Source organism: Colletotrichum tamarilloi, assembly GCF_030869305.1.
Source record: "Colletotrichum tamarilloi strain Tom-12 chromosome Unknown Scaffold_8.1, whole genome shotgun sequence".
Taxonomy (NCBI): Eukaryota; Fungi; Ascomycota; class Sordariomycetes; order Glomerellales; family Glomerellaceae; genus Colletotrichum; species Colletotrichum tamarilloi.
Window position 1 is genome coordinate 924,535 of NW_026849391.1, and position 270,448 is coordinate 1,194,982.

Below are 270,448 nucleotides of genomic sequence, written 5' to 3' on the forward strand. Positions count from 1 at the left end.
AATAAAACTAGGCTACCGAATTTATTATTTTTTATAAGAGGGTATAGTATTTATATAGCCTAAATAGGGTTACAAAAGTCGTTAAATCGCGGTTTTTTTTATTTAAAAAGATCTAATTATAACTAAAAAAGAAATTTAAGAGGGAAATAAGCTAATTTATAGTAAATTCCTCTAAAAACTCGTTAGTATTAAGTAGTTATTAAGCATCCAGAAGGGTAATAACGTTAACTTTTATTACTAAGTTAATTAGTTAAAAACCGCTATCCTTTTTTATTATTAAGAACTAGGGGTTTTAATATATAGTATAGCTTTTTTTAATAATACTTTAAGTAATACGTTCTCGGATTATTTTAAAAGTTTTTAGTAATAGAGCTTTTAGGATAGGGATACTCTTTATTTGCAGGCCTTATAGAATATAGTTTTAATTAATTATAATAGTATAATTATAAGGTCGAAATAGCCGTATTTAGGGAAGTCCTATACTAATACTTTTTCTTAATTAAGGAGTATTTATTTAAAGAAATCTTATTTATAAAGTAGGAAATAGTTATAATCTTTAAAAATAGCTTAGAATTAATCGTTTATTAATTTAAAGCTTAGTTCTATATTAAAGAATTTTAGTATAATAATATTTTTATAGAGGCCCGATCGGTCTCGTAGCTTATTTTTAATCTCTTTAAGTTTTTTAAGTTTTTAATAAGGATTATTATTAAGTATTAATTTATTAGAGGGCGCGTTCTTAATTAGCTAGACTTTTTAATCCTTTTTTTTATATATTATATTAGTTTTAGTAGCGTAGGGAATTTTATAAAAAGCTTTTTTAGCTACTTTATATAATTTTAATACTTTTTATCTTATTTTCTTAATTTATTATTTAATATATAATTCTTTTTATTAAAAAGTAAGTATTCTTATTAAGAGACGTAAATTATCTTAATTAGCTAATCTATTTAGTATATTTTTAATTTTACCCCGAGAGGTTACTATTACTCTCTTAATTTATATAATTTAAAGCTAGATTATATAGAGCGCAATTATAATTATAATTTAATTAATTTAATCTTAGTTTAAAATTACTATAATACGCTCGTTTTTTTTTAGTTTAGATTCTAAATAGGGGTTATTAAAACTAATAATATTCTTAGTTATATTATTAATATTTAGTTTTTTAATTTAAAAACTTTTTTTATATATTATTTAAGTTAGGGTAAAATATCTTTTATATTTTAAAAACCGTTTATTTTAATTATTTTTATTAGGATCCTTAGCCTCGTATTTTTAATATAAATTAGAGTAATAATTATTAACTTATTATATTTAAAAAATAGCTTAGTATTTTATATAAATAAGAGACTTAATAATAACGGATTAGAAGTCTCTTGCTCGTCCTTAATAAAAAAATAAGTAGTTATTTTAAACTTATTAATTTATACGTTTATAAAATAAAAACTATTAAAAATTATTTAGCTAGTTAAATTATATTTAAATATTTATATTTAAAGCTTCGTTATTATATAAAAAATACTAGCTTTTTTACCGTATTATTTTAAGAGGATATTAATTTGCGCCCCGGTATTTAGGATCGTAATAATTATTAAACTTTTATTATCTTAATTTACGTTAAATATCTAAATTTCTAATTATAAATAGGCGTTTAAAATTATAAAAGTTAGAATTTTAAAAATTAGGTTAATATTTCTAATTTTACTAATCTTAGTTATATAGCTCGGTTTTAAAAAGAGGTTTTTATTATATTTATTAAGGAAATTTTTAATATTTTTTTATTATTATCCGTTCTTTATTAAATTAGTTAAGGATTTTGGAGTTTTTAATAGGATTTTATTAATATTAAAATACTTTTAATTACGTATTAAAATTATTATTATTATAATATATTTTAATATAACTTTTTATAAGAAGTTTATAAAAAGCGAGATCGGAGTTTTAAATTTCTTTTTTATTAATTTTTTAGCCTTAGCCTTAAAATTAAAATTATAAAGCTAATTTATAATTATCGTTTTTTAAGTTTTATAAAAAAGGGGCTCTTAAGTTCCCTAAGTATTAATATTAAGAGTACTAATTAGAATTTTAATAAGCTAGGGTTTAAAAATAGATCTAAGAGTTACGTTCTTTACTATTTTAAAAACTTTATTATTATTATTAATTTTTATAATTTCTTTTTTTTAATTAAAAAAAGAAACCGTTTTTTTTTTAAATTATAAAAGCTAGTTTAAGCTATTAATTTTATACGTTTTTTTAAAATAAAGTTTAGTTATTAAAATACGTTTTTTAAAAAGTCTTTTTTTATAAATAGTATAAATATTTACTTAGTTATAATAGCTTAGATTAGGTCGTACTATATAAATATATCTAATTATACTTATAAAATTAGCTAAAGGGAATATAAGTATAGTTTATTAAAGTAGTCCGATTTAGTAATTTAAAATTTACTTAGTTAAGAGCTTAGTATTTTCTTTAGTTAATATATTTACTACGTAAAAAAAGAGAGTAATATAATTAGTAATCGTATATTTTTTTTTATTTTTAATTATAATAAAGGGAATATTATTTATAAGCTTATAACTATTACGTTTTTCGTAGTACTAAGCTCCTTAAACTAAAATAATAAAATAAGTATCCTTATTAAAAGTATATTAATTATAATCCCTAATAATTCGGTAATATTAACTTTAATAATACTAATAATAATCCCTAAGTCCTATAATTAGGGACTAATTAAGACGCACAGTACTTATATTAAATATATAAATAAGGTTTTAAAAATAAATACTATTTTAATAAATTTCTAGCTTACTTATTTCGTTAATTAAGTTAGAATTAGTAATATTATTAGTAGCTACTTAGGTAACTTAGACCTCTATTATTAGTTAGTAATATTATTAATAGTTTAGATATTAATACTAAGTATTTTTATATACTTAAAGAGTAGGGGGTTATAATAAGGACTCGGGTTAATTTTAATTATTTATAAAAAGTGGGCTATATTCTTTTTTATATACGATTATATTAAGAAGTCCTACTTTAAACTTTACGTACTTTATTAATTTAACGAAGCTATTTAGAATAACCCCGACTTTTTTTATTACTTTTTTTATAATATTAACGTAGAACTACTTATATACGGCCTTAATTAAGCTTTTATTAATTATAATATAAAGGTTTTATTATTTAGTAAGGGTAATTATATTATTAATCTTAATAAATAGTACCTAAATAGAGTTTAAATTAAAATAAAAATAAATAGCCCCTTAATAATTTTTTTAATTTACTTTTCCTTATTTAAGAAATAATTAATATTCTATTTTTTATACTTTTTTAAAAAGAAATCCTTAGTTTAGGCTTAGGGTAGTCTTTTAATTACGTCCTTAATTAAAATTTAATAATCTTTTTTTATAATATATATAATAAGTTTATTTTTAAATCGGTCCGGGACTTTACTAATTTTATATTAATCCTCGAACTTTTTTAAGAAATTTACGATATTATTATTTTTAAAAACTATAGTCCTTTTTTAATTAGGGAATAGTATTTTATAGAAACTTATATTTTTTATTAAATTAAGCTAAGGAATTATAAGGCCTTTAATTTAAAGTATAGCTATTTAAATCTAAGTAGCGATAATACTTAAGAGAGTATTAATTAAAGTATTTATTCTAACTTAAGCTATAACTAGTTTTTTTTAATTAAATTAGTAAGTAAATTTATTAAAAGGAGTAGCTTTTTTATTATTAGATAATTTTATAACTTGCGGGTCTTAATAAATTATAAAAGCTAGTTTAGTAAATAGTTTATTTAAAATAAAAAGGTTAGGTTCGTACGATTAAACGTTTTAAGGGGCGCTAATAATAATAAAAGTAACGTATTAGTTATTTATATTTACGATCTGGGGTTATTAAAAGTATAGTTTATTAATTTTGTTTATAATTTTAATAATTTTATATTAGTTTATTTATTTTAAATAGAGTTTAAAAAAGGAAGAGAGGAGCTATTTTAATAACTAGAGTATAGCCGTTATCTTAATTAACGTAATTTAAACCGTTTTTTTTAGTTCTTACTAAGTATATAACTAAAGTTTTAATTAAATATCGTATTAGGCTTATAATAATATTAATTAAAATTATTAATAAGTTTAGTTAAAAGCTAGTTTTATAAGTACTCTTAGTCTAATATATCTATATTTCTAAATAGGTTTATTATTAAGTCTCTAGGCTATATTAATTAATAAGGAATAGTCTAGTTAAATAATTAGTTATACTTATTATAGCGTTTTATTAATTTTAATTTTAACTTATTACTCGTTTTTTTATATTATTATAGCGTTTTATATTTAGGCCTAATTTAGTCCTAAGTATTTACGTTTTTTTTTATTTTTTATCTCGTTCGCTTCTTAGGGTCTATTATATCCTCCGTTTTATTAAATAAAAAGTCCTTTTTTATATATTTTTACTATTATATTTTAATTATTTAGTCGTTTTTTTTAAATTAAAGTCTTACTACCCGTATTTATTTTAATCGTTATACTATTTTCCTTAATTAATTATTTAAAGTATTTCTAATTAAATTAGGTTTTCTCTTACTTATTTTCTTATTTAATAAAAAAGGGATTTTTAAAAAGGGAGATTATTAAAAACGTATAGGGTATAGAGGACTCTCGTAATATAGTACTTTAAAAAAACTATTAATACTTATAAAAATAATATAAGATATTTCTTTTAATCGGGTTAATACGGCCTTAATTAACAAAGTTATAACTAAAGAAAAAGGATAGTATTAACCGGATTAAAAAAGTAGATTTCTTAATTATTTTATATTATTATATTTAAAAATAAATTATTAAAAAGGCTTTAGTTCGATTTTAAAAAGGTATATATATAATTAAAATAAAAATCCGCGCTATTGAGCTCCTTATTTTTAATTAGGGCTTTTTTTTTTATATTTTATTCTAATTAGCCCTCTTATAAATACTTATACTTAATTAGTTTTAAAAAAGAACTACTAAGACTAATCGCTCTACCCTATTTTATTATTATAGTTAGTTATAATAGTTAAAAATAGCCCTTAATTATAGAGGTTCTAAACTTTAATAATAATATAAAGGTTTTTAAAAAAAGGGCTAAATAAGTTAATATTTATTATTTATATTAAAGCTCGTAAAGATTTTTTTTATTTTTATCGCTTCTAATATTACCTAAAACTACTCTCTATTTAAACTAAATAAATTTATTAAATAAACTTATTAATATATAAATTACTACTTAGATAGCTAGTTAGATAACTAATTAAAAAGTTAGCTAGTTAAAATACTACTTTAATAAAAACTTACTCTAAAAATACTTATTAATAAGTTTACCCCTCTTAAATTAAGTACCCTCTTTAGCTAGTTTAATACTATAGCTATTATAGCTAATATAGGTATACTTAAGAAGTAGTAAAGTACTTTTTAGCGGTACGGAATTTAGCTAAGTAATATTATAAGCGCTATAAATAGCTAGGCTAATATAAATACTAAGATCCGGTATATTAATACTAGCTTAGCTATAATAGCTATAATAAACGGGCTAGAAGTATATAAAATTAAAATAATAAGTTAGTATTTTAAATAGCTCTTATAGGACCCCCTAGGTAATAATAATACCTATATAAAAGAATAGATTATACTAAACTTAGCTACTTATATAGGCTAGTATTAAGAGGTCCTATATACGTTAGAGTAAGTAAAGCTCGCCCTATAGGTAGCTAGAAGTAATAGAAGGTTAGGAGTTTTAATTAGTAATTAGGTATAGAGCGTAATATATTTAGTTTTCCTTAATACGTAATATATAGTACGGCCCTGGCAAATTGCTCCGTCGGGAGGAAAATAAACCTTATAAGTAGTACGGTTTTATAAAATTTATACTCCAAAAAAATAATTAATTAGTTTATTCTTTTTAAAGTTAATATATTTTTTTATACTATTAACGATTCTCTAAGCCGCTTTTTAGTTATTTTAATAATATAAAATAATAAAGTTATTAATATAAAATATTAATATTACTTTCTTATTTATAATTTAGTAAATATAGATCTCTTCGTAGCTATATATTATATTTATATTACGAAATATAAAAATAAAAGTTTAGAACTAGAGAATTAGTAAATCTTAGAGGCTATATAGAGCGTATTAAAGTTTATTTATTTTATTAATAACCTTATATCTCTCTAAGAGTTTAATAATTATTAGTTTTTCGTTTTTAAAAAGCGCGTTAAAAAATACGTTAATAATATTATATTAGTTAGCTTTAAAATTAAATTAAGTAGCTATTATTATTATAAGCTTAAAAGCTTTTATAATAAGCGTTAAGGCGTACGTATTTTATAAAAAGTTAAGTAGTTATATATCCCCCCTTATATATATACGTATTTTTACTTTATAAACCTCGTTATTAGCGTCGTATTTATAAATATATATCCCCTTAATAAAGTAATCTACTAGGGCCGTACTATATATTACGTATTAAAAAAAACTAAGTATATTACGCTCTATACCTAATTATTAATTAAAATAGCTCCTAACCTTCCCCTATTTCTAGCTATTTAGAAAGTAAGCTATACTTACTCTAACGTATATAAAACCTCTTAATACTAACTTATATAAGTAATTAGATCCTATATTATATACTACTTCTTATTAAAAATTAAGGGGCCCCTTATATATTCTCTTATATCTATAATATAACTTATATTAAAGGGATTTTTAGTTTTATAAAATATAATTTTTAAACTAGCGTCGATATACTAAGTTTTAATATTTATACTAGCCTAGCTATTTATAATATTCGTACTATTACTTAATTAAATTCTATATTACTAAAAAGTACTTTATTATTTTTTAAATATATTTATATTAATTATAATAACTATAACGTCGAGCTAGCTAAGTATACCTAGCCCGAGAGGGGTAAACTTATTAATAAATATCTTTAGCCCACTAATTATTAACTATATACTAAAAATAAAATAGGTTCTTATTAAAGTAGTAGTTTATATATTAATAAGTTTATTTAGTAAATTTATTTAGTAAATTTATTTAGTTTAAATAGAGAGTAGCTTTAAGTAATATTAAAAATAATAAGGATAAAAAAAATCTTTACGAGCTCTAGTACGTAAATATTAGCTTATTTAGCCCTTTTTTTAAAAACCTCTACGTTATTATTAAAGTTTAGAACCTCTATAATTAAGAGCTACCTCTAATTATTATAGCTATCTATTATAGCTAACTATTACGGCTAACCTCTATTATTAACCTTTTTAACTAGCACCGCTATAAAATAGCTTACTTATTCCGAATTATATAATAGTTTTTATATTAAAATTATTATATTACGTTAAGTACGTATTTAAAGTATATTGCGCGTATTATATAATTAAAAAATATATTATATTATATAATTTTTTTTAAAAACGTAATCCTGTTAAGGTTAATCTTTTATACTTATAACGCTAAAAAAAAACCTATTATATAAGTATATACTTATTTTAATAAAAATAGGATCCCTTATTTAAAACTATAGTCGACTTCTTCCTATATACTAATATCCCTTAGCTTTTTTATTTTTATATTTATAATATCCCTAAATAGTTTTTATAGTTATTATAAAAAATATTCAATATTACTAAACTTTTTTAATAAGTTTTAAAAGTTAATTTTAATAAGTCGTAGTTTTTAAACTCCTTTAGAGCGCTCTAAGTAGGTCCTATAAACTACTCTTTTTACTACTTAATAAAGTATTATATATTCTATATTACTTTCTTTTATAGCTTTTTATTAATTAAATATAAGAATAGAGAAAAGGTAGTCTTAATAATAGTTATAATAATTACCGTTTTTTATATTTAAATATAAGAGCGTTACGAAAATACTACTATTAAAACGTTATAAAGGTTTACGGGCCCGGTTTAAATATTTAAAACCTAATAAAGCTTTATTTAATACTTAATAAGGTAGTTTTTATAAGCTCTATTCTTATATAATAATAAAAGTTTATTATAAAGGTTCTTTATTAACGTTAATTTTAATATTAAGAATTATTTTTTTATAATTAATACCTTGTTTATTATATATTTTAGCGTTTTATTAAGAACTATTAAAAATTAAAAACTTAAGAACTTTTATAATATATATAAGCGCTTATAAAGAGGATTATAGATTATATAAAGTTATTTATAACCTAATTATTATATCCCCTTTTTTATTTTTATCCCTAAGCTCGTATAAAAAGGTTATTTTAGGGGTTAATAATAATAATAAAACTATATTAGCCTTTTTAGCCTTATTAACCGCACCCTAGAGTACGTCTATAGTTACTTAGTATCCTAAATAATTAAAAATTTAATAATAATACTATTCTTAACTATAAAGTTATTTTAAGTATTAATATTTCCGAAGTCTAAATCTACTTCCCTAAGTACTTAAACTAACTTATTATTAATATTAAAAAGTTTTTATATTTTTTAAATTACTAAATTTACTTACTTATTTATAATAACTTATTCCTCGTATATAGGATTATAAAAAACTTTTTTATTAAACTTAATATTTTTTATAATAAATACTTACTTAAGCGCGGATATTTAAACTTTATATAAATTATACGTTTTTAATATATATCTAACTAAGTATCTTATATATTTATAAAAAAGTACTTTAAACTCTTTTTAATATATACCCCTCTTATAATTTTTATAAAAAAAGTATACTTAGTAACTATATATATAAAAACTACCGAGGTACGGGGTTACTAATTTAAAATCCTATACTTAGTAACCCGTTTATTATTAACGTTAATACTACTTTTATTAATTAATTTTTATTATAATAAGTAAATCTCTTTTATAAGCCTCTCGTAAGGTAATATTATAAATAAAAATTATTATTAATATTATTTTATCCTATAGATTCGTAAGAAAGTTTATATAGTGGTTTTTTTTTTCTAGCTTTATAAGTACAAAAGATCGACCTTAATAGGATTACGCTTTTAAAGGAAATCACATAATACAATACACTTTTTAATTATACAATACGCGTAATATATCCTAAGTACGCGCTCAACGTAGTATAATAATTTTGATACGAAAACCGCTATTTAATTCGGAATGGGCAAGCTGCCTCACGCAGCAGCGCCGGCCAGAAAGGTCAACGGCAGAAGTCGGCCGTAATAGTTAGCCGCAATAGTCAGCCGTAATAGTTGGCCGCAATAGTTAGAGACAGCCCTCAACCGCAGAGGTTCTAAACTTTAATAGCGACGTAAAGGTTTCTAGAGAAAGGGCCAAATGGGCCAATATCTACTACTCTTCGTACGTAGGAAAGTTTATAAAAAGGCGTATTTTATAAGCTTTAGTAATTATAAGTTAACTTACTTTTTTTATATTACTTATGGGTTCCTTTATATATAGAAATAAAAGTTCTATTTTAATTCCTAGCTTACTATATTACGTTTTATATATACGTTTAATATTTATAATTAAGAGGGCAGTTTTATTATTATTTTTAAAAAAGTAAATTAGAGTTCTTTTTTAATAACGAATCGCTACTTCGAGGCTTTATAATATAAAAAGTATTTCTTTTTTTATTTTAGTTTTTAAAAAGAACCCCCTAAGCTACTTATTATATTTATTAAAAACTATAAGTATATATTATTATTTACTAAGAGATAGTTCGAAATAAAAAAGATCTTAGTATATATAGTATTATAATTATAAAGCTCTTTTTAAAGGAGGTTTTTTTAAAACTACTATTTTAATATTAAATAATATATATATTTTATACTTAACTTATAATAGAGGTTTAATATATATATTTTAAGTTTTATATAGTAATTAATAAAGAGTATTAAGTCTAAAATAACCTATTTTAAAGTATTAAAAAAACGCACTATTAAACCTCTTATAAATACGTTAATATAAGTAACGCAATTTTTTATAACTAATTAGTAATATAATACTAACTAAGTTTTATAAAATATACTTAAAGTTTATAAAAAAAGGATAGGATTAGAAGAGCTTATATTTAAAAAAGACTAAGTTATTTTTTTAAATAAACTATTTTTTAATAGTACTTTTATAAAGCGTTCCTTATTATAAAATATAATCTAGACCGTAGTATTAAAGTACGCTTCTATTTAGTAAAGTTTTTAAAACTATATTAATATAAAATCCTTCGATATAAATAACGTTTTAAAGCTTTAAATTATAAGTTTCCTTCTCTTTAAGTCTATTTAAAATACCCTTTATAATATAAGTATTATATATAATAATAAGTAATATAATGGTTCTTAATTTAATATAATTATTATTATTTAATAATATATAACTCTTAGGTTTAAATAAACTCTTATTATTAGCTAAATATATTATTTTATAGCTATTTATTACTATATTTTAAAAAAAGGGATAAGTACTACTTATAAAAATACTAAAAATTACGTTTATTTTTAAATCCTAACTTTTTATAAGTATAGTAACTATATAACCCTTATCCTAGTTTATTAATAAGCTTATTATAAGTTAGTTAGAGGATCTTTTTAAAAACCTAGGTTTCTTAAGGGTTCTATTATTTTTTAACTAACTAGCTTTTTTAAGCTTATTATAAAGTAATTTTTACTTATTTAATTATTACGACTTAATATATATAACTAACCTAGAGGCTAGCTTACTAACCGCGGTAACTAAGTATATTATATATATAAATAAAATAGGGATACGGCTACTCTTTATAAAATAAAAAAACTATAAATAAATTACGTATTAATAAAATAAGGATTATTCTTAATTAAAATAATTTAATACGACTTAGGGGCCGAACGATTATTCTAAATTAAAATAATTAAAAACGATTTAAAAAATAAGAGATATATTTAAAAATAAGATTTATATATAATATAGACTTAAATTAGGCTCTAAAATAGACTTTTTATAGCTTTTTTAATAATTAACTTAATATTAAATCTTATAATTACTTTTAGCTATTTTTATTAAAAACCTTTTTAATAAAACTATAATTAATTACTAAAGCCTTACTTATTTTATAACTTATAAATATAGCTTTAGGGAAGCTATTTATAACTACGATACTATTTACTTAGTACTCGTAACCTTAACTTTTACTAATATACTTATTACGACTAGCTAGCTATAATATTAATTTAATAATAGCGAGGACTTTTTTTATATAGCTCTTTAATATTTATATTAATAACTTATTAACGTTTCGGTTTATAAATACTTATTTTAATTTTTAGTATGCTAAAAGCCGCTATAAGTATATATAATTATAAAAGTCCGTAACGTTATTTTTATTATTTATATTATTAACTAAGTTAGAGCGTTTAGTAAAAGTAAAATAAGCCCCTTTTTAATTTAAAAGCTATTTAGTATATATATCCTAAGTTATTAAGCTAAATATATACGCAATCTTTTTAAGGGTCCTAGTATACGTTCTAAAGGTTATTAATTTACTAAAGGTCTTATATATACGTTAGCTCTATATAAAGTTAAGTCTAAACTTAACTATAATTAGGAAATTAAATATAGTAATCTCTTTATTAATTTCTAAAATATCGTATATTTTAGTTTAAAAATAAATAGATTATTACTTTTTATATTAATATTAAAGGTTAATTCTAGTCCTTATTTTATTAAGGGCTTATTAATATTCTTTTTAAACCGTATTCTTAACTACTATTTTAGAGGGCGTAAATTCCTATTTTAAATATCTAATGATTTATTATATACTAAACTTAGCGCCGTTTTTAATAGCTTTTTAAAATACGTATTTATAAAAAGTAGCGTTAATTAATTTTACTAATTACTAAGTAAAGAGTTTAATATATATATTAATAATATTATATTCCTAAGCTTTAAATTATTTATATTTAATATTAATTTTTTATTATTTTTAAATACTCTTAAGTATATAAATCCTCTTTATCCCCCCGACGGAGTAATCCGCCGGGGCCGTATTATATATTACGTATTAAGGAAAACTGGGTATATTACGCTTTATACTTAATTATTAATTAAAATAGCTCCCGACCTTCCCCTATATAAAGTCCTTTAAGTTCTAGCTATTTAGAGGGCGAGCTATACCTACTCTAACGTATATAAAACCTCTTAGTACTAGCTTATATAAGTAGCTAAATCCTATATTATATACTCTTTTTTATTAAAAGTTAGGGGGCCCTTTATATATTTTTTTATATTTATAATATAGCCCGTATTAGAGGGATTTCTAGCTCCGTAAAATATAATTTCTAAGTTAGTATTAATATACTAGATTTTAATATTTATATTAGCCCGGCTATTTATAGTATTCGTATTATTACCTAGTTAGATTCCGTATTATTAAAAAATATTTTACTATTTTTTAAGTATATTTATATTAGTTATAATAGTTATAACGTCGAGCCAGTTAAAGAGGGTGCCTAGCCCGAGAGAGGTAAACTTATTAACGGGCATTTTTAAGTTCTTATTAAGGTAATATTTTAATTAGCTAACTTTTTAATTAATTATTTAATTAGCTATTAAAAACGTATAGAGTATAGAGGACTCTCGCAGTACGGTACTTTAAAAAAACTATTAATACTTATAAAAGTAATATAAAATACCTCTTTTAATTAGGTTAATACGGCCTTAATTAACGGAGTTATAACTAAGGGAAGAGGATAGTATTAGCTAAATTAAAAAAGTAGATTTTTTAATTATTTTATATTATTACGTTCGAAAATAAATTATTAAAAAAGCTCTAGTTCGATTTTAAAAAAGTATATATATAATTAAAATAAAAATCCGTACTATTTAACTTTTTATTTCTAATCGGGGCTTTTTTTTTTATATTTTATTCTAATTAGCCCTCTTATAAACGCTTATACTTAATTAGTTTTAAAAAGAATTACTAAGACTAATTATTTTACTTTATTTTAATCGTCCCCTAATTTCTTTTTCTCTAATTTTTTATAAAAAGAAATTATTTTAAATTAGTCTTAATTATTATATATAGTTAATTATATTAAGCTTTTTATTTACTTTTCTTTTTTATAATTACTTTTTTTATTTTCTTTATTTTTTTTATTAACTTTACTTAGTTCTTATCCTATTCTTCTTTAGTAATTTCCTAATCTTAATTTTTATTACCTTAGTTCTTTTTAACTTTTTTTATTAATAATAATATTTAAAAAGTATAAGCTAGAGTTATATATATAGTTTTTACGATCGGGTCGTTATATTAATTAACTTATTATTTTTTTATATTCTTATTAATATTAACTTTATTTTTATATATATTATAATACTATAAGAGGTCCTAATAAAACTTAGTTAGCTCTTAATGCTAATATTCGCTATTTTTTTATATAGCCCGATTATATTTAGAGAGCGTACGTTTAATAGCTTTTTATTTTAACTAAACCCTTAGTATTTTAATTAGAGTTCTTATAATAAGACTATTCTTATTTTTAATTAGAGTATTTAAAAAACTACTTTTTTAATTACTTAAATTAGTTTTATTAAGAGCCGGACTAAGATATAGTAATAATTTAAATAGTAATATATTTAATAAGGATTACGTAACTTAATAAGTCTTAGGGGTATTAATTAAGTATATAAATTAATTATTAATAATAGTATTTAAATACTAATTAGTAGCTTTTATTAGTTTAATTACTTATAAAGTTTAAATAGGGTTATTATTTATTAAGGATCCCTAAGTATTTTTTAGCGTTTTTAAAAATTAAAATAATAAGGGCGACTTTTTAAAGGTAATAAGCCCTTACTTAAGGTTTTTAATTATTTTTTTTATTTTTTTAAAATATATAAGATTAATTAGAGTATAATAGCCGTAATTACGGGGGTTATAAATTTTTAAATCTTAGTTAGTAAACCCTAAGTTAAGTAAGTAAAAACCGGACTTTTAAGGAGTTAGTATTTTAGGGGTATTAGTTATAATATAATTAAAGTTATTTAAGTTAGTATAAAGCCTACTTTAAGAGTCCTAATTATATATTATTTTTTAAAAGACTTATTTAAAAAAGGTCTTATTATATTAAAAAAGTAATTATTATTATATTTAAACTTATAATTAATTTATTAAATTTAAATCGCGCGGAGCTTATTATTAAATAGTTTAAAGTATTTATAAGTTATTTAATACGGGTTATAAATTAAGTTAAATTAGTTATATTAAATTATATTACGAAACTATTTAAGTATATATAAATTATATTTTTATTTACTTAGTTATTATACTATAAAGATTATATAAGTACTTATATTAATTAGTTATTAAATATAAAAAAGTATATTAATTTAATTATAAAAGGCTTTTAGGGCTTAGATATTATTAATAAATATCCTTTTTAAATACTTAAGAGCCTATTTCGGATCGTATTAATAAACTATACTATCTTATTAATTAATAATTATTTTTATAAAATAGTTTAGATTATTAATATAAAAAGAGAAGATTACTAAGTATATTAAAATCCTAATTTTTTATATAGTTTTTTAGGTTTAAAAGTTTAGAATAAGGTTTTTTTTTAATTTAAAAATACTCTTTTATTCCTTTTTAATTATAATTATATTATATATTAAAGCGAGGTTTTATATTATAACTTCTATTATAAATCTAATTTTATATTTTTAAATTTAGTTTTTATATAATAAACGTTTTTAAAAGTTATAATAATTAATTAGGACCTCTATTATTTTATAATAATCCTAACTTATTTAAGTTTTTTAGTTTTTTAGATTTTTAAAAACCTCGGGGCGCTAATTAAAAAAAGAAAACGCGTTTTTTATATTAAGTTATTTAAAATAGTTAAATTTAAGAGAGGTTAGGTTTATTTAAAAGAAGCTAGTTCGATTAAGTATTAAGCTTAGGTAATAGTTAATATGCGCTTTATATTAGTAGTTCGTATTAAAATTAACGAACTAAGAGTTCTTAATATCCGTAATAGTTCTAGGGTTAGTTTTATTAAAAGTAATATATCTATTTAAATTTTATTTTTTTAATTAGTATTTAATATTATTTTTAAAACCTTTTATTATAATTAGACCTTAAATTCGCGTTATATCTTTTTTATTATTTAATTTAAAAAAAGAAATAGGAGGTAAAGAGGCTATTATAAATAGCTAAGTTAGTATTTATATAATAAATTAAAAAATAAAAATTAGGAGAGGTTTAATTAGTAATAGTTATAGAGAAGTAGTATTTTAAGTTTAAAAATATAAAAAAAAGCTAAAGAATATTTAAGTTAAAAATAGCTACTTAATAATAGTAGTAATAGTTAAGGAAAGAAAAAAGAAAAGTTAAGTAGTTAAGTAGAAGACTACTCTTTTATATTAATTACGAGGTAGCTTTTATTAATTAAAAAAAAAGGTACTAAATGATAAATAATAAAAAGGCCCTAATCCGTAATTTATTCTTTTTTTTTTTATATAATAGTTATAATTTAGCGTCGATTAGCTAAGAGGTTTATAATATTTTTTTTTTAATACCCTAAATTTAAGGGGGGGGTATATAGAGGCCCTCCCCTAATTTTTTTATTCTTTTTTATTTTCTTTTTTAAATAATAGCTTTTTAATTATAATTATCCTTTTTTATTTAGTTTTTTTTTTTTTTAGTAATATAATCTATTTACTTATTATATTTAATACTTCGGTTATTAATAACACGTATTAAATTACTAAAACTACTTATTATAACGTCCGGCTTTAGTAATATTTTTCTTTTATTCTTAAAAAGGCTTATTTTTAAAAAACTTAGGGTTATAAGTTCCGAGAGGTTAGTAAAAAGTAAACTATAATAAGTACTATTTTAATTAATTTTTTTAATCCTAGTCCTAATTTAATATTTTTTTTTTTTAAATCTTTAAAATTACTAATTAATTAACTTTTTTTAAATTAGTTAGAGAGCTTTATACCGAATTTTATATTATAAATTTTTAGTTTAATAAATATACTAAAGGATAAATAGTTTAGAAGTTTTAGTAGTTAATTACGAATTAGAACATTATTAAGAGGTATATTAGTAAACTAGGTATTATAAGTAGATTGTTTTTATAAAGCTATTAGGTTTTTATTAATTATAATTATGCTAATTATTTTAACCCTCTATTTTAATAATTGGGCGAATAAACCCCTATTATTAATTTTTTATTTATTTAAGCTTATAGCGTTTAGAATATTATATTTTATAATTATTATGCGCAGTTTTTTTAAAAGTATATTAGTTTTAATATTAAGGAGCTAATTAGAAGAATAGTTTCCTATTTTAAGTACGTTTCTTTACTAAATTATTTTAATAATTAATATAGTAATTATATATATTTTAAAAATAAAAAATACTATTTTAAAAAAAGCTAGGGTTAGTAAGATATTAGAAAGTCCGGGGCCGATCCTAAATAAGGCTATTATTATTATTATATAATAAATAGTAATAGGGTAGTATTTCTAATCCTAGTTAATATTAAAAAAGTTAAGACTTTAATTTATATAGTTTTTAATTAAATTAAAGCTATTAAGGCCGAGAAGAATAAGTATAATTCCGTTTTTAAGGACGTTTTTTTAATATACTTTATTAAGGACTATGCGTTTATAATTTATAAAGGTTATTAATATTTAAAAATAAAATAAGTAAAGTAAGAGGCTATATAAGCTAAGTTAAATTTTAAGTAGGCTTGATTAAATAAAAAACTAGGTTTAGATATTTAAAAAGAGGGGTAGGGTTTTTTAATATAATTATATAATTAATAAGTAGGGTCGTTAGGTTTTTAATTATAATAACTAAAAAATAATTTGTTTTTTATTATTATTTTATATTTTTATTTTAGATCTAGGTAAAGAGATAATTAGAGAATTAGTAAGATTTAGTAATATCTTTATAAAATAAATATTTAATAAATAAAAATTCATAGCTTATACTAAGGATCGGTAGTAATAAGGGGTAATTTACTTTTTTTAAAAGGCTTTTATTTATAATTAGGTTTATTTAATAAGTAATTAAGTATTTTTATTTTTAAAGTTTATTATATTATTATTATAGTTAAGAAGTAGGATCGTAACGTTAATTATATTATTTTATAAAAATAAAAAGTTAGCTAAGTTAGAAGTAAAGTTATTATAAAAATTAGCCTCGTTAAGTAATAAGTAGAGGCTTTTTAGAAACTTTAGGAACTTTTTAAGTTAATTATTAATATAAATAGCTTTTATAATTAAGTTATTAATAAGTATTTTTAGTTAATATAACGATCCGTTCGGAGTAGCTAAATAAATATAAAAAGGTCTTTATTAATAATAATTAAGTTTTTTAAAAATTAATATATTAATTTTTTATTAAATATTAAAAACGAGAACTAAATTATTAAGTTATAATTTTATTAATTAAAGGGAGTATAAGGAGTTAAATTAGTTACGGGCTTAGGCTCGGTATTAAGCAACTTTATTAGCTATAGCTTTTTAATTATTTATTAAAGAAATAAAAACTCGTAATTAAGTTTAGACTTTTTAATCCGTTATATATATATTTTTTTAATTAAGTACTTTTTAAATTACTATTTTTTTTTTAATTAGGGTTATTATATAATAATTATAAATAAGATAGAACGGTATATAATTTAACGACGTTTTAATAATTATTTTATTTATAAAAAGGGCCGTAATAAGTATAGGCTTAATATTTCTTTTTTTTTAATTTAAGTAAATACGAAGTATATATATAATAAGTTAATAACTTTTTTTAAAGAGCTTATTAATACGAGGGTTATAAGCTAATATAACCTTTTATTAAGTACCGTATTATTAATTAAGCTAAGTAATAGTACCTATATTTTTTCGTCCCCTATTAATAATTAGAATATTATAAATTTTATAACAATAAATAATATTTTTTTAAATAAACTTCGTAATATTTTTTAATATAGTATTTATTATAATCTATATTTCTAAGTACCCCGTAAACTTATAATATACTTTAATAACTTTTTATTTATTTATATATTAAATATTTAAATAGATCCGAGAGAAAGGCTTATAAATTAAGACCGTAAATATATAGGGGTTATTAAAGCGTTATAATTTAGCTTTTTAATAAGCCTCGTAAATTATAATTAGCTCCTAGGCCTAAGTATATATCCTTAGTTAGTAATATTATTTTATAAAGTAAAAATAGGTAGCCTCTCGTTTTTTATACTTAGACTTATTATATATTTTATTAATTAGGTCTATTTAGTAGTACTTATTATTAATTATTTAAGTAGGTTAGGGACGGGTTTTTATTTTTTATTAAAATAGAAGTTTATTTTATATAATAAATCGTATTACTATTTATTTAAAACGTTTAAACTAATTAAAGGGTATACTAACTAGTCTTTTTAAAATAAGGAGGAAATAAGTAATTTACTTTAAGAGATTTAATTATTATTCGTTTAGCACTAATAAATTAATTAGAATATTTATTTTTTATATTTAATTAATAGTAGTATTATTATAGTTATGCACTATAATAAAAAAGTTCTTTATAACTTATGTTTATAGGACTCGTACGTTAATAAAGTCCTTAATATTTTTATTAAGCTCTATTTTAACTAGGTTAAATTAGCTAGGGTTTTTTTTAAAAAAGCTATTTATTATAGTATTTTTTTTATTAATATACTTAATTTTAAAATTAAAAAGTCTAATTTAAGAGAGCTAGTACGTTATTATTATTAATAATAGGTTATTTATAATATTATTAATCTAAGTAACTAGGACCTAAGCATTAGTTTTTAATAAGAAGTTAATTCTAAATAAATAATTATAAAAATATTTTAAGCTTATTAAAACGCTTCGTATTTTAAGCTTATTAAAATTATAATTAAGCTTTAGTCCGTACTATATCCCGCTCTTATATTAAATAATAATACGCTTATTATTAATAATCTAACTAAGCGTACTACCCTATTTTTTAATATTAGCGTTTATTATAAAAATCATTTATTTAGTTTTAGTACTATAGTTTAGCAAAATTAAAATAGGGGTTATAATAATTACTTTTTTAAGCGTTTTTATAGCCTCGATTTATAGTACTCTTTATTTAAAAAATTAGTTTTTATTAAATAAGGAGTATAATAGAGCTACTATAAAAGAAAATTACTCGATTTAATAGTAATAAAAGGTAATAATACTAAGAAACGATCTAATTTTTAAAATATTTAAATATTTTATTTATTTAAAGATTTTAAGGACTTTAATTTAATTAAGCCGTCTCTTTTTTATTTTATAAAAGTAGTTTATAATAATTATAAATAGTTAGTATTATTATAACTTTACTCTAAAAACTATATAGCTAACTAGCTTAATATTAACTAAGATTTAATTAATATTTTAAAAATACTTATAAACGAATTACTAAATCTTAGGATAGTTAGTTAAGTACTTATTATTATAATAGAATTATAGGCTTTTAACTATAATATTATTAATAAAAGCGTTATAATATTTTAGAATTAAGTTATAGAGGATATAGGTTATAATTTAATAAAACTAAGTTATTAAATTTATTACTTTTTATAAGAGAGTATAGTATTTATATAGCCCAAGTAAAGTTAAAAAAGTTATTAAATTATAGCTCTTTTTATTTAAAAAGATTTAATCGTAATTAAAAAAGAAATTTAAAAAGGAAATAAGCTAATTTATAATAAATTTTTTTAAGAATTCGTTAGCGTTAAGTAGTTATTAAGTATTTTAAAAAGTAATAGCGTTAACTTTTATTACTAAGTTAATTAGCTAAAAACTACTATCTTTTTTTATTATTAAGAACTAAGGGTTCTAATATATAATATAGTTTTTTTTAATAATACTTTAGGTAATATGTTTTTAAATTATTTTAAAGGCTTTTAGTAATAGAGCTTTTAGAATAGGAATACCCTTTATTTACTAAGCCTTATAAGGTATTATTTTAATTAATTATAATAGTGCGATTATAGGGTCAAAACGGCTATATTTAGGGAAGTCCTATATTAGTACTTTTTTTTAATTAAGGAGTATTTAATTAAAGAGATTTTGTTTATAAAATAAAAAATAGTTATAATTTTTAAAGATAGCTTAAAGTTAATTATTTATTAATTTAGAGCCTAGTTCTATATTAAAAAACTTAGGTATAATAATATCCTTATAGGGGCCCGATTAGTCTCGTAGTTTATTTTTAATTTTTTTAAACTTTTTAAGTTTTTAATAAGGATTATTATTAAGTATTAACTTATTAAAGGGCGCGTTATTAATTAATTAGACTTTTTAATCTTTTTTTTTATATATTATATTAGCTTTAGCGGCGCAGGGAATTTTATAAAAAGCTTTTTTAACTATTTTATATAATTTTAATACTTTTTATTCTAGCTTTTTAATTCGTTATTTAATATATAATTCTTTTTATTAAAAAGTAAATATCCTTATTAAGAAATATAAATCGTTTTAATTAGCTAATTTATTTAGCCCGTTTTTAGCCTTACCCCGAGTAGTTATTATTACTTTTTTAATTTATATAATCTAAGGCTAGATTATATAGAGCGTAATTATAATTATAATTTAGTTAGCTTAGTCTTAGTTTAAAACCGCTATAATATACTCGTTTTTTTTTAATTTAGATTTTAAATAGGGGTTATTAAAACTAGTAATATTCTTAGTTATACTATTAGTATTTAGGTTTTTAATTTAAAAACTTCCTTTACGTATTACTTAAGCTAAGGTAAGATATTTTTTATATTATAAAACCCGTTCGTCCTAATTATTTTTATTAAGATCCTTAGCCTTACGTTTTTAATATAGATTAGAGTAGTAATTATTAACCTATTATATTTAAAAAATAGCTTAGTATTTTATATAAATAAGAGACTTAGTAATAATAAATTAGAGGTCTTTTACTCGTTTTTAATAAATAAAATAAGTAGTTATTTTAAATTTATTAATTTATATATCCGTAAAATAAAAACTATTAAAAGTTATTTAGCTAGTTAGATTATATTTAAATATTTATATTTAAAATTTTATTATTATATAAAAAATACTAGCTTTTTTAACGTATTATTTTAAGAGGATATTAATTTATACTCCGGTATTTAGGATTATAATAATTATTAAACCTTTATTATCTTAATTTATACTAAATATTTAGACTTTTAATTATAAATAAGTATTTAAAATTATAAAAGTTAGAATTTTAAAAGTTAAGTTAGTACTTCTAACTTTACTAATTTTAGCTATATAGCTCAGCTTTAAAAAGAGGTTCTTATTATATTTATTAAAAAGATTTTTAATATCTTTTTATTATTATCCGTTTTTTATTAAGTTAGCTAAGGATTTTAGAGCTTTTAATAAGATTTCGTTAGTATTAAAATATTTTTAATTACGTATTAAAATTATTATTACTACGGTATATTTTAATATAATTTTTTATAAAAAGTTTATAAAAAGCGAGATCGGAGCTTTAAGCTTTTTTTTTATTAGTTTTTTAGCTTTTATTTTAAGGTTAAAGTTATAGGGCTAATTTATAATTATTATTTTTTAGGTTTTATAAAAAAGAGGTTTTTAAGTTCCCTAAGTACTAATATTAAAAATACTAATTAAAATTTTAATAAGCTAGGGCCTAGAAATAGATCTAAAAATTACGTTTTTTATTATTTTAAAAACCTCGTTATTATTATTAATTTTTATAATTTTTCTTTTTTAATTAAAAAAGGAAACTGTTTTTTTTTAAGTTATAAAAACTAGTTTAGGCTATTAATCCTATATATTTTTTTAAAATAAGGTTTAGTTACTAAAGTACGGTTTTTAAAAGGTTTTTTTTTATAAATAGTATAAACGTCCGCTTAGTTATAGTAATTTAGATTAGGTCGTATTATATAAACGTATTTAATTATACTTATAAAATTAGCTAAAAGGAGTATAAGTATAGTTTATTAAAGTAGTCCGATTTAATAATTTAGAATTTACTTAGCTAAGAGCTTAGTATCTTTTTTAGTTAATATATTTATTACGTAAAAAAGGAGAGTAATACGATTAATAATCGTACGCTTTTTTTTATTTTTAATTATAATAAAGGGGATATTATTTATAAACTTATAACTATTATACTTTTCGTAGTACTAAGCTCCCTAAGCTAAAATAATAAAATAGGCGTTTTTATTAAAAGTATATTAATCGTAATCCCTAATAATCTAGTAATATTAATAACGATCTTTAAGTTTTATAATTAGGGGCTAATTAAAATATATAGTATTTATATTAAATATATAAATAGGGCCTCGAGAATAAATACTATTTTAATAAATTTTTAGTTTACTTATTTTATTAGTTAAGTTAGAATTAGTAATATTATTAATAGCTATTTAGGTAACCTAAACTTTTATTATTAATTAGTAATATTATTAGTAATTTAGATATTAATATTAAGTATTTTTATATACTTAAAGAGTAGGGGGCCGTAGTATGGACTCGGGTTAATTTTAGTTATTTATAAAAAATAAGTTATACTCTTTTTTATACATAATTATATTAAAAAGTCCTATTTTAAACTTTGCGTACTTTATTAATTTAATAAAGCTATTTAAAATAACCCCGACTTTTTTTATTACTTTTTTTATAATATTAATATAAAACTACTTATATATAGCCTTAATTAAGCTCTTATTAATTATAATATAGAGGTCTTATTATTTAATAAGGGTAATTATATTATTAATTTTAATAAATAGTACTTAAACGGAGTTTAGATTAGAAAATAAAATAAGTAGCCCCTTAATAACTTTTTTAATTTATTCTTTTTTATTTAAAAAGTAGTTAGTATCCTATTTCCCGTATTTTTTTAAAATAAAATCCTTAGTTTAAGCCTAGGGTAATCCTCTAATCGCGTCCTTAACTAGAGTTTAATAATCTCTTTTTATAATATACGTAATAAGTTTATTTTTAAATCGGTCCGGGACCTTACTAATCTCGTATTAATTTTTAAACTTTTTTAAAAAATTTACGATATTATTATTTTTAAAAACTATAGTCCTTTTTTAACTAAGGAATAGTATTTTATAAAAACTTATATTTTTTATTAAATTAAGCTAAGGAATTATAGAGCCCTTAGTTTAAAGTATGGTTATTTAGATTTAAGTAATAATAGTATTTAAAAAAATATTAATCGAAGTATTTATTTTAATTTAAGCTATAACTAGCTTTTTTTAATTAAATTAATAAGTAGATTTATTAAAAAAAGTAGCCTTTTTATTATTTAACGATTTTGCGGCTTATAAGTTTTAATAAACTATAAAAGCTAGTTTAGTAAATAGTTTATTTAAAATAAAAGGGTTAGGTTCGTATAATTAAACGTTCTAAAGGGTACTAATAATAGTAAAAATAATATATTAATTATTTATATTTATAATCCGAGGTTATTAAAAATATAGTTCGTTAATTTTATTTATAATTTTAATAGTTTTATATTAGTCTATTTATTCTAAGTAGAGTTTAAAAAGGGAGGAGAGGAGCCGTTTTAATAATTAGAACGTAGCCGTTATTTTAATTAATATAATTTAGACCGTTTTTTTTAATCCTTATTAAGTATATAATTAAAATTTTAATTAAACGTTATATTAAGCTTATAATAATATTAATCGAAATTATTAATAGGTTTAATTAAAAGCTAGTTTTATAAGTACCCTTAGTTTAATATATTTATATTTTTAAATATGTTTATTATTAAGTTTTTAAACTATATTAATTAATAAAGAATAGTTTAGTTAAATAATTAGTTATACTTGTTAAAGCGTTTTATCTATTTTAATTTTAACTCGTTATTCGTTTTATTATATTATTATAGCGTTTTATATTTAGGCCCGATCTAGTCCTAAGTATCTACGTTCTTTTTTATTTTTTATTTTATTTATTTTTTAGGGTTTATTATATTCCCCGTTTTATTAAATAGGAAGTCTTTTTTTATATATTTTTACCGTTACGTTTTAATTATTTAGTTACTTTTTTTAAATTAGAGTTTTATTACCTATATTTATTTTAATTATTATACCGTTTTTTTTAATTAATTATTTAAAGTATTTTTAATTAAATTAGGTTTTTTTTTACTTATTTTTTTATTTAATAAGGAAGGGATTTTTAAAAAGGGAGATTATTAAAAATATATAGGGTATAGAGGACTCTTATAGTATAGTATTTTAAAAAAACTATTAATATTTATAAAAGTAATATAAAATACCTTTTTTAATTAGGTTAATATAGCTTTAATTAACGGAGTTATAACTAAGGGAAGAGGATAGTATTAGCTAGATTAGAAAGGTAGATTTTTTAATTATTTTGTATTATTATATTTAAAAATAAATTATTAAAAAGGCTCTAATTCGATTTTAAAAAGGTATATATATAATTAAAATGAAAATCCGCACTATTTAACTCCTTATTTTTAATTAGGGCCTTTTTTTTTATATTTTGCTCCGATTAGCCCTTTTATAAATACCTATACTTAATTAGCTTTAAAAAAAACTACTAGGACTAATCGCCCCACCCCATTTTACTATTTAGATAGTAGTTTATATATTAATAAGTTTATTTAGTAGATTTATTTAGTAAATTTATTTAGTTTAAATAGAGCTTTAAGTAATATTAAAAGCGATAAAGATAAAAAGAATTTTTATAAGCTTTAAAAAGTAATAAATATTAGCCTATTTAGCCCTTTTTTTAGAAACCTCTACGTTGCTATTAAAATTTAGAACCTCTATAGTTAAGGGCCGCTTTTAATTATTATAGCCGACTATTATAGCTAATTATTACGGCCGACCTCTATTATTAACCTTTTTAATTAGCGCTATTACTAAAAAAAATAGCTTACTTATTCCGAATTATATAGTAGTTTTTATATTAAAATTATTATATTACATTAAGCGCGTACTTAGGATATATTATACGTATTATATAATTAAAAAGTATATTATATTATATAATTTTTTTTAAAAGCGTAATCCTATTAAGGTCGATCTTTTATACTTATAAAACTAGAAAAAAACTACTATATATAAATCCTCTTTATAAGTACGGTATAAAAATAAATTTATTTATATAAAGTAAATAATATAACTAGTTTTATAAAAAGAAACCTAGCTTAGTCCTATAAGTTACTTATATTTAAAAAAGTTAAAGGGGTTATATTAAGAATTATATTTAAAAGTTATTAATAGAGGATTTCTTAGTTTTTTTAGTTATTTTTAAACGTTTTATAATATATTTAATAAGCTCGTAGTTCTTTTTTATTATAAGTTATAATTAATTATCCGAATTTAAAGAGTAAAATAAGTATTATAAAAGGGTTAAAGAGTACGTTAGAATTTAAAGTATTTAGGTCGACGTATTTCTAAACCCCGATGCCCTTATTTATAATATAAAATACGTTAAACTATTTGATTTAACTATTTTAATTAGTTAATTTAGCTTAGGCTAAAATAAATATAAATATATTTATTATTTTAAAAAAATTATAAAAATCGTATTAATAAGTACGTTATTATAATATAAGGTTTTAATTACGAGCTAAGCTTATAATTATTATAAGTTATAATACGTAGTAATAAGTATATAGAGTATAATAAAAGTAGTTTAATATATTAAAATAAAAATAGATAAAAAGAAAAGGTTTATATATATAATATCTAAGATAGATATATAATTTAGTACGTAATGGGTACTTCGTGAGATGCGGTTATTATCCCTGTTACGTGATAGAAAGGCACTCGGTTAGTGGGAATTGAAAATAATTGAACTAATCAATGAGCCTCTTCGTCGGGATGCTGCTCCCTGCATGTCAGCATGCCGTTCTAGCAGCAGTTGTACGAGAAAATATGAGCCAATCGCTTTCATTTCTAGGTAGGCGCGAAAGGAACGCTTAAACAACACGACTGGGCATTTCTCGAGGCAGACTTTTGGTCGGCAATTCTTTTCTGGCCAATAGGAGGTTTAAAGAAGTCAAGGGTGATATTCGAGCATAGCAATCAGGGGGTTAGCAGTAACTCCCACATTCTCACGTTCTTCTTGCACCCCACTCCCCTCATTTCTGTCACTCCCACATCTTTGAGTGCTCTCTGGATTTGCATCAGCGGCTCGCAATGGCAGATCCATTCGGGATCATTGGAGTCATCGGCGTTGCAGGTCAAATCATCAAAGCGGGGGTTAAGCTAGGAATTGATTGGAAAGAAGCGCCGAGCGATGTACGAAGCTTTTTGGGAGAGCTGGAGACGCTGAAAACAGTCCTTTCTGAGACCCACACCAACATCATCTTGAATCAGGAGTTCAAAGACGCTTTCGAAGGGCGGCAGTCCACAGTACTTTCGTACCTTGCGGACGGAAACTCATCCTCTGACCCCAGCACCCCGGGACTCATCTCTGTTTGCCGGATTGAGCTCGAAGATCTCTTTACTAAGCTGCAGAAGCAGAGCGAAGGGCACCGTCTTGGCTGGGATAGACTGAAGGGGGCTTTCAGGAGCGAACGAACCCACGCCGCTGTTGACGACCTTCAACGAAGATGTCGGTTACTCAATAGCATGACAGCCATTGATAACGCTACGTTGACAGCAACAACTTTGGCGCAAGTCAAAAACGCAAGGAATGAGATGCGGCAGCAGCTCCAAGACGAAAACAAAGCCATGATTCTAGATTGGCTGACGCCAATGAATTTCGCAGCACAACAAAGCGACAACATTGAAATAAGATATGCTGGCACCGGACAGTGGCTCCTTGACTGCCCCGAATTCCAGACGTGGATCCAAACTGAGAACAGCACTCTGTTTTGCCCCGGCTTGCCAGGCGCTGGCAAAACGATCATTGCGTCGGTCGTTGTTGAGTACTTGCACAAGCGGTTTTCCACTGATCCAACAATAGGAGTGGCGTATGTCTTCTGCAATTTTCGACGGCAACACGAACAGACTATCCGAGACATTTTAGCCAGTCTGCTCAAACAGTTATGTCATGCTCTTCCAACCATACCGGGTGAAGTACAGCATATTTACAAAATCCAAACAAGAATCAACACACGACCGTCAAAGATGGAGTTAGTCAATTTGATACAAACAGTAGCATCACTATTCTCCAAAACGTTCATCCTCATTGATGCTCTCGATGAGCACCAAGCCCCCGAGGGCCTCCTAGAGACAATCTCGGGAATACAAAAACTCTCGAATATGAGTCTTTATGCCACTTCTAGGTTCATTCCAAGTATCACTCAGCGATTTCGAGACGACCAAAGGCTCGAAACTAGAGCTTCGGATGGAGATGTAGCTGATTACTTGAACGGAAATATGGGACAGTTACCCACTTTTGTGAAGAGGAACACAGATCTTCAAACACAGATCAGATCGAAGATCGTGACGAGTGTGGACGGCATGTAAGTTAAAACTCAGCATAAATTAACCTAATTCAACTGACGTAGAAAAGGTTTCTTCTTGCAAAGCTACATCTCCAGTCATTGACTGGCAAAAGATCACCAAAAGCCGTCAAAACCGCTTTGGAAACACTCGCCACTGGCTCCAGCTCTTATGATACTGCTTACGATGAAGCCTTCGAACGAATTGAAGGTCAACTAGAAGACCAATCAGCACTTGCCAAGGATGCATTATCGTGGATTGTTTGCTCGAAAAGGCCGCTTCAGATCGTTGAGTTACAAGAAGCTCTTGCAGTGGAGCAAGGTATGACCGAGCTCGACGCGGAGAACCGGCCTGAAATCGAAGATGTCATCTCGGCCTGCGCTGGGTTGCTCACAATCGACGAATATAGTCGTGTAGTGCGGCTTGTGCATTACACTACCCAGGAGTACTTCCAGCGGAACAAAACAAACCGACTTCCTGGAGCAGAAGCTCTGGTAGCAGCTGCTTGTGTATCATATCTCAGCTTCGATGTTTTCAATGCGGGTCAGTGCAAATATCGGAATGAACTAAGAGATCGCATCCAGGATCATCCACTTTACCACTACGCTTCAGTGAATTGGGGATACCACGTTCGGGAATCACACCACGTCCAGGAAGAGGTCATGTGTTTTTTGGAGGACCAGGAAAGACTGGGCGCCTCAGCACAGGTGCTTTTTGGCCCAAATCCCCGGTATTTTTATGAAGCCAGTCGTGTGACTAATAATGTCGCGCGGTGTCCAATCATCGAAACGTCTGGCTTACACGTTGCTGCTCACTTTGGACTTAGGGAGGTCTTCAGTCTTGTCTCGAACGGAAATCGCTCGGAACAAACACATTCTCTACAGGGATCATCAACCCGCACTTGCCACTGGAGGAAGCTCGAGATCAATGCACAGAACCCTGAGGGCGAGACCCCTCTTTTTGTGGCAGTATCAAAGAACTTTGTAGATCTGACAAGAGATCTTCTGGAATCTCATGGCGCAGAGGTATCCAAGTACACTCATGGGCAAACCCTTTTGTCCGTTGCTGTCCAAATGGGACACTACGACATAGTTCGATATTTTGTCTGTTGCCAATTAGGTCAATTTGATATCAACGAGCCGGACATGCATGGATCCACTCCATTGCTTTACGCAATCGCCAAAAATAACCAGGATATCATAAATCTTTTACTCGACGTTGATGGAGTTGCATACAACCAAAGAGGCCCGGGTGGGAAAACACCCTTATTATTGGCCGTAGGCTTGGGACAAGACTTTACTGTCAGGAATCTTCTCGAAAGAGACGAAGTGGAGGTAGACTCGAAGGACAACGAAGGCCGAACCCCGCTATCACATGCGGCCAGCAACGGAGATTTGAGTATACTTGGTCGTCTTCTCGAGACAGGCAAAGGGGAAGCCGACTCGAGAGATGATGCTGGCAGAAGTCCGTTATCATACGCAGCCGGAAAGGGCGATTTGGAAATAGTCAGATGTCTTCTTCGAACAGGAAAGGTCGATGCAGATTCCCGAGACAGAGACGGCCGGACACCACTATTTTATGCAGCCATGGCTTCCAACAAAGAGGCCGTTCGCTACTTTCTTGAAACCAAGAGAGTCGACGTAAACACATTGGACGTCTTTCACCAATCGATCTTGCTTGGAATGTGGTCTTCCTACAGGCTCTGGGAAGGTCCGCAGTTTCGGACTGCGGAAACACATGCAGCGTTGATGGACACGACTGAACTGCTGATCGAACTTGGAGGGGCTGATCCAAATGTGCGCGACAATCGAGGGCGAACATTGTTGTGGAAGGCTCTTTTCCACGGCCATGTGGAACTGGCAGAATACCTCGTAAAGACCGGTAGAATTGATGGACCGTCGAATTTCAAGGACATTGCCGGCCGCACTCCGATGGATGTTTTCGCTAACGAACTAGACAATGAAGGGCTTGCAATGAAGTCCGCTCTCGTGGAAATTTGTGATGGACTGGAAAGATTGAGAGTGAAGAGCAACGACTGAGCTCAAGCTTCAGAAGAACAGGTAGCTGAGTTGTCGTTGTGAATGCTTCATACTTGATGAAGGCGGCACGTACCTATGCTGCGCAAAGAAGGATTGTGCTGGTAAGGAAGTTGGGGGTTTGAGGCCAAAAGGAGATGATCCAAGTCCCTGAACTCGACTGGCTAGTCATTTAATAGAGGCTATGGCAAGACCTGGCCGTTAGCCGTGAGTCAATATAGCCAGACAGCACAGCCAAGTTGAAGGTTAGCTGATTCCCTCCAGAGACCACCTTACTACAGGGTCTATACGCTGCCTCAGTACAGTACCTTAGTCGTACCCCAGTAAGTAGTGGCTCATTACCCGTCCCTTCTTTTCCCACTATCCGGGAGGAACACAACTTGTTGGCAAACTACTAGCCGAGCGAAGGGGAGGGATAGGGTCAGTGATTTCTAAGGAAAAACGATAACAATGATTCAACACTAGATACTAAGGTAGCTAAGGAAAGTTATAAATGTAGATGACATCAAAACTCCACAATGCCTGACCCAATGATTTCCAATCTCCACTGTATCTCCTCCTCTCAACCTCAGCTGTAATCCCTCCAAGACCTTTCTCTCCAGGTTTCGCTGAATTGTTTCTCCCGGTGTTGTCCCTGCCAGTTCCCATAGCGTTCCTACACGAAGTACAGATAAAACTTGTTACAACTCACTCATAACAACTAGTAATAGTAAGGAGATTGCAGAATTGTGGTTCTGATCGCCCTTGTGTCCCGTGTGACCACCATGTTCCTGTGTAAGTCCTTCCATCAAGTCTTATCCCATGCTCTTGACTCATACACGCACAATCCATACCCTCATAAAAGCGCCCCATTATATCTTTGACGATATCTCCGAAAAACACTAACAATCTAATAAAACACCACTCACTCGTCTTCATGTCTTCGTAGTATGATGATGCCCATAACTCTTTCTCCCGTCTCTCTTGTATCTCTCCAAATGTTGTTGCTCAGTCTCTAGTTACTCCAGTCGAATCCGACGCAAAGCTTGCTCTTCTTGCACACAGCCTTGGTGAGAGTCTGGATGCTACCACTGCTCAGCAACTCGAGGACCTGCATGTTGGCCTCGAACTCGCGAGTGATAAAGTTACGGATCTCGATGGCGACAAGCGAGTCAAGCGGGTAATGCGACAAGCTGCGGGTGACGTCGAGGTCTTCAATCTCCATCATCAGGACGGCGGCAATCTTCTCGACCAAACCGCGGCAGACAACCTCCATGGCCTCTGTCTCGCTGCGCGACGCCTTGAGGGCGGCGTTGAGTGAGACGGCACCGTTGGCACCGGCCTCGGCAGCAGCAAGCTCCTCGGCGGCCAGGCGGAGAGCCTTGAACTTGGCATCGGGAGTCCAGAAGGGCTGGATGCTGGGCGTGATACGCATACCAGTGATGACGTGGTGGTTGCAGACGGAAGTCTTGTTCGAAATGGATGCGCCGATGAGAGCAAGCACCTCGGCCTCGCAAATGCTGTCGGATCCCAAGTTCTTGGCGACCTCAGCAGCACGCTCGGCACTACCATCGGCCAGGTAACCGGCATCAGAGACAGCGGTCAAGTCGAGAGAGGTAGCGGGCAGACCAAGGGCAAGACGGTGCTGGACGAAGGCGTTGAGGAAGCAGTTGGCGGCGGCATAAGCGGCTTGACCACGGTTACCGACGGCTCCGGCAGCGGAAGAGATGGCAATGAAGAAGTCAAGCTCAGTCTGGCGCTCCTGGAGGGCATTGTGGAAGTTCCATGCACCCTGGACCTTGGACTCGGTGACCGAGGTGTAGTCGTTGTAGGTCATTTGCTCGAACAGAACATCCTAGACTAATGTTAGTACAAAGAAGGTGAGGTGAATAAGATGGGTAACATACACGAAGGACCATAGCACCGTGGATGACACCACGGACGGGAGGAAGACCCTTGAGGCCAGTGTTGAACAACTGCTCAACGCTAGACTTGTCGGCGACATTGCAAGGGCGAACGGTGATGTGAGCACCATCGTTAGCAGCCTCGTCGATGAGCTCCTTAACCTTGCCAGTGGCAGAACCACTGCGGGACAGGAGAACAAGGTTCCTGGCGCCGTGGGCGACCATCCACCTGGACATACTGCGGCCGAGACCACCAGTACCACCGATGAGGAGGTAGGTAGCATCATGCTTCAGAAGGGCCTTGGCAGCCTTGGAAGGAGTAGCCATGACGACATCCTCAGCATGAGGAACAACAACCAACTTGCCCGGGCCTTGGGTGGTTTGCAGCGTCTTGAAGGCTGTCTCCATGCAGGACACGGGGAAGACGGTGGCAGGGTCGATGGGTCGGAGCTGGTCGTCGGCAAGAAGCTTGGAGACATCAGCGACGAGTCTCTCCATAATCTTGGGCCTCTCGGCGGCAAGGCCGAAGATGTCGACACTGAGGAAGGAGGCGTTGCTGTCAGACTGGCCCATGTCGAGGCGGGTGGCGCGAGAGCCATCCTTTCTGCGAACATCAACGAGGCAACCGAAGCGGCTGAGGCAAGCCCAGCTCTCTCTCAGGGCATCGGCGCCGGGAAGGGTGTTGAGAACAACGTCAACACCCTCATCGTTGGTCGCGCGTCTAACGGCGGCTCTCCAGGTGGTGTTGCGGCTGTAGAAGATGTGGTCCTCAGGAACATTGTAGTGCTGCATGAGAAGCTTCTTCTTGGCGGCGGTGCTGACAGTGACGAAAATCTCAGCACCGATCATCTTTGCGAGGCAGACTGAAGCCTGGCCAATACCACCACCGGCAGAGTGAACCAGGATGCGCTGGCCCTCACGGAGGCGGGCTTGCTCGACCAAGCTGTAATAGGCAGTGCAGTAAGCCAAGGGAAGAGTTGAGGCATCCTCGAAGGACATGTTGGATGGCATGGCCATGACATTAGCAGCGGTGGTGCGAGTGCGGGTAGCATAGGCACCGTGGCTGATGGTGAGGGCGGCAATGCGGTCGCCGGCCTTGTGGGCCCTGACAGCAGAGCCGACTCTGGTGACGATACCGGAAGCCTCGACACCAAGAGCGTGCTTGTCAGCCTCAGGGATCTGGCCCTTGGCGATCATGACATCGCGAAGGTTCATGCCGACGGCCTTAACGTCGAACTCAATCTCGTTCTCTCCAAGAGGCTGCGTGGCAGCAATGTCGTCAACGAAGTGCACCGTCTCAATGGCACCGGGAGTGGAGAACTCCATCTTGAGGCATCGTTTGTCCTTGCCGAAAGGCTGCATCTCAACAACGCTAGGGTTGGTCTCGCGGTGGACGAACTCGTTCATGTCCTCATCGTGAACAATGCGGGGAGTGGAGAGCTTGCCGCATCGCTCCATGAACTCAAGCTCGCTGGTGGACGAGGCACTAGCACCGAAAGCGAGCTTGAAGATCTCAAAGATGACTGCAGCGGAATCGTCCTCGTCGAGCTGGTTGTTGTCGTCCAGGTCAAGGGTGGCGAAGGGCAGGACAGTCTCAGAGCGAACGGTTCTGCTAAGACCGATGATCATGTTGGACTCAGGCGAGGTAGCCTTGTCGTATGCACCACGGACAACCCACAAACAGCCCTGGACACCGGCAAGCATGCCACGAACTTCGGCAAACTGCTCCTTAGTAGGGTTGGCAAGGAAAGGTTGCTCAATCTCAGTGAGGACGACGGTAAGCTTGCCCTCAGTATTGACTTCGTGCATGGTACCCATCTCAGGCAGTCTGGAGGTTGCACTGGCCAGAGCAATCGCGAGGCCGTTGGCCAACATCTGCTGAGAGTTGGAGTCGCCGTGAATGATGGCGACGTCAACATCGGGCAAAGGAGCATCAACCTTGACACCGGAGGCACCGTTGATCTTGGTCTTGGACTTGCCAGACAGCGACTTCAGAGTTCCAATCTCCTCCCACTCAAGCTTGTAGCAAAGCTCGCGAGCAGGGTTGCTAGCCAGCTCAGTCTCTCCGTCAATGATGGGAGAAACGGTGAGTTCATCAATCTCAATGACCAAGTCGTTGGCTTCTGAGGTGGCGAAGACAGAGACCTTGGTAGAGCGGGCCTCGGCGGGGAAATCAGCCTTGCAGTATGCCTTGAGGGTGCTGCCAACCTCCTTAGTAAGGGCGGTGATGTCGCGAGAGATGGACATGCGACCGATGGAAGAGGGGAGGTAGACCGTGTTGATGTCAGTGCGGCCGGCGCCAAGGATGGGCCAGTACATCTCAATGACAGACTCCAAGAAGGTAGGGTGGAGGACAGAGCTGGTCTGGTAGTGGTTGGGCATGTCGGCCGCAACATCGAAGGATGAAATGGTACCAGTGGAGTACTTGTTCGACGCCTTGCAGTCCTTGATGCACTGGAAGGAAGGTCCGTAGCCGACACCAAGCTCAGTCAGGCGCTCGTACATGTCGTTCTCCGCAACGGCAACAGCCTCAGGGCCCTCACTGGCCTTCATGGTAGCCTCAGCCCCGCGAAGAGCAGCGAGCTTTTGCTCCTTGCCATCGACCTCATTAGTCTCAGTGCCATGGAGAGCGATGAGACCAACACAGTGCTCTGTCCAGCCACTGCCGTGAGACCAAGAGCAAATGCGGAACTCCTTCCAAGTCTCGGATGCAGTCAGATTGGTCTCCTGGTGGGGGCGCAGGTTGATAGTCATCTCAACATCAGCATCCTGCAGAGCTAATGGCTTGACGACGGAGACGTCTCTCAGCTCGTACTTCTCGAATGAAATCTCCTTGCGCTGAGCCCACTGAGCGGAAGCCTCCAAAGCCATGCCGATGAAGGCAGAGATGGGGAAGATTGTCACCGACTGGATCGCGTGGTGGCGAAGCCATGGAAGGTCATCTAAGTGGACAATGTTTCTCCATGTCGGCTCGAGATCGCTGGAGTAGATGGCCTCGAGACCGATCAAGTCATTTCTGGGCGACTTGCGATACTTGTGCATCTGAGTCATGCGAGACTCTTGCCAGTACTTGTTCTGGTAGTTCCAGGCATAGCGGGGAAGATCAGTCAACAGTGACGGCTTCTTCTTCAGGTTGGGGAAGTTAACGTTGTCCATGTTGAGAATGGCACCCTTGGTGATCAGGTTGCAGGCCAAGTCCATCGCAGACTCAACGGCATCCTTCTTACGGACAAGGGGAGAGGCATAAGGCACCTTCATGGCAGCCTCTCCGACGTGCTTCAGGATCTGCTTAATGGGTCCCTGGAGAGCAGAGTGAGGACCCAATTCGATGATCATGTTAACACCAGTCTTGTGATCGCCGACGGGCTCCAGCATGGTCTCAAGAGCCTCAGAGAAGCGCACAGGGCAGGTAAGGTTGTTGACCCAGTAGTGAGCCTGGCACTCGAAGCCGTCGATCTGGTGTCCGTAGAGGGAAGAGTGGAAGCGGACATCGGTAGTCTGAGGATGGGGAAGCTCAGAGATGGACTCGCGGTATTCCTTGGCAACAAGGTTCATGTGATGCGAGTGGTAAGCAGTCTCGACCTGCAGGCGTCTGTTGAACATCTGCTTGTCCTCAAGGTTCTTCTCGAGCTCGCCGAGAGCTGCGGAGTCACCGGAAATGGTCAAACTGGAGGGACTGTTGTAACAGGCAATTCTGACCTGTTGTTGCTTGAGAGCGTCGATCATGGGCTGAACTTCCTCCTTGGTTCCGCCAACGGCCATCATGGAGCCCTGAAGATCAGGGTTTCTCTGCTTCAGGATGGGGATGAGACGGCCTCTGTGGTAGGCAATGGCCATGGCGGCCTCGAAGCCAATGATACCGGCAGCGTACGCGGCGCCAATTTCACCAGAGGAGTGACCAGCAACAGCCGCGGGGCGAATGCCCCAGGTGCGGAGAAGGTCAGTCAATGCAAGCTGAACAGCACTGCAAGCCGGCTGAGAAATGTGAGCCTCGGAAACCTTCGAAGATTCTTGGTCTTTGCTGAGCTCCTCGACGAGGGACCACTCAGCACCCAACTTCCTCAGACACTCATCGGCTCTGTCAATGGCGGCAGTGTAAATGGGGTACTGGCCGTATAATTCGCGGCCCATGCCCCACCACTGAGCACCCTGACCAGTGAAGACGAAACCAATTCTCAAGGGCTCAGTCTCCTTACCAGGAATGACCTTGCCGCTGTTGAGGGTCTCGATAAGCTCGAAAGAGTCAGTGGCGGGGATAGCAACCCTCCATGGGAGCATTGAGCGACGCGAACCAAGCGTGTATGCGATGTTGTCCATGAGATCGTTCTGGAAAATCTCTGGTCTCTGCTCGAGGTAGACAACGAGGTTCTTCATGACTGCACCGACAGAGTTCTTGTCGTTGGCAGACAAGACGTAGATCTTCTTTGTGCTCTTTGCCTTCTTGTTATCGGGAGGAGGAAGGTTCTTGTTGTCCTTCTTGGGGGCGCCGGTGTGAGGTGCCTTCTCAAGAACAACGTGTGCGTTGGTGCCACCGAAACCGAAGTTGTTGACACTGATGTACTTCTTGTTCTTGGGGAAGGGCCTTTGAGTGGCAGGAACCTTCATGTTCCACTCCTTCCACGGAATCTTCTCGTTGGGCTTCTTGAAGTCGTGGTTGGGAAGGAGGAAACCTCTCTCCAGCATCATGGTTGCCTTGATGACACCAGCGATACCAGACGCCGCTTCCAAGTGACCAATGTTCGACTTGACTGAGCCGATGAACAAGGGATCCTTCGTTGATCTGTTCTGACCAATGACATTGTGGATCGCGGTGGCCTCAATCGGGTCACCGACCTTGGTACCAGTGCCGTGGGCCTCAACATAACCGCAGTCATTGGGGTCAAGACCTGCGTTTCTGTAGATCTGCCTCATGAGCTTCTCTGTGAAGATTGTTAGTAAATGGTTTCATGAAAAACTGGATGCAATGTTGCATACCCTGTGCTGCGCCACTAGGCATAGTAATACCAGGCGTTTTGCCATCCTGGTTGATGCCAGTGCCTCTGATGACCGCACGAATTGAGTCGTTGTCTCTGATGGCCTGGTCGAGGGGCTTAAGGATAATCATGCCACAACCTTCGCCACGGCCGAAACCGGTACCGCGCTGGTCAAAGGCAATAGATCGGCCAGAGTCCGCGAGCAATCTGCAGTCATTGTGTCAGTAACGGAGAGACAGTGTGACGAAAAGCATTCAAGCGTGCAGCGCATGCCTACCTGCAAGACGAGAAGGAAATCCAAAACTCGGGCAGCATGTTCAGATGACAACCACCAACAATCGCTGAGGTTGACTCGCCAGCACGCAAACTCTGGCACGCCAAGTGGAGGGCGACCAAACTTGCTGAGCAAGCTGTGTCTGCTGTGAAACTCGGTCCCCTGAGATCGAAGAAATGTGAGAGTCTGTTGGACTGCATCGCATGGGCACATCCTAAACCGTATATTAGCGCAATTAAACGTCTGGGGTACAGGGGTTACCCTCATACCTGTGGCTTGATGCATGGGGATCGTGTCACTGTCCCTGAACAAGTGACTCTCGTACTCGGCGAAGCTGCCGCCGACAAAGACACCGACGTCTTTTCCAACAATCGTGTGCTTGGGGATACCAGCGTTCTCGAGGGCCTCGAATGTGCACTCGAGCAGAAGACGCTGCTGGGGGTCCATGGAGATAGCCTCCTTCTCCGTCAAACCGAAGAAAGGAGCATCGAACGACGCCAGGTCGACGTCCAAGAAGTTACCACCCTCTGCGTGGTAAGCTCCAGTCTTGCCCGGGTTCGGGTGGTAAAATGCCTCGTGGTTGAAGCGCTCCTTGGGCACGGGAGTAAAGCCGGTTCTGGCGCGGGAGCACAGCTCCCAGAACTCGGCGGGGCTGGAGACGCTGCCGGGCATACGGCAGGCCATACCGACGATGGCGATGGGCATCTGCTTCAGGCCGGCGTCGCTGCCGCCGACGGGGTTGGTGTAGCCCTGGCTCGTCGCATGAGCACTGGCACTGCCGTTGGAGTGGCCATTGGAGTGACCATTTGTTGATTGTCCGTGGATGTTGAGGCCGACACCGTCTAGGGGCCCCACGGACAGGCTAGTGAAGCCATCGGATGTGGTATCGGAGTGATCGATCGGGGTCATCATGACAGGACTTGCCGATGGCGATGTCCCCGATGAGGAGTAGGACAGCACGCCGGGCGCCATGATGAAGGGTGGAAGAGGGGGATTGGCGGAAGCCGCTTGTATGTGTCGAATCTATCCGGCAAGCATTCGTCGAAAGCAACGAAGAAAGTGACAGCGAAGGTTCCGGCGCTCTAGGCGTTCCTTACAATGATCAAAAGAAGAAGGGAAGAATGCGGATGAGGAGGAGGAAGAAACGAAAGGCGGACTGCGTATGCTCTAGATAGAAAACTTGGGGCTTGGAAGAGGGCAGGCCGGATTGATATGGGAGTACGTACCAAGCCTCGTTGAGATGAGTGAGTGTGACGAAACTTCTTTCCTGGTCCTGATTGGGATTCTTCGTAGGGTTTTTAGCTGATCAACGGCCATGGGGAAATATCACACTTGATGGTGCTCGCTCCGTCGCGAGTGAGTTGACATGGAAGGCACTGGTTGGTGCTCAGATCGCCAAGTCGGCCGGAGTTCCTCGCACAGACTAGCCTGTGTGATTTAAATTTGCCTGACGGTTAGGTAGATCATAGGGAGATCCCGAACGTGCATACTGGGCGCATGCCAGGAACGAACAAGGACCATCACGGAGAGGTGCCAGGGCACATCCGATGCCGGGTTGCCCATGTTGACCCGGAGCAGCGGAGCAGCGGCAGTCCCTGCTCACCACGACGTCGCCTCCCCCAGATTCACCAGGGAGGACTGTCCAGCATCAGCACGAGGGAAGTGGCCCAGTGGCGGCCGAGGCGAGAAGTTTGTACCATGTCTATGGTTAATCTGGTCAAAAGCAAGTCCTCATGAACTGATTATGCGTAATGTGTGGGCAAATTGGTATATCCGTTCGTCATATTCGCGCATCACTGGAGAAGGGGTAGGAGGGATATGCGGTCCATGAAGCGGCGAGAAGCAGGACCGGCGGTTCATCGTCCAAGGGGGTGTTTCCATGTCCAATCGGTCACCGTGATTCGGAGACATGATCAACTGCAAGGCGGTTTGCCCTTGATTTGCTGGATGCTGGATGGCGTGAAGACGTGCCTTAGTTTGTTTGCAATTGAGCGGCACTGCCAGGCTGGTATGCAGTCTGGTATGCAGTTTCTTTGCAGAGTGCAGAAGCCGGACGTTTGATTCGGACCAATACATGGGAACGCAATGAACACTCGAACCTCCCGGACGGGAGCCCGGTGGCGTGGTTCGGAGGTGAGGTGGTGAAGTCGTCGCCGAGGGGAGTTGCCATGGTGTCTGCACCGGTACGCCGCACTACGCAGTAAACGGCTGGGGGTTCTCTTTGGGGTGGGTAACTCCACTGAAGCATTGGACCGTGAAGCAGCAGCAACGGCGAGCTGGGCCATCAGGAGGTGGAGCAGCAGCATTGGAAGCACCAGAGCCAAGCACAGCGCGGCATGGCAACGCAGCACGCAGTGTGCTCCGTGGACGTGAGAGACGAGGTCATTGCGGCATGGTCCCGACTCGGCCTAGCAGGCCGGAGTGGAGAACTTTGTTGCGGATTATGTAAGTCTCGTTCACCGTCATGATTGGCCTCCCGGAGGTTCTTTGAGCCTCATAAACTTGAGGAGGCTCTGTTAGGATTCACTTGGGACTCTTGAGAGCCATTTTGCGGCCGATGTCTGGAAGTTGCCGCTGCAGTGGCGACCCAGTAATCCAGTGCCAAGGGAGAGCAAGAAGCATGGGATCCTGCAGCTTCTGGCCACAGACTGATCATCTTGCCATCCTACCGAATGAGACACATACAAAGAGAGATACTGAGAAAGAGGCAGAGCAGCTCTGAAAGCTGCCCGTAGAAGAGATGATGGGGCGGAGTGCATATTTCTCCCCATCTCCAGGCATCCGTCTGGACCTACTTGCTGGGAATATCTGCGGGTTCTGTGGATTATGCAGAACATTTGCTGGAGAAACCCAACGTGGCGGAGCTTGTCCCTTCATCTGCTCTCATGTTCAGTTGGTCTGGTCATCGGCGCTCGTTTGTTGTTCGGTTTAGAAAAGAGTGCGTCTTGTGTCAAAAGCACCGACGGTCACGATAGCAGCGGCGGAGGTGTCGAGGCGTTGCGTCTGTTCTCTGCCCACTTTCGTCCCGATGACATGGTCAGGACCAGGACAGAGGCCTATCGCATCAAGCAAACCGAAACCCTCTGCCAAGGTATGCGGTGCCGGTTCCTATACAGATGAATAAGAAAGGACCCAGGACCGTTCCAACGTCTGTCTTACTGTAAGACAGCCCAGCGAACGGGATTGAGTGGGCACTCGGCAGCAGCCTTGGGGCAACAGCAGTATTCGCAGTATACCTGCGTCTGGAACAATATCCGGCGGGCGAGACATCTGGGGAGAGAAGGGGGAATAAAGCAGGGGTTGAAAGGTACAGAAAAACGCGGCGGCAGATCCAAGCTGCAGAGAGTTCGCAGTGATTGCAGGTGGGAGATGCAGCCTTCGAACGGCACCATATGCAGGTGTTGGTGCAGGATCCCGAAAAAGGAATAGTCGGATCTATCGCCCGAATTGGCTTGCCTTGGCCCTTTTCGCCTGACCTGGCGACTGGGGATTGGGAGAAACGGGAGATGAGGATGAAGAGAGGATGAAGTCAACGTAAGGTCGCCTTGGGTTGCACCGCATATGACCATGTCCACTTTATCGTCTTATCGACCTATCGCATCTACCCTCCTTATCGTACTACACTGTCTAAGACATTGTCCTGCTTAATGCTCCATACCCGTGTCTCTGGTCCACCTCGATGGAAACTCTCTGCAATACTTCCACTCACATCTCAGCCCAACTCCCTTGAACATTTCCACATCTCTCGGACACAACTAATTACAGATCATCCTTCTCGACAACAACAATCGTGGCCGCAACTCCATCGAGTCAAGAGAGTTCGGTCTCGCATTCAGGTTTCGACTCCCTATCCCGGTTCTATTCGTTGTCACTGGCAGAGAAACCAAGGCATGAAGGGTGTTTCTAAAACTGCTTCTGTCAGAAAGCTTTGGCAGCTTCCAAATCACAAGCGCGCCCTCCGTCGCACCTCCTTCCCGTGCCGTTGCACCATCAAAGCTCTTATTTGACACGCGCCAGCCACACTAGAGGCCTTGTCCCTGCACCGCACTCGATTTGCGCAGGCGTTAGTATGGTTCTACGGTCGTCCTAGCTCGAGTACAGCTAGAACCTCAAGGAGGTACCTCGGACTTTGCCGCGCTCCAGTACGCTTCATTTGTCAATGTGTACCTGAATCCTACCCCTACCCACTAACTCACCCTGCGCTATGCTCACTCACTCAAGGATCACATACGAGAACTCTCATCCCCCAAATGTGTCCTGTTCCATCCTAGCTCATCTAACCACATCCCGTCAAGTCGTTCTGCAAGTCAGCGAACGGCCGTGTTCCAAGGAAACGCATCTTTGCAAAACAATGTTTCCTTCTCTGCAAACACACGCGCCTACCGTGGGCGCCGCTCACTCACTCACTCACTCATCCCCCAGGCCACTCAATCGCCCAATCTCTCTCACCCGCCTTTCATCCTCGCTTACTCTCCGATATGTACGCACAAGCGCACTCTCACAACCTTCTCATCCCACATCCTCATTCAAGCCCATCATGCTCTTCAGCACACTTTCTGACTATCCCACCCATCCCGCTCTACTCATCTCCTCGCCCGTTCTAGTCAGATAGACGAGACCGTCACACCCACACTGCGCCCCCGCGCGGGCACTTCCTTATCCCGTTTCAAGCTTACAAGGTGACAAGAGCCGGACCGAAGTCCAGCCCAAAGTAGTCCATTCACAACCAACATGTCATCGGTTGCACCAGTGCATCACCAACGCGTCGACCGAGGGTTCGGATCTCGGGATGCCCAGAGACTGACTGGCAGCCTGCCACGTCTATCAGACTATCTGCCAAGTGTCTTGCCTCTCTCTGCAGAGAAGCCCACTGGCAGGCATTCCTCGACTCCTTCCATGTGGCGTGGCGTCTCGCCGCGCTTGTTTCGCCTCCATGTCTTGAGTCGCCCACTCACTAACATCGTCTATCCTCGTCCAGTTTTTACTCGCCCGAGGACCGGGACACCCTGCCAAGCCGGCCTCAGGACCGATACTCACAGGCCCGGTCTCACATCACCTCATCATTCCAACCCATTCAGTGAAGCACTCATCCACCCATCAGCCACTGGTCCAGTATTCCGCTCCAGCTCTCGCGCTCCCATAGACAGCCCAAACCGACCCGTTGTTCGGGTTGGTCCTATCATTCAACGGCAAGGTACCGACAAGACAACTCATCGCCCCAATCTTGCTGAGGTGCAGAGTTTCACAAGTTCCTTATTCGTTCCGGGTCACGGTTGATTTGAGTTGTCATTCTAAGCCTGGGACTGGGTCAACTCAGCCGCCTCCTGTGTCTTGTCGTCGTCCCGCCTCAACTGCTGCGCCGTCTCATTACCTGTCTGAGCTGATGATTTCGTCGTGGGTCGATTACCGCGCATCATATCACAAGTGTTTCTTTAGATAGCTTCGAATTGATTAAAACGCTCCTGTTGGCCAGGCCATCCTCATCGAACTATCTCATCTCCACACCTCGCTGATTCATCATCCACAATCATCAACATCATCAAACCACTCCATCACAAATACTCTCGCGTCGACTTTCCAGCTTCCCGCTTTTTGACAGTTCACTTGTCATTGGACGATCGGTCTCGCTCGGTTCCGCTCTCACATCTCACGCTAACACATACCTACATTCACCATGTTGCGCTTCTTGTGCCTTCCCGGTGCCTACGGCAGCTCGGACGTGAGTACTCAGACCTGATGATGCTATCTAGGGCATTTTACTAACATACACTAGAAATTCCAAGTTCAACTTGGTGAGTTCTCCCTCATGCAATAGACACCACAGACTTATCGTGAGCGGCTTCACTATTGAGATTCACTTACTGATAGTTCTCTCAGCCCCCATCTTGAAGGAGCTTACTGAGGATGGCACGGCTCAGTTCCACTTCATCCATGGACCTTGCAAGGCCGTCCCGCCTCCGGGATTTGAGGACTATTTCGGAGCTCCCCCCTACTACCGCTTCATCGAGCCCGATAGAGATGTCGAGAAGTCCCACAGCGACGATGTCCTCATGCGCATTCGTGACTTCCCCGACTGCGAGACCCCCGAAGACACGATGAGAGAGCTCATGAGAGAAGGCATCGCAACCACCCACCGCAGTACCGACAGAGCCATCAAGTTCCTGGCCGACATTGTCGCGAAGCGCGGCCCCTTTGACGGCATCATCGGCTACTCCGAGGGCGCCACCGTGGCATCCACCTTTATGCTTTACGAGCAGCGTCGCCTCAAGCGCTCCGGCATCAAGCCGGCGTTCAAGTACGGCATCTTCTTTGCTGGCTGGCCTCCGGTCGACCCCAAGACTCACGCCCTGGTCCTCTCTGACGAGAGCGAGGAGCGCATCGAGGCCCGCACCTTGCACATCAGTAAGTCAAGATGATATTCGCACTGCTTCAATGCTGCTTATCCGGAGGAATGCTGACGATCCTCTTCCTTTCAGTCGGATCCTTGGATCCTTATGTCGATGGTTCTATGGCCCTTTACAACATGTGCGATCCCGACACCGCATATCTTTTCGACCACGCCAAGGGCCATACCCTACCCCGTGACAAGGATACCATCAAGGAGCTTGGCGACATCATCCGCGAGACCCAGGCTGACATGCAAGAAGAGGGTCTCTTGTCGTAAGGATGAAGTGTGGGTGAGGGGTGATCCCAGCTGAGGGAATATCCCCGGATAATTAGCATCGATTGTCGTTTTTGGATTTTTTTTGGATTCATGGACGGGGTAAGGAGGTACATCAAAGGGACTGGTTTCCTCCTCGTGTCAGCATTAGAGATAGACGGGTGTTTGGCATGCCGCATATCCTGGAGCCTGCTGGAGTCGGGTATTATGGTTATTTGGGTTTTCTTGCGTCGGTTTATGGTTTTCCTGGCTTTACTGGTTTTCAAATCATGTTTATCGCCACCGACTTCTTCAAGGGGGTTTTGGATGGGTTATTAGTTGCTAGGCAGGACGAGTGCAGCTAGGAATTCTAGATGGCAATGCCAGAGCATTTGACAGGAGTTCCCATCACGGGTCCGTCAACATGTCAAATGTGATTGATTGACTGACTAGAGGCTGAAGCGCATAAATGCATGATCCGGCGGAAACGAACTCCGTAGAGTCTAGAGACGTTTGTCTTTTGTCATGATGGGGTAGGTATGGATCTGTCAACTAGCCTTTGGAGTCAAGATGTCAAATACTCCATGTGCCAGAAATACACATCATGGATAACACATGTTCCTAAACACAAACACGGGCAGAGAAAACGCGCTGGGCAAGAAATTAAAAACGATCCCTTCACGTGTGTCCTCGGAATCGCATCCCCTGGCTCGCGTTTCTTCCGGTCAGCCAATCCATGCCGCTCATCTGCGAACCATGGACACCACTTCCCATGACTTGTAAAACAAAAGATGAAATCTCTCCATTGAATTGCCCTTCTAGGCATTGATCGTCAGAGATTGGCGACACATGGAGAAAATGAAAGGGTGGTGAAGGGGAAGGGATGGTGTGGACGGGTAAGGATGAGGGAGGGGGAATTGGGTGCAGTACCTGTCTTGGATCGCAAAGCATGCGTTTCCTGGCTTTGCCCCAGACCACTCTCTGGGACGAGCCGGAAGGTGATCCATCCTCCCGCACGGGCGATCCCAGATGGCCCCTCAACCTGCATATGCGAGTATGAGAAAATGGTATCCCGTCGTTATTCCGTGCTCTAAGCATGCGCTTTGGCGTCCAGAGCTTTGACACGGAAATAGTGCAAAGTGAGTGAGAAGACAGACATACGAAAGTACCCGCGAAAAGAAGCGGCAAAACTGGAGCACTGCACCGAAGACTAAGAAAAGAGAGCCCCCAGCAAAAGGGAACATGAACACATGCTTCTCGTTTCATCTTTACATCACACGGGTAGAGAGAAGAAACCACGTCCGTTCCCTTACTCGTTTCCGCGTGCCCCCTCCAAGACCGATCTGAGCTTACCCTCACACACTCTCAGCCATCTTTGCCCCCATTCCTTCCATGGCCCTTCCTCTCCTCCACGCTCCTCCCACGCTCCGCCCTCTGGGTCTGGGTTTCCCTATTGAGTTCCACTTGAGCGTTTCTTACCTCTGAATCATCGACTTAGACTTGTCTTTGCTGCCCAGGCGTCCCCCCTCTCAGTCCCAAGGCATCAACCATCTGCTCTCCCCAAGAAAGGCACCCTCTACTCTCTCTCTGTCTCCCGTCTCCAAATCCATCCCATCTCTCCCACCAAGCAATCTCACAATCCTCATCCCCAAACAACTCTCTCGGCGCTGGGTCGATTTCGCTGTTTCGAACAGCGATGCGGAACCAACATAGCCCTTTGATCACTCAGGTGGCCCGTTGACAACCTTAGTGGTTACATCTGCCGTTCCCTCCATTTACAGCGATACCCCCCATCCCCCGATTTCCCCTTTTCAAACCCTTGCCCTGTTCTCCCCTTCCCCTTCCCCTCCCCTCCTGATCGAGTTTTGGCTGTGGTTTCTTCCAGAGTCCCATCTGCGATTTGCCAACTTGTCCATCCCCCGGATCCTAGCAAGTCGCCTGCTTGCTCTTTGTCAATTGTTGGAGACTACCGCGGGACGACAAAAAACGCCACCCTCAACATACTTGAAAGCAACATCTTTGGCATTTGACAAATCTTGCCACGACTTTGGGTATCGAACATCGCATAAGGACACGAGCATTTAGTCAAAGTATACCGGATCTACCACTTAAGCAAGCCCACCCTCCTCACACGCCGATCCCTGGTCAGCTCCCACATGGCCCGGGCCTCCACATAGCTTGCAACCCAAACACGATCTGCCGCCGGACCCGGTATCCGATCATCCACCCCGGTCTACGAGACCCACTCCAACACCCGAACCCACCATGGCCACGCCGGCCGGCGCCGCTGATGCGGCAGCTCCGGCTGCGGCCAACGGGGCCGCGGGCGCCCCCACCGATCCCGGTGCCACACCGGCGGAGCCTAAGAAGGCCTGGTACAAGCTCAACGCGAAGACGTTATTGACGATACGCAACTTCTTTGTATGTTCAATTCACTCTAGCACCTGGTCGCCATCGTGGCTTCGTCGTACACGTTCTTTGCTGACCGGCGACGCAGAAAATCTTCCACTATGGAACATTACTCGACAAGTTTATCATAGTGGGGTCTATCATTGGCGCTATCGGTGCCGGCCTTACCATGCCGGTGATGAACATTGTCTTTGGTGAGTGCATCTCCACGCTCAAGACTATACCAGCTCACTAACGTGCTTAGGACAACTGGTCGGCACCTTCACCGGGTTTTTTATGCAAGGTACATCGGAGACACAAGAAGACTTTGAGAAAGCAGTCAACCAGGGAGTGTAAGTCTGAACCCGTATTCTTGTTTGGCCGCATCGACTGACGTTTGACCAGATTATACATCGTCTATCTGTTCATTGCTAGGCTCATCTTGACATACCTCTCCAATGTGAGTACTCTCAAAGCATAAGCTTTGCGTCGACTGACACATGGTTAGCTGGGCTTCCGCATGACGAGTCTTCGCATCTCAGCAAAGATTCGCCTGCACTACCTACGATGCTTATTCAACCTCCCAATCTCAATGCTAGACATGTTGGCCCCTGGTCAGACAGCCGCCATTATTACCATCACCGCAAGTATCTTGCAGCTGGGTATCTCCGAGAAAATGGGACAGTTCTTCTCTAGTCTTGCAGTCGTCATTGCAGGGTTTACCATCGCTTTCGCCTACAACTGGCTTCTCACACTAACGACGAGCTCCGGGCTGGTCTTCATCGCCATCGTGTATGCCATCACCACGCCGCCAATCATCAAGAGGTTGAAGGATGTCCAGGACATGGATATCCAGGCCGCCTCCGTCGCGACCGAGGCTTTCAGCTCAATCCGAATGCTTGCTGCGTGCGGTGCCGAATTCAAGTTGCTTGCAAAGTATGGAATATTGGCAGATCAATCACGGAAGAGGGGTGCTGGTATGGCTTGGCTCATTGCGGTTCAACAAGGATTGAGTAAGTTGGCACGATTTCACTGATAGAGTTATTCCTTGCTGACATTACAAAGTTTTCTTCGCCATCTACGCGTAAGGATCCGATCCAACGGACATTCAAGCTTGTCAGCTAACACGTTTAGAACCTTCGCTCTGTCATTCTGGTACGCTTTCCAGATGTACACTATGATGGCCCTGACGACTCCCACATCCTTGATCGTGTAAGTCATTATACTCCCTCAGGATCAGCTCGAGTAACTCATCCGAAATACAGTGTTCTTCTCTGCATCATGATGATGGCCTCCTCTTTGGGTCAAATCACTGCGCCACTACAGTCCGCATCGCAGGCCGCCGACGCCAACGCCATCTTCCACACCATCATAGACGCCCCCAAAGCTACGTATGGAACGCTCAGGGCGCCCGAGGTCTCGGCCGCTGAAGATATCGTTTTCCAGGCCGTCAACTTTGTGTACCCCAAGCGTCCCGACGTGAAGATCTTGGACAACCTGTTCCTCACGTTCCCTGCCGGCAAAGTCACTGCCATTGTGGGTCCTTCGGGTTCCGGAAAGAGCACAATCGTTGGCATTTTGGAGAGATGGTACGAGTTCAATGGTGACATGCAGACTAATCAACTGGTAAGCTATGTCCTCTTTGATTGCATTCGTGAGACAGTAACTGACGCCATACCAGGTTCTCTGGCTCCGCAACGGTATCATCAGTGTCGGCGGCCGGTTACTCAGCGAGATCGACCCCAAGTGGTGGCGTAGTCAAATCGGCTTGGTCCAACAAGACAACGCTCTTTTCAACACTACTATCTTCAAGAACGTCGAGTACGGTCTCATCGGGACTGAATGGGAGCACAAGTCCCAGGCGGTTAAGGCAAGGCTGATTGAAGAGGCATGCAAGGATGCCTTTGCCGATGAATTCATCTCACGTTTGCCAGAGGTATAATCTCCAAAGCTTCCGCGTCAGACTCGCATACTAACCCGCGTTAGGGATACCAAACTGAAGTTGGTGATGCTGGCATCAAGCTCAGCGGTGGTCAGCGCCAGCGTCTCGCCATCGCTCGTGCCATCGTCAAGCAGCCCAAGATCCTCATCCTCGACGAGGCCACTTCCGCCATCGATGTCCGCAGCGAACAGATCGTGCAGGCCGCTCTCGACCGCGCATGCAAGGGACGCACAACCATCATCATTGCCCATCGCCTCGGAACCATCAAGAAGGCCGACAACATCATTCTCCTGCGCAAGGGCCAGGTCGTCCAGCAGGGTACGCACGAAGAGCTCATGTCCCAGGTCGACGGTCCTTACCACCTTCTGGCTACTGCACAGAAGCTCGACATGGGCGTCGAAGAGGAAGAGGATGTCCTCTTTGGTGACCTCAGCTGGAGACGACCCGAGCCTGAGCGTCTTTCTGTTCACAAGTCTCTTCAAGGAGGCAGCAGTACCGGGGATCTCACCGAGAAGAGACCTAGTAGCGAGGGCACTTCCACGGGCATGCTTCAATATCTCCACGAGATTAACGGCTCTGACGAGGAGCTCGAGCGCATCGAAGCCGGTAGCTTGAGAGTTGTCAGGGAGCCAAGAGGATGTCTCGGTCGATGGAGAGCATTCCACATGTTCGGTAGCTTTGGTCAGCTGCTCGGCGAGCAGAGGAAGAGATGGAAGACGTACATCATCATTGCATTTGCAGCACTCGGTGCTGGAGGTAAGCGCTCACTGCCATTCGTTTTTCCAGTCTGGAGCCGAGAGACTAATACGATCCACAGCGAGCACTCCCGTTCAAGCTTACCTCTTCGCGGTTCTGGTTTCTCTCTTCTCTTACTGGGGCAACTTCCTGAGAGTCATCGCCAATCATTGGTGTGAGATGTTCATGTATCTCGCTACAGGTGTGGGAGTCAGTCACTTCCTGCTCGGCTGGGCTACCACCACCATCGGCTTCGTAAGTCACTCTTCCATCTCTGCTAGGTGCTTTTCTAACAATTTCTCAGGGTATCGTCCGCGTCTATCGCAAGGAGTACTTCCGAAACATCATCTACAAGCCTTCTTCATTCTTCGACGCCGAGGGCAACTCCGCTGGTTCCCTGACCGCCCGCCTCGCCACCGATCCTACCATGCTCCAGCAGCTCCTAGGCACAAACATGGCTTTCGTTCTCATCTCGCTGTTCAACGTCATCGGCTGCGTTGTCGTTGGTCTCGTCTTCGGCTGGAAGCTCACCCTTGTCGCGCTCGGCACATCCATGCCCATCATCGTGGCAGCCATGTTCTACCGTGTGAGGCACGAGACCAGCTTCGAGACTGCCAACAATGCCGTCTTTGCCGAAAGTGCCAAGTTTGCGTCGGAGAGCATCAGTGCGATCCGCACCGTCTCTAGTCTTACGATGGAAGACGGAATTTGCGACCGCTACGACAACTTGCTCAGGGACCACATCAAGGATGCTTTCCGCAAGTCTCGCTTTTCCGTCATGGTCTTTTCTTTCAGCGATAGTATTTCGCTGCTCTGCATGGCTTTCGTACTTTGGTGAGTGCTTCTAAGTGTGGATTGCAGACTTTATTGCTGACTATCTGCAGGTACGGTGGCAAGCTGCTTGCCGGGCATGAGTACACGCCCTTCCAGTATAGTAAGTATATACAACTCATCGAGGCCGTCTGTTTACTGACATTTTGCAGTGGTTGTCTACATTGCGGTTGTTCAAGGCGGCATGAGCGCCGGTCAATGGCTCAGTTTTGGTCCCAGTATGTGCCCCTCTACTCCCATACGCGAATGCAGCTGACAGTCGATAGACATTGCCAAGGCAAAGACAGCAGCCGATCGCATCCTGGCTCTCCGTGAGAACGAAGACGACGACAACCAACCCCAGAAGGGCGTCAGCGACATCGTCCCCTACGAAGTTCACTACGAGAAGGGTGTTGAGATCGACTTCAAGGACGTCTGGTTCAGCTACCCCACAAGACCCCTCCCTGTCCTCAAGGGCCTGGACCTCAGAATCGAGCGAGGCCAATTCGCCGCCATCGTTGGACCTTCCGGCTCCGGCAAGACGACGATCATCTCCCTCCTCGAGCGCTTCTACACCCTCCAGGCCGGCGGCGAGATCTTGTACAACGGACACGACATCAAGACGCTCGACCTCGTCAACTACCGCAAGAACATCTCTCTCGTCTCCCAAGAGCCCAATCTCTTCACCGGCTCCATCCGCGAGAACATCCTACTCGGTATCGAAGACGAGGACGCCGTCTCAGACGAAGCGATCCACGCCGCGGCGCGGGATGCAGGTATCCACGACTTCATCATCTCTTTACCCGAGGGCTACAACACCCAAGTCGGCAACGCCGGCGTCACACTCTCCGGAGGCCAGAAGCAGCGCGTCTCCATCGCGAGAGCGCTCATCCGCCGGCCGTCGCTGCTGCTGCTCGACGAAGCGACGAGCGCGCTGGACAGCGAGACAGAACGCGGCGTCCAGGCCGTGTTTGACGCCACCAAGGGCAGCCGGACAATGATCATGGTCGCTCACAGGCTCGCGACGGTGCAGAATGCCGACGTCATCTTTGTCATGGCGGACGGTAAGGTCGTTGAGCGGGGTGATCACGCGAGTTTGATTGCCGAGAAGGGCATTTACTTCCAGATGGTGAGTCTTCTTTCTCTTCCGTACCCCATTGGATCCTCTTGACCCTTGACTAACTTTCAACAGTGTCAATCACAAGCGTTGGATAAATAAAATCCATATGTTCCACTCTCTATCCGGGGTTTAGACAATAAGAAGGCGGAAAGTGGTAAAGGCGTCAGAGAAAGATTGTGTAAAACTAACATCAATACCACGGGGTTATTTGCGAATTTTCTTCATTCAACAAGGTGCATTTTCCACTTATTTGTTACAACCTCAAAGTTATCAACTTTGCATGTCATCTAGTCTCCATTTAGAAATAACTTTACTCAAATTTTGAGAGAATTCTCTAATTCATTTCATCGACATCAGTGGCTCTATTGAGTCGAGTCATCAAGGCGACATGCTACCACCCACTCCACCACCATCACAATCAGGTCAATCACGCGATGCATGGAGTCACTGAGCGTCCTCGCACGTCATGAGAAGAATCAACATAGCAAACATAACGTTCAACGCTTTTTTCAAATTTGAATTCTATTTTACACACTCTTCAATACTGTAAGTTTTCCCCACTGAAGCCCCTTTTCTTCTTTTTTCGTGTCCGGGGGCCTTTGGGATCTGGGTTCCCAGGCATCAACAAATCGGAAACGCAAATCGCAAAACATGGACATTGAAAGAGTAACACAACACAATACCTCTGGGATCCCGTACATCCGAACAAACAACATCGGATATGTGGCTCGTGATGGACACGGGGCGCGCCAAGTTCGCCAAGCACCACCAGGCCGCTGAGCCGTCGCTCTCATCTTCGTGGTTGACGAGCGGACCAGACCCACAGGAACGCCCGTTCATCCCATTGTCGGTCACCGACGGGAAAACAGGAACCGGAACCGGGGATTCGTTACATATACCTCGTCACAAAAACATCCGAACCCAAAACACACAATGAACCACGTCAAAACGTAGGCGCGACCCTTTCTTCGCTCTGCTCCATTACGCTCCTGAGCTTCAGTGCCCGGAGGGAGCTCGTGGATCTCTGCGGCACATGGCCCGCCGCTGCCCTACCGCCGCTCATGGCTCCCGCGCTGCCCATGCTCATGGTAGACCTTGAGCGTACTAGCCCGCCGCCCATGGCCTGGTGGTGATGATGACTGGTCGAGGACATGGCAGCGGAGCCGCTGCGAGGTCTGGTGTTGAGGCGGCTCATCATAGTGCTCAGAGCACTTTGCGCGTCGACGGGGTGGTTGAGTGGCGGAGAGTGAGAGCCGATAACAGGGTATGGAGCGGGAGAATTGGGACCCGAAGGTGGTCCTCCTCGGGTGAGCGATGCCCCACGGGGCCGATTGAGCTTGGAAAGTAGCATTTCTGCTGTCGGCTTCCCGTGTGGTTGTTGACTCATGCCATATGGGTGATTGAACCGCTTTGGCGAGCGACTTGAGCCGCGGCTTGAAGGTGGCGTCGGAAGCACCCTGTTCCCGTTGCCGTTGTTGCCATGCTTCAGCCTCATGGCGTGTTCCGATCCGAGACCAAGACCCAGCATGGCGTCGCCAGCCATTTCCGGTGGTGAAAGCGGGCCGCCGTTCTGAGACATCTCGAGCAGTGCGGCCCTTTGGATGTCTTCAAAGTTCATAGCAACAGCTGGCATCTTACTCAGCCTGCGGATGGCACGGCTATTCTTCTCGACGAAACTATTCATAGCCCGCAGCGCGCCCGCGTTCTCGCGGCTCGCGACAGCGCTGGTATCGCCTGTGCTGCGACCACGGGCCTGGTGCACAGCGTTGAGGGTCAGAGGCTGCTGCCCGTGGTGAGCAGGGGACGAGGCGTCGTGACCGCCCCCCGCATGTAAGCTGGCCTGCACTTGCGCCATGACCCGATCAAAGTCAATGTTCTGATTCGGGTTTGCTCTTGACATGTAATACGGCGCCGAGGTCGGCTGCTCCAGCATGCTCGGGTTGAGCTCCGCTTTGGTGGCGAGCACAAAGAGGCTTCCGTCACGGATGCGGCGGCGGACGAGAGCCCAGCGGGTCCGGGCCGGGTTTTGCTCGAGCTTGGGCTGGTAGACGGAGCAGCGGGCGAGCTGGGCGTAAAAGACCTCGAGGTGGCGAGCCATACGCTCGAGAACCTGCAGGAGGAACGTGGAAAGTGCGGTGAGGCGGGTGTTTTCGACATCTGGATCGGACGAGTCTTTCATTGACGCTGCGATGCTGTCAAAGGCGTCCATTCCAGCGCATGCTTCCTGACGGAGGTCTTCGAGAAGGGCAATGTCAAGCTCGACGCTACGGGCTGCGTAAGCAAAGACACCGCGTTCTTGGAAGCGAAGCGAGGCGTCGGCGTCGCAGACGAACTGACCGACGAGGGCGACCTCTTTGGTGCAGTGCGCCGCATCTCCGCTCGTCTTTGCGCGGGCCACGGTGCCGAGGACGTCGGGCAGCTTGGTGTCGGCGGCCGGGCCATTGGCACTGGCGACACCGAATGACAGTTTGAGGACAAGCTCTTGAAGCTTGTGGCCAAAAAGAGCCGAGAAGCCTCCCTGGAGCAGTCGACTCTGGTAGCCATAGAATGTGCGGACAGCGATGATATTAGGCAGACTCTCGCGCAGCCAGATATTGTTGCTGCCTGCAGGGTCGTGGGACGAGTTGGTCTCAAGGGACGCGCCCATGATTTCGTACATCTCAAATTGATGGGCCACCAGGGTTTCGACAGTGGATCGGAGGTACGCCGACCAGAGATCGTGCAAAGCAGAGATCTCATCGCTGCCGTAGTCGGGCTTCGGGGTCAAGTGTCCAACAAAGTATTTGGTCAACAGACTAGAGACTTCGGGGTTGTTGGTGTGAGCGAGGTTGTCAAATGACTTGGAACAGTCAACACCCGCGTTGGACTTGATGATGAGCGTTCCGCCGGGGTGCATGGGACAGAAGTCGGTGACATCGTAGACACTGCCGTGGACTCCGATCCACATGCGAGAACCGGGACGGTGACCTGTATGCTTTGCGAGCTCCGACAAGGGAATCGTCGGCAGGTTGCAAGGCAGAGGCTTGGGCGTCATGAAAACATCGAGCATAAAGCGTCTCTCCGCAAAGGCCTTGTCGATAATCAGGTCAACTCCCTTTTCCGTGGCGGTCCTGTAGGTGTAGATTGCCTTCCTGATTCCGTTCATAACGGAATCGAATACGGAGACGGAACCACAGACGTAGAGGTAGCCGCCGAGACCTCCCTGCTTCTTGGACATGACGAGGTCACAGACCTGCAGACCTTGTTCGACGATCAATGTGTCGATGTAGCGAGGGGGGATGTGCTTCTCGACGAGATCCTGGCCCTCGTAAGCGAGACCACGATAGTCCCTCGAGAAGGCGACGTGGACTTCCATGAAGTCTGCGTTGACATACTGTCGCAGCTCCTCCTCGAAGCAGAATTTCTCACGGTTCTGGACTCCGAGGTACAGAAGGTTCTTGCCACCAGACAAGCCACTTTGTGTGAGGCGAGCCTGCCAAAAGCTGCGGAAGGGTGCGATGCCGCTTCCGCCGGCGAAGAAGGCGCAGGGTGCCATAGGGTCAAGCGGGAGGTGGAAGGCTGCTGGGCGAGAGACGCCAATAAGAATCTCGTCGTCTGAGTCAATCTCGCCCATCTCCACGGGCGGGTTCAGGAATCCACTGGAGACTCCGGCACGGGTGATTTCCTTGCCCCTGGAAAAGGTAGAACACAGCTTGTATTCCGAACGGGACACAGCGAGGTCAACTGTCTCTGGGAGGAGTTCTTCCGTGTAGCTTGCGATGGAGTAGGTGCGTGGGACCTCAAGGGGAACAAGATCCGCAAGCCATGCGAGATTGTCGAGGTTGAATACCCTATCCCAGATTTGGGGTGGCGTATCCGTAACGGCGTCCTGCAAGAGGTCGCCTAACGATCCTCTGACAGGCCACTCATCCGTGCTGAGGACCTGCAAGACGGTGTTGGAGGATGCATGCAGCAAACCATGAACCTTGAGGGCCATCTCCTTGGTGATGGGGGCAAGGTGGCCACGTCGAAGAATGTCACCGACAGTGAGCTTGGGTGTCGCGGTTCTCCTGACAGACCCGAGATGCATCTCGAAGCGAGCCCAGATTCCGCTGACCTCGACCGGGGCGTCGATATGCTCCTCCAAGCCCAAGGCGGCGATGACTTTGGCGCACTCCTCCCACCCGTTTAGGGGCATCACGGCCAGGCGATCACCTGGTGCGAACGTGATGCCGGTCTCTCGGATATCGAGCGTGACCATTGCAATTGAGCGTGATGGATCAGAATCAACAAAAGATCTGTTCAACACGCGAGTGACATAGCGGCATTCTTCGAAAGTGCCGCGCATCTGGTGCGGCTCGATTGCCAGTTTGCCTCGATAGGGTTCGAGGCGTTCCTTCATTGCCTCTGAGAACTGGCGATGGGTCTCTTCCCATGGGCGCTCGCCGTCTGCCGCACCCGATGCGCCGTTGGTCTCCGTTCGGCCAGTTTTGGCGGCGACCTCGAGGATGCCGAAGACCTTGTAGCGGTGCACTCCCATGAAGCCACGTTCACCGGTATAGGCTTCGACGATACCATCAAGAACTCCCATAAGACGCGGGTCGCCGGACTTCTGGACGTATTCAGGGATGCGGTAGTGGTACTCGATGGCCGCAATAAAGGCGCGCAGGTTGGCAGGGAACCAAGCACGGAGGTGGACACCCTCGGCCCCCAGGAATGAGGTGTAGCTGGAAATAGGATCAGTGACCGGTTGAAAAAGCAGCAAAGATGATGCTCGACATACTTGCTTCTGCCCAAGAAAGCATCCATTACCAAGTAAGGTGGGAACTGTAGGCCTGAAGAGGCAGGGCATCGCTTTGAGAGAGGAGCGGAGAACTTGGCCCAGCGGACCCATTGCTGAACAGGCACGTAGTTTTCACCGGCATTAGGGTTAGTTGAAATGGAGTGGAAGGCGTTGGGCATGCGCTCGAGAATCTCCTTTAGACGAATCATCTCGTGAAGGAGGCCTTCGTTGTTGCGGTTCATGACATGTTCTTGGCATGCTGCAATAGCGTCAGGCCCGTGTTGGAAGGAAGCTTTCTCATCAAGTCAGTAACCATGTCGCGAAACAGTAAAGAACAATGCCAAAAGACATGGATGGCACTACTAACCTGAAGTCTCTGCAACTCCCTTGAGGAAAGCGACTTCGGCACGCTCACCGAACATGGGCCATCTGAGCTCCATGTTGTCGAAACGAGCGACGTAGGGGTATGTCGAGGTGACGTCCTTGATCTTTAGATTGTATGAAGATTGGTCGACAAACGTCAGGTGGGGGAGTGTGCGGCCCATTCGTCGGGATACTTGGAAATAGGGTAAAGCAATGCTGAGAGGGATGCCGACGAGCTCCTCTCCCAAGTAGTCGCCCATTCTGCAGTTCAACTTCAACTTCGTGGGGTTTGTCGATGCGTTCACCCCATCGTGACCGTCGTACTTCTGCTCGAAGCGGTAGATAGAGCAGAGCATGCCGAGCGACACAAGAGCCGCCCAGAGAGCCTGATCGGGGATGACGTCTGCCGTGCCCTCGATGACAGGTGCGGCGGCGACTGACTCTCGGACTCGGCCGCGGGCCACGCACCCGGGCATGCGTTCTGCGAGGTCGATCCAAACGCGGCCTGGAGATCTGGCCAGGGCACCAGCCGCCTCGTCGTAGTCTGGCGGGCAGAAGCCATGCTCTACGCTGAGAAAGCCGTCTTTCCAACCTGTCTGCGGACCAATCTCTTCCGCTCTTAGCATCACTTGTCTAGCCGGCGCTCCGAGGGCAACGGCCAGCAGGTCTGCCTCGTTGACGTTGAAGGCATCCAACTCTGCTTGTGATTTGACCGAATCGATCTCTTGCTGTGATGGGTATTGGGAATAGAGAACATGGTTGATGGATTTCCGCTCTCTATAATAGTCAAGTCAGTTGGCTGTCGAAGATGAGTAGCAGGAACCTAGGCGTACCTCATTCGGAGCCACTCTTCTGCGTCAACTCCTCGAGGGATCTGAGATGTTGTTAGTATGTTCGAGCCTATGGGAAGGTTGGTCAAGGCTTACATCGAATGCTGTGTGGATGTCACCAGGCTGGGAGAAGCCCGAGAAGGAACATCCTCGTGGGCCCATACGACTGCTTGATCTGCTCTGTCTTCCTGATTTGTTGGCGCCGACTGGACAAACACCTCCTCCTACTGAGCCCGATACGGGGCATGATCTCTCTGAAAAAGCCATCTCGATGTAAGTGTTGGACCTGTGAGGTAGTATAGACAAGGCAGATCCGACAGCAGGCGATGTGAATAGGAATTAGAAGTGTAGTTGAATATGGCCGCCAGGGCAGGGGAAAATTACAACCGCCAGGGCAAAGAATGAAAATGGCCTCAAGCCTACAGATCCAAAAACAAGGGAACAAAGTTGGTTGGAGAAACAGAGCAGACGGACGAAGGCTGCTTCCTTGGGCATCATGGCTTCCCTAAAAGGGACGCCTCGAGAGACTAACACCATCGTTGCCATCGATGTCGTTGTGGGGCGCCATGTAGGAGAGTAGTAGAGAGCGGTTGGGCCCCTGCATACCGTCCCATGGGCAAACAAAATAATACCCGCAGACCGGGGTCACTAGACGGGAGGTCTCCGCGGTCGTTTGAACTCTGATTCACAGCCGTCAGGAGCTCGTGGACCAATGGGCAGAGAGTCGACTCGACCCGCCAGGAGACGTGACTGTGTGATGGGCAGCGGCTCAACTCCACGATGCCCAAACACGCTAGCAGCCCACGTCTTAGGATGACTTGACGCCATCCCAAGTTTGGGCTCGACCTCTTCCTCCAGTCTGGATGCTTGGGTGTCATGGACTCATGGGTCTATGAAAATGCCAAGATGACTGACATGCTGCACGACGCTGAATTCGCCGGGATCATCATGCGTCCTTGGGGCCATCGCTGATCTTATGCGGCAGTCGAGCAGAATGAGGGAAGATGTGTCGTCGCGGACGTGCGGCCATGGCGTCTCGTAGTGTGATTCTCAGCCCACTCGGGCACTTGGCCTACGAATACACGTGTAATTCCTGGGGTTTGATGACTCCTAGGAAGCTTTCAATCCGGTTCGGTACGAATGCCACGAGGTAAATAGATTGATGTCTGTCCTTAGAGGCAATAAAGTTGAGGACCTCGACGAGACGAGGTGCGAAAAGGAAAACGACCAGGGGTTGAGAAGGAAATAGCCTCAGCTGGCAGGAGCTGGTAACGTCCATGTGGGGCACCGGGACAAGGGCTCTTGGCCAATCACGTGTCGTTAATCCATCACATATGGTTCAAATTCCCAGAACTCTGTATCCAATGCGCCCAAGTGCCTTACCTTCCCGATCTGCCAGGATCCACAATAGTTCTTTTTCTGAATCTACGGGATGGTGGGGGGGTTTGGGAGCTTGGCAACTGGTACCTTGCATCAGTTGCAACCTTCGAGACGCCATCGCGCACCAAGACTCTCCAAAGGGACAAGATACCGCGGCATATAGCCAATTATACACAGGCAACAGAAAGAAGCTCAGACGCTACAGCTGCTGTCCTATTCTCTCCAAACCTTGATCAGAGCTGTTATTCGATGGGTGCGACTGTCAAACACCTCTTTTTGAACCTTCCGCAGAGGCAAACTTGGACTCTGATGGGCAGAAAACTTCCGCCCCCCACACGGCTCCTTTCCCCATTCATCTCCTCCGCTCTCACGGAGTTCTAGTCCCAGACGAGTGACAGCATGGGATCAAGCCCGACGACTCCCTTGTCGCACTTGACGCCGCCCTTGCCCTTCCTCGGGAGATTGCCAAGGAGGTACCAGTTTTTCCACCATCCTCCTTGAGAGCCCTCCCTTCAGGCTCTCTCTCTCTCGTGTCGGGTCGGCTGAAGCCCTGGGAGTGATGATGGACGGCCAGGAGCCCGGGACCTATCACGATGACGCGCGTTCCAGAACTTCAGGACGTCGACCGTCACTTCTTGGCAGTCCGAGCATGGCATAACATGGCCCGCTTTCCAACCCAGCCACACGTTTCTGCCACACGGTGACCTTCTATTGGAGAGATGACCTCCCACGTGAATTTGTGCTGTCATGGAAACTCCTCGTAGGATCAATAGGTTGTATTTTTACCTTGCAACGGTCGTCTGGAAAGACGAGAAAGGGGGAACATTAGCCGGACCCCAGCTCGCTCCCACTTTCCTTTTCTTGCTCCTGACAGATAGGGGTGCATTAGCCGTGGCAGACCGCAGATGTGTGCATCACTGAAAGGGCGGCAAAATCTGGAAGGCGCATGGTACGGCTCAGTCTTCCGCTTCTCAACATTCATGGAGTGGAATTTCTGTAGAGCGTAAAGTACGTGGATGATCCGATATAACAGACGATCGAAAGTAAATCCATTACTGGCATTCTTGGCAGCTTCAATCCCCTAACTTGTCTTCTTGGAATGTCTGCATTAGGAACCAAGCCATCGGTTCTTGGTCACACCTTAATTGAGTGCGCTATCACGGGTCTGCATATTTTGCCATGGGGTATCTGATATGATACTTCGCGTCACCCCCGCTAGCCCTTGGCATCCAAGCACTACTCCTATAGCCTATACTCTTAGGAGAACGTAGACATAACGGCATATCCACCTTGGCAGACAAGCTTATTCGACCTCTTTAGCTTGGCCGGCAATGCCGTTTTTCTTCCTTTTTTCCTTCCATGTCAGAAATCTCATCCGTGTTCTTACAAGGTGCAGCGATCACATCACATCATGACATTACTGAAGGCAATGAATAGGAGTCAATCCATCGCCGCGCATCTCCTTGTGCTGTACAGTTTGTACTCAAGCACGTCAAAACAGTTTTCTTCTTTCCCTTCTCAAGGGCCCACATTTTGGTCTTGACGTCTGTTTCATCTCTCACTTTTCGTCGGATCAGCCCGCTATTTTTACTCGAGGACAGTGCGCCGGCCCCCATCATGTTGGTCTATCCATACTGGTATTACTTGTATGTCTACATACAACAGTATTGGTTGGCCCTAGCGGCCAGTCACGGGAATTTCGACGGATATGAGGGGGATACAAACCCGGACAAGGGGCGGAAAAACTGATCAGATCTTTTGCCTCATGAACACCTTCCTCTCCAGTTTTCCCCTTTCTCCCCGAAGGATGTGTGACATCCCGAGTGCCACAGCCGTGTCTCACATGAAGAACAAGAGTACAAACTGATGAAAAAAAAAAAGCGAATTTCGGACAATGAGCCATAGTAAAGCTTCATCAGTGGTTTTCGCCGCGATACTCTACTTAATTGTCTGGCCACTGAAATAGTTGGAAGGTGACGAGTATCGATCACGATTTACTGGACTGATATGAAATACGGTAGACCAATTAAGTATGTGATATCCAAGTGGTTTCTCCTGTCAATCTGTAGCTCCTACAGGAAGAGGGTGGAAGTTGTACCTAGCTCATGGTCAGACCGAGGCATCCAGACAAAACTTCATCAAGCCGCCCTGTATATCGGATCTACTCATAGGGTGACTTTGATGTCATGAACTTTGGCTGGGTCCCATTATTTATGACACGTCAAGTACCGGAGCACTTAACGGACGATGACTTCCCGCAATGCCCACCTTTGGGATGTTGCTTCTGATGGAACCGTTACTGGAACCTGCACTACCCTCGTGGCAACGAGGTATTACAGGAGGATTTGCCCCATCTAGACTTCATGTTTACGATGTGTTTCGTTTCTTTCGGAGTCGCCCCTCATGCGGGCCATTTGTTGCACCTTATTTTACCAAAGTGAGAATTGACGTAACAACCAAGATATGGCCAAGAACATGAACGCAAATGTTTTGGCTTCTTTCCACACAAATTCACTCCCTTCAGAGCTGTGAAAAATACATATCAGCTGAAGAGATCGAATTGAGGTAATGCAAGGCTGGAAGCATTAAGAGCCGCATCTTTGGAATTGGTTCGATTTTCGTAAAAGATTAAAACCGAGCATGGTCTAGAGGCTAGGTGCCTGCTGCGAGACAGAAGATTCGTCTGATTCCAGGCTGGTACTGAACGGGCTGCTGTCACTACGTTCCATGCTGTGGAAGCTTGAGATCTTCTTCTCGTGGCATCGGTAGTGAATTCTCTTACTTGCTAGACTGTCCTACTTCAGGGCTCTGAGATCTGCTTTTCAGTCGATGATTATCAAAGACACCCTCTCTTACACCTCCTTGTTGTACAAAAGTCCAGCGGTAGCCAGGCAGCGTAAACACGTACACATAAGTTATAAGTATGCCAATATATCGTATATGAACCTTTACTGGATACGGTTTGGTGTTATCTGAAGCCCTCAACTCAAATTCGAAGCCTTTGGAGACTCCAAAATCAGGTTCGCAGTCTGCTCCTACGCTCATCATCAGTCTGCAAGATCCTGTCACTGGGTGGAGGAACTATAATGATGTTATAATCAGTTGAATATGACGCTGCAAACCACAGCAAGAATCAGGTGAAGAAGCATTCAATGTCCTCTTCTCCCTATTTAATGCCCGAGGCTCGACACGAGTGCCGTCCAGATACTCCATCCACTCCCGAAGAGAGCTTCCGTTGCTACAACAATTTTGCTTCAGTGAACATGCTTCCCTCGAGAGACGCATCATGGAAGAATAGGAATGGCCTTGTATCAAATTATAGGAGCTCTATACCAAATCGATCTCCCTGTGGCACTATATGGTGATGTGCAGTCAGCCAAGGCAACGCCTTTCTCCGTGCCACTGGAGCTGTTAGAAAGAGGGTTCTAAAGATCAGTGTCAAGAGCACCATAAATATCCGGACTCTATCTCGTCCACTTCGCTTTCACATCTCGAGCCCAGGAGTAATCTTGAACCTGGTACCTGTGACTTCTAATCACTGGCGTGCGATCTTCTATAATTCTTCCCTCCCCCCTAAACACGCGTGAGTCGCGACCATGTTGTAAGTCTCTCGGTAATAGCCACAACACAGCTTAGATCCTCCCCTCCGCACCATAAAAAAGTCATGTGCCTGACATCGTCACAAAGGACGAGGAAAGCTGAAGAAAACTTCTACCGTGAAGAAGCAGAAATTGCGGGTTTTGGTGCCGGCGGCGATGCAGACACAAAGCAATCGCGAGATTAGAACCTTACTTGACTTAAGGAACTAGATTATCCCGCCCTCGGCTGCCGACCCATATAAGATCCTGTACTACGCCTCAATGATGGTACGATATCGGCAGTGGCGCTTCTGTCTTTCATGACGCCACTGGTGGATGCTCAGTTCGCGGAGGGTTCGTTGTACTGCCTGTGAACCTGTGTCCGATCCTCAAATGTGGATGACGTGGAACTTGTCCACCAACTACATAATTAGCTCTAGTACCTTTCCATCCTCTCAAGTATATTCCTCAGTGTAGTAGTAAGTGGTAGAGAGAGGCTTTGAGGAGTGTCAGGTGAACTTTGAATCAGGTGTGCCTATCTCTTGGCTGTTAGTAGGAAGCCTGCCTTAGTAGTCAGCAGCGACCTGAGTCACAGCTTGCATGAGCACAACCAATGGTACCAAAGCCACCGGAGATTGATGGAGTCCTGATATTTTTCAAGTACCTGAGATGCCTCACTGGCAATCTTCGAATATATTGGTCTCTGGCGCCTGCTGCTTCGTCAAGAATCTTTGTTGACAGTTTCCGGCATGCTTGAATAAAGCACCTACTTTCTGTGTGTTCTCCGTCATCTCGAAGGTCTACTTTTCCTGCGCACAGGTATTCCATTGTTTATCCCATTGTTTATCAACCACCCTCCGTCACCGGGCATCTTACAATCATGTACATGATAGGTTTACTTTCACTTTTGTCACACTATTCTTCAGTCACATCCTAGAGGCACCTCGCTTCATTTGAAAAGAAACATCTCACTAATCAAGTTGGGGCAGCACGGCAGAGTAACATCGTCAAATCCGTGATATCATTCAAACGCTTATATCTAACCAAAACCTCCTCCAGTCCAAAGACAAGTTTTTCTTTTCACCACACACGTAGGGAGCCCAGTGCGGCTCACCACCAATCTCTCCCTGGGTCCTCTCCTTTTTCGGTACATATTTACAACCCTTTACAACTTGGAGAAGACAGTCGGCACGCTACCGCCCATCTCAACAAGCGTGCTCTTGTTCCTCACCCACGCCTCGAGACCCTTCCGTCCATTTTCCACACCAACACCGCTCGACTTCCACCCGCCGACCGCCATCTCCGCAGGCGACTCGCCCCACGTGTTGATCCAGGTAATACCAGCCTCGAGCTTCTGAATAACACTGTGGCACTGGTCGACGTCCCGACCAAACACGCCCGCCGCGAGACCGACGTCGGTCGTGTTGGCCCGCTGCACAGCCTCGTCGACGGTGTCATACGTGAGAATGCTCATCACGGGACCGAAAATCTCCTCCTTGACAATCGTCATGTCGTCAGTGCAATCCGTAAACACGGTCGGCTGGATCCAGAACCCAGACTTGTAGGCCGACGGCAGACCCTTGGGTTGCGTCGCGCCGCCGCACAGGAGCGTCGCCTTATCCTCCATGACGCCCTTGCGGACGTACGCCTGCACCTTTTCGAGGTGCGTCTTGCTGTTGAGCGGGCCAAAGTTGGTGGCCGGGTCGAACAGGTCGCCCGCGCGGACGTACTGGATCTTCTCGAGCACGAGCTTCTCAAACTCGGCCTTGATGGCCTTGGGGATGAAGACGCGCGTGCCGTTGGTGCAGACCTGGCCCGAGCTGTAGAAGTTCGCGAGCATGGCGCCGTCGACGGCCTGCTCAATGTCGCAGTCCGGCAGGACGATGACGGGGCTCTTGCCGCCGAGCTCCATGGTAACGTACTTCATACCGCCCGCCGCCGCGCCGGCGACCTTCTTGCCCGTGCTGACCTGGCCCGTGAAGCTGACCTTTGCGATATCCGGGTGCGTCGTGAGCTGGGCGCCGACGTCGCCCGCGCCGTAGACGACGTTGAAGACGCCGTCCGGCACGCCGGCGTCGCGGTAGACGGAGGCGAGGTACTCTGCGTGCAAGGGGGTGAACTCGCTCGGCTTGTAAATCATGCAGTTACCGGCAGCCAGGCACGGGGCCGACTTCCACAGGGCGATCTGGATGGGGTAGTTCCAGGCGCCGATGCCGGCGCAGACGCCGAGGGGTTCCTTGGTGGTGTAGGACCACGCAGAGGGCCTGAGGCGGAAGGATTCGCCGTTGAGGCCGCCCGAGGCGACGAGGTTGGCGTAGTACTCGAGGACGTCGGCGCCGGTGACGACGTCGACGTACTGGGTCTCGGAGAAGGCCTTGCCCGTGTCGAGGGTCTCGATCTTGGCCAGCTCGTCGTTGCGCTCGCGGAGGAGGGCGACGGCGCGGAGGAGGATGCGGGAGCGCTCAATGGGCGGGGTGGCGGACCAGGAGGGGAAGGCCTTCTTCGCGGCGTCGACGGCGGCGTTGATGGACGCGGCGGAGGAGGTGTGGATGGTGCAGACGGGCTTCGCCGTCGCGGGATCGATGGATTGGAAGGTGCCTGGGGATTCCGTGTCCGGCTGGGGCTTCCCCGCATAGAAGGTGTGACGATCCGCCTCCTGCTTCTGCTCTTGTGGCGCCATGTTTGATAATGAGACTTTGGTTTTTACTTTTGGCTCTAATTGACTTGTTTGGTTGGCTGGCTCCTATATTCCTGGGGGAGGGGTATGGGTGAACAAAAAAGAGCTATGCTGGCAAAAACGAATGATACACTAGAAACGGGAAGGAATTTCTGCAAGGTAAGGGGATGGGGAATTGGGGTATAACGGGATGCGATACAAAATTCCAACAAGACGATGCCGGGGATGGGATGTCGATCGGGGTAGACGGACGGCGACACGGAGGACGGAGCGTACAGTTGCAGTTGCAGGCTTAGAGGATTTTTTTTTCTTTTCGACGGTCGTTGAGATCGGAGGGAGATCGGGATCGTACCACGGAGGAGAGGCCGGGGACCTTATCTCGAGTTCAGCTGACCAGAGTGGGTAATGGGCTGGCAAGCCGGGGTGTTGCAGATTTGCCGGGCGACACCCATGTTGCCCCACTTCGTCGGCGGTGTGATGTCATTAACCGTACGTCATTGGCCCTTCGCTCCACCCGGATGCAACAGTTTTGTCTCCACCCATTCAGTCTCCCAAGACGATGCAAGGCGGTACGTACCTGATGGGACCGCGGTGCGTGCGTTGGTGCGGTGCACATGCAGCGACCAAGAGGAAAAAAAAAAAAAAAAAAGAGTCGCCTCCACTAAAGAAGTTTCAGCCTTCAGGGTCCCTTCACATTTGGAGATTGGAAATTTTTTATCTTGCATCTCTGACCACCCTGTCTTTGTTTGCTGATGCGATATGCAGACGCTGCTAAGCTTTGACAGATCATATCCAACAATGTGGCTGCATTCTGTAGGGCCGTCAGATCCGTTCTTATCCCGGGCCCGGCCGCCAAAGTCGAACGACCACCTGCGCAGCCGCGGTACGACAGGGGACTTCAGCGACGAATTGGCTGCATCTCATTGGCTACCCAGCCGGGTGGGCGAGCCACAATCGGGAAAAAGATACGGCAGGCATGGCGGAAAAGATAGACTACCTACATAGATACGGGCGATGCGAGACAGATAGATATCTCAGATATACAGAGATCGCCGAAAGAGTCTAGACTGGACCATAAGCCGCTTGGTCTATCTCGGTATGTGTGCGTCTCACACCTTGCCTCCTCAGCCTTTAAAGGCTAGGTTCGATTCTCTGAATCGTCGGCGATAACGACGAGTTCGTCAGATCATCTTGGATGCAACGGGTAGGAGAGTTTGCATTTGACATCAGACAAAGCCCTTTTGATAGTGGAATACGGGGTACCAAAGGGTAATTCCTGGAGAGTACCTGGAAGCTGGCCGACAGAGAGTCAGGACCAAGGTCAAGGTTGCCTTGGCACACCCAACCTGGGCTAGACAAGTCGGCGGGAACCCCGGATGACGCCGACGGTTGTGACTTTGTTGGTGGTGTGTAGTCAAGTAATGGTCAACCACTCATCTTCTGCCACCTCAGCCGCGCGGACGAGGCGATAGGTCAGACAGGCAAAGGCGGCCGGGCGAGACTCGAGACGAGGTTGTAGTCCAACGGACTCCAACGCCGTGTCACCGAGACAGGGCTGTCTGTTATCGACGGATAGAATCCGAATTTTAGCGCTGGATAAAGGCGGCATGGCAGTTTGGGGAATGTCGGGTGCAATTCTTGCATATGCAGCATATTGGTTTGTCTCAATTGCCTGGGATACCAGATTGTAGGTGTGACTGGTCGTTCATGTGCGCAGTCAGGCCCCCTAGCCAAACACACCACCAGCGCGTGGGATTTCCGTGGCAAGCCGCAAACGGGCGGAATTAGTCTGTTGCGTTGTTGGTCGATGGCGCCCACTCTGGTACCGAGCAGAAAAGGACGGTTCAACATGCCTCGAGGTCACGACGTTGGATAAAGAGGAGTCGAATGAATGCAGGTGAAATTAGATGCTTGAACCTATGCTGGTGGGACATTCCGCAATAGACGGATCGAGGAGTATTGGCCGGGTGAAGCAGGCAGAGTCGAATCGTCATGATTGGCCCGTGCCATAGAAGAGCATTGCGGCACTTGACTGCCTCTGGCCATTATTCGTAATTCTTTTTCAACGACGTCGGGCAGTTTCCACCAGAGTGGACATTCGAGAAGGGCAAGAAGGACTTGGCGTGCGTGGGAAAGCGCGGTCTCCCCCTTCTCTTCCGGGGCGGCGACGAAGGAAAGAACCTTGAGCTTGCCCGAGGCTGGTGCTGCCAGCTTTTTGGCGGTACCTCGTACCTTACCAGAAGCACGTCTTGAGCAACATCCCTGATTGGGGGCCTGCCGCCTGCGTCTTGCATGTTGCTGACCATGTTGGCTGCTGGGGACCAGGAGACGTTAGCTCGGGGTCGTTTAGTCTGTTTTGGGACTGTCGAGCCAGTGAGGAACCTTGGAATTTAGAAAATCCGGGCCTGCTTGCTGACGAAAGCAAGGATGAGGACGTTTTAGGCGGGGGGGGGGGGGGCAATTGAGTAAAAAATAGATAGAGGGCTGGTGAGAAAAGTACATGACACAATGTACAAAGAAAAAAGAGGATAAGACCGGCAGAAAAAAGGTCAATTGTCCAATGAGACGTCGGATCCCGCGCGGTCTCGCGCTCCCACGCCCGGATCTGTGGTGCCGCGGCCACGGTGAGCCCCACCTGCCAGTTGGTGAAAACGGCAGCGACAGGTGGCAGGCAGAAACACCCATAGAATGGAAGGATCACAGAAACTTGAGGAGAGACTCGTGCAGAAACCCGGCGAGTCATTCTCAATGCCCTCGAAACCCGCTTTTCTTCATGGGCCCCACCACCCACTTTCGCGGGGTCCGTCTCCACCGCCCTGCGCCTTGCCCGCCTGCCGTCGTTGCTGGCGCCGGCGCTGGCCTGGTGCGATTGAAAGTCGGTCGGTACCTTCCACGCGAGAACAATTTTTTTCCTCAAGCGGCGGCCGAGTGAGGGAAACGAGGCAAGCTTTCTTTCTCGAGTCTTCCCGTCTGTCTGGGCTGCTTCTGTGTCTCCGAGGAAGGGCCAAGGATGTGGATGGGTCCTCCTCGTGTCTCCACGGTATCCTACTCCGACATGCCGACTTGCCATTGATCATTGATCATTGATAATGCGGCCGAATTTCCACTCATATCGATAGCTTCTGAACCTCCTTTGCCTTTTCTTCTTTCCTCTCCATCCTCATTCCTCTCCGTGTGTCATTCTTCTCCTCTTACCATCCCAAGATCTACCCCAACCTCACACCAAGATCGCCCGCGCGTTTCTTGGCTGTATTACCCCTCTGTAATACATTCCCCCGTGTGTACAAGTAGAAAAAGCTACCCCTCATCCTCTTGATTGGCCGGGTGCCCCGAGAATCTTACTGTTTGAATACCCTCATCCTCCATATCCGCCAAAATGTCCACCACTCAGCTCCCCGTCTCCGACGTCGACCGCTACGACTATGTCATCGTTGGTGGTGGTACCGCCGGCTGCGTTATCGCCTCTCGCCTGGCCGAGTCCCTCCCCCAGAAGCGCATCCTCTTGATTGAGGCTGGCCCCAGCGACTTCATGGACGACCGCGTGCTCGACCTGCGCAAGTGGCTCAACCTTCTCGGCGGTGAGCTCGACTACGACTACGGCACCACTGAGCAGCCCATGGGTAAGCCTCTTCTGTTTCCAATAGCTCATCCTACCTCCTGGGACAGCTCACTGACATGATTGCCCCTCACAGGCAACTCTCACATCCGCCACTCTCGCGCCAAGGTGCTCGGTGGTTGCTCATCACACAACACCCTCATCTCCTTCAGACCCTTTGAGTACGACCTGAAGATCTGGCAGTCTATGGGTGCCAAGGGATGGACTTTCCACGACTTCATGCGTCTCATGGACAAGCTGCGCAACACCGTCCAGCCCGTCCACGCCCGCCACCAGAACGAGCTTTGCCTTGACTGGGTCAACTCCTGCTCCTCCGCCCTTAACATCCCCGTCCTCCACAACTTCAACAAGCACATTGCTCAGGACGGCGCCCTGCAGCAGGGTGTTGGTTTCTTCTCCATCTCCTACAACCCCGATGATGGCCGCCGGTCTAGCGCCTCGGTCGCCTACATTCACCCTTTCCTCCGCGGCGACGAGAAGCGCCCCAACCTCACAGTTCTTACCAACGCCTGGGTTTCCAAGCTCAACATTAAGGGCGACACCGTCACCGGTGTCAACCTGACCCTCCAGGATGGCTCCAAGCGCACCATAACCTCCAAGAAGGAGACCATCCTCGCCGCCGGCGCCGTCGATACCCCTCGTCTGATGATGCTGTCCGGTGTTGGTCCTAAGCAGCAGCTCAGCGACCTCGGCATTCCCGTCATCCACGACCTGCCTGGTGTCGGTGAGAACCTTCAGGACCACCCCGAGTCCATCATCATGTGGGAGCTTAAGAAGCCCGTTCCCCCAAACAAGACCACCATGGACTCCGATGCTGGTATCTTCCTCCGTCGCGAGGCCCCCAACGCCGGCGCCAAGAAGACCTTCTTCAACCCCGACGGCATCCCCGACGGCAACATTGCCGACGTCATGATGCACTGCTACCAGATCCCCTTCACCCTCAACACGGGACGCCTTGGCTACGATGAGCCCAAGGAGGGCTACGCCTTCTGCATGACCCCCAATATTCCCCGTCCCCGCTCCCGCGGTCGCCTCTACCTGACCTCGGCCGACCCCAACGTCAAGCCTGCTCTTGACTTCCGCTACTTCACCGACGAGGAGGGCTACGACGCCGCTACCCTCGTCTACGGCATGCGCGCTGCCCGCAAGGTCGCTGAGCAGGCTCCCTTCAAGGACTGGATCGCCCGTGAGGTCGCTCCCGGCCCCAAGGTCCAGACCGATGAGGAGCTCAGCTTGTACGCCCGCCGTGCTGCCCACACGGTCTACCACCCTGTCGGAACCACAAAGATGGGTGACGTCCGCAAGGACCCGCTCGCCGTTGTCGACGAGCGCCTCAACATCAAGGGCCTCAAGCGGGTCCGTATCTGCGACGCTGGCATCTTCCCCACCATCCCCACCATCAACCCCATGTTGACTGTCCTTGGTTGCGCCGAGAAGTGTGCCGAGATGATCATCGAGGAGGCCCAGGAGACAGCTCGTCTGTAAAAAAAACCAAAAATCTTGTCAGAACTACAAAAGAAAGCGTTTTATGTGGAGGAAATGATCTAGAAAAGCATTTCTTTGTTTATTTTTGAGAGTTAGCTATCAGGCATTATACCAAATGATATCATGACTATGAACATTATCACCTCTATCTCTCGTTCCCCTCGATATTTGGTCGTTCGCTATGACATTGGAAACACGCATCGTGACTCCTTCGGTTGTTCGTACCGAAATGATCCGATACCACATCCACAAATCCACCATCGTGCATGAAGAGTTTTTTTGTTGAACTTGCGCGAAGACAAGGAGAACCAGGTGACCGAGCAACGCTTTGATCCAATTATCAGATTTCGATGCTGAACGTATGATCGGAATTTTCATGCATCGAGGTTGCCCACAAACTAAGGTAACTTAGCTATGCGAATACTCGGACGTTACCCGGTAATAGGGTGTCGTCGGAGTGGAATCCGCAGGATCCCCCACATAAAACCGACCGCCTCGAGAGCATCCGTCAACCGCAGATGCCGCGCCGTATATGGGTTTCCAGAATCCCACAATCGGAATCCATGACTAGTCCCAAGCCATCAGCCTGAGTGCGCGAATGGACAATGTAAAGTCGACCGACATCTTGTCGTCAAACATATCTGCTTCATACGGGTAAAGATCTCTGTAGAATGAATGAGGGGAGTTCCCGGGGGTGTGGTCTAGTGTCCCGTCCCAATCTGCAAGGGCGCGACGATCAGCACGCACAATCCCGTTGCCACCGAACCCTTTTTTTCCTGCGGTGAACTACCACCTACTTATAACGGACAGGTCGACCTCGATGATTGGTTCCCAGACGAAAAAAGTGCTCTTGGTCACCCTTCTCCTTTCGTATGGCTTGACTGAACTGGTTACCCTTTTCAGAACCCGGAATGAAGCGAGAAGCTTGTTTTTACGCGATGGGGAATTCGAATAGAGGGTTCATTCGGGTTTTGATATACGCTTGATTGGAGATCTCGCAGCGTTTTTGGACTTTTGCGCCGTCCATTTTGCCGTATCGTCACTTAAGGGCGTCACGTTTGGCGTTGTGGGCCTTTTCGATGGGAGCACTGGAAAAGGAATGATTCATGTTCCACTAACGTCGACCATCCTTGCCTACATGAGGCCTTCCGGTATTCCACTATCGAGTTTGACGCTTTTGGCATACAATTGAGTCGGGAAAGGAGGGTGAGAAGTAGGAAGGAGCTGCAGTGGTTGGCATGAATGTGCGAGGTCTCGTCTATTGGGCTATTTCCTGAGCAGGTCGACGTTCTTGGATGTCAGATCTCTTGCTGAAGATGGGAAGAGGGGAATATCATTGCATAAGTGTTGCATGTCTTTGAGGGTAGTTGGAGAAGATGATGGTTCTCAAGTTCACCCACTCGCCCTTTCAGCCAAGGCACAGCGGAGAATGACGTGCCAGGATGACATGGCCGTATGCCAACCACCACCACTCAATCCGTTGGATGACACAAACATGGATATGAGCCACGCAAATGTACTTCACATGCACTCGTCACCAAAGATGAGGTGTCTGATCGTGAACGCTCGTAGTCAATATGAACAAATCTACAGAGTATATGCTTGGTCAACGGCAACATGCCATCAAAATAAATACGTAGAATTTCCAATCCCCTTTCTCTCCTTCGTCCTCTTCTTCTTCTGTTTACTACTCTCCTTCTCTGATTACGCACTCGAGCAATCAGGTGACCAGGAGCTAAAACATCACGCCCAAGATCTAACCCGCCTCCTAAGCTCACGCAGCGCAAATGCTAGCCTGGCGCCCAGCCCCCTTTGCAACAACGCTCGGCACATCAGCCGCGGCGTCGAGGGTATACTCGTAAAACGTCTTGGGATCGAATACGGTGCCGGCGTTCTTGGCCGTCGTGCCCGTGGTGCCCTCGAAGACGTTGCCCGTGGCGCTGAGCTTGGCGCTGGCGTCGAGCTGGATCGGGTTCTTGACTTTCTCGAAGTAGCAGTTCTCCATGCGCATCTCGGTCTTGCCGCGGGCGTAGTGGCCGTACGAGGTCTGGCCGACGAGGTAGTTGTTGTAGAGGTGGGCGTGTTTGACGTTGTCGACCGAGGGGTTGCGTTGCTTGGTTTGGTCAAAGTAGTTGTGGTGGATTGTGATTTCGGTGTTGACGTTGTCGGTCCAGCCTGGAAGACGGGAGTTTGTTAGAGAAGAGGGGACAGGCGGAGGGATTATGGGTTTACTTACCAATGCCAAAGGCCTTGTTGTGGTTGCGGAGGATGGTCCAGGAGACGGTGAGGAAGGTGGTGTCCTTGCGGCTGTCGATGAGGCCGTCGCCGCCCTTTTCGAGGTGGACGTGGTCGATCCAGATGTTGGTGCAGTTGTCCATCTGGATGCCGTCAAAGTCCTGGGTCTTGCCCTCGTCGTCACCCTCGACATAGGTGTTGCCTAGAAACTCCATGTTAGTCATTCGATCTCGTGCCGGGCTGACCAAATCGATGGGTGTCAGGATAATTACCAATCTTGATGTTGCGGAAGATGATGTTCTTCTGGTTCTGGACGTTGAAGCCGCCCTGGTCAATCTCGGCAGTCGCACCGATGCCGACAATGGTCTTGTCGGACGAGACCTTGACTTCCTTGCCCTTGGGCGTGATGGTGATCTTGCCAGAGACCTTGATGACGTACTTGCCCGACATACCGGCGTACTTTTCGAGATCGGCCTGAGTCTTGACGGTGACGACCTCGCCGCCCTTGCCGCCGGTGGTGCCGCCATTCAGGGAAGCGAAACCGTCGGGGGTGCCGCTGCAGTCATCGTCCGCAGCGGCCTGGGGAACGGGCGTGGAGGAGGCCTTGACGACGGTCTGAAGGGTGGTCGGCGTAGGGGTAGAAGCGGGCGCGGCATCGGCAGCCACGGCAGGGGCGGAGACGGCGGCAGATAACTCCAGTGAGACGGAGCTGGCGGCGCTTCCGCCGGTGTACTTTGAGTCGATCCAAGATGTGGAGCCGAGGACATCGCCAATCTTCACGGCGGCGCTGATCTTCTTGGAGAAGCTGACGCGGGTGCCGCTGGCGCCCTTGCCGGTGTTGGCGTACTCCTGGTAGACGACGTTGTCGGTCGGGTTAGACCCCCACTTGGACCAGCCCGCGGCGTTGACGACGGCGCCGAGGTTGGAGTTTTGGACGACGACGCGGGCGAACGTGCGCCAGGGCCGGCCGAGGAAGGTCTGGCCGTCGCCGACGCCGGAGAGGGCCTTGACGGTGGCCTTGTTGATGACGTACCAGGACGGGTTGCTCGAAGAGTCGCGGCCCGAGGCAGTGATGTAGCCCTTCCCGCTGATGGCGATGGTGCAGGCCTCGAACCAAGCAATGGCCTTTTGACCGAAAATGAAGTCGGTGGCGCCCTCGACGTACGACTTGTGGAAGTAGTGCTTGCCCTGGTTGGAGAGGATGGTGTCCTGGTAGCCCTTGGCCTGGATGCCGTAGTACCCCTGCTGGTTACCGTAGGCGCTCAGGGCGATGGCCTGGATGCCCTTGCCGCGCGAGTTGACAATGTTGATGTTGTAGACCTTGAGGTTGTCGTTCTTGGCCCGGAACGTGCCGGAGGCGTCGTTGCTGCCGGCGACGTCGGCGCCGAGGCTGTTGGTGACGGTGACCTGGTTCTTGGAGTAGTCCTGGTCGTCGGCGGTGTAGCCGTAGATGGTGAGGGCGCCCTTGTTGGCCGGGATCAGGACCTGCTCGTTGTAGGTGCCTGGCTGGATGAAGATGACGGCGCCGCTGCTGGCGGCGTCGACAGCCTTTTGGATGGAGGTGTACTTGCCCCCGGACTTTGCGACGACCAGAGCGCCGGAAGGGGGGGATGTCCGGGCCGCGCCGAATGCGCCGGCCACCAGGGACGACAACAAAAGAAGGGAAGAGGCAAGCATTGTTGCGCCGAGGGAAGAGAAAATCGGTATAGGAGAAAAGAATGAAAAGAGTCCAGAGGACCGAAAATGAGTGCAAATGGGAAGCAAAGAACGGAAGGCTTCGAAACGAAGATCAAGAAGTGCAATAACAACTCAGAAGAAACAAGCAGCCTATACATTCACCTGGGTATACCTGACATTTTCTACTCTACGCTTTACGGAGCCATCCGAATTGTCAATAGAGAACACCTCCTGAATTGAGGTGATCCTTGGCAGAGACCATACTGCAACTCGCCCTTTGTGAATTTGTACCAATACGACTTTTGACCATGTTTCTTGGCATGCAGCGTCCATGATGTTTCAATAAGCTCAATCCAGCTCTAGCCAAATCCACCCGCGCGACTCCGGGGGTCTGTACGAGATGGCGCCAAGAGTCTAGAAATCGATAATATGTATACTTGCAACAAAATAGCAGAGGTCACCGTTGACGTGCGGGATGTAAAAGTCCTTGGGATCCGCCGCACGGAAATTACACTTCTGTTTGTGGGCGCGTCAATGGCTGAGTTTCAGGGGGAGCATGCCGCAAAGAGCTCAGAGCTGTGCCCGTGTTTGCTCATTTTTCCGACACCTGCTAGTCTGTCAGTAAGCAAGCCCCCCGACTCGCCCGTAGGCGCCGGTCCGCGGGGTGGTCTGGAGTCAGGCGTTTGACTCTGAGTGGGCAGATCATTGTCTGACAGGGCCCCAAGCATGGCAGGCAGGGGGTGCCATCCAAGCATATACTTAGTACAGTGGAGCCCTGTTTCCCGTTGAGAGGGCGATTCCAAGGTCTTGGTCTAGGGTTATGGCTGCGAGTGTTTCCAATTAGGAGAGCAGATCGCGGACAACTTTATCGGTTCCTGCACTTGATGGGCGGCTGGAATTGGTGAGCGTACGGATGTAGACATATCGTACTCCATACTTCGAGCATATAGTTCATTGAGAGCGATTGGCCAGAGAATCCATAGAAGGAGGTAGTTCCGTCGTAGTGAAAGCGAATGCGAGATCAATGGCCAGACGCCAGCCTCTGCCGCTAACGGGGTGCTGATTTCTTCCGATTTCATTGCAGCCAACATTGCCGAATTGGGTTCTCAAGTCGGCTGTCGATTGGCTCTTGACAACTCCCACGGGCTTTTCCAGGAAGTATCGTTCACAACTTTTTACTAATGCTAACACGAGTTGTCCTTCAGAGTGCCCTTACTTCTCACACTTTAAACAACAGCGAACTGAACAGACAATTCTTTTTGTCAATTCATCAAGTTAGTGCCTATTGTTTCTCTCCTGAATTTGAACAAAACTGGGAAGGGTGCAGTGACCAGAGTCAATATCCGAGGGCGTCGTTTACGTGAAACGAAATTGCTTGGCGCTCTTGTGGTTCAATAGGGGGCTTCAGGTCAGACATCTTACTGGTGCAACATCTCGCCAGTGGCCATTAACCCATTCGGTATGTAGCAACGATCATCGCATCAGCTTCTACTGACTCCGGAACTCAACAAATCTAAAAGACTACACGTGCGACAAGCGAAGAGAATGCTGGTTCAACATAAAGGCAGAAGAAGATGTATGAAGGTCATGCAAGTAGCGCACGCGGTACATCAGACACTTGGCAGCAATCTCAACAGCCGAGAGTTACGGCTTTACATTCGTTCTGCTGATAGATGATGCTCTAGTTGTAGACGATTTTGCAAGTATGATGTAGCGCCTGGCAGCCATTGGTGTTGCCCTCCCCGATCTCGGCAGAATGACGATATCTTCGTCTCTTAAATTAAATATCTCACAAACACAGCCCAAGCACTCGCAATAATTGCAACCAACAGCCCGAACGTCAAAGTAGTGAACCACTTCTTCGACGTCCGTCTCGTCAGCGGGTCCGCCTGCCGGTCCACAATCAAGGCCTCCTTCGCCTGTCTCTGTTTCCTAGTCAAGGTCATCCCCTTACCCAAGAATCGATAATCAACGATAATGTACGACAAGCCCAGCACAAATGCCCATGCCTTAATAGCAATCGCCACGGTCAGGACTTTGGAGTAGCCGTTCCCCTCCGTATCGTCTTGAAGCGCGCCAAAGACAACGTCCATCTAGATAGTGAACGTCAGTACCTGTTCCAAGTATTTTCAAGAGCAGAAGAGCAATGGAAGATTTCAGGAGATATAAAGGAGTTCCGCTTACAATCGTTGACCCAGAGTTGTTGAAAGCTCTCCACACCCCGAACGCCGTCCCAATCTTTGCCTGGTCCGCCACCAGCAGCGGGATACAAATTTGCAATGGCATCGAGTTGATCACGCCCGCCAAGCTAGAAAAGACAAGCGCCGCAAGTGGATGGACATCGGTGAACCCCAACATTGCGCAAGCAATAATCCACAACACCGGGGCTGTCGCCACGTAGTGAAACCGGTGTCCGTACTTATCTATAGCAAGACCGACAAACGGGCTCAGCACAATGGGCAGAATCTTCTGCGCAGTCGACAAGTACCCCGCCACCGCCTCCGTATACCCCTTCATGAAGATGATGTCGGCCGAGCTGGTGCTGAAGCCACCCGCGGCACCGCTCTGGAGCAGCTGCGTCGCGGGGAGCATCAGGTAGGCCCATGGCAAGGCGAACAAGACGTTCCAGGAGAAGCGGCGGCGATCCGAGAGGTTCTGCTGCTCGGCGATGGCGCGGGCTCGGCCCGAGGTTAGTCGAAAGCGAGGCGGGACGGCGAGGCGCTCGAAGGTCACGTAGGCGACGTTTACGATTAGGGAGAAGCCGCAGAAGAAGACGGGGATCCAGAATGTCCAACCGTACCAGCCTGTTCCGTCGCGGATGGGGATGGCGACCATGCCCGAGACGAGACTGACCGTGTTGGCGATGGCGGACTCGAGGCCGAAGGCGAAGGCGAGGCCTGATGCGCCGAACCAGTGGTAGAAGAACTTGAAATCCCGTCAGTCGAGATATTACCAAAGAGTGCTAACCATTCATCCCTAAATGAAGAGGACCAACTCACCTTTTGCGTAGCAGAGTCAAGCACCGCAATCCCGAACCCCATGAGCACATGCCCGCTCACAAGAACCCTCCAAAGCCCAACCTGCACCCCGGCCGCCGCAACCACGGACCCGACGAGGATCACGGCGGTACAGCACAGCGTAACGAGGTTCGGTCCCCACCAGTCGAGCACCAGCCCTCCAACAATGGGGAACACGGTGTTGACAAAGGCGTCGGCGCTGCTGATGACGCCAAACTGCGCGTTGTTTACGCCGAGCTCGTTGCGCAGCGTATTCTTGAGCGGGCCGAGAGCGGAACCCGTCCAGGTGTGTCCGATGGGGAGGGAGACGATGCAGAGGAGGGCGATCCATTTGTAGGACCAGGGGATTCGTTGGAGGGTCTCGTCTTCGGTATCGATGGGGGGCAGGTCGGCGGGCGAGATACCGAGGGCTTGGATGTCGATGTCTGGTTGTGTCTTTTCTTCATCCCGTACGGGGGCTGGCGCTTCTGGGGTGTCTGGCATCTTGATAACGGACAGTGTAGGCCACCAAGCAAACTCGCTGAAACTGTAGAAAAGTTTTATGGCTTGTGGAAACACTCACAAATAAGTCTCAAGAAAAGATATTATATATCCAATTCTCCGTCACACTTACACCAACGTCTCGGGCAGAAGGCCGAGCATCCTGCAAACGGGGCCTCCATTGATTGCTAGCCCTGCATCTTATCTGATCCATCTGACAAGCTCTACAGAGGCATTGATCTGATAAAATGTCGCAAACCCCATTTTAGCGCTCAGCGTGCCTATCACGTCCCTCTTGGTCTTCGTATGGTGGTCTTGGCGCTCACCGCCGCACCCCATATCAACACTTGGCATCGGTCCTTCCCAGCGTTGAGGAATCTTGGCAACAAATGTCAACCGCGCCCAAAGAATCCATGGGAGAGGTGGAGACTCCGTCTGGCGGCTCTAGAGAAATCTGTTGGGAAACTGGACTTTTTTCAATAGTCCATGATCCGTTTCTTGGGTTCTCCATTGAAAGTGTTTTCGGTTCATACCTCGGAGTAACACTCGTTAAAACTCAGGAATTCTTCATGCTGATAGTAAATAGTGCAAACGACAAGAATTCAGCCGAAATTTGGAGTTAGAATCGAGCCCCCAGGGTTGAGTTTATTGCTTTGAAATACTCAGACATCACCCGCATTTTGACGTAGATCTATCAAGATATGCATGGCACGAACTTAGTTCAAAGGCTCACCAGTTCAATGTCGTTCTTGTTTTCTTTCGGTATCCCGAAATTTCATACCCCTTCACTCTGTATCAGAAAGAAATTCCGGGATTCGAATTTCTCCCGACAGAATTCCATAGACAACCGTTTTCTTGGGCAAAAGTATGGGTGATAACTTCCCAATCTTTAGGTGCACCAATCAGCTAATCTTTTGACAATATCAAATGTCTTGGCTCTTCTAAGCTCTTTTGAAAAACACTTAAGCATGTAGCGCTTTCTCCTACTGTATATCAACAGTCTTAAGTTGAGACAAAGATATCCAGCATGATAAAGAACGACTGTCTCGATGGCTGAACGTCCCGTAGTCGATATGAATGATGTCTGTCTATCATGACCATGCACATACAGATATTCACAGCAATACTACTCGATGTTATGTACTAACAGTCTAAATGATGAAACGTTGACTCATGCCTTCCCGTTTAGGCCATATATGCTTCGAAGCATGGTGACACTAGGTAACAGCCATCCAAGCCCTTCGTAGCGCAGCTTTGAAGCTGGCCTCCGCCCGTATTTTGATGCCGCACAAGACAAACTGTATTTGAATGATCTCTATCAACAATCAAAGCAGAAATCGAAGCCTTTGAGCTCTGTCCACTTCTAGGCCTTTTTGTCAGACACTATGCCTTCCTTCTTTCACGTCAATGATCTTTTGTCTAGTCCAGCAACGCCCATGCTTTGTTGATAAAAGCCTCTTGAAGGTATGCAAGTCTTGTTTAGTGATCGCAGCTAAGAAAAAGCACAGTTTACGGCTCAATTCAACTTGACAAAATCTAGGGATGTAAGGATGATGGGCTCATAGGACCTTGCGCCGTGATCTAAGAAACATCCTGGGTTTGTTTCTTTGTACTTATAAATATTTTAATTAGAACCATTCTGTACAAACGCTTCATTGTTTCGGCAAGTGTATATTCAAAAAGGAACAAACTTCGAGTACATGAGCAGGAAAACAGTGAAGGTCTTGAAAATGAGAACCTCAGATCCAGCGTCGAATTTGGCCACCGCGGTTGAATACCCGGAGAGAATGGAAGCCGCGGGAGGCATTGGTGCCTGGGACACGGGCCCCTACTTAGCAGGCACGTGATAGGTCGTTTGCCTGGGTACCTATGAGAGAGGTGAACTTGTCCGCGCTGCATAGACCTAATCTAGATACCTCTACGGGTAGCCTCAACTTCGCTTACCTTCTACCTTTTCCCAAGCCGAGACTAGGGTTTGTTTTTATAAAAACCCACCTTCAATTTTCTCTCACACTCGCCATTGCGCATCTCCCTCGCCATTGCGCATTTCACTCGCGGTAAGTATTTTCATCTACATTAAATCATTGAGCACTTGAAATTCATTTACTGAGCTGACAGGATGCAGACAGTGCTACTCTTCAACTTGGACTACTCTTGATACCTACCTCACGCGAACATGGCATCTCAGTCCGGCCTGAATTTGCCGACTGTGCTAAGCAGCGTTGTCGCTCATCCCCTAAGCCAGCAACAGCTGGACGACAGCCAGTCTGAGCACTCGTCAGCTCTGACAGATCCGGAGGGTTACGCTCATCTCTGGGAATCCTCCGACAAGATACTTGAATTCTACGGCGCCTTACAATCCGACCCAACCGTCAGCATCTTGATCACTTTTCGAGAAATACTCTCACATCACGGGGCAACCGCGCTGATGAGTGACATCATGACGATTGGCAGAGATAAATCCCAGCTGAAGTCATTCTCGCGTTACCTTATCAACACCATTCTCAAACCCAGTAAGTCATTCTTAGTTCCATCTTCTAGCAAAGCAACTTCATTCATCAACTCGGCAATTTGAAACGAAATCGCTTCAGTTGGTTAACTACCACAACCAACTTGACCAACGATTGCCTTCAATCAAGTCAACTTGAAGCGCCGAGTTGAATTGATTGCGATGAGTGCAGAGCTGCTACTATCAGCTCTCAAAGTCTTCATTACATGTCCATACTAATAAATTTTACCTTCAATAGTGAAGCTTGCTGGTGTCGTAAGATCTAGCGCGTCCTCAACTGCGTCACCTAGTCCCGGTGCTGCCGCTTCCATTGCGCAACTCGCGGCCAGCGTGCAGCCGTCTGATAGAAACCAACAGCCAACTCTCAAATCGATCTGCCTGAAGCGCGATGGGTACCGCTGCGCATACACCCATGTGTACGATATCACGAATGCACGAGGAGGCCGTGTTGTGCCGCCAGTTGGCGCCTTTACCTCTAACACTCAACTCTGCCACATCTTGCCGTTGGCACTTAGAAGGTTTGACAACGCCAGTCCAGTTGCCAGAGATGCGGTGGCCAGAGTCTGGTATGCATTGTACCGCTACTTCCCTGAGTTGGAGGGCAAAATCGGTCCTGATACTCTGAACCAACTCGAGAATCTCATCACCTTCGACATGTCGGTTCACTACGACTACGGCCACCACTGGACAGCATTTGACCCTATTCCTGGCCGGGTAAGTCATCTTTACGAACACCACACTTCGTATATGTTTCGTTCTTTTTCTAATGGATTTGGCTAGCCCAACACGTACAAAATCCATCAGATGTCAGGATGGCCCGTCAGGTACCAACCCCCGGAAGGCCATCGCGAAGTTATGACCTTGGTCTCCTCAGACAACAGCATCCCGCTCCCCAAGCCAGAGTTCTTCAACGTTCATTACAGAATCGCGAAAATTCTTTATGTAAGTGGGATTGGGGCAAGGATTGAGGCAGAGATTGAGGATTCTCAGAGTGACCCTGAGAATCTGAGCCCAGATGGTTCAACCGACCTGGAGTCGATTCTATGCCGGAAGATGCTGATCAATGTTTAGACTGTCAAAATCTAGCGCGTGGATATCTGAGTCTAAAGGAAGGATGGGTCAGCGTGAACGGGCGGCTTCTGTCGTTAAGAAGCTATGTATGGGCTCAGGATGGGGAACACAAGCTGCACACTGGAAGTAGATGTAGATGCTCAGTCTGACTGTCCTACGGGACAGCAGAGGGTCAAGAAGACTTTGTACGATAACAAGACCAAGACGACGTAATGCATAGTATGAAGGAGATTCAATCAACACACAAAACGCATGATAAGATGGACAGTCTTTGTTGAGTCAGGCATAGCTTGAAGCCTCGAAAAATGGTCGCAGGCTCTCTACCCAAAACCCCCTGACCCCGACTTCTATGCAAGTCAACCTATGGCATGGGATCCTGCAAAAACGAAAAAAGAACCCCGTCTTTCTCGTACAAATTTCGTATGGATTGGGCGCGGGGCTCCGGAAACAAGACGCGCATAGAATGTCAAGACATGCGGTTCGGCGGGGCATTATCGGAAGGCATCAATATCCGACATCCAGACATCCGTAAACCCGCTTCGGAAGGAGGAATGCAGCCTGAAAACTTTCTTCCCGGCAAAAATTCCCGTGCAGTCTGCAAATGGGTCTATTCCACCTGCTGTACTACCAACAACGATGGCCAGGCACGCGAGCACATGCCATATGAAGAGGCCGTTGCCCCTCTGGTCTTGCATTATCGGAGGAGGATGCCTGTCGTCCTGGAGGATAGCTTTTTTTGCAGATGGCCTTCGGTGACGGATGCGGCATAGACTCGCGTGACTGCCTTCGAATTGCCTCCGGGAGTGGGACTCGGTGGCCGACGACCCCTCCAACCGCATTTACATACCCGCTGGAACTCGGCGTATCTGTAGTGAAAGCTGCGATGCTACCCGTTACATGGCTAATACTTTGGCGCATATGCAACTTATTACATGGCCGGGACCGTTCTCAACTGCACGAAGAAATCCTCTATGCATGGTCTAAAGCCCACATAGTCGAGATTTGGGGGCCGTTGGTAGTTGGATCGAACCCTCACCCTCTTGATATCGATGCTGTCGGACGTGCGGGTCCCCCGACGTTTCTCACAACGTTGCATGGTCGAGGTTCCGTAGCGAGCACGGTCTAGTCAGTCTCTCGCAGCCGATGATGAGGCAGTTCATCAGATCCCTGAAAAGTGCCCATCCGTAGGCGATCAAGAGGGGCAAATGGCGAGACATGCCGTTCTGTTGCCGCTCCAATCCGCACTCAAAGCCTTCGCCTGGTCCCAGTAAAGAGTTGGGTGGATTCACCGTACGCAGTAAAATGCAGCATGTGTGTAAAGACACTCAAGGAGTGTTCTGAAGTATGTTTCTGCCCCTATCTGCGGCTTCCTAAGCCTTTGCTTGCATGAGGTCAACGGCTATCGTCTCGAGCGCTGGAAGGGAATGCATCGAGTTGCAGCTTGGCAGCTTGCTTGTCTACAACAGGAAGAAAAGTAGCCTATCGGCAACAGGCCGTGACGATTTTGCCAAAACGTCAAAATCCAATCCACCATGCCAAGTGATGCATACTGACGGGATCTTTGCGTTGGGGAATGCGAGGGGTCAATGACCGAGGAGGCCAATAGATCTCATCAGTCAAGCACGTGGGATATACGAGAGCAGGCATTTGTCGATCCACTCCAACATTTTAGGTGGAGAGTTCAGAGGCGGCTCGCGGCGGGCCATGAGCCGCGGAACGGGACCCTGGACGGAAGAGAAAGGTGGTCAAGGCGGCATTGCGTTTGGCTGCTTTCTACTCCATCGCAGTGCATTTCCGGTGGAGAGAGAGAGAGAGGGACTGTTGCTGACAGATATTTGAAATTAGTTGAGATGTGATTCCTGGAGTCTTCGTTGGTGGTCATTGTGGTTCAGAACTGTCTAGTCAATTTCAAGAGAAAATTGGTGGAATCTTACTCAGCATTCAGACTGAGGTAGATCAGCGACTTACAGGCTTGGGCCTTGTAGTTGCTGGCGCATATTGATTGGACCAAAGTGAGGCCCGCGTCATGAGCCTCTATAATCTATTCTCTCTTAGTTTGCCCGGCTTTTGCAGTGTGGCGGACGGCCCGAAGAAGAGGCGGCACACCAACGGAAAGAAAGGTGTGGTACGAAGTCGTCAAAGGATGCTGAAACTGGCTGCAGGCGATGAAATTTTGCGATGTGGCGCGCGTGAGACATCCAGAATAACTCGGCGCGTGATGTTGTGGCACAGACCGAGAGATTTGGGCTGCCTCTGAAGGTAGGACCTACAGGAGGCCCCACCATTTCAAGGCTCACATACGAGTCCCAGTGTCTTTCCGAACATTGTGGCTCCAGCCGGTATCATAATTTGGGAACGTGCCATTGGCGTAAACAAGAATACATCGAACGGCATGGAGAAGTCTACAGACCTAACGGCAATGGATGAGGATATGTTGAAGTCGTAGCCACACGTCGTACGTGAACTAGAACCAATCTCGATCTGCGCTCGTTGGTATGGCTTAGCACGGCGTGTTGCGTGGTCAGTGGTTATCGACATGGAGGCCTAGCCGAGACCGAGCCAGTAGAAGAGGAGCAAAAGTGCAGAGCGGTGACACGAAGTCTATCTTGTCGCGATAGTGAGACGGCCAGCTGTCAAATGAAGCAAGTGAGCATGTGCTCATCATCTAAGTTAGGTTCGTCCGCTTACGGATGAGGGGGGAATTGGGGGAACCCCGACTGGCATGTTATCTGTGCCGAGCAACGATGCTTCCCTGCGGCGTGGATGATAGCAGCGGACAAGACCAATCATTGAGCAGAGTGCTTTTTAAAGCACAAACTCAGTCATGTCGCAATGCTGGGTTGCCGTCTGCGCTGCATGCAAGCGAATGTGCAAAGTCGCAGTTGCAATGGCGAAAGCACCGAGGAGCCCGGACGCGTGCTGAGCGGGCGGAACTCAATCATTTGGTTGATGGACGAGATGAGACAGGCGGGCAGTTGCAAGTTGCAAACAACCTTCCTCTTCTCCGAAGCGGTCGGTCCCAGTCAAGACTCTGACTTTTAGTAAATGTCTTTTGTCAAACACGGCCGGGTTCCAAAGGCTCAAGAGAATAGCGGGCTCCGACAGCGTTCCGAGTACGGGCGGGACGTGGCGCCGCCGGCTCTGGTGCTGCTTTTTGCCGGGTACAATTAGGCAGGGTTGATTGGGCCGAAGAAGGCAGACAACGCAGACTATCACGATCCGAGAGTAGTCACGGTGTAGTCGAGGCAATCCCTGGTTGCGCTAGAGCAAAATCAGATGCAAAGAGGCAGAGATTTCTTTTTGGGTTTCCACCGGCTGTCCACTTTCAAGGTTTTGGTCGACATGGAAGAGTAGAGTCAGTGGTTGAGACCTTGATGAAAAAATCTGAATGAGTTGGCGCTAATGCGATATCGCGGCGTTACTTTATTGAAGTTTTGGTACGATGTACGATATAGTCGTATGGGTACTTAGAATCAGAAAGCGAAAGGGTGTTGGAGATGGAGACAACTGAAGTGATCCACGGCCGCTTCGGTTCAAAAGTGCATGGAGTTGGAGAGAAGACCGTAGAAGGCAGGAATGGCCGAGAAAAGCAGGAATTGCCTAAGATGAGTGGGAGAGGCTTCCCACCCCGTATCGCAGGCGGCAGGTGCAGCAACGGGGATTCGGAAGCAAGGGCAGGAAGTCCACCTGGGCAGGCAGGACCGCAGTGCGGCAGGGCCAGGGGTAGGTCTCCGTAGTACCGTACCGCACCTCCCCTGACAACCTGAACATCAACTTGTTGCTCTTGCGAATCGATAGGGAGGGGAAGGAGAGAATGGGCAAGGTGGGCCCAAGATGCGGCATGCCTGCCCTCTAGCTGCACCTCATACAGAAACGGCAGCGAAACAGCATTTGGTGCTGCAGGAGCATCATTGGGTGGAGGGAAGGAGGGAGACAAGACTTGGCAGACATCTGAAGTCACCTCCAGAGGCTCCAGGCGCAGACGACCGTCTCAACCACCTCAAGGCTCAAGCCCCCAACCTCGAGTCGCGGCTCGCCATGATTGATGCTATTGTCGCAATTGCAACAGCAACCTCAAGGGTAATCATACACCGCCATACTCCGTGCCAAATCGAACCTCTCACTATCTTTGCCAATACATGCGCAATCCACATCATTCTGGCCGTTGTCGGACTTGGCCATGCAGAGTCACGTTGGGTGCGGCATCGATCAATCGTCGTTGCTTAACCGTCGTCATGCCTGCGAGTCTGCGACCTGGAGGAGGGGACGGGACCCTGAAGGAAGCAACGATGGTAGCTTATCCAATTGCTCCGAGTCTCCTCCCTCCTGCAGCCGATGACTGTGCCAATGTGCTAACGATGGCCTTGCAAGCGGAGACCTGGGGAGCAAGGAGTCACGATGCCCACAACTACGTACAATTGAGGCCCGTCATTATCATCATGGTGGTGCTAGCTTGCCTTATGTAAGGAGTCTAACGTGCCATGGGTGCTTGGCAGAGGTACTGTGTATTGATACTCTCTCTGCAGATTGTTCCCTCGTGTGGCGGCCAGCGGCGTCATAGAGACGAGGGGCTGCAGCACCAATTGATTCTGCTGCTGCGAGCCAAGACGTGACATGGCAAGCGTCCAAGGCATCGCGTCTCGGAGCGAGCCCAAGTGAGTATTCTCTCTGCCGGTATGCGGCCAGCCGTAGCTCGGTGTCGGCGCAAAGATTGGGAGAGGGAAAAGAGAATGGGCAACAAGACAGTCGACAATTGAAGAACAAAACACAGTAGGTGCTGTCGAGTGCTGATGTTGCGGAAAAGGACCCGCCCATTCCGCGCCTCTCCTCCGTGATACCTTAAGGTACGTTACCGATACCGGTACCTAAGGTAGGTATATACCGGAAGCAGGGCCGCGGCCATTATCTGTGAGGCATGTTCCTTCCCAACCCAGAATCCTGGGCAACACATTCATCAACGCATCCAACCATACCGACGTAGAAAGGGACCATACTTCGTGTGTATACATACGCGGTACACCACGCCTTCCCAGCCATGCATGTGCAATCCATCCACTCGGATGTGCGAATGAGGGCGAGCGCAGTCAAGATTGGGTCTGGACTGGCGAGAAAAGCCTGCAATTGACCCGATACGCTGCACAGCACTTCCCTCCTGCCTTCAGCGAATGTGCAGTACCATGGAATCTCTGTATTCATGTACGGATACTTACTTTCATTGGCTACATACCTACCTACCTTCCTTGCGCGGGATGTATCCGTACCTGTTCCCGTCCCTGTTCCTGTTCCTGATTCTGTTCCCAAGCCAAGGAAGGTATCGTTACCAGCCTAGATACCAGACCTACCTGCCCTCGTGGGCCGCAACCTCTAGACCACTGATGTCCAGTCGACTTCCCACACGCCCAAACGCCGATGCCGTATCGCACCTATCGCAAGCCACCCCGGACCGTGAACAAGGACTTGGCCTGAAAGACCCATGCAACCAGACCCTTCACTGCCTCTCGCGCCCCCCATCTTCCCAGTGCTCCCCCATCTCTTCCTCCACCATCGTTCTGACACTCCCCTCCCCTCTCAAGCCTCTCCATCTCATCATATCCCTGTCACCCTTTTTTATCAAGGCAAGCGCCCCGGTTCTGGCCAGTGTCTTCCCAATCTCCATGTATTTAGACTTTGGTCCGTCTTTGCCCAGACAACTCATCATAGCCCAAGTACTTCCGCAATTCTTCAACCGCCTTCTTCCGTCGTCTATCCTTTTCTTGTCTTCATCTTTTCAGGAACCGACCAGAAAATCTTCTGCCCTGCACATACACCCGATCGCTTGCTGAACATATCTGTCGACGCTGGTCCATCCTCTTGCACTTGGACAAATTGACCGACCGAGTAATTGTCATTGCGTCATCCCAACCCGCCCAACTGGGCTCTTATCTCTGCCACCACACCCAACGTCCCAGTCCCAAGCTGGAAATCGACTAAATACGAGAATCCGCGCCGTCGCTTCCCTACACCAACCGAGCGCACCGCACCCTCCCGATCACCTCCTCCCACGCAATTGGCGACGATCCCTTCGCAGGAGACTTCAAGGATATGAAATACGGCGAACAGCTCGAGCAGGAATCCGTTCCAGAATGGAGTTTACGTGGGTTGCCCCGTTCCATTCAGTTCATGCAGGACCCAATTGGCACGTGAAGGCGATTCCAGCTGACCGGTAACTTTCGCCAACAGATAACGTCGACTACAACTCGCTCAAGCACGAGATCAAGGTTCATACGAGCCGCGACCAGGCGACCGCAATCGCCATTCCCGGTCACCAAGATGCTGCTCTCAAGCGTTTCGAAGATAACCTCTACCACGAGCTTTGCCAACAGCACGACCGGGTTGATCTTTTTGTTTCCAGCAAGGCGGACGAGCTTTCGCGTCGACTGCGTAAGTCCATGATCGATCGAAGAGTCTGTTGTGTACGGGACCCAATTGGCTGACGCAAGATCCAGAATACATCGCCGATCAGCTTCAAAAGTTGATTGTCAAGTGTGCCGAGGAGGGTGACCGTATTTCGATCAAGCGGCATCGACGGTTCGCCAAGTACGAAAGGGATCTGCTTCGTTGCGGAGAAGAAACACTTGCGCTCGCTCGTTTCATCAACGCCCAGATTACGGCTTTCCGGAAGATTACGAAAAAGTACAAGGTGGGTGTTGCACACTCTATCATCCGCAATTGTGCCGTTGCTGATTTGCTTCTTCAAGAAATGGACAGGATCTTCCACACTCGGCGCACGCTTTCGCGAAAACGTACTCGCCAACCCTAAGAGCTTTACCCGTCGCGACCTGAATAACCTCCAAACACGTTACGAGGAGTTGCTCAACACTCTCCGCACCTCCACGCCTCAGTTGAGCGAGCCCAGCTCGCCCTCCTCCGATGAACAGACACCCACGAGGCGAGGATCTACCGCAGAGAGTTTCTTCACGCCTTTGCCACCAGCAGAGCGAATTCCTCGGAGGCCCATCCAGCAGCAACAGCAACAGCACTACTGGAATGAGTATGACGATGGCAGCGAGAATGGTGGACAGGAGGAGGAATACGCCATTTATATCAACCCTGATGCAGACATGAGCTTTCCCGGCCTGGACTCGATGCGCGCGATTCTTGCCGCGCCCTTCCGCCACGCAAAGACGTGGTTTTCAAGGCGGCAGAACCCTGAGGGGCAGCGACTGTTGACCAGCGAGCCCTTCCTCCAAAGCTACGGCGGCATTTCACCACTTGGCACGGATACCGACGACGAGTACGCGAGCTCTGATGGTATGCCTACGAACGGATATGCCACGCATTATGCTACGCTACCCAGCATTAACGAGCAGCAAGTGCGGCGGTACCGCGAGCGCGTTTTGTTCTGGGCCACCATTGGCTGTTTCGGCGTATCTTTCCTACTACTCCTTGTGGCTGGTATCCTCATTTCAACGGGCCGCCACAAGCTACGCGCAGAGGTCGACGCTGGCGTGACAGTTGGCGTCGTGGCCAGTCTCTTCAGCGCCTGCCTCGCCTTGGGCATGTCGCTTTATCGGCACGATGATTTGGGCATCTGGCAACGTGTGGCCGTGTATAGCAGCTTTTTCGCAGCCTGCATGCTCAACGGTATGCTACTCATCCTTGTTGTGGGGAATGCAGCATAGCGTCCCCTATCTTTTCTTACTGTTTTGTTTACTTGGGCTGGGTTGTCATGACCCATGTTTGAGTCCTTTCCTTTGTCCATTGATTACATGCATCGGCGACTGGGAGAAATAGTGGAGGGGTAACTTGAATTTTGTGGGACTTGTTTTTATGTCTCTGAAGCGAGGTGAGGAATTTTGACAACCTTGAGGAAAATTCCCAGGAGCGTTTGTTTTTTTCTTGAAATCAGAATACCGGCCGCATCACTGCACTGCCCGCCTGTTTGTTTTTCCGCCCCCAGATACCATAAGAACATCAATACCTATTAGAATTGGGCAAAACTAATGGCTTTACCTCATCTCGGCGCCTCTTGACGATTTGGCCATCGTCCAAATTCCGGTGAGAAATGACTGGGGATCCGTAGTGCCGTGCCCGACCGATATTGATATTGCAGGGATGGAATTTTCTCATGATTCAGATGAATGCCATCTTTTCTTCTTCCCTCTATAGTCCATGATGATGGGTGATGTGTAGTATCCCACAAAGATCTCTGTTGTTTCATTTCCCCCCCAGTAGTGGCGGCGTCAAGGTGGCGGTCCGTTAACATGTGCCTCTTGGCCGGTTCCGGCATAAACCAGTCAGTTCCAGAAATAAACTGAACAGAGACAAGCCAAAGGGCCAAGAGCATGCCTTTGCTCGTTGGCCCCACCGCGAGCCTGAATGCGAAATGTCTGAGACAGACGGGGGGATAAGAGCTTGGGCAGAGAGAGTAACACAGCAGGTGAGTGACCCTACGCGTTGCACTCGGCTGAGGGCTGCTGGAACAAAAGTCTCCCAGACTGGAGATGCCGTTGCCGCTTGGACGGGCAACATGTCGAAAATCCCACCCAGCCAGCTTCTCCTCATCCCAACTGCGGCCCATCTTGATGGGCAAGTTGACCCGAATGTCGCAAAAGCGCAGAAAAGGCACGTGCAAGGAATTTGTGGGGCTTGCTTTTGCTTTCCAGCATAAGAGCTACGTGGGCAACTAATGACACGATGAGAACGTTGCGCGCAGCCATGGAGTCGAAAATCCGGGTTGGAACCGCTTCGTCGATTAACGGCATGGGCCGTTTTTGGCGCAAAGAGGGGTTGCCTCATTATCCTCTAGAGGCAGTCTAGGCACTGGTCGTAAGATAAAGAGCTATGCGACGATACATCTGGCGCAGAATTGATATGCAGCAACTCCAAACTTAGCCTCTCTGCTTCATCGTGGAGAGTTCGATTTACGAAAACCCGCCCAGATCCGGAGTGCAGAGTCTAGCCCCATTACGAGCAAGTGCTTGGAGAGCATGACGGCGCCAGCTTCTGCCCTTTAACATCTGCAAAGTCCCTTGTTTTTCGCCTTTCAATTCTGAGAATCTCCCAAATTTAACGGTTGACCAGCAGAATTGCTTTTGTTGAACCCCAGCAAGTTGGTGATTGGCGAAGTGCCACGACCTAATTGCAAATAGCCCGCAATCCTTGATAGTTGAGCGTACCGTCCTCAATCCTTTGGACATTCGTACAAGAATGAGGCTGTCTGTTGCAGGAAATCGCTCAACACTGTGCCTCCAACGGCTATGGAGTTCTCCTTGTATTGATTTTCCAAGCAATGCAGCCATAGCCTTGCGAAACTCGTCGGGCATTCCTCAGCGCACAGGCGGCTCCCCTTTCCCCGCTATGCAGTCAACGGTGCTGCAGCTTTTGCCGGTGTTTGACGGAGAGCAGTGACTTGAGACTCGAGTCTCGCAAAAACTTGCTGCAGACTGAAGCGAGAATAGGGTTCATCGCAAGCCTCATCCGTGAGCTCTGGACCGGTCGCATGGAGGATGACGAAGTGTTGTCATGCGATGGTGCGTGTGATCAACACAGATCGCCCGGGGGCTGGCGAAGGCTGCGGACCTTCCTCGGTTCGTACTGCAATCCTTTGCAGAGAGCTCACGGTAACACGGCTGACGCTGCCGCCAGACGTGGATGTATAATTTGACGTTTCAACATATACACATGAATAGTAAAATATGCCGGTGACATCTCGAAGCAGTGCGATGTGTCATCTCCACCGCCGGAGGCTCTGTTCGGGCGGAGTCGAATTTTGGTGTCTTCCGAGGGGCTGAGCTTCAACTCATTCTGGAGCCGAATAATGTCCGCAAGTCATATTTCCGAGGGTACATCTAGACAAGTTAGTCTTCAAAGCTCTCAGCATGCTTGAACCTATGGCGGATTGCTCACTTTTTGCACATTTTGACGCCGGTGCTCCTCGCTTCGTGGACCCTATCAAACTCTTCCAAAAGCCATCCTGTGACAAAGAGTTAGCAAATCGTTCTCTCTTCACGCCGTCAGAGATCATACGAGAACAGGCCCATCTTTTAGCTGTGCTCTCAACGTTCTGTCTAACTTCCGCCATGAGGGAGTCTGCGCCTTCTATGAGAGAGTCGTAGTGAAACAGAAGTTGCATCGTATGAAAGAGAGCGTATGGCCAAACCGCAGCGCAGTGTTCCAAGACGTCATCGCGGTTGGAATAGGCGTTGAAGATGCCATTGGAGCCATCAAGCACGAGACCAATCGTGAATTTGATACCGGCAACTGCCTTCTTCATTTCCATATCTGTCTCTGGATCACGGGCAGGCATCCCTGGTCTATTGGCAGTATACAGGAAAGAGTAGAAAAGGAGGCAGAACAAGCTGTGGCAGTCTTAGCATATTTCCAACCGCATCGGCGACTAGCAACGTACCTAGCGCAAAGAGCATAAGTGTTGAGGTTCTCACTCCAAGTCTCGGATCGGGTGATAAGAGCCTCAATCAGATCTCTCGTGGCGGACTCAAGCTGAACAAACGAGTAGACAGTCGGAGGCTCTTCGATCTCAGCATTTGCCGCCTCCCAGTTAACGGCGTAACCGAGAAGAATGGCGGCCTGGCAAGACCTCTGAAAAGCGCCGACGCGCACCGATGCTGGGATTGTGGTAGGGTACCGCTTGATCATCTTAACAGGCCCGTTTCTGTCATTGTCCCAAAGGATGTGCTCCGTTGGCAGAAGGTCGTCATCGGAGGGCATGTCCATCTGGAGCGGTGTCCAAAGTGTTGCGGATTGCTCATGGGAGATCCTAGTCAAGTAAGCAAAGACACTGGTGAAAGACACCAAAACGCTCTTACTTGTCCATAATCACAAGAACCCACCACAGAGCTCGATTTTGTTCTTCTTCGGGCTCAGCAGCCAGGTCCTCTTCTTCTTCCACATATTTACCCGGTCTCAGATTCAACACCTTGCCGATGGAGGCCGCCTCGCCGAATGTACGATAGCAACGAGTGATGTCGCCGTGCCCCAACTCGTACAATGATAACAGAACACCACACTGAACGTGCTCGATTTTAGGTTTCGAAAAGGCTTTCCTCAATGTCCATATACGCTTGGCCGACTGGTAGAGCGGATGATGAAGCATAGCGGTGGACGAGAACTCGTCGCAGTTCCAGATAGTTAAGAGATGGATGCACAATACAACCAACGCCAAATCAGAATCGTTGGGGTTGCTGTCAAGCTGAGCCGCGGCACAACGTATTTGCCAGACCTCCGGGTGGATCACGAGGAGCCAGGTGTTGACGGTGTTGAAATAGGTGTTGATGGAAGCTTTCCAGTCGATTCCGTTACCGTTCAAAAGCTGCATTATCTGACCAGCAGTGAAATCAACCTGGTTGAGCCAGTCAAAGGCAGGCCGCGCGTCGCCGTTGGAAGAAGAAGAGGCATTGCCAGCGGCGCCCTGCGAATCAACAATGGTCAGGGATGGCGGGTTGACGACAAAGTCGTAGCAGCAGTTGGTGGTGAGTCTGCAAGGATAGTCAGAATACCTCGGTGTTGACAATTTTGGCAGGGGCAACCTCTCTTTTCTTGGAGGAAGAAAAAAAAAAACTATTCACCTGGTGCATCTAGAGCAAGCGGGCAGACCTTTGTCGCACTTCTTCTTGGTTCGGGTGCATTTTTCGCAAGCGCGGTGGGCGCGGGGCGGGGCGTCTGCGGCAGACTGGTGACTTGAAGACGACGACAACCGATTTGTGTAACGCGAAGTTGAGTTGACGTTGTCAGAATCCTCGGACGGCGGCGTCACGGCAAGGCGTTGGACCTGTCTCGCCATATTATCTATCGTGCGTCTTGGTAGTCGCTACCTCACGGATGTTATATTTCCAAAGAAGCGCGGGTGCCGCCAAAGGGCAAAACGACGCGAAGAGATAAATTGACGCAAGAGATGGTGGAAGCAGAGTTTCGTTGGTGCGAGCCTGGGAGGGTCAAAGGAAAAACGAATTTTGGATGTGTCCCACCACGAATTCGATTCTGCAGAAAGTTGTCGGCAGGGACAGCACAGCAGTGAAGTGGACTATCCGCGAGGTGATTAAGCACAGCCGATCAATGCATGCAGGACCGGCAGCGGCAACAGCGAGCGACGGCAGCGGTAGCAAATGCAACGGCAGAGGCAAGCCTAAGGTAGCTTAGACAGACGAGGTCTTGGGGATGTTTGGATTTGTTGGATTGGAGCTGGGCTGAGGATTATTAAGGTGAGGTAGGCGCAACCACAAGCTACGGATACCTACCGCAAAGGAAGTGTACGGAGTACTTCCATTGCGTACCCGTACGGGAAAACACTAGTGTTGAATTGCTAGCCGTTCTCTCAACTGCGATGCTCCCTACTAGTGCCGCATGCTCCACAGGTCCAGACTCTCCGCGAGTGGCCTCTTGTAGCCAAGAAGGGACTCAAATGGAGGGGGGCAATGGGGGGGAACAAGTCAACCCAAGCGGATCCTTCCTCGATACAGTCTTAATCCCGGCCCCGCTTACCACTCGACGGCCGCTGAAGATGGGCACACATCTTCAACCATGTTCAATGCTCAATGCTCAATGCTGTCCATGTTGTTGCCGCCCATGTCACTCGTCTCTTTGTTCAAACCATGGAGGCACATGTGTAACACGAGAACGGCGAACGGGAGACAACTTGGCAGCCTCGCTCTTTGCTCAGTAAACAATGACGACTCACGACAGCCAAGCCCGCAGGAAGGTAGGTATTGGGGACGGTTGCGATCAGCAAGAGCCGGCTTGTTTACGTTTCTTTCTTCCAGCCCAGCAGTCTGTCCTTGTGTGGCGGCTACATCGGATAATGATGTCTGACGCTGTTCAGTCTTGGCCAGGCGACGCCGTGAGGGCCAGTTTCTGACTGACACTCGCAATCAAAGACACAAATGTTCTAGCCAATGGAACAAAACATTCTCTGCACATCTAGATGACTGCACTATACCAAAGGTACATACCGAAAGCCCGGGTTCGAGACTTGTGGCCAGCAGCGGCAGATTCCAGATTCCAGATTCCAGATGCTTGAGTTCTTCCCTTCCAATTGACAAGGGAATTCGACAAGATGGGAAAGATAAGCTACGGTACGTATTCTTTCTCGGCACCTGTCGTGCTTCCTTCCCGAGTCTTGTCTCCTCCTTGCTCCCGATCAGTGATCACTGCCCATTATTGCCTGCCATATCCACACGTTCCGTCCACATGTGCCCCAATTGCCCCAATCATCTCGGGTGTCACCTGCTGAGCTGCGCTTGGGCCCTCGACATCGATATCTTACATAATCCACAGTCTTCTGCATTCGTACTAGTGTCACCCTCACCCATTATCCCATCACCGCAACGGACATGACCTCCGCCAACCAACAAGGACACCATCAACATTTACCACCGATTGCAGCCAGATACTATCAACATCTTTTGTGTCCTATGTCTCGGTGTGAGACAAGCCAACAACGAAAATAGACAAGACAGTTACACGCAGCCTGGTAAGACGAACACCTCGCAATCTTCCAGAACCAATCGAAACATGCTAGAATCATCTCAACAACCCGCATGCGCGACCGCGACCGTCGTTACCCCCGAATCCGGTCCGGAAGAGTTGAGCAATGACGTGCCGCATCGCCTCGAGTCGTCAGCAAGCCCCATGTGTCTTTACCGCAGTTCCCTCACGTAGGGCTGACACGATGGATCACGGCGCCCAGGAAAAGCTGCCCATGCCTTCCTTCATTCTGACGACCCCTGGCCAAAGGGACCATTCAAGCCAGCGACGGCTCCTCATCCGACGTTACACACGTTACACAGCATTTTCTGTACCTATTCTCTCGGAACTTTCGTGCCCATTTCCAAACTTCCACCGTTACTTCCCTTTGTTGTGGCTAGATTCCTCTTGACGTCGACGATTGGTCATGCGGACGAACTTGAGCCCGCCTTACGGCTTACGGGAACGGATTATTTTGGAGATAACGAAACGGTTAAAACCAGATTTCTGGGTGTCGGCCATGACGGAGTCGGGCATCTTCTTTCCAACCGTCCCGTCTCCTCCACTCCCTCCCACCGTAGGCACCGGAGGACGGGAGCCACGGCTTGTTCCGCGTGGATTCTGCAAGGATACAGTTGGTCAGCTTCGCGGTCGCAGACTCCCAAGCTGCACCGCTTCCACATTGACGCGACATGAGCCTTTCACCAGGGATCCGAATCCTACCCCCAACCTCTCTAGCGACGTGCAGCTTTTCGGGGGCCAAAACTGCTAAACATGGCCGGCACATGAGGAGTTGGTGTGCTGTGAAGGACAAGCTCCACTTGTAGCCGATGACCTCCGCGGTCCTCGGCCCGGGGCGACACTCTGCAAGGTGGGAATTCGCCCGACAAACGTGTAGTATGCTTCGGCCGTGTCCTCGGCCGACCGGTCTCCGCATCCGGATGCTGCCAGTCGACCCGGCGCGTTACGCCGGACCAGTTCTGAAAGACCATGACTGGGATCAAACATCCAATGCTCCAAGGCTATTCCCCTGCAGATGCAGGAACTTTTGGAGCAGTTTCCCCGCGTTGCGTGCTTCCCGGTTGAGTCATTCGGCTTGTTAGTGCCAACAAGCCAAGGAACCAACTTCTTTCGCCCTTGCGATGACATACCGAAGACCTTCAAATCGCGACGCTTCCCATGATGTTGTCTGCAGGACCTTATCCCGACTCGATCTATTTTCAGACCACCTGTCATACCAACAGAATTGGACACGGCACATTTCTTACTCTTGCCCATCATCCCATCTAGCAACCGGATTGTGTCATTGTTTTCGTCCCCCATCAGCCAATTGAATGATAGTTTCGCACCGTCTGTAAGTCCTTTACCCACTTTTATCGTATCGGCTTCGGCTTCGGCCTCCCACCAGACCTTCATACCTTCCGCTAGACACTACATGACCACTTCCCAATGATCTCGTTGAACCTTGGACTAACAAACTTACAAGCCCTCAACAACACTTGGAAACCCCGGAACAATGTCTAAGCCACAATTCCGCATCCGCCCAGGAACCTCCGCCGACACGGCAGCCATCGTAGACGTCTACATGGCCGCCTTCGGCAACGACTGGGCCGTCGACAAGATGCACCCCCGACGCCGCGAGTTTCCCGAGGACTGGCGCGCCGCCGCCTACCGCTACTTCTACGCGCGCTACTGGGGTCCCGAGCAGCAGCTGTTCCACGTCCTCACCGTTCCAGACCCCGACTCAGCCTCCGGCGAGCGCGTCGCCGCGTTCAGTTGGTGGCGCCGCCCCTACCCTACCCCGGCCGAGAAGGCCGCGACCGAGGGCTACCTCACCCTCCGCGGCTGGCTGAAGCCCATCTTGCTCGGCATCAACTCCCTCACGGATTACCTCTGGCCTCCGAGGTCTCTCGACCCGGCCATGCTCACCATCTTTGACGACACGCACATCGCCTCGGACGTGCTGACGCAGGACCCGGAATACCCGGCGCGCAAGACGGCGTGGTACCTTTCGACGCTGGCGGTGGCGCCTGGCGATCAGGGGAACGGGTTCGGGTCGCTACTCGTCCGGGAGGGACTGGCGCAGGTGGACAAGGAAGGCGTGCCGGCGTGGCTTATCGGGCTTGTCGGGGTTGAGCCGTTCTATCAGAGGCTCGGGTTTGTGATCAAGGGGCGGGCGAATGTGGGGAGGCTTGCGGAGTGGGATGGCGGGTCAATTATGTTTAGGGAGTAAGAGAAAGGTCTACCTTGGACTCTGGAGGTTGAAGCTTTGCACGGCTTCTTGGGTCAATGGAATTCATGAATGAGACGACGTATAGATGAACTCACGGGGTGTATAACTTTATGATATTGAGAGCGACGGGGATTTACTCTTTGATATCTAGCGTTTATAGAAGAGTTGGAAGAGAGCAGACAAACACAATGCTGCAACGGCAGTTTGTGCGGTTTGCATGGGCTCATTAATCATACCCAAACCATCGGGAGAGAGACCTTTTGTAGGGTGAACTTTACATCTCAACACCCTTTTCCATCCTGTTACAGATAGGCTATTGTTGTGATTGTGCTTAATCCTACACGAAACTAACCCTCCTATAAAAAAAAATACAAAAAGAAAGAGGCGCATTTTATTTACTGAGCGTCAAGTGAAAGTCCTCTAGAGTTGTTGTAAGTGGTGATGGTACAACTCGAGCTTGTGGAGGTCAAGTCCTCTAGGTTTACCTTTAACCTATTCTGTCTCGAGGATAGGTTTACAGGTGGTGTAGTGGATTGCGCCATTCTGCTGTGAAGAGGGAGAGAGAGCTCTAGAGGGGTCGGGGTTCGGCACTCTTTTCCAGCAATGTACTACTTTACCTGACCTTTTCGGCGAGATATTTGTCAATAACCACCCATCGAGAATCGATCAAGGCAGATTTGCAAGACGGAACGACATCAGATAATGTGAATCGTCCAAGTTTTCCACAGGGGTAGCCTCGGAATCATGCATTCTCTCCCTTGATCTATTTCCCCCATTATTCATCTATCAAAAGAAGACACAGCCAACCACGACTTCATTGTTTGGCTATCACATCACATCATTTCACACCAAGGCGTATGGGAAGGATCTTAGCTTAACTGCGTATTTCATTAGGCTGAGCTATCTAAGCGTTCAAAGCCCTTGCAAGACGAAGCGTTATCAAACGAGGTTCAAGGAAAGTTTTTTGGTTTCGCGTCCGCTTCATTCCGCCCTTCAGCCATCTTCCATACTCTCCTCCGGTTCCCTTTCAGATCTAGTCGTCTTTCCACGTGACAACTTATCGTTGCTCTGCGACTTGGACTGATTCGTGAGATGTAACGACCCACTGTCAAGAGCGTGAAAGAAGTCAGGGGAAAGAAAAGAAAGAAAGTTGGAGGGGAAAACCGTTCCGCAAAACTGACCAATGGCAGAAAACTGCAGAAGAGCTGGAGACGGGTAGAAGCGAAGAGAGAGGAAAACGCGTTGGAGGCAAAAAAGAAGAAAAAGAAAAAAAAAGCAAGAACCGGAAAAGCCAACGCCGTTTTCAGGTCCATACTGAATCCCAAAACCCAGTCCCTTCCCATCCGTCCGTCCGCCAGAAGAACCCACCCAAAACCGCCGACAGCCTCCGTCCGTATTCGTACAAATGCCAGTTCCACTCCCTACCATCACCCGAGTCGTGCTTCCAGATCGACTTTGCTAGAGGAGCAAAGAGTCGGAAATAGTGAAAGAGTTGCCCTGGCCATCTAGGACTTTCTAAAAAAGAAACCCAAAACCGACCCCCGAGTTTTGCTTGTGTCAAGCGTGTGCCGTTGATCCGTGCGATGTCCAGTCATCCATCATTCGATCGTTGCCAGGGCTGCAGGTCCGTGGCCAAGCCCTTGCCGAGAGAGAGAGAGAGAGAGAGAGAGAGATAAAAGAAAGTCCGTGGTGTACAATGTGAATTTTGTTTTCCGCTATTCCTCATGCAAAAACTGGCCGTGCAACGAGAGGAGGAAAAGAGAGAGAGATAATTAAAGAAAGAGAGAGGTGTAGGAAAACCAAATGACCGCTTGCCGTCCCCCAATGTTGACTCCGATTTTGATGCCGTGTCGACGTGACATGAATGCGGGTATAAGGAAGGCCGTTTCAAAAGAGTGCTTGTTTCTTGTCTCGATCTCGGATTGCCCCAATCAATGACGGGTGCCGTCATTCATGGACTGCATGGGCTGCATGGGTTGCATAGGCTGCATGGGCGGGGTGGCGTAGGAGGAATGGCGCGAGTGCTCGGGAGTGCGATCATAGCCCTGCTGGTTTGGGGCCACCGCGAAGCCGTGCGCAGAAGGAGCGCGGTGCATGGCACGGGGTGCGTTCGGGGTGCTCTGGTGACGGGTGTGTCTGTTGGCGCCAACGGGACCAAGGCGAGCGGCGGGATTCGGCTGGAACGGAGAAGCGCCGTAGGCGTACTGCCGCTGAGGATCCTCATAGTAGTTGGGCTGAGCAGCCTGGGCGAATGGGTTGTCGTGAGGACGAGGGTAGGTGCCATCGTACTGGTCTTGCGGCTGCTGTTGCTGCGGCTGCTGATCAACCGGGTTGGGGGCGTATCCGTAAGGAGCGAAGCCCGAAGACGAGTTGGGTCGGTACGTGGGAGCCTGTCCCTGGTGGAAGCCTCCGCCAATCTCGCTCTGAGATCGCTGGTGGTATGCCCGGCGAGGGTCAGGATAGGTAGGCATGGTAGTCGAGGTCTCGAGGTGAGAGGCCATGGACTTGCTGCCGCGACGCTGGGGAGTGGGGGCAGGGAGGGGGCCGCCTTGAGGACCGCCGGCACCGAAGATGAAGGGGCCGGAGCCCATCTGGGGCTGGCGGTAGTAATCCTCCTCAGGATGGTTCTCGCGGATGTTGCCAAAGGCAGGGCGGTGCGGGATGTTCATGCGACGCATGCCAGACGGAACTCGAGGCATACCGGGAATCGCATTGCGATCCTCGTAGAAGCCGGCTAGAGATATATCAGTATTCTGGACCCAGTTTCCGGATGAGAAGGTGTGGTTACTGTCATGGCCCCAGTAGGCATTGGGCTGGCTGACACGTCTAGCCATAGGCATTGCCTCGGGTCTCAAGGCGACACCCATCGACTGGGAACGCTTATGAGCAGCGCCGCCGCTTGTCTTGCGCTTGAGGTAGGTCTTGGGCTTCTCATCGGGGCCGTCGCTGCTGATGGTGGGGAGGATCTCGATGTCGGGGATCTGGCTCAGGCTGCCACCGTCGATCTCGGTCTTCAGCTGAGCGACAATCTCCTGAATAGCAACAGTGGTGTATCCAGCACCGCACTTGCTGAGGAGCCATTCGGGGACGGCAGTGCCGTTGAGCATAGCACCGTCGAGCTGCTCGTCCTCGGACTCATCTTGGTAGGCACGCTTCTTCGACTCCTTCTTGTCCTCCAATCGCTTCTGCTCTCGCTTGCGGATGGCAAGAGACCAGCTGTTCACCACGCCTGCCTTGCCAGCTCTCTCATTCTCGTCGCTCCACTGCTGAACTCTGGCGATCTGCTTTTGAACAAGATCGACCTGGAGCTTTGAGTACTCATGGGCGTTGCGGTAACGGCTTCGCTGGTAGTGCTTGCGGCAGAAATGAACCCAGACGTGGGCGGGAATCATGCGGGTGCAGAGCTTGTTGCGACCAAAGATGTGCGAGATGGCCTTGCGAGGCTGAGATCCAGTGTCGCAGTTCTCGATGTACATACACTTGATCTCGTCGCTGCCCGACACGGCAGGGGGAGAATCGGGAGGCGACATACCGAAAGGTTGCTGCTGTTGCGGTGGGAAAGGCGCTGTTTCTGAAACCGAAGGGAAAGGTTGGAAGGTAGGCGCAGAAATAGCGGCAAAATCGGGCGCGGAAACAGCCCTTTTGTGAGTTCTTGAAGATTGATCTTGCGGTAATGATAGGTAGTTGAGGTTGTCTTGTTGTTGTTTTGAGTGAGGGCTATTGCTCGATGTAATCAGTAAAGAGTCCAGCTCGGAATGGAGTTTAAGTAATATTGGGCGGTCTGAATTGTTCGGAGAAAGTAGAAGGAACGAAGGATCTCGTTTGTTTGGAGGAAGAACGGAGGAGTTGTGTGATGGAGAGGAAAGGGGGAAGAGGGATCGAGTCTCCGAACGGTGATTTAAATAGGCTGGAGAAGGAGGATTATCGTGATGCTCAAGGCGGTCTCAAGGTGGTGAAAGGGAATTCGATGTGAATCACAAGGCCTCCTTGGACCGCAGATTCGATTCACAGTCAGATGAAAGGGAAGGAGCGACCCGGTCAGGTCACGTGTGAGATCGCAGTTCGATGTGAAGTTCATTCACGTGAGGTCGAGGCTATCGTGAGGTGAATGAAGAGGGTGAAGTGAAGATACGGTAGGTAAAGTGAAACGAATAGTAGTTGGTAAAATAAAATCAGGATAGGGGAGGTGTGATTGAGTTGAGCCAGGTGATGGAAAAGCGCGATCTGGAGAGTTGAACGCGAACTGCTCCTGGCCAGCGATCTCTTTCAAACTCAAGACTCATGAGATCGAGGGCGAGATTTGGGAATGAGTAAATCACAAAGCGCATATTTTCACGTACCTCAAACCATCAGTTGGACTTGATCGGTTGCTACCACCCATACCTCTGGTGATCAAGATAGCATCTGACGGACTGCCTGGTCGCCCAGTCCCCTTCATCGCGGGATCCAAAGCTACTGGATCATGTTGACCCATCGTTCGTGGGGATGGAGGCTGAACATCAATCATGCCCGGGCCACCCATACCCTGCTGGTGATCGAGTTTTGTGTCAAAAGCCGGTACGTCGTTCAACAGGGACGTGAACGGCTGAATGCCGCTCACAGTAGATAAGGAGGATATCCTCGAGTGTCCTCCGGATTGATTTGAGGAGGTATACGATGACAAACTGCTGTGGCTGTCGGAGAACTTATGTTTCGGGGATTTGGGAAATCCTCCTGTTACGTGGTGCCCATCATCTTCGCGGGGGAGGTTGGGCCTGGACGAGATTAGAATCTACAGGTAAAACGAGAGCACCTTTCTGTAGCATGGAGACTCTTGCAATTCCGACGAGATAATCCCGTGGAAACACAATCGCCTTTCAATGAGATAAGGCCAGCGCAACGGCAGGGAAGACGGCGCCAAGTACTTGCCTTGCTGTTAGTTGAGCATCCGAATCACCGGAAATGCTAGTCCTTGGAAATGTTAGCCGCTGTGTACTATTAAGAACGATAGTGGAAACTGTCAGGAGCCCAGGCAACCTCCCAAGCTGGCTCACCTTCGGCTAGTCGCAACATGAAGTTGCGACTCTGGCTCGCCTAGGTATGCCAGGCTTCGCGAGGGAGTCAGTCTACGAGGTCGTCCAAATACACAAGTGCACCAGTGTTGCGCCGAGAACGGGACCATGCAATACATACCGGCCAGGGTGGGTACTCGTCATTGGAGTGATGTTGGCGGAATGCGCCATCTCGTGTGCCAGAGAACTGAGAGAGCTGGCCCTAGAATGGCAGTTCGACGAAGGAGCGTCGCAAGAGCTCGTGGAAGCCGACTGATCCACGTCGGATTCGCTGTAGTATGTAGGCTTGGTGTGGGAAGCAGGAAACTTGTTGTCAAGAGCTAGGTGAAGAGAGTAACCGCCCGCATCCCATGGCGTGCGGTTCCGCGGTGCTCTAGCGTCGCTTGTCCGCCTAGAAGAAGCTGTCTTCTCCGGGGACGATGTGGTGATTTGTCTTTGGAAAATCGGTACAGAAGTGGTTTCGAGTGAGTTGTCCCGAATAAATGGCTTTTTTCCCGCCGCTACGTTCAGTAGTGATGTCACGTCCATCGCTCAAGCGCGGACAACGTGGGAGAAGTTTTGTCGCCGAAACGAATCCAGTTTGGCGGTCCCTTGGGGTGGTGACGTGATATGTGTCCCTGAAAGCTCCCTCTTTTACGTCCGCCGGGTATCGTGATGTTCAGTTCGTAATAGTCCAACTTGTAATCCTCAGTTTAGTTGTCGAGAACCTGTCTCTTGTTGTCGATGATAGTTATTGGTGAGAAGAAGATAATGTCCGATCTCTAGGATCCAGTCCGATACATCGGATACTCGTCGTCTGTTAAACCCAGGTTGCGAAGGTCGCACAACTAGGGGGACAGGTAGGTAAGGTGACAGTGGTGGGAGGAAGCGTAGGGAAGCGATAAGGTTGATGGGAGATCCCAAAGCTTTTGTGTGTGGCGCCCGGGAGGCGGGCAGGCGACGAGGGAAGGGGAAGGGGTAGTACAGGAGGCGATGACAAGTTAAGAAGCAAACGATAAGAATATCAGACCTATCGTTGGGATCGCCGTTTCAGAGTCGCACTGACAGTTCCAAAAGCGGATTGAAACAGCCGAAACACCTTCAAGTCGCCCAGTGGTGTACTTGAAGGGTCATCCGAAAGGGACTTTAACACCTCTTAGCTTGAACACGCCCTGGCAGTTCGCAGATGTCGGATCGACCTCGAACCGAGAGAAACAGAGCAGAGGAAACAGTGACTTCCTCGTACCGTAGCTGAGGCCCCAAAGCTGTACGATCAAGGGGGTTGACGGGTGGCAGTGTCAAAGTAGGAGACGTCGTGCAGACACGCGAGAGTGGCTTGCCGAACGCTGGTGCGGTTTTTCTAGATTCCTGATGCTCCGAATGCGAGGCTGTTTCCCAAACGTCGTGATCTTGTGCTTCGAGAAGAGTGCGAAGACAATTCCAGTCCAAAGGTTGAATCTGAATCGGTGCTCGTTTCCTCCGGGAGTACTTGTCAACAACGGCAAGAGGCTCGGCGAAGTTCGTCAAAGTTTCGTTTCGGGAGCGCAAGTACTATCATGCCATGGAAGAGGCACACGCCAACCTCGACATAAACCAAATAGTGACAGAATTTTTGGCAGGCTTCAGACAGATGCGGATGATGTCGAAATGTGAAGGGGGAGTTCAAGGCCAGTGTCCGGAAAGACACAAGAAGAAGAAACAAAAGATAGGACGAATGGTCAGCGAGAGACGGGGACGAGCCCGGGGGGTCAGGGACAGAGGTGAAGTAGGGCTGTGCTGAGAACGCATGAAGGGACGGTAGGGGTTGAAGACGGTAGCTGTTTAGGAATCCGGGCGGAGGGTGTAGAGACGATCACAACAGAAGCAGCAGCAGCTTCGAATGTCATGACTAGGTCAGATACGCTTGAGATGGGTACATGAAAGAAGAAGCAGACGACGACGACAGGGACGACGACGGATGGCTGGACCGAGCCCAACCGCAGTCTGTCAGGTCAGGGCTCCCAAGTCTAACAACCACGACCGACGACTAGGCTAGGGGCAAGGCCCGAAAGCCGCGAGCAAGCATCGGAGGAAAAGATGGGGACAGAGAGGAGGCTCGCAACGGGAGCCAGCATGATCACTGTGCAAGAGAAGAGTGGGAGAGCTAGTGAATCTGATCAGAGTTTCCACTTGCGGCAACGCAAGGATGCTGGGCATTATGCGTTGAAGGGGAAGGGATGTCGTCGTTGTTTAGACTTCCCCACAGTAGGTTTGGGCACGCCGGTGGGAAGAAAAGCCCCCGACTGGCCGCTGGTCTCGACGAGGGTCCATGTCCACTTCCAGGGACAGGGGGGGGGCATTGTCTTGAGTTGAGGTGATTTGTGTAACTGGCTCGAGAAGTGGCAGCTTTCACATTTGCTGCTCGGGGCTCTATTATGCTGTGCTGTGCTGTGGTAGTGCGGGTGCACTGCCTGTAGCTTGTCCATCGTCGGGGACCATCATCCTGCTATCATCCTGCTTCTACAGAGGGCGCAGGTGAGAACGGTGCTGAGTGGTGGTTTGCGTACTTTTTTGGAGGAGGAATGGTTGCCGTGGGAGCTTGGCGTGCTGGTTATTGCTGGTGACTAGGGCGACTCCCCGTGGCCTTGTGCTTGTTGCTTGTGCATCAGATTGGACCGTAGTAGATCATGGCGTCAGATACTCCGTCTGAACCATGATCTCCGCAGGGGAAACGTCCGGGCAGGGCTTAGATTTCCAAATAGTTAAGCCGATTGATATAATGGACGTGATATAGGCATGGCAGGGCGGACGACGGGATCTATCTCAAGTTTGTCGTTCCATTGCCACACTTCAAGGTCGGCAGAGATGCCGTAAACGAGCGCGGTTGTAGAATGGCTCCTTGCCGTTCTTTCAGGTCGCTCTTCGGTGGTTGTGCTGCGGCTGCTCGGTTGATGCAAATGGGAGGCCCTGAGGCACAGATTATCCATCGATCTGCAAGCTGAGACCCGGGATTGGGCGTGAAACTTGTCAAGGAAGTGCTTCGTTTGACGAGACTGGGATCCGTGATGGGGTGGACCGTGGATGGGGACAAGGGCTCAGGTATGCCATCTCTGACCGGATTGGTATCTGACCGTGGGCTAGAGAGGTGAGGGTGATGGGGAGGGGGGCCGAATCCCCTGGGCACGCACGCACCAGACCTCGGGCATGTGCAGGTGAATGTTCAGTCGGTCGGGAGAAGCCGAAGCGAGTGCCGGGGCGCAATTGTTTTGCCCATGTCGCTCGGTGGCCACCGCATGGAGCGTGTTTTGGCTGTCATGACCCCCCTTGGCAATGAGATGTCGATTGGGCGACCATTGAGTGATACCGTCAAGACGGGTTGGATAGATGCAAGCAACCAGATGAGGCCAGCAAAACCACATGGCTGGGCGCACCAAGACAAGCCATAGGGCGGCCGGGAGAGGCGATAGGCGGCGGTAGACGGTAGACCCCGCCAACGGCCTAGTACTTCCTTTGTCGCCATTGTGTTGTATGCTTTGTGCATGTGTTGCGGTTGCAATATCCAACGGCGCTGCAGCCACGCGGTGCCTTGGTTGCTTGGGTTGTGACAGAGAGAAGAGACCGACTCTAATCTGACGGAGATTCGGGGGCTGGGTGGTGCCAGTCCAGTCCAAGGGGAGGAGGAGGGTGCGAGCCTAGGAGCTGAGCATCCAGGTTGACTTTTGCGGCAATCTGTTTGGCAAATGGCAGCCCTTGGGCCTGTCTCAACTTGTCGACTGCCACTAGATGTGACGCCAGCCCGTGCTTCCGCCGTAGAAAACGTCTCTGCTGTCTGTGGCCTTCCATCCATCTCACTTCACAACACGAGGTGATGAGGCCCGTGTGCTGTTCTGGCTGGTTGCTCTTCTTTCTCTTGCTGCTTCTTCTGAAGCCATTTCAAGTGCGACTTTGCTCTGTGCCACTGACACTTCTGAGGCTCAGGACGTGGAGCCGGCCCTTGACAACAGACAATGCATCTTAGCGCATCGCATCGGCGGATGAGGTGTACGAACTGGCGGGAGACGGATGACTCCCATTTGCTTCACCGTCCAATCCAGCACGAACCACAGGCACGTAGCTGCTCTAGGCGGCCGCTTGTCGACTGCAGGTAATGGATGTCTGGTTCTCGTCACAGCTGCACACCGGAACGCATGTGCATATGCCTCGTTTTGCTAACGTCCAGGATCCGTATCTAAGATAACGCGGCTGTTCAGAGGCCCTCTTCCGCATCGCATGGGATTCTTAATTGTGAGCATAGCCCTGAACGGCTGTGATGTCGTCGTAGTTTTGGCAGCTCAAAAGAGCTCCATCATCCATGGGACGGCATCTCTCAGTCGCGTGCTGCCAAACTGCCATTGGCCTACGGACAGCAGGGATCATGGCCCCTGCGCCAATGTAGTGCAGCCAACTACTCCGTAGACACTACGTAGTACGCAAGACGAGACGAAGCGTTGGGTCGCCCACCCACCACCTAGCAGCGTATGGCGTGAGAGCTTGTGGGAAGCGTCAGCTCGCCCGTAGCGACGAGACTCTGACGACGACCGATCAGTGCAGTAAGGATGGCGTGCTATCTCTGCAGGCTATTCCGTCAAGTACAGTAGTCTACGGGGCAGAGCGAGGCGCGTCAGATATTAAGGACTAACGGTACCCGTACCGGTACGTGGCAGTATATGAAAGATAGGGCGACATGAAAACGAGCAGGTTGTGAGAGCCGTCGTCAGCGCGATGCGGGCTGATGTGCTGCAGGGTATCGCATAGTGTGGCAGTCGCGAGGCCAGGTGCCGCATAGAGATGTATAGTAGGACGGCGGCGACATGGGACAAGTTCGGCCGTCTCGATACGTAGCCGGCGGACGATCCGTGGTGGGCATACCGGGGCTGCGAATGTGCGATTTGCGATTGGCCCATGGGAATCTGCCTCCACGTTTCAAGACGGGGCTGCTGCAAGCCGGGATATCGAGATGCGTCGAAGGAGTAGTAACTGGCAGCATGGGATGGGATAGAGTAGCCCGGATGCTGGATGGCGTCGTATCGCAGCGGCAGTGATGGATCATGGTTGCGGTGGCATGTAGTCAGCTTGCCGTGGAGGAGGGGATGAAGGGACGAAAGGGGGGAGGGACGGAGGGCGGGCGGGCGAAGGAAGAGGCTCTGATGCACTGCCAGAGTCTAGAGCCTAGCGAAGAGCAGAGATGGCTTTGATCGATCCGGGATATGTCGACGGTCAAGGGGACGCAAAGACGCTAGTAAGTTCAGACTTGAAAGGTGCCTGTTGCTTCATAGATTGATGGGAAGGGTACGTGTCGTAAGTAGATGGTTTTGCTGCGTGTCCGCACAAAAGTACTCTCTGTAAGGTGCAAATGTTGTAAGTAGATGAGTTTACGGACGGCGGGGGGGATGGGAGATGGGGCCACCATAGAATCAGATGGGATCCGTCGTGCTGCATGAGGTGAGGTTCAGACTTCGATCCAGGTCCTGTATCCGTAGCGTACCAAGTCGATGCTGTGTGTGGCGGAATCTAGGCCAAGGAGTCCAGGTCGAAGTCGAGAATGAGGTCCATGGGCATGGCATGTCCATGTTCAAGGCCCCAGCTCAGATGCCGGTTCCAACTTATCGAAGCTTCGAAGGGGGGTTGGCGCGCTGGTCCATGTCGAAGTGGCGCCGTGGCTTGGCTGATGGGTCGAAGATTGAGTTGGGGGGTTCACAACTTTACAAGTGACAAAGGTGAGTGGGCAAAAATGGAGAGTACGGAGACTCTGCATACGGCTGTTTGTTCGGATACATAATTAACACATAACACGCCTATGTGCCTACTACACTAAGACGAAGATGAGGTCAACTCAAAGATCGGGCTTTGAGGGTCGAACCGGGTGGAAGGGGCTACTTCTCCCGCTGCCTGCCAAGTCCAACCGTTCTCTCCGTCCATACCTACCTACAGGAAGTCCTTTCCTTCCTTTGGGGGGCCGGGCAGTGGTGGGACGACAAGAGGTGGGACGTCTCCTTCCGTGGGCCGGCGCCCGCCGTCCGTCATCCGTCGTCTCCATGCCCAAGGTACCGATACGTCGCATCCACCTCATGGAGGCACGCCGTACCCAAGGGCCTTGGAGTTTGGTGCCTGAGAGAGGGACGTCTCTTCTCGCTGGACCTGCCTTCCCTCCCAAGTTCCCATGGCTGAAATCAACACAAACCCTCACGAGGATCACGAAACGGAGTTGGGCCGGGCGAGGCTCCCCTTTCTGTCTTGCTCCTGGAACATTCTTAGCCTCCACTATCAGTACGGAGTATACATGGACAATAATACGGACAAGTCTGTTACGGGCCACGGTAGAGCAAGGTGAGGGGCAAAGTGGTGCAGGGGTCGTGACTATACTTGGACGTGTCTCCTGAGTCCTGAACATGGTGGGATGGGGTAAGAAGCTCAGAATAACTCACCTAATCACACGGCAATTGCCACGGACTCTATGGCTAGAGTCTAACTAATTTACGTTCTTATTTTGTTCCAAGAAAAGCCCATGGTGAATAATCGCAGTCTCGCGGCATGAAAGGCCATATTGCAAAAAAAAAAAAAAAAAAAAAAAAAAAAACATAACCATGACGACTTGCAATAAACCACAGTGGCGATAGCTAGCATCTTCCTTCAAACAAGATGTCTTGATACAGGGCATTTCCCTCTCTATAGAACCAACCAGTATGTCATCTGTCCCATCTTTGGCCATCCCATCAGCACATCGGTCGATTGAATCCTTCATTTCGACCACGTATCTGTAGAGGCTACGCAAGTGTGCACAGGACACAAGGCACACACATACGCACTCTCTACAATTTACTTTGACCACAATAGACATGACACACATACATGCCTTGCCGTTAGTCGAGCCCAGTCATTCAGCCTACGGAGCTAGTGCCACCGTGAAGGGGAAGCAACCTGGACAAAAAGTGAAGGACGTTGACGAGACGAAGAACATGACAAAGTATCCGTCCGAGGCAGGTGCAAGATGGAAGGAAGCCTGAGGATGGAGACCTGGACCTGGGTACGTCCCCCGCCCCTTCCATTCTCCTCCTGTGCTCCGCGAGGTGGCTCTTTCCCTTCCCTTCTGTTCACGATGACAGAGAAAAGATACGTACCTGCTCCCCTGGGTGTGATGGAAGGAGGAAGGAGGAAGGTGTGGACTCTCTGGGTTTGAGGGTGGGTCTAAAGTCTCCACCCAAGAAGCTGCAGATGTTTCAGCTGATGTCCACTCCTCTTGTCGTTGGAGACAGCAATGGAACGTTGGGCGAAAGACTCAGGAACACCTTCAACGGTCACCCCAGCTCCCTCCGACCTCCTCACGCTTCTCTACCATCCCCCAGTCATCATCGTCTTTTACACTTCTCTGTGATGGAAGGCTTGTCTCGCTTTGCCCAATCTTGTCCAGATTGCAGCGGATAACCTCAGCTTCCGGCCGCCGCACACGGGACGAAAGATCCAAAATCTGTGAGGTCCGCGAGACGGAAACCAAGATTCCACACGCCACCAGCTGCACTATGTGACTATGTACCTATGGCACTTTTACTTTAGGATAAAACGGCCATCGCAAAACGTCCAAAGGGAAACAAGCTTGCGTCGGGGCCATAAGACGCCAGAACAATATCGGCGTGCGATGCGAGATTGTCAGAAGACCAGACGCTGGCTTGACACGCCGAAGCACCCGCAGATGCAGAGTCTCGAGCTCCTTTCCCCCTTCAGATCCCCCTTCAGAGGGCTCAGTCCTAGCTTGACGGAATACGGCATGCTCCAGCAGCGTTTCTACTCGTTCCGCTACCGTCTCTGATCCTGCCCGTTGCTGGCGGAAGCATCAGAATCAGCAACAGCAGCTGACAAGTGTCATCGCATCGTCCATCATCACCGATCATCATCTCGAGCGACCAATAGCCCACACTAGCCAGCTGTTTGCTGACCGACCAAGGTCTGGACCGGCTCCGATCAAGCAATGACTAGCTCTCCCGCTCTGTCGCCCTCTCTGTTCCGCGTTCTTCTTCCGCCCTCTTCCCAAGTTTGCTGCACGCTTCGCTGACCAAAGTCGGTGAGCACAGGCACCCATCGCACACGTTGCGAGATGCGCCGGATCGTGGCCAGTCCACCCACTAAAGACGATGGGCGCCACCTAGCGCCTTTTCCATGGCCTCAAGTAAGTTGTCTTGGTAGCAGCTCAGGTCCCTCAAGCTTGGCTTCCGCGAAGAAGATGAGTTGACGGAGAGGGATGCGACGCAAACTCGGCCCACGGAAGCTTGGGTCGACAAGGTCTAGCTTCAGGGCGCACCCGGAAACCATGGGCACCGGTACCGACACCAGCTTCATCTAGTTTTTTACCCTCATTTCTACGACACAGTAAGGAAAAACTAAGCGCCTGCCCGCCCTACGACGCTATCAAGCTACGGACGACACGTCTTCGTCTGAGAGGCTTGATTAGTGGATGCTGTTCCTAGCTCTTCGCCTTCGACACCTTACCCTTCGGCCTCGGGCCCGAGGCCTCTACGCAAAGATACCCGGAGACGGACGAGACAGGACTCAGCTGTCTCCAGGCCCTCTGTGGCCGCCGACAGACCAGCCCGCCAAACTCCAAAGCCAGCCCAGGTCAACAACCTCTGACAAGGACTGCTGCAGGGCGATATCCCTGCGCCGATCATCTCGAAGCGACAACCTCTCGAGCTTGCACCCTCAGACCCCGGTCTCGAGTGATTTACAATGGTTTCATCTCAACTTTTATCCTCTGCACTAACGCCATCATGATACGAAAAAAGACTCGGGACCTATTCCAGTGCCACTCATCCAAGCCACTGCCACTTGTCGCTGTCATTTGCCAGCACGAGCTTCACACCATCTCCAGTTTTCCGTCTATCTCCCTTCTTCGCGGATCTTTCTGGTGGCCCCAAGAGTTCGAACGACGAGGGGACGAGGAGTATTCTTCAGCGGCCTGTTCCTTGCGACTACGACGCTGGAAGTGTTGTGGACCGACGCCGTCCCAAATTCTGCTTACGGCCATGCGCCATTGCACACACGTTGCAGAGGCGGCGCCTTGCTAACCCCCGTCGGTGCCCGAATCACAAAATATTCCGCGAGACCAACATGGCCCGTATGCACCAGTACGTGCGAGCGGTCGGCAGAGGCGTGTCAGGTGCCTGCAGTGGAAGGCCGCTAACGTTAAGGTTAACCAACCTTGGTCTGGTTACGCCTGGCCTACTGCGTGCTCTTTACGTACTTGGCTCGACACAATGCAAATGCCTTGGTCAATGATAGCGAGGCATGCGGTGTTCCTCGAAGGCTTTGAGGCGTGTCTCAAAGCCATTGAGCATACCAAAAAGGTGTTTGAAGGCCTCAGATGCCAAATGAGGCTTATGGCTATGGCTATGGCGGCATGCACGACACGACAAGTCAACTCATGTTTTGCCCCGTCCTTTGCGGTCGGCTCGTCGACATTGACCATCCGTCACCAGCATGGTTGCAGATTAGCGAGTCAGGCAGGCAGACAGTCATCCGTGGTGATGAGCCGAATGCTTGAGCAAGCGAACTCGATCTACCGGACCGCCCTCGGTCGGTTCAGCCGCTATCTCATCCCCCACAAGATCCTCCAATTTCCGTCCGCGCCTTGAGACAAACGCCGCTGCCGAATATAGAAGACTGAGAGCTTCCATCGAAGGGCCCGTGGGCACAACAAGCAGCAAGTCACCTGTCTGGGGCCTCTGGGGCAACATTGTTTGTTTCATTCTTTTCGTATTCTGGAAGCTGAGAGTGCTCTTCGCTAAGCCCTTTGACCAAAATTGTGACTGCTTGAGACAAAAACAACATCGGGTTTCCCTTTCGAGTCAGTCGGTCGTAACGTCGTAGCGTTGCTGTGCGTCTCACGGCAACGGTTTGAGAGAGAGAGCCTGTTCATTCGACCATCAGACTTTTCTTCTCTTTCTCTCCATTGTCATTTGCCCCTTGCGTCAACCGCCCGAGGCAATTTCAGACGTGGTGGACAGATGTAACTCCATCTGTTCCCCGTCGGTCTTTCTCGACTTTCCCATCCGGCGTTATAGTCTCACATGTGTCATCGTCTGATGGCGAAACCGAAAAGTTGGGAGGCGGGCCACGAGAGACAAGACTCGAGAGAGGAAAGGGGATGGAGGGCACGTCCGATCGCACACCTACCTGTGCTCCTAAACTTCTTCTTCTTCTTCTCTTTACCTTCGCATCGGCGGCCTGAAGAGGCCAGGGATCAGGGCACCTTTCGGCGTGCAGTCTGAACTTTGAATCTGTCCAGTATGGCGAAAAAACAAAACGGACCACAGAAATATGCCTTGATTGATCTGTGACAACCACACACATCCTTCTTGAAGAGATGACGATGGTGGGTTGGTCCGTGAGTGAAGATGAAGGTGGCGAATCCGAATAAGAGACGACATGTGCAACTGTCCTTGTCTCCTCTTCCCTGGTCCATGGGACGCCGAGAGCTCCCCGAACACACTCGCACTGGTGGGCCCCCCAAACTTCCGGACGCAAAGGCCCGGATTGACTACACTACCCTCACGGGTCCGGCCACCCGTGAAATTTGCGGGTCACGGGCTGGCCATGAACACGGAATCGCGATATTGTGTAGTCCCGGGCGGTGTTGGTTGACTACAACTTTGGAGTATTAATTTGTTCGGCCTGTTGCCTAGATATTTCCAAGCCAGGGCAATCGTGTATCGAGGCTTTTCATTGGCCTGCGCCCAGTTGTAATAGAAAAAGACCTACCTAGGTTTGATTAGCGCCTCACGTAAGATTCTGGAGGAATAGGAGAAGAAGCAAGCACCGAACAATCCGTACAACGTGACTTAAGATCAATATGTTTTTCCCATGTTTCTTGCAACATTACAATTGATGGGTAGATGTAGGTGAACCTACCTTAACTGCGACGCGATCATTGTCATTCGTGGGTTGTTGCGGTCCATCATGTCCCTTGGAGAGCACAGCCAAAACAGAGATACGCACCCTAGCACCACAGCATCAACATCCAACGAAATGACGACGTCAAGCTCCAATTCATCACCAAAGGGTGATCCGTATCCGATTCCGGATCTTCCGCCGGGCACAACGATGCGCCTCAACATCGTCATCCTCTTCATGGGCTCGCGCGGCGACCTTCAGCCCTCCCTGGCCGTCGCCAAGCTCCTGCAGCGCCGTCATGGCCACCGCGTCCGCATCGCGAGCCACCCGCCGTACCGCGCCGCCGTCGAGGCCGCGGGGGTCGGGTTCTACGGGATCGGCAGAACGGACATCAAGACCATGATGGAGAGGCGGTTGCTTCCGCGGAAGGAGCTGAATGCGCTGGTGCCTGTGATCCGGGAGGAGTTTCGGGAGATGGGGGAGAGGTGGTGGGGGGCTTGCGTTGATGGGTTTGGGTTTGATCACGATGGTGAGGATGGGGTTGATGGAGGAAGAGCAGGAGATGGAGGAGGAGAGGAGAGGGGAGCCTTTGTGGCGGATTTGGTCATGTCTACGATGCATGTGTATAACCAGACGTCCGCGGCGGCGAGGCTGGGTGTGCCGTTGCACCTGTTTGGGATGAACCCGAGGATTTTCTCGAGGGAGGTACCGCATTCGCAGGCTGGGTGGGCTTTGAAGGGGCCTAGTCGGTGGAAGAATGTTGTGTCCTGGTGGGTTCAGGATTTTATGTGAGTTGTTTCTATTCTCCTGCCCCTTACTAGTTCTTTTCTTCCTGATGTATCGTTTTCGACGACTTGCTCTTGATCATTCCCCCTTTTGGTTTGGGCATAGCAACACAGTATCAGAGGAGCTATGCCAGGGCGAAGTGATACCTCAGGAGGGAGAGGGCTCTTTCTATGTTCTTAAACTAACACACGACAAGGTTCCTTGAAGCGATGAAATCCGTCATCGACGACGTCCGCGTCAACGTGATGGGCCTGGAGAACATGTCCCCCGCCTGGTGGCTGAGCCAGTACAACAGGATGAACGTCCCCTGCACGTATCTCTGGTCGCCGAGGCTGCTCCCGAAGCCAAGTGATTGGGCGGACAACATCGACGTCGCGGGTTTCGTATTCGAGGACGTGCCGTCAGAGTATATGCCGTCTCCGGAGCTGGTTGCGTTCCTGGAGGCGGACCCGGAGACGCCGCCGGTGTATATCGGGTTCGGGAGCATGTCGTTTGCGAATGCGCAGGACGTGTTTGAGGGGATCTTTGAGGCGGTGAGGAGGGTTGGTGTCAGGGCTGTTGTTGGGAAGGGGTGGTCTAACCTTGTTAAGGAAGATATTGGACGCGTGAGGAATGGAGACGATGAGAGTCAAGGGGGCAGCATCGGCGGGAATAGAGACATGACAAACATCTTCATCCTCGACGAGGCGCCGCACGCGTGGCTGTTCCCCCGGGTCAGGGCCGTGGTGTGTCACGGGGGAAGCGGGACGACGGCCATGGCGCTCCGGAGCGGGCGGCCTACGCTCGTGGTGCCCGTTGCCGGGGACCAGCCGTTTTGGGGCACGAGGATCCACGCTGTCGGGTGCGGGCCGGAGGCAAAGTACGGGTTGGCGGAGATGAACAGCCAGAGGTTCGAGGAAGGGCTGAGGGAGCTTCTGAAGCCGGGGTATGCGGCTGCCGCGGAGAGGTTTGCGGATGCTGTGAAGAGGGAGAGACCTGGGGAGGAGGTTTGTGTTGAGAAGGTGCTTGAGACGGTTGGGGTTTATGAGAGGGCGGGGAGGTGTGTTGTTTATGGTGGACGGCCTGCTGTTTGGAGGGTAGCTTCGACGGGGAAGGGAGAGGGAGGGGAGAGGAAGTTGTCTGCTGTTGCGGCGCATGTTCTTGTTGAGAGTGGGAGGGTTAGGAGGGAGGATTTGAAGGTGTTGGAGGTGGTCAAGTGGCCTGATTTGACGGGGCCTGGGGATCCGGTAACGGGATTGGTTCTCGGGATGCAAAAGGCTTTTGAGACTGTTGCTACGGATGGGAGGACGGGGAGATGGGGAAGATTGGGTCTTCATGTTTTGAGAGGTGAGTTTGGCTGCTTTCTCGTGGCTTCCATGATGCTGTTGTGTATCACTCATATGGTCGAGACTATGGCTGACTATTGGTATTCAAAGCTCCCCTCACGATCCTGGCCGCCGTGGCGTTTGGCCTCTTCAACCTACTCGACTTCATCCTCTACAAACTCGCCTCGCCTTTCGAGCCGAAGCTCTACGCGAGTAACCCGCGGCTGTACTCCTACCCGCGCATGCTCTCCTTCCTCCTATTCGCACCCTTTGTCGAGCTAGCTTCCGTCGTGACGCAGCCTGCGCGTTTCCTGGCGGGTAGAAGAGGGGGAGAAGGAGAGGGGGGCAGAAGAAGAAGCTTACCAAGAGTGATCCTCGAGGTGCCGCTCGCGCTTCTGAGGGTGCTTTTGGCGCTGGTCAATGTTCTTGTTGGCGGGTTGGGTATCACACTTCGGCAGCTGGAGCTTTTTTGTGCGAGGGCTATGGGGGAGAGACCTGTGGGGGATGTTGTTGCCGAGGCGAGGATTCGGCAGGGGAGGGTTGAAGCGGAGGAGTTGAAGGTTGAGGGGGTTGAGAGTGGGAAGGATTTGATTGGGGATATTGTTAGGAGGTGGGATGAGCGGAAGAAGGCTTGAGCAGCTGCTGTTAATACTGTACAATAATGCGGTCACTTTGCAATCGAGATTCAGAGTGAGCGGATAGTTCTTTGGGCTGGTAGGATGGATATCAGGACCTCTTCCGGTGGCTGAAGTCGAGTTACACTGTTAAGATATTTGTTAATGGAAAGAAACTTCGGGTTGATGGCAAGCCTGTGGCGGATACATCTAACCTGTTCCGTTACACAAAAGTTCATCTGATCCTCTAAAAAGGGGGCGTGTAAGCAGAGGATACCTTCTAAAGGATACGAATATTCTCCGATACATGGCACGTCGTGTCACGGGACTTGCATCTACCGTATTGCGGACAGCCGGCGCCCCGGGCCACGTCAACTTCTTGTGTTGCCAGCCATGGGGTAAGGCGAGGTAAGTTTTGGTAGGCTGGTAGGATAGCTGCGTGCGTGACGTGTACGATTTCGGGATGTTTTTTCCTTCTTTCTTTCGGCATCCTGGCCGTGCAGGCGGCTTGCTGCGTGCGGTTGAGAGACGTGATCGATGTGTATATCGGATTTGATTTGGGGAGCGTTTGATCGTATCTGTCGGTCAGCCGTTCTTCCCGCCGGGCATTTATCATGTTTGAATCTGTAATTGGATCCAGTCCAGGGTAGTACTCCTCGACGATGTGTTATTCATCTAATATTATTCCCTCCGCAAGGTATTTCGATTGATTCTCAGATTGATCTTGGAAGCTCTCGTCTCTAGATTTCTCAAGGCGTTGATGGCGGTGGGCTCAGCAGTAACTGCATGGCCTCAGGGGTGGTTCAAATCGCAGTGAAGGGTCGGAGGCACGACAAGGAGGTTTGATTGACCAGAAAGGTGTTTTATGGAACTTCAGCTAGCCAATACGATAGCTTGCCACTACCAGTCATGATAGTTCCCGTGTAAAATTGATTTGTTTGGATGAACGTCCTGCACATGAACACGTTGTTCTCAAGTCCTCCTCTTTTCATCCTCACAAAAGCACAAACAGTATGAAGCGAACTGAGAAAGAGTTGTACCTTTAATAAGTCTATTCCGAAGTTGAAATACTTCTGAGCCCTTGGAACAGTGAAATCAAAAATTCGCGGTAGAGTTGATCACTCCCAAGAGAGATCACTGCGAACTTCATAAATCCTAAAGCAGATTCCTCAATGGCTGAAGTCTGTGGAACTTTGACTTCGGGTCTTGTCACGCCAAGTCGCTCGTAGAACAACTTGGAATGACTGTAGGTTTACACAATCAAATGCAGATCTCGTGAGATTTCGCGCGCTCTATCTCATTTCTGCCTATGGCCGTGGGAAAGCTGATTCCCTGTGTTCCGGAGCCACATGACCAATTGCTCGACTTGCAGGAGGCCATGCGCCAAATTGAAGAGGACAGCCTGTTCTTGAACAGTAGTATTTCAACCACAAGTATACATTTTTGGTAGTAATTCTACACTATTTACCAGTGAACTTGACAAATTCTCAAAAACCATTCCAGTGTTGAAGCGATGGAAATGGTTGTATAAAGGGGCTATGCATGTAGCAGATATTGCGCACTCCCGATGACGCCTGCAGTGCTTAGCGCGACTCCATGCGCTCCATGTGATCGCTCACGAAGCTTCCGCCGCCGGCTTGTGCCTTCACATCAACTCAGCGTCGAATTTTCCGCCCAACCTGCTTGAAAATACACATCTCTAGAGAGAAGGCCTACGCGATGACCGCGCCTCTTCTCGCCTCTCAATTCCCAAGACGAAGACGCGGTCCATTTGGCTGACCCCAATGACGCAACCACCGCCATCAGTGAGTCTTGCGGTCACTACACCAAAACCGTCGCTCATTAACCATTTTCTTTGCAGACACCTACACCTCGTCGATTTCTGTTTTCCAAGAAACCTCCAGGATCGCAACAACAGACACCAGGCAGCGGCCTGCCCGCCTTCGCCGGCAGCCAGCGCTTCCAGCCCACGCCCCGCTTCGCCCCTCCGTCATCGACTCAGCGACCTCCCGCGACGCCCGTGTTCCCTGGTTCACTTCGACCGTCGAGACACCGAGACCCGATCCACGATCTTCTGGATAGTTCCCCGACAGATGCGCCCGTCTCGGCGACGCGATCGACGCTAGGAGCTAGGACGCAGAGGCAGAATCTTAGGATTGACATCGACTCTGACGTCGGTAGCGATTCGCCGACAGAGGACCAGGATGAGCTGCCGCCAATGGTCGTCGCGGTGAGCGATTCGATCGAGATTGACTCGGAGCCGCCTAGTGTTTTATACAGCGACACTGAGGAGAGGACACCAAAGAGGAGAAGGATTTCGGTCTCGCCAGCATTGAGCTGGCAGGAGGAGCCCAAGGAAGACGTTGCCATGGGATATGAAGAGGAAGAGCTTCTCCCTGAAGAAAGCGGATACGGTGACGAGCAGCTGCCAGATGCCGATGATGAGCTTCCCTTCCGCGAGGGTGTGCCCAGGACTGAGGACGACTTGGTTGTTCCTAAGCGCGCTGCAGGAGACCCAGTCAAGACGCAGCCGACCTTTCATCGCGCCCCTCGTTTCAAGCCGTCTGAATCCGAAGTCATTCGACAGCAAGGCCTACCGGAGGCGTTCTCGCCACAGCGGCGAGGCGCAAAGTACGTCGCCGGAGGCCTCGCGGCAGAGCTGCAGACTTGGCTGGCAGAGGTCAAGGGCTGGACGGGCGGTGACCGTCCGGCTGACCTAGTCATGAGCGTTGTTGTTGACGAAGTTCGTCATGAAAACAGAATGTACCTTGTTCGGGGACGAAGGATCATGGGCGACGGGGATGTAAGAGAAGAGATTGCGGCGCGGCTTATGCTGGCTGGGGAGGGACAGTTGACGGGCCTGGGACATAAGGCTCCTGTCGTCGTGGGTAGTGTCGTTGCGATTTCCCAGCCTGCGTGGGAAATTGAGCTACAAGATGGTAGATGGATCGTCGCCTGCGACTGGGCGGTCTCGTAGAAGATTTGGCATACAATCGAATACACACCAGCAACATTGATCGCTGCACTTTTGCAAATGGACAGACTTTGTGAAAACATTTCTTTGCAGTACAGCCTCGAAAGTATACTACAAAAAGCTATGGCCTACAACTTCAGTCAAACCGAATCTTTACTTCTCGCTCGAAAATTTTCTGCTTCTTTGCTTTCTTTCTATTTCTGTGTGCTTACCAAGGTCCATTTCCAATCATCAGCCTGACATTGACTCCTTCCGATATCCCAGGACGATTATAGGGAGTTCGCCCCGCTGGATGCATAAAGCGTTCAAATGCATGTACCCGTATCACCTCAAACCTCAGGTGGCATACCGTTCAAGGTCCACTTTTACTCAGCATCTCATGAGACCTTGAAGGCCATCAAAAAAAGATACGTCGATTGAAGCGAGAATACCGCACCCGTGAATAAGAAACCTTTACGAGTTAAAATGTCTCGCAAATAATCAGAGCATCATTCGACATCATGACGTGGCTGGCCCTCCGATCAGCCGCCTTTGCGCGGGTGCCAGCTGCAACGACGTGCCGGTCGGGCGCCCGATTCTACTCCGGCGCAGCGACCGGCGCCGGCCGCGTCTCGGACCCGCTCCGGATCCTCTTCTGCGGCTCGGACAACTTCAGCTGCGCGGCGCTGACCGCGCTGACCGCGGAAAGGAAGCGAAACCCGGAACTCATTGAGTCGCTGGAAGTCGTTGTTCGGCCGAGCAAGCCGTCGGGGAGAGGGATGAAGAATGTTCGTGAGGGTATGTGGGCGCCGTCTAGACTCTCATGAGGTTGATGACTGTGGATGATTAATGTGAGCTGACAACTGGCAATAGTTCCGTTGAAGACCCTCGCTCAGCAACTCAGTTTGCCGATTCACGTGAGAGACACGTTTACCAAGTGGCAGGTATTGCGGCTCCTCTTTCCCATCAATCAAGTGCCATCAAACTGACGCACGCAGCCACCTAGCGACTTCAATCTCATCATTGCCGTCTCTTTTGGTCTTTTCGTGCCGCCGAGATTACTCAAGATGGCAAAGTACGGAGGCTTAAACGTTCACCCATCACTGCTCCCAGAGTGAGTTCTCATCCACGTTTGCCTCCCCATCGTCACACAGCCCTCTCAACCACCAAATTCTCCAGCTTCCGCGGTCCCGCGCCCCTCCAACATACGCTTCTACAAGGGCGCACGCACACAGGCATCACACTTCAGACCCTAGATCACAAAGACTTTGATCACGGTGACATTCTGGCTCAGACGCCGCTTCCAGGCATCCCGATCCCGGAAAACTGCAGCACGCAGCAGCTGCTCGACATTGTCACGCCGCCGGCCGCCGAGATGCTCGTCGACGGTCTAAATAGAGGTCTCCACGTCCCTCCGCACGTGAACGTCGGCTGGAAACAATCCACTGGGGGTTTCATGGAGGACTCATTCGGAGCACCTCCGCACGCGCCGAAGATCACAAACCACGACCGCTGGATTGCTTGGTCGAAGTGGACCGCCGACGAAATTGCGACGCGGCAGCGCGTGCTGGGCGGCGTGTGGTCCTCTGCAATCAGCCAGACCACGGGCACAGAGAAGAGGATTAAGTTGGGACGGGTGGACTCCGTACCCGTCGAGGATATGCCTGAGCATATTAAGCAGTTTAACAGACGATTGAGGGAGTATAGGAAAGACCGAACAATTGCAGACGATGCCTCACCGGAGGATGATAAGAAGGTGAAGTTTGTCAATTGGATTCAGGGGACGCAAGACGGGTGTTGGAAAGTGCTTCAGCGTGCCTTTTTTGAGCACGAGGACGGGAAGAGCATTTTGATTCCCCTTGTTGAGGGCGACAAGGTCCTCAAGGTGTCGACCATGATTGTCGAGGGCTCGGCGGAACGTACTGCTGTGAGCGCCATTAAGAGCTTCGCCGTAGTCGGAGATGACTACAATAACGGCTTCACTGGAAGGCGTTCGGAATTCACCCTTGTCCCCTTTTAGATATCAGTGTTGTAGGTGTACGATAGGAAAATGCAGTGATGAGGTTGATCACTGTTCCTTTGGAACTATTACAAACTGATCATCTTTCCGTATGTTAGGCGAGATTCCTGACTAGGCTAGTGGACAGGGAATCGCGATAACATATTATTATGGTTCCTGGCGCCTTGCTACGTAGTAAACTCCAGGTCTGGTATATATCTCTATTGCCTGGAGTATGTCGAATTTGGAATTGGGTCGATGAGAAAACCCATACAGGGTGCTTCATGGAACCTTCTCAAGTGTCAGTTGCGACCCGTAGACTTGCGAAAAAAGACTCTCAAGGCTCCTCTCGTATAAGTGATTATCAATACAGACCTTCTATTATCGAATTTCCATTTTGCTGGCACAAACTGTTCATTCCCTTCGCTAGATCTTACCTTACCTTTCAGGCCGTTTCTTTCGAGGCTAAGTAGGGAGGTCGAGCGATTCTTGGTTGAGGAAGGCGCCCCAGACTTTCTCGCAGCTGCTCCTTCCTAAGCCATATCACTGCTTGGTACCCGCTCGAAAATCGGTTGAGCTGGCGGTCAGTCTCGAAATCTGGTTCCTTCCATGTCGTTTAACTCATCTTCTTTTCCTTCCGCCCGTCCGCTCCCTCCTCACATCGGCCATCTCCTCCATTCTGGCGTCCGGAGCCAACTAACCAAATATTACCACGTTCTCTGTTTTCTTTTCTTGCAAACACCCGGCTTCCTACGAGTAAGTCTTATTCTTTCCGAGGCATTCAGCACTCCAAGCAAAAGACAGAGAAACTAACAGTCTCTTAGAACCTTTTTTGCGCAGGCAGAAGATACACACTCCAGGACCTTTGCAGACACCCACGACATCACCATCAAAGCTATCAGCATATTCAACATGTCTCCTGCGTTCTGCTCCCCTCAAGCAACCACAGAGAGTTTTCGAGACGATGACCCTCAACCAGCTCAGACAAGCACGCCGCAGTCTCGGAGATCTTCCGTCTTCTCCTCTGCAATCTCCCCAGGCTCATATCAGAGCTCAGTGTCGGCCGGTATCGTCGAACCTCCCCCGTTCCGCCGATCACTGGCCCCGACACCCAAACCAAAGACGGCAACGGAGAATCTGCAAGGCAGCTACTCGGAATACCGTCTCGTCACACCACAGCCTCAGTTCCGTCGCTCGGCTGCCCCAAGCCTGAGCGACTATGCTGGGACTCTGAGAGCTCAATCGCATGATGTCCAGACTTCAGTCCATCACGGCGAAGGCGTCACTAGCGAGGAGTCCTCGCGCGGAACGACGGCAGGTATGGCCGATCTCGTGAATGAGATTGACGACCAGATTCCTGACGACCATAAAGCTGCGGAGAGTAGCAAGTGTTTTTCGACCGGTGTCCGAAGCCCCACGTGGAGTCTGCTGACCGCATCCCCCGTCATTCGCCTACCTACCGTCGACGAAGTCAACGACGAGAACGACAACGACATTATCCGTGATCCCGTTCCGTCTTCTCCCGTAAACTCCACCGCAACGCCCACCTTCCAGAAAGTGTTGACTTTCGGAGCGGAGCCACAGAAGGATACCCAGGACGACAATACTACAAGCACTCCGTTGCCAAGGCGAACCCGGAACGCTAGGAAGACCCGGGGTTCCGACTCTAGACCAGAGGTCAGGGGCGGCCGGACCGGCAGTCGCCGGGGACGCCGAGCTAAACCTCCTGCTCGGTGGTCCCCCATACTGCCTTGGACTTCCGCTGAAAAAGCGGCCTTCCATGGCGAGTTACAACAGAGAATTGCGGCAATCACTTCCGGTACAGGCATTGACAGTGGTCTCCTGGATGTGCCATGCGACTACTTCGACATGTAGAGCATTTCTTCTCACATTCTTTTCTTCCGATTCGGATGGATCAAAGGCTTTTCCAGCAATTTTTAAGGAGCAATGACATCACACAGGTATGTTGTTAATCGAACAGTATCATTGTGACATTTACGAACTATGATAAGCGTTCTGACCCTCGAGCCTGAAACGCCTACAGGAGCTTCTCAGGCGCTACTCGACATATCTTTTGCCGTCGATTTGAGCATTGAGTAAATTGCTTTCCAAGTTTTCTCCAATTTTTCCTTTCTTGCAAAGTCGGTAGGAAGATCAATCATTTATGTCTCAGTTACCATGCTAACGTCTATCCAGCGCATTTTGAAATCCCATCAACCCATAGCTTGCCCACCACCTGGCACACCATCCTCATGAGCATGCCAATCTCGGACTTGGTAATGCTACGGGAAACATTTGGCAAAATCTTATCCAGTACCAGAAGCCAAGCTAATAAAGAACTCGAACGAATTGATACAGCAGACATAGACCCTTGGAACTCGATTGCGGAAACTCGGGACTAGACAAATCACACATTGATCACACCTCGACAACCTGGTAACGACTGTAACTTTCCAATTTTCTCTTTGCTCTACCAACACATTACCCTTGAGCCACTCATTACATATGAATATAATCATAGCTTGGAGCCCATCTAACGTCAGACTGACCAAGTCAGGTCCACGTCGAGCCATCCGAATGAGTGAAACACTAAGATGTATCCCCAGCTAATCGACAGCGGTTTTGTACAAGACGCATGCATGCGTCAAGGTCGTGGCAGATGGCGCCGGTCCCCCCCCCCGCGTTGTTACTCGAGACCGACGACCACGTTTATGCCCCGCAAACAAGTTCCAACTCACACCGATCTGATAATTTACATCATCAGGCCGACGACAACGCTGACAACGGCAGCCAAGCTGAGGGCGCCAGCGGCTCTGACACCGGCTGCGCCGCTGTCGATACCGTTCTGGCTGTTGTTGGATCCGCCCTTGCTGCCACCACCATTGCCGGCCTTGAGCTGCTGGCAGACGCCCATGAGCGTTGAGTTGTTCATCATGGCGTTGAGCTTGGCCTCCTGCTTGGCAGCCTTGGCCTTGAACTTCTCGATCTTGGTGGTGTTGCCCTTGAACTTGTCGTTCAGGGCAGTGTCATTCTTGGAAAGAGCAACAAGCTTGCTATAGTGGCGTTGTGGTTAGCATATTGCTCGTCGAATTAGCGCTGAGAGGAGTCACTCACTTCAACTTGTTCATCTGCTTGCACTCTCCCTTGGTGGTCTGAACGGAGCAGTACGAGAGGAGAGTGGTGTTCTTCTGCAGGTCGGTGAGCTTGGCCTGGCCCTTCTGGGCGAAAGCCTTGAGCTTGTCGGCCTTGGTGGCGTTGTTCTTGGTGACAGCGTTGAGGGCAGTCTCATTGGCAACCAGCTTCTCCAACTTGTCCATGCGCTTCATGAAGCGGCACTGTCCGTTCTCCTGCTGAACAGCACGAACCTGGTCGCAGGTCGTCATCAAGGTCGAGTTCTTCTTGGCCTCGTCGAGCTTGGGCTGGACCTCGGCGGCCTTCTTTTTGATGAAGTCGATCTTTGTTGCGTTATTGTTGGTGATCTCGGCGAGGAGAGTATCGTTGCCGGCGACCTTGACCAACTTCTCACCCTTCAGGAAGCGCTTGCACTGAGCCTCTGTCGAGTTCTTGCCGCCACCGCCATTGTGGTCCTTGGCCAAGGCCGTGATGGACAGAAGGGGAACGAGGAGGAATGAAAGCTGCATATTGACGGCTGATGGAGTGGAACGTTTCGTCGTTTGGGGTGTTTAAAAAAAGGCGGTCCGGCCGCAATAAAAGAAAGGCGAGTGTAAAGAAGTGAAGGGATCGGGAGGATGAGATGACCGCAGGTGACAGGACCGTTGGGAGAAGATTTTGGGGGAAGACGTGGCCAAGTCTTATACCAAACCCTCTCCTACACCCCTCGCGGATTTCCATCCACCGACCCCTGCCGGCTCGCAACCGTCCGTGGATACTCATCCCATCTCCAGCGTCCCCTCTCTTTTACGGCACTCGCACGAAACCGACATACCAAACGCACTCTGGACACCATAGTAGTCGCTCGCCCATCCAACGAATCGTCCTTCAGATGGCATGTCTCAACCCCCTCTTCCGCTACGCAGTGCCTGGCCGGTTGTGCCCACTCACACCCGGTCTCGCTCTCTTTCGCTCTCTACTCTGTCTACAGTAAGCGCATAGTCCCGAATGGGATGGCGAAAGCAAGCAAAAAAACCCAAATGTCAAATGTCCTACTTGCTAACTTGGATGTTCCTCGGCGTGGTACTGCTAGCCAGTGGTCATGGCTCTAGCGCCGTTTCTATGGCGTATTCTTCTGTTTGACCTCACGGCAACACCTGCCGTCGACAGGCCAGATTGCCCTGGTTTGAGCCTCAATCATGTGTTACAAAATCTGTGATCATTGACATTCACAGTTGTTACACGCTATAAACCTGACGTGTCCCCCCCTTCCTCGGAAAGTGGGAGGGCGCTAATGGGCGAAAGAAGAAACATCACGGACTCTTTTCCCATGAACGACGTTTTCGAAAACCAGAAGAATTGCCCACGGCACATAGAGAATGCGGCATGTAGATGCCGCCATTGCTACGATAGCCTCCCCCGCCAGCATTTTCAGTGCCTCAGATGCGGCTCAAACGGCATGTTTTGGCAGGCCCCTCTCACTCCAACGTCCATCCCGGCGCCCACGCATTGTCCGTTTCAGACACCCCAGCCCGGACGCGACGAAACACTGCTGATCGATCGACAGCACTACCAAACCATGGAGAAAAGCAAGGTCAGCCTGTCCAGAGTCGTCTCGGCCTCATGGTGTCGCCTCAAGATTAGGACCAGTTTGCGTCTACGCGTGTACTGTGAGTGGTCGGTTCGGTTGGGTAGGGGTCGAGGGATGGGTATGGAGGCGAGAGGTAGGGAATCCGCCGCCGTACGATGCCAGCCACTCGACTGCTCAACACCAGCCCCAGAAACCAAAGAGTCCATTTTTGGACTACGGGCCCTGCGAGCCTACGAGCATATCTCCTCATTCAAAACCTTGCAGAGACCAAGCTCTGGCAGCAGAATGTCAATCAAGTGTGCCAAGAGGACGAGAGCGCGATGTAACAGAGCAAGCAGATCCAAACGCACATCCCGCCTACGCTACCAAGTCATTCTCGCACCATTCTAGATCAACTGACTAGCCCAGTGTAGATCAGCAAAGACATCTTGGCGATTGCGGCTCAATGCAATACCGTGCCTTGGAGTCTCGAGTTGATATCTTTGATAGTTCGAATTGCGAATTACAGTTTTTCGAATAGAATGCTGTGCGAAGAGGGCGCCTCGTATATACGAACCCTTTGGTCCGGTGTTTTCCTTTTCTCCTCAACTCTAGTGCTCACTGGCTTGGCCGGAGCGTCGAAAAGGGGTCTTTCGCGGCCGCAGATGAATCTTTGGGCGAGAATGGACTAGATGGTGAGCTTCTAACGAGCTTCGTCATCTCGTGGCCGGACCAAGCAACGGTTGGCTTGTTCACAAATTTTCATCTCGAGCGTCCTGGCGGGGTCTGTTGTCGTCTGGAAAACTCTGTGTGTCATCCATTCGTCGTCCTTGGCCCCTTCTCACAGGTCTCTCATGCCGTTCGCCTGCAGTGGTGGCGACGGGAAGAGGGGGGTGAGGTGAAGGGATGCAGAGTGGCAGCGGCATCTGTTACCGTTGCTCGCGACCGTGTCGGCGACAAGGGCCCCGTTCTGGCACATGGCGTCTGGCATACGGAGGAAAAGCCAAGAATGGCCAGATTTTCCTCTCCGTTGTGGAATCTGCAGGGCTTTTTCTTCGTCAAAAGCTTGAGCGTGCTTCCGTCTGCTGCATGCTGCAGTTACTGAAGCCCGTGATCGACGTCCCCGCAACGTTTCTTCTTGGCTCCTGGCCTCCTTCACGTTGTCTCCTCTGCCTGTCAGAGTTGGGCCCCCCCTCCCCCATATCCCTTGGCACACTAGGCCCTAGGGAAGAAAAAAAAGGCCCAACACTTGACAATGCAACACTACATCGAAAACCAGGCACACACTCACACACAATGGTCGAATTTAGATCATGGTTGAGTGGGGTAGAAGGACGAGGATGGAGAAGAGGGGAGGGAAGATCTGGCGCGTAAAGGCGAGACCAAGACAAGACGTGTGTCAAGTGGGAACCGGAGGACGAGCGAGTCGCGCAACATGCACCTCACCATAGAGACGACTGGGCATCAAGACCCCGGGACCCTTGTCCAAGGACTCTTCGTCGGAGAAATAAAAATGGCCAACCAGAAACACTTTGCGGTGCGGGAAAAAAGAGAGAAAGTCCAGGTTCATGGAACCATCGGCAAAAAAGGCCGACCTGGACTTATGACGAGGGATGATGGCTGGAGAGAGAGAGGGGAGAGAAAGGGGGCCCGACGCGGGGAGACAACTTTTTTTCCCTTTTCCCTGTGCACAGGTTCCTGCGAGTTTTTTCTCCTACGACAGATCCCTAGACGATGGCGCGCGTCCGTCTGTTGAGACGGGCCTGAACCCGACTCGATATCCTCGTTCACGCAGGGCGAGAGTTCCGACGGCCGCGCGCGCGCGTGCACGTTCTGGATTAGAGCAAGACGACGACGACAGAAAGGCATTGTAGTGGGACTGAAAACGCAGTTTGGCCCATACAATTAACTCGTGGCATGCCTGATTAGGATTCGTCGCCCATCCACGTCAGCCTGTCGGGGAGACAGGAACGTGATCATCTCTAGGGAATCCCGAACTCACGAGCGGTTCCCCGAGCGGGTTGCTGTTCTGTGCCTCTATGGTTCTTCTCATTATTTTGCGTTTGGTCTTACTCAGAACCAACTCAGACCAACAGCTAACACCAGCGCCCGCGAGTGCGGCCGACCGAACTATATCTCCAATTTGCTGCTCAATCCAACCATTGACAAAGACCAAAGCTATCGTCCAAAGCTACATGTACGGAGCGCGGAGCAGAAAAACCATTACCCAAAGACTTCAATCATGAAGTGATACTCAATCTTGCTGCCGTCGTGCCGCCCCCGCACCGTGAGCTGCCGGCACTTGTCTGCCAGGATCTCCCCGACCACCGGCGCTCCGCAGTAAAAGACTCCGACCTTTAGCTCCTCATCCTCCTCCTCCACGTCCCGCCGCTCGCCGCTAGCGCCTCGGGTACTACCGCGGTCGTCGGCTCTAGCGTCCCCATTTTCGCTGCGGTGGTTCCCGTCTGTTCCCACCTCCCCTGCGTTTGCCATGCTGTCGGCTGCGGCCCCGCCGCCCGCGTTCGCTTTCATCCTCTTGCTGGCACGGAACCTCCGCATGTCCTCGTAGTGCCTATCTAATATGGCATCAAAGTCGGGCCGCCCAAAGTGCGTCGGGTTCAGCAAGCCCGTCAGCGGGCTCTCTGGGTGCTCCTCGGTGCGGTGCATCTCGAGAAGCCAGCGGTACACGTGCGTGACAATGTCCCTGCGTTTCTGGGTGACGTGCGTGGCGATGCGGATGTCGAGGTGCTGAGATGGGCCCTCGTGGCGGCGGTGCCAGTCCTGGCTTCGCGAGACCGAGTTGAGGAGGTCGGCGATCCAGAGGAGGTAGTTTCGGTCGCGGACCGTCCAGTGGAAGTCTACGCGGCGGTAGTCGGGGGCGAAGGTGAAGGCTTCTGACGGGTTAGGGGGCTTCGTGGGGTCGTTTCCATCCGGGGCCTCTGTTGTCGTTGCTGCTGCCATTGTCGATTCTGAACCCTTTCGCTCGTTGGTCTCTTTCTTCTCCGCCACGACGGTCGTCTCCGAGTCGTGGCGGTGTTGGTGGGCGCGGTGCTGATGCGGGTGTGTCGGGCCCCCGTGCTCCTCGTCATCGCGCGCCTGCAGGTCCGCGAGGATGCCCGAGAAGGGCGTGACGCCGATGCCTGAACCCACGATGATGGTGTGGTTGAAATCGTAAAATCGCTGAGCCGGCGCACCAAAGGGTCCGTTGATACCCACCTCAATCTCCGTTGCTGCATCGGCTCCTTCCTCTCCTTTCCCGCCTAGATCGCGAAGCCGCTTCGTCCAGTTCCCATCCGTCTTGATATGTAACTGGAACTCCCGCCCCTTACAAATGGAGACGGTGAACGGATGCCACTGGAAAGCGCTGATGGCAGGCACCTGTAGAAACACGTACTGCCCGGCCCTGTACTTCCACATGCGCTCGCTGGGGATCGTGGCCGCGACCTCGACCGTCTCGCCGTCGAGCACCGTCAGTGTCGCCCTGATCCTGTGGAACCCGGTACCGACGCGGACGACGCGCTCGACGAGAATCAACAGCGTCGGCACGGCGAGGAAGTAGCCGAACATGGGCCACTGCAGCAGCGCCGCGGTGCCGTGGGCCATCATGAGGCCGATGATGGGGTACATGAGCAGGTGCGCCAGCTGAAAAACCTCGTAGTTCCAACGCCGCACGGCAGGCATGCTGAGCAGGGCGAGGAGGTAGAAGAGGCCTAACGCCGTGATACCCGTGAATCCCGGCAGCGAGCGGACGTACTCGACGTACGGCCTCGGCACCGCGTCCGGGCCTAGGACGGCTGCCACGGCGTCCTGGTTTTCGGGTCGGCTCCCGTGGTAGAAGGAGCCCGTGAGGTGGCCTACGGCGTGCAGCGTCGCGAGCGCGAGCGCGAGGCACGAGATCTTGATGTGGAAGCTCTGGCTGAGGTCCCAGTTGATGAAACGAGAAACGCGGTAGGAGCGGCGGAGCATGGTGGAGAAGTAGCGCGACATGCTGAGGATGAGGAAGAAGAAGGTCGGGTAGAGCATGCCGGCGCAGGTCTTTGCGAGGACGACGCCCCAGCCGAAGGCGGCGCGGTACTGGGGGGTGGTGGCGTATTTGACGCATTGCCAGACGCCGAAGGCGATGAGGGAGGATGCGACGAGGCCTAGGAAGGCGATTTCGGGGCCGTGGACGGCCCAGTAGGCTCGGAGGCGGCGGGAGAGGCGGAGGTGCTGGATGAAGTCTCGCTGGGAGGTTTCCGAGTCGGCGTCTTGTTTCAGGGAGGGGATTTTCCATTCGCGGACGCGGGCTGCGAAGGCGGCGCGGGGGATGCGGTGGGTGCGGGAGGTGTCGTCGTCGTCGTCGTCGGAGCCGGCGAGGCCCATTACGGAGCGGAGGAATTCATGGCGGAGGCGGTTCTCGTCTGACGAGGAAGACGACTGATTTGGTTTCTCTGGAGAGGCGTGACGGCTGATGACGTGGTGAGGTTTCACCTGACCGCCGGGCGCGAGCTCGTCGTGGGCGGCGTCGAGTTTGGCTTCGACTTCGGCGTAGTCGATGTAGCCGTCGCCGTTGTGGTCTAGGTCGTCGAGGAAGGAGGTGATTTCGTCTTCGGTGAGGTATGTGACGCCCTCTTTGGGGTTCGTGACGGGGTGGTTTGTGGGGGTAGCCATGAAGGCCCTCGTTGTTTTGCTGATCAAGTACCCTCACGGACTGTCGTTTCTTCTGTCTGTCTGTCTGTCTTCCTTTTATCGAGTCGCTGTCACCGAGAGAGCGATGGACACCAATGGATATCTGAAGAGAAAGACACGGTCGAGGGACAGAAAGTAAACGACGGGCGTCCATGGTGTCTATATCTTTGAATGGATGCAATGACAGCAGGGCTTTATTGGGGTTTTGGACTATGGAAACGGGACTAAGATGCGTGTTGCGCTCATTTTACACTTGGCTCTGCTTGGCGGTGATTTCCCCTTTTTCATGTGCCAATGTGGGAGTGTTGCGCGCTTACTTGGTGCGGTGGTGGTGGTGGATCGCGTTGTCGTACGTCAGCCGGGACGAGCCAAGCTTCTTGGTGTTTTTGGCACGGATACACGTAGCATAGATTTCTGGACCTGGTACATGGAAGAAGTATCAAAAGAGACCTGCAGTCTCATACGTCTTCATTGCATTGAAACTAGAATGCTTCTCTCTCAGTCCATCTCACACAAGTTGAGACCTAACGTGAATCAGTTGAAGAACATCACGGCTCCCTGCTGTGCGAAAGGATACAGCATTGCTGAGATTCAATACACTAGAAGCCTCAAGGCGAAATCGTACATCAACATACGTAGTATGAAAAGGTCTAGGCCGTCTTAGAGGCTTGGTATCCGGACCGTCGCATTGGTACAAAACTCAAAACACAAAAAAGATTCCATGGTACGATTTGGACGAGCCATTGACTTCACTGATTACCGAAATAGTCTTGCACTTGCAAACTACAATAACACCAGGTGAACTGGCTCTTTTCCACTGGCTGAGTCTTCTTGGTTTCTTGGCCTCTTCTTGGCTCCTGGTTGGCGTCTTGGTATCTAAATCAGAGAGGATATCCCGCTCGTCATCACGGTCTGCCGTCAATTACAGAGTCTCTGATTGGTCTGGGGGGCAAACCAGGTTACTGCGATAAGCACGATAGGCTCTCTCTGTGCGTCGTGGAAAGCGCACAGGCCAAATGACGTATGCTGCCTTTCTGGTGTGGCTTTCTGTGGTGGTGCGGTGACAGAAGCCCAGACCTCTTCAAACTCCCACCTAAGCGTGCTGAGGCGCCAGCATCATTCAGGTCCACCCGCCGGGGCCTCCCGTTCTGTTCCCCCGGCATGTGCCGGAGCTTTTTGTCTGTGCCCCTCCCATCCTCCCACCATCTCACGGATGCGTTGCCGTATAGTACGGAAGTCTTTAATCTACTGGATCAGGTAGAGGGGATATGTAGGATACATCTGGGTTGGTTGTTGGATTTATCGCATAATGATCTCGTCTACTGAAGAGGGCGGTTATCAAACACTGAACTAGAGGTGACTTTCTCAGAAACAGTCACTTCGTTTCGCCTGTGAGATTCCCCAGAATGCTCGCAATGTTGGTAAATAAAGATAGTGTAGAGAGGCTTGCCAAACAATGCTTAGATTTATCCTTCTAGTTTTACATTTCTTAGAAGTCCATCAATTCATTCACACCTTGACCGGTGATTAAAGGTAGGCTTAATTGAAGCGCGCCTTCCTCTGGGTTCTGACCTTCAAGTATCTCCTATCAGGAAAAGGCCCATATAGCTTGTGTTCCACATCCACCATCTCTGATACTGCGCAATGTGGCAAAAGAATTGATGGAACGTGACTCCAAAGTCGATTCTAACACCGTCCAGCTGAATGGAGATCTAGGCATATCAACGCACCTTTCAAAGGCCATTCAGTTCCGGGGCCATCTCGGTGTCCGTACAATTATATTTGTGGGCCCCACCATTCTCCCGTCATCGCATCACGGCGCCGTCCGGCACCGACTTCGGTCCCCCGAACGAAGGAAAAAAAAGAGCTATAGAGCCTTTTCTCTCCCACGCGACAAGACAAAAGATCATCCTGACTTCTCTGGATATAGGTAGCTCGAACCTCTTCTTTGATTTGTACCTCTACTATCTTCCCTCCATTTGATCGCAGGACTGTGAGCCCGGTACTTCTTCACCTAGGACTCAGGTCCTACAAAGTGCCCCACTTCAGCCAGGCAGGGAGCCAAGCAATTCCGCCTTACACGCAGGCAAGCAGGCAGGGCGAATTTACCCCGCCGTCCAGCGTGAGCCTCACCTCGCCTCTCACCTCACCTCATCCCACCTCACTCGACCCATCACCACCACCTCACACTCACTCACACTCACTCACCCAACGCAGCCCAACCCCAAGCTCCACCACAAACATCTCAAACTCCCATGCCCCTACGGAGCAAATTAAACCTCAACGCCCAAACCACAACCGCAAACACCACAACCTCAACCTCAATCCCAACCGCCAAAATGGCCACCCAGACAAAAGACCGCATAACCTGCCACGTCCTAGACACATCGGCCGGAAAACCAGCCCGCAACGTCCGCGTCCAGCTCTCCACCACCATCCCCTCCCCTCACCCCTCCTCCTCCTCCTCCGCCGTCACCTCCGGCTCCGCCTCCCCCAACACCACCACGCCCGGAGGCGTCCTCAAAGAATTCGAATCCACCACAGACGAAGACGGCCGCGTCAAATCCTGGCTGCCCTTCTCCTCCGCCACCTCGTCGGGCGAGGTCCCCGTCTACACCCTCGACGACGTCCTCGGCGAGATCGAGGCCGCCTCCGCCTCCGCGGCGACGTCCTCCCGCTGGACTCTCAAGTTCGACACGGCGTCCTACTTTGGCGGCGAGGACGAGACCTTCTTCCCCGAGGCCGTGGTGGTTTTCACGGTGAAGAGGGGCCAGCATTATCACGTTCCGTTGCTGTTGAGCCCGTATAGCTATACCACCTACCGGGGCAGCTAAGCTCGGATGTCAAGTTATGATAGGGGGATGACGTCGGATTCCGCGGGGGAATGAGGTGAGCTAGTTTTGTGGCTGCGAGCGGGATGGTTTCCATGTGGATAGAGAATCGAGCTGTGCGATGGCCGGTGTCTGGTGGTAAATCTCACATACCGTGGATCTGGACCATGGACCTCTTACTTTGGGAATACCTCAAGAACCAGAGCAGCTTGCGTCCAACACAGAACCAAAGCCACTAAGAGGGATCGTTAATCGCGTTGAAAGGGCAGAAGAAAGGACCAAGTGAATAGTGCAAGAAACTTGCAACTAAACGATAGAATTACTATGTTTTAACGATAGTCTGTTCACCGTCGTAGGTTATTGTCCCTCGTGATGCACATTTCCACCCGTCAGGATCGTCTGTGAAGGTGAAAATTCAGAGGACCAATATCCTCTATGACGATGGCCTAGTGTTGTACCATCCCTATACTCCGTGTCCAATCCCATTCCCAAAATCAAAATTCCAAGCCCGCCTTTGGTTGTGCCCAACCCCATGTTGCAGGTCAAAAGAAAACTCCGCGCTTGCGCTGTGGTGTGTCTGTTTTACAAATTCTTTTCGGCCGTTTTAATCGTGTGCGCGGTACATCGGGTCGATAGTTCGCCGCCTGGTTTCGTGATTCCTCACTTTCGTATCGCAGATGTTGTGACTCTACGGCTTCTTCCAGCCAAGCTTTCTAAACAGGCTGCCTTTGCGTCCGTTGCTCTGAGCCGACGTGACGGGCGAAAGGTCGCCACCGCTGTGGGAAAGCATACTCCCGGCATCGTCTCTGCTCATGCGTCCCGCGGCCGGCAAACTAGACTGGCTGGTGTTGGACGGGACGTCTGCTTCGAGGATGGCGGCTTCGGCTTCGGCTAGGGCTTCGCTGCTGTAGAGTGCCTCCATTTGAGGAGTGATGCGTCCATGGCTGATGGTGCGTCTATGCTTTTGCAGGAAAGAACGTCGTGTACGGGCTCGATTTCCAGCGAGATCCTCCTGCGAGATGACTGCGTTGGGCGAAAGGTTGGCGTCGGGATGCGGGAGCGTAGTGTTGCGTTCTATATTGCTTAGTAAATGGACCATAGATTTTGCGCCTCATTCCAAGAAACTTACCTCCGTTGAAAGGCTCAGGGAAGCCAGTGTCTCGAAGACTTGCCTGGCTCTTGGTCGACGGACTTCGTGGTGTGTTGGTCATTGTGTGAGGCTCTGCACGAAGATACGATCTTAGTTTATTGTGGGGGAACCGATGGTGGAAGATCGACGGTAATAAAGTGGCGGAAGGTCAGGTAGCGGTCACAGCGGGGAGTTTTTTGGGGCCAGTATTCAGTGGAATAAAAGCGTTGGAAGGGTGGTGGTAAATAAGATGGGTAGAGTCCCGGGGGGCAAATAGTAGACCGCAGGTGGGTGAGAGAGGCTGCTCCCTTTGTTGTGGGTAGGTAACAGAAAACTGTTGCAGAATAACTGGAATTCTGGATAATAGAGAGGAAGGAACAAAGAAGTTTCGGGAGATAGAAAGGTGAGAGGAAAATAGAACAGGGCGAGACGCCGTCGGGATTTCTTTGCTGAGGCAGTTCGGTGATGAGTGTTGCCGTTTGATCCTTTAGCGTCTTGGGCAATTACGAATCCCCTCCCGAATAAGACGAGACCAGTTAATGAGACCGGAACGGCAAGGTCAGGAACGAGACGAGAGCAGCAGCAGCAGTAGCAGTTATGAGCAAATGAGAATGCGAGACTCCGCACCGGTAATCCGCCTCTGGGCGTTCTCTTTTCGCTCAATAGTGTGAATGGAACACAGTAGCTGGAACTAACCGCGGGAATGGGGCTTCAGATGGGGAGGGGTGGGATAGTCACGGTATTTAGAGCAGGTTGCAGTCAGAAGAAGAGTGGCCACTGGCCTATGCTTTTTTGGCTCTTCTTGTTTTGCCGCATCTGGAAACACGTAACCGTCGTTCCGCCTCTTGGATTTCCTGTGCACGGCGGGTAACGAATGGCCCCGGTGTAGGAGACTTGGAGGGGATCCCTACGAGGTCTGACTTGCGTGCCCTGGTGTTTCTTGTTCGCTCTCGCTCCATCGCTGGGTGCTGCGCTGTTCGTTTGCTCGGGCTCGGCCTTCCGCTTGCAAAGGCACAGTCGAGCGCAGCAGCAGCGATGAGATGACTGGGCCGCAGCAAAGCACAGCAATGCCAGCCAGTGACTAGGGGTGGCAGGGTAGTACGGCACGAGAGGCGGGGAAGAGCTAACAAATGTTCGAGGACATGCAGCCTTAGACATAGAAAGAAATGCAGAAGCCGGAGCACTAAACTCGCTCAGAGACACACACCAGCGGTGAAGTTTGGACGGATGCTTTTGGCTGGTTGTTTTGCTTGGTCTGCAGAAACACTTGAGCAGCAACTTGCAGTAGCCAGCAGCTTATAGCCAGCCAGCGGCAGCCTGGGATGACCTGCATGAGGGACTCGGGCACACCATGCGCACATGGAAGTCATGACGATTGGTGTTTGGCAGTGTCATGTTCCGAACTCTGATGGTGCCACACCATTCTCAGGCTTTCATGGAAAGTTGCCGAGAAAAAAATAGTCCCAACAAAAAAAACACTAACAAGTGGTGCAAGTGAAGAGAAATGTAGAGTGGCCTGAAGGTGGAGGAGCCTCCGTTCTGCGAGAGAGAGCACGGGAATCCCGGCGGCGGAGGACAGTTTCCTCTCTTGAGCATCGTGGAATGACGAGTGGACGACAAGGGTTCCGAGCAAACGGAAGGAGGGACTGAGTGGGTTAAGAAAATGGAAGGAAAAGAAGAGGCAAGGAATGGAGATTGGTGTGCTTGGGGGACGGACAAGAAACCGAGAGACATGGCAAACATGGGAAAATGGCATGGCTTACCTTGGGCGGCGAAGGCCATTGGTGCGATGTGTGCCGGTATTCCGCTCGGTTGAGAGCCAGAGCGTCAGCGGTGGAACCCTCTTGAGGAATAATCCTGTCTTGGGTAGGCGGTAGGATAGGCGGGGAGTCTGGGCAAGACAGCGCAGCGCAGCGGGACGGAGAGTTGAATCCGTGTTAACCAAGCGCTCAGCTGTCTGTGGTATGTTCTCTGGGCGGGTTGACTGGATGTCCCAATGATATTGCTTTTGCGTCGAGTGGCAGAATCAGAATGACGAAGACGTCGAGGGGTCCAAAGAGGTCTCCACTGAACAAGCGCGCGGTAGGGGACACAAGCTGGGTTTTGTGCCGAAGATGATGGTGAAGAAGAAACTGAAGACGCTGAGTACGAATTCTTGACAAAGAGTATCTTCTTGGCCCAAGCTGTTGTCGTCGAGAGTCGAAGCTGAAACGGCTGTGCGGGGTTAGGTAGAATGGATGTGGGAAGGTATTCGCAGGTTGCAAGGTTCGAGAATAGGTGAGAAGCTTGGATGTTGCGGAATGTCGAGTCGAGGAGGTGTGTCTTGTCAGAGAAGAAGATACGACGATCTCAGAAAAGTATATTTTTCAAGTTTTGAGGCGGGGATCTCGAGTCAAAATGTTGTGGTTTGCGTTGACTGTTGACGTGCGGTTCGTTATGCTGAAAGTGGGGAGGAGTGATGACATTCAAGTACAGATAGAAGTTCAAGGAAGGTGCGGTGCAAGTGGTGGTCAAGGTTGTTCTTTCCCAAGTTACGATGCGAACCGTGGACTGTGTCAACCTCGCGGGCAGGCGGCATCCCCGTTGTTTATATCGTCTAGTGCTATTGCCCTCCCTCATTTGGACGGGAGTGACTTGGAGAGAAAGTTGGAAGGCCGCGACCGGTGAGGTCAGTTTTGTCAATCACTCTACTACCATGTTGCATGTCTGAGTGCAGAGGAAGGGATTAGTTGACAGTGATTGACACCAGTGACCGAATTGATCACCGGCGTAGCATCTCAAAGGGGCGGCCCCCCGCCAGGTGTACCCGGCCGGTCGGTCATATCCGTCCCACGGGCTTGAAGACGTACCCAGCCGCGCCTTTCCCAACCGGGAAAAGACATCCAGGGTTTAACGCCATTTAGCACCTCGTAGTCGCTGTCCCAAAACCGCGATCCCTATCACATCGCAATATGGCACCTGTCCGGCAATTGTCTGTGACTCTTTTTTTCTGTTGGTGTTGTCGTTGATGATTCTTGTCGAGCTATCGCCCGTGTGTTATTCTCATGCACCAAGCTCTGACAGTCCTCATGGGTGTCGACTCATGACATGCCCCAGCCTCTAGCATGCAGGATAGAAAAAAGCTTTCTTGCTACTGGCTCCAGTCAACTGCCACGATTGGTGTTAGGGACATACTACTCGTGCAACACCAAAAACCTGTCCAAACGCAGCTGTCATCAAGAGTCAAAGCAAGAGCACCAGGAAGGAGAGAAGGCTGTTTTTGAGGGAACCCAAACATCTCCCTTCAAGGCTCACCGTCTCCATACTTCATCAACCGCAACTGAGAGTATCCGGGTTAATCGTCACTGTCCCCAGTGTCACCTCGTTTCCCACATCAATTAGCGTTCCGACGATCCAGCGATGCCAATCAAACCCCACGGTTGGGCGCTCACCCGATGTCTCGGTGTCTCATTGCCGGCTCCCTCACTGGCCTCCAGGGAGACGACTGACTCTTTTACTCACTAACGTAATCATCTCACGACTACTGCAAAGCAACATCGTGAGGCCAGCTAACAAGACACAGCTCCCCGTGACTTGTTGCTGACCGGCACACGGCACACGGCAGACCATGAGGTTAGCTAGCAATACTAACTTCAAGACTGACAAGTCGTCGACTTCCCAAGCCTCAACCGTCCACGTTTGTACTAGCTCTTGGCGCCGAGCTTGGCAAGCGGCGCAAGCCTACCCCGGCTCAGCCCAACGCGCAGCGTCGCAGAGCCTAGAGGGGGACCGCACTCTAAATCCAACTATGCTTAGAACTCTCATTTACCGCTCCCTTGCCCACAAAGCTGTATCGGTACTAGGCGATGAAGAGTCCCCTAGTGTGTAAGTGTATGTACACTACTCCGTACTCCGTAGAGATCGGGCACGTCTTATTTGAGGCCTTATTCATTCTATCCGGAAAGTCTGTTGGCCCGCGGGTGCCATGCCCCATGGAAGAACAACAAGAACCCTTTTCTTGCCTTTTCTCCATGGGCCACCGTTGCTGGTATCCACTCCAATGGGCACCCTTTCTTGCGCCTTCTTCTCTCAGCTGGAAAGGGGACCAGCAGTGTCCCACAGCCAGGCAGTTTTCCCTCTCTCTCGCTGAAATCATTCGTAAGCATCCCTGCCCCTTCTGCGCCTACTATAGGCTATACTCCATTGGGACAGATCCCATCACTGTTGAGGACCGGAAGACAACTGCGGCGATGCGGCGGGCGGAGGTGGGGTACCTAGGTATTCTACATTCTGCATTCTCCCACCGGAAGGGACCCTGACGACCTGAACAAAATGGGTGGAGCAGGCGCCTTGCCCGTGATTGGCCAAAGCGTAAACCACCCCGCGCCACACATCGAGTGGATATTTGGAAGCTGCGCAGTGATTCGTTCTCAGCCACAGTTGGGGACCATTCCGCGTTACGCGGCCTCCGATCTTGCTGTGTCTGGAAAATGTGAAGAGTTCAAGTTTCTTATCCAAGTTTCTGCCCACCAACCAAACGCTATGAAATACATTCGTCAAGGAGAGCCACAGGCTTCTCGGCGTTCCGTCACTGGAGACCTTCCAAGCCTCTCCCAGGCGCCGAACACCCGAGCCGGAGACCGTCTTCCCATTCTCCACTACGCCGCCACTCCAGTCATGAATCTTCCAGCAGGACAAGCTCTTCAAATGTCTCCAGCCAGCAGGCCCCACCCCGTGGTCATTCAACTCCACAACGCACACGAATCCCGTCGCCGCCGCCGTCACCGTTTGCCCGTTGCGAATCCCGCTGACCCTCGGCTTGATTTCAATCTCTGATCGCTACCAATTCCGTGAACCGAATGCTACTGTCTTACCGGAAAACCTGGGGAAAAGGAAAGGTTTTCAGGATATCTGGCATTTTGGCCCGCCAAATGGCATGTTCTCACAGTATGTGCTGTGTGCAGTTCATGGCGGCGAAAACGTAAAAGACAATGTGCAGATCACGGCCCAACATCCCACGAACCCAAACCTCAGTGACGGGCTCAACTGGAACGTTGACGTCTCTCGTTCCGTTCCCAATCTTATCGTGCCCGGGAGTGTCCTATCTGCGCATGTCTCTCCTCCCAGGCATGATCTAGCATTCCCTACGCCGACAGCCATCCCATTAATCAATTGCGTTCCTGAGATATCCACTTTTTCTTAACCACGACAAGCTACTGAGACAGATATCAAATAACCTCAGGTAGCGTTCCTTGTAACAAGAGCTGAGTTGAGCTGAGGCCAACCCGTTCTAGACCATGTTTGGATATCCTAGGTTGAATGAGGAAAGCTCGTGAACGATACAGTTCGGATGGCTTGACTCCCGTCGGGCAGTCATCTCTAGTACTCTACGCACCGACACGGTACTCTTGACCACTGCAGTCTGAGAGAGAGGGCTCATTTTCGTCGTTCTCTCTACTCTCGCTGCCCAGCCATCTAGCTTTAGCTTTTGGGCGTCTGCGCGTGCGAAGAATAACCTGCAGCTGCGATTTGAGATGTTTGCTGTGCGCTCCCCTCGTACTTGGCTTAGTCTTCTTTCCCCGGCTTCGCCATATGCCGAGAAGCGCGCTAGGCGAGTCCAGACTATGCTTTGAACTGAGGACATCTGGGCTTCCTCCACAATCATGCTGAGGCTTACTAACTGTCAAGCAGCCGTTTCAATATCTCCGCGGCGACTGTGTCATGACCTTTTCTCACGGCCACCATGTAGGCTGTCTCACCGTTTCTGTCGCTCAAGTCTAAGATGTAGCCAATTTCGTCTCTTTCACAAGGCTCGCAAAGAGTTTCTACCATAGAAGCCAACCCATGATACGCAGCGATATGTAAAGCGTACTGGCCATACATGTCGGGTTGGCAAAGCAAACGACGGCGATCAACTCCTGGGTGGTTGAGAAGTATCTTCGCAATCGTCACATCATTGTAGCCGACTGCTGTATTCAAAGGTGACTTGAAGGTCCTCGCGGCACACACGTCCACTTTGGCGCCCAGATCCAGCAATGTGTTGACCATGTCCACCGAACCCGATCGAACAGCTTGACACAATGGCGTTGTGTTGATCTCGCCACCTCTGAAGTTGACGTCGCAGTTCAATTGTCGGACAAGATATTGGACGGTCTGTACCCTGTTGTGCTCAGCAGCTTGAAGCAACGCACATCCTGAACCAAGCATGCTTTCTTGCTCACCAAGAGCCGTTGTTGCACCATAACAGAGAGTACACCCTTGATGCACGACTAGAAGCTGAGTGCACCCCTCAGCGGCCAGCAGACATATGAGTCGCTCCTCGTAGGTTATTGATCCACAGGCACGGAATTTGCCCATGTTACTGCGCCGGATCATGTTTTCTCGAGATGATAGAGCGATGTGTTTGGTGGACGCGTTGCACTTTTTGAGAAAGCCTGGAAAAACGAATTGCTTCGCATCCATACGCTCGCCACTGTTGCGGGCATGTTCCATCCAAAAAGACATAACGTATTGGTGTAGCTTCAGTCCTGGTTGGGCTAATGTGTCGCGCTCCAGGTATTTGACACAAAGCTCGAACAGACGATAATGGCACATTATTTTGTTGGTCGCCCGGTCTTGGGCAGCCGGGTCGAAATATTTCAGCCCGCAATCGTCCACCAAAAGGCGATGGATCGATGTATGCGCAAACTGCACGATACTCGGCCCAGGTGTTTCCTGAGAACCGGGTCGGATGACCTCGACGAGGCCTCTCGACCACGTTCGGATACATGCGGCAAAGTCCAATGTTTTGAAGTGTTCCAGCTGTGACTGCCACGTATCTGGGTAAATGAGGATTGAGATAGCTTCCATCACTTCTTGAAGTGACAGAGCCTCCTTGGCGAAAGCTATGAGTTGGAGGAGAAAATAGCTCTCTTCCCGCATGGCGTCGTCGGATTTTCTGGCAAGCCTTTCGAGGATCTCATCGTACAATGCCTTCAGCTCCTTCGGGATTTTCTGGATTCTTTTCAGAATATTTTCGGTGGTGGCAAAGTCTACTGTAGGCCAGTTGTCTAGATCCCAGACGACCAAAACAAGCCACATGAAGTTATGATTGGCCTTCATACTGAGGTTCTCGATGAGGATCTCGCGGCGTTCAGCGTTCATATGGCGTCTCCCGGTAGTCTTTTTAATGTAACGGCCGATATCTTCGTTATTATAACTCTCCATTTCGATCACAGATCCTCTCGAGATTGGGGAGAAACGAGGGCGTGTTGACGAACAGATTTTGAGAGGTATGCCGTAGTCAACGAGGTTCTCGAAGAATTCGAACCCTGAAGAATGTTGGCGATCGTTATCATCCCATTCGTCGAGAGCATCGAGGAAAATAAAGATCTTCCGCACGGCAGCATTGCCCCCTTGTGGGGAAGTGACTTCCAGAAACAGCCTTTTCAACTTGTTTTGCAGCTCAAACTGAGTCCACGAGTGGCCTGGCATCTTCCATGCCCTAAGGAAGTCCTTGAGAAGATGTGTAGGAAGGCATTCGGACCGAGCGATTGCATGATACAAGAGTGTCCGATACATGCCTACACCTGAGCTGCAAAATGGTTGTCTGTCACGAGACTTCGCGTCGAAAAAAAAATTCAGAGTCAGCCGACTATCGGGTTGCTCTTTGCGTTGCTCACAATACTGAACAGCCTTTTTCATGAGGACCGATTTTCCTGAGCCAAGGTTTCCTTCAACTGATAGGAACGAGTGGTCCTTGCCTGGGACTTCCCAATCCATGAACTGGGAGGTCCGGAATAGCCAACAATCTGGGAGGCTATGTTGATCATTTGAGAACACTTCGTCATAACGTCTTCTTAGTTCTGGAAAGCCTGATACCAAGATATCCAAACAATCTGCGGCAAATCAGACGTCCAGTCACGATGATAAAGCATTCAATGTAACTAACCGCGCCGGAGCTGCTCCCCTTTTTCTGTCAGTCGCTCCTGCTCCATGTCCATTCGGTTCTGCACTATCTACTATCAGCAGGCCGCTTCCGCGTCTACCTTGAGCCTCAGAGTCTACGTACAGTCGCGATTTCCCTCCTTGGTCGTTGGTTCTGCCGATGGAGCGCGCAACTCTTGGAGGTCAGCGAGCGCTTTCGCTTCCTCAGCCAATCTCAACCTCGCAGCAACAGCAGCAGCACATAGCTTTGATATACCAAACATGACCTTCTTGCAATCACTAGCCTCTTCGTTGTCAAACTTGCATAGCGCCGAATGATCCTTGCCCGCAAGAGAGATAGGCGTTTCCTGACTGCTTGGAAGACCCAACACGGCCGACTTTTTGTCGACGACCTGGAAATTACGGGATTAGCCAATTTGACATTTTCTAGAAGAGGCATACATACTAGCCCAGTCATGTTCTCGGGCGGAATAGTCTCATAATAGCTCAACACATGGAACTTTTCCAGGCCATGTCTAAAGTCATCTCTTATGACGTCGGCAAAAAGAGAATTCCTTTTCAGCGCTTCCATGAAGCTTGGTTGAGGGTTGCGAAGAACTACACTGAAAACATTGGCAACAACTGAAGCGAGTGAAGCGAGTTTACTGCCATTGTGAGGTGTCCCAAAGAATGCCATGCCGTATGTTGCGTCGTAGATTGCCTTGTATCTTTCGTTCTGTCTCGCTTCCGTCATAGCCTCAAGCAATCAACCGTCAGCATTCCACTATTCATTCCGTTGGCTTGCGCTTGTGACATTGACTTACTCTCTTCACCACTATTCCCCCAAGACTGTGGCACACGAATATGAGCGGTCGATCAGGTTCGGCCTAAATATCATCAGCAAAGTCATGACTCACTGACTAATATAAGGAATGGTTGATGCAATACATCGCGTTCCATAATTAAGAACTCCAGCAAACTAACAACCCATTCTTGTATACCCTCACGCGACTTGCGGAAGGCAGGGATAGCATCGTAGCCATACATCATGATGCGGGCTTGGGGCATTTTTGAAGGGAGGAAGTCCTTCAACCACATCTTGCCACCACTGGTCCATGCCTCGGAGCTGTGATCCTCCGCACCCGAAAGATTAGTCCGTGGACAGCGACGATACTATATTGTGAAAACATTGCGTTAGCTGATGGTTCATAACGCGGAGCTGGCAAAGCATACTCGACATTGGGCTTGGTGGGGGCCTTGGGATAGGCAATGACGCTCAAGAAGTTCAGTTCCTTGTCACTTGAAGACATGTTGAGAGCCCTGATATGAGATACTATCACGAGGTTGCGAATGAATGGACTTGGCGTTAAGAAAACAATGAATGTAGACCAGGGCGGGAGGAGCCGTAGTCGAGGTATATATGATCCACGTTGATAATTCCCATGACCCTGTGAAGCCTGATCCAGTCTTCGTCTGAACCCCCAAGAACCCATCGTTTTCAAGGGTGTGTGGTACCAAGAGGCAGGCTGCGTACTTATGGTGTATTTGAAGATCAGGCTGTCAGCAAACAGGCCGCCTTCAGGCGAGACTCCTGCAGATGGTGTAGTAAGAATTGGAACTGAGCCGAGTGATTAACGGTGTTTTGATTGACTGGAGAGATGTCTCCAGGCCATCATTGGACGTGGAACGAATGGTGTGTCACACCTCAATGGGAATTTGACTCGTTCCGGACTGGCTTGCATCCAGTGTGAGTCCCGTACGATAGCAATAAATAACATACCGAGGTGGCTAAGGGGCTGATGTACAGCGAACCTCGACATCTCGATGGAATCGGAGAGCCTGTGTACTCTGTTAGAATTGTCTTTGGATTTGTCTGACTAAATCTTGAAGGAGGGATGGTGGAGGGGCTTTTGCGAAGCGCCGAGGTATTTGGATCTAAATAAGCAGAAAAGAGCCTGATGTGTAGGCTGGGGTCACACAATGTTGGAACAGCCCCGGGGCACTGCCTTCCCTCTTTAATTTCAGAATCGAACCCCATCATCCACTCTGCAGTTCGCCGTAAGGCATTAGCTTGATGTTCCATCAACTCAGATCTGGCTTCGCCTCACTAGATACTAGGGCGCCTGCAGGTGCAAAAAGCTCCTCGTAAATCCGAAAAGCCTAACCTTGGTCCCACGAGATGTGTTCGCCAAGTTCATACTTCCAGAGTTGATAAAACAAGACATCCCTCATTACAATCCATACAGCATCGGCCTCAGCTATCTTGTCATCCATCTAAAAGCGTCAACATACTATCATTGACTGTCGTTCTCTGGAACATACCAAAGTCCTTCGCTCCTTGCCAATCGTCTTTCTTTCGTCTTTTGCGATGCAGTTAACCTACGCCATCCTCCTGCTCGGCATTGGTCAACATGCTCTTGGTCATCACCTTGAAGCCAGGAAGGAGAACTCATGCTCGGGCATCAAAATACCTGAGGACTGCAAGCCATCCTCAGGAGAAGCATGGACATGGCTCACAATGAGTCAGTGCGTTCTCAAAACATTCACGATTGACAAACTCATCGACTGCATTGGAGACAATGATGCGAATATATGCGAGAGGCTCCCTGAATACCGAACCGACGACGAAGTCCTATTCGACGGACTAGATGGGAAGAATGACGGGAAGTTTTGTATCAAACCCCGTGGAATACTTTGGCTAGCAGCAAGGGCGGCAAGGCAAGCCGGAGCGCCCTGTAACCTCGATCGTATCTTCTACTGCTGCCCCGATGGGAACGTTGCTGGCTTCAGGTCTTGCCTCTGCTCCCATTCTGTCACCGACGAGAAGTTGACGTGCATGTCCGACGCCCTCGGATTGTTGAGAAGCAAAGTCTTCAATGGAAAGTGCGAAGAGGGGATTCGCGACAGAGATGTCAATGTCAAGAAGCGGATTCCACAACCAATGCCCGCGAAAGACACGAAGATTCTCCCTTGGAAGGACAATTTGATTGTCAAACTCGGTGAACAATACATTTGCTCAACCTTTGATAGAGGCAACTAGTGGGGTTGGATATCATTTTGCGGAGTAAGGATAGCCGTGTCACTTCACATCACCTACCTGAGAGGCGTTATTGCGTAGCAACTTTCAGCCATAGAGGGAAATAGTGCGGAGTTTGGATTTTTGTTCTACGCGCTGGACAGAAGTTGGGTTCCTGCTTTCAATAAATTTGTCGCTCTCTGACTTTTATTTTAATGAGGTCCAATTCGTTTGGAACATGTACAGTGGAATACCTGGTCGCTTGTCGATGTCAAGCGTAGCAATATCTGGTTTGCGTCTGGCTAAACCTAATGGATCTATCTTGAATAGCCGACTGTAAATCAAAGACACCAGGCTGACGCGTTCACTTGTAGTGGCTTGGGCAAAGGGCATGAGGAGTGTTGTGCGTCAGCCTATGGCTGGGCTAGAGCGCAAGACGCGTTTGGAGACAATAGCGACAGACCAATGTTGGACGGTTAGGACGACTGCAGCGCCTGGCAGGCAACTAAAATGAATGAACCGCGATAAATAAATGGCTGAATGTAAGTGTTAGACTGTATTAGCTGTGGGCTCGACGGGTGGAGTTTACAAAGGCCAGTCAATGATGCCCTGATGTCCAAGAGCGTCCGATAAAGGTGGAATAAGGGGATAAATGAAGACGAACGAGCACGTAGGTATTATTGGTATTATTGATGTTGATAGAGACACGGCTGCATATATACCTCGGGAATAACTTGGCTCAGAACGTGTCTGATATCTGAGCCTATGGTAACTAATTAGGCTGGTCACCTTCCGTAGCCGATTCCTGTCTTTTCGGAGCGGCAAGCCTCTGTATTATCTTTCATGGCTCGTAGCTTACTTCATCACGACCTTGGAATTCATTGTAGCTGTGACTAAATTGACGGCAAATGGGTAACTATGCGAGACAGGCATCGGCCAGTGTGATGAAAGAGACTTATCTCACAAGTACCCTGTCAATTTGCTGCCGCCTTGAAGGTGGCGTGATATGCTGCCAAGCACAATATTGATGTATTTGCAGGCGCCTACGCCCGGATTCAGAGGCAGACGATACTGCACCTATGCGCGACCATTCATTACATATGGGAACCCCCCCCCCCCCCCCCCCAAAATGCACGTCGAGGAAATGCCTCGGAAAGGATACAAACTCGGTTAGCACGGCGCGAGAACCCAGGCGGCAAATGCCTGCATTCATCTGCTGTAGTGGTAGTCGACTTATAAAGCTACAAAGACCGCTGGGGTTTGAAGGTATTGGAACGGCCTTCGAGTGGTTCGCCAGTGCCCAGAGACAAGGTATACTTTGGAATCATTGATTTGAATATTTGTTTCGATGGCCTTAGAGCGGCATACGTGAAATGACTTTCTATCCATGCATTCGAAAACGTGAAAAGGTATAAGAATCATCAACACTCTGAAAGAGAAGACACAGAATAGCAAGTAAGAGGGGGAAACACGTAACAACCACACCACAATCGTATAAGGTTACCAGCAGACTACAAGTCAATGGTACATCCCTCATACCCGGCCTTTCAGAGCGATCATCACTCTGTGCCTAGCTTCTGCTCATGTACCAAGGATCTATACTAGTCCTCTCTGTCTCTTGTATCGGGAGATCCTATTCTCGTGCGGCTTTCCAGCCGTGTAAACCTTGTTCCCTGGGCCAGCGAGGTTGACGAAGTGAACGTTTTCGAAAACAATTTGCTGTTGACCAGATTGTGGAAAGGGGCCGTTTACCCGTCCAGTACTCTGGGGAACATTTCGTTGCTCGGGCAGTTGAGCGGGTGTCCCAGTGTTGTGGGAACTGACGCGAGGTGGAGCAGGCGGACCGGCACCGTACGGAGAAGCTTGCTGGCCAGGAGGTCGAGGGACCCACGCGGGGGCACAAGGTGCGGCAAACTGAGGAGGAGGCTGAGCATGCTGAGCAGGCCTGCTGGCTCTATGAGGAGCAGCTTGCCAGCCAGAAGCCGGACCAGCCATTCTGGCAGCTGGCTGATTAAGAGGCGGACGAGCCGGAGCCGGCATAGCAGGCGTCTTAGTATCCCTTTATGGAGCTGCTGGATTGCGAGCCGGAGGAGGCGGGGCCGGTTAGCAAACGCGTCTACTTTTCCGTATACAGCCGGGGCATTGTAAGGCGGTGGCGGGACGCAGCCCGTCGGTTGAATGATGAAGCAGACTTCTCAGGCGCGGTGATGAGATCAAAGAGAATCGACGGATACATCTCATCGAGAAGATCACCTTTGCGCTTTTTCAATTCGGGGCTGTACGTCTGAAAAGTCATGATTAGTCTCTTTGCTTCGGTGGCGTGGCATTGACCGCAGCTTACGAGTCTCTCTTGTCATAGACATTACAGCGTTTAACCGACTTCAGTGCAATAGTGCAGTTCAAGCCCAATGCGGCGAGGGACTTCTCTATACGACCCGCGTGCCCGAGTGTTGCTTCCTTGAACATGAGGTTCGACCCGGCAGCCCAACCGGAGGAATCACGAACAGCAGGGGCGTCTTCGTCAAGGATGCGGCGCATTGAGGGCAACCGCACCAGAAGGCGTCCAGGTCACATGCCTCAGGAACCGGGGTCCTGAATGGTTCCCCCACATGCTACCCACCCGGCAGTGTAGTAGGATGCTCTGCGAGTCTGGAACAACAACCTTTGTACAGCGAATGGCATGGTCTGGGTACCTTGTTAATGAAGGAGATAGATTTCTCGTGAGTCAAAGCACGAATGGCATAGTCATCCAACGTGGACCAATGATTTCCGTGAATCAAACGTTCTGACTAGGAGCCGAATAGAAGAAAAGTTAAAGATCCTTTGGAATGATATTAACTCGCGCGTTATGGGTTATGCTATCGACCTGTTCAACCTACTCTAGTAGCGTACACGGCATGCTATTACAACGAGGAATGAAATTGGCACGTGACTAGATCCCACTGTGTCTAACGGCTAAAGAAAGCAACAGGAGAGATCGAACCCAGGCCTAGATACCTCAGCTTAAGGCGCCTCTACTCTAGTCGGGGCCTTCTTGGCAAGCCAATTTAGTAGGCAGGAAAAAACGCCGTGGGAGGGAAGAGAGAACATCAGGTGCAAAACCGCTCGGAAAGAGGGCGCGAGAAAAGAACGGCGATTGGTACCGATAGATGTATGGATTGGAATGGCAACGGCACGACTATCAGCTGAGGCAAGGTCCCTGCTGTCTTGCTACCCAACAAGTAATGTAAGGTACATCGTTCTAGGTAAGGTAGGCGAGGTTGAAAGGAACCCATGGTCAGAGTCCGACGGTAGTCTGTCGCCTACTAATCGGCGGGCCGAGTAGTTCCGGCCGGCGAAGTCCCGGTAAGATGCATGGCATTTTGCGGGGTTAATCCTCACCAGTGCGACATAACATTGGGTAACGACCCCGTAGGCGGACGGTAAAATCATTCAGTTGTCCTGCAGGCGTGAAGATGATTGCTATTGGGCACCTTTCCACAAGATTGAAAAGACGGGCGAGAAACAAGCACAACGGAGAAGGCAAGGTTGGTCAAGTAGTTCATTAGGTATAGTAAACAGGATACAAGAAAAAGTCATGCCTTGCCGATGCAGGCGTGGTATCATATCAGAGCGTATTCGTCCAATCCATCACCTGGTAAAACTCCCAGATTACCTCCCATTTTACGCCTGCGCTAGATTCATGGGCGCCATCTTCGTAAACGCGTCATGCTAAGAAAACATTGGGTAGTCTCAAAGACAAGAGACAACTAGATATCCACAACTAAACTCTCCGGTTTGAATGGTCTAGTAGCGGCTGCTGCGCTGCCAGAAGCGGCGACGGCGGTAGGTAGTGTGGGTGGCAGGAGGGGAGTAGTTGTCAACCTTGGAACGCTGCTGACGGCGCTTGTGAAGACGGCCGCTGCAGCAGGTGAAGAAGACGATGACGGTGCCGAGGAGCAGGCAGATGGCGGCGGCCAGGAGGGTCCAGAGAGCGACATCGTAGTGGGCGGAGCTGCCGTTGCCATCCCTGTTGACGTTGCGGCGGACGACGGCGAACATGACCCAGTCGCAGATGAGGGCGACGATAGTGATGATGAAGGCAACGCCGGAGACAAGGGCGGCGAAGAGGGAGCCAAACATGCCAGCACCGACGGAGAGGATGAAGGCGATGAAGGAGACGCCTGCGGCGACGGGGTGGAGAACCATGACCCGGGTCAAGCCCTCGGCGACGTTGGAGGACAGGTTGGAGTACTGGGTGGCATCGGCCTCGGCGATGATATCGGTGGGTGAGTAACCGATCCTGGAACGGCTGCACTGGTCGGAGCCACTGGGAGACGAGTTAGTTATTGAGTTTGGGTCTATGCTGTGTGATATTACTTACTAGTCAGAGCCGCCACGGACGCAGTATCCAAAGGTACCAAATGTGATCTCATTGCCGGCGGAAGTGTCGCCCAGCTTGACGGTCAATAGTGAGATGTTGTGCACCACTGGAGCAGAGATGCTGGTGATGACCAGAAGAATGGTTGCTACAAGAAGCAAAAAGGTACCAAAGTGGTGAATGAAGCCGGTGACAGCCATGTTGATTATGAAGATGGACTACTGCCGGATGGCTGAGGTGTGGTGTGGGTGTTTGGTGTAGGGCTTAGTTGTAGGAGACAATTGGCGATAGGAGTACTGATGTGATGAACATGTTCGCGAGAGGAAAGGGAGAGGCCGTCCGCATATAAGCACAAACGTCTCACGACCCCTGGGCCGGCCCCAAGAAACAGGAATTCGCATGATGTGTGCTGTGATCTGTGACAGTACCACACTAGGCACACCGTCCGGGGCCAAGAATGCCGTGTAAGTCAGGGTCCCGGTGCAAGCCAACGAGTGCGACGTCATCAACGTGGCCCAGCCCGGGCCCAAGTTCATATTTCTCGTGGCTCTGTGGCTCTGTAGGAGAAAATTGGGTGAAAATGGACCCTGGCTTGCGCAAGCATCCCCCGCGCCACGGTTGGTCGGCTCGTCTAGTCGCGTCCAGATTTGTTTAATTGTCGAACAAGCTGGCGGTGGAAAAGGAACGTGGGTTTGGCTCTGTTGTGACGTACTATCCAGTTTGCACCGCTGATTGGTCAGGTCCTCGCGTCGTGGCCGATCTGGGATATTGCAGGTTGCCACTATTCCTTGTTTTTGTGGCTCTGTAATGACGCCACGCCTTGAATGGACCCCGGCACCAAAAGTCCAACTCCAACGTCAGAGTCTCGACCTTGTGTTCAGCTGACTACTGCCGTATTGCCGACTCAAGTGTTCCTATGGCAAGAAAAGCATCTGCAGCTCGTCGTCAGGGAGCCCGACTGCGTTGCACTGCTAGCGACGGTCACCAAAGACACCTTCGTCATCGTTCGACTGTCGTTGCAATTTTTGCAATCTGATGTCGGGACATACCGAAATGTCAACGGTCGTCTTGTGGTGTTCTTTCGACCCTGTACTCAGGGTCTCCCATTCAATGCATCGCCCTGGCCCGCATAATTTTAGGTTAAGCAAGCGAAACTCGAACAGTTCCGTCCGATGATCTGATCCAATCAAGAGCCGTACTTTGACTGGGTGCCATCCCATCTCGCCAATGAGCCTCGTGCCAAATCGTCGCCTTCGTCGGAATTTTCGTTTCCGGAACGCTTCACTGAGCGCGAAACGCTGGAACTCCGATCAGGCTGTAGCTGTCAGATGTCCTTAGGCTTGGCTTATGGCCGTAAAATTGAATGTAAAGTCAACGCGCAACCGCTGCAAAGATGCGAGAGGCGGGTTTGATCGGTCCTTGAGGGACATCGTCTCCAGAGCTTAGACATAGCTTTTGCTGTAGTCGCGTACTGTCGCGCCCAATGGCGATCAGGGTTGGCTTTCTTTCAGATGTAGCAGGCCTTCCATAATAGCGGGTGCCTTTTCTTTTCGCTCTCTGCGCTTGATGCGATCGATGATGGCGCGCTTCTTGACATCAACCGATTTCGAGCCAAGTAGAATATCTTCCCACAGCTGGCCCCTGGTCGACGATTTCGACTGTCCGCCATTCTCCCAATCCGATAAGCCGTCGGTCATTACATCCTTTGGTAAGGATGCCCTCAATTGAGACGACATGGTTGTTTCTCGGCGCGAAGTCGGCCATGGGCCATGGAGAGGATTGGCTCTGATGGCCGCAGAGTGTATGTAGCTCGGGGCCGGGAAGATGTGCACCGTGAATTCCTTCTTATCGTCCGTTCCTGCAGCGCCGTCCTCGCTCCCTTCCTGGTGATTTGCGTTGGCAAAGGGTCCGGTGACGGCCGAGCCGGTCAGGAACGACTTGACGGAACCGTTGGATCGAGGCGTCGCGAGTTGGTACTTGAGCGGGCTTATCTTGACGAGCTCCTTGACTTTCGATTTGTCGCTGAGAACGGATATGAAGGAAGAGTCGTGGTTCTGAAGCCAATGGTGTCAGCGAAAGAGCCTTCCTTGGCATTGACTCTTGCGAGACGCAAACTTACTTCCAGCTTCTTGAACACTTCGACATTGGCGAATCTTTGCAGCGAGTGCAGGACGGCGCGTCTCTCGGAGAACCTATTTGGCCTCGGCACAACGGTGACTTGAACCGTTCGCGCAGAAGCCTTGCTGGAAAGCTCCTGCAAGACAGAGTATCCGTTCTTAGACATGGCGCTGGTTGTGTCGTGAATGCGACTCCGTTTACTACGTCGTGGCGTGAGCAGGAAACGCAATTCGACACGGGAGCTCCGCAAAGTTGTCAAGCTCTGGTGGAGCTTTAACAGTGCTGAAACTCGACAGTCTGCGATTGCGCACGGTACCTTGTGCTGGGGTGCCCCGCCAAATGGCGGGGAGGCAACGTTCTGATACTGGAAGTTCTAGAACAGCTTGGAAGACGTAGACGCACGCCTCCCGTCTAAACACCTACCTATCCTCAGCAACTCCCACGAAAACGATCTACAGCTCACCGTGAATTCCTATAAGCCGAACGCGAATCATACCTTTGGCAGCTTCTAGACAACGAGTCAAGCACACTACGTCCAACAACCGCAACTCTCAACCGCGACCATGGCCGCCATCATCGACGCCGACGACGTGATGGAGCCCACCCTCCAGTCCATCCTCGACCAAAAGTCGCTGCGCTGGATCTTTGTCGGAGGAAAGGGTGGTGTAGGAAAGACAACCACGTCGTGCTCCCTTGCCATTCAGCTCGCCAAGGCGCGCAAGTCGGTCCTCCTCATCTCCACCGACCCGGCGCACAACCTGTCCGACGCCTTCAACCAGAAGTTCGGCAAGGAAGCCCGCCTTATTGAGGGCTTCACCAACCTGAGCGCCATGGAGATCGACCCCAACGGCAGCATGCAGGACCTGCTTGCGGGCCAGAATGAGGAGGTGGATGCCATGAGTGGTGGCCTCGGTGGCATGATGCAGGATCTGGCATTTGCTGTAAGCTTCGGCTCTGGTGCGCCAGCACATCTGCAGCAGCTTGTTTTCTAACGTGGTTTATGTACACAGATCCCTGGTATCGACGAAGCCATGTCCTTCGCCGAAGTTCTCAAGCAAGTAAAGTCAATGTCCTACGAAACAATCATCTTCGACACCGCCCCGACAGGCCACACTCTCCGCTTCCTCTCCTTCCCCAGCGTCCTCGAAAAGGCCCTCGCAAAGGTCTCCCAGCTCAGCTCGCAGTACGGGCCCCTCCTCAACGGCTTCCTCGGCCAGGGCGGCCAGCTTCCCAACGGCCAGAACCTCAACGAGATGATGGAGAAGCTCGAGACGCTGCGCGAGACAATCTCCGAGGTCAACACCCAGTTCAAGGACGAGAATCTGACAACTTTCGTCTGCGTCTGCATCCCCGAGTTCCTGTCTCTCTACGAGACGGAGCGCATGATCCAGGAGCTGGCAAACTACGGCATCGACACCCACAGCATCGTCGTCAACCAGCTCCTCTTCCCCAAGAAGGGCAGCAACTGCGACCAGTGCACGGCCCGTCGCAGGATGCAGAAGAAGTACCTCGAACAAATTGAGGAGTTGTATGACGAGTTCAACGTCGTCAAGATGCCGTTGTTGGTTGAGGAAGTCCGCGGCAAGGAGAAGCTGGAAAAGTTCAGCGAGATGCTGACCACGCCTTACTCACCGCCCGAAATGGATGCCTGAATATGAGTAGAGTTTGTAGGTGGTTTTGGGGAGGCAGGGGTCTGCTGGTGGTGAGAGGATCAAAAACACGACTATGAATATTTGGTTATGACTGGATGGGTAGCATGAGGCGCAAGAGTCACGAGTGGAGACATAGAATACATTCACAAACGATTGATACCCTGGTGATGTGTGCAGGAGACTTGATTTGACTACCTTGGTGCGTGATATCAGAGTGCCCTCAACGCTGAGCACCTACGGCGTAGCTTCATTATCCCAATTATCCCCTGCCCCATTGTTCTGCACTATGGCAGCGACAGTAAAGTCCAATTGATTCCCTTCCCATCCCAGGCACATTAGAAAATTCCGTCCCTACCCCGTTCCCGAACGCCCTTCAGACCATAAAAAAGCCTTGTCCAAATTCCTCTTGGCTGTGTGAGGGTAGTGTTATGCCGTGTTTTTCCAGAATGATAATGATGAATGACCCCGTGATGCAATGCATGTCGTCTAGATTTACAATCGAAGAAGTCGTAGATGGCCAGTGTAGGAGCCGTCGATTGAGAAAGGCGCTCACAGCTCTCTGTAGTCGCTAGGGCGGACACGCTTCTGCCGGTTCTGGTGACGGTGAGGGTTCACCGGCCTTCGGAAGTACGCGTCCTCGTCGTTGCTGGGCTGTGTGAAGTTGTGGCGTTGTTGCTGATTATAGCCACCCATGCCGCCACCGTTCATCCCGCCGCCGTTCATCCCGCCACCATTCATTCCGCCGTTCATGCCATTCATATGATTCATGCCGTTCATGTTACCGCCGAAGTTGTTGCCGTACATGTTGTTGTTGCCGCCCATACCAGGGAAGCCGCCGCCGTTCATGGGGTTGAAGCCGGGCATGCCCATCATAGGGTTCATCATGCCCATCATTGGCATCCCCATGTTCATGTTACCCATGTTGCCCATGTTGCCCATGTTGCCCATGTTTGGCATATTGGGCATGTTTGGCATTCCCATGAAGCCGTTCATCATGTTCATGCCGCCGAAACCCATCATCGGGTCCATGGGCATGTTGCCCATGCTGTTCATGCCGTTCATCATCGCTTGCTGTTGCTCTTGTTGCTTCTGCATCGCCTTCGGAGCCTTCGGAATCTTAGGGTTCTCCATCAACTCATCAGCAGGGCGCTTCTTGGAGTTGGACTCCACGGACGACGCGCGCTCAGCGGTGGGGCCGGACGGAGCGGTGGCAGGAGTTGCTGATGTCGACTTTGGCGTGCCATCGGCTTTCGGGCCCGTTGGCGCTGAGGCAGGAGCTGCTGCTGTGGCCGCAGGGGACTTTTGCGATGTGGGCGATTTGGCGATTCCGTTGGCTGATTCTGTCTTTGTCTCTCCATTTTCCTTGGGCGACGAGGCTGGCGGCGGCGAGGCTGCTGTCGGGCTCTTTGCATCGTTCTTCTCCTTGAGGAACTCCTTCATCTTCTCCGCAGCTTCCTCATCAGCCTTGAGGTCGTCAATTAAGACACCTTCCGTAGAGCAATTAGGGCAGACGAAGTCCGATTCGATGAGAGCATTGGTTATGCAATCATTGCAATACGTCTTCTGGCAGCACGGGGTCTTCATTGGGTCTATGAACATCTTCTTGTCGATAGGACACTCAAGTCCCTGGTCCTGCAATTCTTTGTCTCCCATAGCGATTGCCTTGGCAGCAGACGCTGAAGACTTGGCTTTGGCCTGGAACTGTTCCCATGAAGCCTTGTCAGGCTCAGCGATCACAAATTCTCCCTCGGCATTGACCATGATGCCTGATGGTCTCTTGGTCTCGTCGTCACCACTCTGGGCGAGGGCAACCGACTTGTCCACTGTGCGCAAAAATGACCGCGGAATACCAGTCGTGCGCTTCACACGTGGACGATTGTCAAACTCTGGATCGTCGTTCGTTGGGCACAACTGGATCCAGTGACCTTTCTCTCCACAGCGATAGCAAATGTAGCCATTGGGAGGGTCATGGTCAGGCACGTTTGCTGGCTTCTTAGAACCTGGCTTGAACACAGGGGTTTGGCTGCAACTTTGTTAGAGTTGATTCGTTAGGGCGATTGGGGATGGACTTACTTTGACATTTCCTCCTGTTGGGCTGACCAAGACTCGGTTTGGGCCTGGAACATGGCTGCCATCTTCTCTTCTTCCGTCATGGCATTGTTCATCTGGCTGATGGCGTTGGATGCGGCCTTGGCTGTGGCTGATTTGGTGGTCTGTTCTTTGCGGGAGGAATTCTTCGCAGCAACGGGCATCTTGCCAGAGACATATCGGGCGCCTCGGCCTGCACCAGGCTTGGCGGCTGGAAGGCGACGAGCAACTACGGTCGTAGATCGGGGGATAATGGTCGTATCATCATCGTACTCTAAGAAGATGTTAGATTGACAGTCGTGAGAAAACTGTTCAAGATAGAACTTACCCTCACTGCCATCCTCGGAGTAAATAGCAAGGTCGAAGTCGGTACCATCTCCCAAGCCGCTCTTCAAAATGATGTCGCGCTTCAGCTCGAAGACGGAAATACCGGTGCCATCGAACTCAACTCGCGTCGGCTCCTTTTGAGACTTGAACTTGAAGAACACGGAGGACGCCATGATGTCTCGTTTGGATAGGTCACAGATGTAGACCGCTATAGACGTTGGCAGCAGTAAAGTGCGTAATCAAATATTTGATTTGAGTGGCGATGAGGACTTCGCGGGATACCACGAAGATGCAACGCTACCTCAACGTGAGTAGAGAGACTTGATGCTTGTAATTTTTCTTCTTGCTTGTGTGTGATGTCTCTTGCGCTTAGCACCTCTCAAGAGTAATGAAAATCAATTCTGATTTACTTGGAAAACAAGGAAATAAGGGTTGCGGAGTGTAGAGAAAGAGTACAATGCCAAAGAGGCCGACACCAGTTGGAGAAAAGTCAGTCCTTTGTGTGAATCCCTCCTCAAATCCAAATCACCTCGACACCTTTCGCACCATCAGTCGAGAAAACCTCAGTTAGCCACCGTTGGTTTCCAATTCAGTATTCCGGTCGAAGTGGAGCGGTCGCAACGGGCTCGTGGCGAGACGCAAACAATCGTACAGGGAAAGAGTCGGTTGCTGAGCGGGCACTTGCTTCGCTGGTCACCTGGGGCCGAAAAGTCGTTTGGGCGATTATCGCAGGGTGATGGAATCCGTTGCACAGTCGTATGGAGCACCCGTACGTAGGTTTCGGCAGAACGAAACGCGCGGTCGCAGGTCGTAAGAGGGCGTTGATGGTGATGTTCGTGGCAGGAAAAAGAGGAGTAACGCAAAGGGGGAGGAGAAGAGATATAGCCGGCAGTGACTGCAGGCAGACGGAGAAAGGTAGCTGGAACCCACTCTCTGGCCACTGCGACCGACCGGCCTGATTCTGCAGCACTGCCAATTCTAGGCAAGCCTGGGCCAGATGGCACGTGAGCGTTGGATTTCCCGGGTGGATGTTGTTCCGGGAGCCTATGTCCCTTCTCTGTGCTAGGCCTTTCTTACCTTATCAGCCTGAGTTCTGAAAGGGTCCCCATTCTTCTCCGGAAGGTGCCGTCACAGCTGAGTAATCCCAAGAAACTTCCATTGCCTCCTCCGCCCAGGTCCCGACCGGGACCCCACTATCTCGGCCGCGAAGTTGCCGACAACGTCACGTGCTGTATCACGCAAAAGTTCTTTGGTCTCGGTCTTAGCGCCTCCACCTGGAACGGATACATTAGCAATGGCCAGGTCCCTTCCTGCTGATACGCCGCTGCTTGCCGAAGCGCATTGAGAGAACCCCGCCATCCGGAGCAGTTGTGGGCAGGTGCATGTAGAGGTACTCTCGGTGCAGCAGAATTCTGGTCAGCTCTTTTGCGCCCGATGTAGAAGGTCCAGTCCGGCGTCATGCCCCGCACCTCGTTGTTTAGAGGCCTTGCCCTCCCTCAGACTGCTCGAAAGTTTGTTCCTACAACTCCCAAATCTCTACCGTGTTGGCAGACCATCTCACAATCTCGCCGTCACTACCTTACTCCAGCTATAAAAGCACACCAAGCTCGAAAGACCAAGATGGCTCCTCAACTCGACGGCTACTTCAAGCAGGTCGATGCCGACACCGACCACTTCATCGATCGCCTCCGGAAGGCTGTTGCGATCCCCTCCATCTCAGCTGATGTTGAGCGTCGTCCCGATGTCGTCAAGATGGGCGAGTGGCTCGCTGCCGAGCTGAAGGCCCTCGGTGCCTCAGTCGAGCTTCGCGAGCTAGGTGAACAGCCTGACAAGCCTGGCTTGCAGCTGCCCCCGGTCGTGCTGGGAAGATATGGAAGCGACAAGAACAAGAGAACTATCCTGGTCTACGGCCACTACGATGTTCAGCCCGCCGAGAAGACTGATGGCTGGGCGACCGAGCCTTTTGAGCTCTCCGTCGATGACAAGGGCAGAATGTTCGGCCGTGGTGCCACGGACGACAAGGGACCCGTTCTCGGCTGGTTGAACGCCATCGAGGCTCACCAGAAGGCCGGCATCGACTTCCCCGTCAACCTCCTCATGTGCTTCGAGGGTATGGAGGAGTACGGTTCCGAGGGTCTCGACGATCTCATCAATGCCGAGGCCAAGAAGTTCTTCGCTGACGCCGATGCTGTCTGCATTTCTGACAACTACTGGCTCGGAACTGAGAAGCCCTGCTTGACCTATGGTCTCCGTGGCTGCAACTACTACTCTGTCGAGATCAAGGGCCCTGGCGCTGATTTGCACAGCGGTGTCTTTGGCGGCACTGCTCAGGAACCCATGACTGACCTGGTCCGCGTTCTCGGCTCATTGGTCGACACTGACGGCAAGATTCAGATTCCTGGCATTATGGAGCAGGTCGCCCCCGTTACCAAGGATGAGGAGACTCTGTATGATGGCATTGCCTTCACTATGGAGACTCTCCACGAGTCTCTCGGCAGCAAGACTACTATCTACGAAGACAAGAAGTCCACCCTCATGGGAAGATGGCGCTACCCCTCCCTCTCTGTCCACGGTGTTGAGGGTGCCTTCTCTGCCCCTGGCGCGAAGACTGTTATCCCGGCCAAGGTCACTGGCAAGTTCTCCATCCGTACCGTGCCCAACATGGAGGAGGAGGCGACCAACGAGGCCGTTTACAAGTACGTCAACGAGCAATTCGCAAAGCTCAAGAGCAAGAACACCATGAAGGTTTGGGCTCAGCACACCGGCAAGTGGTGGGTTGCGTCGCCGAAGCACTGGAACTTCTCGGCTGCCGCCAAGGCTACCGAGCGCGTCTGGGGCGTGCAGCCTGACTTCACCCGTGAGGGTGGAAGGTATGAATCCCATTTCCAGATACCGAAGGACGTCCATTAACAATAGACGTAGTATCCCCGTCACCTTGACCTTTGAGCAGGCCACCGGCAAGAACGTTCTTCTTCTGCCCATGGGTAGCTCCACTGACGGTGCTCACTCCATCAACGAGAAGCTGGACAAGCGCAACTACATCGAGGGCATTAAGCTCCTTGGCGCTTACCTGCACTACGTCGCCGAGGAGCCCATCGCATAAATCGACCGTGGATTAAGTGAGATCACTACGCCAGAGGGCAACTGGGAACCGCGATATCTGCCATGACATGCAACGGGGCAGTCACCTTACCACGTTGCCATGGCGAGTTGAGTTCGTCTTACAGGCCGACTGCTGACAGCATATCATGCATGCCGAGAGGGCTGCAATGGGCCGTTGGCCAGATGGGGATCAACGGACAAGAAGCTCCTGATTTTCACTGCAAGGTTCAAATCACAAGTCACGTAATTAAATACCCAAACAAATTCATATTAAACCGTGCTCAATTTCGTCGTTTCTAAATGTGGGGTATTAGTGCGTAAATGGACAGTCATGATCGTTCGTTCATCATGGTATATACTTCGTGTTCCAGGTATCCAAGCAAAAGGCCGATGAGAGGACAAAGCCTGCATGGCTTGGGATATCTCGTGCGTGTAAGTGGTAGGGGAAAGGGGGGGGGGGGGGGTATCGGGGAGCTTTCGACAAAAGCTCTACTACTTCTTCCGCGCCGTCGCCACTCGACGGCTCCGTCTCTTTGCCACAACCTCTGGGTCCCAGTTTCCAGAGAACATATCCTCGAGGTCGTCCTCGTCCTCGGAATCAAACACAACTTCAACATCACTGTCCGGCGCGTCCTTGCGAGCGCTCTGGGCGGCACTGTCGTCGCCGCCGCCATCGTCGCCGTTTCGGTCCGCGACATCCTCGTCTCTACCACCTGCTCCGCCGGCCTCCCCGGCCACGGAATCGTCATCCTCTACTGCATCGTCTTCCTCGTCGTCAGAACACTCATCGTCCCGGACGTCGACAACATCCTCCCAGCTACGGAACGGCACCACGCGCTCGACCTCGAGGATGAACTTGCCCACCTTGTACTTTTGGCTGAGCTCCTTGGCGTCGACGTACTTCCACCCCAGCTTCGCGCTGCAGAGGACGCAGGTGATGTCCGCGACGACGTGCCAGCCCGTCACGAGCTGGCGGTTCTCGCATTTTCCTATGCGGACGTTGGCGAGGCTTCCCTTGTTCTTGCTGCCGTTTGCGCCGCCGCGTGCACTCTGGGTAGTGGAGGGGGAGGAGGACGTGGTATCGGTGGTGGTGTTTGGGATGGCGGTCGGCGCGATGAGGTAGGCGCGGCCGTAGCGGCCTGTGAAGCCTTTGCTTACGATTTGGGAGGCGAAGGCGATGTCGCAGGAGCAGGTTGAGCAGCGGAGGGTGTCTGGGTGGGTGCGTGCCAGGGAGGTTGTTTTGTTGTTTGTGTTGTTCTTGTTGGTGCTGATGCTTGTGGATTTGGAGAGGAGATCTGGTATGCTAGTTGTTGCGGCGGCGGTGGTGGCATCTCGGTACGTCGGCGGCGGTGGGCTATTCGGCGGGGTCGCGGTCTCGTCTGTCGTCGAGGAAGTCGGCGAGGAGCTGAGGGAGGGGACTTGGCTTGCGTCCGGGGTTGAGTCCGGGGACGTCGAAGCTGTCCCCGTTTCTGCTGCTGCTTCTGATGCGGACGAGGTCCGGCGCGGGGCGCGGCGGCGGAAGGGGACGATGTTGAAGCTTGGGAGGAGGTACGTTGGGAATGTGGGACGGGAGACGACGATGTTGGGCGCCATCGCGAGGGGTCTTGGGGGGTTTCTTGGACGGGAAGAGAAAGGTGGGTAGTGCGCCGCGTTCTCGGAAGCCCTGGTCCCGAAGATGTGGTTTCCTCGGAGGTTCTTTGTTTCGCTTGTATGCTGTGGATTACGGCTCGTTGGAGTTGTAGAATTGGGCGGCGCCGGCGGTGGAGGGTTCTACCATGGTATTCCGGCGAGGGTTCCGATGGAGAGGATGGATGGTCTTCTCTGGATGTTTAGGGTGAGGAGAGCATGGCTTTGTCTTTGGGAGGAACGACGACGATAGCAAGCGTTTCAGGAGTTTCTACCGCCTCTCTCTTGACTTGTTCACGAGTTTGGATCCTTTGCGACTGGAACGGGGTCCCGGGGAGGTCATGGAATCATGTATAAGGCAAGGCGGGCAAGCAGGAATGAAGGGTCGGAGGCGATTTGGGGTAGGTAAGGTAGGTAGTTTGGTAGATCAGAGCCCGGCGCAGGGGCGCAAGTTCGACAGGGAGGGGAACAGGTGAGTGACTGACTTATGGCACGAGACAGTGAGATGGAGGGGTAGAGGATTTTCGGGCTGGGCTTTTCTTTTTTGGCCTGGCCACCGTCCAAATGGTGTGTAACGTGCAGTTTTTGTGAGCGAGTGAATGATTCGGGTTGTTGGAGGGTAAGGTAACGCAAGGGAAGGGAAGGTATGGCACCTACCGTTCCGGCAAGCAGCATGTCACTGTCACTGTCTCTGGTGGATCCCGCCTGTTTTGCGGTGAGTGGACGACGGGAAGTGTAAGATATCAAAAGGGTCTGGGCACAAACGTCGGGCATATTTTGGTTGTGTAGGTACCTCCATTTTGGTAAGGTAGGTATGCGCAGATGTTTGGAGCTTTAGTTTTCTCTGCCCGGACTTGAGATGGAAGAATGTGGCTTGCTGACATTTGATTCAGCTAGACATGAAGGCTGAAGAGGAGTTGTGGATGTTTTGCCTTCACTTTGATATCGTAAAGTAAGACATTGCAAAGGTGCCAAGGTAGTTACCAACCCGCCTCTCCGGGAACATCTGCTCAACAAGCGGCCAAAATCGGAGCAGCGGGCGTCGGTCTTTATTCAGTACTTACCTTGGGCACAGCACCAGGTATTCAATACTTGAGGGATCGCTCGGATGCGGTGGTGTACGAAGTAGGTACGGTCAAGTCCCTCGGTCGAAGGAGGTTCGAGCTTCCCCACTTGGCTACCTATACCTTATCACAGCCCAACATTATCGATAAGTTGAGCAACTGGAAGCGTGAATCGATAAGAACGAGAGACGGCGGCCGGGTGGAGTCTTCCCAAGTGGTGAGGTTTCCATTGGCGCCGGCAGTATGTGTGTGTGTGTGTGTCACTGGACTTCGGACCCCACCAGCGGGTGGGTGTGTGACCCCTCTTCCTCCAACGGTTGTGCGGCAGACGGAAAGAGAAGGGGTCCCCACCGTCATTCATGTCGTTGGAGACTCCCAGAATGAGGGTGAGCACCTGAACGGCTGGAGAGGCTTCTAGAAAAAGCGAAAATCCAAAGTTGATGTTTCGAGTTCCAGAGGTTATTGTTCGGCAACTTTGGAGTTTGCGGGGATCGAGGCCGTCACAAGTATCTTGCAACGGCATCCAAGATCATTGATGAAGCATTCCGATCGTTATCTGTGGACCAAAACGCCGCGCAGCTTTCGCTCGGTTTCGGTGAGGAAGCAGTGGGGAGCGTCAGATGTCCGTCGGGCTGTTAGCTGCTGACTACCAGAGACCGGCGCCGATTTAGATGCGAAATCTATAGCCCTTTGACTGCACCCAGCATCAAGGTAGGTAAACCGTAGCAGTCTCGATGACAAGTAGACGCTCAATCGTCGTTAATACGAAATTAGTAGATCAACTTCGAACGAATGATCCAAGCCACCAAGAGAAGTCGATATTCGTCAAGGTATTCATAACGCACTCGTTCCTTTCGAGAAGGAGAATGCTGCGGTGGATGACTCGCAAATCATGAATGTGGGGGGCAAAACGGTCAAGTGACCCGAACGGAAACCCGGACCCCAGGAAGTCCAAGCATGCTAGTTGCGGCGCTGCCACGGCATTTTTGGCAGGCATTGACATGGCATCCTGCAATATTGCCCAAGGCAATGTGTGAACATAGACCAACCACCGTGACACCTTATGCTCCGGTGGCCTGCTCGCCCGTCACAATTGCGACGGCCGAGAAAACGCGGCCTCCGACCGTGCCGGGGCTCCGGCTGAAAGGGGATCCATCCGCTCGAGCTGGTTGCGAACCTGCGACATCTTACGCCATCGTCATATGAAATGTTTGGACTATCCACGGCGGACGTCTGGAATACAGTACTGTGTACGTAGTGAGCTCACCCATAGTTTCGAGCTTGGTGACGGTAGGCTGGCCTCTCGCAAACCCTAATTGTCCTGATGGTGGAGGACCCCGACATTTCTCAGCGGTTATCTGTCATTCGTATGTATGTGCGACGATCGACGGCCGTGTGCTTGAACTGCTTGCGTAATATTACCTCACTTTCGTAAGTTGATGATTCAAAAAGGGAACCAGTTATCGGGCCAACGCCACACTACCAACGTTGATCATCCTTGTGGAAGCCCATCAAGAGTACGGATAAAGCACTGCGATACTGTGAGCGCCAGAGAGAGAAACTCATCTGTTGACCGTTTCCGTCCAAGAGATGATTACCCCAAGTTCTGGGTCGGGCTAGGGTGGCTCGGCAGCAAGGGCTCGGTTTGGGGGGGATTGACCACGTGCATGTGAAGTGCAGCTCACGGCCTCACTCGATTGGCAGAGGCCGCAGGAGAAGCAGTCAAAGTGCCAAGCGCCGTGCCGGGCCCGGATTGGGAGCGTCCACCCGAGTTGGTTGATTGCTGACGGGAGACTAATGGTGACAGTAGAATTGGGGCATCTCTGACTGGTCTGTACGGATAGACGGTCGAGATAGGCTCGGATGCATACAGTTATTGGAGTTTGGAGACAGAAGGATGCATCTGCTTCAAGTCCGTCAATGAACCAGTACCCAATGAGTAGGTAAGATAGATCGTGGACCACAAATGGCCGAGCAGCATCAGCCAATGCAATGCAGCCCAGGAAACAACGTGCTTTGCTTCCCATACCGCCTCATATAGTGCAACATTGACGGTTGGCGCATTGCAAAGCAAAGGGCTCCAGCCGGTTTCGTAAGCCTAGACCAGTGGCCCCCCAATGGACCGTGGACCATGGACGCCCCCTTGCCAGTGAGAACAATGGACAAACTGGAACCCTCTGGAAGCTGCGTAAAGAGACAGCTGTTGTCGATGATGATCGTAGCGAACAAGCAAACAGATCATGGAGTGCCGATGTGAAGTGATGAAAGTAGAGGGTCCCTGAGAATTGCGATTGAGTAAGATCCAAGCAATTGAAAGTCTGAATTGACGCGGACGGAATCAATGGCATTGAACTGCATTGGATGGTGAGGAGGAGACATGGATGATGGATGATGGGATCCGAGGAAAGAAGGGGGAAAGGTGGAGATGCCTTGGCTGATTATGACTGTTCCTTCCCTTGTATCCATACGCATGCGCAGTACCTCAGGTACTATGTAGGTTTTCCCACTGGGCCGGTGAGCTTGGCCGCTTTTTTTGGTGGCTGCCACCCCTTGAGACTGCCATTGGAAAGTGGCACGGCACGGCTGGGTGGCGGTTGCTGCGTGCTGCACAGTGGACAGCCCAAGTGATGGTCCCCTTGGCTGGGCTGCTTTCTCCGCCACGCTAGACGTTTCCACCCTTTATTATTTTTTTTCTGTAGGAGGGAGATATGGCCTTTCCGCTGGGTTTTTATTCACCACTCCGCCCGCCGCCGCCGTCTCTTCCCAATTCCCCTCTTCTTGCCTTCCCCATCGCAACGCTTCACCGCCGATATCCTGCTCGCCTCACCCGCAACAACCGCCGTTCAAGAAGAAGAAAAACAAGGACAAAACATCAACGCAAATCCTCGCCCCCGCGCTACTAAATCAATCGATCTACACAAATCGACAACAGCCTCACCAGCTAAACCAACAAAACCCACACCACCTTTCCAAGAAAAGACTACCATCGTCGCTACTTGACTCTCGCCTCACTTTTCAAACACCAACCACCAACTCATCGACGAACCGGTTCCGATTTCCCGAGAACCGACCTCCCAAACCAATTCTACCTCAACACCAGACTTTAGCTACCAAACCCCGAAAATCAATCGCAATGGCGCCCATGAATCAGGTCAACAATTACAGTAGTAGTAATTATGGTGAGGCCATTGTCCGTCAGGCCAATGTCCTCGCCAGCTGCTACATCGTCGATTCCGCCGCGACTCTTCGCGGTCTCCACTACTGCACTACCGGCGCCGCAGGTACGTCGCATCCTTCCCATTCCACAGCAGCACAAGCACATGTCTCTCTTCCCTCCTTCCTGCCTCCCCCATGTATGCCCATCTTCAGCCTCAAACTTGTAGATACGCCGCCGATCACTCGGGGTTGTTGTCTCTTGTAAACTTCCCATCCCCTACGATCCCCGCTCACTTGCATCACCCATCTCCGGAAACTTGGTAAACTACATGGATCATGGACTGACAGATCTTGGAATCAACAGGGGCCGAGTGGTATTCCTGAGGTCCCCTCCTCAGGACTACCATCCCCTCCTTCAAGTCCCCCCCTCGCGGCCATAACGGCATCCAACGAGCTCGCTCTGCTTCCCAAGGCCAGCAGCAGCAGCTCCAAGAGGCGCGATACCGTGCCCGGCAAGAGGATTAGCCGCAGAGGGGGGGCAGCACTTTCGATCAGGGAAGAATGTGAAAGGTTCTTTTGTGAGTCCATGAGGGCTGTGTTCCGCGGTGAGACGGACACTGGCTCGCGTGGCTCCGGCCTGCATCAAGGTGCTTATTACTACAACAACGGCAGCAGCAACGCCAACAACATGCTGCCCACTCCGCCGCCAGACGAGGACTTGGCCGTTCAACCGCACGTCCCGTTCGGGGGACGCGGCGGGGACGGTGCTGAGGGCTTCACGGCTCCTACCGCACCGGCCCCGGCCACCGCGTGGTTGGAGGTTTGGGACTTTGCCGGCGGCGCGAGTTTCAGGGCCTTTGTGGCGGACGACGGGGCTGAAAAGTCCCTGTTCGCCCTGTTTGACAGGAATGTCATTGGACGTGACCTGAAGCCTGCGTATGTTACACACACCCCCTATCTGTCTTAGACCCCGTTACACGAAGAACCCTTGGCTAACATTCCTTCCAGACTTATGGCGCTGATGGAGCTGGTCGATGGACCGCTCAACTGCCAACACCTGGTCGTCTGCATCGACCGGACCATTGAGGAGGAGGATGCAAAGTCGCTGATGAAGAGCCTGCAGTGGATCGGCTTCGAGTTGACTACGCTGGATCGGTGGGCGAGAGATGTGGACGTGACGAGCAACCTGTGGCTGTTTATGAGCATGGAGATCTAGCATTACTTACCCCGGACAGCCTTTCATCGTCCGCGTTCTGTTTGGAAGGCGGTTTCCCCTTTCTCACTCATCAGTTCTTTGAGCTTGGCAGTTGGGGAGTTTTGGCTTTTTCAGGCGTCTTCGTCTCTCGTCTTTTCCAGTGTTTACACGGCATCGCGGGCTAGTTTCTCTGCTAGCAGATGTTCTCTCTTTTGCTTGGGGTACGCACTTTGGTCTTTTCCTCTTTGGTACACAAACAGCTCGAGCTTGGAACAAAAACAGTAGGGTACGGAATTTGTGTTGGGAAAAAAGGAGGAACCGTCAAAAGCATTGAACGCAAAGGGATTCAAGTCTCGTGTTTTGGGCATCTTTCTCTATCCCGAATCTATATCTGTACGCTAAAAGTTGAAGGGCTGTTTCTTTTTCATATACCCTTGAGGCTAGTGTTCAGGAACTAGCCAAAAGGTCTATTTCTTGGGGACTTGAAGCAATCACTCATCGTGTTTGGGATATGTTATTTCCACTCTTCTCCTTTGAACTTCACACGGCTATACAAGCATAGCAGCAGTATGAAATTGCAATATGAGGAAGTTTCTCTCTTTGTACGTCTACTATTCGGGCCAATGTGAGCGTCAAGATTGTCAACCACAGAACTCAACTCCAGGCTTTTCCATAAAAATGACCATCAATATCAAAAAGGTTTCCAAACGTCTAAGCTGGTTTTTTGTCTCTTTCACTCGAAGGGCCAGTGATCCGCCCGCCCTCGCCTCCCCTCTCCCCTCTTGTCCCAAAGTCACAAGGGAAAAGCAATGGCCGGCGTTTCTTCGCCCTCTTTTCCTTCATTCTAACCAAGGTACGCCAAAGCTCAAGACAACACGACACTTCAAATGGTCTCCTCAAACTGCCTCACCTTGAGCCCCTTGTCGGCCAAGAAATCCTTGACCTGCTTGACGGTATACTCCCCGCGGTGGAACATACCCGCCCCCAACGCGGCGTCCGTCGTCGTCTTGGCAAACACCTCTTCAAAGTGCGCCGGCTCGCCCGCGCCGCTGGACGCGATGACGGGGATCTTGACGGCGGCTTTCACCTGGGAAATGAGCTCGAGGTCGAAGCCGCTGTTGGTGCCGTCCTTGTCGATGCAGTTGAGCAGGATCTCGCCGGTGCCCATGGCCTCGACGGCCTGGGCGAGCTCCACGACGTCCATGTCGCGCGTCTCGCGGCCGCCCTTGATGGTGCAGGCGTACCAGCAGTACTCCTCGCCCTTGGGGCCCGGGTGGGACGTCTTGAGGATGTTGTGGCGCGTGGCGTCCGTGTTGGGGACGTAGACGCGCTTGGGGTCGACGGAGACGACGACGGCTTGGTTGCCGTAGGCTTTTGAGATTTGCTCAATGGCCGTGTTGCCGAAGAGCTTGCGTCCCGCGCCGTAGTATTCTTCCGCCGCGAGGACGGCGTCGGAGCCGATGGAGACCTTGTCGGCGCCGGATTTGAAGTACATTGTCGCGATCTCGAGGGCCGAGACCTTGGTGCCGTCCGTGTCGACGGTGTCGCGGATGCCGCCGCCGATGGTGAGCGGCACGAAGACGGTTTCCGAGGTGCGGCGGAGGATCTCGAGCATGGGCACGTCGGCCAGGGGGCAGTCGCGGAAGCTGGTGATGTTGAGGAAGGTGACTTCGTCCGCGCCCTGCTCGTAGTAGCGGCGGGCCATCTCGACGGGCTTGCCGAGGTTGCGGACGGCGCCGCCTTCGGACTTTTCGCGGACGTCGTATTGGTCGCCCTTTGTTACGACGAGGTCGCCCTGGTCGTTTGTGCGGACGTCGAGGCAGGCGATTACGCGGCGGGTGAGGCCGTCTTGGTAGGGGGCGGCGGTGGTGGTCTCCACGGCGGCTGATGGTGTAGCACCTCCGGCGGCGAGATTTGCGGCGCCGGAGCCGTCGAGGAAGGCGCGGAGGCAGCGCAGGCCCGCGGCGCCGGACTTTTCGGGGTGGAACTGTGTCGCGAAGATGTTACCCCTGGCGAGGGCGCCGACGAACGTCTCGTCGCCGTAGGTTCCCGTCGCGACGGTCCACCCTTGGGCCTCGAGCTCGCCGCGGACGTAGGGGTATTTGTAGGTGTGGACGTAATAGTATTTCGAATCCGGTCGGAGGTCGTAGAGGCTCGCGCCGCCCGTGTTTGCGCTGTTCCAGCCGATCTGTGGGACGGACTTGGTGGAGGCGTCGAAGCGGTCGAGGCGGCCCTTCACGACGCCGAGGCCGGGGACGTCGGGGTCCTCGAGGGAGCCTTCGAAGAGGGCCTGGATGCCGACGCAGATGCCCATGAAGGGCTTGCCTGAGGCGATGTGGGCGGAGATGGCGGGGAGGAAGCCGGCTTGGGAGAGTTGGGAGAGGCAGTGGCCGAAGTGGCCGACACCGGGGAGGATCAGTTTCTGGAAGGAGAGGAGAGGTTAGCTAAACTGAAGGCTTTTCCTATGGTATAACGAGACCAAATGCTTACTTCTGCGGAGGGAACATCTTCCGGCCTTCTAATCCACTCGACTTCGTAGCCGACCTTCTCGATGGCGTTCACCAAGCTGCGAACATTGCCCGCGACGTAGTCCAGGAGGTGGACCTTTGGCATTGTGGGCAAACTGGGGGAAAAAGTGTGCGTTGAAGGGTTGGGTATATTGCAAGTCTATAGAACAGAAAGTAGATCAATTATTTGGAACGAATGGAATGCGACGTTATAAAGTATCGTCAATCGACGAGGGATGTCAAGTGGTGAGTCAACAGAGCGGGATGTGATCAAGGCCAATTGTGAGTCGTAGGGCGTCGCCTCTGGGAAATTTACTTGCGATAGCGGGGCAGAGGGGTTGTGACTGTGAGCATGGAAAGTCCAGCAGCTGCCCCGCACCAGCGAGCAGCGGCCCCTGTTCAATTGACCTCTGGCCTGTGCCAATCCGCCGTCGAATTGACTGGGGGCGGGTAAGCTTCTTTCCCTTGGAATGGGAATTCTGCAGTTATCTTCGACATTGGAGCTTCAGCAATTTTTCGACGTCGCACACTCTTTCCGCGATGCGCTTACAACTCGATTTCCGCAGTCCCTGACGCATCTTGAAGTTCGCAGCTGGCGACAACACCACATAATCACACGAATCCTTGGTCCCAATGCGCCATTCCCTTCAGTCAATTGGAGCATCCCAACAAGGAATCGTCGCGAAAACATGGCGACCAACGAGCCAACGTCTTCAGTCGCGCCGGTGATTGCGGCGACGGCACCCGCTGACGAGCCACCGAAAGAAGCATCCAAACAGACTGATGGCGGCGACGACTCGGACTGGGAGTACGAGTACTCGGCTACAGAGACCGAGGTCAGTTGTCGCATTGAAGCGAGCAGGAAGATACAATTGCTAACCATCTCAGACATATTACTTGACCGTCGATCTCTCCATACCACAGCTTCTCCGGCGCAAACGGAATATGCCAGTGTCAGGACGAGGCGGATATCACTACAAACACTGGGCAGGCCCTACCACTAGGAAACCTGACGAACCGAAACACCACCGCATCATGTCAGAAGACGACCAGAATGATGACGAGCCGGCGGACGAGCCCGAGGACGATGAAGAGATTGAACAAGGACAGGCGGACCCCATTGTAGACAGCTACGACGCAGATTTCGAATCTGAACAAGCTGCCGAGATCCAGATCTTGGATCTGCATTCGGACAAGCCCATGTTTGCGTACAAGGGCAAAATCTTTGAGGGGCAGTGGACACGAAACTTGGGTACAGAAGTAATCTTCGCCGAACACGAGCACGAGGATCCGATTCCGGCTCTGCGACATCTTCCCGGCGGTGTCGACATGCTGGCGGCCAGCTGGTCGAGGATCAACACGACGGAGAAGCGCCTCGAGCCAAAACACGAGGCGGCGGCGAAAGACGACCCTCTCAAGGACATCAGGAGGCAGCACGGAATCCACATACCCATCACAGCAGACAAGACGGGCGAGCGCAAGCGTCAAACGAGGTTTTTGGAGAATTTAATGGCTTTAAAGGTCAAGAGAGGCGAAAAGGACGAGGTCACGGTGTATGCCCACGCCGCGCCGAAGCCGACGGACATAGGTTCGAACAGCCGAAGAAAAAGACGGAAGCCGTTGCCGGATGGGCCAAAGAAACGTGCAAGCCGGGGCGGCGGCGGCGGTGTCCGCGGGAGAGGTGGCTCTTCCGCATTGGGAACGGGTGGTTCTGAACGAAATGAGTTACAAGGCAGCAGCGTTGCAGAGGCTGCGGCGACCTCACGGGATGGGGCAGCGTTGTCCACGCCAACGCCGACGACATGGGCGAACCTAGATGGACAGGGCGGAAGAGCGGAGAAAGGTTCGGGCCCGAAAGATGATGACGAGGCCAGCGACAACGACTATGAAGAAGACGAGGAGGATGGCGGAGATTAAGAGTAGGCCTTGTCAGGAAAGTATCCATCAATCTGGGATACGAGTTTCATCGGACCATACAGACTTTGCGTTCGCGATGGTATATCTCGCAATCCGGATTCAGCGTATGCTGTTGCCTGTTGGTAACGATGAATGAAGATGGAGCCCAGATAGGGCGAAGCCTCGGATGGGACGGTGAAACTATGTGACAGCCGTTGCGAGGCTCTACTGCGGTAGGGCCCCTTTTCCGGTGTCGGGCTCTCCTAGGCTGGCACATGGAATTTTGGGAGAGACATGCATGGAGGCATGATGTGGTCAGGCTGACGAGAGGTCCTGGGGAGACTCGTACGGGGCCGTAGTGTGGCCGCGGCAGCAGTGCGAGTACGGCTAAACCTAGAGCTAATGAAGTGTGATCATCCAAAAGAATCCTGCGACACCAGCACTGGTTTACGAACTATGGAAAAAATGTCAGTGGAAAAAATGTCTGCCTCGTGAGAAATACGTGGGCTGAAAACGGTTGGCCGCTAGGTACAGATACTGGTGCCGGTAGGTAGTCAGCGAGAAAATCGGAGATTAATTGGGAATGCTTCTAGAAAGATTGCCTTCCTTTCAAAAAGGGGAAAATAGGCATGCCAGAAAAGCCTCAGAATGGAGTGTTTTCTACTACTTACATAATAGCTCACGGGTTTCGGCAGATGGTTAGTGAGCCCTGTGTCTGCAAAGTCATCACGGCACGTCACTCAGGAAGCCCACCCGCCCACTGCAAGCTCACATGTGGACGGGGAGCAACCTTTACTGAAGGATACACAGCAAGACGACTCGTGATGAACGGATGGCTACAGGGATCGGCTGCTTGCCGTACTATGGTCATCTAGCGACATAGGTAGAGGCGATGGCACGGTGCACTGCGTACGGATACATCAAGAGTTAAAGACAAGGCGCGAGTAAAGGCAGGGCGGTGTAGAGAGTCAGCAGCGTGCGGAACTGGAGCTTTACTACTCCTCGTGGGAATCTGCAGGGATCTGGTTGGTCCCGCAGATCGCTGAACCCTCCCGGTCTGCTGCCTGCATGAGGTACCGGGAACCTTGGCGCCATTCCCTTCCTCTTTCTTTGGAGAGATACCTGCCTCATCCGGGCGATCACAGTAGATAGTGCATGTATCTCTGCTCTAGTCAGGAGGTGTACCAACATCTATCTAGTGCCCCCGTTGCAAGGTACTCTGTACGGATACAGAAAAGGATTCAAAGAAAGAATCCAGATCCCTCGGTCGGGTGGCGGGCTGAGTAGTGGAACATCCATCCGCACCCCCCTCCAATCCCCTCCCGTCTGCCGTCCTCCCACGTCCAGGTTCATGGCCGAATCCAGCACGAAGTAACCGTACGTCCCTGATGATTGATGGCCCTTGCTTCCCTGCTTCCTGCGGGTTGCTGCCGCTGTCGCTCTCGCCGTCCGCCGCCCGCGCATACCGCTGACCGCATACCGCTAGGTTCCGTCCCAAACCCCAACCCAAAGCTTCCTTCTTACTTGCACTGCTCAACTCTTTTTCCCTTCACACACTTGCGCCTAACAAGCTTTCTCTGTCCAACAACACAAAACACTTGACCAAGGGGCCTCAGCGTCCGACCGGCCATGCATATCCGCTCGCACCTCCCACCTTCGACATCTCAATAGTAGACTACACCCTACATGTACACTTGGTGATGCTGTGCGAGACCCCGCTGGCTTTCGCAAGACGTGCCGGCATCCCGAAGCCCCTCCGAACCATCACTCAGCCTCCGTAACTGCGAATAGCTTATTACCAATCGATCCCGGCGCCCTATCTTATACCGGCACCCTTTTGAGGCTCTTTTGTTATTCTCACGAACCCAATCCCTATCCTGCGAGGCCTGGAGCCACCAACGAACTTATCCGATGTATTATCTACGCCGCTTCACCATCTTCCTCGCCTTCTTGGTGTCGGTATCGTTCCTCGCATGGTTCCTGCCCCGCTACCTCAACCCAAACCCGCCAGACCCGGCCAAGCAGCGCGAGGATAAGAAATGGGTCAGCAGCAGCCCGTACTGGCTCGATCGTCAGGCCTGCCGTTGGCTGAGTCTCTGCGGCGTTCATCATCTCTCATGGGACCCAGCTTCTCTCTTCCCCTACAAGAACGACTCCGACGCCGGTGATTTGCGCTTGGAGCTTAGGTCACTTGATGGACGCCATTCTGGGTGGGAGACGGCTCCCAAGAAGCGCTCGCCGCGGGACGACAAGGAAGAGAGGAGGAAGGTCTTGAAGGAGATTCCCGACTATGTTCTCAAGTATGCGCCGCTAGTCCACCTCTTTTCGGGCGAGAACTTCTGGCCCGCCGACATTGCGGAACACATTCGGCACATGACGCCCTACTTGGAAAAAGAGGCGTTGAACCGCTCCCTGATTCTGTCGGATTTGCACATGCTTAACAAGGAGGATGGCATGGTTTACCTCACCAGCGACGACGATGTCGAGCAGAGACCCGAATGGCTGCACAGTCACGTTGGCATTCCTGAGCCATGGAACGATGATGAGGACGACGGCGACAAGGAAGAGACGCCCAACAGCCCAGTTGGGGACTCTGAACACCCACGACATGAAACTGAGGATACGACGTGGTTCGACGTATCTCGCGATCACCCCGTTCACCGCATCTCGGATCCTCGTCGCTACCCACAATTCCCAGAAGGCTCCGCCCGCGCCGCCGGCTTCCAGCACCGCCGCCGAGACCAGGGCCAGAAGCCCATTCCCGACACGCCAACTCACAAGCCCGATCAGGAAGGCTACTCAAAGGCCCCGGCCGTCCTCGTCCTCGTCGACAAGGGCTCCGGCATCGTCGACGCCTTCTGGTTTTTCTTCTACTCGTACAACCTCGGTCAGACGGTCCTGACCATTCGCTTCGGCAACCACGTCGGCGACTGGGAGCACTGCATGATGCGCTTCGAGAACGGTGTGCCCCGTGGCATCTTCTTCTCGGAACACGAGGGCGGCCAGGCTTACACGTACAATGCCGTCGAGAAGCGGGGCGAGCGTCCCGTCATCTACTCCGCCGTCGGCTCCCATGCCATGTACGCGCAGGCCGGCGAGCACCCGTACGTGCTGCCTTTCAAGATGCTCAAGGACGTGACCGACAAGGGACCCCTTTGGGACCCGTCAAAGAACGCCTACACCTACTGGTACGACTACGTCCAGGATCTGGACGAGGACCTCGACGACGACCTCGATGACGAGGTCGACGTGGCTAGCGGCCACCGGAAGGAGAACCCCACCAGTCTGTTCCCCACGGCCGAGAACCCCGACGCGCCGACGTCATGGTTCCATTACGCCGGCCCTTGGGGCGATAAGCTCTACAGCTTGGCCGATATGCGCCAGTGGCGCTTGTTCGCGCAGTACCACTACGTCTCCGGGCCGTTGGGTCCCAAGTTCAAGCGGCTCGATCGCGAGAAGCTCTGCATTACTACCCGCTGCCGGATCTTGGATAGCTTAAAGCCCGGACAGACGTGGTATAGTTAGATGAGTTTCCTTTTTGTTACAGGTAATGGTATAGATGAAGCAAAGAACAATCAAACCTCAATGAAACATGTTATATTTAATTGATGCCTTGCATGCATCCATTGAGTGATGAGGCCGGCATACAAGATCACTTCACGTATCCAAGTAGAACGGGAGGAATGTACAAAAGTGTGACATCTGCTCTCTATTCCAGAGCGCTCAACAGCCCACAAACCGATTTCAAGTCTGGACATGGCAACTTGTAGTCGAAACAAGGTTGCCAGAAAGAGATTGCATGTTACTTGACCCCGGCAAGTACCTTCCTATATCCGACTCCCCGACCGCTCTTGGCGGGACAGTTCCGTGCTGCTCCGATCCAAATAGCACGACCAACCCGGCCTCATGCACGCCATCCAGTCTCTGTTACCTAGGTCCCTCAGACCTTGTCAAGTCTATCCTTCCCGTCACGAATATGCATCCCAGAAGGTCCTAGGTAAAGTAACATACATATCGGGCAGCAAGACTATAAGAGCCCCCGCGTGTCAGGTTGGCAGCCCGGCCTGCCGATAAATAGAACGAAGTTCTCCTCTTGTTCCGTGCCTTGAATGATTCTCGGCAGACGTATCGAAGATCCAACTGGATTCGTATTTCTTGCAAGTTCCAGACGATTCCTGTTATTCACAGCCAAAAAGTCGGTGTTCAGTGTTACCCTCAGATGCTGCGTAGTCCCGCCCTGGTAGCCGGCCACTCGCACGATGGTACGGCTACAAGCTTACATCTGTTTCTTTGGCGCTCTTCGCATGAGTCGCTCTGAATAGAAGCACTCGAATCGCTGGAGAGCAAGCTGGCCAAGGTAAGTCTGATGGGCTTAGCCAAGCCTAAATCAGGCTTCAAAGTCCAAGTGCGGTATCCGCCATCCAAAGAAGGTGCCTTGTCAGAGTCCAGGGCATCAAGACAGGGGAAACCACGATGATCAGACACCTCTTGAAATACCTGACAGATTGGCCAGAAAATACGAAAAAAAATGAGCTGCCTGTGGCATTATGTAGGACCACCAAATTCGAACTCGCAACCTTTGCAGGACCCAATTACACGTTAATATTTCCTTCACTAGGTCATAGACACATTCAGGCGGTTCTCATGCCCTCCCTCTGGCAAATTCTGTCCTACAGATGTATGGGTCGAATGGTCGTGGTGTATTCGTGGATGTTTATTCCATATCGCACGTGACCTATTCCGGTATGGACCAAGCACTGAAGGAATCTCATCAGTTCATCGTTCTTTCACTCAACTCTAGAGCCTGTAGAAAAGGTTCATTTGTGGACACCTTTCCTGGCTGAAGTCGTACTATCTTATCTTCAAGGGCCCAAGTCGACCCTGAAGATCGCTAGGTTTCCACAACACCACCTCAAGTCATAACCAGTCACCTCAACATCAGCGATGTGAAATCAATTCAAATCATGAAGTCACTATATAGTCAGCCTAGACGTACCGGTCGAAAAACTTTGAAGTCTGACGAGATTCCGCAGCCGTCTCAAGCTCAACCGAATGCGTCCAGACGCGGCTTTCCCTCCTATGAACCCCCTATTCATAATCACCTATGTGGTGGTTTTTTTCCCGGCTTTACAGGCGCAAAAGATCGACCTTAACGGAAGAAGGCTTTCAAGGGAAATCACACGATACGGTACACTTTTTAATTACACAAAACGCGCAATGTGCCCCAAGCGCGCGCTCAACGATAATTACCTGTATGCAACCTCGATTATTGAACAATTTTCCGTCAAGTAACATCATTCATGGAAGGGACTTTCAGCATTGATGGTCTTGGAATGTTGACTTGCAAGTTGCAAGTCCAAGCCATATCCTTTTGCCAAGACAGGCAATTTAGCCATGACTCGAGACGAAGTCTTCTCGGGTTCTTATATTTGGCGACACGCCGGCCTCGACTACACTCTTGTGAATTAGTATATTAGAGTTCCTCAGAGCCCAGATCCAGCTCTATCGGCATTGGTCTTGCATGTTCAGCCAAGAAGAAAGGCCCAGTGACTTTTAGATTACAGGATGTTGGTACAGGAGCAAAGACTCATTTAGACTATTCTGTAGATAAAGTAAGTACTCTTTTTCTTCCAGTTACAGGTCCGCTCATCTAAAATCTCATTTAAACATCGTAGCTTAGGCTACATAGAGTTAGCTCGTGGTTGTTGGAGTGATTCACAACCGCAGTGCCGGTATGTCTACTCACGAAGTGTGAGCTTTCTCTCACTTGCCCGATCCAAGACATATTTAAAGCCTCCTTCCCCACGATATGAGAGAGGTATACGGCGTAACACGGCGTAACCTCCAAGCCATCTCGAACACCCAGATACCTTAGATCCTCGAAATCGACATGAAGCTATCCGTCCTCGCCGGCATCGCCCTCTTCAGTAGTTCAGCTCTTGGCTTGATGAGATGGGAATGCAGACAGACACCGAACTCTGGTTGGGGCGTAAGTCACAACCTCGTCTTCTATATTCCTACGACCCTCATTCTCTCAGTCATTTGAAAGCAACTAGCATGATTCGGTCAAGACTAACTTCGGAACCTGATAGGCGTCCAACTGCTCTCCAGATGACCAACGTCAGTGCACCACTTCAGCGTGTAACAGCAACGTGAGTTCCATTACATGATGATCGCGCATGCTGTGAATGGATGCTTAATGATATGGACAGTGTCAGCGCGGCGCTCCTTGGAGCAACGCCCGCGGATATGCGTAAGTCTTAACATGTTCACTTTCGGCGGCCTCGACTCTTGCCGAGCCTTGTTTGTAGACATGCTGACGATACTTGCCTCACTGCAGGAACGTAGACCTTGGGAACGCCTGCGACTGCTACTGCTGGAATTGAGGCGAGGACATATGATTGCAAATGAATGTATTCATCATCAGAAGGTCATTAAAAAACAATACGAAAGAGTCCCGATCTCCATCTCACGCTTGCTTGACAGCCATGATATCAACATCCCGATGCCCAACTTGTACTTCCAAAGCAATATCTTCTCCCGATGAAAGTGTTCGTGACAATCTCAGTTGCCCATCAATAAACACATTCCATGTCCCAGGCCCCAAGTTCCTGAGAACAGGCTTGATTGTCCTCGTCGAGCCATCCCACGACCTGACAGTAAGCACCAGCATCCTCTCCTCCTCGCTCCAATCTCCACGCAAGAAGTCAACGCCATCAGCCAAAGTGACTGCATCAACAAACGGCCGCGTCGAGACGTCTTGCGCAGTCCAAGGCCGCTCCCAAATAATCTTCTGCCCGTCCTCGACATTCAACCTTGCGTACCCGATCGCCGCGTTGCCGGAAAACGGGTCCATGTGCGTCCACCTCATCTCCTCGTCAAACGGCTCGTCGTTGCGCGGGTAATACAGCCCGCCGCGCTCCCACTTGGACCCCAACTCTTCGTCCGCGTATTTGAGCAACGCCGTCAACTCGGCTTCCTTGCCTAGCTCAGAGAGCCACTGGACGATATACCCAAACGTGGGCTTGGTATACGGAAAGCCTCCCTTCTTACCCGCCTCGGCCTCCTTGGCGTTGCGCACCGCCTGTTCGAGCGTCTCGCGAGAGTCCGGCGCCGCGCCGTCTTCCTTGACTAGCTTTCTGAACTCGTTGCCGACGACAGGTGGGTTCAGACGAATCTCGCCTCCTCCCGTGTTGGTGACGTACCCGAGGGCCTGGTCTTCGTAGTGAGACCTCACGACGGACCCGTTCCACGAGTTCATAAAGGCCGAGCCCCACGCCGTCCATGCGGGATCTTTGGGGCGGATAGTGAAGTCCTGCTTGACCATCCACGCGTCAGGCAGGAGGCCATCGGAGCCGACGAGCCCTTTCTTGTCCCATGCTGCTTTGTACTTTTCCAAAACGTCGTCTACGACCGAAGTGCCCAGACGAGCGTCTCTCAGACGCATTCCGATCAGCTTGCACAACTCGTCAGCGCACAACTCTCAGTTGTCAGTAGGCACATGTTGGTACTTACAGGAAACTGGTTGCAAACCACAAATACCATATTCGGCTCACAGCATACCCCAATCCACCCGTTCCCCTCCATCTCCTTGAGGATAGCATCCTGCAAGCTTCCCGCATCATACGAGAACTTCTCCGGACCCATCCCAAAAAACAACGGATTCCACAAAAACTCCAACGAACCCGGCCTCTCAAACTCATCATCGTCAAACAACATCCCATACATCGCCACCATCATCAGCAAATGCCCGCTGTACATGATATTCTCCCTCACAACGGGGTCAGCCCACGGCTTCCTCAGCTCCTTCAGGTCCGGATTGGTCGCGATCCCGGCCATGCTCGTGTTGAACCAGTACGCCCACACGGCGCGCAGGAGCATCTTGCGGATCGTCTGGCGCATGAGCGTCTTGTAGACGCTGCGGAGGGCCGGTTGGCGGTGGAAGTGCGCGGCGCCGGCGGCGTAGGCCATGGTCGCGAGCTGGTAGCGGTAGGCGTCGAGGAATTCCTGGAGGGGCTCCTGCGAGCCCATGAGGTTCCAGTCGTTGTCGGGCTGGGTGACGAGGTTGTGGAAGTGGCGGAGGTGGCCTGCTTGTTCTCGTGTTAGTTTAGGGTGTTTGGATAGGTCTGGTGCTCGTGGCTGCTCCTGAGTTTCGGTCGTCATTGTGATGGTGGTGGTTGAAGACATGGCTACGATTCGATTCGGTCTGCGGTTGTGAGAACAACGGAAATGACTAATGTTGGTTTCTACAGAGGCGCGAAACCGCTACATTTGACCAATAAATCACTTCTGTAAGAATGCTGCGAACATCATAAATAAGTCCCAAAAGTTTCACGGGGTTCGGAATTGAAACGGGGCTACCCGCCGCATGATCGGCCGTAACAAGCCGGACTGCACCGGACCGTAGACCCCGATCAACTGATGTCAGACGAGGACCACCTTACGACGAACTAGAAGGAGTCGAAGGAATACAATCAAGTCTCCATCGGCACTACTCGGCAGGGGTGTTGCATTGCCCGAGCGCCCGAGAGACTCGATGTTTTCCTTCCTGTTGGAGAAGAAGTTGCCGCAGGCGCGGAGTTTAGTCGTAGTCGAGCGGGGATACGTCTCCTGTCAGCATCCTTCTTGCGACTCCCCCGCGTTGGCTGGTTTTCTGTCTTACTAGAAGGATCATTGTTGCCTAAAGAGGGCAATCGTAGTTGTAACGACCAATGGAAGACAGCTACGGATATTTGAGCTGTCAGTTATAGGAACCCCTCCACAATACCTCAGTAGGGTGGCTTTCACTCGATAGTAATCGTGGTCACGCTTCTCGGTGAGGAGGTTTATGTGTAATGTGTGCATTATCGAATTCAAGAAACCTCACTTGGACGTCTTGTCAATGTGATCGAGAAAGGACGCCTGGATTTTTGTCTGCAGGTGAACGGACTTTTAGGGCAAGAGGAAGAACATCTTCTTTATTGCTTCATGATACCATAGCAAACATATATTACCAGCCATGGGCTTTTCAGAACCTCACATGCTTATCTTCAAAGATCAAAAGAACTTGCTTGAAATGCGTTGGAACAATGCAACTCCTCAAGTGAACCTATTGGCAAACCATGAAACACACAAATCCTCACCCCGTACCCAAACTCCAAATGCAGTCCCAGACTCCGTCCAAAGCCTTTTTACCCAGTCCGTCATTGATCTTCGGTATCCATCATTGCAAACTCCCAGGCAATTCAAGCCGTAGCTCTGCAATACACCCTCACCACCAAACACGACCTCCTCACTCAAACTTGCCCGACCCAAAGAGGCCATTAACAGCGTGGTGTCTCCTCTCAGCACCCTTCCACTTTCTCGCCTCCCTCCTCTTCTCATTCTCCTGGATCGCCGCTCGGCGCTCATTCTCTCTCGCCAAAGCACTAACACCCGACTTCTTGCTCGCGTTCTTCTTGATTTTGCCATCGTCGCCGAAACCACCGCCACCGCCGCCACGAGCAGAGAAAGCCGCAGCTCCCCCATTGCTGGCTCCGCTGCCGCCAATACCACCACCGATACTGCCGCCACCGGAACCCTGTGAACTCAGCACGGACGAGTTCGTCGTCGCGCGCCGGAGCAGTGCAGGGACCCTGAAGCTGCTGCCGCCGCCGCTGGAAGCAGAGGCGGCGGCGTTGGGCATAGCAAAGGCGAGCTTAGAGGACGTGGTCGACATGTTGGAGGATGACTGCCGCTTCATGGTGAGGCGATCGACGACCACCTGGCGCGAGTTGGTGCGGCGCGGGTTCTTGCCTGGGGAGCGGTTCTCCTTGTTAGAGGGTTGCGCCTCCTCGTCATCCGCCTCGCTGTCCGAGTGCGGGTCCGTGGCAGGAATCACTTCGTTCAGGTCCTCGAGCAGACTCGAGACGGACTCGCGAATCTCGCCCAGGTTGGAGGGCCTCTTGCCGTCCTTTGTCCTCCGCGCGTTGGTGGTGGACGGTACGTTGGCAGCGTTGGAGGCGAGAGGTGCGCGTTGCGCTCCGGGCTGACTGTCTGGGACAGTGGTCTGCTGCTGCTGTTGCTCTTGAGACTGCGAGTCCTCCGTCTCCGTTGGCTCGGGCGCGAAGTCGAGGAAGTCCATCTCCTCATCACTGCCGCGGTCCTCAATGGTGCGGAGGAAGGCCTGGTTGCCGGGTTTCTCGGCAATTTTCTTGATGCGCTCATCCGCGAAGAGGGCCTGCTGCATTTTCTGGAACTGACGACGCTTCAAACGCCGACGAGCCTCGCCGCCGTCGTCTGAGTCAGAGAGGTCATAGTCGGCGCCGCGCTTGCGGCGGAGCATACCGGTTGTGATGTCATGGAAGAGCTTGTCGACCATCTTCTCATCGCTCTGACGCTCGTTGTCCCTGAGAATTTTGTTAGCTGAGAATACTAAAGCCAAGACAGAGATCACTTACGCGTGAAGGGCAGCAAGTTTGCGCTCATCATCAGCAGTCATGCCGTTCTCGTCGTCAATCATCTCCTTGACGGAGGCAGCATCACTGTCGTCATCGGTGTCCTCGCCATCCGCACCTCCAAGTCCTGCATACTCATCCTCGGACTCGTCGGCCTGCTCCTCCACCATCTCCTTGGCCTTGCTCTTCTTGCGGTTGTACTCCTCCGCCTTCTTGAGCTGCTTCTGCTTCTTGACAGCCTCCTTCATGACGTTGAAGGCCGTCGTTTTGAAACCGAATTCGTCTACCTCGGGACTGGCCCTGGAGTCCTCGACATCTTCGTCATCCGCGACAGCGGCTACGACGTCAATCTTGCGGCGCAGTTTACCCCTGCGGACGAGGGGCGAATCTTGCACTGAATCGACCTCGGCGTCCCTGTCCAGGACCATGGTATCCACGGTCGACGGGGGCGGCTCGACGAAGCGCTGCTTCAACGGCGTGTAGTCCTGCGGCCCGGCATCCTGAGTGGCATCCATAGAAGTTTGAGTGAACGGGTCGTCGTCGCGCAAGAGGCTGTCAAATCCACGCGCTTGGGATTGGGTGAAATGCAGGCGCACGCCCTCTGCGGAATCAGGCTGCGTGTCGGCTCTCTGGGTATCACCGCCCTGGCTGTCAAGAATCATGCTGTCGTGTTGTTGAGTAAGACCCATCAAGTTGGAGTCGGGAAGGCTGTCGAAATCCGGCATAGGTGACTGAGAGGGGATCGTACCAGGAGCTGCCTGGCTGTCGTCCATTGTACCAGCGAAGATCTGGGTCAGACCCAGACCAGCGGCACCCGTAACGGGCAGTCCGGGAATGAATGTCTTCTTGGCAGAGCGCAATACCGAGGTGGGAACGGCGGGTGATTTGGTGTTGGGTGCAGCAGGGGATTGTTGGGTTGCAGTCCTGGGTCTTGGCGTCGCTTCGATTCTGTCCTCGTCTTCATCATCCGAGATGACTTGGCTCTTCTTTGATCGACGGATGTTGCGCGTGGGAAGACCCATGTCGTCCTCGGACTCGGGATCATTCTCGACTTCTTGGGCCTCAACCTCGGCCTCAGGGTGTTCTGAGCCGCTGTCGTCAGCTTCATTGTCGAACAACGCAACACCTTCCATTTCCACCTCGGAACCATCATCTTCATCTTCATCGACATTCTCGTCTTCAGAGCCAGACAGCTCAAGCTCGACCTCAACGCCTCCCTCCGCCTCCTCCTCGGAACCGTCGTACGACTCATCGTCACTGTCGTCCCAGACGTCGAGCTCGCCATTCTTCCTCTTCTCCTTCTTCTCCTGCTTGGCAGCTGCTCTCTCGCGCTCCATAATCTCTTCGGCTTCCCTCCTAGCGCGAGAGACAATATCCTCAACCTCTTGCATCTCGCGTTCACGCTCCTCGGCGGTCTGCACGACGATACCCTTCGACTTGAGGTACTCGAGACGCTTTTCGCGCTCGATCTTGGCTTGTTGACGGGCGCGCTGCTGTAGCGTCATCTGCAATTGAGCCGTGGTGATTGTTGCCTTTTCGTATTTCCTCTTCCTCTCCTTTGTCGGCGATCCCACCCGAGCGAGGCGACGCAGATTAAGTAGAGACCGAGATGCATCTGCCTTGTTTCCCGGAGCCCTATTAAAGATGGCGTCAAATTTGCCGTTCTTGGCGATGGCCAACTCGTCGTCGTCGTCAAGGTCAATGACTGCATGGTTTACTGAGACTGAGGGCAGCTTGATGCGGACTTGACGTCTGGGTTTGACATCCTTGACGATAGTCTCTTCAGGAGTTGCAACGGCCTTGCCCTTGCCCTTGTCAAGTCTTCTCGATGCCTCAAACACGTCGTCGAGGGAAAGCATGTCACCATCGTCATCTCGGTCAATGGTGGGCTGCGCGACAGTCGTGGGCTCTTGAACCTTGGCAGGGGAGGCAGCCTTGGCGACAGGCGGGGAGCTGGGCGGCGTCTCGGGGTCCTTCATCTCAGCGTCGGTCTGGTGCGCTGAGACGGGTGTGGTAGGGCGGCTGGAGCTCGACAACTTGGGATCAGACTTGGGTTGAGCACCGAAGTTGAAGCGCTGGAGGAAATCCGCCTTTGTGAATTTCTTCCTCGTCTTGGCCTCGTGGGCAAGCTGCATGTTACGAGCCATGCGCTGGGTCTCGCGAGCCATCTCCTCGACGGCCTTCTTCCCGGCCTTCCTTGTAGGCCTAACGGCCTGGCTGAGCTTCCGGCCACCCTCGTCATCGGTGATGTCAGAGACGTTGCCGACGTCCTCATCGTCGTCAAACAGGTCGACGTTGCTGAGGGGCTCGCGTTCCATTCGCTCGGCGCGCTTTCTCTCCTCCTCAGCTTCGCGTGCGAGTCTCTCTTGTTTCTTGCGCTCGACGAGTGCCTGGAATCTGGCGTTCTTTGTGATTGCGGGGAGGGAGTCAGAGTCGGAGGCGTCGTCTGCTGTTGTCGTGGTAGTAGGTTTCACAGGTGACTGCCGGTCCGGAGAAACGAACAGCCCAGGACTCGACCGTGCGGCTGGGCTCTGTGGTGGTGGCGGCGTGGTCTGTCTATCCTGCTTCCTTTGCAGCCGCCGCGGTGCTACCGGGATATCGTCTTCCTCTTCCGCATCCCCCATGGTCGCGTCCTCGTCCTCTTCGTCATCGTCGTTGTTGGAGCCAAGCCGTCTTTGGATCCGGTCCATAAAGCTCTCGGGCTCGTCCTCTGCGTCTGAAGGCTCGGCGCCGCCCTTTAGCTGGGCAGCGAGCCGTCCTCTGGGGCGGAAGACGACTTCTTCTTCCGAGTCACTTGCTTGAGTGTCTCGTGGTGGTGACTTGCTCTTCTTTCGGGTCTGCTTGGGTTCGTCGTCCTCTGAACTCGTGTCAATGGCAGCCAAACGGGCTTCCATTCGTGCCTTCATCGTCTCTGGCGCTGGGCTCGCGCTGGGAGAGCGCGATGCGGCCTTCTCAGAAGCCATGGTGAATGTGGCTATGATTATAGAAAGGCAGAAAGCCGGGTATCAAAACATGAAAAGACTAATGTGAAGTTGCTTGAAGTGCTGTGTACTTGCAGGTACCAAAATTGCGTGAGGAGTGTTTTGGTAGAGGTGAGTGTAGGGTGGTGGGTGGTGGTGGTATTAGTGGAGTGAAAGTCAATTAAGAGCTCTTCGACGCGTCTGGCCGACGCGACGTGTTGGTGTGTGCTACCTGTGGGACGAGACGGGTCGGTGGCTTATCGCGAAACGCGGCACCACTAAACACGCCGATAAGAACTGCTAAAGTGACGCAGGACCCACCCGGAGTTCACACCGACCGGAGCTCTTATCGATAAGCGTCGCAGTGGATGCCGCTGGCTTCGGTGACATCTCTTTACTTATAAGGTGACCGTGGACTGAGAAGACGACCAACTATCCACTCCATATAAATGGGAGAGATTAAAGCATTAGATTCGCTTAACGTAACTAGCGTGGGCCATGGGAGTTCTATTTGGTGTCTACCTGAGAATCGTGAATACACAGGCACCAATGCTACACGGGAAGCCTATATACCCCCCCTCAACTCCATTCCTGTTACCAGAACAGCAGGCGCCCGTCTAGGTCGGCGGGTCAGGTCAAACTGACTGGGTGGCGGAATGGTTTGAGGTCAACAATCAAATCGCCAACCAGCCTACTCGACGACAGGCTTAGCGCGTATACGAGTACCCGAGTTCAAATCCCAGCACGAGCACCAAGAGATGTAGCCCCCAAATCGGCACCGGGGGGGGCGAATTCTTTTTGGATCCTCTCCCAGTAGTTAACCACAGGCTTATATTGTTATGATATTCATTACTTTACCATCGCTCTGAGGGTCTTCACTCGACCATCTCTACTTCTCCCCATCATCCAACCAACCTCCGTCCCAAATCCCTCCTCTTCAACCCAGGCACCCTCTCCCCAACCGACTTTACAAACGTATCTACGGACCACGCCCTCCCATCATCATTGTACCCAAAGTCCAACACATAATAACCAACCATGACCACCAAAATCAACGGCGCTGAGGTCACAAAGTACACCCAAAACAGCTCCCCGCCAGGCCCAAACGGCTTCTCAATCGAAAACACGGACGCAGTGTACGCCAGCGGGATGAACACCAATCCCAGCAGCGTCACCGCCTTGGTACTCTTGGCCTCGCGGATGCTCCGCTGCTGTTCTTTGTACGCCTGCCTGTTGCCAGTGATGCCCGCCAGGCCCGTCACCGCCGCGTTGAGCATTTCAGTCCGGTGGCGTAGTTCCCGGAAGCGGAGGTGCAGGAACTGGAAATCTGCTGAGCTGTCTGACCAAGCGGTGACGTTGGATCGCTCCGGCCCCGTCTTCGGTCCCGGGCCCGACCCCGGCTGCGGTGGTATACCAATGGGCGGCGCAGTGGATCCTGTCGCCGGTGGTTGTGTCGGCGACAACGGGATCCCGAGCTGCAGCATGATTCCTTCCACGTCCTCGAGATACTCCCCCGTCCGCCTTTCCCACCCCTGCATATCGCTCCAGAGCGCTTCGACCTTGGTCATGGGCAGCTTCGCGAGGTCCTGCTTGCGCGTGAGACCCCGTTGTACAGCCGAGAGCGTCGCCCGCAGGTGTTCCGTCTGCTTGAGCAGGTGCGAGGCCACAATCTTGCTCACAAACACGTTGACGACGGATTCGGACTCTGCGGTATCTACCAGCCCCGCGTGTGTCTCGAGATAGAAGGCGAGATCTTCGAGCATAGAAGTCCGCGGGGGTCCACAGTGGTGGCTGTGGTTGCTACCTCTTTCTCTTGCGATACTGATTTGCGAATCTTCTGGGACAAAGTCGAGGTAGCCGCCCTGGTAGGGCCAGGTCTTGACTGGGTGCTCTATTTTGTAATCATCCCCTGTTCGGACACTTCGTACCGGAGGATCACAAAGTACGAGGCCTACTCATGATCAGCGTCAGTACAAGTTGAAGAATCCGACCAGGCAAGAACTCACAATCCCAACCACCACCCCCAGTCCTGCTCGACCAAACACCACACTTCCTCCTCACGACACCCACATTCAAAAACCGATCAAACTCGTCGTCGGGCGAATTATCCCACCGAAACTGCCTCGACACCCCAATATGCCGCCCCGTCGCGGCGCACACCCACCGAAAACTCGTCGGCCGCGTATCAAACGTCACGACCTCGTAGTACTTCATCTCCACATGGTCCCGACTCCGAACCACCGACGGCAGCTGCGCGCCGTCGCTTTCGCCCGTCCAGTTGACGTTGTGCACGACCACGCGCTCATGCTCGACGAATACCGAAGGATGCAGCGAGAAGTGGTGGCCGAACACACCTGCGAATCCAGGGCCGAGTCCCTCGAGGATGTAAATGTTTTGCTGTCCTTGCTGTCCTTGCTGTCCTTGCTGTCCTTGCTGTGATGCTGTATTGTAGTGAAGGTGTGTTTCTAGGTCGGCTGATTCCTCAAATTGTGCTGTTCTGATAAAGGTGCCGTTGTCGCCGAGGCTGAGCTTGACGACTCGGACGCCGTCATCTGTGAAGGGGATGCGTTGGATTTGAGCCTTAGGGTCGCGCTGTCTAAGTCGAGGGTCTGAGGAACACAGGGGCCGGACAAAGTCATCGTAGGCGCCTTCGGCAAGCCGTCCTCCATCTTTATCCATGTCGACCAATTGAGTCACGAGCCAATGTATTTGGACGATTAACTGGGCATGCTCAATGTAAAGATCGAGAGTGCCGTAAGCAGACAGCAGCGACCGAGCCGTGAGTGAGGCGCTGACAAGAGTCACGCTATCTAACCTCAACTCATGAGAATCAGCTCTGAGTCGTGGAGTATTTGAGTAACTTCAAGCTGATGAAAGCAAAGCAGGCTGCCGTAGGATTCTTCGATCTGCGTACCCAGGGGCTGAGAGATGGCGGGATAGAAGTGCAGTCACGCTTCCCCATCCCGCCCTGAATTGAAGCTATAGAAAAGTGTCTTTGCCCGATTTGGACACCGAGCGTGGCTTTGCTCACTCCCGGTATTCAGGCTGTCTGATAGGTACGAGTGTCACCCCTCACCTTACGCCAATAATACATCCTACACTTGCGCGCCCTTCGAAATTATTGCAACTTCTGCGAAGGTAATTCTCTCGTAAAGGAACAGGCGGCGCAGCGACAAACATGCCAACATGGAGTACTCCTCGTCCCTCGAAAGCCTTAGACCAACAATTGCATGCTCCCAAAATCAAGTAGCTCACTCTATGACGTTAACGAAAGTTCCTAACTCCCGACTTATCAATTAAACATTTGGTGATTTCTCAAGCATTGTATTGGCTCTGTGCCTTGATCGCCTCGCCGATATTGATCCAGTCGAGCTTTTCTCGGTCAGCCTTACACAAACAAGACATTGACGCCGTGTGAACACAACCAACTCGGTGTCCGAAAAGAGGGAGACTTACCAAAACGACATTCGCTGTCCTTCCCCACATCCCTCTGCACAAGTTGACCTGCTTGTCAATGGACGACAAGGAATTTGTCTTTGGCGCTTCAATTTGATTGGGGATCTTAATGCCTGCGAAGAGCTCAATGTCGAGGAAGTGGTTGACAAGGTACATGTAGCCATTGGGATCGACACCCTGCGGCCGGTCGATGTTGCAGTTGGGAAAATTCGCATTCGTCTCCCCAAAGGGAGTCTCCCAGTAGTACTGGAATTCGTCTAGAATGTAGTCGACTTTACTCGTGTCGGCGTGATAGTCTGTCGTACTCAGTCACTGCCCATAAGTTACAAAAGATGCTTAGAGACATACCCATGAAAACGACCAGTCTCGTCCCGTCATCAATCAAAGTCTGAAGTGTAGGCCACTGGTCTATAGCCACTTTCTCCCCAGGCTTGAAGACGTACTTATCCAACCCCGTACTCTTGAAAGTGTCGCCAAATTGAGTGACCGGCATTGCGTCAATGTTAGTGAGAAGTAAGGTGACCACTTCACGCGGATGCGCCTCCATCCAAGTGTCTATCTCTTCGAGATACTTGGACAGGGGCCCCGAGTCTAACAGAGCGCAGTCCGTATGGCACATCTGGATCTGTCCGTCCTTGTTCTGGGTCTGAGCTTGTAGGAAGCGTACGCCGAGATCGAGCTGGTCCGTTACCGACACATATTGATTGTGGGCCGGAGTGATGCCAACAAAGGCACTGTTGTGGGATCCGACAAACGTCACGTCAGAATACTTCTTTGCGCAGAGAGCGTCGTTGCCGTTACAAGCCGCCGCGGCGACAACGCCTACGAAGGCCGGCAGGAAGAAAGCAACGCGCATAGTGATAAGGCAGCGACGGATACAGACGGAGGAATCAGGATCGTCATTTTCTTGAGGTTTCCACCAGCTAGTATATAATCAAGGTAATCAAGCACAGCAATTTTTCAGCCGTCAGGGGTCTGGCGATAGCTTAAAGTGACATCTCGGACGGGTTAGCGAATCAAAAGTCATATCGGACATCTGCTAACACTCTGGACGAAGACCTTGGGAGGCCAACAGACCGAATTTGGAAGCGCGTGTTGATCTAGAGCTGAATGACCCCTCATAATGGAACGGTCCGACATGTGAGCGATGGCACCCAAGAGCCATGTTTCTGCGGACTGTTGCCATTGAAGTGACGGCTCGTGTTCGAGTGATTGGGTCATGGCGTAACATGGAGATCAGGTAGGTGGGATTAAGACGGAGAGGGGTTCTCGAAGGCTTGAGATGCCTGTCCAGACGGGCAGCTTTGCCACATCCATCGACCAGTCAGTTGGACTAGCTTCTGTGAATTCATGGCCATGACCTAACGCATGTATGGGCATTGAAACTTGCCATCGACGCTCGGGAACAAAGGTGAGGGGAATAGAAGAGCGATTATCGTTTTCTTGGCAACGGGATAGAGTCAACGTGGCCGGCATTTCAACGCTTCGAAGGCCTCCTCGGTCAATGATGCTTGGTCTTTTGTGGCCCATGGCTGCCAACTTCATGCGCCACACCTCTCTTGTTGGAGGATATTGTTGTTGGAGAGGGTGGATTGGCTGCCGTGAGAAGAATTGAAGAAAAGAGGCCTGCTTTAGTCGTTAAGTGAAACATGGAGGTTGACGAATGACGGTCTCGGAACGGGAGGCTTCAAAAGGGGCGGGTGGCGGAAGTCATCAGGGCACGGCAGGCGCACGGCAGGCGTAGAAGGGGCCACTGGGGGCTGCAAAGGCGCTAACGCCGGTAGTGGCAGGGGTCGTTCAGGGGAGAAGCTCTTGGTGGGCAGCTGGCATCCACACTTGCTGACCTTATTCGCTGGGGCCATCTGCAGCTCTATGTGGCTGCAATCTCCTCCTGCCCTCTACGGCAATGTGATCTTCTTCCCCGAACAACGTCACGAGAGACATTGTTGCAGCTACAACCCTCAAACTCGACAACCTCGGTCACTGCTGTTCTTGAAAAATTCATCACGGCATCATCTTCGTTCGCGCACGTGGTTCACCTTCTTGCTGTGGTCCGCCTGCAGATATTGAGGTTACACAGACTCTGGCTATGTTCAGGTTGCGACCATGTTCACGATACTTTCTGCTTGGTGGTAATCCCAAGTGTCTACAGTCGTTCGGGCTGCATCGAGACTTTGCTCAAGAACATCCATACATCTCGGGATGATTCTAGCTTCATGACAGTCTGAACTTATGAAGAACGTCCCTCTTGGCGGGCAAGCGTTGACAACGAGACGAGGCACACGCGTTTGTCGTCTAGGCGCCTACGAAAAAGCATGCACGGCTCACATTTGACGATATTTCCTCTGCTATGATGCTCCAAAGCAAGGGGATCTGGACGATGATCCCTATGCCGCACTGAGAAAATGGGTTCCTTACCGAAAGTTGAACAGGGTCTAGTTCAACCAAGGTATTCACTAGGCTCAACACCTTTTGTCAGGAAATCGTCGCAACTGAATCAGAATTCGCGCTATTCGTCCCTTCACCACTTTGGTCTCCGTCTCATTGAAGCAATTTCGAGGCGCAGTGCTCTTCGCACTTCGGACGAAGCCAAGACACGCAACCTTACGGGCAAGAAGACCTCGGATCGTGACAATGGGATGCTAGCAACGGCCAAAGGAGGCCCCCTTCGTCTTATTTGTCCTGCTAGCCTCCACCGATGGACCCGTTCTACCCGGTAGCTCCGTTTGTGTGTTGCACGCAGCTAGACAACCTTAACGTGCTCCCGGCAGTCGTCTTCCAGAGTATGTCCATTTCATGGTAGAATGGCTCGGTCACTTCTTGTTCCCGATCCTTGTGAGATCTTTGGCCGGGCTACCCTGATCATCGTCGAGCACACCGACCCGGACTTTGGGGTTCATGGTACGCGTACAGCATGACTGACGCGTTGAAATCAACGATCTAGTTCTCCAACTTGCCACTATGAGCTTGGAAAGATTTGTGTATCTGAAAACCCGGGCCGGGTTTGAAGCAATAAGCACGATCTGGTTGACGAAACTCATCCGCATATCGTGGAAGAATTGCACTGATCGATGGGGAGCCTCAACACTGGTGATCTTCGATGAAAAAGACCGTCTAGACACCGAAAGCGAGAATGCGATGATGCCGCGAAGGAGTTCACAGATCAGCATGGCTTCCAAACCCGACGAGCGCGCAGCAATGACAATTCATGAGACAAGCGAGATGGAACCCACCATGACCAGGTCGAGGTCTGGGGATCACCAAAACTAAACAAACTCAGATTGCGACCCATCGAGGCTGCAGATTTCTCACCTGTGTCGCAAAAGGGAGCTAGGTGGCCTGCACAGCCCTCAGAACAAGCATATCCGCCGATCGACGTCATCCCCATTTGGTTATGCTTGCTTTCTTGCGCAGCGGATTTACCGGCAGATCCCCCTCCTCAGTCCCTCACACCGTCGAGTTCGACTACACCACCTTGTCCACCTTGTCCACCTTGCCGGGGCCCTCGGTCGGCTAAACTGCGTAGAGAGCAGAGGGGGAAGGGCAAAGGGGGAAACGACCGTGCGCATCGTGGACGAAACATGGAATTCCTCCGACGTCCGAGTTCGTGCCTCTCTTTGCCTAGAGTTTCGCCAAGGGCTGTCAATCGGCTCGTCGAAGGCTTGTCACAACTCGAGTCGAGACGGCATCCCATTGCCGAGCTTTCGTCCCGCCTACTAGTCCTGCCAAGCCATGTCAACGGCCGGCTGGGAATGTCACAATGTCACGTCGTTCACGTCTCTTCGATGACGGTTCGAAGTTTGTCGTGAACTATCCTCTGATCAACATCCCACCACCACGGGCGCAGGCCATCTAACTTTCATGAGTAATATCGGCCCAGCTCCCTATGGAGAAAGGGACCACAATCTAAGTCTATCCGTCTTCTTTCCGAAGACCGAAACGAAAGCGGAGTCTTATCTACCTTGTGTACGGATAGAATCTCTGCCTACGCACTCTCAACTTCTACCTCATATGTCCTTCCGCCTCTGAGTGGAACCCGGCCACGGTGAGTCGAGTTGTGTCGAGAGATCCGGGGCCCTTACCCAACAAGGCATGGTGGCATGGCCTCGACGCTCTCCCGTACTCGGAGTATGGATACCTGAGGGGCGCCCACTTGCCTCCCGGAGCTTCCTGAGCACGAATGGAGACGCTTCTCTCGCGAATTCCGTGGTGTTTGGGCCCGTCTCAACCTCCATCAGAATCAGTCAGCGGCGTATCTGGCCCAAGCTCGCTGGTCAGGACCAGCGACCTCACACGCCTCACGTTTGAGGATCTACACCATCCTAGCGTCGTTCTCAAATCTTTTGCAGGGTGACATGGGATGGCCCTTGTCCTTCCCAGGAACGCTCCCGCCGCTAAACCTTGTCCGACATCATCGTCGCCCTCATCGACGCCGAGCCCCAAACAACCGTGGAGACTCCTTAGCCTTACTCCTGAAGAGAGCCTCCTCGCTTCCCCACAACCATGATTTTCAGAGATCTACCAATCGGGTCCGAGATCACCAATAGCTTGTTCCTGCATGATCCATTCTCGCCGTCTTTGCCGGAGGGAAACTGGACTCGGTCTATGTAACTTCCTGGCGCGTGGCGTTTCTCCCTCGCCTGGCCATCGCTCAGGACCCGCAAACCCCTTCGAAACGATCGAAAACCAATCGCATCTTTGGAAAGCTCGTCTTTGCTGGTGCACACAGCCTGCGTCGTCCAGTCGTCAGATCAATGCTTCAACTGATCTTTCGTGAGAAGTCAGCGGCAAGATGCTTCACTCAGGAGAACGACGCAACGGCCGCAATCCCTGGCCTTGGGAGATGGGCCCGTAGTTTGCCAAGCCCCATCAAATGTCTCCCAAGACTGTCCAAGACCTGTCATCCAGAGTATCGACAAGTTTGTATAAGAATCACTCGCATGTCCGGTCAAACTTTCATCTTTTCCCTTCTCATCAGCATCTCATCTTCACTTCAGCCTTCTTTCATCTGCCTTTCTTTCCGACACGAGCCCGGAGCTCCTACACGGCCTTTTACACTTTAATAGTACACATTCTTAGTTTTACTCAACTTTCACCAATCTTTTCAACCGCCAAAATGAAGTACGGCTCAGCTCTCCTCCTCGCGGCTTTCGCTGCCACCAACGTCTTTGCCCACGGTGTCATCGACGGTGTTCAGGGTGCCAACGGTGTCAACCTTCCCGGTCTTTCTTGTAAGTCATCAAACCACATCGAAAAGACACAAAGAGCTCCTACTAACAGTTTCCAGTGATCGATGATACTCCTCGTGACTGCGCCTCTCCCCGCTGCGGTTCCGAGGCCGATACCTCCATCATCCGTGACCGCGAGCTCGGCACTGCCAAGGCCTCCGCTCTTGGCCGCACCCAGGGCGGTGGTCCCGTCGATGCCGCTGCCATGATGGCAACCTTCATGAACGGTGCCGCCGGCAACACAACCGCCACCAAGGCTGCTCGTGAGATCCACGAGGCCAACCTCGCCCGCCGCTACGCCAACATCGCCGCCCGCCAGGCCGGCAAGGGCACCAAGACCCCCAAGGGTACCGTCGAGACTGGTGTCAAGGCTGCCACCGGTATGGCTGCCCAGCAGGGCATGCCCACCACCGCCGACGACGGCACCATCTCCATGACCTTCCACCAGGTCAACCAGGACGGTGCTGGCCCCCTCAAGGCTGACATTGACGGCACCTCCGGCGGTACCGACCCCGCTGCCTTCAAGACCGCCGAGGTCACCCAGAACGTCCCCGGTATCGGTATCGGCGGTCTCTCCGGTGCCTCCACCATGGACTTCCCCGTCAAGGTCCAGATGCCCGCTGGCATGACCTGCGACGCCAATGTCGGTGGCGCCAGCAACGTCTGCGTCGCTCGCCTTCGCAACGCCGCCCTCGCCGGTCCCTTCGGTGGCTCCGTCGCCTTCACCCAGTCCACCGCCGCCCGCAAGCGCGCCGTCGAGTTCAACCTCAAGAAGCGCTCCGAGCGCCGCTCCGCCCGCGACTTCAAGGCCTAAAGTGGTTTCGCACTTTTTTCCGAGCATCGGACAAGTAATTTGCGCACGGCTACGCAGCAGGGAAGGAAGAAGGTCGCCATTTACATATTTCGGTGTCGACGGATTGGGTTTATCGAGTAGCCTTGCCAGGGGCATTGGTGCTGCGATCTAACAACCGTCGAACGGGGGGGTTAAACAGTCCAAACTGACTGAGTTCTGGCTTCATTGCTTGCTACTCACTCTCTCTTGTATCATTGCATTCCATCCTTTACATGATATCCTGTGGATACGTTGGGAATTTGTCTATAGTCCTGCTACATAGAAGTGTTGATGAAATAACGATGCTTTGTGGTTCTTGAAAACTGTTCTCTTAATCTACTGGCTGCTGTGATCTCGAGCTTCAAATACCATTCTCACAAACAGGAGAAATTGGCTTTCCTCATCGATCGGGCTCAAACGAGCAAGCACCTCGGATTTCGAGAAATAAGCATTCCGTTCACAAGGAAACTGCCAGCTACGGAGTGGAGCAAAACGGGCGGAAGTGGGAAGATCTGCAACACTCCCGCGGAAGCGCCTGGACGAGGCCAAGTTTTACCCACGTAGATCCCGCTGGGTGGTGGCCTGGCTCACGCAGCGCCACACTATCCAGCATGAAATCTGCCGACTACCCATCCCCCAGGGACCTACAGAAACTATGGCTCAACTGGCCTCTACTAGATCCTATTCCGATTCGGGGATTCCCACCACGAAGGAAGTTGCTTCCGGTTCGAGAATTAGTCAGTTCTTCCCAGCGTCGTGTTTGCCCGGTGGCCAATGTGAGGTTCGGATGTGTAAGATGCGTGTAAAAGAAACGCGCGAGTCGACCTCGGCGAACCCGGCGGCCCTCCCACTTTCCACGTACTTTTTCGTCTGAACTCTTTGATGCGGCGTGCCTGGGCGGTGCCTGGGCTGGCGTCATCACTGTTGTGAAGTATTCTGTTCTTCTACTTCTAGACGCACCCTTCTCACATCGAGATGGATCTCTCTTCTAATGGCTGGCCACGTTTTCGTCTTCTGGTGAGTGGTCTGAGAGATTAGCTATTTGGAGATTTGTTGAGATCTTTGAAGATTTGACGATACTGCAATGCATTATTGATAGCGTCGATTATTGGAAGAAACTTCTAGCCAAATTCTATCCCTTTTCCAAACACTGACGTCCCTGAGGAGAGAATGAATCTAGTATGCCAAAATTCCGGGAGGTGTATGAGGTTCTGGAACCGCCCGTTGTTCGGAATTTACACCCCCTCCGGGCGAGCACGGGTAAAAACTTCAGAAAGCCTCACTGAATTCTAGGACGTGAAGATACTGGTTGGGGAGGGGGGGGGGGGCGTGAAGTAAAGAAGACTTTTCTCCCACTGGAGATGGTGTGGTGTACGTCAGCGGGAATGCCGGGCATAGCAGGAGCGGCGTGCCATCTTCTCGTTCTTCTTCCCTTTTGACTTCCTGTTGAATGCCGCGCGGAGTTGGGGTGACATGTGTCCCGTTCCTGTGGGTGTGTGTAGATTGAGAGTTTCCGAAATCCAGAATAACCCAGAATGGTGGTAGATGCCTCGGAGTTCCGAGGTTCGGTTCCACCTCCTTGGTTTCCGTTTCCCTTCTTCTCTAATCCAGTTCATCTGCGCGAATTCGAAATGTCTGCCGAATTTTCCCCAGAAGAGCGGATGGCGTGCGATGTTTCATGGAAGTTTGAGAGACGCCCGAGATGGGATTTCTGCTGCCCCGTTCTCTTTCTTTTCCGGATTCGGAAATACGGGTCCGCCGTTGAGAACCCCCCACACGGCTTCCGCACATTGTTTGCGGTCCGGGGTCCCGGGCCCGGGTAGGTGGGATGGGGAAATGGGGCAGAGGAAAAAAGAGGACAAGCTTTGATGATTTGAAATGTTGTCTGCGGATAATATGGCCAGGCTTGTCGGGTTGATTCTGTACCCCGGCGGAGATCTCGGAGAGTTCTAGTTTCTTCTTGACGAACGGCTTCGATGAGGGATGATCCGCCTGTAATTTACGGCATTTATCTTCTCTCAGTTTTTTTTTCCTTTTTTTTTTAAAGCACCGAAGAAACCTCAGTGAATTTTCCTTCGAAACGGGCTTCTGGATTCAGCGAGCTCCTGGGTTTGAAAGTATGTGGTCGGGTTTGAGGACGGGAAACTCTTGAGTGACGAGATTGGATTACTTACAGTATTGGCGAGTGCCATGTTCATCCGCTTGTCTTGACTTGCCGCCGCTCAACGCTCAGCGCCATCTCGTTTCTTTTTGATGACAGAAGCGTGCTGAATCCCGGACTTTCCTTTGCTTTTATTCCGTCAACAGTCGACTGCGATTGACCTAAGAACTCTCAGAGCGACGCGGCCTTAAATCAAGACGCTGTGAAGGTGGTAAATAGCGGAATGCATCCTGCTACTCATACAGTTTACTAAATAGAGCTACCGCGAAGAGTCGTATTCTATAACAGATCTGATCTTATTATTATACTTTTAATACTGGCAGTAAGAGGATTGAGAAGCTTGGTATCATTCGCATACCGTGTTACCCACGGTTGATGAGCATCATCGGCTTCTTCATCTTAATCGTAAGCCTCGTATCCGCACCGTGTGGTCTACAACCTCTGTTCCTTCAACATTCTGCTTCTACTCGCCCATCAAACGAGGCTATTCCTTCTTGTAGCAACTGTCTTCCCGTATATAGATGCTTCAGAGATTGGGGTCTCCACTGCAGGTCTGGTTGTTGCAGAGAACGGTGGATAACCGGTACTTCTCATCAGCGCATGATTTAAGTAGGTTTGAAGATGATCAACGATAGTCTCTTGCTCTCTAACCACCGCACGCCACTGATAGCAGCTATTCCTCCTCCATTTAGAATTTATCGCCACTCTTCGTGGGCGGCAGTTCGCCTTGCGCCTGTCCCGACCCGTGCATCTAAGGAACCTTATATATTCCATCCCAAAGCCTGGTACTATGCACTCCGAGTCTATTCAGCTCTGTAACCGCATGTCGCGAAGCCAAACACAACAGTAAGCAAGGGTTATCAACGGCCCATTTGTCTCAGCTCACGTGGGGCGAAGAACTTGATGTTTTCCCACCCAGTAATGGACTGCTTTGACACAGTCAGAACATTCGAGTCAACACATTTGCTGCTGATGGTATCAAGAAACAAGAAACAAGATAATAGTTATTTATCAATACTGGCAGCACGTTAATGAGTACTGATAGGCAGGTGCTTGAGAGGAGCCTGCTCAGGCCGAGGTCCCGCAAGCCGAAAAACCGCAGTCTCGGCGGTTCCCCTTTGACGTTCCATTCCGTAAAAGGGGATCCCGGCAGGGACGGAACGGCAAGATGACCTACCCCGACAATCCGTGCCCGCTCGCCAAGAAGGGTAATCCAACGACAGTTTTGTTAGTCTATTACTAGAAAGCCGCAATTTAACTGCCTAGTTGTAGATTGCTCGGAAGACGCGGATGTTTTTGGCTGCTTTTCGCTCCCAGCTATATCTGTCTATGTTGATGTCTAGACAGGTCTTAAGACACCCACAACGCAAACCCTGAGAGAAGCACGCATGGCATTGTGTCATCTCACTAACAAACCCAATCGGGAACAATCACATTGGCAAGGATCAAATCCCAACAGTAGCGGTCAAGGAAACTCCTGCCGTCTACACTCCCTCGGCCGAGACGGGGTCACTCGTGATTCGGGAGGATGAAAGTGCGAGGGAGCGAAACTATTTGCTGGAATATCCTTACACGGGAAAAACACGCTATACGCGCAAGTGAAGCCGTTAGCGCAGGTCCATTGTGCCCTATGGTAGGTAACTGCCTTCTCGAAACCCTGGCGCTTCCTGCAGGCACGCTCATGCGGGATTCATGCGGTTGAAGATGAATAGTGGGACACACGCGAACAGCAATCAGCCCAGCGGTTGACTAGCCGAGATGGAGGGTGGTAGCGAGGGGGCCATCGGCGGGATGTCTGGTACTCTGTGATGGGCAGACTGAAGGCAGGGGAGAAGCGGATGTCGAACGGGTGGGTTCATCGATACGCGGCTGGATTACGTCTCACTGCTGTAACTATTGGATAGTTACGTCTTTGTTGAGAAGACACGGACTGGTGAACCCAAAGTATTGTGAGCTTTCAGAACAAGAACCGGCTCAAATCACCTTGGTTCCCCAGGAGTCCTCCAACCTCCCACAACGGGGCCCCGCATTCAGCCGAAGAATCCGCTCCGAGGTCGCCGGGGGAAATCACGCTTGTGGCACGGACTCGGAGCCAATTAGAAGGTCGATGCCCCTCCATCCCTCCTTCGGTAGCCGGTTCAGGCGCCCCTTGCTTGCGCGTGCCCACTGTCCACATCAGAACAATTGGGGGCGGTGGAGGGAGGGGGAGGGGCAGCTGGGAGGAGACAACTGAGTGCCCCGCCATCCCACTAGGTCGGGTTCCTGGGTGACGACGCAGCTTTTGGACACATTTATGGATAGCTTTTTGCGCGGAACGATACCGTTAAAAGATCCAGGTAGTAAAATGAATGTGGTTTGGATTTTCAGTCCGGGTGACACAAAGCTTGAGAGGCTCCCTCCCCATGGTTCACTTGGACAGTCTTACCTCGTCATAAAGTTGTGTCCCGGGTGTACCAAAGCGGCATGGCATGTGAAAACCTACCACAAAAAAGAGACCATCCGCCATGCAGTTCATCGGATGTGTACACAGGCAACACAGGAACACAAGAGGACAGATAAAGAAAGAGATAGAGGCAAGATAAGCCTAATGCATAACCTTCTGCAGAGCTTATCTGCATCACAGACACTTGGCCTCGTACAGCCTCTCACAAACATCACACCAGTTGATTTGCCTGCTCATCTGTCTACGTGATCCCGCGCCAGGCGAGCCGTTTATCTCACACCATAAGGTATCCTGCGCTTTATCCCGCATCCCAAGACGGCTCATCCATGCAGACCTACCCAACGTAATCCCTCTCCAACCCGAAAAAAACGCGCCGTTCCCGTAACCGTTTAACCAAAGGCTGAGGTGCTCCTGTCACCCACAGATAGCTCCACCAGAGCTGTCCCTAGGTGGCCTGTCATTGTTCAACCCCGTCCGTCCGCCCGTCTCACCGCCCCTCCCAACAACGGACGACGTAGCGCCAGGCGGCCCCCATTCCTCATCCTTCCGCCGGCGTCCCGGATAGCTCCTTGGCCTAATCTAAGCACCGCAGGTAGCTTTAGACGAACCATCTTGTATCTCCCGCAGCCTACCGAGCTATATACCTACCGTACCTTACCCACGTCTCCCGAACCCCTTCTCTTCTCTTCTCTTCTTCTTTCTCTCTTCATCCCATAACCACAAATCACAGAGAATAGTCTCACCAGGATCCCAAAGCTTTCAACCAAAAACCACCACCTACACCAAAACCCTCACCAATCGTCTGATCGCGCTTACGAGTCGCGATCAACCCCGTCGTCAAGACGTTTTCCAACCTCCTCAACTCGTAAGTATAGCCTCATCTCACTCAATCACTCAACATCAGGTTTCACTGTCCACGTTACAATCTCATAAACCACTTCCACGAAACATTTGCTAACTACAATGTCTAGGGTCCATCACCCGTACGCAGGAGCCCGCTGCTCAGCCGCCCCCGGGGCTTCAGCGGACTCGGCCTTTGATCTCTAAAGGCCCTTCTCTTCAACGAGAACAAAATCAAACTACCGCCTGAACACTGAACAACAATCTACCTCTCTATCACATTACCATGGCTCCCCATGCAGAGGCAGACTCGGGCTCCGCGCACGGAGATGGACCAACCAACGGCAACGGCGCCGTGACTACTAACCTTGCCCACCACCCCCAGCACGACCGCGAGCTCTTCACCGTCGACTCCCCCAACGTCGTCTACAATGACAACGAGATCCTCTCAAAGTACACCTACCGCACCACAAAGGTCACCCGAGACGCCGCCACCGGCAAGTACGTCGCCAAGCCCACCACCACGCTCTACGAGTTCAAGACGGACCGCAAGGTCCCCAAGGTCGGCATGATGCTCGTCGGCTGGGGCGGCAACAACGGCACCACCGTCACCGCCGGCATCCTCGCCAACCGCCGCGGCCTCGAGTGGGATACCCGCGAGGGGCCCCGCGCCGCAAACTACTACGGCTCCGTCATCATGGGGTCCACCGTCAAGCTGGGCACCGACGCCGAGACGGCAAAGGACGTCAATATCCCCTTTCACGACCTGCTTCCCATGGTCCATCCCAACGATCTGGCCATTGGCGGTTGGGATATTAGCAAGATGAGCTTGGCCGACGCCATGGACCGCGCCCAGGTGCTGGAGCCGACGTTGAAGATGCAGGTCAAGAAGGAGATGGCTGAGATGGTCCCGCTTCCCAGTATCTACTACCCTGACTTCATCGCTGCCAACCAGGAGGACAGGGCCGATAATCTGATCCCCGGAAGCAAGGCCTCCATGGCTCACGTTGAGCAAATTCGCAAGGACATTCGGTAAGAATTTTCTCTATGGGCTATCAAGTGACATTTTTGGTTGCTGGTGGTGGTGGTGGTGTTGGTGCTGACTGTAAGAATAGCGACTTCAAGGAGGCAAACGGTCTCGACAAGGTCATTGTGCAGTGGACCGCAAACACGGAGCGATACGCCGACATCATCCCGGGCGTCAACGACACCGCCGAAAACCTGCTCAAGGCTATTGAAGAGGGTCACGAGGAGGTCTCGCCCTCGACCGTCTTCTCCGTCGCCTGCACGCTTGAGGGCGTTCCCTTCATCAACGGCTCCCCGCAGAACACCTTCGTCCCCGGCGCCATTGAGCTAGCCGAGAAGCACGGGTCTTTCATCGGCGGCGACGACTTCAAGTCGGGTCAGACCAAGATGAAGTCGGCACTTGTCGACTTCCTCATCAACGCTGGTATCAAGCTGACTTCTATTGCGAGTTACAACCACCTGGGCAACAACGACGGCAAGAACCTCAGCTCGCACAAGCAGTTCCGGTCCAAGGAAATTAGCAAGTCCAACGTGGTGGACGATATGGTCGAGGCCAACACGGTGTTGTACAAGGAGGGCGAGCACCCTGACCACACCGTCGTCATCAAGTACATGCCGGCCGTGGGCGACAACAAGCGCGCTCTCGACGAGTACTACGCCGAGATCTTCATGGGCGGTCACCAGACCATCTCGCTCTTTAACGTGTGCGAAGACTCGCTGCTGGCATCGCCGCTCATCATCGATCTCGTGCTCGTAGCCGAAATGATGACGCGCATCCAGTGGAAGGCTTCTTCGTCGGATGGTGTCGCGACCAAGGACTTCAAGGGCTTCCACAGCGTGCTGAGCATCTTGAGCTACATGCTCAAGGCGCCTCTGACCCCGCCGGGGACCCCCGTCATCAACGCGTTGAGCAAGCAACGTGCCGCGCTGACTAACATCTTCCGCGCTTGTGTCGGCTTGGAGCCCGAGTCTGAGATGACGCTCGAACACAAGCTGTTCTGATGCGTTGCCGGACTGCGGATGAATATTCCATTCTTTGCCATGCCACCTGGCCCTCCTTTGAATTGTTGCTTTGCTTTTTTCCAACTTGGGGGTTCGATAACAACACGATTACCTCATCCGATCACTGAAAGTTGCGTTGATGATTTGAGATAGTACCTATATTATTACAAAAAATACAGTCAGTCTTTACCGCAATGCCGTAGGCGTCCCACATGTCAGAGTTTTGGCATTTCGTATCGTGAAGCTATTTGGGAAGCAGCCACGCAAGCTCTCATAACTTGAACCTTAGAAGTGCCGCTCTCGAAAGCGAAAAGCGAAAAGCTTAAGCTTGCTGGAAGCATGGACGTGTGCTGTCGCTGTCAAGAGTCGAGACGAGTTTGTACCTAGAGGTGGTGTCAAGCTGGGTGTTGATTGGTCGTTGAGGGAAAAGACGAGGCTGTTAACCGTACAGCATTGAAGCAGATGGGACGACGGCCAATCAGTGCGCTGAAAATGCTCTCAATGGCTTTGGCCCAGACACGCCGCTCGTTTATCTTGGGAGCATCGGATAATATCAGTCGACATGTCAACTGCGCGGGCCTCTTTTTAGTGACAGGCGAGAAAGGACGGACCCAGGCCAGGGCCCTGGTGGCTGGAGAAGAAAATATCTGGAGCTTCTGGAGATGCTGAAGAATGTTTCGAGCCGGGGTGGCTGGAATGACATTCCGATAATTCGTATCCAGCTGCCAACAGCCCTGTCCTCTGCTCGTTATGTTCTCCGCAGTCAAGCGAGGGAGAATGACGAACGTCGATAGACGAGAGGAAAAAGGGGGGAAACTCGGTGGGAATTCTGCGAGGCGTTCCGTGTCGGTAAACAGAGGCGCAATTGCATGCTGTCCAATGGTGAAGGTCTGAGGGACTAGGTGGGGCGCGGGGATATCCCCAAAGCTAAATTCCAGCCCCGAGTAAGACGTAACGGTGCAGGAGCAGGGGAACAAAGGGGACTCCGTACTTTCTGTAAAAGACATGATTTGATTGGGTCAGAGGCAGGAGCTGACCTTGTTAGCTGCCCCTGGAGGCCTGTGGAGGGACCAAATGGCGACCACTCGCGACGGCCCTAGTTGATGCTGAGTGCTCCGCTGTGCCTGATCTGCCAAATGGTTGCCGGGGTGTTGCTGGTGATGAAATTGCCCAGCTTTAATCAAGCATAACGTAGCAATAGAACCGTAAGTAGGCGGGTGAGACGGCTGCTTTGGGTGGGAAGAAACCACACTGAGAAGCGCAGAGAGAGAGAGAGAGAGAGAGAAGAAAGAGAGAGAGGAAGAAAAAGTACGAGGTGGGAGGCCGGCGGGCGGGAAGATGCAAGGGAACCGGGGAACGGACAGCGGGCAACCTTACTCATCCCTCCGGAAGGTACCTTACCTTCCTCTGTCTTTCTCTGAAGAAGGTGGGAAAGACCTACCTCATGGAAGGGACACACCTAATTACCTATTGAGTGAAGAAAAAAAAAAGATACATCTTCATTTGCCAAGACGGGCCATTTTGACGCAGGCGCGTGTGTCGTCTGCCAAGTACCTTATTTTGCCTTTCAGACAGCCTGCCTTCGCCCAAACCAGCATTTAATCTGCGTTTCCTGATTTCTCCCTCTATTACCCCTTGGGCGACAACGTTATTATTTCTCGTAACCTTTCCTTTTCCTTTCTCTCTTCCCTCCTTCCAGTTGAAACATCACGTCAAACCTCGTTCACGACTGTTTTCGCATCATCGACAGGCGCCACGGCCGCCACGACCACAGATAGACTTGCGACAATGTTGTTTTCTACACTTGGGCGCGCTGCCCTTGCTGCTGGTTAGTGTCCTAGCTGCTTATTTGCGCGTTTCCCCATTGGCGACCAAGTCCAGCAACGAGGATTGGCGTCATCCTTCAGTTTCAATTCAACAGAGATTCCTTCTTTTAGAGGCACAGACGTACATATTGATTAGACACTGGACAATTCATCGCCATCCTCGTCAATCTAGCAGGAACCCCACACTGACATGGACTTTTCTCGTAGCCGCATTTGCGACATGCTCGTTTGCACAAAGCTCAAAAGACGATGATCTCGGCCAATCCACCTTTGTCGCCCCGGAAAACAATGTCGCCTTTGGCTTCACCGTCCCCGAAAACAGCGGCGAGGACATATTCTTCACGATGCGGGCCCCCATCGACCGCACATGGGCCGCCATTGGCATCGGCCAGGATCGAATGGCCGGTAGCTTGATCTTCATGATCTATCGCGACGAGACGGGCAACAATGTCACCTTCTCACCTCGCATAGCTTACGGAAACTACGAGCCGACGTACTACAACAATATGCAGTGGGACGTTCTTGCCGGGACGGGTGTGTTCAACAATTCCATGTACTTCAGTGCGCGATGCACTGCCCACTGCAGGAGCTGGGTGGGAGGATGGATCGATGTCTCGAACGAGAACCAAAAGGCCATTTATGCTGTTGGGCCCAAAGGAAGCTTCTTCTCGAATAAGCAGGACACGTCTGTCAAGTTCCACGAGGAGTTTGGCCGCTTCACACTCAACATGAAGCGCACAGTTGGCCCCGGCGACGCGCCCGTGCTCAAGGACAGCTCCGTCAATGAGGGCACAACGCAAGTCTCTGCCAACGATGGCCGGAGAGACTACAAGTCCATCTTCCATGCGGTTCTGATGGTGGGCTCCTTGGTTTTCCTCATTCCTTTCGGTGCCATCCTCCTTCGCTTTGGAAACATGGTCAGGTGGCACGCCCTCAACCAAGGTGTTGCTTTGGTTATCGTTCTCATTGGTTTCGTGCTCGGTGTTCTAACCAGCTTCTGGTACTCACGTGTAAGTCTCCGTAAGCTTGGATTGAAGAGGTGTCGATGCTAATGTAGACAATAGTCTCGTGGTTTCAAGTCAGCACATCAGATCATCGGCTTCATCGTGGTTGGCTTCCTCTTGGGTCAATTCGCCATTGGCTTTCTGCATCACCAAAAGTACAAGAAGACGCAGCGCGATACACCATACAAGGTTGTTCACCAGTGGCTCGGTCGCATCACGATTGCTCTTGGCACGTTCAACGCATTCTTGTAGGTCAAAAGTCCTTCAATAATCCTTACAATATGCTAATATGTGCAGGGGCTTCTCATTCGCCTTGAACCGCCGATTCAATTACTTCCTCGCTGCATTCATCATCCTCATGCTTCTGGTCTCGCTGTTCTTCACCTTCGGAGGCAAGTGGGTCCGCGGCCGGCTGCCCGCTAAGTTCGGCAACCAAGGAACGGGCGGGTACAACCCGGAGCCTTGGAGACAAGCACCTCCGCAAGGCGGATACGCATACACCGGTGCCGCTCCTCCTGCCTACCAGCCGCCTTCTCATCAGGCCCAAAGCGTCGGTCTGACAAGCATGGTGGCGGATCCCACGCAACCGACAAAAGAGAGGAGTGGTAGCCGCGACTACCGGAACAACGACTTGGGTTCTGCGCACCAACCGCGCGAGATGGTATAAACCACTGGCTCGGTGTCACTCCGACTTTGGCATGAAAGTCGTCTGCATTTTTGGCGTTGTGTGGGACAGGGAAACGAAAGTGAATGGAAAATGAATGCTGGGTAGTCCTTGCGGACGGCCCTCTGCTTCGATGCTATGATTTAGCTGTATATTTAATGTATTTCCCACATCTAGTTTCATACCAAAAGATGCATGATTCGATGAACGACTGCCTTCTCATCCCAAAGATATTGGAATGGCTAACAAGAGTAGTCTGAGACTAACAATGCGGTTGCTAGTCGTAGTGCTGAGCGAGACCGGGCGGCGTGACGGTCTTCGGTACCGAATCGGCATATTGCGACATTCGTCGTTTGACCGGCGGTGGGTCAATCACCTGAAGATGCCAAAGTTCTTTCTCCATCGAGCCTTCCTTGTTTGCTTTGCTATTGAGTGGTGAGAGATTCAGATCCCGCTTGCTTTTGAATTGAACAAACAGAATGTTATCAATCAGGCCTGGCCGGAGGGAGAAACGCCAAGAAGCTCCGCAACGGTAACTCTAACGCACGGGATCCGGCGCGCCGTTCAACATCAACGGTTCGGTTTTGGAAAAAGAAATTGCGGGTACGCCCCGGTCTCCCGGCGCCGGGATCGGCCGTTGAGAGCTCGGCCAAGTTACGACTTTTCACCGTCGTGACGTACCCGCGTGAAGCGGTCAATTAAGTACCTCAGCCGCAACCATGAATGACACGCGACCTGCCAAGAACTTATAAAGTGTGTGTATCAATTGGCGCGGCGAACCAGAGCTTCAAGCGGTAGCGGCTGACTCTTGTTACATGCTTGCCCTTGTGAGGATAAGTGGCGGCAACTTGCTTCCGTTTCGTTTTTTTTTTTCTTCTTGCGCTCGCCTGTTGCCGCACGGCTCGATCCCGTGCCGGCCTGGGCGGAGTTTCCCCGACGTCTATTTGATCTTTTGTACTTGGGCCCAGCTTTTTCCAACTTCATCTCTGGAACAACCTATTGTCAGCATTCTTGCCTCCCCTCATCTTTGGCCGGATGGTATGTAAGGCCAGCTCTTCTTTTCGTGTGTCTCGCAAGCACCCATAAACTTGTAAAATACACGAGATTTCCGTCACTTTATCTCTGACGTAGACACGTGTGTGCTCACTCGTAACGGCCAACGAGATACACCCTCAATTATTCCCGGTCGTTCTTCAACGGTGGAGTGTAACCTCGATACCAAAACCTCGGCACCGGGGCTCCTACACAATGTCGTCGCGGCGCACAGAGGACGAGCTGGTGCTCCAGCATCATGATGAGGATGCCGACACCGAAAGAGGGGAGTACTCGGACTCGGACGACGATGCGGATGAGGACACGCCAATGATGCTGGGCCAGACCGATGGTGCGGTTGAGGCTGCCGATGCGCCACTCTCAAATGCGCCCCCCAAACCTCCGCCGCTACCTCTCGTCAAAAAGCCTGAGAAGCCACCGCCCGTGGCCTGGCGCGATCTGCCAAAGAAGCAGCAGTTGTTCGTGATTACGATGACGAGGTTAAGTGAGCCTCTTGTCCAGACTTCTCTCCAGGTATGTATCTCTCGAAGCTCCATCAAGTACCTTCGGCGCAAAGTTTCGGAACATGTCATATCCAAAGTGCTCTCACGCGCATTTCCGTATGGGAGAGGTTTGTCTTGAGAGTAACTTCCCACTCGCTAACACCGTCTTCAGTCCTACATGTTCTACCAACTCAAATGGTTCGACCCAACGCTGCCCGACTCCGTAATCTCAAGCCAGGCCGGCATCCTCCACGCCTCTTTCACAGCAGCACAGTTCATCACAGCCATGATTTGGGGCCGCCTCGCAGACTCAAAGCGCTTCGGCCGCAAGACGGTTCTCATGATCGGCCTCCTCGGCACCTGCTTCTCCTGCATCGGCTTCGGCTTATCCCAGTCCTTTGCGCAGGCCCTCTTCTTCCGCTGTCTAGGCGGCGCGACAAACGGCAACGTCGGCGTCCTGCGGACAATGATTAGCGAGATCGTCCGCGAAAAGAAGTTCCAGGCCCGCGCTTTCATCCTGCTGCCCATGACCTTCAACATTGGTGTCATCATCGGGCCCATTTTGGGAGGTATCCTCTCCGATCCGGCAGGGAGCTACCCTTCCTTATTTGGGGATATTGCTTTCTTCCGGAAGTACCCCTATGCGACGCCAAACCTGCTCAGTGCAATCTTCCTCTCCTGCGCTGCCCTGTCCGTCTGGCTCTGCCTCGAAGAGACCCACGACGCCCTCCGCGAAGAGGGCCCGGACCTCGGATCCCGCGTAGGATCAAGCATCGCCTCCCTTGTCCGTAGAATCATTGCTCGTCGACGAAGAGGGTTGAATAGCAACGCAGACGCAGCCTACACGCCCCTCCACTCCAGCTCCGCAAGCACAACCGACGTCGACGTCGAACTCTCCCCGGAATCCGCACCACCACCGAAACAAAAACCCCGCCCGCGATACCGCCACCGCCTCCCCTTCCGTCGCATCTTCACCCGCAACGTCCTCATGACCTTCTCCGCGCACTTCTTCCTCGCCTTCCACGTCGGCACCTTCAACGCCCTCTGGTTCGTCTTCCTCTCGACCCCGACCTCTGCCTCCCCCCAGCACCTCCCCTTCCGCTTCTCCGGCGGGCTCGGCATGCCACCGCAGTCCGTCGGCATGGCCATGGCCATCCTCGGCGTCATCGGCATCAGCCTCCAGCTGCTCGTGTACCCGCGCCTGTCGGCGCACCTCGGCACCGTGAAAGCCTGGCGCCTGTTTTTGTATTTCTTCCCGGTGACGTATTTTCTGGTGCCGTACCTCGCCGTCGTGCCCACCACCGACGCCGCGCCGCCGCCGGGGCCGAAGGGCGGGCCGGCGATTTGGTTCGCTATTGTCGGGGTGTTGCTCTTCCAGGTTCTGGGGCGGACGTTTGCGCTGCCGGGACAGACGATTTTGATTAACAACTGTACGCCGCACCCGTCTGTGTTGGGGACGATTCACGGGCTCGGGCAGAGTGTTAGTAGTGCGGCGAGGACGATTGGGCCCGTGTTGTGCGGGTGGCTTTATGGACGGGGGCTCGAGGGCGGAGTGGTGGGTGCTGTATGGTGGGGGTTGGCTGGTGTTGCTGTCTTGGGGGTGATGGCGAGTTGGGCTGTTTGGGAGGGAGACGGGCATGAGATTTGGATTGATGGGGATGAGGTTGCTGCTGAGGAGGAGGAGGAAGTGCACAGGCGGTAATGATGGGTTTATGGTAGAAGGAGTGGGAGTTTGGAAGTTTGAGCCTGTATGCTTTTTCTCATACCCACTTACATAGCCTCCAGAGCAGAGTATAATAATTCGTAGATTTCTCCAAGGTATCTTAAACTACCTTAGCCTTCGTCACAGTTCCAACTCAAAGAGATACGTAAATGCTAGTATGCACTACTACAGGGTAATTACGTACAGAGATATTCGCAAAGGCGTAGCTCTCCTTCGCAGCACACGTACGCCTACCTCATGCCAACCTACATCCTATCCTTATTTACTTACGTTCTTAGCATAAACAGAATCGTTTCAAACACTATGAAGTCAGATGCAAACTCCGTGCGCCCATCAGCTTGCCTCTCAGGTCAGGTAGAAAGAGTTAAAATGACAGCTCTCTCGTTCTGGAGATTCCTCACTGCTTTCGAGTTCGCTTGCCGAGCTGCTTCATTCTCGAACCAAAACCCTCTTGACATTACAGACGCAAGTGGAGGAAGGAAAGACTCCGACGTAAGGACCAATGAGTCCGTGGTGCAGGCCATGCGTGATGCAGGGGCCTTGGGCTTCATACCAGTTTCCAGGTTTTTTCTTCTTTCCGTTTATTTCGGCGGACGACATTAGAGCCTGCTGCTGCAGACCAAAAACGGAGTTTCAGGCTGTCTCATTGCCACCAACGTGCTTGCCGGCTCTGCTAACTTATATCAGGGTTGTCGATCTTTGACATGCCATTGGGTGTTGGAGACTCAAGCGGGTTCCCGCAGCTTGGCGTAACGATGCTGTTGGAAGTGGTTGTGTGATTTATATGCTTGAAGCGCGGCAAAATCCTTGGCTCGACTCTCGCCAGCCTGATCGTGCAAGCCACCTGCCGCGTTTAACCTATGTACCTTTTCTCTCCTTCAGAGAATAATTCAAGTATTTAATAGTCATGCTGCTTGTGCTTGGGTCGTTCTACTATTCGTTCTGTCTGCTCTTTCAAACTCTTCCCTTGCTCTCTTTTTCTCTACGTCTACTTACTGAGCCTATTGAGCGTCGGAATCAAAAACCCTTTCCACAATGCGGATCGCCTCTATCCTTCTTCTTCTTCTTCTGAGCCTCCTCTTTCGGGACTGTACGGGGGGGTCCACCTTCTACCGACCACCGGGCTCCGGTCCCGCCGGAGACTTCCGAGACAACCCCCAGTATACGTTGGGCGAGATAGTAAAACTCCAATGGGAGACTAGCGACCCTTCCATTGACTTATACCTCGTTCAAAAGTTACCTGAGGACGAGGTCGCTGCCCTTTTGTTTGGTTAGTCAATTTAATGTAAAAGCAGTGAGCCCAACGCAGATCCTGCTTGCTCTACGGCTTTTGAAGTCAAAACATTTTACTTACCCGATTGATTCACAGTAGACGAATCTCACACGCCCTTTGGCTGGGCGTGGAACGTCTCCCTCCATACCTTTCCGCCCTGGCATAGCCCGGATCTGAGTAACGTGTACTATCTGCACTTGCAGGCCACTCTGCCTGTTGGCGTCATTGGTGCAGGTGTTGCGTCCCACTATTTCAACATCACCCCCAGCGCCGCGTCATCAGTCTCGTCGTCGGCCTCACCATCATCTTCGACATTGTGGACATCCGTTGCATCACCGACGACAACGCCGAGCGCAACGAGCACATCAGAGCTGGACCGTGATGAGCTATCGACTGGCGCAGTGGCTGGTATTGCGGTCGGAGCGACATTCGTTGGGACGCTCTTTGTAGTAGGATTAGCGGGATTTCTGTTCTGGCGGCGGTGGGGGACTAATGAAAAGAGGGGAGGGGAAGAATTAGGCGCGATCATCACTGCGAACGATGGGAAAGAGATACATGTCTACAAGAGAGATGTATCCGAGCCATCGAGTGAACTGTTTGTTGAGAGTACTCGATGCTTCGGAGCCGAGGGTTCGAAACTAAGTGAGATGAGGTTTGAGATGTCGGGAGATTCGGTCGTACGCAAATGAAACGTGGAGTTTAATCAAGCTGATGGAATTCGTGACTACTAATAAAATTGAGATTTAAACGTGAATTATGCCCTCTCTTAAATACGGGGAGTTCGTCGTGAACGTGTAGGATAGATGTATGGACACCACCTACTCTTGGTCAACTACACGACCAGCATAGGAATCCAAAAAGGTCGTGGCAGCCTCAGTAAATTCCTTCGTACATGGAGAGGAGATTAAGAAGCGAAGGTTGAAGAGTCACATGATATGCGTAATGACCGGTAGGCGTTTTCTTGAGTTTGACAATCTGGATCATAAGGCAGACTTCTCAACACAGAAATAAAATGTCTCTGAGCTTCCCATCTCTCAATTTCCATGGTTGGCCGAACTCCAGGTTTTGCATTCGCGCTAGTAATGCGATGGCTTTGTGTGACACATTTAATTGGTGTCGTCTGCTACAGTCCCTTTTCAGCTTCACTCCAAAACCGCCCTGGACGGCGCAACTTCATGCCGAGCCTTCTGCGGCTGAACATAGCGGTCACGCATTCGAGACATTTGATCGTTCTTCTTAGTGTAACGGTTTCAGACAGCCAAGAATATCAAGATACCCAGATTGCCCTCTCATATCTGTTCTTGGATGCTGAACACGACATCGTCCCCAAGTCGTGATATTGAGCAACGAAAGACAAACATGGATTACAGCAGACAACCATATTTTCCACCTCCGCCAGGTCAAGCTGGAAATCCACCACCGCCGATTCCGCCACGCCCGGAAACAACGATGCCAGCAATTTCTCCTCCCCATGACTATTCGCGAGGGCAATTCCAACAACCTCAGACTGTGCAAAGTCCTCAATATGGCGGTCAACATCCTCAACAAACTTACCAGCCCACATACGGCGCTCCTTCTTACCATCAGAGCCCCCCCAACAGTCACAATTATCATCAACCAAGCTCCGCAAGCCGACCTGAGCCAACTCCTCAGAGCTCTTATTCGAATGGCCAGCCTCCCTACACCCAGCCGTACTCACCCTCAGCAACGTACACGCACCCTCATCAAGGACCATCATCGTCCCAGAGTCCTAGTCTATCAAGTGCTCTGCAACAGGCGACCTCATTGTTTTCGGACAGTGAAAAAGTTGTCAAGTCTTACCATGGACTCAAGAGCAAAGCCAGAGCCAAGTTCACCCAATTCGTCTCGCAGGGCGTGACACCTTCACAACCTACCTACAACCCTCAGGTCCAGTACGCTCAGAACCACCACCCGCCGTATAACCCTTCACCATCGTCTCCTTCTCCCGTTCATCCTCCCGGCGCTCAATACCATCAAACTCAGCAATCTTACTACCAGCATCCGAGCCCAATAGGAAACTTGGCAACTCCACCAGCACAGTCTCCCTACTATCACCCGCCCCCTTCTCAGGAACAGGCCTATCCTGTACCATCTCATAGTTCAGCTGTGCTGTCACAGCAACGAGATCAGTATAGTCAACAGACTCAAAGTGATTCATCTCCTCATTATCTGGCTCATATCCCACAAACCCCCGGGAACGATGGTCCATCTGGCATGCCGACACCCAGTGCCATCTTTTATGGGAATGACAATCCCAATTCCGCCGTTCAGCAACACACTGTACCTGCAGCTTCAACAGCAACTCACACACCGCCTGTGGTAACACTGCAACAACTTCCTGAGCATCAGCAGCATATTCAACTTGTCCAGGAAGGGACCTCTCGCCCAATTGAAGCTACGCAAGAGCCAGGAAGACCTACAGCAGGCGCTATTCATCCCTCGACCTCACTGATAGAAGTCAATACCGCTGACTGCCCACTTTCTCAACCCCACATTGCCGAGAAGGTCGCTCATGTTTCTCACGAGGAAGTACCGGCAGCCAGTTTAGTCGACCAAATTTCTACAATCCTCGGCAATGTCAGCATTGGCGAAGCCCCTTCATCGCAGAGCAACCCTCCGACGCCTGACGCTGTCGACTTCCACGACTACAAAAGAGCCCTTCCCCGTGTCACCGAAAATGGGGAACCTAACGCAGTTGTTTGGGAATGCCCAGCAGACCGAGAGGTCAAGTATGAAACAGACTGGTATCATATATCAGACATACCAAACTTCCTCGTCTGCACACACTGCCACGAGAGGTGCCTTGCACAGACACCCCTGGGAGGCTCTTTCATACGCACCAGGCAACCGGAAGGACGTTGTCGGTTCAATGCTCCCCGAATCACCAGACTCCTGCTACCCGAGTGTCTCAAGCGCAGAGATATCACTCCTCTGCGGGAGTTCATGACAGCTCGACTCGATGTCCTGGACTGCAAAGGAGTCTCGGGTGCCGATGGCTCAGCAGGAATCAAATGGTACCAACCGCTTGACGACAGACTCGATGGCTTCGTATCTTGTGAGGCTTGTTATCAAGATATCGTGCTGGCAACATCGTTCCGTGACAAATTTGTTCCGCACGACTCACCCCAAGCATCTGATGCCGTCTGGGCCTGCGACATCTGTCTCCCCTTCATGAGTCGATCCATAGTCAGACTTTCAAAATCAGGAGTCGACGGCTGGAACTCATGGGTAGAAGCAGCAGCGAAGCACATTGCTCTGCCTGAATGCGACAAGGGGCCCGTATCGCCCTCCTCCAGACGCTGGATGCGACTGCGCGGCGAGCGGCATCCGGATTTCAAAATGTGTGAAAAGTGCTACGAGAAACATGTGGCTCTGACGACACTGGATAAGGACTTTGAGTCTATTCCACATGTGCCGAGTCACACAGGGTTAGACTGGATGGACGCCGCACTAGGCTATACAACGACGGAGCCTACACCCATCACATGCAGCATGAATGGCTTGCCCGCTGAGGTCGCACTCACAGATGCCAAGGACTTTCAGGACATCAACGTTCTCTACCGTGCTCTGGAGGTCATCCTCTCCTGCCCACCGTGTACCGAACGGGGCATCATCAACGGCACGTGGTACACGTTGACCGGCGGCGGCTGTGACGGCTATAGGATCTGTGCCCCATGCCATGCAGCCTTCATCACTCCATTCGGACTGAACCGATTCTACGAGAAATCTCAGAGCGAGGAAGCAGGAGAAACCTACCTCTGCAGCTTCGAGCGGTCCTCGGCCCCGCGATGGGTCGACCACATGAACCGCAACGCCGAAGCCGTCGAGACCGGCGTCTGGTCCCGCTACTCCGTCTTCGTGCGCAAATTCGCCGGCGTCCCGCACTGCGCCAAGGAGAACCTCGTTGACAACCGCCGCTGGTATGGGTGGGACGACTGCACAATCTGCCCAGAGTGCTACATCACCTTCTGCCAGGAGAGCTCGCCACCTCCCCCTAGTCTGACAATGGAGTTCAACAACGACCTCGTCGTCGAGAAGAGAATGTGCTGCCTGTATTCCCCGCGCATGCGGCAAAAGTGGATTGAGGCGTGCGAGGCGGGCAACGCGGAGGCGCTGATTGAGTTTTCGAGGGTGCGGCACGGGGTTTGGGTGCAGACTGTGCTGCAGGTCCAGGCGCTTCGCCAAATGCAGGATATGCAGATGATGAATGCTATGCATGCGGGCTTCATGAGTGTTACGTACCAAGGTATTGAGGGGATACAGGTGGTGTCTGGCACGACAGATGGGTACGAGCATGGGAATAGTCAACTTGGATGGCATGCGACGGAGGCGGGCGCAACGAGTGCAGCTTTTCGGAATCAGATGCAGGCTGGGATGGCTCAGTCTAATAGTTCGAATACGTGGATGACGATATGGCAGTTATTGCTGAAATGGTCAGAGTTTGAGTAGCGTGAGCAGGCCACGGCAAGCTGGGCGTGCTGTCTTAGCTAGTTTCTCTATCCGATTTCATTCACGAGCATAGTTACTTTGGTGACAGCCTAGCTATGTTATTTGCCACATCATCTCTTACATCCGCGAGACTAACATACACCCGAGAAATACAGCCACAATAAAGCAAAGTTCTTTCAACCAAATTTTTTAACAGAGTTTCAAGGATAGTAGACGGACCCGACGAGCTGCTAAATCCTACAGGTGTATCGGGACTCGATTGAGTCCTGTCAGATTCGCGTCTATATATCTAGTGTGAGACGACAGCTCATGGAACATTTGGATTTTATTGGTATGTATATGCACACCAACAACCCATAAATACCTAGCTCAAAGTCTATGACGGAATAGTTGGCTCAAAAACGTCCTCTAAAACATCAACAACACCACTCATCCAGCTATCCCACGACGCAGGATCCTCCTCATCCTTGTAAAACTTGAGCCATCTCAGCAAAATCCGGTACGACCCCTTCTTCAATCCCAATCCTATCGTAGCCGTAGCATCAAGGATGCTATAAGACCACCCAGCCTGGTAACTCGTCTGCGGCAGCCACCCATCCTGAATCATGTTGGACCCGAGTATATCAACGCCCGCAACCGTGCCATTCTCCTTCATCGACGTCTCCGTGAGGTTATCGAACTTAACGCTAGGATCGAAGCCGTACCACGTCGGCGTGAAGTTCGTGCTCGCGCGCACAATATCGAAGCGGAACTTGCGCACGGGCTGCAGCGAGGTGAAGAGCGCGACCGGGTAGTCCGGGTACTGGAACGAAAAGGCGCGGTAGTTACCAATGTCGGCCTTATCGCCGTTGGCAAAGACCTGCGGGGCTGAGAGGGGATCGCGCGTCGGCGTCAGGGCGTTGGCGCGCTGTTCCGCGGTGATGTTGTTGAGGCCGACGACGGGCGTGCTGCTGTAGTTGTAGGCTGGGCCCATGTACGGGATCGTGAAGTTCTCGTCAGTGGAGGAGGATGAGATGCCGATGAAGCCGGAGAAGAGCGGGACGAGGCTGGCGTCTGGTGAGGATGGGGGCGTGATTGAGAACGTGACGTTGGCGGAGCCGCCGGCTGGGACGGTGACTTGGCTCCCGCTCGCGAAGTCGACCTTGGCTGAGAAGGACGAAGGGATGTAACCGACTTGCGCGGTGCGGCTTGAACCCTCTGAGAATGGCGCTGCACCAGCAGCAGGCACGTTGGAGAAGCTGTAGGTGATGTCGGTTCCCGACGGGTTGTCGATGGTAAAAGTAGCTTCCTCGACATCAACCAATTTGAACTTCCCTGGAGATACCACTGTTCTCGGGAACACGGCTTTGTGAGCCTGAACCAGACCCGCGCCTTGTTGAATTGCAGGCGCCATCATTTCATAGTCTGCCATGTTGACTTGCTTTGCAGTGGTCTGTATCAGCTCAAAGATCTCTTCGACAGACAAGTCGGGATTCTGTGACTTGATCAGAGCATATACACCAGAGATGTAAGGCGTCGCCATGGACGTGCCGCTGATGATGCCGAACCCGCCGCTATTCTCCATGAGAGGGAACGTGGCTAGGACCGCTCCCCCTGGGGCGGCTATCTGGGGCTTGAACGCGAAGTCGGCGTTGGGTCCTAGGTGACTGTCAGTCAATACATCAAGAAGAGCTGACTGCGATAATAGAAAGACATACCGAGGCTGCTGAAGTTGTTTGGAGATCCGCCACCGACTTGATCCACCAGAAGAGGCGTCTGGGACTCAACAAGCAACTTGTACTGTCCGGTGCTCTTGGCCGCATTCGAGAGCGTCTCGTCGATAACGCTGCCCATGGAGTAGACGTACCCATCTGCAGTGAGAGACGGTGTTGGCACAGCGTGGCCTTCAATGAAGACATCATCGATGGTAGGATCCGGGTACGTAATGACACGAGTGAAGTTTGCCGCAGAGGCATACGTCTGGACCTGCGTCGGCGAACAAGAAGGCCCTCTCTTGACGGCGACAATGTAGTCGGAGATTGGCCCCTGAAGACTACTGGCTGGCGGGTAATCGGAAGCCGAGCAGCCAAACTTGTACCCCGACGTATTTCTCCCGGCCCAAGCAACAGGATACTCCCCTTCCGGGAATGCATGCAATGCTCCGTAGCGAAATTCGGCACCGTTCGAGTCACGGATCGGGTACGTTGGAAACTTTGCATTCTCCACAGACGCAACGCCGAGCCCGTCATCAGCTCCGCCCGGCAAGTTGATGGAAAACATGCCTTGCGTACCAGAGTTGCCGGCAGCAGCCACAACAGCGACGCCTTTTGCTCTCAACGCGGCAACGGCAGCAGGGAGAATCGACCTGGGATAACCCGACCAGGTTCCAAACTCTCCAATCGAGATACTCACAACATGGGCACCCTCCTCAACGGCCCTCTGCATAGCCGCAACAATAGCATCGTCCGACGCGCTCCCATCGCACCCAAAGACGCGGTACATGCCCAGCGTCGCCCTGGGAGCAACACCAACGAGACCGGGAAACATGGAGGCGTTCGAGGAAACCTCCATACCGATGATGCCCGCCACATGAGTGCCGTGGAAGCTGTCAAAGCAGCCCGGTCTCGGATCCGGGCCCGGGTTCGGGGTGGAGTTGCTGAACCCGTAGTCGTCGCCGACAAAGTCGTAGCCGAACTCGACCTTGCAGCCTTTCCCGAAGCATCCTCCCAGCGCGGGGTGCAGGTAATCGATTCCCGTGTCGATGACGGCGACGCGTACGCCCTCGCCGAGCACGCCCTTTGCGTGAACGCGGTCGACACCCGTCATGGCGTGAGGGCTATTCCAGTCGACGTCCGCCCTCCGAGAGAGCAAAGATTTGGATTGCTCTCTGCTGCTTTCAAAGTTGCGGGTGGCGTGGTTTTCGTGGCCTTTGCCGCTGGAAGGGGACCTCTTCACATTACTGCTTGGGCTATGAGGGTGCGCTACGCTCTGGACGGGAACAACATTCTGAACACCCGGAAGAGCTCGCAACTTTTCACTGTCCGAGTCGTCGTCCAGAGAGACCGATACTCCGTAAAAGACACTCTTGTCGGTGTACTCATATCGCACTCGTAGTGGAATAGACGCTTCGGCGGCCTTGCTGGCGAGATCATGCGGACTGATGCTGAGCGCTTCGGCCGCGGAATCTGTGGACAGCTCGACAAAGTACGTCTTCGGCACTGCTTGGGAGGTAGCTACAGCAAGACAGCAAGCCGCTGCCGCGGCGAAGTGGGCGATGAGACGCATCGTCAACTAGACGATCGGGCGGCTTCTCTCCGGACAGACAAGTCTTGGAAAGACTCTAAAGCCGAACGTGCCCCAGACCGTATTCATTGTGCGACAATGCTGTGATTTTAAGAGTTCAAAGTCCGATTGCCATGGGTGGTCGTCAATACGACACCGAGATAACCGGTTGTGGGTCGTGACGGAAAGGGCGGGGTTTTCTCGTATTTGGCAGATCTTAATTCCCTGGCCCAATCGACTGCTATTTCTAGGCCGGGGATAGAATAGGAGAGTCCGCTTGTGGACCAAGGCGAACTTGCGGAAGCCAAAGCCCGCGAGGTTGTAGTCAAAGTTCTACCATAATATAGTCCTGGTTTAGAGAAATAGATGGAGAGAATATCATGCCGTCAATTACGCATATATTATAAGCTCGACGAGGACGAGAAACTTTTTTTCCCTGGCTCAAGTAAGTCGACTTATGGACAGGTAAGTTTATCAAGGTTGTGATGAAGGTGACGCAAGATGTGATGGTCTCAAAATCGTCACCGGTCCACGGAATCGTTGTAAAGCAGATTTATTTGTCTGGATGTATCTTCAAAGTTTTGTCTCACCAGTCCATTCCCCAACCGACCTCTCTCAAGATCTCTTTGGAGACCATAGTCAGGACATGAGTTCATCACCAAAAACTTAGCGTCATTTCTCTTCATTCTCCACCATCTACCTCCACGCTCACACGTAGTGGCGTGATCTATTTCTTCTTCTGGCCAGCAACGACAGTGATCTCCTTGGGGAGCTCGGCCACGTAGGGCAGGAACTCGGGCTGACCGGGGATGTACTTGCGCAACACTTCGGGGACCTTGAAGCCATCGGGCGTCTGGTAGTTCTCCATGATGCAGCAGAGGGTTCTCTCGGTAGCGCAGAGGGTCTTTATTGTGGTCAGTATGAGCGACACATACGCAACACCAAAAGTGGCATCAGAGGAGATAACTTACAGCGTTGAGAGCGTGGACGTACTCCTTGCGGCCACCACCGGGCGCCTTTGTGGGGCAAAATGTCAGCAAATTTCCGGTTTAGGAGAACTACCATAGCTTCTTTGATGGGACTCACCTCCTTGGCCTTCTTGACACCGTAACGGACCTCGAGCTCGCGGGTCTGGTAATCCGTGCCTGTCATCCATGTTAGCATTGCTGAACCATAGTGTGCGTAGGAATTTGATCTTACAGTTGGAGCAAGACACAAGCTCCTTGTACTCCTGCTGGAAGGGGAACCAGGCCTCCAAATCGTACTTCTTAGCGGCGGCGTTGTTCCTGAATATGTCAGTATTCCTCCATAGTTGGCAATATATAAAGGGTTGCTTACAGAGCACCAGAGACGATGGAAACAACCCTATAATTATAAGTCAGCTTTCAAGCCCCAAAACTCTGGTCTGATGTAGCCTACCGGTAGGGAAGACCCAGGCTCTTGTAGAACTCCTCAGAAGCGGCAATCATCTCGTCAAAGTGCTTCCAGCTGTCTTCGGGCTTGCAGAAGATGAACTGCTCAATCTTCTCGAACTGATGCACACGGAACAGGCCCCAGGCCTCCTTGCCGCTATACAAATACATCATGTTAGTCAAAATCTACAGAGGGGGGTAAGAGCGTCATCTGGCGGGGTTTCGAACGTACTGCTTGCCGGCCTCCTTGCGGAAACATGTGCTGTAACCGGCGTACTTGATGGGCAGCTGACCGCCCTGGATCCACTCCTCGCTGTGAAGTGCGGAGAGGGGCTGCTCACTGGTAGCAATGAGGTACTTCTCTTCACCATCACCCGTAACCTTGTACCTGGAGAATCTGTCAGAACACTAAATAGTGAATTTCGGATTGGAGGGTCCGCCCTACAGCTCCTCGTCGAAATCCTCAAGCTGGGCGGTCTTGGCCATCTGGTTGCGGTTCATAAAGAAGGGAGGCTGGTTAGGAGTGTATCCCTTGTTGAAGAGGAACTCAAGACCGTAGTTGATGAGCGCCTGGTTCCTGTTCGCGGGGGTCAGCTTCTCTATCGCTACCGCAAGCCTCACCCTTTCTTCTCCTCTGGTCAAGAACGTACAGGAACAGTCCGTAGCCGGTCAAGCAGTATCCTCTGTGACCGACAAGCTTGATAGCGCGCTCAGGGTCGTAGCCTGCGAGTCTGGTAACAATCTGGTGGTGGCTAAGCGTCTGCTCAGTCTTGGCACCGAGTCCGGCCTCGGGCTTCCATTCGCGCTCCGTGACGTTGTTGTCTTCGTTGTCGCTGATTGGAACGGACTCATGAACGTAGTTTCCGATGCTCTTGGCCTTGGCGTTGAGCGTGACGAGCTTCGCTGTCGCCTCGTCCTCCTTGTCCTTCTTCTGCTTCTGGAGATCCTCCTTCTTCTTGAGCAGGTCGTCGGCGTTCTCCTTGTTCTTCTTCTTCATACCAATCTCCTTCTGCACAGCGTTGATCTCGCTTCCGATCTGCGTCGCAGAGTATTGGGTTTTGCGGTGGTCTATTCGGCTCCGGAGAGGTTCGTGTCAGCCCACATTTGTCCTTCCTACGATGTGCGCGCAGCTATGGGCATAAGGCCTGGTTGGATTGGAAATTCGTACCATCCCACAGAGCGATAACCTCGTCGACAATCTCGACGGGTGCATGGCGACGGCGCTGGGAGTCGCGGATCTTCTCAGGGTCACCACCGCGCTCCTTGATGAAATCTTGGAGGTCGAGCATGATTGTAGCTTTTGGTGGGGGTAGAAGGGAGGTTGGCGGGGCGGACTATAGTAAAGTGTACTCGTTAAAAAGGCAATCCACACACGCGTTCCGAGAAGAGTACAGCTTACACGTTCCTTGGGACTGCGGATGGTTTGCAGCTACGTCGGCGTGACTCTCTCGAGGTGACTCAGGAGCGACTTTGGAGGGTGGTAAATTGTCGTTGCTGGATGGTGGTGGGGTTCTTTGGCGGGGGCGGGGCTGAGGCGGTCAAACGCAAGGGGTCTTTCGCGCCTGCCTTTACCGATACCTCGACCTACCTACGCGCTCATGCGACACATTCAATCACTCAATGTACAGCCACCAGGGGAAGACAAGATGCGTCAAATGCAACCCAATTTTAGTGCAATTGTGACCCAGTCATATTGCATACCGTGGTGAAGCGCAAGATGTTCTCCTTTGCCTTCCAGAGCGCTAGCTATTGTACAGTTCTGCCCTGAATACCTTGAAGAAACGAACCCCCAGACCCTTTTATTCCCCGCCCTCGAGATCATTTTCGCCAATGTCCAATGTTACATGATCGCTGGGTATTCAGGCCTGAGTGGCCTCCTCGACCTTGGTCTTTTTCGATGAGTCATCTTCCTCCGCAGGCTCTTCGGCCTTGCGCTTCGTGCCATTGGATTCTGCACCGTTTGCCTGGGTTTCTTCGGGCTTGGGCTCCTCCTTGGCCTTCTTGCGTACAAGGCCAGTAAGATCGGTAGCAGTCTTCTTGGCTTCCTCGACGCGAGCTTGTGTTTGAGCCGCAGATTCACCAATAGCCGCTCCAAGGATTCCGCCCAAGCCTTCACCACCAAGAGCAGCGTTGACGTCAATTGGTGGCTTACGAAGTTCCACGAGCTGTGCATGGTTAGTAAAGGTACCGTCGAGGACAAAGTATGGTTACTCACGCGCTGCTCCATATCCGCAATCATGTCCTTGACGTCGGTAATCGTAGCTCGGGTGACCTCATTGTCTTCCGGAGATGCCATGGTCGCGAGTTCAACTTCCTTGTTCTGGAGCTTGAGCTTGGTGCTGTTGATGGCTGCTTCCAGCTCATTTGCGGCCTCCTCGCGAAGCTTTTCGTCGAAAGGCTTGCTCTCTCCTTGCTCACCCTCCTCATGAGTGGTTGTTACGGATGAGAACTCAAGCGCCAACGAAAGCTTGAAGTGCGCCTCGGCAATAACTTCCGAATCCTCGCTGTACAGCTCCTTCTTGTACTTCAAAGACTTGCGCGAGTCCTCAATGGCGTCGGGGTATCTGATTTCTGTTAATGCCGGAAGCCTTAGTGCAGGGTACCTCGGCAGGTGCTTACCTCTCATTCTCTAGGGAAATCTCGGCAAGAAGATCATGGGTATCCGCAAGGCGCTCCTTGACATGCTTGATGCTGAGCTTCTCGCCATCGACTTGCTCTTGTGCTTTGCCATTAGGCTCCACCTTCTCCAACTCTTCCAGCTGTCTGCTGTAGAGAATGCGAGCCATGTCGAGCACGCCGAACGCAACAGCGAGATCGTCATCTTCCTCCTCTTCTTCTTCGTCACCCTCGGCCTAATAACAGGTTAGCTCCAATTGACAGTCGTCGACGAATCTGGATCGCAAGTCTTCAATCAACTCATTGATGAAAGAGCGAGACTTGTTCAGCCCGAGACCAAAGGAGCGGAATCTAGCTTACCTCCTCTTCATCCGAGTCGTCCTCAAAGTTTTCGTCGCCAGTGAACTGGAACAAGGGCTTCTTCTCCTCGACAGTCTCCTCGGGCTTCGCTCCGCTCGTCTCACTTGCAACAATCGCAACACCCTCCTCAGTTATTCTCTGCGCCTCGGTTTCGGCTGGCGTCTTGGTCGACATGGGCTCGGCAGTGGTCTTCTTCGGGACCTTGGACTTGGGTTTGGCCGCCTTCTTCTCACCAGCGGCCTTACCCCCGAGGACGTCGCTCTTGCTCTGGCCAACCTTGAACACACTGCGACCGTAGAGGAAGAGAATCTCAGCATTTGCAGGTTGCATTTCGCCATTGATCTCATCTTGCAGCTCCGCAGCCTTCGTAAAGCAGTCGGTAGCTTCCTCGTACTGCTTCTTTGCGTACAGAGCGGTTCCCTTGGCAGTCAGGTCGGCGAGGGTGACCTTCTTGGAGTTGACGTCCTCCTCAGACTCTTCACCGATCGTGGCTGGCGTGTCCTGTTGTGTCGGCGCGGGCGCATCCTGCTTGATCTCTGGATTTGCGACAGCCTCCACAGCTGGGGCCTCGGCGACGGGGGCCACTGCGACAGGGGCCTCTGCGATAGGGACCTCTGCGGCGATCGTAGGCTGTTCGGGTGCGTCGGCCATTGTGGGAATTGGGTTGATGTTGCTGATTGATAATTGGAAGGATGAAATAGCAGAAAGATTTGTGGACGATGGGAAACAGGATGAACGAGGTAAGAAAGGCAATTGCGAAAAGAGAATTGGCAGCCTTTGTCAGTCTGTGGTGTGACGCGCGAGCTCTGGGGAAGGCGCGTTGATTGGGGAACGAAGCTGCAGGGATAGCTTCCGCTCAGCACATAAAACGAGTTAAACCCAATCAAAATGGCGGGTGCGTGCTGGGCTTCTTCACTGTGCTTTGCACTGTAGGTTGCATCAATCCCATGGATCAATTCCGGGATAGGCCAGCAGGGTGTCGCTGCCAATGCCTTGATTACATGTTTGCCTTGGCAATCGCCGTACGCCTAAATGGCATTCCCCTTTCCTTTCTCCTCTCAATAATGCCCAGTCTCTGACTTGAACCGCAAACATCTGGTTGGAGAAGGAACTACAGCTGCATATTTGCTGAAGGCGTGCGACTTGGCTGTCCTCTCAAGTGAGCTGACGAGCCTTTGAAGAGGCTCTGCCAGATGAAAGCCTCGCTCAGTAGTAGCTCAATGTCCTTCTCCGTCCAAGATTTTGTTGGCAAGCTTTGCAAAAACATCATTATTTCTTGAAAATCCATCTTGACAAGCTTGTCTGACCACTTGACCAGGAAAGCCGCGCACACGTACAAATGAAACTCCGAAAAGCCTTGTTCTTCGGCCTGTAGGTGGTTAGATGGTGCCAGTAATCAGACGTTGATGGAATATTCTCACCAAGTACGTGTCCCACATCCTGATCGTATTCCTTACACTTATCTCTCTCATCAAGAGACAGTTCATCCATCGGAAGCTGAATTGAATGAACTCGACGTGCTCCTTTTCGAGGTGCTTCGCCAGCCCTGCATCAATCCTTGCGGTGAGATCGCGGAGGGCCGCAACCTGCCTCTGAATGCCTGGCTGGGCCACAATGTAGTGGTCTTGTATACCGTCTAGCAGCTTTGTCAAGCACCAGAATGAATCTGCTTCTACAGCGTCAAGAACCGATTTTGGCAGCTGACCAGGGTCCATGCCCGATTCAATATCGGAGTCTGCGACGTATGTGCTCAAGAAAACCTGCCAAAACGGCGTTACCAAGTCATTGATGCCCTGAACGTAGCCGCTGGCAGGGTGTCGCACTGCCCATAAGTACAGGATTCGTTCCAGAGATCTCTGCGTCGCTTCGTACGAGTAAAGTTCGATGTGAGGGTTCGTTCTTGGAACGTCGATACTGATCTGATGCCAAATTGCCTCGTCTAAACCTCTGGCTTTTCCGGGTGCCGCCGGGGTGGTGCCACCTCCCCCACTACTGCTGCCGCGTTCGAAAGCCTGCCTAACGCCATCGAGATACTCTTTACGTTTTCTTTCTAGAGTTGCGACTCTCCTCTCGCTGTTGGTCGGTAGGTAGCTCAACAGGAGTTGCCATGTCATAGCACGAACCTCCTGGGGAACGCCGGACCAAGCTAGTTGCCGAAGTTCCTGTAGCGGTATTGTTGAGGCCTGTAGGAGCTTCTTGAACTTGTTGATACGAGTAATTCGTGAATTCGCAGCATCAATCTCTTTTGGTGTTGCATCGTCGGGTATGACTGGGTGATCGATTAGGTGCAGCGCGTTCGCCGGGTCTGTCGCAGTCAGCACGGTCCATTCCAACATCACGCGACACCACTTACCCCTCAAAATTTCTTTATACTGTGGACGCAAGATTTTGCCCTCGCTCTTCTTCGGCATGGGATAGGTTGGCGCAGGTCTTTCGATCGCAATGTCCGCACTATTCGAGTATCTCCTCGTGTGTAACCCTAAACCGAACGAGTCGTTCAAGGGCGACAGACCTCCGTTGGGATCTGACCTATTTTGCGCGGCTTTCTTGCGTGTTCGTCGCTTCAAGTTAGACAGGCTTGGCAGGCCGAAGTCGTCACCATCATCGTCCTCGTACCCCATCATGTCCTCCTCATCCTCGTCGGCTTTCCAGTCATCGTTGGTGTTGGAAAGGAAATTGATATAACTTTTGATCGGAGGGGACGACAGGCCCGACTGTGGGCGCGAGGGGGGAGAGGCATCGCTAGGCCGGCCTTTGGTAGAGTGTGAGGAAGGAGGCGTCTTCGGTCTGGAGGAGGAGCTGGACAAGTTGCTGGCTCAAGTTAGCTGAGGGTGTCGGCGCGACTCCAAAATGGTAAGAGTCCGCACAGTGAATCGAATTTAAGAATATCGGCATGAGAGTAGGCTGCTCCGACAACCAGGTTCGGGTCGCGACCGGTTCTTTTCGATGCGTTCTCGCGTGGGGGCGGCTTCCAAAATGGCGATGCAGAACTACCCCAAGTCAGTTCCAAACTGCGTCGGCGATGCAGCCAAGGCAACGTACTCTGAGCGGTCTGCGCCGTCAACGAAATATCAACGTTAGCCAGGAATTTCCGAGTTTAGTCTCAAGAGCCGAGGCTATGCAGCAACGGGCAGCTCGAGTTCAAGAGGTATGACGAAACCCACCGACTTGGACCATCTCCTGCTGCGGGGCAATTAGCATGCGATGACAGGCCCGGGCAGGGGTTTGGGGGAGCATACCTGTTGCGAGGGCTTCTTCCCACTCCCTGAAGAGGAGAACATGGTGATACTTCTCTATTGAGACCGTGTCATTGTGTGTCTTGGTGTTGAGATGCGCCAGACGAGTCGCCTGAGCTCCGAACAAGTGACCAGTGGCCGGACCCTTGCCTCACATTAGTGTACCGCACGCCGCTTTGAGCAGCAGTTGAAGTGGAGTGGGGGGAGGAGGTCACTGTGGCTGAAGGATGCGGTTTCAACTGCGTCGTTGTGGCGGCCGAGGTGCAAGTCTAAATGGTAGCGCAGATGCTTCTTCCACCCTATATTGATGAGGCGGGAAGGAATCTGGGGAAGCCTAAGCAAACCGCAAGAAACTACTCCCTAAGAAGATGATTCTTGCAAGGGATGTATTCACTTATTGCAAATGGTAGAACGAACATTGCGGTACCTTGCATGAACGGTCTAACTGTACGGATGCGGTTACCAAACTCTCCTCATCTCATTACATGCCGCAGCAAGCCAGTCTTGCTACCCAGTCACGTGACTCCTCCCACTCAGGTACGGGACCCAACACATCGCAGGTCCGTACTCCGTATGGCAGAGCGCGCACGAGCTTTGCCGATGCTTGGACCTTTCTGTCTTTCCCCCAGTTTTTGTAGCTCTGATTGGATTGAGCACGCCCATTGGCTCCGCCACAGTCTTAGCTCCACCTTCCTCCTCTTTCACTCAGGCTCTTGCCTAAGAAATATCCAAACAAGCGCTGTTGCGTACACGGCGACCTTGTCCCATCAACTTCTCCGCAACAACACAACACGTTCTTTACTCTCCATTTCCTTTCGCCTTCGCCTGCATCGACTCGCCGATTCAAGTATCCTCGACACTGACTGAGCACTCGTCAGGATGACCGAGCCCGAGAATTTCGAGGAAGACCTCTTCGCCGATCTGTGAGTAATTACAAGTGTCGTCTGTCACCGTGAAAGACATGCTGATACGTGTTACAGCTACGATGATGACACCCCAGCGAAGCCAGCTGCCGCCCAGCAACCCGCGCCGCCTCCTGCCCCAGTCGCCGTTCCTCAACCAAGCGTCGAGACACATGCCGAACCACCTCCCCAGTCTGAGCCGGAATATGGTGGTGGTGGTGGTGGTGATGATCAAATGAAGTACGAAGAAGAGGATGACGATGATGAAGTAGACTTCAACCTAGGTGGCGATGGCGGCGGCGGCGGCGGCGGCGGCGGCGGCGGCGGTGGTGGAAGCACTGGTTATGCGCCGCCCTCGAATGGGTTTGCTGGCAACAAGCAAGAAGAATCCACGTACTCGACAAGCACGGCCAAGAACCCGAGTGCCAAGGAAGACGGGTAAGTTTTGTTTGCCAACTACGTGATTTTTGCACTTGCTACACAAACCATTCCCCATGCACCCATAGTTGGGACGCATACCTCGACTGGATTAATCTGAAGCACTTTTGCTGCGGTTTGAGGGAACTCGGGCATCAGTTGCCCCATGGTTACTCGTATTGGGCCTTCTTGGTCTTGGGAACTTGGATGGACAAGAGAGGGCATCAATACAAGACGTTGGCCAGCCACGTTTTGGGAAACATTCTTCAGGGCCATCAAGCAGGTCAAGGAAAACTTCAGAGAAGACATGAGAAGCTTGAAGAAAAGCAAGAAAGAGAAGCCATAAAGAGGTACCGCGCAAAAAGTCAGCTGGAAAAGCAGCCTGAGATCACCGAGATATGCCGACGATAGTCAGTCATCAGTCAGTCAGATCAGGAGCACCCTCGTGCACCTTCTATAGCCCAGTCGCAGAGAGAACATCCTGCGGTCTTTGGCTGCTGTAGCAAGATTAGCAGCGGATAGCGCTCGAAGCTAGAGCTAGCAGAGACTTGACGATAGCAAAAGACACGAAAAATTCGACAATGACCAGGCTATCCGCTCCGCAATTCTCCCCAGTCGTGAGAGAGTTTTTGTGGCTGGCTAGCGCTGCTCGCCCTCAACAATCATTTTGGCTGCGGCTGGAACCTGAAATCCTCGGCCTTTTCACAAAGGCACCGATGCTGATGGAAACCAACCCATGCACGTCACTTCTATGATGATTTCAGAACAACGGATTGCTGTCTGAATCTGCCGCTGGCCGCGAGGAGGTACCCGTCAAGGAGCATGTTATGACAGACATCGATCAAAATACCAATGCACCAACGCCAAGAAATGCGATCTCAGGCTGTTACAAGCCTCTCAGCCTGTATTTACCAGAGGGGGAAAAGGCGAAGGTGGCCAGCCTATCGATGGGCGACAGACGACTCGGCCAACTCAAATGGTCTCAAGGATGACTGCTCTGTTATAGCCATACGGCGGGAACTCTCATTGGCCATTGGTCCTTGTCTCGATGTCCGGATAATACTTCCATTGCCCAGAACACGATCATAGTCGCATGCATTTCTTTTTCAGAGTTCTGAATCTTGAGTCGATTCATTGACTAATGTTTTCATGTCTGTAGCAAGATGTTTATTGGTGGCCTTAATTGGGAGACGACTGATCGTAAGTCTACGTTGTGTCCGCTTCTATAGCGCCATTTTCTAATAGCTGCCAGAATCCCTAAGGGACTACTTCTCTCAATTCGGCGAGGTTGTTGAGTGCACCGTCATGAGAGACAGCAGCACCGGACGATCAAGAGGCTTTGGCTTCCTGACATTCAGGGACGCCAAGACGGTGAACATCGTTATGGTCAAGGAACACTTTTTGGATGGCAAGATCGTGAGATTCTCCTAAGCCGATTGCACTTCGAGCTGAACACTAATGGCAACCAGATTGACCCCAAGCGAGCAATTCCTCGCGACGAGCAAGAAAAGACTAGCAAGATCTTCGTCGGTGGTGTCAGTCAAGATACGACCGATCAAGAGTTCAAGGACTATTTCGCCCAGTTCGGCCGTGTAGTCGACGCGACCCTAATGATGGACAAGGACACCGGCCGCCCTCGCGGTTTCGGCTTCGTCACGTTTGAAAGCGAGGCCGGCGTTGATGCCTGCCTCAGCACCAGTCTGGAGATTCACGGCAAGCCGATTGAGGTCAAGAAGGCTCAGCCGCGTGGCAATCTTCGCGAAGAAGAAGAAGCCGCACGGCGGGGCGGAAAGTTCAGGAAGGGCGAAGACGGTGCCCAGGGTGGACAAGGCGGGATGGGAGGCGGCCAGATGGGTGCTGCAGGGGGCATGACGCCCCAAGTTATGGCACAATACTTCCAGCGCATGCAGCAGTATTTCGCTATGATGCAGCAACAAATGGCTATGAGTAGAGGCATGGGCCCTATGAACCCGGCCATGATGCAGCAGATGATGCAAATGCAGCAGATGCAGCAGATGCAGAACCAAATGATGGGCCGCGGTGGAGGCGGCAACGGTCAGCAAGGCATGATGGGCCAGATGACGCCTCAAATGATGCAGCAGATGCAGCAAATGCAACAACAGATGCAGCAGCAGATGGGCCAGCAGGGCGGTCCCCCGTCTGGACCCAGCGGCAGCTTCAGCCCTCAGCAGCAAATGTTCGACCCATCTCAGGGAGGCCAGCCGCCACAGCAGCCCGGCGGCGGACAAGGACCACGTCGGGGAGGCAGCAGCGGCGGCGGAGGTGCTCCCCGCGACCAGTACAACCAGGCTGGCGCATATGCCATGGGCGGCGGTGGCGGTGCTCCGACATCGTGGGAGGGCATGTACGACGACGTTCCCCAACCGAACCAGGCCGGCCGGGGAGGCTTCAGAGGCGGCCATCGTGGTGGCTCTCACAGTGGTGGCTCCCATCAGGGATCACCCGATCCTGCGCATGCCCCGCCTGCCAACGCGCCTACAGGGCCCAAGAACGCGGGCAGACCCGGCGCTAACTACCGCGGTGGTGGACGTAGCAGCAACCGGGGATTCCATCCTTACTCGCGTTAGGAGTCTTTGCGGTAGCCAAAGATGGCCTTTCTGGCATCGGAGACGGAATCATAGGGGCGGATCGATCTCAAGGCGCCGTATCTCGTCGGCTAAAAGAGAGCTATACAAGTTTGACGGTTCGATGAAAGAGGGCGCTGGGAAGAAACTGCATATACGGAACGAGGTACCGCGTTTTCTCTGAGACGAAGAGGAACTGGGACCGGAACCGGGGTACGGCTTGGGTTCGGCAGCTTTGCTTATTGCTCTTGCGAACTTTTATTTTCTTCTTTCCTTTACAGATCGTTTTTCCTGGGAAGTTTGTATTATACTCCAAAAGGGAGGGGAAAAATCAACCATTAATCGGCGAACCTTAAGTGTGTTCTTTTCATTCACGTGAACTTTGTGGGAGTATCAATTTCATGTCATGACATGAGAATAAATTGCTAGGGGTTGCACGTTCCGTGAAGCATCGCGAGAAGCAGGGCAAACAGGCAATATGTCATTCTTTAAGAGTCTGGGTGAGGAAAGTCTTGCCCCGGCTTGACCTTCCGAACCGGGCTCGAAGCCGAAGTTCAACATGCCCACCTTTCGGGCGGCAAGCCGAGAGCTTTAAATTGAGTAAACATAGGTGAAGTGAACATGATAAGATGAGGATGATAAGATTATAATCCCAGCCCCATGCTCAATCCAGCTCAGGCTCCTATGTTAAGTGCATTACCTCAAACCTTTTTAATGGAAGTTGTTTCTTGTGTCTGTTGTTCAATAACTTTGCTGCTACCCCACATTCGATCTGCGATATATCCACTTGTTGACGGGACTGAAGAAGTCCCGGACCTTGCCCAAAGGCCGGCGGGCGTCTACAAGACTGAATAGGCTGACGGTATTCAAAGTAGCCGCCCGCGGAAAGCGCATTTTGGGAGAGTTAACCAAAGACCGAAGATATGTCAGCGTGCAAATCAACATCTGCAGCGTTGTGAGATGTCCAGTTCCCCAGAACGCCGGACAACGACCGAGACTTCTCCATATCAAGTCTGATACCCCTCGCTGCTGTCGCACGGCTTCCGACTCGGTCATTCCGGGGGATAATCTACTTAATTGCCAAAACCCCACGTAAGATGGCAATGGATGGGCTAAGATAGGAAACCAAGAACCGAACAGGGCGCGCGCAGGAGTGGGAGAGGAAAAAATCGAAACATGACAAGTCTTAACCCCCAAACTGTCTAACTAAGCAACGCATGTGATTTCTAATCAACCCCCTCTGTTCCTCTACCCCTCCATCGTCCATCGTCGGCGTAACCGCGCAAGAAAAAAGTCTCACAACGCTAGAAAATGGGAAAAAAAACTGACAAACCACCCCCACCAAAGCCGCAAAACAACTGGACATTGCTCGCGCCCTTCCGCGGCGCATTTACCATACCTTAATTTCTTGGGTGCCCAAAATTCCAGACCATGAACCTTTTTTTCTTGACTTTTCCCACCCTCCACCACCCAATCCCATTCTCCTCTTTTCCAATTTTCGTTGACGTGATTTGAAGGCACCTGCCTGTGATTGGACAAATAACCGCAAGCTACGGGAATCTTTGACAACCTACCCAGACGACCCCCCAGCCGCCTATCGGGCTGAGCCGCAGTCAAACGCTGCGCCTACGGACCAAAAATCGACCACCACCTTTACCAATTGGACTACAGACGGACGACAAGGGCTTCTCCCATTCGGCTTGCCGAGACCAATTGCGCAATCGCAAGGAAGAGAAAACAAACCATTGAAGAAAAGACGTTCCCACCCTTTTGCGAAAGCGCCGTCATCCCGCTTCGAACAGTTCCGCCTTGTTTTCCCGCTCGGGACCCTTGCATCGTGAGCCTGCAGGCAAAGGGGAAGAAAGAAAAAACGACAATCAGCCTGGTCTGACGTCTTATCAGAAAACCAACCCCTCCATACCGGGCAACGTCTTTGTGTCTCGCCACTCGTAGAGCTGTAGAGAGTTGGTCTACAGTAGATGCTCTCCGACTTGATTATACCAAGCACTCTAATATCCGACCCTTCTTATCGCAAGTTATCATTCCAGATATTTGCGGCTGGCGCGCGGAACTTCCTACCTTAGTTTTCTCGGGCCGTTTTGTTCTCATAACTCCGTCATCGTCCAAAACGCCGATCACCGGCCAAACCCGGCCGTAGCCGCACCTCCTCTCAAAACAAACCACCAAGAAAAAGCCGTAGCCACACATCACCAGAAATCATGGGTCTCCTGCAAGTTTTTACCTCACACGCTCCCGCTATCCAAATGCAGATATTCCAATGATGCAGTCTCTTCTAATACTTTTCAACGTAGAGCACTGGGAACCCCTCTCGACTGGCCAGAGGCCAAGAAGAGTGCGGATCAGGTCCGCGAGTGGGGTATCAAGGTTCGAGCGCCGCCCTCTGTCTCTCTGTCTCTCACTATGAAACGAATTCGCACGAGGCTATCGTCGGTCTTTGGGGTCATGAAAGTGTTGCTGACCTGAGTTTCTTTTGGATGGTTTAGCAACTTCTAGAGATATGGAACAAGGCTAAGAGCAAAGAACGCGATGCTATGCTCTGGGGAGATGAGGTATGTGAACCCTGTTGTGAGAGATGATGCTCTGCTGCCTCATGGATGAGTGCCAGCGTCTCATACTCTTACGACACCCCTCAGCGACTGCAAGAGATGAGGGCCCGAGAGCTGACAATGTTAACGAAAGGTCGAGTACTTGGTCGTGACCTACTCAAAGGACGAGCCCAAGGTCCGCCTGTCTCTTAGACAAGCCGAGATTCTCACAGCACTCGCCGAGAGCCCGGATCTCGCAAAGGAGGGAGGCTGCGTACCAGAGCTCCAGGAAGTCGCCAGGGAACAGTCGTATGTTCACCCTCTATTCTTCTCTCTCTCTCTCTCTCTCTCTCATCCGGCGACGTCCGCCACATGAGCCGATCCATGGCGCAATTTATCGAGAGCAGAAGAAGAGCCTTGCCTCGGTTATGCTAACACCCAAACCACAGATCAGTAACCCTCCCCGTCTTCCACCCGGAATTCGGCCGCTTCATGCTCGAAGCCACCCCCGGCAAACCCTGGGGCATCGGCTTCAAGGAACTCCTCGACGTCGAACCCGACATGAAGCTCCGCCGCAAGATCGCAAAGGACCACATGCACAGCAACGAGTACCCCATCACCCTCACAACCTTCCCCCGCATCGGCTGCCCGGGCGACTTCACGGAACCCTACTACCCTCCCTCGGGCCCCAAACTCCGCTCCCAGTTCGTGCCCGACGAGATCGCCAACCCGCACATCCGCTTCCCCACCCTCGCCGCCAACATCCGCTGGCGCCGCGGCCGCAAAGTCCAGGTCAACGTGCCCGTCTTCCACGACACCAACACGCCCAACCCCTGGAAGGATCCCACCGTCAACCGCGACCTGCACAACTGGCCCGAGGATGACGACGTCCGCGACGGCGGCGCCGCCCCGGACAACTTTATCCACATGGACGCCATGGCGTTCGGCATGGGCAGCTGCTGTCTGCAGATTACCTTCCAGGCCAAAAACATCACCGAGGGCCGCAAGATGTACGACCAGCTCAGCCCGCTGGGGCCCATCATGCTCGCCCTGACGGCGGCCACGCCCGTGTATAAGGGATTCTTGGCCAATACCGACGTGAGGTGGAATCAGATCAGCCGGGCCGTGGACTGCAGAACCCCTGAGGAACTCGGAGAAAAGGTGAGATATTACAGAAGAGCACAGGCTGGACTATTCAACCACTCCCTCACTCACTCACAAATACCCTTACTCCTGTACCTCTCTCCTCATCTTACACCATGAGTATCTGCACATATATGAAGATGTACATATAAACAACCTCAAGGAAAGACATGCTAACACAACAACACAGCCCCTTAAAAACGACCGCTGGCGCATCCCCAAGTCCCGCTACGCCTCAAACTCAACCTACATCTCCACAGACCCGCGCCTCCGCCAGGAATACCTCGACCCGAATCTCGTCATCGACGAGTCCATCAAATCTAAACTCATGGACGGCGGCATGGACGACCGCCTCGCCACCCACTTCGCCCACCTCTTCATCCGCGACCCCATCGTCGTCTTCGAAGAAGACCTCCAGGAGCTCGACCTCTCCAAGACGGACCACTTCGAGAACCTCCAGTCCACAAACTGGCAGCACATGCGCTTCAAGCCCCCGCCCGCCGACAACTCCATCGGCTGGCGCGTCGAGTTCCGCCCCATGGAGATCCAGCTCACCGACTTCGAGAACGCCGCGTTTTCCGTCTTCATGGTCCTCGTCACCCGCGCCATCCTCTCGTTCGACCTCAACTTTTACATCCCCATCACCAAAGTCGACGAGAACATGGAGCGCGCGCACGCCGTCGACGCAGTCCTCGAGGAGAAATTCTTCTTCCGCAGGAATCCCTTCCCCAGCCGCCAGGTCCGCGTCAACAACTTCACCCAAGGCGGCGGCGGCGATAACGACGCCAGTCGTCCCAACTCCCGCCCCGGCTCCGCAGTCCCCAGCCGTCCCCCCACCCCCGTCGGCCCCGTCGAAGACGAATACGCCGAAATGACAGTCAACGACATCATCAACGGCAGCAACTCAGACTCCTCGGACGGCTTCCCAGGCCTAATCCCCCTCGTAGAATCCTACCTCGACAGCGTAAACGTCGACGTCCAAACCCGCTGCGAACTCGACACCTACCTCCGCCTCATCAGCCAGCGCGCCTCGGGCCAGCTCGACACCGCCGCCCGCTGGCTCCGCAACCTCGTCGACGTCCATCCGGGCTACAAGCACGACAGCGCTGTGGGCGAGGACGTGCAAAAGGATATTATTGCCGCCGTCGTCGCCATCGGCGAGCGCGAGACGGCCGGAGCCGGGTTCGCGGGGCTGGATATCCACGGCCTACCGAAGCTGCTCGGGAACTTCCGCCGGGGCTGCGGCGGCGCCAGCGGTGATCAGCAGCAGCAGCCGGAGGTCTCCGCGAGGAAGAGGAAGGCTTCCGAACAGGCTTAGATGCGGTACCCACGTACGTAGGTCAGTAAGGTGCGTAGGTTGGTTAAATTCACTAGTACTACGGAGACATGGGAACACTATCACGACCGAGGCATTGGGTCCAAGAAAGCAAAGAATAGGAAGGCAACATCCCGAAGGCCAGGGGGTGCAGGAAGTGAATAGGAGGGAGCAGATTAGGGTCTCGACGCCATCAGCCACATGAAAGCTCGCATTCGGCGGCGCCTTGGATGGGATCTCCGTGCACGTAATGAACTCATAGACTCAAAAAGCATATATTAAGACAGCAATGGCAAGTTCAGTCATGACGTATCCTGTTTGTGAAGGGGATAGAGAGAGCGTGAGAGACGTCGGCCGTAGGCGTGAACCATAGGACCAACACCAGTGCCAGCGTGGGAGTTAATGATTAAGCCAAATGCGTAGTTGGTCGCGAACATGTCTCATTTTGATCCTGCGTCGTCGATCCAAGATCCAAGACCAAGTGAAATCTGAGGCAGTCCACGATCTTGGATCGAGTGACAGACCACAGGTCCCAGCCCAACGTAAGCGCATCATCAGGCTGCACAACTTCCCTAGCCCGACTGAAGGCGTCGAATTCATGGCTCCCGTGGGAGTGGGAACCCGGCGCACTTCCCGCCTTTCTCCAGCGGAAGTTTTGTTTGTCTCCCTCCTGCAGAGGGCTAGACTAGTAGGAAGCCAGGGATTCCCATAGTGACTTAGAACCCGTCGCGGTATCCTTCTCGATCTACTGGAAAACGAGATGCCTGCGTGAACGTCTCCTTACACTCCCGAGGCGTCTCGAAACTGAGACATTTATCGGGCTTCCACATGACGAGTTCACTTTTCCTGTAGCTTCTTGACTCGAGGCTGCGCGGCAATTCCACAGCCCTTGGCTTCCAAGCCGCATGGCAATGTTCCGGAAAGCTGGAACCGGCCGTAAGTTCATGATGGAGAAATTGGAATGGCGCATGCTGATGGAATTTCCCGTTTCCAGTTTCCAGTTTCCAGGGAAGGGAAGACCCGGGAAGCCGGTAATCTGGGAACTAAAGGGGAGTGGGTGTGTGGAGAGAGGCGTGTAGTGTACTGGCTTTGCTTGCTTGCCCTGTTAGCAAGCCGAACGCCAAACTCGAAAATGAAATCGACACGGGGTGGTTGGTGTGATGTTTCCTCGAAAAGGCGCGAGCCACAGCGCTCTCCATCAGTTGGGCCGGATGAGCTTGCTGAACCGCCAGGCCATGTCTTGGATCTCGGCCATGGCGCACGCCAAACAAGTGCGATCCTGTGGCGAGAATAGTTGCACCGGCAATTCGATTGGGGAAGGGTTTGCCATGACATGCAACGAGGTTAGTTGAATGACAGGACGCTATGGCGTTGACGGTTTGGAGCCGGCTCGTTCGAAAGCGGACGATCCCCTCTGGTTGCCCGCCCATTGTGCCGGCAAATTTAAGGTGATCTCAAGATGGCATTCCTCCGTGGATGACCAGCTAGGTTGCCACTGGGGACGCAGGCAGGCTTCTGTCTGTGTTTATTTTGATATGCTGTGGGCTGCCCGTTTCTCCAGATCGAGCCATATCAGCCCCGTGTTGCAAGACAATAGGTCAACGTACCGGCAGCGAGGTGTGCTGGCACGGTGCATCTTTCCACAGCACAGCGTCAAGAAGCTGAAGATAATACAAGGGGGGTGAGGGGGGTTCGGGCATTCTCATCAAACCAAAGTCAAGCCGCGATCTGTCAGTTGGAGCCTTTGAGGAGAGGTCGTGTGCAACTGTGCTTCTCAGCTTGGCGGTTTGAGCTCTGCCGCGTGATGTGGCAGGACTAGCGGACCGCATCCTCTGGGTTTAGGACCGAAGAACGAAGCCCACACCACAGATAATCTGGAAGGATTCCACTGCTGTCCTCGATCTCTTACTACATTCAAGAGTCTCCGAGCGAATGAGACGCTGGCTGAACGGTCATGCATGGAAGTACAGTCCAGAACTTGAGGAGCCAACAATGGCTCATTTCCTTACGTTCCCATACTGATAGCGTCGCCGCCACTGCATTTAATGAGGTAGGGACAGCACGCGGCGCTTTCACGACAGCCTTGCTTTCGGTATAGCCACATCGCTGCGTTCGGAAAGGCCATCACTCTGACATGTCGCGTGGGAGTCGTGTGGGTAGGCTGAGGCGGCCTGGAGGTGGCAACCGCAAGCGGACTTGATCGACGCGAGACGCCATGGTTCGATTGCTGGACCGTCATGACGTAGCAGGCTGAGCTGGACGTGCGATGCGTAGTCTTTACGGACCACGCTATTGATGAGGCAGGAACTAGTTTCCCGCGCACGGGATTGTGAGCAATTTGGGACTGGTTCAGCAACGCGAGGCGGTGCTGCGACCACTAGCTGACTTTGAATATTCGTATTGGCTGTTGGATCGCCATGTGTTGTGGATGTTTGGCAGCGGCAGCGGACAGGCATGGCGAACGGCCGTAGGAACGGTATTGTGAACTTTGTAACGGGTCACCAAAGGTTGGTTGTGATGATGCCCACCAAGACCATTGGCGCACGGTACGAGGTCGATACACGCCCAGGCCGTCAGATGTGACAAGTTGATGCTTAGAGATTGGCGAGCCGGTTGGGCGGTAGCGCGGCCAGAGACGGACGGAAACGCACCCTTGCGCAGACACACGGGTGTCAGATCGTTTGATGAGATCCAACCAGATCTGGACCCGGTGACCATGCGGGATGGAGCGTGGGAAGCCGGAGCAAATCGGTGGACTAGGTGAGGGATCTAGGCCAGAAAGCATGGCGAAGCGAAGGGGGAGAGCTTGAAGCCATATGAGAATCGTACGATGTCGTCCACGGAGAAGCGCGAAGGTTTAAACGCCGAGTCGAATATGGACAATGGTGGTGCCGTTTAGACAAGCCAGGCAAGGCCCAGAGGCTAGGAGAGCAGGTGGCGGCCAGGGACCTGGGCTGTAGCATGGCATACCTCTGTCTCTGTCCGGACCCATGTGGTCCGAGTCAGCGTGTTTGAAGGGGGAGGGGACCACAGTCCTTCTACACACACTATTGCCTGCCCGTTGTTGTCGTTGTGTCCCTGTTCTACGCCTTAGCAGAGAGGAACGCCATCCGCGGCCATTTGCAAGGAATCCGTGGCCAGCTAGGGTCTGGCAGCTGGAAGCGATAGGGGAGAGAAGCCATCAGGACTGATACTGTGTACCTTATGCCACACGGCATCACCGTACGGCGATGAAGTACTGCGGCTGGGTATTGGTATGGATCAGGGAGAGAAATGGGCCGGGCCCAGATCCGAAGATCTCAGTAGCATAGCTTATCTGCGTTCAGGGCTTGGGGACCCCACGTGGCGGGGGAAAGGCACGGAGCTTTGCGCCATAGCAGAGATCAACGGGCAACGGACGTTGTCTTGGTGTATGGCTTGGGCTAGACCAGGCCGGGCGACGAAGTGATTTCCCAAAATGCTTTGGTGTCAGATGGGAAAGTGAAGTGTGTAAATTAGGCGTAGATATTGGTGCGGTCGTTGGCGTTAATTTCCATTTCCATTCTGCTCTGCAGCAACTGCCGTCATTGAGATCGGCCCCAGTAACTCGTCCGAGCATTTCTCAATGTCTTTGTGTGCCCCGAACAAGACTCCTGAGGGGTGTACTCCGTAGGAAGGACGCTCTGACGTGTTCGAAGTTCCTCGGGCGGACGCAGACAATAAGCGGAGTGTATGGGGCCGACACAAGAGGTTAGAGACATTGGATAATGACCCTGGTATGTACGTTGGATGGATTGCAACTTGTCGTTGGAAGGGGGTGGAGAGGAGTTGGGGACGACGTTAGAAACGAGAGCGAGTGAGGATGAAGCGATGGCAACAATCCTGGGATCCTAAACAGTCGGTCAGATGGTTGACAGGCAATATGCACGATACGAACCCAAAGATCGGGTCGCGCTCGCTTTGGAGAGCTCCACTGTCACCGCAGGTGAGGGGCCGATCTTGCAGTTGCGGTCGGCAAAGAAAGGAAAAGAGGGACTAGAACTTCCAGGAAGGTTGTCATCTGTTGCTGGCCGTTGGTCAGCAGGCGGGAAGAGGGTTGGCCCGGTTGAGTTTGTGAGTGGAGGCAGCGAAAGAACATGAGACTGTGACTTGACCAGGTACGGGCAATGTACCTTAACCTCTGCCTCGGGCCCGGAGTGGAGCTCTGGTGTCTCCTTCCTCGTGTTCATCGGCAGGGAAAAGGCCGCGCTATGAAATGTCATTGGTTTGGGAAGGCTCTGACCGAGGTGGAGCATAGTGCCTGATCTCGCATGGCATGGAGACTTAGTCGACAGGTACATTGCAGCTACAAGCTTGGGTGGTCTGTAGATTTTACCCATCATCCATCAAGTGCCCGAGTGAGGAGGACGGGAGTGGGCAACAACGTTCGATCATTCAACAGCTCACTAGTTCCTACAGGTTGGCTGGAGACCGGGAGATCATGACGGGGCCGGCCAATCCGCACCGGGTAGATTGCTCGTGAAGACTCGGTTCCAGAACGATAAGAGTTTCAGACCCTGCAATAGAGCGGGCAACATTGGTGAAGTATGACCCTTCAAGCTGAGAGAGAAAGTTCGTAAGTTGTGTAATAGGTGCTCAGAAATGGTGCTACTTGAGGATCTGAGTCGACAAAACTTACCCCACGATCCAGCAAGCACGGGATGCCCGAGCACGATTTAACTATGTACGATGGGCCAGTCTACCTTACCTTGGTTTGAGCAAGCGGCAGAAAGGCAGAAAATAGGGTGCGTGGATTTGCAACGTCAGGTACTGAGGTACTGTGCAGTGTGTATACTACCTAGGTGTGTGGCGGGTAAGGTACCGGTAGGCCCTTTGAGTGAAGAGCGATGCATGGCTAGGAACCTGGAAGTCATGGTTTACGGTGTAGAAAGAAGCCCGGGCTCCATGGGAGAGATGAAGCCCGCTAAGACGTTGACGATTACGGGAGTTGGAAAGATCACGCCACACACGAGTCGTGAGATGCGAAAATGGGACGAACATTTCGCGGATGTAGCTTAGTCTGGCAGCTGGAGAGACAGTCAGGGCTGGTGTTGGAGGATGAGGTGGCATCCCAACTTTGAACCTTGGGGAATTTGGAACCAAATATCCATTCGGGAGTGCGTCTAGGTTAGGCAGACAGAATTAAGGTACGAGGTGAGCCCGGTAAGTTAAGGGAAGGAAGGCACGTTGTGAGGCATTTTACAGCATGGTCCTTCCTTCGCTCCGTCCTGTCGTGTTCCTCTCTTGCCGGGTAGGCACTTGCCTTGAGGTAAAGGTAGGTAGGTATGGTGGTAACTTCCATTGTGGACTGCGGCGTGCCCTGTGGAAGGTGCGTAGTAGGTAGGTGCGTACTTCGTACTCCGTACCTAAGGTACCTTACCTCACGGTATGGGTAGCTAGAAGACAACGGGCTGTAAGTGGAGGGATGCCTGCCATGAGAGGATCCACCCCCGTTTTTCCCGCCCAAAGTGAATCGCAATTAAATCGACGCAAATCTGCGATCGCATCCGGGGAGCCGCCGGGGTCCGATGTGGGCCACCTCTCGCCCACTCAGGTAATCTCTTCCAGGGAAGCCCCAGCCCGACCATCTTTCCACCTTTTCCACTATCATCTCACTGTGAGAAATGGCGGCAAGTACCCTCACGTACCGCTCCTGCTATGTCTCCCAGAAACTTCCACTTCCACACCCCCCCGTCCGAGGTCACATCAATCCAATCAGACAGCCCACCCAAAATAGCGCCGGGAATTTTCCAAGAGCTTCCGCGATCGAGCTGCTAACCCTGTTGATCTGATTTTTGGGGTCCATGTTCCTCGATGTTCCTCAATTCCTCACACCACACACAACACACCACACACCACTCCTCACACCTCAGTCCCGCTGTCGCTGTCCCTCATACACTACCATTCGTACAGACCCGACCACAGCAGACTTTTGCTTTGGCACCCGGCATCATCAGCCACCAATCTATCCGTCTTCACTGCCTCAGCTTCTGATCGCACTCCCCCTTCAGCAGAGTTCAATGGGCTTTCGGTAGAACCTCCAAAAACAGCGCAATTCTAATCCACACAACCATTTTGCAATTCCCTCCAACCCAGACCTATCATGGCACATGGTAATGGGTACGGATACCTGTTGTCGGGGCTGCTGTCCGTTTTCTCCCATTGTCACGCTCCTTAACAGGGACAACCGTGGTTTCGGGTCGGCGCCGGCGCTGCTCATACGACAGGGACGCTGCTTCCAGGGATGCTACCTTGATCCTCACCAGACGTGCCGCACGGAGTACCATCTACCATCGGCCGGCGCGCAAGGTTGTTCATAACGGCCCCTCCTCTACTACTGTACACTTCCTGATCATTGTGCATAAGAGTCCGACGTATTCATCTGGCCATCTCAAATCACCTACAGATGACGGATAACAGTCTATTCGCCGGCTTGGGTGGGATGGAAATAGCCCGGTTTGGCCGCAGACAAATAAAGAAGCCCGAGCCGAGGCAAGCAATAACAGCAATAGCGAAATGCGAGCGGGAGTTCTTCTGCCTGCCACTCCGCGATCTGCGCCTGATCGTCACTGACAAGATCACATATGCATTCGAGGTCTCTGATCACTCAAGGAGCCATCACTGCGGCTACGGAAACCAAAGAAAAAGCAACGTAAAGCATACCGCAACATGACTAGGTGCGAACTCAAGCCAGCTTATCCCACGGCAGAAGTGGGATGCCCAAGCTGCCATCACTTAATCGGGTCAAGTTCTTGATCCTCTTCTTTGGACGGAACTTCGGTCTGAATGTTGGCAAGCATCTGAGCACAATTCAGCCCGGCAGATGGACTCAGATCCAGCCCAACCATCGCAGGTCCACATCGACATCCCCGGATGCGCTATATCCAAGGGCCGTCATATTGTGAGATTTTGTGCTCGGAAAAAATGGCGTAGGTACGTGCTTCCATCAAGCAGCGCCTGGTGTTCCTTGACTCCGTCATGGCGATTGTTCCAAGGCAACCCATCTCAAGCTACGAGCTACCTACTGAGGCACGTTCGGGCTTCACCAAGACGAGACATGACGGTCTGGCCTTGTCTCATCTCGCTGCCACGCCCAATTTGTTCTACCTAGGTACTCCTCTCGAGCTCTGCCAACCACGCCACGCGGGACTATCCAGAATGAAACCACAAGTTGTGTACAAACCACCACGTCGACTGCAGATGGACACCAGCACTGGCCATGTTGACCGCCTTGTTTTTCCACGACCGGAAACGCTGCGTTTCCTCGTCAGCCGCCTAGTGGCCTGTCACATCCACTTTCTACGCAAGATGGCAAGATATTCTGCCCGTCCTCAACTTCGCCCTAGGCCTTGGCCACCAAACTCAAAATGTGCGATTATAATTTCTCCAAAGATCGGCCGAGATGAGGAGGAGCACGTCCGCAACCACCTTAGCGACACAGAAAACCTGATGCAACGCGGCCCTATTACACACTGGAATGACTCGGACGCCCGTTCGACGGCGCCGAATAGTCTCTTCGCGGCTATCAGACTTCATCTCCCGCCTACAGAATTTTGATCATTATCACTTCAATCGTCTTAGCCCTCCAGTATCTAAATCTGGGATCGGTCATATCTCTTTCCCGGATCAACGCCCCCTTGCTCAAGCGAGATTTAGTTATGTCCAGCCTTCAAGCCACCGACTTTGAAACCTTCAGCGTGGTCTCCGGCTCTCCACGTTGTCCAAGCCAAGCCCAATGAACAAGATATGGAAGGCGGCAGTCGGGCGCTAACCATCAAAACCGCACAGCTTGCTTAAACGGGCCGTCTCAGTCTTGGAATGCTGCAAAGAGTCAATCTGCTTCCATGGCACTGACCTCTAGTCTGCCACGAGGTTTCTCACGGCGAGCTGGACCCACCTTGTCGAAGCCCACTTGGACCCATCCCGATCCTCACGAACCTGCGTCGTCCTCAACATCATCATCACCTGTACGGAGGACTCCCTAGACAATCTCGCAGCTCACGAACCCCGTCATCAAACCTGTCCACCAGCCCCTCATCGGTCAATACTGCAAGTCTCTTAGATCAGCACTCCTCAAGCTCAGCTGGCGGCGTTGGCCTGGCCTGGACTCTACACGAAGCCACGCAACACGATGCCATCGTCTGTCCCCCCTTATTATGCTCCCGCAAAGCTCGCACAGCGCGAAACAGAGATCTCGAATAGATGCAGATGCGCCTGCTTGCAGCTTTTGACTCTGATGCCGTTGTACAGCCCTGCACTCTGTCAAACAATGTACAGTGACAACAGCCACGCGCGGTTGGTAGCACCATGGCCGACCTCTTGCCATGTTTCCCCTCTAGTAGCCTTGGAGAAGGATCAGCCGGTCCTGCCAAGGTAGCCTAGGGGCGGCTGACCACTTGTCTGCCCACATGGATGAGCGCTTGGATTGCGCCAAAATACTATTGAAAGGGCGACGAGAAAACTCACGTTCTTGCACTGTACCCATGCGTCACTCCATCGATGCATGTAGGGTGCCTGGCGAAAGGGTTCGTCTGCACCGCGCGGGCGCATGGACGAGACGCAGAGACGCGCCACCTTGGACCTTGGGGTGCCGCCATTCCTCTTCCATGCCAGACCAGCCGGCCCGGAGCCGATGTCTGCCAACGTTGTGCATGCGGTGCACACCGAGTCTCCCGTATGCCATGCACAAGCCCACTTCACACAGGCCTTTCGTTCTCGGAACAAGACACGTTACGATGCCGCAAGCAGAGGAGCATGCAACGTCCTGACGAACTTATGCTGCGGAATGCAATGCGGCCTGCTACACCACCATGCTTTTTTGTTCCGGCCGTCTTCGAATCAACGAAATACTTGGTACGGATACGCTTCTCATGCTTTTTGGGTCTCGAAAGTTCACAACATCCACCAGAATACCACCGAAGCCTCCTTCAAATTTCCCAGCGTCCAGATACCGGCAAGCCCCAAACACATCTTTGCCTCCCGTCAAAGTCAAAATCATTCCATCAAGTCCAGGAATGTGACTCGCAACCTCGCCTCGAGGGAGATGCAACCAAAGTCCAAAACAGCTCTCGAGCCTCCCCATAGAAATCCCCTTTTGTCGAAACAAGACCCATAAACTGATGGCAATCTATGATCTGTGGCATCGGCATCCACTACAAGACGGGGATCCAGACAAAGGCACGCGGCGAAGTATTCCCCGGGGCGGCGATGGAGGAAAAATGTGACGAGTTTCTGGGTACTCCATCTCCGTACCTACCCCTTCGCGCTCAGCGCGCCTAGCCGCAAGTGATGGTCAATGGCACGCACATCACGCAGAATCCTTCCAGATAGACTTTTTCTCGGTCCCCTCGAACGCCCCGTCGCGATGACACATGGACCGCATCTCGAACCATGCTGATACTTTTCCCATCCCTCCACTGCCCTCTGGGATTTGGTACAGAAACCCAGAGCTTGGCATCTGGGCACGGCTGCCAAACCCGACACGAGGTCCCTTTTCCAACCTTCCATTGTAGTTCCGCATGGACATTAGGAGAAGGAAGAACCGTTTACTTGACTAATGTGCGGGACGGAAGGTCCATGTCTCCCCGCTTGTCAGCCTTTTTTGGTCGTCGAGCCTCCCTCCGGCATGATCGCAGCTATCCCGCCAGCCAGGGAACCACGACAACAAGATCCTCGTTGTCGTCCCAAGGACGCCGAACCCTCGTCTGTACAAGGCGTGATGGGGGTTCATGGGTGGGAATCGTCAAAATGTTCAACGCCCGCCGTGTAGTTGATTTAGCACAAGCCCAGCGCTCTCCGGTCGAGCGTAGGGTACCTTTCCGGGGGACAGCCACGCAGCATTTCTGATCGTCCTTGTTTTGGACAATTCATTTGCGGGCGGTAGATTCTCTCGAATCAAGCCAAAGAATACCTACGCCACTCTACGGATACAGCAGGCGGCCACAACAGGGTGAGCGTGGTCGGTCAGCTTCTTTTCCCTGCAGAGCCCCAGGGTGAAGGGGGCGAGCCATCGATCAACCATTCCCGTGCGCTAGAAGCCATGGAAAGAAACGACTCACCCCTCCATCAACGGGACAAGGACGAAGGAAAGAAAGAAGAGGGGATGGCGAACGGCGGCTTTGGGAGAGAGATGGAGGCAAATCGCAGCGATTTACGGGAAGACGCACGGAAGGGAAAGGTAATTAATTAGGGGGGGAATCAAGAAGATGGGCGCATTGAACACATCACCAGTTGCGACAGCTCACATGCCACAAGGTCAGCACCGGCGCGCATCGCGAATTGAACAAGCCACCGCCGCACCCCGTCTGGCCCCCGGGGGGAAATAGGAAGAGGAAAACCTGAGAAAAAGAAGACTTCTCTGTAGCCGCAGAGAGGCAAAGAAGGCGTGCGGTGTACCTCACCAGTGGTTGGAGGTCTGGAGAAACAACCAATCCTCCAAAAGTCGAGTGAATGGGCGATTTACGGGGGGCGCCTGTCTGTCAATTTGTTGCTGCCACACCCCCCCTCTCATCCATGCTTCACCTTAGGGCGATGAGGTAAGATGCACACCTCCTACACCCCTCCAACCCCAACCCGCAATTGCATTGGCATTGCTCGCATTGCTCGCACTCATGTCCTGGGGATCAAAATGCTGTCGGTAATGCTGGTTTGTACAACGACACACGGCGGCGCGTACAGCACCGACCACGCAAGCTCAGTGCCAGGTCAAGCTCGCTCCGTGAAGGTTAGCTACGGCCGATGCATTGTAAATTGCCTCAATCACAGCAACCTGACCATTCTGGCTCTTTTCTGCCTGGTGGTAATGGCGGTGGTGTTGAGTTCTTGTTTCTTGTGTAATGCTGAAGTCGTGACTTTTAGTGACACTCACACGCACGCCCCAGACTTTTTTTGTGTACCCTTATTTTTCCTTCCGTCGAATCGGCAAGGGGGAGGAAACGGTGCGGGGAAAACAACGGAATCTGTTTCTTGTACGGGACTGGATGAGAGGGGAGAAGGGGATCTGACATGGCACAAGAGGATGGCTGTGGCATGGAGAACAAGCAGCGAGAAGGCAAGTTTACCCTTCCTTTAGTCACCCATTCGCGTACAACGTCCCACGAACATCGATATGAACAAGCAGACTACCCGTCTCTGCGATCTAGGGCCCCCCCTCTTTCACGCTACCCAAGTACAAGCCACACGTTGCTCTTCCTTCTCTCTTTCTGTCCCTCCCTCTATCTACTGTGTAACCGTATGTGCCTCTCTTCTTGTCAACCCCATGAATACGGTTGTATCGTACCCTGCCAGCCTGCCTAACCTTGCCCACGTTGCACGCGGCGGAATCGGCGGACGGCGCGACTGCACGGTATATCTGCCATCCATATAGATAGATACGACGTCGTTATACGTTATACATCGCGATAGTGCATGTACAGATAGATGGACAGGCCCTGCTTCACACCGTCATCCCCCCCTCTCTCTCTTTCCCCCTCTTCCCCAATTTCCCGTTTGTGTCACCAGAGAAATCTTGAGATGCGTTGGTTTGTATTCTTTTCCTGCCTTTCACTCCCGAAAGAAAATCAAATATGCGGTCGCCTTGCCAGGCGCCTCGTCGGCTTGTGGCCTTTCCGCCTTGCGAATCTATCCAATCAGAAGACTGTCAATATGTGCCTCAAAATGGGAATCTACATGATATGATTCTCTCTGATCAAGCTCCCTCCTTGCATAGTATCCGTACCTGCCCAGTGCTTACAGCCTGAGTGGCCCGTCCCTCCGATGAGGAGGGGCGTGTATGTCTCGAAGTTGGTTCTTTTCTCAGACGGACGGAAATGCTGACAACTAGACGAGCGGTATGAGCAGGTACCTACCCACTTACTTACCGATACCTTCTACCTATACAAGTGTATTTGCGTATCTTGTGCAACATCGGGGGAGAGCCCACAAGGCATAAAGCTGATGAAGGGATGAGGGGCAGATCAGAAATCCTTTGAAGAGGGTAAGAAGACATCACATCATGGCGAATCCAACTCTGACGCAGCGTGGGTTTGCCAAGTACTTGGGTCGTACATACATCAGATCAGATCAGAAACCATGACAAGTGACAACCTTTTTTCCTTTCTTTCTTTCTTTCTTTCCTTCCAATTTACCCTGTTGAGATTCAGATCCGTCCCCCCCCTCTGCTTCCCCGATTCCACCCCCTTCTGGCGCACGTTTGCGAGATTGCCCTGCACCTTGACCTCTCTTTTTATCCTCTTCATCTCATGCGTCATCTTATAGTAATAAGTTGATCCAAGGGCTTTGGATATCTATAGTGTGTACACATGAGGCAACGAAATCTGGAGAGGAATATCATCGGCTCCCGAGAACCGCGCGGCAACGACCCGTATCCAAACCACACACCATCCACCCACTTACCCACACACCCCGTTCCTTGAAAAAGCTCTCGCAAACAGGGAGGGGCCTTGTAATTCTTCCTCTCTATCGATCGACACGTTCTCTTATGAATCTCACTCCATACTACACAGACAATACTACGGTATCAGGCCAAAGTTTAACCCCCTTGTCAGGTATCTTCGCCCGTGCTTTTCGAGATTACATCAGCAGCATTACTTTCGAGATTCTTGTGCACGTCGAACACAAATTTGGCCATTGAGAGTCACTGCTCTACCCTGGCCAGACCCACGCTACCTGGTAGGGAGTTTAAACTTACCCCTATAGACCAAGTACGCACGGGAGTACGTACATGGTATCCGTACCCTCTACCACGGCACTCGAATCTCTGGGCCTTTCCGGGGGAAATCTGAACTCTCCCAAGGTCCTTCCCTCTTTCCCGCTGCGAACAACAATAAGCGCATTTCTAAATCGGCATACTCAAACCCACTACACCATATTTACAGGGACATTCCTTACATCTCACGGAAATATGGCAGTACCTAGGTCAATAAAAGAATGCCAAGTTTGCGAGACAGGAAAAAAAAAAGAGTTGGATCGATCTGGTGCCCCGGGTGAGCCGGCCATCAAACATCCCTTCCCATCCCGACTTATTCTTTGCCGTTGTACCTCTTTCGCCGTATTTCCACATGACATATCCCCGTGCCTCCAAGGATACCGGAAAACCCACCTTGTACTTTTTTCGATCTGATGCCTCCTCATCTGAGGACACCTAGACGGCGGTGAATAGGTAAAGGTCCCCCTGCTCGCGTCTGGAAAAAACCGAGAACCTCTCGGCAGTCAAAGTGAGAGGCGGTCTGGAGATGAACAAAGGGGGAGGCAGATCAAGTACCGAAGAATGAACAATACAAAAGATCTCGGCTTTTCATGAAGAATTTCCCCCCTAAGCCAGCCAGCCACCGCCATCCGCCGTCCAGACCCTGCCTGAACTGCCGCCAGGACCGGAAACGACGTCTGTTTGTGGCGTTGTTCTGGGGTCAGAAGGTAAGCTGAGTGAGGTGGCCGTAGGTAGGTAAGGTGAATTAAGCCCGTAAGGTAGTTACGGTACCCGGCGGCCACGCACACGCGCGCACACACCAGTGACACCACGTGGGACGGGAGGCCCTGACGTTGACTGCTTCTGGTCACTTCTCACATCAAAACATTCCATCGCCCAGAACCAGGTTCAACACTTTTTGTATCATTATTTTTCTCCCCGAGATTCCCGCTCCCGCTTATCACGCTTCCGAGATCGAGAAAAGGGCGAAAGAAGCAAACTTGCATCCCGCTAACACCCCCCCCCCCCTTTTCCCCATCCACGTCCAGGTCCCCTGTTCTCAACAGGCGCCCCTTCTCTTCGACTACTGCGTACCCATTCATCTGCTCAGCTCACCGAGTATCCATTCTCATGGCTTTGTTATGTCATTCAGTGGATGATGGGGTGTACTTCCTCCTCTCAGTGGACAGGGGCGGCATTTGTCACGATTGAGGCAGTTATTACTTTACCTCTTACACGACTGAGATGGCACACGATGAATGATTCAGATCTCCCCTCCCACTTCTGTCTCGACGCCTCCTGGCACATGTCATATCATTCATGTTATAGACTTTCACGTTGTGAGCGAGAAAAAAATATAGCTACAATAATTCTTGAAACTTCAAGTCTGGGTTCATCAGATTTCTTGAATCCTGTATTGAAAGGGTAGGTACAACTAAGCTAGCCGCCCCTCCTCACTTCCTTTTCCGCCACTCCTAGCCGCCGCCGCCGCCGCCGCCTCCTGGTGGTATTTCGCCTTAAATGGCTACTCGTACAATTAAAAATCAGCTAAAACTGTATTGTTGTTGGTGCCCTCGCATGGTCCGTGGCATCAAAGGGGGATTCCAAGCCCCCATCCCGATTTCCCAGGAATATGTGTAGTAACAGTGGTAAAATGCCAAGTTTGCACGACCTTGCGCCCAAGTTGAAGTAGAGTAAAAGGAAAAGTTGTCCGTTTTTGTTTCTCGCAAGAGATACGACTCCGATATCGTCTTCTACTTTTCTTTCCCTCCTCCAAGAAGACTGATCGGAAAGCTTCACGTCTTCCTGACGTGTCCTTTTTCTGTTGTTCCTCGCCGTTCCTCGCCGGAAAACACCATCTCTTCTGCCATTCGCAGACAAGGAAAAAATGTTTGAAGGAAATGATAAGACGTTTGCTTTGGTAACGATCGACTGTCGGTCTGCGGTTGCTCGCTCCAAAGGCGTGTCTTGTGGCGTCCTATTTGTGTGACGCCCCATATTTTGTCTAAAAAGCCGATATTCCGCTTCCCTTTGCAGGATGTAAACAAAACCAGCCAAAGAAAGTGTCGAGATCAAAATGCAGTAAACGCCGCCGGATGAATGCCTAGTCCCTTGGTGCCCGTCCGATGAACATGTTGAAGAGCAGGATATATACATTCAAAGATGAAGTCGATGCCGGGTATTGAAAAAGAAAAGTTGAGGTAAAGTAGGTGTAGCCAGTTTGTTGCTAATTGCATGAAGATAAAGCAGTGCAGGCGCTGCTGGATGGATAATAAGCCGTTAGGCAGTAGGGGGGTATCTGTTATGTGTGTATATGTGGGTTTGTGTAATGGCGCGGACCAGGCCGATCGTCGGGTCAGACTGGTTGTAGACCGGCCGATGAAGGTAGAGCTCGTCCGTATATGTACTTTGTATCTCGGGTTCCCTTGATAAAACAAGCCGCTTTCAGCTTCTCTCATCAGAGGGCTTAGGTCGGATTTGTCGAGCCTCGAGTTGGCGCTTCCGCTCCAGTTTTGCATAATGCAGTCCACATGCGTTGCAAAGTGTGCGTGCACCATCAGGGCCTCGGCGCCATTCCGGGGTATCGATTCGGTTGCAGCTATGGCATCTTCCAGGAGGTGCAGCTCTCTGTTCCAGTAGGTCAGCACTCTGTTTCTCCGACATAACAACCGCATGATTGACAAAACTTACCCCCCTGCGCTTCTTGACTTCGGTGATGCCATAGGTCTTGTTCATACCGTCGTACATGGGGGTATCTTCATCATCGTAGCCCTTCTGTTTTCCAGCCGCCCGTACACGTTCATTGCTTTCCTTCACAACCTGTCGCACTGAATCCAGTGAGTTCCGGATGTACTCCACATTGTCAATCATCTCGTTCAATTCCTGCTCGGTGGGGAGTCGATCGTGCAGTGGATGATGAGCGCCCTGTTGTTCCGCTGCAATCTTGCCATAGGCCTCGGCGAAGTTAAAGATCGTTCTTGTTGCTGAACCAATCTGAGTGAACTTATTGGTAAGCTTGACGGACAAAAGTTTTTAGCGGGGCCACTCACTCTAGAAAAACAATCCTGATACCCCCACGCGTCGAGGTGTGTCCTGACCCGCGCAGGGCCATATTCGGGGTCTTCTCTGTGAGCTATCGGGCGCTGGGCCTCGTAGGGGAAAGGGGGAGGTGGACCAGCGTGACGCGGAGAGACAGGATACCCAGGCAACGGGACTTGTCCTGGCGGAAGCTGGCCCGGATGCTGGGGATGTTGGGGATGCGGATATATCGTCGGCGGAGGTGGAATGGAATGTTGAGCGTACGGGCCAGCGTTCTCGGCGGCACGCGCGTCGCTCTCGCGCATATCGCGCATATGCTCATGTTTGAGAGGAGGGCTCGGTTGAGGTCCAGAGAACCCGCCCAATGGCGCAGGCGGTCGACCTGCGAATGGAGGTCTCGGGGGATCTGAGATGGCCGGGAGAGCATCTTGCCTCGGCGCGAAGGTCGAAGCAGGAACAGGAGGTCGAGGCGAGTTCTTGTCCGTCGACTCGGCGTAAGACCTTGGAGGTCCAGGTGCAAAGGGCGAGGGGAAGCTTTGAGAGCCCGACATGCTGGAACCCTGAGAAGGGGGGTAAGGACTGGGCTTCGCACCAGAGATGACCTCTGAGAGCGAAGGGAGCGACTGTCGATGAGGAGTCTCCGACTCGTCTGATGGTCGTCGAGGTTCAATCGGCGAAATCATGCCTGCGATGCTTGGTCCTGGAGCTGGGTGGTGTTGGTAGCCGGAAGAGAAGGAAGAGGGAGGACCGTAATGGGAGCTCGGGCTAATAAGGGCTGCGGTCGCCATGGCGGGGCCGTCGCGGTAATGTCTATTATCGAGAGGCTCTCTGGGTGGGAGATGACGAGGTTCAAAGCGATCAGGGTTGATGGCAGAAGGTGGACGGCTGTTTAAAAGGTCTGATCAATACTTGGGTCTGGGAACGGGACGTGGGAACCAAATGAAGGCCAGAGCCAGAAGGGGGGGGGGGGTGTCGAGTAGAATCGAACCTACCTTTGCCTAGTACCAGATCCGCCCGCTTCCATAGCGGGTTTGCCGGGAGAACAGATGAATGGTGATTAAAACCCCAGATGCGAATATAAGTCTCTGTGCATCTGACTCGACCAAGGCGTGAGGGGACGAGAGTGAGCCTTAGTTCGTGAAGTCGGTGTCAAGACGGGAGTCCGGTGAAGTTTGGTGCAGATGGGTGGAGATGATAGGAGAGACGGTCCAAGGTGGGAGGCTCAGAGTCATGTAAGAATAAAAACCGGGCAGGGAAGAAGGGTTACAGAGACGAGTGGAAGAGTGCAAGAGTGAAAGATGGGCGAGCGAAACCAAACCAACCAAAGACAGAGTGTGTGGTGGTAAGGTGTGGTGTGGTGTGGCTTGGCCTGGGACGAGAAGACGAAGTTAGGTTAGGTTAGTCGAACCTCTCTCTCTCTCTCTCTCTCTCCAGATGGGTACCCGGTAGGCAAGATCTGATCAAGCTATCGGGCGCGTGTGGTATGCGTGGTGGCGGGACGGGAAGGTCACCGCATGTATCTTTCTCTTGGGCTTCGGTTTGGGGGGGCGTGTGATGAAAAGGGGGTAGAAAAGGAAGGGGGGCGATAGATCGGGGATGATGCTGGCTCCAGTTGGGTGTGTCGAAAGATCCGGAGCTGAGAAAGAAAAGCCGCCTAGCGTTGGTCAAGTTACCACGCTGCTCTTTGTGGCGGCTTTTGGAATATTTCTTCCAAGACACACTGTCAGAATCCCTCGTCGAGACTAGTCCGAGTGTGCTAATTTCAACTGGGTCTGGGAGTGAGACTCAAGGAGGGGGGCGTGGGCTCGCGAAGATACCGTGAACCTGGACCGGTGGGAAGTTCTGAATTTCTTTTCGATGCCGATGCTTTGTGGTGCCGGTCTAGTGCCTGGTGAAGCGGGCGCCCTTCAACAAAGTGCTGAAGAGACAGATGTATGTTCGTACGTCGATGAGAAGCCGTGGCTCATATGGCGGCGCTTGTGCCTCTATCGTCGTCCGGCAAGTTGAACCAGATGAGTCGGTGGATAAAATGTGATGAGAGATCGCCTGTCTAAGCGCGGGAGGGTTTATCACCGGCTGGTGTCTGCCGATTTGTGCCTTGAGAGTTTGGCACAAAAAATGTGGATTGGGGGTGGTTAGACTCGATGCGGTGAAGGGGATTCGAGTCTTTCGATGTGTCGAGGTAGAGGGGATTTTGATGGATGTGTGAGAGGAAGAGTAGCAGGAAGAAAAGGGAAGAAGAGGGAGAGAGGAAACGCGGTTGTGCGAATTATGGGAGGAAATGACAGAGGTATTATGAGACCAGCGACGGACTGGCACTCACTCAGGGCTGGGTATGATTTCTGAGTGGACGTATATTTCGCATACATTTATGATAAAGTACAGAGGTACCTGCGCGGCAACAGGGGGGGATCATCACAGGAGGCTTTCGGTACAGTGCCTCAACGGCGGAACGTCCATGTTCCCTTTGCTCCTGATGGACCAGATCCCTTCCCTACGCAGTAAGGTAAGTGTTCTTGGGGTTGTGGGGGGAGGGCATGGAATTGATGCCCGGGGGACCAGATGTGCGGTGTGTTGGACTGAACCGCCTGGGGCCAGAGGGAGATGCGTGTGCATGTACCGGTCAGAGCAGACAGGGGGCCCGGGGGAGTCAGGTAACGCATCGTATTGTCAAGGTATCCATCCAGTCGACGGCCCGGGGTGAGAGGAAGGGGGGAAGTTTTAGCATCTAGATTGGCGGCGACTGAAGCTCGATTGATTGACTGATGTGCAGATGGCCTGCATTCGGAGCTTCACCTCTTGGGATTTGTTCCGTTCCGTGCGGTCCCAGTGAGCCTAGGCGACTCGAGCCACCATCCTGAGGCTTCCTTGCCGAGGGACGGGACAACGTAGTACGAGGCGAGAGTGTCTATGTGTAAGCCGCGAACTGGTACTCTCAGTTGGTTGCGATAGATGCAGACTGGCTTGACATCAAACGTTGGAGACATTACTCCGAGAGGCGTCAGGAAGTTCTCATAGCGCCGTGCGGCAACCAAAAGATCGGCCAAGGGCTCGCCAGGCACTCTTGCCTGGACTCAGCTTCAGCCTATTCAGAGTTTAGGACGCACAGTCGCCCAACTCCTCATTGGGAGCACTGAATATCTAAAGAGTTCCGAGTTCCAGGTTCTCAGCACCCACCCATAGTCTCGACTGCGAACAAGTGCCCTTCCAGTCGAGTACGGACATGCCAATATCTGATGACGAAGAGAAAATGGTACGACTTTTTGCAGCGTAGGGGAGGCGCCCCACGATAATTGGCCCGCTGTCACGGCTGGATCGCAGATTGGCTGTTGAGGGGGTCCTGCGGCTGGGCAGGGGGGCTCGCTGGGATCATGATCGGTGATGACTGGGGGGGAACTGCAGCGGAACACCTTCCAGTCACCAGCGACAATAGCGTCGGCATCAGCGTTAAGTTTGCCAGTCGCTCTTGGCCCTTGGAATTGCGCTGGGTTGCGGCAACGCTGACAGTGTTGACCCGACGAAGTGACAGCAGCGATGAGCTGAAGGATGCTATCAGCGGTCTGAGTTGGGCTTCGATCAAAGGTCTATTGATAGCGTTCCGTATCTTCTTGGTAAGATACATAGTGATTGCACCAGGCTGTATCGGTTTGCGTAAAGACTGGCAACGAAGAGATCGAGGGCGCAAGATTGACCGAGAATCAGAAACGTTGATATGGCCAACCCGTTGCGGATACTGTGATGCCGTCGGTGAAGAACGTGACAGAAGCAACGTCTCAATTGCCGGGTGGGTGCCAGACAGTGGCGTGAGATGGAAACTGTGCTTTGTCTCTCCGTGCCTTCATTTCTTTCCACCCATGCTTGATCCATCTTCCTCTTAGCGATGTCACGAAGCTGGCAGTGACTGTCGTTGACAATCCCTGGACGACCCTCGACGACAGAGACTCTGTTCACTGTGACGATCCCAAGATATGGAGGCATCCAGTCGAGCAGGTCAAGGGTTCATTCGTGAGGAAGCCGATAAACGGGGAGTGGGGAAAGACTCGAGGAGGGGAGACAACTGGCGCTGGGAAGTGTCAAGGATTCGGCGCCGGAAGCTCGAGCACCAGGTAGCCCGTGTGATCCCTCAGAGCACCCTGTCCTGGTGATGTTGGCAGCAGCATGAGCCTGATGGATGGGCGAGGTATCCGTACCGGGGCGGCACATTTCGAATGTCAGATGTCTGTGACCGGGGGTTGTCGTTGGGTGATTTGCAAGGATGGTGGCAGGTATACGTCTCCAGATGGATCTCTTTTCACTTTCCAAGGTATCCGGTGTCGCCATTTTTTCAAATGAGACTCGAAGAGGGGATCGATCAGTGAGACGGCCAAAGCTTCGAAGCTGCCCACGGCTGCTCAGAGCTTCTCGGAGCTCTCTAGAGCTATCGCTTGTGCTTGGTAGGATGCAGCACGCTAATATTCCAAATGATCGCCACGGGCATGTGTATAGATACAAGACCTGCTGCTGGCTGAGCTGGATGTGACAGGTGATGATGGATTCTTCTCTGCCAAGCAATGAAACAAAGGGTAATTGACTGGCAAGCGAATCGCATGCAATGGGGAAGTGTGTTGATGGGATAGAGGGCCCGGACCTAGGTCCGAACCCGACTGGACTGACGTCGGGATAGGTTTTGTTCGGCTTCACATATTCCCAGCCTCTCAGGCAGCCACGCTAAGAAGCTAAGGCTCCAAGGCTTCAGTCTGTCATCTCTCGGCCCAATTATGGACCGCGCCGATGCGTCGCCGTCCCGAACTTTCTTTCAGAGGAAGGAAAGGATTGGATAAGTATCTGGAGGGAAGGAACACGCTCTGGCCATGTGATAAGGAAGGGGCGTGTCCTCCCACTTGCTCGCAATGGCCACAGACGGCAAGGGGAGCGTAAGAGAGCACTCGAAACAGTTGGAAGGATGAAGGGGAGAATTATGATGGACTGCAAGCCGGAACCAGGGAAGTATCCGTAAATGGTACCTTGGACGCGATCTGGGCAGAAGGGAGGTAACGTACGGAGTAGACAGCGCTGGAGTTCCCTACTATGGCCACGTGCTGTAGCCCACCTGTTTGAAGCCTTGTAAGGTCGAGCGAGTATCCTCCCAAAGAACCCGAGGTGGAAACCTTGGAACCTTGAGTTCCCGAACACAACTTGACTTGGGGAGATTGCCATGTACCTTATTATTTCGGAGTAGTCCAGGCTCGCCGATGAAAATCCCAGAGTGATACATCGTACGGAGTATGCTCATGAGCAATGAAAACCATTGCTTCATCCCATCCAGTACGGATTTACTGAGGTGCCCCGGCTCACTTGATGGACTCCACTCTGAGTACCTTATTATCAAAGAAAGTTAATTCTTTCTAAGTCATAAGTATAAGAATATAGTTTTAATAAAATAGTATAGTACCTACTTAGTACTTAAATTAAGATACTTTTTTAAGTTTATTATAAGAGAAAGATAACTATATTACTAACTACTTACTATTGAGGTTTATAAATAGCGCTATAGTTTTAATTATTATAGTTTTAATTATAATAGTTTTACTTATAATAAGTAAAAAGTCTAGTTATAAGTCCTTTAAAAGCTTTTTATTAAGAGCTATAAGAGCCTCTAAGTTAAGTTAAAATACTTATTAAAATATTAATAACTAAACTAACTTTATAATAACGACTTTAATAAAAGACTTAAAAAAAAACGCTAAAATCCTTATTATTATTAAGTACGATTTACGAAGTATAATAACGTAGCTATAAAGTATTATTAATATATTTTATACTAAGAAGGGTATTATTAATATTAATAAGATAGATAGGGCCATATTAATATAGTACCTCGGCTTCTTTTTATAGTTTAAGGATAATTACTTTAAATAATATTAAAAGTTTATTAAAAAGCTCTCTTAAGTACTCTAATATATTTATTACTATTTTTATAATAATAAGACTCCCGGTGCTTATATATAAAAATAGGTTACTTATTTTTAAATAGTAATACTAGCTTATTAATAAGCTATCGAAACTACGATTTTAGTAATCCCTTAACGAAGGAGAGGGTAGAATAGAGGAAAGGATAGGAGACTTATAAAAAGGGTTAAGGTTAAATAGTGCGGAATTCGAGGGTAGGGTAGCGTTTATATATACTGCGGCAATCCTCTAGTAATGCAAAACGATGGAGTTAAACAGTGGATGGACTCCACTCACAACGACCCAGTTCACTCACAGTGAGGTATCTGAATGAAAGAGCCCAGTGCCCGAAACTGAAAATGAAGGGGTGAGGTGACTATCGAATCGACGGGAGGAAGCCGCCCGCCTGTCCATCGAACCCATGCCCTTCCCTGCTGCCTTGTGGCCTTGGGCGGGAATTCCACAAAGATCCAATGGGAAGACCCATTAGAAATCGGATAAGATGGGGCCCCTTCTCTTAGGTAATCCAGATCCATCCGAGCTTCTCCCAGATACGCACCCACCAAAGTGACCAAACGTTGTGCAGTCACGCAGTGTGCACTCCCCGTCGTTCGTGGGAGCTTCCTGTCCACCTTTTCAGAGTATCCACTTTCCTTGTTTTTTTCCCTCTCTTTTGGTTTTTTCCCACCTCATCTTTCTCTTTCTCTCTGTGGTGTGTGTGTCTCTCTCTCTCTCCGCATGCATGCCCCTGGCCAACCACCGGTATTCAATCCTTCAACTCTCTTTCGTCATCCCCTTTGGCTGACATCCGTTTAGCAGCAGCTTTCTCCAACTTCCTCCAACCGCTGTCCCTGTCCATCAGCCGTCATGGCTTGCTCTGTTGCACGCCCGTCACATCATTTACCTTTTTTGGTTTTCGTCGCTCTTGGTTCCTGTCCTTGTCAGGGTCCCGGAGGAACTGGGCAGAAAATCCATCCGACCGAACCCTTGACATCAAATTGCACCGCTGTCCGAGTAGCCGCGAACCCATGTTGGTCACCGATGTTGGTATCGGGTCCCAGGCACACCGTCCTCACGGTCCTCTGCAGTCCCGGTACGGATACCCTTCAGGCCACCATCCATCCATCGGCCATCCATCAAGACACCATCGAAAGCTCATATCCACCACCACACCCCCGTACGTCATATCATGCCCATGTCTCTTCTACCAACGCGGCAACACCTCCTCCCACCCAGGCTTGGATGACTGCTCACTGGCGGTCGTTGACCGAGGGTCTTTTTGGAGTTTGTACGGATACTCCCTCCTGCAATACCCCCTGCCCACCCCATCATCTCGCGCAGTCCAACTTGGCCTGCCAGATTTTCACCCCGAAAATCTGGTTGCAAGAATTCGCGTTGTGATAGTTCACATTGACCAGCGGCATGTCGCTTTATAATTGGTCGCACTGCACATTTCTATTGCTGACCTGCTGTATTCACTATGCCCCAACCCTTTTCATCCTGGTCTCCATCTGGCGTAACAGCTCAACTTCTTGCAGATGTCAGAGCAATCCCAGGCTTTGCCACTCCTGTCGCCCTTCTTCCCGAGTTGCCAGAGGCCTGGAGGCTGCGGATACTCGAACCCTTACAAGGCAAGCCCCTTGCTCTTCTCCACGATACACTGACAGAGAACAGAAAAAGCTAGAATTGGGCATGCCAACGTCAAGCCCTACAGACCTCCAACTCACGATAGTGCTGATCGTGGCACCACACCAGATCGTCCCTAACAGAATGAGTTTTCTCGGACCTGGACAAGACATTACTGGCGGATTGAGTATCCGTTCATCGTCTCGAGATGTGGCCGTGAACTGCGTTGGGCTCTTCATCGGCTATGCTTTGCTACCATCCACCAAGCATCAAGCCGAGCTCTCCGGAGAACGCCAATTGCGTCTCCCCTTGGATCAGGCTGGTCCGCGACTGTCATACCATGAATTGCGTCGCGGCTAAGGATAAGTAGCCGTCGGTTATTCCTACCTCGCGGAACACTGTCAAAACCTCAACGCAGCTCGCCGGCATGCGGCCATTATATCGGCCTGCTTGGCTAGTTCCGGTCCGGCCATATCGACTCGCATTGCAAGCCAATGAAGGCTCAGCACCACCTCGTCGCGTTCAGTTATCTCGTTGCATCTTCACGTCTCGTATTCACCTTGAAAAGGCGGCGATCCAGCGCCCAAATTGACCATCTACCGGTACCCGTACCTCCCTAAGGTTCAACGAGTGTGCGGGTAATCATGCACGATACACTTCGTACGGATACCCATCGTCGGCTAGATTTTCGCCAATTACCCACCCACTTCGCCAACTTCGCTGGGCTTTTGGGACCAACGTTGTCTATAGAAATCAGGGGTCCTTCCTGAACGGTTCTTAGCGCATCGCCTGGCCCCGTCTCGGTGCATCCGCGACGAACGGGGATACTAAAACCATTCAACTCGGCCAGTCAACCACAAAATCGTCTCTCCACCTACGGCCCCTCCTTCCAGTCGATTGGGATGCTGAATCGTATCATGTCTTTCCCACCCAATGGTGACGAGCGCTCTTCGAGCATGGAATCTACAGCCCTGCCGTTCTGCCGCCTAAGTTTGCATACACCCCAGCAATTTTCTAGTCGTACCCGTATCCCACGAGCATTTATTCGTTGTTATTGCAAAGAGTAGCCGACTGCTGCGATGGCGGATCAAAGGCTGGGCCCGCTAGGCTTTTAGCAGAGCTCGCACCGGCTTGCTTATATTAATCGGATCTGACAACCAAGATACTACAGATTTAGCTCGCTTGATACGTGCGGCTCAAAAGTCAGTGCTTCGTCTAGTTGCTAAGCTGGCACGTCGTTAGCACCTGGCACCCCGGAGGCACTGCAGCCGATGGATATTCTGACTTTGTACGAATAGACAGCAAGAGTGCTACTCTATTTCTGTGTACCTCATCCGTGCCGCCGACCTCACACTAGACTGATAGAATATCGCTCAGCCTCTCTGAACTGACGACTACGTACTCTGTACACTACCTATATCGACCCCTGGAGACGTAATTTACATGCACAGTTTTCGGACAACATGCCTGCAAGCCAGTCGCGTATTGGCGTCGATCATTACCATTCTGAATTCCAGCTTTCTGATGTTTCGGCTCCATAAACTCAAATGCACCCACGAAAGAGTTGCAGGATCTACAGGTCTCATCTCAAGCCTCTCAAGCCTCTTTTGATTAAAAGCTGTCTAAGTATCCGCATCTGCAGCGATTCTTGGGGGCCATGTTGGCGTTCGGCAATTGCTCACCAAAGGAGCCAACTCTTGTACTTGAGCACTGATGCCCAACGAAATACAAGCGTCGCGACCTGAATGACGAAGGGTCCCCGGCTTCTTGTCATTTCTAGTTCACTAGATCTGCAACCGCCAGAGATCTACGTCTCAGCCAGACTCTTAGTATCCGCACCGCGTCTTACATGGCAACCTGTGTTGGCTCGACCATCCTCAAGTCTCGACGGAATGGAACAAAGATGACTGGCGTGGTACACAACGCTCAACACCTAACCCTCTGTTTCTGGGGCTCGGGCTGCCCACCCAAAGGGCTAGCAATGATCACGAGAGGGTGATCTATCACTAACAGCGCGTCACAGAGGGCCACTCTGAACGGCCAGTCGTGATCGGCAACACTACGCGGTGCACAGGCGGATTTTGAACCAAGTGGCGAATTTTGGTTTTCTTTCTTTCTTTCTTTTTTTTTTTTTTTTTTCGCAGAACGCCGAGGTCCATTGCTATTCCGTGGGCGAGCAACCGCTGTTGATCTAACCATCGTCATCTTGAGACCGAAATGTCAAAGGATCATCAAGCTGAAGAACAACCGGGACCTGTCGACATCATAATACCAAACATATTCGTACCTGGCACGACAACAGTTGAACAGACCTAAGTTTTGACATGGAGTGTCAATGTCAGGTTTCACATACCCTGGCTGCACTGGGATATGGTTGTTACGTTGCCAGCACCATGTTCCTTCTACCTGTTCCAGGCCCCCCATTATCGCGTCTGGAATAATCGCCTGTGCGTAACGGAGTAATAGCCGCACCTGAATATCTCCGTCAGATGCTGTGAAGAGGTAATCTGATGTAAACACTGAATAAAATATGCACAGGTGATCATCCATGTGTATGCCTCCTCGTGATACTGTCGGATGGACTTTTGCCTGCCTGGCGAACAATGCTTAGCTGACTCAGAGGTCGCTTTTCGCAAAAATAAGACAACAATAACGACCGTCGAGGCTACGTACCATGGCAAGTCCGACAGCTTGGTGGATCTTTTTGATGCCGGGATACGCGAGGTGTCATTCCGAATAGTGGACGAGGTCAGATGCCCGGCCACGCGAGAAAGGGCATGGATACTCCCCGGGCTGCAGCTCTTGTCGAGCCGGCAAAACCTGACGTCGAATACATCTTCCACTTACTTACTGTTTAGCACAAAACTTTGTAGAGCCTACAAATATTGTTCGTACGTCTCCGGCCACTGCTGTTCGGTGCTGGGGGCTGCTTGTTTCTCCCCCAGCTTGAACGAGGAAGACGCCTTCGCACTGGAGTCTCAAGGGTGGTTGTGGCTGATTTAAGCCAGGACGATCGATTCCGACAGGGCACCTTCGGGTGATAACTGACGCTGGGTGCAACGCAGGAGACGAAAGATATCGAGACAACACTAGACTATGCGAAGAGCAGCCTTTTATGATGGTCATAGACGCCCGCACGCGGTTGACAACATATCTTGTTCCGCGAGGCTTCGAGGCAGACTGCTGCAAACTATTGAAGAGATGGTTAGTGGGCAAAGCTAACTCATTGGCAAGGCTTCTGTTGATGCGGCCGGTTGTACGACCAAACGGCCATTTGCCTTGCTCGGCGTCGTACTTGACCCCGCCAGAGATCACACAACCACACTCCATAATGCTTGTGCAGAGGCACGTATAACGCTCGCTTACCTAGCCAAAGCCTGGCTATTTACCGCTATGGTGCTCCGCACAACTATCAATTCGTTTACGAATTCATAGTACAAAGAGAAAGTAAATCAACGGATCCCACTCCGGGAGGGGTTCTATTGAAATCTCTATAGTGCACCCTAGTGCTCGGTCCACGTACAAAATCTAGGATGATGACCTCACATGTTTTCGCTGAAGGATATCTGGCAACCTCGGCTACTCTTGGTTGCTTTAGAAATGAAGCTTTGGGGCCGCAAATCCAAGAAGATACACCGGTGGCTCGCAACGCCTCACTGACCTCGTGCAAATTGGAAATAGCACAGGGCAGTCTTCAAAGTCACCGGCAGAGACTACCTTTGTCGATAGCAGACACGACTTTTCACGATACGCCGACCTCCAAGACCTGCATCATGCCAGAAATCCAACAGTAGCACTATATGCAGGTTATGCGATCATGGTCCAAACAAGCAGCTACAAAAAAATCAAGGCAAGGTACGGAATGGTAACCTTGTCGTCGGCAGCCGCTCGTGTGATACCCGGCTGCGACTTATAACTCTTTGAGTGCTCCTTATGCCATGCACAAAATGACATTGATAGGACTGCTTCGTCGGGGAGGGCTTCTGCTATTGAGTTTCAATGTGTCAGCGACACGGTGCGGTGTCAGAAAGATCGTCGCTCCATTGAGATTAACACAATCAGTCCAAGCATGGCGGGGCTGTTCTCTCCGATGCGGGACCCGCGGTGCCAAAGCAAGATTTAATTCCCACTGGCGGCGATGGAACGATGAACCCGTGGTTTCACAGGTGCAGACTGCAGCTCGTCGAAGCAGGCAGGGCAGGGCAGGGCCCCGAACTCATTCTTCTCTCTATTTCTCCTGCCTCCAGGCCAGGCGTCTTCGGTCCACTCCAGAGACCGTTCAGGCTTCAGCGGATTGCATCTGTCCCCCCATCGATAGGATCCCCCCAATCTAAGAAAGTTCATGATTTTGGACCCGCCACGGCCTCGGACAGCGTGTCCCGCGCTGTGCTATCCATGTCACCCTGTCCCTGAAGGTCGTTTTGCATGGGAGACAGGAAAGTACCTGTGCCGTGCCCTCCGATTTCGTCGCCGTGCCATCGTCTATGGATTCGAACGGATATGCATCCACCGGAAAGATTTGAATTGCGGTCCTCGCGCTCGAGCCTCGCGTGGTGGAAGCAAGCGAGAAGGAAAAGAGAAGGCCATCTCCACTTGTTCTGTTCATGCCGATCCCTTGTCGCTGACTATCACTATCAACCAGGATTGGTTTATTTTCTCTTTGAAATCATCACATCATGGGGGGTAGCCGCTAGTCGGGTCGATTGATCTTGACAGAATCGAGTTCAAGGACGATGTCAAATGTCCGTGACGTCTCGGGCCTGCTAGTGTACACCACGAGGGTTTCGGCGGGGCCGGCGGCCCATTTTGATTTCTGAGCCGAGAGCCTGAAAGAGAGAGAGACAGAAAGAGAGACGGAGAGAGACAACATGGCCAGGATGCGGTCGGAGTCAAAGTGAAGCATGGGGGTATTGCTGGCGGGTACATTGCCATGAGCTACTGCCCAGTGCCCAGAAGCTACCGTTGGAAACCCTCACGCCAACGACAGAGGAGTGACATTCGAGGCCAAAGACTGTTTGGTATGTTTCTAACAAAAGGTACGGACACCATCTGAGCTCAATCTGCCCCTAGATCTCACGAGATTCAGAGTCTGGACTCCGGATAGTATAACCCCGTACGGATACACCTACCCAAGTCGTCAATAGCCAATACCATAATTGACAAGTGGATTCCATTCGGACTCGCCTTACCGCCTCCTCTCCAGATCCACCATATATCAAGTTAACTTTACTGGCTTCCGCTCGTCTCGTGTAGACAGATGAACAGACAAGGTTGGTGCTGGTAACGGAGAGGTGCTTTGATGCTTCGCCTGCCTCCCCCTCCCCTTCTCGCCTTTTTGGACGTTGCCCACTCCCTTCCAAGGTTCCCTGGCCTGGGCTGGTGAGCGTGGGCTGTCGAGGTAGGTATGTACACCTGCACGTGGAGCTTAGAAGTAACTCTACTTTGAACCGTTGAAAGTTTCTGACAAGGCCGGGGCACGAACAATAGCCTGATTAGGTCTCCGGTACGAGTGGCAGTCGACCCTCACAGCACATGCCACAAGTCCCTCGTACCTTGCGCTTCCACCGGGTGCTTGTGTTAGTTCCCTGCATGGTGGAGAGTTCCCGTCATTTGACAGCTGCGGCGGGTGCCAAAATGGCGTTTTCCCGACGTCCCCTTGGAATCCTTGGGATCCTTGGGATCTCGCTTGCCCTTCTTCTCTCCACTTTTCCTTCTCGAAAGAGTTCAGAGTTGAAACGGCCGAGCACTCGTTGGTGGCCTCTCCTCTCGACGGGAGTCCCTGGGCTCTGTACTCCTCACTCACGGTCCAGGGCTCAGTCCTTGACTCCTCCTAGCCAGGCTCACACAGCACACCTCGCTGCTCAGGCAGATGCTCCTTGTGGCTCCCGAATACTTACGAATACACTATTCGTGTGGGCTCAACCCAACTTGCCAATCACCCACCCACACCCCCTCTCCACGATCGAAGTTTCGATAATCCTTCTCAGTGCTGCCCTGCTGGTGCTATTACCAAGGGTCACGGAACATCAAACCGATCATCGTCTGCGCCTATTCGTACCTCACCAGCGGGGTTCGATGAAGCGGGCCACCATCTCCAGCTTTGACTCTCTATCCACGCGTCCTTAACAAGCGAGCAGAAAAAAGGCACACGTCCGGCGGTCACTGTCGACTCCGGCATGACAATCAACAGCATTATGCGTATCCGTATGTACGGATACAATGAGACAACCATAGCCGAGTCTTTGACAGGCAAACAAACTGCAATGTACTTGTTGTCTGTCCAGTCATCTGTACGGAGTACATACGCATACAGAATCGCGCTTTAGCCCACACGGACCCCCATATTCGTCTCATTCTCCTCCTGCTCCTCATTATCGTATCGTCGCGATCTATTTTCGGCCTGAGCCCCAACTATTTTATATCACTGGATGTTGCGATTCCGAGCTGAGATTTCAAAATACGTCAGTCAGACTAGGAGGGATGCCCGTTTCACTCGAGAATCCGAAATGCCGCGATAATTGCACCCACGCCAACGAGGTAGCAAGAGCCTATTGCGACTCGACATTGCTTCAAGCCTGGCGTCGCAACGGACGTACTGTCTGCCGTCTGCATCTGCGGGTAGTGAAGGCCGGAGAAGGGGGCGTGTTGGAAAAGCGAGCAGCGAGCACCCCAACACATCCACGCCACACCCTGGTCCATCGCCTCTCTGATCTCCTTACCGCATCTTGACTTCATCTGCAGGATTCATGCCGCTTGCTTCCTGCCAAGTTACCTTTGCCCTGGTCTTGCCGCGTACCTACGACCAACCAAGATGAGATCGACGATGCACATCCAGACAGCCCCCCTTGCAATCCTCTTTGTAACCCGCCGTGGGCACGACGTCGCCCAATCCAGCAAGCACATCTCCTTTCGGCAGCCTTGCTCGACCAGTGGCTCTCTTTCTGTCGCGCAATGTGCCTACACCCCCTTTCTCCCCTCTGCATTAACCGTTGTCGCCGCCACCGTTGGTCATCTCGTCTGCAAGAAGCGGAACCAAACCGTCTGGCACACGGGTACGATGTTCGCGGCCACTTCGGTGAGCGTTGCGTCCACTGGCCACCCACTGAGATCGTTTGCTGACACCTCGGCGTCTCTCGCGGGATCTTGCGCGTTTCTCACGATCGCATGCAGGCTTACCACCACTCGATATAAAACATCAGCCCTGGTCCAAGTCACTCCCTGGCAGGCTACACTGGCGCGGTTCACGATTGACTTTCCGCTCGATACGGGCACTTCAATCCAACCGTTCCTAATCGGAGCTACTGCCTCTTCAGGAAGCCGTCTCCAGCTTATGAGCAAATCACAACTGCCATCATCTTCTGCCTCGCTCCGCTTTATTAGGACATGCGCCAGATCCGGCCATCGCTATCAAAACATCACATCTCAATTCTTTGACTGGGCCGTTTCCGCTGTTTCGACATGGGTTTGCATGCGGGATCTTGATGTACTCCTCAGGTACCCAAAGAGTCACGATCCAGCATCCAGTCTCCCGTGGCGCGGGTTCGTCGATTTCCTGTGATCTTTAACCACGCCGGAGTGCGGAGGGTTTCTCATGAAAACCACATGAAAGCGACATTGACTCCAGTATTACGAGCATCAAAATCTCCTGCAGACCCAGTCCTGTCTTCGAGCTGGTGGTCCAAGATTCGACAGCAGCTCAGTACCGGCCAAACACCCCAGGACCTCATCTCGACGCGACCCATTTGCGTTGCTGCCGCCGGGTATGTCAGATCATGCTCATGTTTGTTTTCTAGCTTCATATGCAGATCCCCATTCTCGAATCCTGGCGCAGGTAACTGGCTGCTATACTCACGACCCAGGAGTGCCGCCTCACCGACCTTGGGTCGATATGCCGGGCCGCTATTCAAAGTCACATTGCAGTTGACATATGCAGCCACCCACCATACTGATGGAGTAGAGTAGTGGCCGTCGACGTTCCGTCATTTTGATAAGTTTCGACAGCTTGTCGTCAAAATCTCCATCCATTGCTCCTGCTCCGAGGTGCTTTGCAGGCGTACATCTGCAGCATGTGATGAGTTGTGGCCAAACCGGGCTTTCAAAGTGCGGCCGCACTTTGCGGTTCAGTCCGTCAACCCCGATTTCTTGGGTGAAAACAAAACAGGAATGCATTGCTGCTTAGCGCTACTCAAGGATGTGTCAGGCACGGTGGCACGTCCCGAGTCCGAGGCGATAGCAGCTAGCTCACGACTCACCATGTGGCTTCAGCTCATGGGCCAGACGACATGCTCACCCCAACCACAAGTCGAAGCGAGGCCACCACTGCTACCCCGTCCGCAGTAGGATCTGAAAGACCCGACCCTTCCATGGAACCCTCACTTCATCATTTCATCAATATGCCGCCGTCTTCGATGCGCTGATACCTGGGTAGGGTGGCATTTCACCATCACTCGATCGTTCGTTCACACCAGCAAAATACGTTCATACTGGTCAGTTGATGATCTGCCGTCCCTGCAATCGGTGACTGCCCATGCAACCATAAGCCGTGTGGTTACGTCGAAGCCCAAAGATCCTGGCGCGAAGATCGTTGCCTATAAGCCTCCACCATACTGCATACAACAGGCGAATGCACCTCGCAGGATGGCGGACGGCCTTGAGATCAACTCAGGTCGGCCGATGCGAAGTTGGAACAATACCGATGCACGACAGCTGTTTCCAATCAACACTGGGTGAAAAGGCGCAACTACCATGTTGTCATCGTCTCTTCATGAGTGGCTAAGCATCCGCGAACCAGGGAAGTTGGACGGAAATTCTTCATCGCAAGCACCGCCCCAGGCCCAAGCTGGCCGGTGCGCGACGCCGCGCACTTGAGCCTGGATCATCGACGTACGTAGATTCATCGAATATCTCAAGCAAGAAGCAGCACTATCGGGATGAAGCGCGGACTAGATGCGATGCACCCGGCCCTCGTCACCAGTTCCCTAGGATCTGGCTCTGACATGCCAATTAGGCTTGGCTCATGGTGCGATCGTCTGATCTGGAGATCGGTCTGCCACGCAATCCACACACACTCACGCGCGCGCACCATCATCTCGCATTTTCGTCCGGCAAATAAAATGTCACGAACAATACCACTCACCCTTCGGATCGAACGGGGCTAAGGGGATATGGAGCCTGACCGGTGAGAGTGACTGCATCGGCAATAATATCGAACCCCAGCTCTCGGGCGACGGTAGCCAAACACAGGAGGCGGCGGCTCTCTTCGCGACAAAATGGTCCGACTCCTGGGGCACAACTATGGTCTATCGGCATATCGACTCCAGTCATCAGCATGCTCTGGTGCATCTCCAGCTACCAGCGTCTCGTCGGTAGTGTCAGAAGTTGGAAAAGAAATTGTCTAGCGCCCGAAGAGGTCATCAACCCCGCTTCCCGGCCATGTGGTTAACACACTCAGGGCCCTCCCGGTAAGGAGATTAGAGTGGTTGGCGAGACAGGTAGCCCCATGCTCTTCCCAGGTCTCGGCAACGAGATCAGGCCAGAAAGAGCCCGTAGTCGATTGCTCGCCCGTTGAAACAACCCCACGCCGCAAGCCAACGGAAATCTGGTACAGAAACGGCGCTATGCCCGGCCGTTGAGGTGACGTCGACTTGCGCGACTTCAAGACTGCGGACGTACGCACGGCCGGATCTCTGGCAAGACGCTTCCAACAAGAAACGGCTCATGAATCACTTCACACGAGAATGGACCGTTCCTTTACAGTGCGGGAAGTCATTCTCGACTCCCGAGAAGAGATCAAACTGTACCTAGCCTTTCGGCCGAGGAACGGCAGCAGGCGTTAGACTGGAACGTCCACACTCTGAATCTTACGACCGTTGGAGAGCATTTTCTATTCGTGGAATACAACGTTGATTTGTGTGGTTTCACCATCTCACCTGCTTGACAGGATTGCATCCTTTCGTTACCTGTTTTGCAATGTTTAGCGCCAACCGAGTGGCAATGACAACATGAAGCTCCCATTGATCTTGTTAAGCCTGCGTCTCAACAAATCGCGTCCACGGCTCTTGGTTCTGATGCAAAGGGGCGGACGAAGTTAGGCGCACTATACTCACAAGTAGACGCAGACGTTGAGATCCGATTCTACGGCAGTAATCTTCGGAACCGTCTCTTAGTTTTACGTGTGACGCTGGCGACACGCTTCGTTTTTTCAGTCCCCGACCCTCTCGACAGCGCCACACTTCACATATTTCAAACTGCTGGCCGCTCCAACAGCGTGTCAGCCAGCAAACCCCGAACCTCGTTTCCTCAACCCCGGCGATTGATCGTGGTGACTGGCAATAAGTCTGGAGTACCTCGTCATACGTCGCACAACGTTACCGACAAGTTTTTGGCCGTCGCACTTCAATGGTTGGCGCCTCTCGGAATCAGACCGTGGCCATGATCCTCCCTGTTTTCTTCCCGGGTCCTTTTCTTATTGCGAACCAACGGCCAATGCTACAACGAATGAATCAAACCTGGCTGTTGCACCAATCGCGAAGGCCCTCTAGCTTACTGTGCGCCCGCTCATGATCCTCGCCGTCGTTCTAGCGCGTGCTTCAAGACAGGCTGGGATTTCACCCATAATCCATAGGGAAGTTGTAAGTCTCGAGATTACTCATGTGTAGCAGCGGCACGTGTCTATCAGTACAACGAATCTTCAATTCAGTCACAGGGCAAAATATATGCCACCTGTCACGACGGGTACCGACCCCACGGGTACAGCGGTTATGTTAATATTCCGACTGCCAGTTTCTTTGGCTGATCAGAAAGAAAAGGTGCCTAGCACCAGACCAGTCTGACAATGTGCTTAGCTCCCGCTGTTCAGCCTTACGACGTTGGGGCCGTCCGCAAACCTAGACGACTTAATCTGGGCGACGTTTGCTTGCTTTTTCCTCTGAAGCTCGGTTGTCCAGATCGACCGAGGTGCGCCGTCGTATGATCACGGGAACCGTACACCTTTCATTGGGAGATTTACGGCACAATTGGATGGCTGGCGATCTACATCCAGTCTTTGGCAGGCGCAGGACCGAGGAAACGTCGTATACGAGAAACACTGCAAACAATACGTCTTGCTATCGCTTCTCGAAACCCATTCCACCGTTTCACTGAGATCTCGCTGACGCTCACCAGATGCCATTCTTGCCCTCTATTCCCGTCGCCACCGGGGAACAAATAGCTTTCCAGCCGAACACTATTGTTTGAGATCGAAGTCACAATACGAGGCAAGATCGAGCAGAATCATACAGGGCATTGCCGGATCTGGCCATCTCTGCAGGAGATCCCTTCTTGTCCCTGCTGGCGGCCCTGTATGGGTGGACTGAGACATCCGCGGGTGTTCAGGTGCTGCTGCCAATGAACTGTCAGGACACGTCTCCTCCAAGCTCTTTTTCTCGTTGCTTTTTCTCTCAACCTGAATCACCTGGTCGCGAGCCAAACCATTCTGGTTACGAACCTTCCGCTTTTACATGATGGTCGTGCCGTGTGGGAACGGCAGAAAGAAACGAATCAAGAGCCTTCGTTTTTCTGCAAAGTATGAGCACTTAGCGGTTTTGGGTGATTCTGTGAGACACTATTGAATGTGTCTTCCACCAACACCAATTCCCCCCACGTTGAAGTCCTTTACCATGGACCGAATTCTTTCTACTCTTTCTCGTTGGTGTCCTTTTCCTCTCACTCGCACTCGCACGCACGGAATGCCTTTACTATCCTCACCATCGTCTCCCCTGTCGTCATTCACACCCTGCGGCATTTCGCAATTCAACATCCGGCTGTTAGTGAAGTTGCCGATTTCTTGCACTATTCCACTCAAGGGCAGATTAGAATTGCCAATGAGCCTAGATCGCGGTCTCGAACGCAATGGTCACTGCGGCCGTGCTTAGGCGCGTTCTTGATGCTGGCGATCTTCTGCCGGGGTCACTGAGCTAGTATCGCCTCAATTCCTTCCCAAAAAGATGTTTCAACCGCTCGTCAGTGACGAAGTCAGTTGTATCCGCACAAAAATATCTGGCATCGCAACCCGTTTCGTCGTCCCCGCCTTACCTTATTTCCCTCCGAGACCTTGACTCATTCATCGACTGAAGGGCCCGTTCCCTTTGAACAGGAACACGACGGGTCTCATCGGCGATGAGAAGCTCGGCAGCTTACTAGTAAATGAAGATTCACGGCAGTTGTTTATGACTTTGCGTTTTACTGCTCGACGGCTTCCGGCGGCTTGGTCCCAGCACAAGGCGGAAATCTCCGAAGCAGAAGTTATTGACAGGCATGCTTCGAAGGCGCCTTGTCTGATACGGTAGCATTTGATGGGGCTGTCAAGGCTCACTGTGACCTATCTCGTCCGCCTCGTGCTCGCCAGGACTCAGTCGTCACAGCTTCCGAGGCGCGGTGGCCGTGGGCTCTTTTTTTCCTAGCCCCGGATTTACTAGGTGACATCGTCTCAGGCACGACACTGAAGAAAGCCACGATGTGGCCTGATATTGGGTATTGCCATCTCGTACCCGAAGTCTCGACCCGATAGTCGCTTGATCAATGACCACGTTGGGTATGGCCAACGAAGAGAAGGTTTCGCGAAAAAAGAATGATCGCCATACGAAGCAGCGACCGCGCCTCCGCCCTAGCCACAATTGAACCTAGCGCCTCTGGCATGTGGCAGCGAGCTGGAGGTGTTTCGTGGCCAGGAAAATCAACCAAATAGGTAGGGACTACGAGTCTGGCCCGGCTCGGACTGTTGAGGCCAAGATTGTTTGTTCGATACGCCAGCCACAGTGCTACGTTGCCAGAGAGGCTGATTCAGGGGGAAAACGGTCCATGGAGGGAGGGCCCTCGTAGACGTTTTGTTTGTCACGGCTCACCTGAAGCCGGAGCCGAAAGCCGGGGCCCAAAAAGCCGGTTCTCGTCTCGTTTATACGATTTGCAGAAGCACTGGGTTCATCGTCGGCACGCATGTACTTCGTAGGTGGTTGTGCGACTGCGCGGCTGCTCCGCACTTTCGTCACCCAACTTGCTCTCGCTTGTTCGGTAGAGTTCCTGGAGGCTGGGGCTTGCATATGTCGGTGATGGCTTCCCTGGGTGTTGGAGGGCTGGCTATCGACTTGTGCAGCGCACACTCACTCACCCGCTCACACGCCCCCCCCCCCCCTCCGAATCCACTTCTTCACCGGTCGTCCGTCGTTGGCACGCTCCTGCGTCTCCTACCGGAGGAGGTTTCCTTCCGGGTGGCCTAGTCGCAAGAGCTGCGAAATCCCGGGTGGAGGAGGCGACTTTTGGGCCGCAGGAGCAGCGGCGGCGACGACGGCGGCGGCGCGGATCTTGGCCCTTAGCGGGTAAGTTGACGAGCAGAAGGGGGAAGGGTCGGGGGGTTTTAGTGTAGGGTCCCGCATCGGATCTTGCGCATCACTGCATCGATAGACGCGGATCCCGGCCGACGGCTTCATGGGTGAGAGGGTGAGAGCCTGGAAGGGCAGAAAGGGTATTCGTAGAGAGATTGGCCAAGGATCGGCTTTCTGGTTTGTGAGATGCTGCTGATGTTGCTGCTGCTCATGTGGCCCTCAGTGCCGTGTTAGACGTCGTTGCTGGGGCGGGCTGTTCCCTTTCGGTATCTCGATCCCGCATATCCTTCCACTGGTTTGACTTGGTTCATCCAAAGATCGACACGGCTCTAATCTGTGGTTTTGTAAGATTGGCGGAGGGGTCCAGATTCCCAAGATGAACACACATTCTTTTTTTCTTTAATTCGCAAGTGGGAAAACGGGGGAGGTGTCACAAGTGGTTAGCCAAGCATATCTCCCCCCCGGTCCCCTTTATTTTTTGGGACAGCGCCGCACGAGTACATTTCCAGATCCGGACGAAGCTTCGATTTATTGGGACGACCCTCGAGTCCCTCCAGATCGATGTTTCGAAACCTTGGCCATCATCATCACGACGCGTTCTTGAAGGGGCATGAGGGGCTGGGGTTGGTAAGGGGGTTTTGATGGTAGATATGGGGGTGGGAGAGGGGGTTATTCATTTGGGGGCCCTTGGCCCCCTTCCTCCAGGCTTCCCCTGCTCTCTGTCTCTCGGATGGGACTACCAATGGAAGGAATCTGAAGGGGTTCATTCTTGCGTGTATGTATTCTTGATTTTCTTTCTGGGAAGTGGTCTTGGATTTCTGGAGAGATGGATGAGACACGGGTTGCTTGCCGTATTTGTGCGGTGTTTGCTTATTCTACGGGAAAGAGAGGGACCGTAGGTAAGTAGGTCATAGGGCCTCGTCCGTTTTTTTTTTTTTTTTTAATGTTTCGTGCTTTTTTTTTTCCTTCCAGGGGTTTGAGAAAGGATTTTGATGTACCTTACGCAGTATACGCAGTAGTACTAGGTAGTTTAAGGTCGTTGTTACTTTTTCTTAGACGGGTTGGTGATGTGCGCCGCCCTGTGCCTCCTTAGTCAAGTCTGACAAGTCAAACTTCTTTTTGGTCCTGACAGGACGCAGTGCAGCCAGTGGGTCTTTTCCCCCTACCATGCCTTTCTTTATGTATTTATTTTTCTGGCTTTACGCAATAGGTACATCTAACCCCCTTTTTCCCGGGCGATGAAGGCCGAGATGATTGCACCGACCGACCGCCCGGCGGCGCAAACACGGTGGGGGGGGGGGGGGTACCTAACTCACAGGAACGAAACCGGGGGGTGCGGCTGGCTGGCAGTTGGGGCGGGCGGGCGAGCCACGAGCCTAGGTTCTATCCGTACCGTTGTCTGGCATGTGGTGAGGTGTCGTTCTCTTATAATTTTGTTTTTATTTTGTTCTTTCTTTAGTTTTTTCCAGGTGTAATTGTTGGTGGGCTAGGCAGGTAAGGCGGGGCGGCCGGGGGTCGGTCCTGGGAGGGGTTCGGTGATGCGCTTTTCCTTGAGTTTGCCCTTGTCCGCTTGTTGATGTGAAGCTACGCTAGATGATGCGGGCTGAGGACGGTTGCGTCGATCGACGATCCTTGCCTGGGAGGTCTCGAGGGGGGAGGGTGGGAAAGAGAAAAAGAGGAACTTTCACTGGCTGGTTGGTTTGGAAAACTTGGGATATTTCGTGCCATTGCTGTGGACGTGATGGGCGGGAGAGAGAGGGGGGGAGTGAGTGGACATGCGGGAAGTTTTTTCTTTGGTTCGACCGAGTTGCGGTTGCCGTAGGATGGGAGGGGGGTTACAAGGTTTTACTAGGGCTGGCTCGGCATAATTCCTTTTTCCCAGCTTTTCCCATGGATGATGGGTGCTGCAGCCTGCGGGTTTTTGTGGATGTTGTATAAGAAGCGTTCAGACGTTTCTTGAGAGGTGAGAGAGGTGAGTGTGTGGAGTCCGTGGGATGCAAAGGGCTTGCTTTGGATATTTGCTTTTTCTTACTATTTGGGTATAGACGCCGCTGCGGAAGGACGGTAGGCGGAGGTGAGGGAGAGTGGGGATTTCGTCTTTGTCCGAGGGGGTGTGTGTTGTGCAGCGTTGAGATGTGGTAGATGATTTGGATACAGAGAGAAAGGGACACTGTTGAGCTTCATTCCTTTCTTTGAAAGCATCTCAAGAACCATGAATGGAAGCATGTTGGTTGAAACCTGCGATTTGGGAATATAAGAGGCCGGGGGGTTAATGGGAGTGTGGGTTTGGATTACCCATCTACTTAGCTAGTATCGACGAGATCTGTCTACCCACCCTGGCGTCGTGCCTGTACTTCATTCTGACAGGCTGCTACTCTACTCTGCTCCACCGGTGCGATGCCGAATGCGATGCGCGCAAGGCACGCACGGGGAGGAGTTGTCCCGGCAGGCGGAAAGAACAATAAAGAGGGGAAGTTGAGGTGCTGCGCGGGCTCGGGGACCGGCCGATGGTAACTCGGTGTGAGACTTGCAGGTTCAGGGACCGGGGACCGGGCGGGGGTATCGGGGAGAGAGAGCCGTGGCACGGTCACGGCACTGCGCTGCGCTCAGGGAGAGGTTCCAGTGTGGCGTGGGAGCGCGGCAGATCTTCGG

The 270,448-nt window shown here is 50.4% G+C and overlaps 82 protein-coding genes across 82 annotated transcripts, besides 1 other annotated feature; 42 read left to right on the top strand and 40 right to left on the bottom strand.

The window, feature by feature from the left end:
• Window positions 1–26,177: 26,177 nt before the first annotated feature.
• On the top strand, window positions 26,178–28,374 carry CTAM01_03645 (ankyrin repeat protein; the record flags this gene model as incomplete). Its single annotated transcript, XM_060519677.1, has 4 exons — window positions 26,178–26,956; window positions 27,092–27,451; window positions 27,502–28,138; window positions 28,258–28,374. 4 exons carry the CDS (start codon window positions 26,178–26,180, stop codon window positions 28,372–28,374), a joined length of 1,893 nt encoding a protein of 630 aa, XP_060385883.1.
• A 202-nt stretch (window positions 28,375–28,576) lies between these two features.
• Window positions 28,577–29,470, top strand: CTAM01_03646 (uncharacterized protein; the record flags this gene model as incomplete). Its single annotated transcript, XM_060519678.1, has 1 exon — window positions 28,577–29,470. One exon carries the CDS (start codon window positions 28,577–28,579, stop codon window positions 29,468–29,470), a length of 894 nt encoding a protein of 297 aa, XP_060385884.1.
• Window positions 29,471–30,461: 991 nt separating this feature from the next.
• On the bottom strand, window positions 30,462–37,569 carry CTAM01_03647 (beta-ketoacyl synthase domain-containing protein; the record flags this gene model as incomplete). Its single annotated transcript, XM_060519679.1, has 5 exons — window positions 30,462–31,301; window positions 31,354–36,269; window positions 36,325–36,530; window positions 36,601–36,811; window positions 36,867–37,569. 5 exons carry the CDS (start codon window positions 37,567–37,569, stop codon window positions 30,462–30,464), a joined length of 6,876 nt encoding a protein of 2,291 aa, XP_060385885.1.
• Window positions 37,570–38,328: 759 nt separating this feature from the next.
• CTAM01_03648 (uncharacterized protein) lies at window positions 38,329–38,903 on the bottom strand (the record flags this gene model as incomplete). Its single annotated transcript, XM_060519680.1, has 2 exons — window positions 38,329–38,594; window positions 38,672–38,903. 2 exons carry the CDS (start codon window positions 38,901–38,903, stop codon window positions 38,329–38,331), a joined length of 498 nt encoding a protein of 165 aa, XP_060385886.1.
• A 520-nt stretch (window positions 38,904–39,423) lies between these two features.
• Window positions 39,424–40,026, top strand: CTAM01_03649 (uncharacterized protein; the record flags this gene model as incomplete). The annotated part of the gene is made up of 2 exons (XM_060519681.1): window positions 39,424–39,707; window positions 39,759–40,026. The coding sequence occupies 2 exons, from the start codon at window positions 39,424–39,426 to the stop codon at window positions 40,024–40,026; spliced, it is 552 nt and encodes a 183-aa protein (XP_060385887.1).
• A 2,245-nt stretch (window positions 40,027–42,271) lies between these two features.
• CTAM01_03650 (uncharacterized protein) lies at window positions 42,272–43,261 on the top strand (the record flags this gene model as incomplete). Its single annotated transcript, XM_060519682.1, has 4 exons — window positions 42,272–42,316; window positions 42,371–42,389; window positions 42,475–42,999; window positions 43,074–43,261. 4 exons carry the CDS (start codon window positions 42,272–42,274, stop codon window positions 43,259–43,261), a joined length of 777 nt encoding a protein of 258 aa, XP_060385888.1.
• Window positions 43,262–43,428: 167 nt separating this feature from the next.
• Window positions 43,429–43,602, top strand: CTAM01_03651 (uncharacterized protein; the record flags this gene model as incomplete). The annotated part of the gene is made up of 1 exon (XM_060519683.1): window positions 43,429–43,602. The coding sequence occupies one exon, from the start codon at window positions 43,429–43,431 to the stop codon at window positions 43,600–43,602; it is 174 nt and encodes a 57-aa protein (XP_060385889.1).
• Window positions 43,603–45,502: 1,900 nt separating this feature from the next.
• On the top strand, window positions 45,503–50,331 carry CTAM01_03652 (ABC transporter; the record flags this gene model as incomplete). Its single annotated transcript, XM_060519684.1, has 16 exons — window positions 45,503–45,658; window positions 45,735–45,840; window positions 45,891–45,978; window positions 46,031–46,085; window positions 46,134–46,638; window positions 46,691–46,709; window positions 46,760–46,837; window positions 46,891–47,251; window positions 47,307–47,561; window positions 47,612–48,323; window positions 48,385–48,557; window positions 48,607–49,136; window positions 49,187–49,236; window positions 49,286–49,351; window positions 49,400–50,241; window positions 50,305–50,331. 16 exons carry the CDS (start codon window positions 45,503–45,505, stop codon window positions 50,329–50,331), a joined length of 4,023 nt encoding a protein of 1,340 aa, XP_060385890.1.
• An 844-nt stretch (window positions 50,332–51,175) lies between these two features.
• On the bottom strand, window positions 51,176–56,454 carry CTAM01_03653 (cytochrome b5-like Heme/Steroid binding domain-containing protein; the record flags this gene model as incomplete). The annotated part of the gene is made up of 5 exons (XM_060519685.1): window positions 51,176–54,938; window positions 54,995–55,286; window positions 55,362–56,134; window positions 56,191–56,231; window positions 56,284–56,454. 5 exons carry the CDS (start codon window positions 56,452–56,454, stop codon window positions 51,176–51,178), a joined length of 5,040 nt encoding a protein of 1,679 aa, XP_060385891.1.
• Window positions 56,455–62,310: 5,856 nt separating this feature from the next.
• CTAM01_03654 (aldehyde dehydrogenase) lies at window positions 62,311–63,825 on the bottom strand (the record flags this gene model as incomplete). The annotated part of the gene is made up of 1 exon (XM_060519686.1): window positions 62,311–63,825. One exon carries the CDS (start codon window positions 63,823–63,825, stop codon window positions 62,311–62,313), a length of 1,515 nt encoding a protein of 504 aa, XP_060385892.1.
• A 2,042-nt stretch (window positions 63,826–65,867) lies between these two features.
• On the bottom strand, window positions 65,868–66,116 carry CTAM01_03655 (uncharacterized protein; the record flags this gene model as incomplete). The annotated part of the gene is made up of 1 exon (XM_060519687.1): window positions 65,868–66,116. One exon carries the CDS (start codon window positions 66,114–66,116, stop codon window positions 65,868–65,870), a length of 249 nt encoding a protein of 82 aa, XP_060385893.1.
• Window positions 66,117–67,198: 1,082 nt separating this feature from the next.
• Window positions 67,199–68,923, top strand: CTAM01_03656 (GMC oxidoreductase; the record flags this gene model as incomplete). Its single annotated transcript, XM_060519688.1, has 2 exons — window positions 67,199–67,442; window positions 67,515–68,923. 2 exons carry the CDS (start codon window positions 67,199–67,201, stop codon window positions 68,921–68,923), a joined length of 1,653 nt encoding a protein of 550 aa, XP_060385894.1.
• A 1,774-nt stretch (window positions 68,924–70,697) lies between these two features.
• CTAM01_03657 (pectinesterase) lies at window positions 70,698–72,835 on the bottom strand (the record flags this gene model as incomplete). The annotated part of the gene is made up of 3 exons (XM_060519689.1): window positions 70,698–71,098; window positions 71,160–71,360; window positions 71,431–72,835. The coding sequence occupies 3 exons, from the start codon at window positions 72,833–72,835 to the stop codon at window positions 70,698–70,700; spliced, it is 2,007 nt and encodes a 668-aa protein (XP_060385895.1).
• Window positions 72,836–74,610: 1,775 nt separating this feature from the next.
• CTAM01_03658 (uncharacterized protein) lies at window positions 74,611–76,335 on the bottom strand (the record flags this gene model as incomplete). The annotated part of the gene is made up of 3 exons (XM_060519690.1): window positions 74,611–74,928; window positions 75,020–75,760; window positions 75,835–76,335. The coding sequence occupies 3 exons, from the start codon at window positions 76,333–76,335 to the stop codon at window positions 74,611–74,613; spliced, it is 1,560 nt and encodes a 519-aa protein (XP_060385896.1).
• A 2,173-nt stretch (window positions 76,336–78,508) lies between these two features.
• On the top strand, window positions 78,509–79,912 carry CTAM01_03659 (uncharacterized protein; the record flags this gene model as incomplete). Its single annotated transcript, XM_060519691.1, has 3 exons — window positions 78,509–78,845; window positions 79,080–79,555; window positions 79,622–79,912. The coding sequence occupies 3 exons, from the start codon at window positions 78,509–78,511 to the stop codon at window positions 79,910–79,912; spliced, it is 1,104 nt and encodes a 367-aa protein (XP_060385897.1).
• A 3,834-nt stretch (window positions 79,913–83,746) lies between these two features.
• Window positions 83,747–84,139, top strand: CTAM01_03660 (uncharacterized protein; the record flags this gene model as incomplete). The annotated part of the gene is made up of 1 exon (XM_060519692.1): window positions 83,747–84,139. The coding sequence occupies one exon, from the start codon at window positions 83,747–83,749 to the stop codon at window positions 84,137–84,139; it is 393 nt and encodes a 130-aa protein (XP_060385898.1).
• A 1,854-nt stretch (window positions 84,140–85,993) lies between these two features.
• On the top strand, window positions 85,994–87,573 carry CTAM01_03661 (SPX domain-containing protein; the record flags this gene model as incomplete). Its single annotated transcript, XM_060519693.1, has 4 exons — window positions 85,994–86,045; window positions 86,132–86,332; window positions 86,398–86,591; window positions 86,650–87,573. 4 exons carry the CDS (start codon window positions 85,994–85,996, stop codon window positions 87,571–87,573), a joined length of 1,371 nt encoding a protein of 456 aa, XP_060385899.1.
• A 2,223-nt stretch (window positions 87,574–89,796) lies between these two features.
• On the bottom strand, window positions 89,797–91,694 carry CTAM01_03662 (uncharacterized protein; the record flags this gene model as incomplete). Its single annotated transcript, XM_060519694.1, has 5 exons — window positions 89,797–89,867; window positions 89,921–90,252; window positions 90,303–90,671; window positions 90,721–91,389; window positions 91,480–91,694. 5 exons carry the CDS (start codon window positions 91,692–91,694, stop codon window positions 89,797–89,799), a joined length of 1,656 nt encoding a protein of 551 aa, XP_060385900.1.
• Window positions 91,695–93,866: 2,172 nt separating this feature from the next.
• On the bottom strand, window positions 93,867–94,310 carry CTAM01_03663 (uncharacterized protein; the record flags this gene model as incomplete). Its single annotated transcript, XM_060519695.1, has 1 exon — window positions 93,867–94,310. One exon carries the CDS (start codon window positions 94,308–94,310, stop codon window positions 93,867–93,869), a length of 444 nt encoding a protein of 147 aa, XP_060385901.1.
• A 579-nt stretch (window positions 94,311–94,889) lies between these two features.
• On the top strand, window positions 94,890–95,606 carry CTAM01_03664 (acetyltransferase; the record flags this gene model as incomplete). The annotated part of the gene is made up of 1 exon (XM_060519696.1): window positions 94,890–95,606. One exon carries the CDS (start codon window positions 94,890–94,892, stop codon window positions 95,604–95,606), a length of 717 nt encoding a protein of 238 aa, XP_060385902.1.
• A 993-nt stretch (window positions 95,607–96,599) lies between these two features.
• On the bottom strand, window positions 96,600–97,034 carry CTAM01_03665 (uncharacterized protein; the record flags this gene model as incomplete). The annotated part of the gene is made up of 1 exon (XM_060519697.1): window positions 96,600–97,034. The coding sequence occupies one exon, from the start codon at window positions 97,032–97,034 to the stop codon at window positions 96,600–96,602; it is 435 nt and encodes a 144-aa protein (XP_060385903.1).
• A 503-nt stretch (window positions 97,035–97,537) lies between these two features.
• On the bottom strand, window positions 97,538–99,136 carry CTAM01_03666 (uncharacterized protein; the record flags this gene model as incomplete). The annotated part of the gene is made up of 1 exon (XM_060519698.1): window positions 97,538–99,136. One exon carries the CDS (start codon window positions 99,134–99,136, stop codon window positions 97,538–97,540), a length of 1,599 nt encoding a protein of 532 aa, XP_060385904.1.
• Window positions 99,137–99,921: 785 nt separating this feature from the next.
• On the bottom strand, window positions 99,922–101,185 carry CTAM01_03667 (uncharacterized protein; the record flags this gene model as incomplete). The annotated part of the gene is made up of 4 exons (XM_060519699.1): window positions 99,922–100,377; window positions 100,511–100,550; window positions 100,640–100,679; window positions 100,732–101,185. 4 exons carry the CDS (start codon window positions 101,183–101,185, stop codon window positions 99,922–99,924), a joined length of 990 nt encoding a protein of 329 aa, XP_060385905.1.
• Window positions 101,186–103,433: 2,248 nt separating this feature from the next.
• CTAM01_03668 (uncharacterized protein) lies at window positions 103,434–103,821 on the bottom strand (the record flags this gene model as incomplete). The annotated part of the gene is made up of 2 exons (XM_060519700.1): window positions 103,434–103,752; window positions 103,808–103,821. The coding sequence occupies 2 exons, from the start codon at window positions 103,819–103,821 to the stop codon at window positions 103,434–103,436; spliced, it is 333 nt and encodes a 110-aa protein (XP_060385906.1).
• A 1,461-nt stretch (window positions 103,822–105,282) lies between these two features.
• On the bottom strand, window positions 105,283–105,704 carry CTAM01_03669 (uncharacterized protein; the record flags this gene model as incomplete). The annotated part of the gene is made up of 2 exons (XM_060519701.1): window positions 105,283–105,391; window positions 105,493–105,704. The coding sequence occupies 2 exons, from the start codon at window positions 105,702–105,704 to the stop codon at window positions 105,283–105,285; spliced, it is 321 nt and encodes a 106-aa protein (XP_060385907.1).
• Window positions 105,705–107,668: 1,964 nt separating this feature from the next.
• Window positions 107,669–108,076, top strand: CTAM01_03670 (uncharacterized protein; the record flags this gene model as incomplete). The annotated part of the gene is made up of 1 exon (XM_060519702.1): window positions 107,669–108,076. A coding segment is annotated over one exon (408 nt), but the record flags the coding sequence as incomplete, so codon positions are not given.
• A 769-nt stretch (window positions 108,077–108,845) lies between these two features.
• CTAM01_03671 (uncharacterized protein) lies at window positions 108,846–109,314 on the bottom strand (the record flags this gene model as incomplete). Its single annotated transcript, XM_060519703.1, has 2 exons — window positions 108,846–109,005; window positions 109,136–109,314. 2 exons carry the CDS (start codon window positions 109,312–109,314, stop codon window positions 108,846–108,848), a joined length of 339 nt encoding a protein of 112 aa, XP_060385909.1.
• Window positions 109,315–109,413: 99 nt separating this feature from the next.
• CTAM01_03672 (uncharacterized protein) lies at window positions 109,414–109,710 on the top strand (the record flags this gene model as incomplete). The annotated part of the gene is made up of 1 exon (XM_060519704.1): window positions 109,414–109,710. One exon carries the CDS (start codon window positions 109,414–109,416, stop codon window positions 109,708–109,710), a length of 297 nt encoding a protein of 98 aa, XP_060385910.1.
• Window positions 109,711–111,601: 1,891 nt separating this feature from the next.
• CTAM01_03673 (glycosyltransferase family 28 domain-containing protein) lies at window positions 111,602–114,260 on the top strand (the record flags this gene model as incomplete). Its single annotated transcript, XM_060519705.1, has 3 exons — window positions 111,602–112,323; window positions 112,518–113,647; window positions 113,737–114,260. The coding sequence occupies 3 exons, from the start codon at window positions 111,602–111,604 to the stop codon at window positions 114,258–114,260; spliced, it is 2,376 nt and encodes a 791-aa protein (XP_060385911.1).
• Window positions 114,261–116,023: 1,763 nt separating this feature from the next.
• Window positions 116,024–117,216, top strand: CTAM01_03674 (uncharacterized protein; the record flags this gene model as incomplete). The annotated part of the gene is made up of 2 exons (XM_060519706.1): window positions 116,024–116,044; window positions 116,101–117,216. 2 exons carry the CDS (start codon window positions 116,024–116,026, stop codon window positions 117,214–117,216), a joined length of 1,137 nt encoding a protein of 378 aa, XP_060385912.1.
• A 497-nt stretch (window positions 117,217–117,713) lies between these two features.
• On the top strand, window positions 117,714–119,212 carry CTAM01_03675 (formyl transferase; the record flags this gene model as incomplete). The annotated part of the gene is made up of 4 exons (XM_060519707.1): window positions 117,714–117,990; window positions 118,066–118,136; window positions 118,191–118,306; window positions 118,372–119,212. 4 exons carry the CDS (start codon window positions 117,714–117,716, stop codon window positions 119,210–119,212), a joined length of 1,305 nt encoding a protein of 434 aa, XP_060385913.1.
• An 891-nt stretch (window positions 119,213–120,103) lies between these two features.
• CTAM01_03676 (uncharacterized protein) lies at window positions 120,104–121,066 on the top strand (the record flags this gene model as incomplete). The annotated part of the gene is made up of 1 exon (XM_060519708.1): window positions 120,104–121,066. The coding sequence occupies one exon, from the start codon at window positions 120,104–120,106 to the stop codon at window positions 121,064–121,066; it is 963 nt and encodes a 320-aa protein (XP_060385914.1).
• Window positions 121,067–121,943: 877 nt separating this feature from the next.
• On the bottom strand, window positions 121,944–122,832 carry CTAM01_03677 (uncharacterized protein; the record flags this gene model as incomplete). The annotated part of the gene is made up of 2 exons (XM_060519709.1): window positions 121,944–122,244; window positions 122,306–122,832. 2 exons carry the CDS (start codon window positions 122,830–122,832, stop codon window positions 121,944–121,946), a joined length of 828 nt encoding a protein of 275 aa, XP_060385915.1.
• Window positions 122,833–126,095: 3,263 nt separating this feature from the next.
• CTAM01_03678 (FAD-binding domain-containing protein) lies at window positions 126,096–128,522 on the bottom strand (the record flags this gene model as incomplete). The annotated part of the gene is made up of 1 exon (XM_060519710.1): window positions 126,096–128,522. The coding sequence occupies one exon, from the start codon at window positions 128,520–128,522 to the stop codon at window positions 126,096–126,098; it is 2,427 nt and encodes an 808-aa protein (XP_060385916.1).
• A 2,357-nt stretch (window positions 128,523–130,879) lies between these two features.
• CTAM01_03679 (hydroxyisourate hydrolase) lies at window positions 130,880–131,374 on the top strand (the record flags this gene model as incomplete). Its single annotated transcript, XM_060519711.1, has 1 exon — window positions 130,880–131,374. One exon carries the CDS (start codon window positions 130,880–130,882, stop codon window positions 131,372–131,374), a length of 495 nt encoding a protein of 164 aa, XP_060385917.1.
• Window positions 131,375–132,059: 685 nt separating this feature from the next.
• Window positions 132,060–132,582, bottom strand: CTAM01_03680 (uncharacterized protein; the record flags this gene model as incomplete). Its single annotated transcript, XM_060519712.1, has 2 exons — window positions 132,060–132,445; window positions 132,501–132,582. 2 exons carry the CDS (start codon window positions 132,580–132,582, stop codon window positions 132,060–132,062), a joined length of 468 nt encoding a protein of 155 aa, XP_060385918.1.
• Window positions 132,583–133,259: 677 nt separating this feature from the next.
• CTAM01_03681 (uncharacterized protein) lies at window positions 133,260–133,658 on the bottom strand (the record flags this gene model as incomplete). The annotated part of the gene is made up of 1 exon (XM_060519713.1): window positions 133,260–133,658. One exon carries the CDS (start codon window positions 133,656–133,658, stop codon window positions 133,260–133,262), a length of 399 nt encoding a protein of 132 aa, XP_060385919.1.
• Window positions 133,659–137,156: 3,498 nt separating this feature from the next.
• CTAM01_03682 (uncharacterized protein) lies at window positions 137,157–137,315 on the top strand (the record flags this gene model as incomplete). The annotated part of the gene is made up of 1 exon (XM_060519714.1): window positions 137,157–137,315. One exon carries the CDS (start codon window positions 137,157–137,159, stop codon window positions 137,313–137,315), a length of 159 nt encoding a protein of 52 aa, XP_060385920.1.
• An 840-nt stretch (window positions 137,316–138,155) lies between these two features.
• On the bottom strand, window positions 138,156–139,952 carry CTAM01_03683 (uncharacterized protein; the record flags this gene model as incomplete). The annotated part of the gene is made up of 1 exon (XM_060519715.1): window positions 138,156–139,952. The coding sequence occupies one exon, from the start codon at window positions 139,950–139,952 to the stop codon at window positions 138,156–138,158; it is 1,797 nt and encodes a 598-aa protein (XP_060385921.1).
• A 569-nt stretch (window positions 139,953–140,521) lies between these two features.
• CTAM01_03684 (uncharacterized protein) lies at window positions 140,522–141,694 on the bottom strand (the record flags this gene model as incomplete). Its single annotated transcript, XM_060519716.1, has 5 exons — window positions 140,522–140,797; window positions 140,851–141,141; window positions 141,209–141,271; window positions 141,369–141,510; window positions 141,618–141,694. 5 exons carry the CDS (start codon window positions 141,692–141,694, stop codon window positions 140,522–140,524), a joined length of 849 nt encoding a protein of 282 aa, XP_060385922.1.
• A 1,058-nt stretch (window positions 141,695–142,752) lies between these two features.
• Window positions 142,753–143,424, top strand: CTAM01_03685 (uncharacterized protein; the record flags this gene model as incomplete). The annotated part of the gene is made up of 1 exon (XM_060519717.1): window positions 142,753–143,424. The coding sequence occupies one exon, from the start codon at window positions 142,753–142,755 to the stop codon at window positions 143,422–143,424; it is 672 nt and encodes a 223-aa protein (XP_060385923.1).
• A 1,572-nt stretch (window positions 143,425–144,996) lies between these two features.
• Window positions 144,997–145,938, bottom strand: CTAM01_03686 (uncharacterized protein; the record flags this gene model as incomplete). Its single annotated transcript, XM_060519718.1, has 3 exons — window positions 144,997–145,459; window positions 145,521–145,676; window positions 145,742–145,938. The coding sequence occupies 3 exons, from the start codon at window positions 145,936–145,938 to the stop codon at window positions 144,997–144,999; spliced, it is 816 nt and encodes a 271-aa protein (XP_060385924.1).
• Window positions 145,939–147,186: 1,248 nt separating this feature from the next.
• Window positions 147,187–147,960, bottom strand: CTAM01_03687 (pH-response regulator; the record flags this gene model as incomplete). The annotated part of the gene is made up of 2 exons (XM_060519719.1): window positions 147,187–147,709; window positions 147,764–147,960. The coding sequence occupies 2 exons, from the start codon at window positions 147,958–147,960 to the stop codon at window positions 147,187–147,189; spliced, it is 720 nt and encodes a 239-aa protein (XP_060385925.1).
• Window positions 147,961–149,250: 1,290 nt separating this feature from the next.
• On the bottom strand, window positions 149,251–150,044 carry CTAM01_03688 (uncharacterized protein; the record flags this gene model as incomplete). Its single annotated transcript, XM_060519720.1, has 2 exons — window positions 149,251–149,814; window positions 149,880–150,044. 2 exons carry the CDS (start codon window positions 150,042–150,044, stop codon window positions 149,251–149,253), a joined length of 729 nt encoding a protein of 242 aa, XP_060385926.1.
• Window positions 150,045–150,441: 397 nt separating this feature from the next.
• CTAM01_03689 (anion-transporting ATPase) lies at window positions 150,442–151,530 on the top strand (the record flags this gene model as incomplete). Its single annotated transcript, XM_060519721.1, has 2 exons — window positions 150,442–150,819; window positions 150,889–151,530. 2 exons carry the CDS (start codon window positions 150,442–150,444, stop codon window positions 151,528–151,530), a joined length of 1,020 nt encoding a protein of 339 aa, XP_060385927.1.
• A 549-nt stretch (window positions 151,531–152,079) lies between these two features.
• CTAM01_03690 (MPE1) lies at window positions 152,080–154,118 on the bottom strand (the record flags this gene model as incomplete). Its single annotated transcript, XM_060519722.1, has 3 exons — window positions 152,080–153,553; window positions 153,604–153,892; window positions 153,947–154,118. 3 exons carry the CDS (start codon window positions 154,116–154,118, stop codon window positions 152,080–152,082), a joined length of 1,935 nt encoding a protein of 644 aa, XP_060385928.1.
• Window positions 154,119–155,565: 1,447 nt separating this feature from the next.
• On the top strand, window positions 155,566–157,048 carry CTAM01_03691 (peptidase family M20/M25/M40; the record flags this gene model as incomplete). Its single annotated transcript, XM_060519723.1, has 2 exons — window positions 155,566–156,815; window positions 156,868–157,048. 2 exons carry the CDS (start codon window positions 155,566–155,568, stop codon window positions 157,046–157,048), a joined length of 1,431 nt encoding a protein of 476 aa, XP_060385929.1.
• Window positions 157,049–157,539: 491 nt separating this feature from the next.
• CTAM01_03692 (uncharacterized protein) lies at window positions 157,540–158,640 on the bottom strand (the record flags this gene model as incomplete). Its single annotated transcript, XM_060519724.1, has 1 exon — window positions 157,540–158,640. One exon carries the CDS (start codon window positions 158,638–158,640, stop codon window positions 157,540–157,542), a length of 1,101 nt encoding a protein of 366 aa, XP_060385930.1.
• A 372-nt stretch (window positions 158,641–159,012) lies between these two features.
• On the bottom strand, window positions 159,013–159,348 carry CTAM01_03693 (uncharacterized protein; the record flags this gene model as incomplete). Its single annotated transcript, XM_060519725.1, has 2 exons — window positions 159,013–159,300; window positions 159,331–159,348. 2 exons carry the CDS (start codon window positions 159,346–159,348, stop codon window positions 159,013–159,015), a joined length of 306 nt encoding a protein of 101 aa, XP_060385931.1.
• A 3,522-nt stretch (window positions 159,349–162,870) lies between these two features.
• Window positions 162,871–164,109, top strand: CTAM01_03694 (ornithine decarboxylase antizyme; the record flags this gene model as incomplete). Its single annotated transcript, XM_060519726.1, has 3 exons — window positions 162,871–163,018; window positions 163,292–163,829; window positions 163,902–164,109. 3 exons carry the CDS (start codon window positions 162,871–162,873, stop codon window positions 164,107–164,109), a joined length of 894 nt encoding a protein of 297 aa, XP_060385932.1.
• Window positions 164,110–164,971: 862 nt separating this feature from the next.
• CTAM01_03695 (imidazoleglycerol phosphate synthase) lies at window positions 164,972–166,701 on the bottom strand (the record flags this gene model as incomplete). The annotated part of the gene is made up of 2 exons (XM_060519727.1): window positions 164,972–166,510; window positions 166,579–166,701. The coding sequence occupies 2 exons, from the start codon at window positions 166,699–166,701 to the stop codon at window positions 164,972–164,974; spliced, it is 1,662 nt and encodes a 553-aa protein (XP_060385933.1).
• A 583-nt stretch (window positions 166,702–167,284) lies between these two features.
• On the top strand, window positions 167,285–168,512 carry CTAM01_03696 (uncharacterized protein; the record flags this gene model as incomplete). Its single annotated transcript, XM_060519728.1, has 2 exons — window positions 167,285–167,431; window positions 167,484–168,512. 2 exons carry the CDS (start codon window positions 167,285–167,287, stop codon window positions 168,510–168,512), a joined length of 1,176 nt encoding a protein of 391 aa, XP_060385934.1.
• Window positions 168,513–170,402: 1,890 nt separating this feature from the next.
• On the top strand, window positions 170,403–172,016 carry CTAM01_03697 (vacuolar protein sorting-associated protein; the record flags this gene model as incomplete). Its single annotated transcript, XM_060519729.1, has 1 exon — window positions 170,403–172,016. The coding sequence occupies one exon, from the start codon at window positions 170,403–170,405 to the stop codon at window positions 172,014–172,016; it is 1,614 nt and encodes a 537-aa protein (XP_060385935.1).
• Window positions 172,017–174,381: 2,365 nt separating this feature from the next.
• On the top strand, window positions 174,382–174,877 carry CTAM01_03698 (uncharacterized protein; the record flags this gene model as incomplete). Its single annotated transcript, XM_060519730.1, has 4 exons — window positions 174,382–174,480; window positions 174,584–174,643; window positions 174,704–174,744; window positions 174,832–174,877. The coding sequence occupies 4 exons, from the start codon at window positions 174,382–174,384 to the stop codon at window positions 174,875–174,877; spliced, it is 246 nt and encodes an 81-aa protein (XP_060385936.1).
• An 83-nt stretch (window positions 174,878–174,960) lies between these two features.
• Window positions 174,961–176,654, bottom strand: CTAM01_03699 (uncharacterized protein; the record flags this gene model as incomplete). Its single annotated transcript, XM_060519731.1, has 2 exons — window positions 174,961–175,947; window positions 176,007–176,654. The coding sequence occupies 2 exons, from the start codon at window positions 176,652–176,654 to the stop codon at window positions 174,961–174,963; spliced, it is 1,635 nt and encodes a 544-aa protein (XP_060385937.1).
• A 1,108-nt stretch (window positions 176,655–177,762) lies between these two features.
• CTAM01_03700 (MRC1-like domain-containing protein) lies at window positions 177,763–181,869 on the bottom strand (the record flags this gene model as incomplete). The annotated part of the gene is made up of 2 exons (XM_060519732.1): window positions 177,763–178,858; window positions 178,910–181,869. The coding sequence occupies 2 exons, from the start codon at window positions 181,867–181,869 to the stop codon at window positions 177,763–177,765; spliced, it is 4,056 nt and encodes a 1,351-aa protein (XP_060385938.1).
• Window positions 181,870–182,768: 899 nt separating this feature from the next.
• Window positions 182,769–184,545, bottom strand: CTAM01_03701 (uncharacterized protein; the record flags this gene model as incomplete). The annotated part of the gene is made up of 2 exons (XM_060519733.1): window positions 182,769–183,817; window positions 183,873–184,545. 2 exons carry the CDS (start codon window positions 184,543–184,545, stop codon window positions 182,769–182,771), a joined length of 1,722 nt encoding a protein of 573 aa, XP_060385939.1.
• Window positions 184,546–185,181: 636 nt separating this feature from the next.
• On the bottom strand, window positions 185,182–186,178 carry CTAM01_03702 (uncharacterized protein; the record flags this gene model as incomplete). The annotated part of the gene is made up of 3 exons (XM_060519734.1): window positions 185,182–185,238; window positions 185,323–185,618; window positions 185,671–186,178. The coding sequence occupies 3 exons, from the start codon at window positions 186,176–186,178 to the stop codon at window positions 185,182–185,184; spliced, it is 861 nt and encodes a 286-aa protein (XP_060385940.1).
• Window positions 186,179–188,135: 1,957 nt separating this feature from the next.
• CTAM01_03703 (uncharacterized protein) lies at window positions 188,136–188,492 on the bottom strand (the record flags this gene model as incomplete). The annotated part of the gene is made up of 1 exon (XM_060519735.1): window positions 188,136–188,492. One exon carries the CDS (start codon window positions 188,490–188,492, stop codon window positions 188,136–188,138), a length of 357 nt encoding a protein of 118 aa, XP_060385941.1.
• Window positions 188,493–190,438: 1,946 nt separating this feature from the next.
• CTAM01_03704 (uncharacterized protein) lies at window positions 190,439–191,364 on the top strand (the record flags this gene model as incomplete). Its single annotated transcript, XM_060519736.1, has 2 exons — window positions 190,439–190,553; window positions 190,610–191,364. 2 exons carry the CDS (start codon window positions 190,439–190,441, stop codon window positions 191,362–191,364), a joined length of 870 nt encoding a protein of 289 aa, XP_060385942.1.
• Window positions 191,365–196,807: 5,443 nt separating this feature from the next.
• Window positions 196,808–197,033, top strand: CTAM01_03705 (uncharacterized protein; the record flags this gene model as incomplete). Its single annotated transcript, XM_060519737.1, has 2 exons — window positions 196,808–196,851; window positions 196,958–197,033. Coding segments are annotated over 2 exons (120 nt in total), but the record flags the coding sequence as incomplete, so codon positions are not given.
• A 79-nt stretch (window positions 197,034–197,112) lies between these two features.
• CTAM01_03706 (myo-inositol-1-phosphate synthase) lies at window positions 197,113–198,854 on the top strand (the record flags this gene model as incomplete). Its single annotated transcript, XM_060519738.1, has 2 exons — window positions 197,113–197,858; window positions 197,942–198,854. 2 exons carry the CDS (start codon window positions 197,113–197,115, stop codon window positions 198,852–198,854), a joined length of 1,659 nt encoding a protein of 552 aa, XP_060385944.1.
• Window positions 198,855–200,642: 1,788 nt separating this feature from the next.
• On the top strand, window positions 200,643–202,351 carry CTAM01_03707 (uncharacterized protein; the record flags this gene model as incomplete). The annotated part of the gene is made up of 4 exons (XM_060519739.1): window positions 200,643–200,682; window positions 200,888–201,690; window positions 201,745–201,932; window positions 201,982–202,351. 4 exons carry the CDS (start codon window positions 200,643–200,645, stop codon window positions 202,349–202,351), a joined length of 1,401 nt encoding a protein of 466 aa, XP_060385945.1.
• A 1,245-nt stretch (window positions 202,352–203,596) lies between these two features.
• CTAM01_03708 (major facilitator superfamily transporter) lies at window positions 203,597–205,585 on the top strand (the record flags this gene model as incomplete). The annotated part of the gene is made up of 2 exons (XM_060519740.1): window positions 203,597–203,914; window positions 204,056–205,585. 2 exons carry the CDS (start codon window positions 203,597–203,599, stop codon window positions 205,583–205,585), a joined length of 1,848 nt encoding a protein of 615 aa, XP_060385946.1.
• Window positions 205,586–206,641: 1,056 nt separating this feature from the next.
• Window positions 206,642–207,261, top strand: CTAM01_03709 (uncharacterized protein; the record flags this gene model as incomplete). The annotated part of the gene is made up of 3 exons (XM_060519741.1): window positions 206,642–206,876; window positions 206,976–207,094; window positions 207,148–207,261. 3 exons carry the CDS (start codon window positions 206,642–206,644, stop codon window positions 207,259–207,261), a joined length of 468 nt encoding a protein of 155 aa, XP_060385947.1.
• A 1,067-nt stretch (window positions 207,262–208,328) lies between these two features.
• Window positions 208,329–211,349, top strand: CTAM01_03710 (uncharacterized protein; the record flags this gene model as incomplete). The annotated part of the gene is made up of 1 exon (XM_060519742.1): window positions 208,329–211,349. The coding sequence occupies one exon, from the start codon at window positions 208,329–208,331 to the stop codon at window positions 211,347–211,349; it is 3,021 nt and encodes a 1,006-aa protein (XP_060385948.1).
• Window positions 211,350–211,725: 376 nt separating this feature from the next.
• On the bottom strand, window positions 211,726–214,613 carry CTAM01_03711 (peptidase; the record flags this gene model as incomplete). Its single annotated transcript, XM_060519743.1, has 2 exons — window positions 211,726–212,987; window positions 213,047–214,613. 2 exons carry the CDS (start codon window positions 214,611–214,613, stop codon window positions 211,726–211,728), a joined length of 2,829 nt encoding a protein of 942 aa, XP_060385949.1.
• A 724-nt stretch (window positions 214,614–215,337) lies between these two features.
• On the bottom strand, window positions 215,338–217,311 carry CTAM01_03712 (seryl-tRNA synthetase; the record flags this gene model as incomplete). The annotated part of the gene is made up of 10 exons (XM_060519744.1): window positions 215,338–215,514; window positions 215,582–215,626; window positions 215,697–215,755; window positions 215,811–215,896; window positions 215,949–215,975; window positions 216,030–216,179; window positions 216,255–216,410; window positions 216,468–216,599; window positions 216,673–217,090; window positions 217,191–217,311. 10 exons carry the CDS (start codon window positions 217,309–217,311, stop codon window positions 215,338–215,340), a joined length of 1,371 nt encoding a protein of 456 aa, XP_060385950.1.
• Window positions 217,312–217,881: 570 nt separating this feature from the next.
• On the bottom strand, window positions 217,882–219,649 carry CTAM01_03713 (histone H1-binding protein; the record flags this gene model as incomplete). The annotated part of the gene is made up of 4 exons (XM_060519745.1): window positions 217,882–218,187; window positions 218,238–218,586; window positions 218,642–218,874; window positions 218,999–219,649. The coding sequence occupies 4 exons, from the start codon at window positions 219,647–219,649 to the stop codon at window positions 217,882–217,884; spliced, it is 1,539 nt and encodes a 512-aa protein (XP_060385951.1).
• A 460-nt stretch (window positions 219,650–220,109) lies between these two features.
• Window positions 220,110–222,379, bottom strand: CTAM01_03714 (GTPase-activating protein gyp1; the record flags this gene model as incomplete). Its single annotated transcript, XM_060519746.1, has 5 exons — window positions 220,110–220,367; window positions 220,420–221,809; window positions 221,866–221,988; window positions 222,041–222,050; window positions 222,238–222,379. Coding segments are annotated over 5 exons (1,923 nt in total), but the record flags the coding sequence as incomplete, so codon positions are not given.
• A 734-nt stretch (window positions 222,380–223,113) lies between these two features.
• On the top strand, window positions 223,114–226,141 carry CTAM01_03715 (nuclear polyadenylated RNA-binding protein; the record flags this gene model as incomplete). Its single annotated transcript, XM_060519747.1, has 5 exons — window positions 223,114–223,157; window positions 223,215–223,574; window positions 224,713–224,753; window positions 224,806–224,969; window positions 225,023–226,141. The coding sequence occupies 5 exons, from the start codon at window positions 223,114–223,116 to the stop codon at window positions 226,139–226,141; spliced, it is 1,728 nt and encodes a 575-aa protein (XP_060385953.1).
• Window positions 226,142–228,690: 2,549 nt separating this feature from the next.
• CTAM01_03716 (glutamate-cysteine ligase) lies at window positions 228,691–231,145 on the top strand (the record flags this gene model as incomplete). Its single annotated transcript, XM_060519748.1, has 4 exons — window positions 228,691–228,708; window positions 228,839–228,993; window positions 229,134–229,845; window positions 230,018–231,145. The coding sequence occupies 4 exons, from the start codon at window positions 228,691–228,693 to the stop codon at window positions 231,143–231,145; spliced, it is 2,013 nt and encodes a 670-aa protein (XP_060385954.1).
• A 2,374-nt stretch (window positions 231,146–233,519) lies between these two features.
• On the bottom strand, window positions 233,520–233,927 carry CTAM01_03717 (uncharacterized protein; the record flags this gene model as incomplete). Its single annotated transcript, XM_060519749.1, has 1 exon — window positions 233,520–233,927. One exon carries the CDS (start codon window positions 233,925–233,927, stop codon window positions 233,520–233,522), a length of 408 nt encoding a protein of 135 aa, XP_060385955.1.
• A 3,343-nt stretch (window positions 233,928–237,270) lies between these two features.
• CTAM01_03718 (uncharacterized protein) lies at window positions 237,271–237,480 on the top strand (the record flags this gene model as incomplete). The annotated part of the gene is made up of 1 exon (XM_060519750.1): window positions 237,271–237,480. One exon carries the CDS (start codon window positions 237,271–237,273, stop codon window positions 237,478–237,480), a length of 210 nt encoding a protein of 69 aa, XP_060385956.1.
• An 8,810-nt stretch (window positions 237,481–246,290) lies between these two features.
• On the bottom strand, window positions 246,291–247,908 carry CTAM01_03719 (GATA zinc finger; the record flags this gene model as incomplete). Its single annotated transcript, XM_060519751.1, has 4 exons — window positions 246,291–246,473; window positions 246,537–246,860; window positions 246,944–247,712; window positions 247,877–247,908. The coding sequence occupies 4 exons, from the start codon at window positions 247,906–247,908 to the stop codon at window positions 246,291–246,293; spliced, it is 1,308 nt and encodes a 435-aa protein (XP_060385957.1).
• Window positions 247,909–250,255: 2,347 nt separating this feature from the next.
• CTAM01_03720 (uncharacterized protein) lies at window positions 250,256–250,595 on the top strand (the record flags this gene model as incomplete). Its single annotated transcript, XM_060519752.1, has 2 exons — window positions 250,256–250,495; window positions 250,542–250,595. 2 exons carry the CDS (start codon window positions 250,256–250,258, stop codon window positions 250,593–250,595), a joined length of 294 nt encoding a protein of 97 aa, XP_060385958.1.
• Window positions 250,596–256,762: 6,167 nt separating this feature from the next.
• CTAM01_03721 (uncharacterized protein) lies at window positions 256,763–256,879 on the top strand (the record flags this gene model as incomplete). The annotated part of the gene is made up of 1 exon (XM_060519753.1): window positions 256,763–256,879. One exon carries the CDS (start codon window positions 256,763–256,765, stop codon window positions 256,877–256,879), a length of 117 nt encoding a protein of 38 aa, XP_060385959.1.
• A 655-nt stretch (window positions 256,880–257,534) lies between these two features.
• On the top strand, window positions 257,535–258,042 carry CTAM01_03722 (uncharacterized protein; the record flags this gene model as incomplete). Its single annotated transcript, XM_060519754.1, has 2 exons — window positions 257,535–257,642; window positions 258,037–258,042. The coding sequence occupies 2 exons, from the start codon at window positions 257,535–257,537 to the stop codon at window positions 258,040–258,042; spliced, it is 114 nt and encodes a 37-aa protein (XP_060385960.1).
• A 2,030-nt stretch (window positions 258,043–260,072) lies between these two features.
• Window positions 260,073–260,564, top strand: CTAM01_03723 (uncharacterized protein; the record flags this gene model as incomplete). The annotated part of the gene is made up of 1 exon (XM_060519755.1): window positions 260,073–260,564. One exon carries the CDS (start codon window positions 260,073–260,075, stop codon window positions 260,562–260,564), a length of 492 nt encoding a protein of 163 aa, XP_060385961.1.
• Window positions 260,565–261,249: 685 nt separating this feature from the next.
• On the top strand, window positions 261,250–261,996 carry CTAM01_03724 (uncharacterized protein; the record flags this gene model as incomplete). The annotated part of the gene is made up of 1 exon (XM_060519756.1): window positions 261,250–261,996. One exon carries the CDS (start codon window positions 261,250–261,252, stop codon window positions 261,994–261,996), a length of 747 nt encoding a protein of 248 aa, XP_060385962.1.
• Window positions 261,997–262,040: 44 nt separating this feature from the next.
• Window positions 262,041–262,400, top strand: CTAM01_03725 (uncharacterized protein; the record flags this gene model as incomplete). The annotated part of the gene is made up of 1 exon (XM_060519757.1): window positions 262,041–262,400. One exon carries the CDS (start codon window positions 262,041–262,043, stop codon window positions 262,398–262,400), a length of 360 nt encoding a protein of 119 aa, XP_060385963.1.
• Window positions 262,401–262,897: 497 nt separating this feature from the next.
• Window positions 262,898–262,975: a sequence feature (Short protein (CTAM01_03726, KAK1506391.1) was converted to a misc_feature.).
• Window positions 262,976–267,658: 4,683 nt separating this feature from the next.
• Window positions 267,659–267,901, bottom strand: CTAM01_03727 (uncharacterized protein; the record flags this gene model as incomplete). The annotated part of the gene is made up of 1 exon (XM_060519758.1): window positions 267,659–267,901. One exon carries the CDS (start codon window positions 267,899–267,901, stop codon window positions 267,659–267,661), a length of 243 nt encoding a protein of 80 aa, XP_060385964.1.
• Window positions 267,902–270,448: the final 2,547 nt, after the last annotated feature.